At 42.9% G+C, this 238,591-nt stretch overlaps 4 protein-coding genes, 2 long non-coding RNA genes and 1 pseudogene across 13 annotated transcripts; 4 read left to right on the top strand and 3 right to left on the bottom strand.

Moving 5' to 3' along the window:
- Positions 1-5,089: 5,089 nt before the first annotated feature.
- Positions 5,090-13,771, top strand: LOC139045930 (uncharacterized). Of its 2 annotated transcripts, XR_011505384.1 has the most exons (4): positions 5,090-9,805; positions 10,703-10,884; positions 11,243-11,345; positions 12,265-13,771. It is a non-coding gene; the product is annotated as an uncharacterized lncRNA (long non-coding RNA). The 2 variants fall into 2 exon arrangements; XR_011505383.1 differs by having other exon boundaries at positions 11,243-13,771.
- A 16,898-nt stretch (positions 13,772-30,669) lies between these two features.
- Positions 30,670-151,867, top strand: SPPL3 (signal peptide peptidase like 3). 4 transcript variants are annotated; one of them, XM_044775751.2, is made up of 11 exons: positions 30,670-31,215; positions 109,318-109,395; positions 129,490-129,578; positions 135,569-135,688; positions 136,612-136,690; positions 137,576-137,688; positions 146,918-147,024; positions 147,470-147,633; positions 148,376-148,575; positions 149,669-149,778; positions 150,733-151,867. In XM_044775751.2, the coding sequence occupies exons 1-11, from the start codon at positions 31,193-31,195 to the stop codon at positions 150,802-150,804; spliced, it is 1,155 nt and encodes a 384-aa protein (XP_044631686.1). In that variant the 5' UTR covers positions 30,670-31,192; the 3' UTR covers positions 150,805-151,867. The 4 variants fall into 4 exon arrangements, with proteins under 4 accessions (XP_044631686.1, XP_014717956.1, XP_044631687.1 ...); XM_014862470.3 differs by lacking the exon at positions 30,670-31,215 and adding an exon at positions 31,296-31,459; XM_070516193.1 differs by lacking the exon at positions 30,670-31,215 and adding an exon at positions 31,701-31,741.
- Positions 103,235-103,346, top strand: LOC123288474 (U2 spliceosomal RNA; annotated as a pseudogene).
- A 454-nt stretch (positions 151,868-152,321) lies between the features above and the next one.
- Positions 152,322-159,113, top strand: LOC139045929 (uncharacterized). Its single transcript, XR_011505382.1, has 3 exons — positions 152,322-152,446; positions 153,842-154,185; positions 155,623-159,113. It is a non-coding gene; the product is annotated as an uncharacterized lncRNA (long non-coding RNA).
- An 18,293-nt stretch (positions 159,114-177,406) lies between these two features.
- On the bottom strand, positions 177,407-199,760 carry ACADS (acyl-CoA dehydrogenase short chain). 2 transcript variants are annotated; one of them, XM_070516192.1, is made up of 10 exons: positions 199,585-199,743; positions 197,826-197,989; positions 190,295-190,444; positions 189,930-190,041; positions 189,269-189,420; positions 188,795-188,965; positions 188,587-188,724; positions 188,335-188,430; positions 188,114-188,170; positions 177,407-178,474 (listed from the first exon to the last, which is right to left on the bottom strand). In XM_070516192.1, the coding sequence occupies exons 1-10, from the start codon at positions 199,628-199,630 to the stop codon at positions 178,409-178,411; spliced, it is 1,152 nt and encodes a 383-aa protein (XP_070372293.1). In that variant the 5' UTR covers positions 199,631-199,743; the 3' UTR covers positions 177,407-178,408. The 2 variants fall into 2 exon arrangements, with proteins under 2 accessions (XP_070372293.1, XP_014717955.1); XM_014862469.3 differs by lacking the exon at positions 177,407-178,474 and adding an exon at positions 187,104-187,958 and having other exon boundaries at positions 199,585-199,760.
- Positions 199,761-201,408: 1,648 nt separating this feature from the next.
- UNC119B (unc-119 lipid binding chaperone B) lies at positions 201,409-214,942 on the bottom strand. Of its 2 annotated transcripts, XR_006531523.2 has the most exons (6): positions 214,648-214,932; positions 210,631-210,744; positions 207,711-207,822; positions 207,411-207,583; positions 204,968-205,230; positions 201,409-204,468 (listed from the first exon to the last, which is right to left on the bottom strand). XR_006531523.2 is itself a non-coding variant. In XM_014862468.3 (5 exons), exons 1-5 carry the CDS (start codon positions 214,886-214,888, stop codon positions 205,118-205,120), a joined length of 753 nt encoding a protein of 250 aa, XP_014717954.1. In that variant the 5' UTR covers positions 214,889-214,942; the 3' UTR covers positions 201,409-205,117. The 2 variants fall into 2 exon arrangements, 1 of the variants encoding a protein (XP_014717954.1); XM_014862468.3 differs by having other exon boundaries at positions 201,409-205,230; positions 214,648-214,942.
- A 6,199-nt stretch (positions 214,943-221,141) lies between these two features.
- On the bottom strand, positions 221,142-236,034 carry MLEC (malectin). Of its 2 annotated transcripts, XM_014862466.3 has the most exons (5): positions 235,414-236,034; positions 228,821-228,999; positions 228,061-228,237; positions 227,899-227,956; positions 221,142-226,725 (listed from the first exon to the last, which is right to left on the bottom strand). In XM_014862466.3, exons 1-5 carry the CDS (start codon positions 235,637-235,639, stop codon positions 226,496-226,498), a joined length of 870 nt encoding a protein of 289 aa, XP_014717952.1. In that variant the 5' UTR covers positions 235,640-236,034; the 3' UTR covers positions 221,142-226,495. The 2 variants fall into 2 exon arrangements, with proteins under 2 accessions (XP_014717952.1, XP_070372298.1); XM_070516197.1 differs by lacking the exons at positions 227,899-227,956; positions 228,061-228,237 and having other exon boundaries at positions 221,457-226,725; positions 235,414-235,784.
- Positions 236,035-238,591: the final 2,557 nt, after the last annotated feature.

The raw sequence follows: 238,591 nt of genomic DNA, 5'->3' as shown, positions 1-238,591 counted from the left end.
ACCTTTGGCAGGGAGGTATGCACAAACAGAAACAAAAACAATAGCTGGGGAGGGGGAAAAAGTAAAGAAGCCTCAAAAAAAAAGAAGAAAAATTGTAACTTTGGGGGGTGATGGATGTTAACTAAACTTATTGTGGTAATCATTTCACAATATATACATACATTAAATCATTAGATTGTATGCCGTAAACGAATATAATGTTATATGTCACTTATATCTCAATAAAACTGGAAAAAAATTAAATTGTGATGATTGCACAACCCTGATAATATACTAAAACCGTTGAACTGACACTTTAAATGGGTGAGTTATATGGTATATGAATTATATCTCAATAAAGCTCTTAATATAAAAAGCAAGAAAAGAAGCCTCAAGAAAACATTGCTTGTATAATGAAGTGATTCTGTGTGCGTCCGTGTGTCGGTATAAACCACAGTGAGCCACAAAGAAAGGTGTCTCCTACTACGTGCCGGAATTTCAGGGGATTTTTACTTTCTGGCTTATTCTTTTCTGTATTATTTGAATAGTTTAACATGAATATTTATTTTCATAAATATGAAACAAACAAAAAAGTTATTTTTATTTGAGTGGCACCTCCTTTCAGCCCCCTAGAATGAGTCAGGATCTCCAGGCAACGGTGGCGCCCACGGTTCTGTTCCCCACCTCAGGTGTTGTCCCTGGATCCCCACCTGGCTATGGGCCACAGACGGCGAGAACCACGCTCTGTCTCTCCCGGGGCGCCCAGGGATCAGTAAGGGCGGACACCTGCGCTCCTGGAGCTCCGTACACTGCGCATGCCCAGGAAATACCTGCGAGGGGGGAGCCCAAGCCGCTCATTTGAACGCGTTTCTCATGATATCCTGAAGGTACCTTGTTAATCCAATTAGAGTGTAAACTCTGGGACAGCCCAGCTCTGATCTGGGCACATCGTAGCCCTCAAGACAAGAGCAAAAACTGGAGGCAGGAAAACACCTCTAAGAGGAAGGCGCCCGCGCCCGGGGCGCCTGCGTCTGTTTTATTGTCACCCTCCTCGTCGACGGCAGAGGGCGCCCTAAGTCCACGCAGCCAAAGTTCCCAAACCCGCCTCTTCCTAAGAATTCCCAGCCGCCGAGGAGCAGGAAAAAAATCCGATTCCGAGGCCCCGCCCCCATTGCTCCTGAATCACTTTCTGGCAGAAATGCCACAGAATCTCTTCTTTAAACAAACACCTCAGGCAGTTTTCTCAGGATCCAGCAAGTTGCAGAAATTCTGTCTCAGCCCCTTGGGTTTCTCAGACGTGGCTTCCCCGCTCAGGGTGTTTACAAGACAAGTAACCTGGTTCCAACCAGGAAAAGGCCGGAGGGACGTCCTGTAACACAAGCATGTGAATCAAAGTGAGCCACAGATACGTTAGTGGGGACTTCAGACCCTGGGGCGAGTTGAGGGCGCTGCCCAAGGAGCAGACTGTTACAAACTGCCGTGTCCCTGCTGTGTGACTCTGAACAAGTCCCACAACCACTCTGAAGCTGTTTCCTCATCTGTAAAGTAGGCACAATGTGGGCCTAATAGGGTTGTTGTGAGAATTCAATGAGATAAACCACAGTTGTATCTGTACAGCAAGCAGGCATTTGATTAAATGTTAGTTTTCATCCTAATAAAAACAGTTACTGGGGTACTGGCCCCATTGCCTAGTGGTTAAGTTCAGCACACTCTACTTTGGCAGCCAAGGTTCGGTTCCCCGGCACAGACCTACACCACTGGTTGGGGGCCATGCTATGACAGCTACCCACACACAAAATAGAGGAAGATTGGTGCAGATGTTAGCTCAGGGGGAATCTTCCTCAGCAAAAAAACAACAAAAAAAGCTAATGTTTTTGAGACTTAATATGTGCCAAACCCCGTGCTCAGAGCTTTACATTTATTTGCTCCTTTAACCTTCACAACACTATGAGGTAGGTTCTACTACTCTCCCCATTTCACAGATGAGGAAACTGATGCACAGAGAGGTTAAGCAACTTGCCCAAGGTCTCCCAGCTAGGAGATGGCAGAATTGGGATTTGAACCCAGGGAGTCTGGCTCCAAGCCCCAGGATGAAGTAGCCCCAGGGGAACAAAATTACAGCATCTTTTAGGAATCATGAACATTGCTCCTCGGCTTCTTTAGGGAAAAGTAGACCCCACCCACCCCAAGCTGAGCGAGTCCACAAAGTAGCCAAGGGGCCAGATGTAGGCACAGGCCGCCAGCGGGGCTCCCAGCCCTGCGGGTTTTCCCGGGTCGGCTTATACACCTGAATTCGTGGGACCAGGAAGTGCCGATGCGTTGGTCTGGCAGAAGGCGGTTATCAGTTCAGACGTCCCTCTGGTGGACAGGTGTCAGTGAGTCACAGCCTCAACATAAAACATCAGCAATTCCAGAAAGCCCCGGTTTCTGGACTCTGCCCGCTGGAAACAAGGCCTTTGTGAGGATACAAAGGGGCAAGAGGGAGCTCAAGATGAACTGAGCCTCCTCGAGTCCTGGCGTTCAGGTCATGTCCATTCTCATGCCTGACTCGGAGCCTCTCGACTCCCAAGTTATTTTATTTATTTATTTTTTTTTTTTTGAGGAAGATTGGCCCTGAGTTAACATCTGCTGCTGATCCTCATCTTTTTGCTGAGGAAGACTGGCCCTGAGCTAACATCCGTGCCCATCTTCCTCTACTTTCTCTGTGGGATGCCTACCACAGCATGGCATGCCATGCAGTGCCATGTCTGCACCCTGGATCCCAACCCACGAACCTTGGGCCGCCAAAGTGAACGTGTGATCCTAACTGCTATGCCGCCAGGCCGGCCCCTGGAATTCCAAGTTATTGCCAACCCAAAACAAACAAACAAAAACCTTGCTATCGTGTTTCTGGATGGACTGATACAAAGGATCCTGGGCACACTGGTCGTTTCTGGGGACGGGAACCGGGAGACTGGAGGACAGGGTGGGACGGCAGCTTCCCTCCTGTGAGACTTCGTTTTTCACACCCTGAGCGGCTTGGTCAGGGTCCTGGCAGGGTCCAGCCGGCACTCTCAAATCAGATGATGCACAAGGCTTTCATAAAGGGGCTCTTTCCCAAAGTGAGGGCAGATGGAGGGAGACACGAGGGATGGAGTCCCCGGCGAGTGGGGGGCTGGGGCTGGTAACGGCGGGGAGCTGTTGGCAGGCCTGGGCCTGGATGGACCGGAGGTGGGAGTGGCCACCAGTGCCTTGGAAGGGGCTGTCCTGAGAGGACGGAGCCAGATGACTCAAACCCAGGAGGGGGGACAGTAAATCCCCTGCCTCCCCCTGCTGCTGGCCTGCCCCACTCCCCACACCCCCCACACCCCCCACACCCCACCCTCCCACCCCCGGCCTCCCGTCTCCTGCTGGCCCCTCCACTTGACAAATCCAGCCTCAGGGCAGAGACAGGAAGACCCCGGATCACAGAGCAGGGTGGAGACAGGCAGGCCGCAGTGCCTCCGCAGGGCAGACCAGCCCACCACACAGTCGACAGGCTGAGTGATGTGGCGATCAGAGAGATATTTGGTCTTTCCCAGTTCCGGGCACAGGGCTCCTAAACCGCTGTAAAGTTGGATGTTAGGGGTGATAGGAGCCGCTTTTGTTAGACTATTTGCTCTGGGTCCCCAGTTCCTGACAGGAAGAGCTTCTGAGACCTTTGGAATCTCCAGCGTGATAAGCGTGTCTTTTTGTATATTAAGGAGATGACTGATGGCTGGGAGCTCTGGGGGCTCCTCACCAGGATGTCGAAGGTGTGATCACTGTACAGAGTTAGAAATTTCAGTCGCACCCACCCCTCCACACCCCTGACTCCTGGGGAGGGGAGAGGGGCTGGAGATTGAGTTCATCCCCAGTGGCCAATGATTTAATCAATCGTGCCTACATCATGAAACCTCCATAAAAACCCGAAATGAAAGGGTTCAGAGAGCTTGTGGTCTGGGGAACACATCCATGGGCCAGGAGGGTGGTGCACCCCAACTCCACAGGGACAAAAGCTCGTGCACTCAGGGACCCTTCTGGATCTCGCCCTATCTATCTCTTCCTCTGGCTGGTCATTTGTATCCTCTGTCACATCCTTTATAATAAACCAGTGATGGTAAGTGACATGTCTCTCTGAGTTCTGTGAGCTGTTATAGTAGATTATTGATTCTGAGGAGGGGGTTGTGGGAGCCCCTGATTTGCAGTCAAGTCAGACAGAAGTGTGGGGACCCTGGGAACCCAATACCTGTGACTGGCATCTGAGGTGGGGGCAGTCTTGTGGGACTAAGCCCTTAACCTATGCGGTCTGCGCTAATCCTGGGTCGCTGGTGTCAGAAGAGAATTGAATTGAAGGCTGAGACTCCTGGAAGTCTCCTAGAATCCTACCTACAATTCACCGAATAAAGTGCAGTCACATGGCCACAGCAAGGGGCAAGACAGGCTGGGGAAGGTCTTTATTCTAGGCAAGAAGATCGGGATTCTGTTAGGAAGGAAAAAATGGGAGGGATGTATGTTAGGTATGGAACCAGCTACAACTAATGACGATAACATCTCCATTTATTGAGCACCTACTATGGGCCAGACACAGTGCCAAGCACTTAGTGTGGCCTGGTCAGACAAGGCTGCTCTGCCCCTTCTGTAGCCAGGGAAACACAGGCCTGCAGGCGTGCGCGCGCACACACACACACACACACACACGCACGCACAAAGACAGTGGGGCCTTTGGGGCCTGGCCTCTTCCCTGTGAGCCGCAGATGTGTGAAGTCTTTGTAATGTGACCCCCAGCAGGGAGGGGTAGTTTCCCTCAGCATAATAAGGTCAGGATTCCTGGTTCTCATGAAATTAAATCGAAATGCTCTAACTAGGAGGAATATGAATTTCCCATGCAGAAGATAGCAGGGAACGTTTTCAGAAGGAAATGAATCTTTGTGGTTTGAGACCTGTTTGATTTTAAATACATTGAGAGAAAAACAGCCACTACCTGGCATGGAAACCCCCACTGCTCCAGCCAACCCTCTCCTCCCCCTTCCTGACCCAGAGGAGTCAACAAATGATGAGACCAAAGTCCCTCTGTTCCCCTCTGCGAGTCAGCAGAAACTCGGAGAAGAAAGACTTTTGACGGTCAGCAGACTCCGGGAACTGTGTACTTTGCTATTTACGAAAAGGGGCTTCGGCGGGAACTTTGGCATTTTTACGGAGATGAGTGATGCTGCACACGAGGGCTGGGAGGCGGCAGGAAGAGAGGACCCGAGCTGTGAAAAGGCAAGAGAGAAGTAGGCGGTTCAGAGAGGAAGGGAGAATCCCAGGGCTGCCGTTTTGCACAACTCCAGGGTCACGTCCACCCACAGAGAGGCCAGCCCTGTTCCATAGACCCATTGGAAGGAGATCCTGCCGGAGGGGGAGCGGGGAGCTCGGAGGGGTGGAGGCTGAAGCAGGGCTCCTCCTCTGAGAAGTGGGAGATGCCCCAAGACTGGAGACCCGGTTTGGGGCTCCTGAGGATCGGAGGCCCAGGTACAACCTGGGAGACTGGCTCCTGGGTCTGGAGTAGCCAGTCTGAACAGAGACCCCTGCACGGAAATAGTGGTCTTGCCAACCTCAGGGGTTCTGCGGGCTTGAACAGATGGCATATCGGGGCAACCAGAGTAGATCAAAAGCCAGACGGCCCCCCTCAAACATATTTGCCTATAGAGGAATCCCACAACCTTCGTCCAAGACCAGAACTAGGAAGCCCTGAGTTATGGCCGAGTTTGCATTCCAACTACCTGAACAGGTCGGGGTCTTGGGTCAGGAATAATTGGATTTCAGAAAAAATTAAGTGATGTCCCTGGCTCCTGCGGTGGAAATTCATACCTGTCCCAAATTGCAAGGAAATGGATGTTATGTAAGAGGCAGGTGACCAGAGCCTTCTGCAAAGAGCCTGCCAAACCCAAGGTGAAGGGCATGGTCTTCCACAAGGCTGCCTGTCACTTCAGACTCCAGCTGCAAGTTTGGAAGTCCCCAGGCCCCCCTCGCTTTTGCCCTTTTATAGTATAGAAACAAGTGGGAAATGGAAAAATGAAAAGGCTGACTGTCATCAAAAGTGGTAGCTCTTGAAACAACTGGAACAGTTAAATTTGCAAAGAAGGGGAGATTTTAAGCCTTGATCAGAATTCTCCATCTTCGACCCCCCACAGCCTTCCCCAGGGCAGCTGAGGACAACTCCATCCTCCAAGTTGATTGGGCCAAACACTTTGGCCTTATTCTTGACTACTCGCTTTCTCTCATATACCATAGTCAAGTGGTCTGGAAATCAAAATTAAAATTTCTCCCAAATCCAAAAAAAATCCCAAAGTTGAGTGGGCTTGATGATATCATTAGGATCCCAGGTTCTCTTCCTCTTCCCTCTCGGCAGTCCACAGCATCAGCTTCACTGAAGACCGATTCCCCTCATGGTTCCAAAGTGGCTGCCACCACTCGCTGAGGCATCTCTGCCTTCTCATGGAAGAAGGAGAGGGAGGAGCTTCTCACACCCATCAGCCCAGAGCAAGCCCCTTCTTGCATCTCCTTGGTTCACTGGCTCAGTCTCAACTCTGAATCAATCACTGGCAAAGGGGGATGGAGTTGCCATAATTGATGTCGGCCAGAGCTTCTCAAGGTGTGGTCCCAGGACCAGCAGCATCAGCCTCACCTTGGAACTTGTTAGAAATGCGCATCCTCGAGCGTCGTCTCATATCTGCCGAATCATACACTCTGAGGGCGGGGGGCCTGGTGGGCTGGAGTTTCACAAGCCCTGCAGGGGATGCTGGCGCACGCTTAAATTGGAGGACCACTGCCTGATGGAAAGACCTTCTTAAACCACCATCAAGGCCCAGGGTGAGGATGACTTTGGAGGAAGGTAGGTGAGGCAACGTGTGGGCGGGGAGGGGGCCCTGCAGCTCACACTGTGGACAATGAGATGACAGGGACGATGTGTATCCAGGCGTCCCCATCTGCAGTAAGGAGACAATAAGATTGGAGTTTCCACCCCTAAAGGACCCCCAGAGGAAAGGGATAAAAGGACAGAAAGAGAAAGCGCCTCCCCAGACACTGTGCCATCTGATCTCACAGCGGTCCTTTAGAATAGATGTTAATAAATTCCCAGGTTAGCGACGAAGAAACTGGGGTTCAGAGAAGTCGCTGCTACCCAGCTATACACAGCCACCTGTCTGGGTCCCGCACTCACTGCCATGTGAGCTGTCCAATCTCTCGTCCACGTGACCAGAGAGGTACCGATGGCGGGGCAGTGGGAGCAGAGCAGTCAGCAGCAAGGGGGAATGTTTTGAGTAGAGAACTTTAAAACAATAATCAAACAGGCTAACAGTCAGTCATTATCAAAGTACAACAGCGATTTTTATTATCAAAATACAATAGCAATTCTAAACAATGTCTGTGACAAAATATTCTCCCCGGAGTTGGTTTAGGTTCTGAACAATTGCTACAGTTCCTGTTGAGTTTCAATAAATATAAATGGTTATATAATATTATAAATATATAATATGAATTCAAATAGAACCCAAAGCATAAATTTAAAACTAGCACTTTTTAATAACTCACCTTTTTTTTTTTAAAGATTTTATTTTTTTCCTTTTTCTCCCCAAAGCCCCCCAGTGCATAGTTGTATTATATTCTTTGTTGTGGGTCCTTCTAGTTGTGGCATGTGGGACGCTGCCTCAGCATGATTTGATGAGCAGTGCCATGTCCGCGCCCAGGATTCGAACCAATGAAACACTGAGCCACCTGCAGCGGAGCGCGCGGACTTAACCACTCGGCCACGGGGCCAGCCCCTAATAACTCACCTTTTAATAAACACTGCGGTCTGCCTGTAGGATGTTGATTCAGAGAATTCCAGTTGCTCAGCTGGTCCCTGACACGGCTGGTCTCAGCTATCTTGGTTTCAATGTAAGTTTATAAAGATATGAAATCATTGGGCACAGTTTATGACTCCAGAGTCTACGGTGTAACAGATTCGTCATTTAAACAGTAGATTAAAAAGAAAATAGTACAGTGATTGTAAAGATCAAGAAACAGAACTTAACCTACTTCGATTGTGTCACTCTATGTGGCCACTTGGAGTTTTTGTGTTTAAAATTTAAAACAGGGCAACAGTGTGTGAGCAACAAGGTGTAATACTTCTGTGTGCTCAGGGCTAATTTTAGTTCATGCATGAACTATTTTACTGAATTTCAACAATATATGTAAAATTGAAATGTGTTCCTACTTCCTAATTGTTAATTGTTTTAAAATGGAACAATCAATCAAGACAATGATGATCCTTATTGATCATTACGTGATTAATACTGAAAATGTTTTTATCATCTAGAGGGAGCGTTAAAGAATGATATGTTCTGGGTCAGACACGGGCCTTCAAGTGTCTGAAGACCATTTTCACACCACAGCTGTGAGCTCTCTCTTCTGGCTAGATGGCCCTAATTCCTTCGTCCGCTCCTCAGCTGACACATTTCAGACAGTCCACTTGCCACTTCTGTTACCTCTGGAGCCTGATGGAGACCTTCTAAGGTTGTGGCACCCAGAACGATGGATTCTGTACGAGAGAAGAGCAAGCACAAGTTTTAGAACCAAGTGGATCTGGATTCAAATCCTGGAGCTGACTGTGTGACCTTGGACAAGTAATTTTCTCTCTAAGCCTCTTTCCTCATGTCTACAATTTGGTTAAGAATCTTTGTAATCTCCTGGGGTTAATATGAGGATGAGATGAGCTAATTTATAATTATTTAGGTGTGATTAGTCACACTCTTTCCCTCTCCACCTTCCAAGGGAAGAGGATTCTCGCTGACTCAGCTCATACTGCTTGATTACGCAGGGTCCCAGCGGTGGGTTACATCTTGGGAGAAAAGTGGTCAGAGAGTTCGAGACCCGAGCATACTTCTAAGGAACTGCTTCCTGTAAGGAGACCTCTGTGATGGAAGAGGGAATGTTTTAAAGAAGTCTTACGCTACAATGGACATGTATTTACTCCAAAACCACACTTATTAGAATGGCTAAAATTAAAAAGACTGACCTTAGCAAGTGCTGGCAGGGATATGGAGCAACTGGAACTCTCGTCCACTGCTGTTAGAAAGGAAAGGAAAAGTGGCACAGCTACTTTGGAAAATAGTTTGCCGTGTCTTAAAAAGTTAAATATATAATAATCATATGATCTGGCTGTTCCACTTGTAGGTATTTACCTATGAGAAATGAAAACATATGTCTCCAAGTAGACTTGGACCGCAAACGTTCGTAGCAGCTTTATTTGTAATAACCAAAAGTTGGAAGCAAACCAAATGACTATCAGCCAGTGAATGGATAAACAAAATGTGGTCTATCCATACAATTGAATACTAGCCAGCCGAAAAAAAAGGGATGAATTATTCATGCACACAACAACATGCGTGAATCTCAAAATAATTATGCTGAGTGAAAGAAGCCAGACAAAAAGGAAAACATACTGTATGATTTCACTTATATAAAATTCTAGAAAATGCAAACAAATCTGCAGTGAGAGAAAACAAACGAGTGGTTATTTGGGAATGGGGGGAGGGCAGGGTAGGTGGGAGGATAGGATTGCAAAGTACAGGAGTAAACTTTTAGGAGTTACAGGTATCTTCTTTTATTTTTGGTGAGGAAGATTGGCCCTGAGATAACATCTGTGCCAGTCTTCCTCTATTTTGTATGTGGGACGCCTCTGCAGCATGGCTTGATGAGCAGTGCAGAGGTCCACGCCCGGCTGGGATCTGAACCGTGAACCCCAGATCACTGAAGTGGAGCAAGCGAACTTACCCATTACACCACCAGGCTAGCCTCGTTACAGGTATATTCTTTAGCCTGAGCATCGTGTTGCTATTACAGGTGTATGCTTATGTCAAAACTTATCAAATTACGCTTTAAATATGTGTAGTTGATTATATGTCAATTATACTTCAACAAAGCTCTTTTTAAAAATGTACTCACTCCTTTGCATTTTTTGAGAGATTGGGAAGAGATTTTAATTACTTCCAATTACATTTTTCCACCAGATAAGTCACTGCACGGAGACTAGGCAACCAGAAGTGCTGGTTATATTTGGCTTGCATACATTAGGCATACAGTTCATGCCTGGCTTCATAAATAGCACTGATTGGGATTATTAATGCAGCATCCCAGATCTCATCTGACTGGCACAGAACTCTCTATTTAGACCAGAAGTTGCAAACTTTAGGGGCCAGGCAGGTGAAATAAAGCGAGCAAAGAGAGACGAGCATATAGAATAGGTAATGGCAGAGACTATGGCAAAAATAATTGATGTCCACTCTAAATGCATGCAAATTCTGGGTGCTGAACAACAGACGTTGGTGGGCTGAATCCGGTAAGTCTGGGGGTGGGGAGTCGCTGCCTAGCCTCATGGTTGGATCCTGCGTGTAAAGTAGGTCCATGCAACTCGGTCATTGGATGACAACAGCTAACGTTTTACAAAATACTTTTATTCAGTCCTCCCAACAACTCTCTATGCTTGACAGGATTATCTCCATTTTCTAGATGAGGAAACCGAGGTTCGGAGATGTCACCAAGACCCCAGTCCAGGGTCAGTGAAGTTAAGATTCCAACTTGCTGCTTCTCACTCTGGCCTGAGTTTTTTCCCCACCCAGCTATGCCCATGATTGTATTGCCTTTGTTTACTTCCATGGAATAAACCACGTTTTTCCATGCAATTTTCTCTTCCTTCCCGCAGCAGTCACTTCCAGGGGACAGGGATGTTTTGGAAGAAAGCGCTCAAGGAGCCCTCTGGTGGACATTCTAGGAAAAAAAGAGTTGGAGACACGAACTGGCTGTTGCAACTCCCTATTTTTATTTTTATAAATTCCCTTTTTAAGGAGTTCATCCGTGTCTGAATATCCTGGGATAGTAAAGCGGGTAAGTTCACTTTAAGCAAACCATTATGTAAGAACTTAAACTTGCAAAATGGACTTGTTTATTCATTCCACAAATGCTTACATCTGGTGTGTGACAATCTTAACAGTTAACAGGGCTAACTCCACGCCAGGCCCACTTTTCAGTGCTTTACAGATATTAACAGTTAGTCCTGAAAAAACAATTATTGAGGTGGGTTCTGTTACATTTTAGTCCGTTCCAGCTGCCATAACAAAATACCAAAGGCTGAGTGGCTTAAACCACAGAAATTTTATTTCTCATGGTCCTGGAGGCTAGAAGTCCAGGATCAAGGTGCCAGCAAGGTCGATTTCATTCTCAGACCTCTTTTCTCACCTTTTAGGTGACCACCTTCTCGCTGTGTGCTCACATGACCTCTCTGTGCTCTGGAAGAGAGAGAGCAAGCTCTCTGGGATCTCTTCTCATAAGGACGCTAATGCTATCGGGTCAGATTCTCACCTTTACAGCCTCATTTAACCTTAATTACTTCTGTAAAGGCCCTATCTCCAAATACCATACAATGGGGGTTAGAGCTTCACCTATGGATTGGGGGTGGAGGGGGGGACCACAAACGTTCAGTCCATCGCAGTTATCGTCTCCGTCTTACAGACGAGGAAAATAGAGCCCTGGACACACACATTGGCAAACAAAATAGAAGCCACCTCCACCCTTCTGAGCTTACAGTCTGGCAGGAGAGACTGATATTAAATTACAAAATTTGATCATCACCGTGGAGAAAAAGCAGAGAGAGTTCAGCAAGGGTAGAGCAGTGGAATCCAGTCTAGATTAAGGAGTCAGAGAGAGGGACTTTCCTCAGGAAGCGCGGGGCGAGCAGAGAGGGGTGTAGAGTGGAAAACCCGGAGGCAGACAGAAGCAAGGTACATTCTAGAAACTGAAGAAGTGTGGATATCATGCAGCAAGCCACAAGGGGATGGTGACAGAGGGGGCTGGGGAGACGAGCTGGAGTCAGACCCCACAGGAGTGAGAGGTTCGACTTGGTCCCTAAGGCAATGGGGAGCCACTGAAGGCTTTAAGGGGAGGATACCATGGTCAGACTTACACCTCTTTGGAGGGGAATCTGGGTGAGATGAGGGCGGAGTGGTGGGAGGGAAGATCTCTTCTCCAGGGCTCCTTTCAGTGGGCACCCTGCCCTCCAGTCTGCCCTACCCTCTGCCCCCACGACGCATAAACATCTTGGCTCAATTCACACAAAACTTTTCAGGAGGACATCAATTTTCGAAGAGTTAGGGCAGTCGCCTCTAGAGGCAATCATAGACAGAAGGGAAGGAGGAAAAGGCAGCAGGGACATCTGAGTACCTACCATGTGCTACTTCATTTATTCCATTCATTCATTCATTCATTCAGGGGAGCCCCATGAGGTGTGTGTCAGAGACAAAGCCGGGGGCTCACGGAACCCATTTCCTCTTCCTGAGTGCTGGCACTACATTTCCCAGACCCCTTGCAGCTAGGACGTGAGCAATAGGCCATGAGCAGAAGTGACGCACCCCCTCTACCAGGCCTGGCCATAAAGCATCCTGTCCAATCTATTATGCTCTCTCTCCTGTCCTCGTGGAAGGGAGCAAAGAAGTTTAAGAGGATGGAGGCTTGTGATGAAAAGGGACCCAATCCTCGAGTCCATCAGTTGGAAGACACCTGCCCAGGAACATCTGCATCAGACATGGCATGAGAGAGAAATACACCTTTGTTGCATTAAGCCAGTGAGATTTTGTGGTTATTTGTCACAGCAGTAAGCCATCCTGATTAACACAACATATTTGATAGTATACCCATTTTTTTTTAAGATTTTATTTTTCCTTTTTCTCCCCAAAGTCCCCTGGTACATAGTTGTGTATTTTTAGTTGTGAGTCCTTCTAGTTGTGGATGTGGGGTGCCGCCTCAGCATGGCCTGATGAGCCGTGCCATGTCTGCGCCCAGGATCCAAACCCACGAAACACCAGCCCGCCGAAGCGGAGCACGCAAACTTAACCACTCAGCCATGAGGCCGGCCCCTATAGTATGACCATTTTACAGACCAGGAAACAAGTGGCCCAGAGAAGTTAATTAAGTAGATGATGGTCACACCGCTCATAAGGAGTACAGCAAGAATTTGAACCAAGCTCCACCTGACACTAGACATCCCTTTCGTTTGCTCTTCTCTTTCTTTCTTCAAATAACTTTTTTAAAACTGCATGAGGAATGCATACAGTGTTTTGTGTGAATGCAGCCTAATTCATTTAGTCAGTCCATTTCTGAGGGCTGTTTCCATTTTTTTCCCCTACTGTCATAAGTCCTTGACGTCATAATCCTTCAGTGAATATCCTTATAGCTAAACCTTTATGCATAATCCTTGATGGTTCCTTTAGGGTAAATTCTTAGCGATGGAATTTCTAGGTCAAAGTGTTTGCAAGTTTTATTAGGCTTCGGAAATACAGATAGCCAAACAAATCTCACACTCTTCCTTCTGCCCCGTGCTGGCTCCCAGGTGGTTGGCTGAGGATGGGGCGGTGCCTCCAGGTTTCTCTGACTTCTCTGGCTTCAGTGTAAGGCGTCGGGAACGCAGGGCCCAGCGCTGCTGGCTCCATACGAATCTAGGGCATCAGGCAAGGAAGAAGCCCGCTGGGTAAGGGGGCCCAGCCTACCAGTGGTCCCCATACACGTGCCATGAATAGGGCTTATTTTTCAAGCCCCAAAATTTATTAAATTTTATGTATTTCTTGAATAGATAAGGTGTGAACATGGCACAAAATTTGAAAGACAAAGGGTATAGAGCAGAAAGTTTCCTTCCCACCCCATCTTATATGCATCCAGGTCCCCCCTGTTCTGTGGATAAGCAAGCCAAAAGGTACGTATACATTACTTGATTGGATGTGGGAATTGTGAATTTTAGCTTGTTGGGTGCTGATATTTTTGTATTCTTATCAGTATTTTGTATTCTTATCAGTATTCGTGAGCTTCGTTCTTTGAAAGTACATACATTTTTTAACAGAAAAAAACAGCATACTATATACATAGTTTGGCACATGGATTTTTTTTTCTCTTAACTATACACTTAGGATTGTTCTATATCAGTCCACATAATTCTACGTGGTTCTTATTAAATGGATCTATAGTATTCCATTGTAGAGACATTTCATTATTTTTTTATGATTTCCCGTTCTTGGACATTTAGGTTGTTTCCAGTCTTTTGGTGTTGTAAATACAGTAGCAAGGAACATCCTTCACCGAATATTTATTAGACTCCCTTCTCCAACAGAAAGTGATTCCCCCAAGACCTGGGTGGATAACGAAGATAAGCTAGCAGAGACAGATGTGGTCCATGACCTTAGAGAACTTAAGATCAAGTGGGAAATAGACAGTCAACAAACAGGTGAAGTATGCGGAGCCACAAAGGGCATTGTGCCTTGGGGGCACTAACGGGGTGCCCAGACACATGCGCAGTGCCAAAGGGGACTTGGGGGAGTGCCTAGCCTTCCTCCCCATCATTTCCATCAGCAGAAGTCGAGAGAGGACAAATTAGATATTGACGTGGATGATATTTCAATCTCATGTAAAATATTATCTTAGGCTGAGTCTGACACAGGTGCCGAGATTCACTGAAGGAGCGAGGGAAGCAGGACAGGGCAGGGGAGGCTAGATAAAGTCCAGTCTGACCCGATCTACCATGGCAGGGGCAGAGGGCGAGGAGCTCTGGAGTCTAAATTGCACCATAGATGCGTCCCACCTTGAGGCAAGAGGGCCAGCCTTTTGTGTCCCTATGCCAGTCATGGACTGAAGCTGCTGGGCAGGGGAGATAGAAGCTGGTGTCATAACCTCCTAGGTGAGGCAGGGCCCCTTGGGGGAGGGCAATTTTCTGCTGAAGGGAGCAGCTGACACTCCTAGCGGATAGACAATGGATGTCCCTGCTGGAAAAAGGGATCTGAGCGGGGCACCTAGCATCTTCCACAGCTTCCCTACTGGGAAGGTTAAAGAAGGCTTCCCTTCTCCAACAGAAAGTGATTCCCCCAAGACCTGGGGGGATGAAGACGAGCTAGCACACAAAATGGAGGAAGGAGTGGGGAGAGCCTTCCAAGCAAAGGGCCAGCACTTGCAAAGGCATGGGGGTAGGGAGGAGCGTAGCTCGTTTGAGGAACTGAGAGACAGCCAGTGAGGCGGAAGTGCAGATAACTGTGGGCAACCGCAGGGCTGGAGGCCGGGTGGAGATTGTGCTGGCTCTTTAACTTCATCCTCAGGGTAAAGGGGAGCCACTGGAGGTTTAGAACAGCCGCATGACGTGAGCTGACTTCCATTTTCAAAGGACCCCTCTGGCTGCCGTGAGAAGAACGGACGCCTGGGGGCCAAGGGCAAAAGCTTGGACTCCAGTGAGGGGCTTAGTGGTCTGGTCCAGGCAGGAAATAATGGTATTTACACAAAAACCATATGAATATTCACAGCAGCATTGCTCATAATGGCCTAAAACTGGAAACAACCCAAATGTCCATCCACTGAAGAGTGGATAAACAAAATGTGGTCTAACCATACAATGGAATATTATTCAGCCATAAAAAACAATGAAGTAATGATATACGCTACAACGTGGATGAACCTTGAAAACATTATGCTCAGTGAAAGAAGCCAGACACAGAAAGACCATATAGGGGCCGGCCCGGTGGCGCAGCGGTTACATGCGCACGTTCCACTTCAGCGGCCTGGGGTTCACTGGTTTGGATCCCACGTGCAGACATAGCACGGCTTGGCAAGCCATGCTGTGGAAGGCATCCCACATAGAAAGTAGAGGAAAATGGGCACGGATGTTAGCTCAGGGCCAGTCTTCCTCAGCAAAAAGAGGAGGATTGGCAGCAGATGTTAGCTCAGGGCTAATCTTCCTCAAAAAAAAAAAAAAAAAATTGACTGGGCTACGGGATGTCCAGATAGCTGGTAAAACATTGCTTCTGGGTGTGTCTGTGAAGGCGTTTCCAGAAGAGGTTAGCATTTGAATCAGTAGACTGAGTGAGGCAGATGGCCCTCCCCAATGTGGGTGGGCCTCATCCAATTCCTTGAGGTCCAAAAGGAGCAGAAAGGCAGAGAAAGGGCATGTTTTCTGTCTCTGCTTGAGCTGGGACAGCAATCTTCTGCCCTCGGACGTCGGCGCTCCTGGTTCTTGGACTTTTGCGCTCACATCGGCGTTTACACCATCAGCACCCTTGATCAGGTCTTCAGAGTCAGACTGAAGCACACCCTAGGCTTTCCTGGGCCTCCAGCTTGCAGACGGCAGATTGTGGGGCTTCTCGGCCTCTGTAAACACGAGAGTCAGTTACTACACTGTCTCCTCTTATCTATATATCTGTATCCTGCAGGTTCTGTTTCTCTGAGGACCTTGATTAACATGTATATGAATTAGATCTCAGTCAACAGAAGGAGGGTGGGGGGAGGAGAAGGGTGACGCACCCAATGGAGGGAAATGGCTGACTTTGGGAGGTATTTTTGAAGGTGGGTGACTTAGAGGGAGAGAGAGGGGCAGGGAATGGCCCAGTAGGAGTCTCTCCTTCCCTCAGACATTTTACTGGGAGAAAAGCAGAAGCAGCAGCAGCTGTGGAGCCCCTATCAGAGAGTTGCCAGCTCCCCAGTCTGAGGTGCTCAGAGAATGGAGAGAACACGCAGCACTAGGCTTCAAAAAGGCTCAGATTTTGAGACCTCCATTCAGCGGCTTGCTGGCTGTTGTCCTTCTGCAAGTAGCTTGCCCTCTCTGGGCCTCTGGATGGAGGTGAGTCTGTGAGGCGCTGAGCTGCCTTCTCAGCACATTGTTGTAATCTGAGCACATCAGGACAAGCCCCAGGCTGCTGCCTTCTCCGTGTGGCTTCAGAGTCCCCAGGTAAAAACCCGACCTGCCTGGCCAGCCCCAGCTCTTAAACAACACGGCCCTGCCTCGGGAGAGCGTTTTCCCCTCCAGGACCTCAGTTCCACTGCTTCTGGAGCCCAGCATTGTCCCCGGTCCATCTTCAGGATAACCCCAGTCTCTTGTCTTTGCTAACTTCAAATCGTGCTTCTGCTGTGCCCTACCTATGACCTTGGGCAAGTGATGTGCTCTCCTAACCTCAGTTTTGTCATCTGCATGTTGAGGATCTGTAAGGATTTAATGAGATCTTATGGCACATAAAGTGTTCAACCCAGGACTTGGCACATAGCAGCTCCCAATAATTGTTGGGTATGGTTTTTTAACTTTAAAAGCCATTTTATTATGTAATATTTAATATGTACCATATAACACATTCATTCCAAAAGCATTTATTGAAGACCTACTGGGTACCAGGCCCTGTTGTAGATGCTGGGGATAGCGCAAGGACTAAACCAGAACTAATTGCTGCTTTTGTAGAGCTCACCTTATAGGGAGAGAGAGATAGACAATATACAAATAAAAACTGACAGTTTTTCATCTCTCAGATGGTAACAAGCATTCCAGAAAAATATAAAGCAGGAAAGGAGGACAGAGCGGGTGATGGGGGTATAATTTTAAATAATGGGACCATAAAAAGCTTCATTGAGGAGCTGACTTTTGCTCAAAACCCTGAAATAGGTTATAAAGCTTAATCACAAAATAAACATCATCCATGAACCCAGCACCTAATTTATGAGCTAGAACATTATCCCTCCTAAAGCCATGATTTTTGAAAAAAGGTTTTGCACTGCTTTCTCCCCACTGAATAGAGTGTTGCTTCTCAAACTCCTCAAACTGTGCACTGGCGTCATCTGGGGATCTGGTTAAAATGCAGACCAGGCCTGAGGTTCCGCATTTCCGACAACAAAGCTATGGCTTTCATACGATGGTTTTCATGTCTCTCTCATGGCCCACCCCAGCTGTAGCCATCTTAAGATATTCCTCCTTCTTCTCTCCACCTCTGTCAAGATGCCTTCTTGCCTGCCAGCCTCACATTTCCCTCCTTTCTCGTGAGTTCTGAAGCACTTTGTAGCTCAGTTAGGAAACCTGAGTCAGGAGGTCTGCGTTCGACGTCTAGCTTGACCGCAAGCTCTCTCTGCAGCCTTCAGCAAGTCATTGGCCTGCTCTGTGCCTCAGTTTCTCCATTCTGAAAATGAAAGACAAGAGGTTCTTCAGACCCTTCCAGCTTAGACTATGAATTGGACTGTGTGTGCGTGTTGAGCGTGTGTTTCTCTTCTCAGCATCTAAACCCCATTCCTGTGTTGGGAGGATCTACCTTGCGGATCAAATACCAGATTTTGTGGGGAACAAAAATATCAAATACTTGTGCTCACCACGCTGTCTCATTTGGATGGAACCTCTTGATGGGTAGGCTGAGGGCTACCTAGGGGGAAAAATGGTCCAGGCTTCCTGTGGCTTCCAGTGTCCAGTGGTGGCAGCAGGCTGTTTGTGGCAAAATCCTTAGCTGTGGTTCCAGCCATCCAGTTCCCCTGGTCTTCTGCCAATTTTCTGATCCTATTTCTCTTGCCAATTCTCTAAGCTTCTAGAACTCCTTTGCACAAATTCCTTTCTGCGTAAGTTACCTAGAATTAGATTCTGTTGTTGGCAACTGACGGGCTCGGACCTTCAAGTGGCCCTGTGATATAACCATGTGGCTTTTCCTTTGCTTTTGGACGTGTATGTCCTGTGTCTCCTCACCCCCAAACTCCCCTTCCCAGATAGGGGCCTATCCTGAGGGCCTAAACAGAGTGCAAAACTCAAAAACAGCTGGTTCCCAGATGTGGAGTCCTTCCAAAGATCCTGGAGCATCTTCTGGTTCAGGGGGCCCAATTGTCAGCCTGATATAATCTGCATGTGGATGTGCTCTATTTGTAAACTTCACATAAAAGTCTCAGATTTCCAGCTTTTCCTGAAAAATTGGAAGATCTGGTCACACTGACCCAGAGTTCCACTTGGCAACATTTGGTTAGAGCTGAGTAGCACCTACCCGCTTTAGATGGGATGTGACTTCTCCAATTATCCACACTCTCCACTCATCCCTACTGTTTTACACCTGGACTGGTTCACTCATTTAAATGATCTATTTGTGTCCAGGAGGCACTTGAGTTTGCACCCCTTGTTTAGGTGAGTAGAGTCTTGTAGTTCATGCCTTGTTTTCCTTGAACGCGTCTTATAAGGCCACAACTGGGGATAGGATGTGGCAGAGTGACTTTGGAGTTATTTACTAGCCGTATAACCCTGGGAAAGTCCCTTAACCTCTCTGACCCTCAGTCTCCTCGACTCTGAAATGGAAATAACAGTTCACAAGAATATTGTAAAAAAGATAAGGTTGATAAAGCGAAAGACAGAGTAGGTGTTCGCTAAAAGTTTACTAAAGAGTTAGGGGCTCCTGAGGTCTTCAATTTGGAAGTGCCCAGCAGGATGCTCGGCTCATAGTGGGTACTTAGAAAATGTGTTCTCTCTTCCCCCAGCTTCTTGACTGCTGGGCCAAACTCCTGGGCAAGGATGTTGTGGCTGAACCGGGCTGAGCAATCAGGCCACGTTGTCCTCCAGAGCAGGCTAGAAATACACTGGTCCCCGAATAGCTATGGAGCATTAGGTATGAGAGGGTGGGCATGACACCTCATGGAACGAGGCCAGCCACACCCCTTGATTTGCAGGGGACTCATGGGCCTCTCGGAAAAGAACTGACACACTGTCCAGGCGTCTGATCCTGGGATTCCAACAGGTTCAAACCAGCCCAACAGGCTTAGTGGGGGCAGACAGAAGCTGGGTGAAGGGAGGAAAGGCGCCTGAGAGAAAATCGCAGGAGGAAGACACCAGGCAGAGAGGGCCTGACAGCGGGCTGGGCCTTTGGATTGGAGAGAAAAAGGGCTTGAGGAACAGTCTGAGGCTGTGTGGGCCCTTCTTCATCCCCACATAGTCCTCCTTTGCTCTGGGATGGAGAAGGCTGGGGTGGGAAGGCAAGAAGGGGCTCATGTGGGGCTCAAACAGCTCTGCCAAGGGACCCCCCTCTCTGAAGGAGCTCAACAGGAAACACTGCAGGGGGCTGGCCAGAGAGAGGGGGCAAGAAAAAGCCTCCCAGGTAGGCAGGCCCCGGAGGGAGGCCGGCAGTGGGGCAGTGCCCGAGACCCACAGACAGTGGCGGAGGCCTCCAGCCTGCAAGTAGCAGCACCAGCCACATCTGAGGCACCTCCTCCCGCCCCGAACTTCAGAGAAAATCACAGCCCCCTTCAGAACCCAGAGTAGCACTGAAATACTTGGTGAAGGGGACCCAGGTACAAGATAGGACTTCCTGCTGGCCCCGTTGGTGGGGGCTTGAGGGGTGGGTTTGGAGCTCGAAGACTGCAGGCGTGGCTCATTCGCACCTATCCAACGCCTGTTCTGTGACCAGCTCTGTTCTGGGCGTAAGTGAGAAGCAACAACCAAGAGCTTCCAGGCAACAGGGGAGATAACGACAAGCAAGTGATCAGATGACTCAAAGTGAATTCAATAGTGACATGTATCGTGAAGAAAACAGGTGATGTCAGGGAGCAGGGCTGACCTGATCATTTGAGTCACCATGGGATGAGTGAGGCAGAGGGGTCACGAAGGTTTCCTTTTCTTGCACACCGCCCCCAGGCCTTGCCTCACTGGGGCCCCTGTCCCATCTGAGAAATCAGGTCCACCGAATGGCTTGCCCAGGAGGGCAGATCAGCTCTGTAGCCCTGTCAGCAAGCCAACCCCAGCGGCCTTGCCCTAGGAAGAAGGCCAAGCATGTGGGTGTCCTCTGAACCACTGGCGGGGATTGCAATGTGCTCCTATCTGCCCAGGTAGGCCCAGGCTCCTGGGTGGGGGTGTCACCTGTGACTCATTGCTGGGGAGCCACCTGCCATCCCCAACCTGTCTCAGCTGTAGGCCTCCCAGAGAGGATGTGACCAGAGACACTCATGGAAACAGGAGCTTATAGTCACTGGCGCAAGCTGCCATCCCCTCCTCCCTGCATACCCCACAGTGGCCCTGGTGAAATTTAAGGTTCATTTTGCTTCTTCCTGTGGGCAGTGGGTGTGGTCCTTGAGGACATGATGTCAGCCTTTCTTAGGGGAGTGGCCTGGGGCTGTCTTGCAGCATCTGAAACGCTTGCTCTAAGAGCCGGCCAGCCAGCAGCGGCCAGCACCAAACCGTCACTAGCCTTTGTTCCTTCTCCCTCAGAAATGCCTCCTTCAAAGTCCACTCTGTTCCTCCCTTTGAACCCCCATCGCATTCACTCAAACCCAGACCTTCCCTTCCACTTCCTGGGGCCCCGTATTTCCTTGGATTCAAAGCCTGGCCCTGCTGTTTATTTAGTACCTGTCTGCCCTTCGACCCCTTCCTTCCCTTCTGTGCTTTTCAGTTTCCTCTTATGTAAAACAGAAATAAAGAGGCTAGCCTCATAGGGTTGTCATCAAATTTTTCATCCAGCAAATATTGCATGAGTTAAGAGATATAAAGCACTTTGAACAGTGCCTGGCACGTAATAAGCGCTCAATAAATGGTAGCTATTTTACTATTATCATGATTAAATATTTACCAAGAGTCTATTCTGCCAGGCACTGGGGATTCGGTGGTGAGGAAAACAGACACATTACAGTGGATGAGGTAAGATAAAGGATGTGCACCTGGCACAGAGAGGGTCCCCAACACATGGAGCATGTCCCAGCTCTGAGAACTCCTCTGGTCCTCAGTTTTCATGGAGACCTACAGACCTGACACAGGATGGAGGCTGAGTGAATCCTCTGGCTTGGAGAAGAGCCCAGGAGTGTGCCAGCACTAGTCACCTTGGGGTGTGCTATGGGCCACCTAGGAAAGGCTTCCTGGGGAAGAGTCCTGAAGAGTAGTCTGCCACACAGGGGACAAGCTTCCAGGGTGGCTTCTCTCATCTCCCCCAGGCTGCCCAGCTGGCCTCTAGAAATGAGCTTGCCTTTCCTGGGTCCTCTTGGTCAGGCCCGGGTTCCCCTAAGGACACTGTGACTCACGCCTAACTCTCAGGAACAAAGGTGATTAGTTTCAACGATTTAAGTCTGGTTTTGCAATTTTCACACCCCATTCTGGTATTCAAAGTTGCCACTCAAGGCTTTACTGAAAGTGTGGCCTAAAAGGTCCAACTCAGGCATGAAGGGGCACAACCTGATGCTGAGGGCTTCTTAGTCACTTCTAGGAAGTTCTTCCAGGCTTTGGGCTCAACTTAAAATGCTTCCTGCACTAGGACAGAGGGACTCAGGTGGGGCTGGATCAGTCGCAAAGATCGAGGTTGTGTTAACTTTTGGGAGAAGGGGGTGTTGAAACACCTGAGAAGACATAGGTATAGTTTAACTCTAGAAGCTGGATTTAGATAAGAGATATAACAAAGTTTATGAAAGCAGAAAAGCTGATGGAGGATGTGTTCATAATAATAGCTACTATCTATTGAGGGCTTACCAGGTGTTAGGCACTGTGTTAAAGATGTCACATGCACTATCTCATAAAATTCTTCCGACAGCCCGGTGAGGTTGGTGCGATTAGATTATTATCTCCATTTAAGAAAGGAGAAAACAGGAGGCTCAGAGAGGTGGGGCAACCTGCCCAAGGTCACACAGCTAACAAATGACACAGCCAGCATGTGAATCTATGTGGAGTGACTCCAGAGCCCACAGCCTTAACCTCAGCGCCAGTGTCACTAACCAGGTGAAGCATGATAGAAAAGTGAGAATGCTGAGCTATAACAGACAGAGGAATACCGGTGGGAGGTACTTTGCCTTCATCAGAGGGGTTTTTAACCCTGACTGGGCATTAGAATCATGAAGAAACAGTATAAAATGTAGACTCCTCGTCCCTATCGCTAGGATACTAATTTGGTAGACCTGGTACATCTATTTTTCATAGTTTCTCAAATGATTTCTGATGATGTGGGTTGAAAACTACTGCCCTACTCTGAATAGGGGTTTTGAGGGATCTCACCCCTTTCCATCCTCGAATATTTACCAGTGGGCTCTAGGCTGGAATCCAAACCACCTTGAAGATGTTTGGGTATGGTTATGAAGTAGAGCAAGGATAGAGTTACGTCATCAAGCCGGTTTCAAATCTTGGCTTAGCCATGAACTAGCTGTGTGACCTTGGGTTAATGGCTTTACTTTTCAAAGCCTCTGTTTCCTCAGCTTAAAAATGGGGGCTAATTATACTGACCTTAAGGAGGTGCTCTGAGAAATAAAAGGATTAAGGAATATAAGGGGTGTAATAGCAGACTAGTTTGGTCAGAATAACTTTCTCTCAGATAATGATTATAAAATCTGAACAAAATATATACCTAAAAACACCCAATTATTTGGAGGCACTGGAAAGCATCTAACAGCAGGCAGAAATGTGAGCGAAGTCAACATTCGAAAGACAGAAGCTGGGGGCCGGCCCAGTGGCATAGCGTTAAGTTTATGCGCTCTGCTTTGGCAGCCTGAGGTTTGTAGGCTGCGGATCCCAGGTGCAGACCTACCCACCACTATTCAAGCCATGCTGTGGCGTATACAAAACAGAAGAAGATAAGCACAGATGTTAGCTCAGGGCCAATCTTCCTCAGCAAAAAGAGGAAGATTGGCAACAGATTTTAGCTCAGGGCTAATCTTCACCAAAAGAAAAAAAGAAAGAAAGGAAGGAAGGAAGGAAGGAAGAAAGGAGCTGCACTGTATGAGATTTGCATTTTTGTGACCTTTGGTCTGAGGCATTACCTAATCTGTGTGGGAGTGGAGATGTGTAGAAAGCTGTGATCTTACTGGTTTGAGGTATCAAGAGTGTGGAACTCTATGCAAATTGCTAGAAAATCAAGGGGAGAAATCCCAGGAAAAAATGAGCTGTAAAGAAAATGAGTCCTAAAATCTATGTATAAACTCTGTCCAAATCCTTGGCTGTCCACTGAACTATGCACATGCAGAGGAGGCCCCAGGGGTCCTGCTGAAGTCATCAGCTGGAAGCTGAAAGAACTGAGTGGAAATTTCAGGTGCTGCCCTCTACGAGTCAGACAGTTTGGAGTTTGAGTCCAGCCAAGTTAATTGCCAGCTAGAACAAAATTAACACTCTTGTGAGGAACATAATGGAATCCAGGGTCTCTACAATGTATCACTGACAAAGTCCAGCACATAAAAACCAAGTGCTAGACATATGAAGACACAGAAAACTGACTCACACTCCAAACTCATTCTTAAAGAGAAAAAGTGATGACCCAGATATTGGAATTAGCCTCAAGGGTTTGAAAGCAACTCTTATAAATATTCTCAAGGCCTTAAAGGAAAATATAGGCATAATGAAATAATAGATGGGGAACCTAGCAGAGAAATTGAAAGTATAAAAAAGAACCAAATGAAAATTCAAGAATTAAAAACTATAATAACTGAAATGAAAAATTAGCTTGATAGGTTTAATAGCAGAATGAAGATGACCAAGGAGTCAGTCAATTTGAAGACAGATCAATAGAAATTACCCATTCTGAAGACCAGAGAGGAAAAAAATAACCCCCCAAATTAGGGGCTGGCCCCATGGCCAAGTGGTTAAGTTCGCACGCTCCGCTGCAGCGGCCTAGGGTTTTGCCAGTTCGGATCCTGGGTGCGTACATGGCACCGCTCATCAGGCCAAATTGAGGCAGCATCCCACATAGCATGACTAGAAGGACTTGCAACTAAGATATACAACCATGTGCCAGGGGGATTTGGGGAGATAAAGCAGGAAAAAAAAAGTTAAAGAGTTTTTAATGTGGGACAACATTAAAAGATTTATATGACGCACGTAATTCAAATTTTAGCAAAAGAGAAGAAGAAGAATGGGGCATAAAAATATTTGAAGCAATATTTGCTGATGACTTCTCAAATTTAATCAAAGATAAATTTACAGGTTCAAATAGCTCAGTGAAGCCCAAGCAAGATACATACAAATAAAACTATGCCTGGCACAGCCTAGTCAAACTGCTGAAATTCAAAGATAAAGAGAAAAATCTTGAAAACAGCCAGAGAAAAATGACACATTATAAACAGGAGAACCATGATACAAATGGCAGCCGACTTCTCATTGCAAAAAATGGAGGCTAGAACCAAATAGATCACTATCTTTAAAGTGCTGAAAGTCAGAAAAACCTCTCAAACAAGATTTCTACATCCAATGAAGACATGCTTCAAAGGTGAAGGCAAAATAGACACATTTTCGGATAAACAAAAACTGAATTTGTCACCAACAAACCTGTATTCTAAGAAATGCCAAAGGAAGTTCATCTGGCTGAAGGGAAATTACACCAGATCTCAGATCTAGAGGAAGGAATGAAAAGCACTTGAAATGGTAAACATGTGAGTAAATATAAAAACTTCCTATTTTTTCTTTTCTTCTCTTGATTTCTTTAAGAGACATATGACTGTTTAAAAGCTAAAATTATGAATTTTTGTGGAATTTATAACAGATGTAATTTATATAATAACAATAGCACATGGTGAGAGTAGAGATAAGTGAAGGTGTATTTCTGTGAAATTCCTATATTTTACGTAAAGTAGTAAAATATTTAAGTAGATTGTGATAAGTTAAAGTTTTGTGTTGTAATCACTAAAGCAACTACCACAAATACAACTCAAAGCGGTATAGCTAAAAAAGACAATACAGGAATTAAAATGCAATACAAAAAATTATTCAATTAACCCAAAAGAAGGCAGGAAAGGAGAAACAGAGGAACAGCAACAAAAAGATGGAAAAAGTAGAAACAAATAGCAAAATGGTAGAACTAATCCTAAATACGCCAATAATTATATCAAATGTAAATGGACTAAACACTCTAATTAAAACAGAAATTGTCAGACAGGGTAGAGAAACAAGATCTACATGCATGCTCTCTACAAGACACATACCTTAGATGCAATGCCACATATAGGTTGAAAGAAAAAGCATGGAAAAAGATATAAAACAAGAACAGAAATCATAAGAAAGCTGGAGTGACTATATTAATAGCAGATAAAGTAGACTTCAAAACAAAGACCCTAACAGAGATATTTCACAATGATAGAAGGGGCAATTCATCGTGAAGATATAACAATTTTAAGTCTGTGTTAACCTAATCACAGAGCTTCAAATACGTGAAGCAAAAACGGATAGCATTAAAGGGAGAAGTAGACAAACCCACAATCATAACCAGAGATTTTAACACCTCTCTCAATAGTTAACACAAAAAATCAACTACTAGACAAAAAAATCAGTAAGGACATAGAATATTTGAACAACATTATCAACCACCTTGACTAAAGTGACATTTACAGAAAATGATACTCCAAAGTAATAGAATGCAAATTCTTTTCAAATGCACATAGCGTATTCACCAAAATAAGCCATATGCTGTGCCATAAGCAGGCTTTAAAAATTTTCAGAAGATTGAACTCTTACAGAATATATTCTCCAACCACAGCAGAATTAAATTAGAAATCAAAAACAGTAAGACATCTTGGAAAGCCCCAAATGCTTGGAAATTAAATAACACACTTCTAAAAAAAACATAGTAGACGTAAATAAGTTGAAAACTTATGTCCACACAAAAACCTGCAAACGAATGTTAATAGTTGCTTTATTCATGCTTGCCAAAGCCTGGAAGCATCCAAGACATCCTTCAATAGGTGAATGGACAAACAAACTCTAGTACATTCATACAATGGAATATTATTCAGTGATACAAAGAAATGAGCTATCAAGCTACGAAAAGACATGGAGAAATCTTACAAGCACATTGTGAAGTGAAAAAGGCCAATCTGAAAAGGCTACATACTGTATGATTCCAACTATATGATATTCTGGAAAAGGCAAACCTATGGAGACAGCAAAAGGATCAGTGGTTGCCAGGGGTTTTCAGGGAAGGAGGGATGAGTAGGTGCGAGCACTGGGGATTTTTAGAGCAGAGAAACTATTCTGTATGACACTGTAATGGTGCGTACATAGCATACACTTGTCAAAACCCATAGAACTGTAAAACACAAAGAGTGAAACCTAACATAAACTATGGACTTCAGTTAATAAAGGTACCATTGGCTCACCAATTGTAAAAAATGTACCACACTCATGCGAAATGTGAATAACAAGGGAAACTGTCTGGGGGAGAGGAAGTATATGGGACCTCTCCTCTGTACTTTCCCATCAATTTTTCTGTAAACCTAAAACTGCTCTAAAAAAAAAGATATGTTTTTAAAAATCCATGATCAAACACTGTAAGTGACCTGATGCCTAACAAGCTCAGCATATACCTTACTTCTGACCTCTGTCTTCCCTTAATGTCTCTAACAGAGATTTCTCTGCCCTTAATGATTCTCTTTCTTGGTGGGGGAGAGGGTTGTGGGGGATGGAGGGGATGCTGAATATGATCATAGAAAGGATCATGGGAATAGCAGGCGAAACCAGTTGTTCTGAAACCTGTTTCGCCTTCTCACTCACTCAACCATTCATTCCACAACCTTTGAGCTTCTACTCTGAGCTAAGGGCTGCACTGGGCGCTGAAGAGGTAACTGGCAACAAGCCACAGTCCCTTCCCACAAGGCGTTCACCGTGCAGAATGACAAGAGTACAGGCAGTGACAGTTCACTGTGCTAAGCATTAAAGACACGGGTAAATTCAAGGGTCTGTGGGAGTATGGGGGAGGAGTATTTAACCCAGCCTAGGTTTGGTGCAGACTTCCTGGAAGAGGTGACATAGAAGCCAAGTCTCAAAATTAAGAACCAGCAGTTAAGAAGCAATGGGAATGCCTCCTGGGCTAGGTCAGAGATCTGGAAGCAAAAGAGAACATAGCCCATTAGGAAGCTGCAAGTAGTTCACTGTGGAATGTAAATAAAATGCGTGTGTGTGTGTGTGTGTGTGTGTGTGTGTGTGTGTGTATTGGGGGAGTGGAGGATAGAGGTGAGAAATGGGCTGGAGAGGCAGGCGAGGACTGGTCAGACCTGAGCCTTTGACCCTCTCAGCAGCAGTGCCTACGCAACCCAGCCAGACCTGGCAATGCTTGCTCTCCGGAGTCTGTGCCTAAGGCAGATGACGCGTCCTGGGGAGACTCACCAAGTCCCCTTTGAACACACTTGGTAGAAGGAGTGATCCTATAATTACCATGGTGATAATTAGAGGAACTTCCATTGCCTCTTTCAACAAACATTGCACAAGCTGCGGCCGTCTCACCTGTGGGGGTGGAGGGGAGCCAGGCACCGCTCCTGGGGGGAGCCAATGCCTGCATCTCCTGCCAAGCACACCTGACTCCCTGGCTGAGGCCCAGAGGTGCCATAGATACACCTGGGACTGCTCCAGCTTGGAGCTGAGTACTGCTGGCAGAGGGACTGAAAGTCACTCCCTGAGTGACCCAGGCTGGGCAGCCTCCAGCCAACTCACAGGCTTCAGATTTATTTCAGTCCAGCCTTCTCAGGGGACCTCAAGCCTGCAGAACTCCTGACCAGGACCTGGAGGTGCCTTCTACTTTTGGGCAATCTTAACCTGAGATGCTCAAGCCACCAGTCCCTGGGTCACGCTTCATCTTCCTGGGACCACGTACACAGGGTTTCCCTGGCCTGCACACCCTCCCAGCCCTGTCAGAGGCTCTTTGGCTTCTTCCATAGTCTGCATTCACATGTTTTCTCAAGAGACACTTTGAGGGCCTCCGGTTTAGATGGAGAAAAGAAAACCTGTCTTCTCATTTCTGACCCCATACTTTCAACCAGACCCCTTCTCTCTCCTTTTGTCCGCCAGATTTTTCTTGGTGCAAAGAATGGTCCTCTTCCTTCTGGGAAGGCCTTGGCCTGTTTCATCCACCCAACACCACTTTTCACGTGGCTTTGCCTTCTATGATTCACTGGGAACTAAAGCCCGAGTGACTTGCCCAGGGGCTCAGTGTGTCTTTTTGTTTCACTAGCGACATGTCTGGTCTGTTTTGTTCTTAGCTCTCCAGAGAGGGAGCTTCTGCATTTCCCAAAGCCACTTGTTGCCAATGGCTTCTGGCCTTTCCCATGGGGCCTGAAACCTCACTCATGCCCTTTCGAGACTCAGAATGACTTTGTGTCATGTTCAAGGGCACTGTTGGTATTCTGTAAAAGCACCTGGCAAAGTTGTAAGAGATGGATGTTAAGGCTCTTTGCCTTCCCATCTCCCCATGATATCCCCACATCCAGTGCAATTTATGACTGGGCAGATATTCGCAGGCTGGTATCTCTCTCTGAATGGTCAGATGAGGGTCCCCAGTGCTTTGGTAATTTATTTCTAGGGGCCCTGCCTCAAATCCTCTCTTGGACCTTGATCTTATCACCTGGCCCTTTCCCAGGGCTCTCTGGTGAAGCTTCAGGAAATACGTTGAACCTGACTGGTCCTGGCACCTGGCAGTGAGGGAAGGAGGAAGAAGGCGAGCTTGCTTCTGACGGAAAAATGTACTTGGCTTTCTCATTAAAGGGTTCCCCTTGGGGAACAGGCAAGTGGCAGATGTATGGGCAATGGCCAACTGATGCATTTGGAGATAGATTCAGGGTGTGGTGTTTCCGGTAAGCCTGGGCAGGCCCTGGGAAACTGGAGCAGAGCTAGATCCCGGCCTGAAATTGGGCAACCTGCAGAAGAGCTTGAGTATGCTGGTTTCAGGTGTGTGAGCTCTGCTCCCTGAGGAGTTTGGGGATCCAAGGGGTAGTATGTCAGCTGCCCAGGCATGTTTCTAAAACTTGGAACTGCACTGATCACTTTCATTCATAAACATAGTACCAGGCAAGGAGGTTTAGCTAGGCCCTTGGAAGTCTGGCCTCAGTGCACCTTTTCCGTCTCTTCTTTCAACATTCAGCACAAACCATCCATCCCACCCCTGGATCCAAGCTCACTCCGAACCGTCACCTCTTTGGGCCTCACTCCCTGTCATTCTCTCTTGCTAGAACACCTTTTGTCCTGGTAAGCCCCTCACTGTTTCAGACCACATCATCCACTCGTGGAGAAGCATTCCCCAAAGCCCTGGGGTTCAATTCATCTCCCCCTCTTCTCTCCCCTAAGCTCCAGATTCACTCTGTTGGCCTCTGGTCTAATTCTATCATCGTTACTTTGGCGCCTCCAGTATTCCAGATGAGCTGTTCCCTGAGCCTTCTGCTCTTGCATTGCCAGCTCTTCCTCATCCTCCTCAGCGCGACCTTCCTTGACCACCCTATCTAAAGTAGCCCACACTCCTACACACCCTCTGTCCCATTTACCTTGTGTTATCATCTTCCTAAAACTTAGCAGCATCTGAAATTATCTTATTTGTCGGTTTGGACCATGTCTCTTCCACTGGAATGTAAGCTCTCGGAGGGCAGAGATGCAGCTGATGAGTTGATACATAGTTGGCACCCCATAGATATCTGTTGATTGACCAAAGGCAGGCAAGTATGGGATGTTTGACTTTGCACCCCTGGACTTGGCAGCGAGCCTGGGCGCAATAAATGTTAGTTGCGTGGACTACGTGCTAAATGAATGAATGAATGAACCAAGGAACGTACGAATGCAGGGATGCAGCGCTCTGCCTACGGACCCACAGGATGACTGACAGTTGGGGACCCGTGGCCACACGCTGTTGATTGACGGTTGACAGGTGAGTGGCAGCCAACAGACGCTCATCGGGGTTCCCGATTGGCTGGCTGCAGCAGCCCTTGCAAAAGAGGTAGGGGAGGGAACCCGAGGCGACCTCTCCGCGTGGGAAGGGGGCGGCCCCAGGCGGCGGGAGGCGGCCCAACCGCCAGAAGCCCAGCGAGCAACAGCCGCCTCGAACCGACGAACCCACAGCTCCGCGCATGTGCCCGGCGCGAGGGGCGGGGCGCGCGCGTCACGTGAGCGTGTTTTGTGCACGTGACCCGCACCGGGCCAAGGCTCGCCCCCGCCCCCTCCTGCCTCCCCTCGGCGGGTGTGAGCCGAGCGGCCTCACCTCACCGCCTAGCGCCCCCCTCAGCTGCCGCCGCTGCCGCCGCCGCCTCCACCCGCCAGCCATGTCCCCCGGCCGCCGCCGCCGCCGCCCGAGCGCCGCGCTCCCGCGGCCCAGCGCGCAGTGAGCGCGGGGCCCTCTCGCCGTTCGCCCGCCCCGGGGCCCCCTTGTTCTCCGCGCCGCCGCCGCCGCCGCCATGTTGGGTTTAGAGCCGCAGCGGAGCCGCCGCCGCCGCCGCCGGTGAGGGAGGCCGAGAGCGGAGCCCGCCCCGCCCCGGGGCCCAGGGAGCGGGGCCGCCTCGGAGCCCGGCCTCTCCCCGCCAGCCGCCTCCCCGGACGCCCGCCCGCCGTGCGTGCGAGCGAGCGAGCCAGCGAGCGAGCGCCGGGCCCCGGCCGCGCCTTCCGCTCCCGGCCCGAGCGAGCCCGCCGCCCGTGCGTTCCCCGCCGCCGCCGGGCCCGGCCGGAGCCTGCAGCGGAGCCCGCGGAGCCAGCGCCATGGCGGAGCAGACCTACTCGTGGTGAGTGCGGGGCTCCGGAGGCCGGGGCGCGGCGAGGGTGGGGGCCGGGGGAGCAGAGGAGGAGGAGGAACAGGTGCGCGGCGGGGGGGCGGCGGGTTGGGGGTGCACGCCCCCCTGGTCCCCGCCAGAGGGGGCGGCTGGCGCTCGGGGAAGGCGGTGGACGGCGGGGACCCGGCGTCCGAGAAGGGGGCTGGCGGAGGCGGCGGCGGCCGCGGCGGATGTCATCTGGTCTTGGGCGGAGCAGGTGATGGAGAAGGGGAGCATGACCCCGGCGGTGGGAAGCCCGCCGATGGGAAGTTGAATCCCACGGGCACCCCGGAACTGACTTGAGAGGGTGGCTCCTGGGCAGGAGGAATTGAAAGGGTGGAGAGAGGCGGGCCGGGGCAAAGGTGGGCCACTGGGCCGAGAGGAAGGTGGTGAGAACAGGTGATAAGAGGCTGAACTTGCAAGTTGTTTGAGAGGAGGAGCCGTCTCCACTGGGGCTGCTGCTTAGCACTGGCATGGGGAGTGAGGGAGAGTTGTTAAGGTGAGCAGAGGCCCAGCTGGGAGGGGAGGAGAACCGCGGAAGGAGAGGGTCTGGGGAACCACGGCGGGGAGTCCCTGGTGAAGAGGTTGGAGGGGGAGCCTGTTTGGAGAACCAAATTCCGGAAAGGAAGTCGTTGGTGACAGTGGGCATGGGCAGAATCTTTGTAAGGGGTGATGCTCTGTTCTTCAGAATTTTAAGTGGCGTGGTGCCTTAGGGCAAATATGGAGATGTGGGATCTGCAAGTTAGATCCACTTTTATAGGACTTTTAAAGTTATTAAATAGCTTGTTAAGGACTGAAAAGCGTACTGTGTAGTTTATGGAGTGAGAGCATAGCTATCCTGAGAAGGAGGGCCAAGGTTTGGGGAAAGGGGGATGAGAGGCCTCCCTTTAGCGTGCATGCATAGGTGGAGTATTTGCAGGAGGAGTTGAAAGCGTGATGATAATATCCGCGAAGAGTGGAAATGGGATTGTGGGGAGGAAGTAAGAGCTGGAGGGTGAGGAAGCAAGAAATGGATTGTAGGTGTGGGCATGGGAAGTCTGGTTGCAATCTAGACAATTGTTCGAAGATGGTTTACTCGTTGAAGCAGATGTGGTTTGGGACAGAACTGTAGGCTTTCTCTAAGAAAAGAGCGTAATGGAGTGGGAAAACCATGGCATTTGGAGTTGGAGGACTTAGTTCGGAGGTCTGGTTCACCACTAACTTGCTTTATAACTAGACAAGATAGTAAGTTCTCCATTCTTTTTTCCTTACCTAGGAAATAGGGGAATTAACCTTTTTCATAGGCTATAATGATTAAATGAATAACTTCACAAAGCATGTGGCAAACACTAAAGAGCTGTATTTTGTTATATTATAATTATCTTAGGGACCCAGCAAAGCAGTGGGTAATATCTGAAAATGAATAATTTTATTTATTTATTTTTTGAGGAAGATTAGTCCTGAGCTAACATCTGCTGCCAATCCTTCTCTTTTTGCTGAGGAAGACTGGCCCTGAGCTAACATCCATGCCCATCTTCCTCTACTTTCTGTGCGGGACACCTACCACAGCATGGCTTGTCAAGCGATGCCATGTCCGCACCTGGGATCCGGCTGGTGAACCCCAGGCCACCGAAGCAGAATGTGCGAACTTAACCGATGCGCCACCGGGCCGGCCCCTGAAAATGAATGATTTTAAGTAGAAAGCTTTCACTGAGTGGATGATTGGTGGTGGTTGGGGTTATGATAAGTCAGGAATTCACTGTGTCTTCTCATAGGGATAGAGGATTGGCGATTGAAGATGATAATTCAGAAGGGAGCTTCAGTGATGTATATACAATCTCAAAAAGAAAAGCGAGAGATTAAAGGAAAGTAATGCTAAAGGAAGAATTAAAATCTTGGTGAACAGTTGTGACTGCATGTGTTCTTTTTTTTTTTTTTAAAGATTTTATTTTTCCTTTTTCTCCCCAAAGCCGCCCGGTACATAGTTGTGGGTCCTTCTAGTTGTGGCATGTGGGATGCCGCCTCAGTGTGGCCTGATGAGCAGTGCTGTGTCTGCACCCAGGATCCGAACCGGCAAAACCCTGGGCCGCCTGAGCGGAGCACGTGACCTTAACCACTTGGCCGTGGGGCTGGCCCATATATGTGTATTTTTAAAAAGGTTAAAACTCGTTTGATAGTTCTGAGCAACAGTGAACTGCCTCTTACTGGCAGGTGATATGGAACAAAGCTGACAGAGGTTTCTCATGGACAGAGTAAGAAGTGAAGGTAGAGGCGCTGTTGTCCTACCTTGTGCTAACTCATCTTAACGCTGGCCCAGCTGAGAGGCCTGATAGCTGCTCTGCTGTTTTTACTGTCCTGTATAGAGGCCATGGATGATTGAAAGAGTAAACACAGTGGCCAAGAAATGGGGTAAATGAGAGTGTTTTACCAGGTAGGTTGGCCACACAGGTGTGTGATACTGGATGGCTCTACTAGTTAAGGGGGGATCATTTTGTCAAGTTCCAACAGTTTACAAGATTTACTCTACTAAAATACCTCCTTCGGTCTCAGCTCCATTTTCAGGCTGCCCTCTGTATCCGCAGGTTCTGCATCCATGGATTCACCCATGGATTGAAAGGCCTACGGTGGTTGCATCTATACTGAACATGTACCGACTTTTTTGGGTCATTATTCCCTGAACAATACAGTAAACAACTACTTATGTAGCGTTTACATCGTATCAGGTATTATAAGTAATCTAGAGGTGATTTAAAGTCTATGGGAAGACATGCCCAGGTTATGTGCAAGTACTACACCAGTATATGTAAGGGATTTGAGCGTCCGTGAATTTTGGTATGAATTTTGGAGGGGAGGGCGGGAACCAGTCCCCCACAGATAATGAGGGACGACTGTATTTGCTTTACAGGCAAAGAAGCTTCTTGAAGTCGACTGCTTAGCCCCTCAGTTTAGCATGTTTTGAGATAGAGAAAGCTTTTACATCATCTTGAGAGAGTGACATATGAGGGGAGAGGATTGAGAAACCAGGCAGCTTTCTAGTTCTTCCTGAGTCAACCGGATAATAACATAAAGAACTATCCGTGTGGCATATCATATACGCTCATTTAATCCTCACAAGTGTCTGAGGTAGGTTATCTTCCCCTGTTTTATGGAGGAGGAAACTGGCTCAGGCGGCCAAGTGATTTGTCCAAGATACTTCATCTGTGGTGATGCTTTATTTTGTTTGACCTGAATTCTCCCATCATTTTATTCACTCTCATTGAAGTATAAATATGGAAGAGGTGTTCCAAAAGTACATGTCAACTGAGTTTTGGGTTATCTATCATTTTGCAGTGTCTTTGTCACCGTTCCCTTGGTTTGTGCAAACAATCAAGATTTGATTTGTTTTTTTTTAAATAGACTTGCGCTTTATTTGTATGTGGCCTTTAGGAACATCAACGTTGTAGAGACTACTGTGGCAGTATAGATTTGTCTGAGGATGGAGTCAGTGAAGAATGTAGAAGCATATGAAAATAGGTCCCTTTAGGATTTTCATAGAATATGTGTAAATTATAAAACAAGATTGGCTATGAGTTGATAATTATGGAAGCTCTGATGAGTACATGGAGGTTTATTATTTTATTCTGTATACTTTTATCTTTTCGAACTTTTTTTTTTTTTTGAGGAAGATTAGCCCTGAGCTAACATCTTCCGCCAATCCTCCTCTCTTTTCTGAGGAAGACTGGCCCTGAGCTAACGTCTGTGCCCATCTTCCTCTTCTTTATACGTGGGACGCCTGCCACAGCACGGCTTGCCAAGTGGTGCCATGTCTGCACCTGGGATCTGAACTGGTGAACCCCGGGCCGCCAAAGCGGAACATGTGAACCCAACTGCTGCGCCACCAGGCTGGCCCCTCTGTATACTTCTACATCTTTAATTTTTTCCTAATAAAAAACCCTTATACGTAAGTTCATGCTCTTCTCTGGTTTCTTGTGCTTGCTTTCTTCCTAGCAAAGTATGTCAAAATCCTGTTACCCAACGGTCCAGCTCACATTCCACCTAGCTGTGAAGCGTTTTCTGACCACCCCAGTTGAAAGTGATGTCTTTATTTCTGATACTTGTAGTTCTGTTTGCGTCCCTCTCCTTCACTTTTCATGTGTGAATACCTCATCTCACTAGATTATTGTAAGCTCCTTGAGGTTAAGGATGCTATTACACTGCCCTGTGTCCTCTCATAGTGCCTAGCTCGTTGTCTTGCCCATAGCTCCTGCTTAGTAAATACTGAGTGATTGAATATGACACATTTGCAGGGTGGTTCATCCTTTGTTGAAAGAACATTAAATGTAAGGGGAAACTACAGATAGATGAGTGTTTGTAATCCATATACTTATAAAAGAGATCTTTGGGTAACTTAGTTTTCTGGTGTCTCAGTGCCTGGAAGAATGAGGAATGCTATCCCTTAATAAAGTTTTAAATAAAAGCTCTTGACAGAAGAAATTAAAATAATTGGTAGTAACACCATAAACTTTATCACAATTTAACCACAAGTTTCTGCTTGTATCCTTTTTATTCATAAACACTGAGGAGGTAAAAGAACGCATGTGACAACACAAATTGAAGGTGCTAGACTTTTATTTATTTGAGAAAAACACCCGTTCACTGTATATTTATGAGCAGATTTAGTGTAAGTTCTTTGAGCAACAGGAACTTGTCTTTTAATGGAGTCAGTGAGTAATTGTATATAACTGAACTTGAATCTTGGTAAAAATTACCTGTGTGTTAGGGTTGATGTTGGTGTAGAGGGAAAAGAAAGTCAGTCTGTGTGAACCTCATTCAGATGAATTTTGTTACCAAAGTAGTATCATCATAATTTATTGTGTGTTTTCTGTGTGCTAGGGCTTTATAAGCACTGCTGAGTAAGGAAACTGAAGCTCGAAAAGTTTAAGTAACTTGCCCAAAGATATAAGTGGTAAAGGGTTCAAAATCAAGACTGTTGGACACCAAGATTCTGATGTTGAATCTGTCTATTTCCATTTTCACAGTCACTACTACAAGCCAACCCTGTTTTGCATGAGTTCCCTATTAGCCTCCTCAGTGGGTTCCCTCCATTCTCCACAGAATGGCTATTCTTCTGAGTGACCTTTTTTTTTTTGAAAGATTGGAACCTGAGCTAACATTGCTTGCCAGTCATCATCATCTCTTTTTCTTCTTCTCCCCAAAGCCCCCCAGTACATAGCTGTGTATTCTAGTTGTAGGTCCTTATAGTTTTGCTATGTGGGACGCTGCCTTAGCATGGCTTAGTGAGTGGTGCTAGGTCTGGGCTCAGGATCTGAACCGGTGAAACCCTGGGCCGCTGAAGCCAAGCACCCGAACTTAACCATTCGGCCACAGGGCTGGTCCCCTGAGTGACCTTCTAACAATCTTAACTCAGATCATGTCAGTCCTCTGCTTTGAACTCTTCAGTGGCTTTTGGCCACACTTAGAATAAAATCCAAATTCTTTAGTATGGCTCTTCGTGGTCTCATTGTGTTTCTTAGGGATAACATACAATAAACAAACTAAAAATTACACAGGGGTAAGAGTCTTTATATTTTGGTACTGTGTCCACTGCCTGGCGTATAATAAGTTGTTGGTAAATACTTACTGAACAAATGGATGAGAATGCTTCCTCCTGGGCTACCTATCTTAAGATGTAATGTAAGGCCTGCATTATACTGAGGTGATACATTGTTGTGATAATGGACATTATCCTGTCAGGTATTTGTAAATAGTACTAAACCTGAGAATGAAAATGCAGATCTCTGGAACTAAAGGAAGGCACTTCTACTTTTGGATTACTGTTGTCTATCCTTGTATCTGTTGTGATCATATCTGGTTGTATTTTGTAATCATTGCATCTGCTAAAAGTTTTTCAGAGAAACTGTTTAGTTGAAAATCTGCGTCTAGCGTTATAGACTTTAGATTTGCTCATTTTTGAAATAGGTTTTGCCTGTAAAGTGCTATAATAATGTTTTGGTGATATGTGATTCAAACCAAATTAACCAAAGCTAAGATCGTTTTTCTCAATGTTTCTTATAAAGCCTTTGAGGGTAAAAAAAAAAAAAGCTGGGGAGTTTATAACCTTATCAGCTTGTAATTCATCAAGTAGTACTATGAATTAAAATGCCTAATATTCATGCATTTCTCAAAATAGATTTCTGTGTGATCATTTATTTTAGGGATGACAAATGCCGTTGAATTGAGGTGTTATATAGTTCTATAAAATTGTATTTTATTTCAACATTAATAATTTATTTAGTTTTCATCATTCTTACTGTTTCATCAAACCAGCTCATGAAAAATCAAGGGGCGTCCTGAGAAGAGAGAATCTAACCAAGGGCTGTTTTAGTTCACTATATTTGACATTGGAAGCTTTATGTGATTGCTGTCCCTGGCAGTAGATCCATAAGTATAATTGGATTTTTAAAATTCTATAATTTCTGGGTTTAATGGTTCCTTCTTAGGAGTTAAAGGAAAATATTGGTTTTAGTTGTGTGTATAAGTCAAGAAACATTTGCAACTTTGAGTTTCTATTGCGTATTTTCTAATCATCGCTAAGAGTTAGAGGGTGTCTAGAGGGGCTCCAGGTGATCAAATTCAATTTTTCAGGGAAAAATCTACAGTTAATCTCCATGGTCCTCACAGTGAATCGTTAGCTTTCACATTTTGCTGATGGATGTCACAAGAGCCACAGCTTAAAATAAAACAGACCCACTCATTTACTGTGATAAGACCAGATTGAGCCCCTAAGAAAAAGTTAGATTTGAAAATATTTTTAAGATATTAGACCAATGTATATGCCTAAACCTAATAGAGACCTAATAGGCAATCCTATTTCTTGGTTTATAGGGTTCACCCTAACCCGGTAGGTAAACTTGATAACTTGATCTCTACTTTGGAGTTCCAGTATTGATAATGAAGAACCACACTAAAGAATTTTTAAAAAGTGCATGAAAGTAGAGGTATGCCCTGGTTTGGTTTTTTTTTTTTGAGGAAGATTAGCCCTGAGCTAACATCCACCACCAATGCTCCTCTTTTTGCTGAGCAAGATTGTTCCTGAGCTAACATCTTTGCCAGTCTTCCTCTATTCTGTGTGGGATGCCAGGCATAGCATGGCTTGATAACTGGTGTGTAGATCCGTAACCAGGATCTGAACCAGCGAACTCTAGGCTGCTAAACCAGAGTGCGTGAACTTAACCGCTATGCCACTGGACCGGCCCCCTAGTTGTTTTTTTTTTTTTTTAAGATTTTATTTTTTTCCTTTTTCTCCCCAAAACCCCCCGGTACATAGTTGTATATTCTTCGTTGTGGGTCCATCTAGTTGTGGCATGTGGGACGCTGCCTCAGCGTGGTCTGATGAGCAGTGCCATGTCTGCGCCCAGGATTCGAACCAACGAAACACTGGGCCGCCTGCAGCGGAGTGCGCGAACTTAACCACTCGGCCACGGGGCCACCCCCCCCCAGTTGTTTTTTTTACCTGTTTGTGAATTATATTGAGTATAAATGGTCACTCAAAAAATATTCAATTCTGTCATTGCCACTCATTAAATTTTCATTTGAAATCCTAAGATGAGGATTTAATTCTGTTCTGGTTTCTTTGAATCAGGAGATCTTTAGTTTGAGGGTGATTTTCATCTCTGATTAGCTGTGACCTAGTCTTGTCTTAGACCCAGTGTTGTATTTTGTATAATGGTTATGCTTATCCTACTCCACAGGCTTGTTGTGAGGATTCAGTGAGATAATGTATGTGAAAATGCTTTGTAGATTGTTCAGTGCAATATAAAAGCAAGTTATTTGTTTTCTGCATTGTTAGACCCAGATAGGTTCCAGATAGAGTTCCTTACTACAGAAATGACTTTTCTCGTTTCACAATTTAACTGTCATTTAAACTTTAAGATGTCCATTCTAGTGAGAATTCTCTTGAGATGTCCAAATAGTACCATATAAAAAGAAATAGAAATAATAGTTTGCAAAATGTCATTGGTTTATATTGTTGCCTTTGAAGTGTGTTATAAGGTCACCTCCTTAGTCACAAGTCTCATAGTCCATTGCTACATTACACAAAACAAGGAAGAAAAATCATGAATTGAATAAAGGCTAAGTTTTTTTCGTAAGGTGGTTTTATTTTGGTCTTTTGAAGGCAGTTTCCCTCACAGTCTGCTCAAAGGAGGGAAGAGCCGTGGTGTGGATAATCCTAGTCTTTCTCTGGTTTTCTTTGGAACGCACAGGAAACTTTTCTACTCTAAAACGCCTGAGGAGGGGCTGTTAGCAGTTTCTTATCTACTTCCTTACTCCACACCAAATCAGCCAGGCACGCCCATTTCCCTTCATCTGAAGGCCTCAGATGGGCTTCACTCTTGACCTAAATAGGACATGTGTAGCAAAGTTTTGTCAGTTGTTTCTTCTACCTGGTTATACAGACGTTTTGACCTAAGTACCTTGCTTGACTTTGTTTTCTTGTTTCTTGGTCTTATATCTTAATTTTTGCCCCGAGTCTTGCTTGACCTTGCAAACTGGACTAAATCTTCAGGCCTTGCCTGACAAGGTTTAACTTTAAAACCTTTGACTGTATGCTCTGACTCAGTAACCGCTCAGAAATTTACATTCGTTTCTCAAAAATGCTTGCAGACATACTGCTGTTAGAAGTAAAAGTTAGTTTTAGAGGATGAATTCTCTTACTTATGCCATTGATTAGTGTAAGCACTAATACCTTAAAGATATTAAGGTCTACTACCTTAAAAATGTCTTCAAACATAGCGTTCATAGGGGCCCAGTCTAGTCTTATTATGGAAATGCCTCCTGGGACCACAGCTGGGCTAGCTAGATTTACTTAAAGATTGGAGATAAGGTCAGTTAAGCAAGAGGGAGAGTGTAGAGAGAACAGAATGGAAGACCAGAAGCTGAGGCTTGGGAAACTCAGAATTGAGAAGTGAGAGGAAGAGGAGTCAAAAGAAGCTTTATCAAAGGTCGGATAATTAGGAAAGTGCAATGGGGATGAAAGAGAGGGCCCAGAGGATGTTTAGGGGCAGGAGTGTAAAAATCTACAGGCTTCAAAGAGAATGAAGAAGAAAACAGGCCATTGAATTTGCAAAAGGAAGTCATTACTGAAAGTGCACTAATAAATAAAGATCAGAGTAGTGAGGGTGAAAGCCAACTTGGCGATGGGCAGTGAAGAAATACAGGCATCCTTTGGGGGCTAGCCGTTTGTTGAGAGATAAGATGTAAAAGACCTAAGGAAGGATGGCTGATACAGACGGCAGGGTCATAGAGGTCTTTTGTTTTTGTTTTATTTTTTAAATAAGGGAGAGAATTGTGGATTTGAAGCCAGGGAGAAGGAGAAATTGATCTTGGAAAGAGATGGTTTTTTACTGTAGTTTAAGTTTAGAGCTTTCTACTTTTTTTTTTTTTTTTAATCTTGGAGTTCAGTTAGAAGTTGCACAGAGAACGTAATGGGGAATGAATGCTTGGTGTGCACATTTAGTCTGTTTCTTTTGTCTTTACACTGTCTGTAGTTCACATTGTATTGCATTGGATGTCCTAGGGTTTGTTTTTTTTTAATTGGCTACAGTGTAAAATCCAACCTCTTCAGTCTGACTTTCAAAACAGTCTGGCTTTGTAACCCTACTTGCCTATATTTTCTCTAAAATACTTGTTATTTCAGCCAAACTGGATTACTCACTGTTTCCCCTTTTATTTAAATTGACTCGAATACCTGGTTATACCTGGTTACCCTTTCTCCCAAGTCTCTAAATGTATAATTCCTACCCATCTTTCAGCCAGCCCTGGTGGTCTATTGATTAAGCTTCGGTACTCTCACCACCACAGCTGGGTTTATTTCCCAGTCAGGGAACCATGTCACTCGTCTGTTGGTTGTCATACTGTGATGGCTATGTGTTGCTGTGGTGCTGAAAACTATACCAGTGGTATTTCAGATACCAGCAGGGTATTTATCATTTATCCCCAGTCGTCGTCTTCAACTTGACCACAGACTGACTGCTACCAATTAATTTATACTTTTATCTCCCAAGCAGACACTTGTTAAATACGTGACATATATTATTTTTTTAAAGTGGAGAAGCTTTGCTTTGTTTTTTGTTTTTGTTTTGCAAATAGCAACAGTTTAGGGGAAAAAAATCAGTAACATGCTCAGATTAAAATACTTTGCAGGAAACGTCCCTTGAGGTATGAGGAGCTATAGGCTATATGGAAGCTAGTTTCTGAGCAGTTTAATGTTTTCTCTCTCTGTTGTTATTATATCAGAAATTCATATTTTTTGTATTTAAGCTTTTGTTTAAAAAGCTGAAAATGTTTTTTAAAATAGTAACTTAAGCTTGCCTTCATCTTTTCTGTTTCTAAAAGACTGTTTTCTCTTTTAACTCACTTCTTGTCTCTTGTTTAATAATTATTAATCAGAAAGGGCTATTTTAAAAAATCTCTTGGCCTGGCGTGTGCATATTTTAAATTTTGTAGATACAGCAGTGCCTCGGTCTAAGGTCAGAATTAAATAACCTAGTCATCTGAAATAGGCATTAACCAGAAGTTTGGGGGCTTAGGAGTTTATTTTTGTTTTTGAACCTTTGCATGCTGTGCATGGAGAAAATAACCTAAATCTAAGGATGATGTAGTAGGCTGGTATTCATGGATAGCAAAGGTTCTAAAAGCCGAGACTAAAGGTTATCAACCAACTTAGAAAAAAGGGACTTAGTAGAAGTAGGAGAGAACAGTGTAACAGCAGATGTGAAGCAAAGGCGACGGTTAGAGACTCAGACATCAGGAAGCTTCAGGGAGTGAGACCAATAACAACTTTTTAAAAGATTTGCCGCCTCTTCATTCCCGTCTTTGTTCCTGGATGACCTTCTTGGTGTGCACTTAGTACACTGCACTTGCTTCTTTCAGTTGTTGATTTCCTTTTTCATCTGCTTGTCAAGTTTTTTGTTTTGTTTTGTTTTTAAGATTGGCACCTGAGCTAACAACTGTTGCCAATCTTTTTTTGTTTTTCTGCTGCTTCTCCCCAAATCCCCTCAGTTCATAGTTGTATATTTTAGTTGTGAGTCCTTGTAGTTGTGGCATATGGGATGCCGCCTCACCCTGGCCTGACAAGTGGTGCCATGTCCGTGCCCAGGACCCGAACCAGTGAAACCCTGGGCCACCGAAGCGGAGCACAGGAACTTAACCACTCGGCCACGGGGCTGGCCCCTGCTTGTAAAGTTTTGAGGACATGAATTATATTTTGTTCATGTCTTTATTGTCAGTTTTTTGGCACATAGTTTATTTAAATGTCTTATTCTGTATTGGATTAAAAATAATAATAACCCTAAAAACGTAATATTAGGAAGCTAGAAGAGTATGTGATGTCTTAAATTGCTCTGAACCCTCACTTAAAGAGCTTGAAGGGACATGCGTCAAATATGGTGTGAGGTATGTAGATGACTCCCTTATGCTGAGTAAATGAAACTATATTATTCAAGGTGTTAGGCTGGACCTACCTTGATAATCACTGTTTAATCTATGAAACCTCTTCAAAATGCAGTGGGAGAATTGGTTACTGTATTGGTTAGCTATTGCCATGATAATACTACATAACAAGTTACCCCAAAACTCAGTGGCTTAAAATAGCAATCAGTCTCCAGATTGGCTAGAGGCAGCTTTGCTTCTTGCCTCGTATCTGTGAGTCATCTAGTGGCTCTGCTTCATTTATGTTCGTTTTGGGGCCCAGACTGAATGGGCAGCAGCTACCCAGGGAAGTTCTCATGACAGTGGGAGAAGCACAAGAGGGCAAGTGGAAACCTGCAAGACACCTTGAGGCTCAGGCTCAGAACTGGCACACTACCATCTCTGCTTCATTCTTTTGGCCGAAGCAAGTCATATGGTGGAAACCAAAGACAAGGAGCCACAAAACTGTATCTCGCCCCTTTTGTGAGAGCTGCTGCAAAATCACATGGCTAAGTAGTAGATTCAGGGAGGGGTGAAGAATCAGGGCCCGTAATGTCGTCAGCCACAGTTGAGGTTCCCTCTCCCCTTTCGTATGGCTAGTTATCACTTTTTCATTCTATTCTAAAATGAAGCATTTTATATCATCAGAGTTCATATAGGTCTCTTTCTATAGCACTGTGGTTTTCATTCTAATGTTGTAAATTTTTTAAAGAGCTTTTGTGAGATAGAATTCACGTACCATACAATTCACTCATTTAAAGTATACAATCCGGGGGCTGGCCCCGTGGCCGAGTGGTTAAGTTCGCGCGCTCCGCTGCAAGCGGCCCAGTGTTTCGTTGGTTTGAATCCTGGGCGCGGACATGGCACTGCTCGTCAGACCACGCTGAGGCAACGTCCCACATGCCACAACTAGAAGGACCCACAACGAAGAATATACAACTATGTACTGGGGGGCTTTGGGGAGAAAAAGGAAAAAATAAAATCTTTAAAAAAAAAAATAAATAAAGTATACAATCCAGTGGTTGTTGGTACGTTCACAGAGTTGTGCAGCTATCACCACAATCAATTTTAGAACATGTTTTTTAATCTCAAAAGAAACTGTGTACTCATTAGCAATTACTCTCTTCCTGTCCCAGCCCCTGGCAGCCACTAATGTCCTTTTGGTTTCTGTGGATTTGCCTATTTCATGTAAGTGGAATAATACAATACAGTGTCTTTTGAATTCTTTCATTTAGCATAATGTCTTCAAGGTTCATCCTTGTAGCATGTATTAGTGTTTCGTTCCTTTTTATTGCTGAATAATATTCTACTGTATGTATGTACCACATTCTACTTATCCATTCATCATTTGATGGTTGTTTGGGTTGCTTTCAACTTTTTGTCTATTATGAATAATGCTGCTATGAACATTCTTGTAGAAGGTCTTGTGCAGATGAATGTTTACATTTTTCTTGGGTAAATACCTAAGAGTGGAATTGCTGGCTCATAGGATTTCTCTATGTTTAACATTTTAAGGAACTGCCAAACTGTTTTCCAAAACGGCTGCACCATTTTTCCTTCGCACCAGCAGTGTGTCAGGGTTCTGATTGCTCTACATCCTCAGCAGCATTTGTCCTTGTTCATCTTTTTTATTATAGCCATCCTAGTGGGTGTGAAGTGTTTTTTATTTGTGTAATGTCTATACTTAAGGGTTTATAGAGGGAAAAACCAGTGGTTTAAAATGTTAGATCTGTTTGTTCTTAACAGTGTAGAACCAAAGTTGAACCTCAGTTTTAGTCACTTAAAAATCTAGCATTGAGAAAAAAAATAGAATCTTTTGGCTCACAGATTTTTCTTCAGGTTACTCCTTATTTCTTTTACATGCTAGAATCATTTAGGAAGAAATTAGTGTCAGATGATTGTTAAACTAGTTTCTTCCCTTTGGGTAAGTGAATGACCAAATTACTCTGGCAACCTGCTGCAGCATCCGAGTCCTGGTTTCATGACTGAAGGGTTGTTTTTTGGGGGGCAGCACGGGGGCGGGAGGAGGGAAGTTCTCCTTATCTCTTCTTTGTCGGGAAGGTAATCACCAGAGGAATTAGTTGTAAAATAGGACATTTTCTGGGGAAGTACTGTTCAATAAAATATGTGAGGCACATCTGTAATTTAAAGTTTTCTAGTAGCCACATTAAAAAGTAAAAAGGAACAAGTGAAATTAATTTTAATAATGTAGTTTAACCCAGTATGTTAAAAATATTTATCCTATCATTGTATGTAATCATTACAAAAATTAACAAGATATTTTACATTTCTTTTGGTACAAAGTCTTCTCAATTCAGACTAGCCACATTTCAAGAGCTCAGTGGCTACATGTGGCTAGCAGCTATTGTATCGAACAACACAATCCTGGAGGTCTAAGAGCTTATGATCTAGATTTCTGGTTGCATATACGATGATCTGTGTATCTTTAGGAAAACCAAATGAGGACTTGATCGGCCCATATTTCTGGTTCTTTGATTTTATGTTGTTACTGCATGGAAGAGGGTCTTTAGAGGGATGTAGAGAGGTAACCTCCTTACAAGTCCATTTTTGGTTGTGAGTAGAGATTAGTTAGCAGGAGGAAGGAAAAAATTGGTTTCTCTTATCATTAAGGATGGTACTAGGTTCTATAGTTCTTAACAAATGAAAGAAATCTGTTGTAACTGCTACCGTTTGGTCATTATTCTAATTGTTCTCTGTGTTCAGGGTCTGCTTTGGCCTGTTTTTTTTTTTTAAAGATTTAATTTTTTGCTTTTTCTCCCCAAAGCCCCCCTGTACATAGTTGTATATTCTTTGTTGTGGGTCCTTCTAGTTGTGGCATGTGGGATGCTGCCTCAGCGTGGTTTGATGAGCAGTGCCATGTCCGTGCCCAGGATTCAAACCAACGAAACACGGGGCTGCCTGTAGCGGAGCACGCGAACTTAACCACTTGGCCACGGGGCCAGCCCCTGGCCTGTTCTTTATCAGTTATATACTGCTTGTACTGTTTGACCACATAGCTCACTTGGTTAGACAGACTAAGGTTGTAGATTTTATCTCTGTAATTAATGAATGACTTTGTGCCTGCTGGGGCTCCACTACGGTGACTAAAGCAGAACAAACATGCTCCTCTCTCTTCCCTGAGTTTACACTTGTGTTAGAGACTGCTGGTATTTGCTGGGTCAAATGCCGGCAAATGTAATTAAGACATCTTGGAGAGAAATTTCAGAGTAGGCCATAGTAAAGACTGTGTGTCCCAATTAATCGTTTGATTACTAGAGGGACTGAATTTGGTCAAAAGTGTCTTAATATTTGAGTGTCTTTACTCATAGCTTTTTTGCATCCATTGAGATGATCATATGGTTTTTTATCTTGATATGGTAAATTACACTGATTGATTTTTGAATGTTAAACCAATCCAGCATTCCTGGGAGCATGATGTAATATGCTCTTTCTGTGTGGCAAGATGTGCTTTGCTCAAGTTTTGTTCCAGATTTTTGCATCTATTTTCACGAGGTATATTGACCTGTGATTCTCTTGTAATGTCCTTGGCTTTGATATCAGGGTAATGCTGGTCTCGTTAAATGAGTTGGGAAGTGTTTCCTCCTCTTCTAGAAGAGTTTGTGTAGAATTGGTAATATTTCTTCCTTTAAATGGTTGATAGATCACCAGTGAAGGATCTGGGCCTGGAATTTTCTTTATAGAAAGATTGTTAGCTATTAATTAAATTTTGTTACCAGATACTGAGGTTTATTAATTTTATCTGTTTTCAAAGAATCACTTTTGGTTTTTATTGCTTTTTCTCTTGTGTTTTTCTTTCTGTCGTATTGATGTCTGCTCTTACATTATTTCCTTCCTTCTTGCATTTTATTTGCTTTTCTTTTTTCAGTTTCTCAAGGTGGAAGCTTAGATCATTGATTTGAAACCTTTCTTCTTTTTCCAAGATAAGCAGTTAAAGCTATAAATTTACTCCTAAGCACTTTTTATAGCTGAATTTATTCATCCCATAAATTTTGATCTTTTTAATTTTCATTCAAGTCAAAATATTTTAAAATTTCTCTTATAGTCTCCTTTGATTCATGGCTTATATATTTAGAAGTGTATCTTTCTATTAACTAGTTTAACTCTCTTATAGTTACAGAACATGCTTTGTATTATTTCAGTCCTTTTAAATTTGAAGGAGTTTTTGTTTGATTGGTTTTGGTGGTTTTTTTTTCAGTGATCCAGAGTATGGTCCATGTTGGTGAATGTTTTAGGTACACTTGAAAATAACGTGTATTTTGCTGTTGTTGAGTGAAATACTATATAATATCTGTTAGGTCAAGTTGCTTAGTAATGTTCAAATCCTTGCTGGGTGTGTGTTGTTTTCTTTTTTTGAAAGGTTGGCACCTGAGCTAACATCTGTTGCCAATCTTCTTCTTTTTTTTTTTTTTCCTCCTCCTTCTCCCCAAAGCCCCTCAGTACATAGTTGTATACTCTAGTTGTAGGTCCTTCCAGTTCTGCTGTGTGGAACGCCACCTCAGCATGGCTTGATGAGTAGCACTAGGTCTGCGCCCAGGATCTGAAGCGGCAAACTCTGGGCTGCCGAAGCAGAGCAAACGAACTTAACCACTTGGCCACGGGGCCAGCCCTGCTGGTTATGTTTTTATTCTGTCAGTTACTGAGAAAGGTGTGTTGAAGTTTCCAACTTTAATTACTTTTTCTATTTCTCCCTTCAGTTCTGTGAGTATTGAAGCTCTATTATTAATTGTGTACATATTTAGGACTGTTACATCCTTTTGATGAATCAACTCCTCTATCACTGTGTAATATCCCTACTAATATTCCATATTCCAAAGTCTACTCTCCTGGTATTTATACCATTCCAACTTATTGTCTGCATGGTATATGTATATTTTTCCATCCTTTTACTGTTGATCTATTTGTGTCTTTATATTTAAACTGTGTTTCTTGTTGATAGCCTGTGGTTAGGGCTTACTTTTTTATCCAATTTGGCAACCTTTGCCTTTTAATTGAAGTAGTTAGGCCATTTACATTTACTATAATTATTGATATGCTGGTATTAAATGTATTTTCTTTCTTGCTATTCGTGCCGTTGTTTCTTCCCCCTTTCCCATTTTTCTTATCTTTTTTTTTTTTACATTTGGTGAGTGTTTTTATGATTCCATTTTATCTTCTTTTTTGGTTTACTAGCTTTATGTTGTTTTATATTTTTTGTGGTTGATATAGGGTTTACTGTATATATCTTTAATTTATCACCATCTGTGTTGAAAGTGTTATACTACTTCACCTATAACTTAAGGAATTTATAATGGTGTACTCTAATTTTTCCCACTCCAGTTACTTTCATGGCATAAGAAGCCACTAGTAACTTAGTGCCTTAAAACTATTCATTTTGCTAACCTATTCTGTGGGTCAGGCGTTTGAATGGGGCACAGTAGGGACAGTTTGCCTCTGTTCCCTGTGTCTGTGGCCTCTGCTGAGGCAGCACAAAGCTGCAGACTGGGATTATCTGAAGCTTTGCTCACTCACATGTCAAGCAGTTGATGCTGGCTGATTCCTTAGCTTAGCCTATTGGCCAGAACTCATACACATGACCTCTTTATATGGCCTAAGTTTTCTTACAGTCTGGTAGCTGGGTTCCAAAGGCAAGTATCCTAACAGAAAAGAGCCAAGTAGAAATATTTTGCATTTTATGATTTAGCCGTGATCTTGAGTTATGCACTGTTACTTCTGCTATATCCTCTAGGTGGATACAGTTACAAGGGTCTGCCCAGATTCAAGGAGAGGGACAGTGGGACCCCCACTCCCCCACCCACACATCTTGGTGGAGGAATATCAGTGGTACATTGAAAGTGTAGCATGTGGGTTGAGTTGGGAGGCAGCCTTTGGAAAATATAGTCTACCATGCTTTTGCATGTCTGTGTTATGTTTATAAGATGTTTTAATTCTTTGTATGTTGTAAACATGACAGTATATTATTTTGTTTTAAGCATATGTCTTATAGTTACCATTTTTTCCACACTCTGTTTCTTTTTGTAGATCCACATTTCCATCTGGTATTATTTTTCTTTTGTGTGAAGAACTTCCATTAACATTTCTTGTAGTAGGAGTCTGCTCATGGTGAATTCTCTCAGCTTTTATTTGTCCAAAAAAGTCTTTGTCTTCATATTTGAAAATGATTTCACTGCATATCGTTAAAAAACAAAATTGATTTTAGTAAATTTGAAGATCTAGTTGGCTTTACTCAACAATTCATGAATCAGGCAGCATCTTATCCAGCAAATAGAATCTCTAAGGAGCTGTACAAAATGAAAGGCTTTTATAAGCAGAAGAAAGGAGAGCAAGGAAGTTATTCTAGCAAAGAGTGGATTGTTTCCGGCAAGGCCACCTTCCTTTGGGGGAAGGCAGGGGTCTGTCAGCCGGATTACCTCACTAGTGCTGACCGGATAATTCCAGATTGACTGGTTAAAGTTTGCATCCCTGAGAGCGGCTGAAACTGCAGTTTTAGTTTAGGTATTAAGTCTTGGTTTGCTGACGTGAGGCTTAGCACAAGTGACTCCATTTTGGGCCTGTTGTCTCTTTTTTAATAGTATAGATTTTATGTTGATTTTTTTTTCTTCAGGATTTTAGGATCCTCCATTTTTTCTTCCCTGCACAATTTCTAATGAGAAGTCTGCTTTCATTTTTATCTTTGTTCCCTTTTGAGTAGTGTGGCCTTTTCCCACTGGATGCTTCAAGTTTCTGTTTTTACCACTGGTTTTTAGCAATTTGATTATGATGTGCTTTGGTGTTTTCTCCTTTAAGTTTCTTTGTGTGGGGCTTGTTGAGTTTCTTGGATCTTGGGTTTATAGTTTTCATCAAGTATGTCAAATTTTCAGCCATTATTTCTTCAAATATTTTTTCCTGCTCTTCTTTCACCCTTTCTGGACTCTAGTTCACCCGTGTTAGATCACTGGATAGTGTCCCCCAGGTTACTGAGGCTCTGTTCTTGTTTTTTTTGTTTTCTTTCAGTCTTTCTCTGTGTGGATAGTTTCTATTCCTGTATCCTCAAGTTCACTGATATTTTCTTCTATGATGTCTTATCTATTATTCCCATTCAGTATATTTCTCATTTCAGGTAGTATAGTTTTTAATCTCTGTAAGTTCCATTGGTCTTTTAAAAAAAGTGTATTTCTCTTCTTTCCGCATCGTGTTCCTATGAACCGTATTTATAATGTCTGTTGCAGCATCTTTGTCTTCTAATTCCATTATGTGTATTTTTTATGGTTCTGTTTTGATGAATTAACTTTTCTTCTGGATATGGGTCATCTTTTCCTGCTTCTTTGTATGACTGGACATTGCGAATTTTACATTTTATGTTTTTGGACACTGAAGTTTGCTATATTCCTTTACACATTGTCATACAGCTAAGTAACTTTTGGATAGGTTTGATCCTTGTGAAGCTTGCTTTTAAGGTTTTTATGGCTGTTCTTGGCTGTGTGTGAGCTCTGGGAATTGTTGGGCTGTGACTTTTTGGTAGTTTGTTCCCTGCCCTTGGGGAGAAGGTTTCACTTGCAAATTTGAGATTCTAGGGAACCACCTTGCAGATCTCCAGAGCTCTCTGTGCTTGCAGCTCCTTGCAGGACTTTGTCCTGCAAATTCTAGCTGCATCACCTTCCCCCAACCCTGTAGTCTCCTCAGTGCAGTCAGACCCCTGCCTTCTGATTCACTGGTCTGTCCCTGCAGTGAGGCCTGGACGTTGCCTCCAGGCAGTAAATTTCATAGAATTTACCCTCTGTTTCCTTTCTCTCTCTCTCTCTCTCTCTCTCTCTCTCTCTCTCGCTCTCTCGCTCTCTCGCTCTCTCGCTCTCTCGCTCTCTCGCTCTCTCGCTCTCTCGCTCTCTCTCATCTCAATGTCTAAAAACTATTTTATGTATTTTGTTTGGTTTCCTAGTTTACAATAGGAGGGCAATTCCTGTAGAAATTACAACTTCATGTTCAGAATTGGAAGTTTTCCTGTTTACATTCTATTAATACTTTCAATGATTTATCAATTTTGTTTGCCATCAGTTCTGTCAATTTTACTTTCTAATTTTCCAGCTTTATTTTTTCCCATATCTAATCTTCTTTTAAAATTGTGGAGATTTACCATTTTAGCCATTTGTAAGTGTACAGTTCTGTGGCATTAAGTACATTCACATTGTTGTGCAACCATCACCACCATCCCTCTCCTGAACTTTTCATCTTCTCAAACAGGAACTACATACCCATTAAACACCTAACTCATGTTCCATCCACCCTCTCCTTAGGCCTTGAAAACCACCATTCTACTTTCTGTCTCTATGAATTTAACTACTCTAAGTACCTCATATAAATGAAATCATACAATATTTGTCCTTTTGTGACTGGCTTATTTCGTTTAGTATAGTGTTTTCAAGATTCGTCCATGTTGTAGCATGCGTCAGAATTCCCTTTCTTTCTTTCTTTCTTTCTTTCTTTTTTTTGGGTGAGGAAATTGGCCCTGAGCTAACATCTCTTGCCTATCTTCCTCTTTTTGCTTGAGGTAGATGGTCCCTGAGCTAACATCCATGCCAGTCTTCCTCTACTTTGTATATGGGATGCTGCCACAGCTTGGCTTGATGAGCAGTATGTAGCTCCACGCCCAGGGTCTGAACCTGTGAACCCTGGGCTGCCAAAGCAGAGCATGCAAACTTAACCACTACACCACTGGGTTGGCCCCTCCCTTTCTTTTTAAGGCTGAATAATATTCCATTGTATGGATGTACCACGTTTTGTTTATTCATTTGTCCGTTAATGGACATGGGTTTCCCCATTTTGGCTATTGCAAATATGGCTGTGAACATGGCTGTACAAATATCTGCTTGAGTTTCTGTTTTTGATTTTTCCCAGCCTTATTTTTGTTTGTTTTTGCTTCTGTTTTTCTTTATATTGTTATTTTGCTTTTATTTTGAATCTGCAGATATATTCTTTCCTTCTTCTTTGCCAATATAATAAAACGAAACATTTCTTTTACAATGTATGTCCTAAAAGTTGAGAGGTATAGTTCTTTTAAAGTTGTAAAACATTTTCATTTATTGCCTACTTTTTAGAGTTTTTAAAGATTTTCAGAGTAAACCAGCTAAACATTTTTGGTTACATTTGTTTGAAAACAGTATGAAACCTTCAATGGCTTTATCTGACTATTTGACAAATTTTCACTTTGGACAATGTGCTCGTAGTGAGTAGTTTGCTGCTCCAATAAAATCCAATTTTCAGATAATTCTGTTTTTGGATTCTGAGCTGTATATCTGAAATCACATTCAAAATTCTTTTGTTCCAGAACATATATACCCATTCTGGTTTGTACGCAAACCACATTTAATTATATATATTTGTGATATGCTTAGATGTAGTATTTGTTTCTATTTTTATAACTACTTTTAAGTTGATCCGTTATAGTGAATTGTAGCTACAAAAAAATACTGTGTAGTAGCAAAAATGCTAATTTAAGAAGTAAATAGTAACATGCAAATAATTTTTAAATATCCTAGCCTGGTTCCTTAGCTCAGCAGTTCTCAGCTAGGATAGTGCTATCTTCTCTGGGGTGGGGGTAGGGGGGCATTTTTGATTGTCACCATACTGGAGCTTATTGCAGGCATTTTGTGGGCAGGGGCTAGGTTTGCTAGATGTCTTACGTTATGCAGGACCATGCTGTAAAATGAATAACTGTTCTGTCTTGTATGATATTTGAAGCTCCTGTAATTACCTAAGTCTAAAATATTTTAATATAAACACAAAGCATTTTTACGTGATGTTAATATACATTTCATTCTATGAATGCAGCTGCCCTGTATGTCAAGGGGTGAGTAATGTCCTTTCATTTAGAGCTTTACCAAGAGTTGTTTACCATTTTTGAAAAATGCATCACAGCTCTACCCCTCATAGCATTTTAGTCACCATTTCACATACCTGATTTGGTCTGTCACGTTCAGGGTGATTCTGTATATTGGTGCAGGCATCTTACTGTATCATGATATCTTCTAGTGTATTCATGCTCAAGTGTTACGTATTGAATAGTGTTTTATTATGAATTAATTTCCTTTTCTTTCTCCTTCATATTATAGTTAGGGCGTTAACATTATGTGGATAGGTAAGTTGTCAATTAATATAATTTCAAGGTAATAAAAGGGACTGTTAAAAGAGTTTATTATAATCAGGAGGTTTTGAGTCTGATAAGCTTGGAGCCACTGAGTTGGTTGAATTACAGCAGAGGGAACTGAGCTGCACAGTCCCTGTGGCACACACGCAGCCTTAAATATCGCTTCAGTATTCATATAATATTACCTTTCAGATATGTGTGAAAATATTATTTTATAAATTTTGCTTGAAAATTAACCACACCATCTGTCTCTTGGCCACTTGATGAATGATTGGGCAATCCTAATGGTCCATGGACTACACTTTGAGAAACAATGCTATATTTCTTATTTTGCTTTTATATATTGACCTTATTACTGTTTTTGCTCTGTCCTCTGCTTTGTCAGATATAATTTTCACTCCCAAGACTGTTTTTTGTTTTAAAATTAAAAAAAAATTTATTAAGGGATATAATTGACATACAACATTGTGTTAGTTTCAGGTGTACTCCGAGACACTCTATTTTAGTTCACTGCTAAAGTCTGCCCTCACCTTTAGTTTACCTTTTGCAAACAGTGTGTTGTTAAATTTAGATTTTAATTCGTTCTGAAATGACTTTTTATAAGGATATCTGATCATTTGCATGTATTACTATAATTTTTTACATGTGAATTATCTAATATCATAATTTCTCAACTGTAGGATGAACTTTTTTCAGTACTTTTAAACATTTTTGATGTGCCTTTGCAGTCCTTAATGGCAAAAGAAATTCGCCACGTACTGGAGGATTACTTTGTACTGCAGATGTCATTGCCTGCGTAGCTATACATTTAGCCATGTGTAGAGGCGTCTTTTCACCCATTTGTCACCTCTATAAATTTATTCGCACTGACAACATTACATGTGGCTGACTTTTTTTTTTTTAAAGATTTAATTTTTTTCCTTTTTCTCCCCAAAGCCCCCCGGTACATAGCTGTACATTCTCAGCTGTGGGTCCTTCCAGCTGTGGCACGTGGGACGCTGCCTCAGTGTGGCTCGATGAGCTGTGCCAGGTCCGTGCCCAGGACTCGAACTGACAAAACAGTGGGCCCCCTGCAGTGGAGCGCACGAACTTAACCACTCGGCCACGGGGCCAGCCCTCTACGTGTGGCTGAATTTTAAGTTAAATGTAGATATATAATTTGTGTTATACTTCTTCAGAAGGAATATGATACAAGGATTATTTTATGTGTAGGAAATAGCCTGTACTAAGACGGGTAATATAATTAAAAGCAATAGAAATAGCTAAATCCTTGGAACACATCGTAGTGTTTGAGAGAGAAGGGAGTTGAGTGTAACTGATTCGTGACTTGTGATGGATTATCACTCAATTGGTAACACCTTAAAAAAAATTCTTCGTGGGGACCGGCCCCGTGGCCGAGTGGTTGAGTTCTCCTGCTCTGCTTCGGCGGCCCAGAGTTTCGCCGGTTCGGATCCTGGGCATGGACATGGCACCACTCATCAGGCCATGCTGAGGCGGCGTCCCACATAGCACAACCAGAGGCAGTCACAACTAGAATCTACAGCTGTGTACTCGGGGACTTTGGGGAGAAGAACTTAAAAAAAAAATTCTTTCTGATTTTTAAAAGAAATTGCTTAACTTTTGGTACTATCTAGTTAAGAAAAAATGAAACGAGTAAAACCATACAAAATTCAGAGGATTCCCAGGTATGCCTCTGTTTGCCTCAGAATTATGCTGTTCAGTTCTAAAGAGAACAAAATTTATGGTTTTTGAAAAGTGACATGTTACCCTGATATGCACAACTGCTGACTGCCACAAGTTCAGGAAAATTGTTAAACTCTGAATTTGAAGAAAGTTTCAATTCAAACTTTGATCAGATTTTGAAGAGGAAAATAGTATGTAATTGTTTTGAGAAGTGTATACTATACCATCATTTTACAATGGATGGCATCTTAAAATGGAAGAAATGAGTTATTTCTGCCTTTTAAATTCTTTCTTCTTTTCAAATATGCCTTTTTCAGGTAGATTATGCCTTACCATTTTGGTTTATTCAGAAAATGACTTTACGTATCAACCTTTTAATAGTTATGTTTGTAATGAGCTTCATATTATTCACAGAATAAAATAAAATGTATAGATTTCGTGGTGATAGACGTGATCTGAGTTTCTCAGTTACACTGTTCCCCCTAGAGGTATGTTTCCCACCCATGGGAATAATAGGAATTCCCTCATGTGTTGTTACACAGGGTTCCTAGGCTCCTTCCCGGGAGTTTCTGATCTACTAAGTCTAGAGCGGAGCCCAGGAATCTAGATTTGTAGGCACCTAGTGATTCTTCCAGGCTAGCTTGGGAAATACTGCTGTAGAGCGGGGCCTGTTCCTGGGGTGCTGCCTAATTTTGACAACTACACAATTTCTTTGCTACAATTTAGGATACATCTACTGTCCTACTTACAGTACTATTTAGAATATTGCTAACATCTTGTAAGTACTTCCTGTGTACAAGATAGAAGGACAGGACAGCAGTTTGGCCTGTAGTCCCCATGCCAAACATTAAATGAGTTGAATTCTCACAACTCTTGGAGGTGTGGGTACTATTATCCTCATTTGGTAAATGAGGATAAATAATTTGTGTAAGGTCTTGAAGCTAGGAAGTGGTGGACCCAGGATTGGAACCCAGGCATCACACTTAACTCGCTGTCGCAGGTCAAAGGCTGAGCTGAGCTGGTTGTGCAGTACGTTGTAGAGCCATGTACGGTTCACTGTGTGTGTGAAGTAAGAAACATGGTAAAACATGAAATAGGCACAGTAAAAGGTTGAATACCTAACAGAATATTGCCTCCTAAGTACGAGGGAGAGTTAGAGTCAGAGCAGAAAACAGCTCTTTTCCAACAGTAACCAATCCTGAAGGGCCACAAAGTGATCACTTAGATAACTATTGATGCTTCTCTAGATTAGCAGTTCTCTAATCTCTAATGAGCCAGTCCCTATACTTTACTGGGAACCCTGAAACCCTTTTATGGGGTCATCAAGCTCAAGCTATTTTTATAACATTACTGAGAAGTTGTACCTTCTGTATGTGAACATTCGTACTGCAGGTACAACTGTGGGTAAAGTACTGGTGCCTAAGCATGAAACAAGGCGGTGGCACCAAAGATAGCCATTGTGTTCTTCACTGCCGCACACACCACAGTTAAAAAACAAAAAAAGGCAGTTTTACTTAAGAATGCCCTTGTTGAAATAATAAAAAGTTTTCCTTTTATTAAATCTTGATACTCAAGCACACATCTTTTTAAAATAGTCCCTGTGATGTAATGGGAAGTACGTATAAGGCACGTCTGCATACTGAAGTACCGTGGTCGTTTCAAGGAGAAGCACTTGGAGGATTGTTTTGAGTTGCATGCTGTCCTGGCAGCCTTTCTCCTGGGACACCATTTTTACTCGAAAGAATAATTGACAGAAAAACTATGGTTTTTCTGATTTGGGTTTGGCAGACATTTTCTCAAAAATGAAAGAGCTGATAGTATTTGTTGCCAGTGATAAAATTTAAGCTTTGCACCTTCCCACTATTTAAAGACCTCTCTGATAAGATCAGTGGTAATGTTAACAAATATGAATTTTTGATATTGAATAATGAAATGTATCAGCATTTTGAAGAGCTGCATAACTCAGTGAACTAATGTTTGCTGAGTAAAAAATCTATTCAAAGTTTAAGATAGACCAATAGATTTTAATGTAACAGAGTATAAAAAGCTCATGGATATGGTTTCAGATCCCATATTGCATGTAACCTTTAAGAAGCTACCACGTGTTGAGTTTTGTTGCAGTGCTGAAGAAGAATATCCACAATTATCTGAAAGGCTATATAACTCCCTTTTTAAACTACAGATTTGTGTGAGGCTGGATTTTCTTTGTATACGTCAACCAGAACAAATTATCATATTAGATGTGAGAATGCAGCTGACTTCTGTTAAACCAGATATTAAAGATATTTGCAAAAGTGTTAAAATGGTGCCGCTCTTCTCACTGTTTTTTTTTGTTTGTTTTGAGAAGGTTATGTTTCATTAAAACATGATGTATGTATGAACTTATTATTTTAAAATAAATATTTTAATGTTCTCAGTTTTAATTCTAATATGATAAATATCAGTAGATAGAATGTACATAAACAAAAGCTTTTTGGGGTTCTAAATAGGAGTCCTGAAACCAAAAAGTTTGAGAACAGCTTCTATAAACACTATGTACATTATTTTACAGTAGTACTGGTTGCATTGTAATTATTCTTGACTTATTTACTGTTTTGAGTCCTTATCCCTTCAGGTCTCTTGCCCAAAATTCTAGAATTGAAACCATTTGGAAAACATGAAAATGTTGGGAACCACCACCCAAAGCCGTGTTCCCAGTCCTTGGAGTTCCCTCTTACCCGTAACTGTTGTACAGCCCTTCTGTTCTTCTTTTTTGTAGCTCAGAACTCTCAGGTATTAGGGATCCAGAGCATATTTTGGAGGGTGCTTTCTGCTCTTCCCTCTTCTCTACCATGTCTGTTATCCTTGCTGCTCCTGTAGTGTAGTTATTGGCCCTCAGTTTAAAATTGAGAGATTGTTCTTCACAGATGTTTTAGGTATCTTTTAAGTTTCATAGTTTATTTCAGATGGTTGGAAGTCTGACTGCTGGTGAGATTTTATTCATTATTTATATCGAGGCAATCCATGGTCTGGTGGGAAAGCCTGAATATTAGGGATAAGGAACTCTGGATTGTAGTCTTGAATCTACTTTTAACCGGCTGTGACGTTTTTTGTTCCCTTGGTTTCCTCACCTTTGAAAGGCAGGTAATAATTACCCACCCCTACTCACACCTTACTCATTCAGCAAATAGTTAATTTTTTTTTTTCATGTGCTTGGTAGAGGACATGCAAAGAGGAGTCGGGCGTGATTCCTGCTCTCAAATAACTTAGGGTCTAGTAGGAGAAGTAGTGTCATTTTTGTCTTGTGTTTTGGTTATTTATGGATATATCTTATTTTAATCATTAGAATTTAACTTTAAGGCAAAATGTTATTTTTATACGCTTAATAATGCATACTATCGGCAGAGCTTTGCATCTGTTAGGCAGAGGAACTATTTCTTAACAGATAATGAGGGACAGGACTAACTTGTTAGGAGATTGGATGATTTTTTATGTTATGATTTCAATGATGTGCTTTTTTTTTTAATCTACCAGAGATTTGATTATGTATTAAGTGTAATATTAGTGTCTTCCTCTGCTGGATAAACCAGGAATCAGTTCTTTGCTATGATGCATATAAATGAAGACATCTTACCTGTGTAGTATCACCATAGGGCACTGTAGTTTACTATAAGAAGGCAAGGATCCACCACAGCCTGGTTAATATGACCAGAAATGTGGCTGCTGACACAGCTAAATGAAATCTAGCCTACATAGGTAACAGTCTCTTCAGGATTGGACTCCAAAAATATTACTCTTTTCTCCTTCCTTTTATTGCCAAAACCCTTCCCAAAGTTCTCCCTTTTGAAAAATTTTGTGCTTTGTCTCCTTCCTTTTTCTTGAATGTTATTGTACAGGAATCAGCAAACTATGGCCTGCAGGCGAAATCCTGCAGATTTGTTTCTGTAAATATAGTTTTATTGTAACATATTTACACAGCCATGCCCATTTGTTTACATGTCATCTATCGTTGCTTTCATGCTATAATGGCAGAGTTGAGTAGTTGCGACAGAGACCATATGGCTTGCAAAGCCTAAAATATTTGCTGTCTGGCCCTTTACAAAAGTTTACTGGCTTCTGCTCCTCAAACTATTTGTGGTAAAGTACCAGTTCCTCCTTCCTTCCTCCCCTCAGTTTGTCCTGAACAGATTTTTTGGTAAAATGTACTAAAAATAAATTACAAGGAAAAAAAATGAAATAAAAACGTACAAAACGCATGCCCCAAATTTTCATGGTTAGAGTCAGCAGACACAAAATTACCAAATTGCTGTAAAGGTTTTGAAACATTTATTCTGTTTTTACTTACCCTGAAGTGGATCAGTTACCGATAGTTTGTGAAACAGCGTCAGTGCTGAACCATATTTGAAATAGCCCTGTTCTAGTAGTCTGTCTGTGACTAGAAAATGCATTTATACAATTTATTGATCCCTTTCCTCGAGTATTTTTGTAGCCCAAATATACTATATATTTGTATATATCTTGTTGAGTATGCCAGAATATTCTGAAGAGATATCCTGAAAGTGATGTGTATCTTCCACTGGTGAGCCGCGTCCGTCATGGATAGTTTGATGTGTTCTTTATCACCTTAAAGACCCTGCTCAATGACTGAGCAGACTTTTTGACTCTGTTTTCCATTGTGTTTAGACTTAACTTAGCTTCCTTATTAATTGGGACAATATGGCTGTGGATATGTGTTCAGAAAGAATTCGTTTAAATCAGTGGTTCCTATAGGATTTCTGTTTCGGGTACTGTTGGGGTTTTTTTGTTTTTTTCTTTTGGTCAAAATACACTATAGACACACACTACTCTCTCTCTCTGTGTATATATAGTATATATCATAATTTTAGTCTCAGTTATTGCTTGAAAAAAGCATTTAGATTCCGTAATCTTTATCTTATTTAGGAAGATATGTTAGCACTTATTTTCATATTTTTGCTTATAGCACACTGTCAGTTTTAAAGGAAACACTAATAGATTATAAAAAGAAACTCGTTCTTAAAAAGTTAAATTTACTATATGATCCTTCAGTTTCACTCCTTCTTGTTTGGCTGCCTGTAAATTCTTGGCTCACATTTGGTTTCCTCTATTGTCTTCTGCTGTGTAGCGTTGCTGTCAATGTCTGATGATATTCTGATAGTCTTTCCATTACAAGTGATGTGATCTTTTTGCCTGGATGCCAGGACTTTTGCTTTTTTAAAAATCCAGTAATTTTGCTAGGATGTGTTGGTCAGAGTTGGTCCGTAGGGGTTGATTGATTCAATATAGAGGTTTTTTTAAAAAAATTTTTATTGAGTTAATGATAGGTTACAATCTTGTGAAATTTCAGTTGTACATTACTGTCTGTCAGTTGTGTTGTAGGTGCACTCCTTCACCCTTTGTGCCCACCCCCCACCCCACCTTTCCCCTGGTAGCCACTAATCTGTTCTCTTTGTCCACATGTTTAAATTCCTCATATGAGTGGAGTCATATAGAGATTGTCCTTCTCTGTCTGGCTTATTTCACTTAACATAATTAAAATTCCCTCAAGGTCCATCCATGTTGTTGCAAATGGGACGATTCTGTTCTGTTGTACGGCTGAGTAGTATTCCATTGTATATGTATACCACATCTTCTTTATCCAATCATCTATTGATGGGCACTTAGGTTGCTTCCACATCTTGGCTATTGTAAATAATGCTGCAGTAAACATTGGGGTGCACAGGACTTTTGGAATTGCTGACTTCAAGCTCTTTGGATAGATACCCAGTAGTGGGATAGCTGGGTCGTATGGTAGTTCTATTTTTAATTTTTTGAAGAATCTCCATACTGTTTTCCATGGTGGCTGCACCAGTTTGCATTCCCACCAGCAGTGTATGAGGGTTCCTTTTTCTCCACAACCTCTCCAACATTTGTTACTATTAGTTTTAGATATTTTTATCATTCTAATGGGTGTAAGGTGATGTCTTAGTGTAGTTTTGATTTGCATTTCCCTGGTGATCAGCGATGATGAACATCTTTTCATGTGCCTATTGGCCATCCGTATATCTTCTGTGGAGAAATGTCTGTTCATGTGTCCTGCCCATTTTTTGATCAGGTTGTTTGATTTTTTGTTGTTGAGTTGTGTGAATTCTTTATATATTATGGATATTAAGCCTTTGTCAGATGTATGACTTGCAAATATTTTTTCCCAGTTAGTGGGTTGTTTTTTTGTTTCAATCCTGTTTTCATTTGCCTTGAAGAAGCTCTTTAGTCTGATGAAGTCCCATTTGTTTATTCTTTCTATTGTTTCCCTTCTCTGAGAAGACAAGGTCTGAAAAGATCTTTTCAATACTGATGTCAAAGAGTGTACTGCCTACATTTTCTTCTAGAAGCCTTATGGTTTCAGGTCTCACCTTTAGGTCTTTGATCCATTTTGAGTTTAGTTTGGTGAATGGTGAGAAAGAATGGTCAATTTTCATTCTTTTACAGTGGCTTTCCAGTTTTCCCAGCACCATTTGTTGAAAAGACTTTCTTTTCTCCATTGTATGCCCGCAGCTCCTTTGTCAAAGATTAGCTGTCCATAGATGTGTGGTTTTATTTCTGGGCTTTCAGTTCCATTCCATTGATCTGTGCACCTGTTTTTGTACCAGTACCATGCTGTTTTTGATTACTGTCGCTTTGTAGTATGTTTTGAAGTCAGGGATTGTGATGCCTCCCGTTTTGTTCTTTTTTCTCAGGATTGCTTTAGCAATTCGGGATCTTTTGTTGCCCCATATGAATTTTAGGATTCTTTGTTCTAATTCTGTAAAGAATGTCATTGGGATTCTGATTGGGATGGCGTTGAATCTGTAGATTGCTTTAGGTAGAATGGACATTTTAACTATGTTTATTCTTCCAATCCATGTACATGGAATGTCTTTCCATCTTTTTATGTCATCATCCATTTCTTTCAGAAAGGCCTTGTGATTTTCATTATATAGGTCTTTCACTTCCTTAGTTAAAGTCACCCCGAGGTATTTTACTCTTTTTGTAGCAATTGTGAATGGTATTGTGTTCTTGAGTTCTTTTTCTGTTAGTTCGTTATTAGAGTATAGACATGCTACTGATTTATGTAAATTGATTTTATACCCTGGAACTTTGCTGTAGTTGTTGATTACTTCTAAAAGTTTTCCAATGGATTCTTTGGGGGTTTCTATATATAAGATCATGTCGTCTGCAAACAACGGGAGTTTCACTTCTTCCTTCCCTTTGGATTCCTTTTATTCCTTTTTCTTGCCTGATTGCTCTGGCCAGGACCTCTAGTACTATGTTAAATAAGAGTGGTGGTAGAGGCCATCCTTGTCTCGTTCCTGTTCTCAGGGGGATGGTGCTCAGTTTTTGCCCATTGAGTATGATGTTGCCTGTGGATTTGTCATATATGGCCTTTATTATGTTGAGGTAGTTCCCTTCTATGCCCATTTTGTTCAGAGTTTTTATCATAAATGGCTGTTGGATCTTGTCAAATGCCTTCTCTGCATCTATTGAGATGATCGTGTGGTTTTTATTCCTCAGTTTATTGATGTGGTGTATCACGTTGATTGATTTGCAGATGTTGAACCATCCCTGTGTCCCTGGTATGAATCCCACCTGATCATGATGTATGTATGATCCTTTTGATGAATTGCTGAATTCTGGTTGCCAAAATTTTGTTTAGAATTTTTGCATCTATGTTCATCAGTGATATTGGCCTGTAGTTCTCTTTTTTCTTGCTGTCCTCGTCAGGCTTTGGTATCAGCATGATGTTGGCCTCGCAGAATGTGTTAGGAAGTGTTCCATCTTCCCTAATTTTTTGGAATAGCTTGAAAAGGATAGGTATTAAATCCTCTCTGAAAGTTTGGTAGAATTCCCCAGGAAAGCCATCTGGTCCTGGGGTTTTATTCTTTGGGATGTTTTTAATTGCTGTTTCAATCTCTTTCCTTGTGATTGGTCTGTTTAAATTGTCTGCTTCTTCTTGAGTGAGCTTTGGGAGATTGTAGGAGTCCAAGAATTTATCCATTTCCTCTAGGTTATCCATTTTGCTGGCATATGGTTTTTCATAGTATTCTCTTATAATCCGTTGTACTTCTGCAGAGTCTGTTATTTCTCCTCTTTCATTTCTGATTTTGTTTATTTGAGCTTTCTCCCTTTTTTTCTTTGTAAGTCTGGCTAGTGGTTTGTCAATTTTATTTATCTTCTCAAAGAACCAGCTCTTTGTTTCATTGATCCTTTCTACTGCCTTTTTCATTTCAATAGCATCTATTTCTGCTCTGATTTTTATTCTCTCCTTCTGCTGACTTTGGGCTTTGTTTGTTCTTCTTTCTCTAATTCAGTTAGGTGTAGTTTAAGATTGCTTGTTTGGGATTTTTCTTGTTTGTTAAGATGTGTCTGTATTGCAATGAATTTTCCTCTTAATACAGCTTTTGCTGTATACTATATGAGTTGGTAGGGCATGTTATCATTTTCATTTGTCTCCAGGTATTTTTTTATTTCTTCTTTAATTTCTTCAATGATCCATTGCTTGTTCAATAGCGTATTTAGTATCCACATCCTTGTGCCTTTCTCAGCTTTTTTCTTGTAATTAATTTCTAGCTTTATAGCATCATGATCAGAGAAGATGCGTGTTATTATTTCAATTCTTTTAAATTTGTAGAGGCTTGTCTTGTTTCCCAGCATATGGTCTATCCTTGAGAATGTTCCATGCGCACTTGAGAAGAATGTATATTCTGCTGTTTTTGGATGAAGTGTTCTGTATGTGTCTGTTAAGTCCAATTGTTTTAGCTTTTCATTTAGCTCCTCTATTTCCTTGTTGATTTTCTATCTGGATGATCTGTCCATTGATGTGAGTGGGGTGTTGAGGTCCCTTACTATTATTGTATTATTTTTAACATCTTCCTTTAGGTCTGTTAATAGTTGCTTTATGAACTTTGGTGCTCCTGTGTTGGGTGCATAGATATTTATAAGCGTTATTTCTCCTTGATGAAGTGTCCCTTTGATCATTATATATTGGCCCTCTATGTCTCTCTTTACCTGCCTTATCTTGAAATCCGTTTTGTCTGATATAAGTATTGTGACACCTGCTTTCTTTTGCTTGCTATTAGCTTGATCTATTGTCTTCTACCCCTTCACTCTGAGCCTGTGTTTGTCCTTGGGGCTGAGGTGTGTTTCCTGGAGGCAACAGATTGTTGGATCTTGTTCTCTAATCCATCTTGCCACTCTGTGTCTTTTTATTGGAGAGTTCAATCCGTTTACATTGAAGGTGATTATTGATGCATGAGGGCTTAATGCTGTCATTCTGTCGCTCGTTATCCGATTTTCCTGTGTTACCTTTGTTTCTCGTCCTGTGTGTTTTAGCCTACCCATTGACTTCTGCTGAATTTCTTATGCTGGGTTTCTTAGATTTTTCCTTATTTATGTTTTGTGTCTCTGTTCTGTTTTTTAGTTTAGTGCCTACACTGAAGTTTGTATTTAGAATCTCGTGTATAATATAGTCCATTTTCTGGTGGTCTCTTACTTACTTGGCCTAAACTGATTTAGTCCCTTTCCTCTTCCCCTCCTAAATTATTATTTTCATCTCTTATTCCAACTCGTGTTATGAGTTTGTGGTTAGAGTGATATGATCGTCTTTGCTTCCCTTTATCCTAATGCTATAGTTGAGTATTTGCTATCCTATTCTGATTCTCCCTGTTTGTCTCCCTACTCTGTGGTTTGTGACCCCTTTCTCCCTTTGAGCCTTCTTGAGGATTTCTTGTAGTGGAGGTCTTTTGGTTACAAATTCCCTTAACTTTTGTTTTTCTGGAAAAGATTTAAGTTCTTCCTCATATGTGAAGGATATTTTTGCTGGATAGAGTATTCTTGGCTGAAGATTTTTATCTCTTAAAGTTTTGAATATGTCATTTCATTCTCTCCTAGCTTGTAAGGTTTCATTAGATAAATCCACTGAAAGTCTGATAGGAGTTCCTTTGTAGGTTATTTTCTTCTCTCTTGCTGCCCTGAGTATTCTTTCTTTGTCATTCATTTTTGCCATTTTTACTACTATATGCCTTGCAGTAGGTCTTTTTACATTGACAGATCTAGGAGATCCAAAAACTTCCTCCACACACATTTCTCCCTCAATCCCTAGATTTGGGAAGTTCTCTTCTATAATTTCATTAAGCACACTTTCTGCTCCATGTTCCTTTTTCATGCCCTCAGGGATTCTGATAATTCTTAAATTGGATTTCCTCATTGAATCCGCTATTTGTCTGAGATATTCTTCATTCTTTTAAATTCTTAGTTCTCTTTCTTCCTTTGTGTGGAGCCATTCAACCTGTCTATCTTCGATTATGCCAATTTGCTCCTCTGTGGTGTCTATACATGCATTCAGGGAATCCGTATTCTGTTTTATCTGATCCATTGTATTTTTCATCTCTAGTATTTCTGATTGATTCTTCTTTATACTTTCAATCTCTTGTGAAGTAACTCCAGAACTCGTTGACTTGTTTCTCTATATTTCTCTTTACCTCATTGAGTTTTTTGATGATATCTACTCTGAACTCATTTTCACTTAGTTTACCTATTTCCAAGTCCTCAGGACTTAATTCTGTGTTTTTATTGTTTTCCTTCTGGTCTGGAGCTTTTATAAATTGCTGAATGATAGAGGAGCGGTTTTTGCACATGATGGTATTATTTGGTTGCAATTACAGCCTGTTGCCACTACATGGGGGTCGAGAGCCATGCATTCTGAGCCCTCCACCTTCAGCCACAATGGCACCGCACAGCGTGGGTTGGGAGAGGAGGGGCACTTTCTCTCCTGTGCCAAACTGGATTCCAATCAGCTCTCACTCTCTGGTTTCCCCGGGGCCCTGGCTTGATGGGGTCCCTGCATACAAAAGCTTTCCTCTGTTAGCAGATTTCCACTGCACGGGTGGTGGGAGTCCTGGATGATCCCACAGACACACAGCCCCTCCTTCGTTCCTTCCCCCACCTGCGGCAGCGATCCGAGTCTCTAGGGGAGGGAGCAAAGTTCTCTCTTACCCCGTTCCAGCTCCTCCCAGGGGGGCTCCAGCCTCCGCCCTCCATCGTCATTTGGCTGCTGTGGGTCTCTGACAATCTCTGTATTAGTTGAAATTCAGTTGTTCCGTTTTGGTTGTAGTTTGGAGGGGAGAGAGTCCCGGGTGAGCTCACCCTGCCATGTCACTGATGTCACTTCCTAGAGTTTCAGTTTTTTAAAAATTTCATCAGAGTTTTCATAAATTATGGTTTTTCTTATGTATTCCATTGCTTTGATTTTCTTCTTTGTGGTATTATGTCATTTTCTTAAAAATTTTAAGCTGATTTTGAAATGTAGTTTTCATCTGTTTTAGAGGCACGTTTTTCTGGTAGGCTTTAGCTGTCTTTAGAGACGCTATCTGCCTTCTCCCCCTTTTTCTTATAATGACTTTGAGATGTTACCAGAATGCTTTTCCTTGCTTATTTTTAAGTGAAATTAATTTTCCTGAACTGTTAGAAAAAAAGGGTGAGTCATAAAAGCTCTTCTTGCTTCATGGTTCTAGAGCTCCCTCTTCTGAATTTTCTGGTCAGAAGGAGCAGAGAGAAGCCTTGTACTTTGACACATCTGGCCCTTACTCCTCCCAGTTCTGTATCTGGGCCGCCTTCTTCCTTTACCTCTCTTGTCTCTGTTCTGCTTAATTTGGATTCTGTTCCCAGTATTTTCTCCTCAGTACAAGGCTTTGTCCTGGAAGGGAGCTTCAGATGGTTAGCTTCGAGTTCGTAGGGCCCAGAGTACTCTCCTGCCAATGGCTAAAGTCCCCTTGCACTCATCCACAAGTTGGAATGTGCAGAACGCCTTGTAGTTTCAACAGGTGTTCTCAGTTTGGCCTACTGCACTTTCCAGTGAGTACCTGTTGTCTCTTTTGGGGTTTTCCTAGTTTCAGATTTGTTAAATACCCTGTTGCTTCCCTCTGCTTCTTCTCACACAAATAGTAATTCCACCTGAGTCTTTAGCAGTCACTACTTTGTCCCCACTTGCCTGTATTTGAATTTCTTGGGGATACTTTATCAGTTAGTTTTGTTGCAGGTGCAGATTTTTGGTTTTGCTATGCAGATTGCTCAATCTGTTTTTGTGGGAGAATTCAAAACCAACTGTGCCTTGACTGTTGCCATCATTCTAGAGTTCTGTCCCATAATTATTTTCTTAAATATTTATTTTTGAGGAGCAAAGTGGCAAAAATTGAGAATGATAATGTTTTTGTTTTTTAATTTCAAATGCGCATGTAGTCTAACACAATATAGTGGAAAAGCTCTGCTGTGATATACTGTCTTGATCCATTAGAAGTACCAAACAGTCATTATTTCACTTTGAAAACATGTTTAGTCTGTGTTTATATGATCAGCAAACTTCATAATATGCTCCTGGACTATTCTAATTTGAGAACAATTAGATAATTTAAATATGTATTTTGTAATTATTTATAACGGTAGAAAGGGAGGTAAATGGAAGAGAAATTAAGTTAGAAAAATTTTCTCTTTGTAGCTACACCTTAATAATGATAACTTCAAATGAGTCCTTGGATGGTAGAATACAAGTGATTAGTTTACTATTAACCATATTTATTTATGTTTCTTAGTAGTCTGGTCTTAATACATCCTAACAAAATGATTTTTAGCAAAGTACTTTTGATCCATTATTTAGGATACATTTGTTCTAGAAGGACTTCCTTTGGAATTGACGTCAATATCTGATCTTTAAATACCTAGGTTTATCTCAGTACTGTTCCAAGGAAAACAGTTTACTTCATCCACTTTTACTTAATTAGTATATCTTCAGCTACAGTTAACAAAAAAAAAATCCTGAATTGACTGGATTAATTCATAAGGACAGGGATTTTTTTTTTGAGTAAGATTAGCCCTGAGCTAACTACTGCCAGTCCTCCTCTTTTTGCTGAGGAAGCCTGGCCCTGAGCTAACATCGTGCCCATCTTCCTCTACTTTATATGTGGGACGCCTACCACAGCATGGCGTGCCAGGTGGTGCCATGGCCGCACCTGGGATCCGAACCGGTGAACCCCAGGCTGCCGAGAAGCGGAACATGCAAACTTAACTGCTGCGCCACCTGCCGGCCCCAGGACAGGGGTTTTTATCTGTTGTGTTCATTGCTGTATCTCTAGTCCATACTTAGGAAACATTTGAATAAATGAAAATATCTGAAATATTTCAGTAAGTAAATAGATGAAAAGGTTATCTCCGCAGCAGTGATTGGGCAGCTCAGTGATAGGATCAAGGGCCCATGTTCCTTCCATTCTGCTCTACTCTCTTCAGCATATCTGACTCATCTGTAGGCTTGCTGCTCTATTCTTTGCAAGATGGCTGCAACATTTTCTAGACATCACATCCTCGAGACCACATCCAGAGACAGAAAAAAGAACCTTCTCTTCCTATATATGTCTTTTTCTTTTTTTTTTTTTTTTTAAGATCAAGGGAAACTTTTTCCTCCCGTCTCATTGCCCAGAATTGCATCATAAACCTAAGCCAGATCGCTACCAAGGGGACTGGAATCTCCAGGATTTGCTTAGATATGTGCTGTCCAGTTGGATAGTCACTAACCCCATGTGGCTGTTTAAATTTAAATTCATTAAAATTAAATAAAATTACAGATTCAGTTCCTCAGTCGCACAGCATTTCAAGTGCTACCTTATTGGCCAGTGCAGATACAGAATGTTTTCATCATCACAGAAAGTTCTGTTGGATAGCGTTGGCGTACATTGATCATGATTCACCCTCTGGGCCTTTCAGAATTACACTCAGTATTAAGCCTGGACTTCTCTTGGCTGCCTTCCAGCTCTCCCAGGACATCTACGTGGTGAATAGGCACAATCTCTGAAGTGGCTCCACTCTGGTGTGGGTCTTGGGCTTCAGGCACACCTACACTCCTTGGCATGAGTGACATATTTCCTTCATGTATGAAAAAGAGTAAGGTTGTTTTGCTGCTTGAAAGAGGACTGAACACGTTTCTGGAGCAAATACTGTTTTACTTGAGACCGATAATTTTATTTGAAGATTAAGCTTAAAATTAAGAAATGGCAGAAGCCTTTGACTTACCTAACAAAAATTGGTTTATATACATTTGTCACTTTCTAATTGGGTAGTTGAAAAATGCCAGTAAACCACGTTATTTCTGTTAATTTATGTGCTATCCAGGAGCTCTTATAATGGAGATCTACTTCATAAGTTATTAGAGCTGTGAATGTGGATGTGGGTTGAGGTGTTTTGGTGCTTTCCATCACATAAATATCATTTTTTACTCTGCTGTTGCTCATCATGGTGGCAGAAAGGATATAATCATTGATGGTCTCCTTTACTTTCCTAGTTGCTCTTGCACTTTCTGGGGTCTTGTGATCATTTTACACAAAGAGGAGGAACAGTGGCTGGAAGGATACTGATTCCCTCTCCTCTTTCCTACATGCTAGAGGTAGGGTCAGGGAAGCCCTGCATGCTTCTCTCTCCCTTTCTCTCCCCTTGTGGAGGGTCATCACCAAACAGTTAACATGCATGTATACTGATAATCCTGACTTGACATTTCATCCAAATAAGCAGCTTGAATATCATAAGTGTGACAGTGTTCTTATTATCGCTCTGTTTCTCTCAGTTGAGCAGGTTTTGCTTATACTGAAAACAAAATGCCATATTTTGGAAACAGTTTGACAATCGCTATTATTTAAAAGGAATAGGAATAACAGAAAGTTTAGCTTTTCATTGTCAGTAACCTTTGCAGAGTTCTATAGTTTAATGATGCTTAGACTTTGGGGCATTCAGGCTGACTGAATTTTAGATTGACTTAATTAACAGCCATTTTTGTTTGAGTCTTTTAGAAAATCGTTTTAGTATTAGTAGGGTACTTTCTTGCCTTGATAAAACATACTGAATGCAATTTAACATTTATTTGACTGTTAAGGCTTTGGTAGCACCTCTGACTCTTGCCCATCAGTTACTGTTTTACTGATTGACAGGTGTAGAGGCTGTAAGAGAGGTGACCACACAGCACACCACCCCTGGTTAAAAAAAAAATCTGTGCTGTCTGCTTGCATACTTCTCCAGTTTATGTTAGCAGGACTAGATTTACTTAAATCTGACTATTGGAGTGTAATTTTACAAGCACCACCAAAACTTACTAGTTTCTTCAGCATTCTAAAGCAGTTTAGGGGTGGATGGACCATGTTTACAAAATTAATACCCTCCCACTGAATGCTGAGAATTATTCTGGCGCTAGATGGTGAAACATTGGCTTTATCTGAGCTTTGGTTTCCTCTGCTCCCCTCACAGGAGGCTCTTACACGTATTATCACCTTTAATCCTCACAGAGCTGTCAATGAAGGGTAAATTGGTAGCTTGCACAAACCATGAGGAGCTCATTTGGGTAGCTCAGTTTTCATCTGTTTGAGGAAAACTGTCATTGTGTTTTATTTTTTTCTGGGTGTTTTTTGTTGGCGGTGGTGGCGGGGTTTTTTGTTGTTGTTATTGTTCTGTTCTTTCAGATACAAATTCATCTCCTCACCAGCTTTCATAATGCCTTCAGTAGTTTTTCTGAAAAGCCGTGTAAATGTGATTTTCATCTAAAACAGTGGTTTTTGAAGTGTAGTCCCTGTACTATCAGCATCTACATTGCTTGGGAACTTTTTAGAAATGTAGACTCTTGGCTGTGCCCCAGATCTACTCAACCAGAAACTCTGGGGTGAAGCCCAGCAGTCTGTGTTTTAACAAATCCTCCAGGTGATTGGGATGCACCCTCAACTTTGACGGATCTGGAAGATCCGTGAATTTCATCACTTAGGACAAACTCTGAAACTTTCTTTCCATGTGCTTTGATTTGCATCTTCTTTCCTACATTAGTCTTAAAATGATATCAAAAGCATCAGGAAATATGACAATTTGTATTACAGTTTTTTACTTTGCTACTATTGTGTACATTTTTAAAGTTAAAATATTTTTTAATGTTTGGTGTCAGGTATTTGTTCTTATGATTTCTTTGTTTCTTTTTTGCTGAGGAAGATTTGCCCTGAGCTAACATCTGTGCCAGTCTTCCTCTATTTTGTATGTGAGTCACTACCACAGCATGACCTAGGAACCAAACCTAGGCTGCTGAAGTGGAGCACACTGAACTTAACCACTAGGCCATGGGGCAAGAACCTGTTCCTGTGATATTTTAATGAGTAAATGCAATTCCTTTGGGCAGATAAAAATGTCATTGTAGGGGCCAGCCCGGTGGCATAGTGGTTAAGTTCGCACATTCTGCTTTGGTGGCCTGGGGTTCGCTGCTTCAGATCCCGGGTGTGGACCTTCACACTGCTTGTCAAGCCATGCTGTGGCAGGCGTCCCACATAGAAAGTAGAGGAAGATGGGCACGAATGTTAGCTCAGGGCCAGGCTTCCTCAGCAAAAAGAGGAGGATTGGCGGCAGATGTTAGCTCAGGGCTAATCTTCCTCAAAAAAAAAAAAGAATTTTATTTCCGACACAGGAGTTCTCTGCCTTTAGATGTGATATACTCCTGGAGACTTATGAATAAAAAATCCTTACTATATACAGACACTTTCCTTCATCTCCTCATTCTCTCTCAGGAGAACACTGGATGAGCAAATCTGGTAGTGATAAAGAATATGTCTTTAATAGAAAATGTCAAATTGGCATGCAAATATTTGTGATAAACTGGGAGTTCCCTGTGTTGTTTGTCTTAGCTCTTTATCCAGAAATACAGCTATGCACTTTGCATGCCAGAGTGCATAGGACCACAGGTCCAAACAGTTTGCCCAGGCACTGTGGGGTACCCCAACAAACTCACATGGACATCACAGGATTTTTTTTTTTTTGAGGAAGATCAGCCCTGAGCTAACATCCATGCCCATCCTCCTCTACTTTATATGTGGGACGCCTACCACAGCCTGGCTTGCCAAAGCGGTACCATGTCTGCACCCGGGATCCGAACCGGTGAACCCTGGGGCCCCGAAGTGGAATGTGTGAACTTAACCGCTGCGCCACTGGGCCAGCCCCACACAGGATATTTTTAATTTTCCAGGGAAATATAGTGACATCTGTCAGACTTCACGCACACTGTTAGCTCAAGGTAGTTCACAAGTCAGCATTAAATCACTACATTCCTTTTGATATGATGTCATATTTTTGTAAAGCTAGAATTTTGGCCATTGTCATGAATAAAGCAAGCACTGTATGAAAATCAATGTGAAACAGAAATTAAGGGTGGCAGTATCCAATTTGATTCTAAGAATCAGAAGTTGAGAAGTTGTAGAGTACCCAAAGGGTGCTCAGTTAAGTTGTTAAGACATAAATACTGAGTTTGGATCTAACAGAACTGTCAGGCATTTCTTTTGGCCTAGCGCATACCGTGAAAAAATGACCGAGGTTATAAGGGAGTCATGACCTGAGAAAGTTAGGAACCTCTGGGGTAGGCTAAATTTTTTTGGTAACTTGCAGTTTGGACTTTAGGAATGGTAAAAAGTTGTACCAGAAATGGAAAGGAAAAAGGCCAGGGAATTATAAACATCACAGTGGAGGAGAAGGCAGTGTGTGGTTATGGTATAAAGTCTCTAGGGCCATAGGCTTTGGTTTCGAGTCCTAGTTCTTTGGCTAACTATGATTGTGGCCAGGAAATTAACTTTTCTAGACCTACTTTATCATTCATAAAATAGGAATGATAAGACCTCATAAGGATTAAATGAGATATTATAGGTAAATGTGCTTTATAGAATTTAAAATTCTGTCTAGGTGTGGTTGGGCTGAATAGTGGCTCCTCAAATATGTTCATATCCTACTTCCTGTTACCATGAATATGGTAGAAGAGACTTTGCAGGTTTGATTAAAGAACTTGAGATGGGGAAATTACCCTGAATTATTTATCCATCTGGACCTAATATAATCACAAAGGTCCTTAGAAGAGGGAGGCAAGAGATCAGAATGAATAATAGTAGGAGATTTCATGATGGAAGCAAGAGGTTGGAGTGACGTGATGAAGGGAACATGAGCCAAAGAGTACAGGCAGGCCTCTAGAAGCCAAAAAAGGCAAGAAAACTAATTTTCCCCTCAGAGCCTCCGGAAGGAACCAGCCCTGCCAACACCTTGATTTTTAGCCCCGTGAGACTGTAGATTTATGACCTCCAGACTGACAAGAGAGTAAATGTGTCTTGTTTTAAATCACTAAGTTAGTGGTAATTTGTTACAGTAGCAATAGAAAACTAATATAGTGTGTTAGCTCAAGTTGAAAAGGGGGACGTTTCTTTAAGAAACCATTAATCCTTTGTGAAAAGACTCGAAGTTCTTTTTCATAATGTGAAGTCTGGAATAGTAGGAGTTGGCTTTTTAGACTTCCCTGCACTGTGGCATACACTTTCATGTGTGGATGTGTTGAGATTTCCTTTGGCCTTACCACTCAGGTGGCTCTAGAGACTGAGTAAGTAATTAGATTTGAAAGGGTCAGTGGGGAGGACTCATAAACCTCTGAAACCTATAAGATAAGAGTGTCTCCAGAGGGCTTAATTTAATGGAAAGGGTTCCAGGAACTGAGTTCCCTTGGCAGCTCCTGGAGTTGTCCTTTACCAATCATCCATCATATTTCTGAAGCTAACTTAGTCCAGCAAGTTACTTTAGAACAGTTTCTCCAAGCCTAATATATTTTAAATTTGCACGCCAAAGGGTAGTATTTCAGAAGCACTCTGAACTGCAATCTTCGAGTTTTCTGTGGCCAGGTGATCCAGCTGAGGGAAGCATCTGACCAGTGTCTACCTGTATGTATCTGTTATACTGTTAGGAATGCTGTTTTTATTGAGACCTTATCAACATCCTTTCAGTCCTAGATTTTCAAATAAAAATATTTCACATTAGAAGTATGGATTGATAAAGCAGCAGCTGTCACAAAGAAGTGGTAAGGCTTGAGGACATGAAAACTTTAGGAGGAGAGTATGTGTGAGTTTTAGAGCCTGTAACCCAGAATTGTTTTGAGGAGTCTCACCTAAATAGGATTTTCCTAGTCCCAAAAGATATAGACCACATGTATTATTCACTAGTTAAACCAGTTCACAGCTAACTAGAGTGTATAAGCCAGACATTTTTTTGGCCATATTCTCACATGCCACATGCAAAAATCATATGGCATATGTTGGTCTCTGTCTTTTAGAGCAATTTGGATTTGCTAAGTCAAATTCATCATTTTACCTGTGTTTGCTATAAATTGGTAACCTAACTGCCCCAGATCTTTTCAGCAGTTACTCGGGTAAGCGATCACCCATTTCAGCTGCCTCTCTGGTGGCTCGTTAATCCATTAGTAGCTACTTAAACAGTAGCTGAGGAAACTCTCCTGCCAGTTGGCTACAACATTGTAGAAGTTGGTACAAATTACATGAAATCATTTTTTGCCTTTAGAAGACTGATTTAGATGGTTTGATGAACAATCCAGCTTTTTAGAGTTGATGATCCCATCTCTGCTAACATTGTTAGAGGGAAGAGGAGAGGATCAGGAGTATATTGTAAGTTTAGCTTTAGTTTTACTTTTACTAATGTAAGGACATTTACGTAGTAATCAAGTTTGTATTGCATCCTGGGCCCTGAAAGATGGTTAAAAAAAGAGAGAGAAAAATTGAGTGTTATATAAATCGTCCCTAGCTTGCTCGTTTTTTTGGACATCAGTATTATTACACATAGAAGTGATACAGAGTAGTTTGTGCACAATTTTTTAAAGATTTTTTTCTTACTATTAGCTTACTTTCTTTACTATTTCCTTTTATACTTCAGATATAATGAGATGCACTAAAAGAGCAGTAATTTAAAGCACTTGTGAGAAACTTAGCGCCTTTCTTTTGGTAACCTTCTGGGTTTAATTGTGACCCTTGAAAATGAGACAATCAAAAATTAGTTATGAAAATTATAAATTTGGCTTCCTTTAATCAGATATATAGACTAATTCCACAAGTCTGTGTAAAATATGTAGATGATTAAAGTAGTATAGCAATTCTAAAATAATACTTGTTTATAAGCTACCTCACTTTGGTAGGGGGCAAGTAAATTATTTAAAATAAACTCTTGCCATTCTCTTAATGGTACCACTATTCTCAGTCATTCAGACTGTACAAAAAATAGTGTTCATGTCCCACTCCACCTCTCTGATCCCACTCTCCCGTGTTGAAAGACTTTAATATGAGGCCTTAGTTCTGTGAGTATGAGAATAGTTGTGGATTCATGCCTCCCTGTAGTCCTCAGCCCACTCCAGGGCTTTAGGGTCCAGTGGCTGTGATTTGGCCTGTTTTCTCTGACTCTCTCCTTGAGATTTATATATCCAGATCCTGGTGTATTTGAAAGTGGCCACTGGAGAAAATGAGGTTAGACACTGCAAGTAGAACATTGCTTACAGTGCCAACTGGAGCAGCCTTGAGATTCTCTGTCAAGGCAGTGCTAGTAATGTTCTTTCCCTTTAATAGATTCTGGCTGCACTGTTCATCAGGAGATGCTCAGTAAGCTATGTCAGAATCTACTCTTGTACACATGCACCACCTAATGCCATTCCAGTGTTGATGAACAGGAACAAGACTGGTTTGGTTTGGGTTGAGTTGGTATGGTTTGCATAATGCCTTTCTTCTCCTTTGCTGTCACCAGACATTCAAATGCTTATAAAAATCGCTCTCTATGGGGCCAGCCCCGTGGCCTAGTAGTTAAATTCAGTGCACTCCACTTCTGCTGCCTGGATTTGGTTCCCTGGTACGGACCTACACCACTCAGCAGCAGCCATGCTGGGACAGTGATCCACATACCAAATAGAGGAAGTTTGGCACAGATGTTAGCTATGGGCCAAATCTTCCTCAGGCAAAAAGAAGAAGATTGGCAACAGATTTAGCTCAGGGCGCATCTTCCTCAGCAAAAACAAAAGAAACAAACAAAAAACTCACTCTCTACCCAAACCAGAGATTATCCCCTTTATCTCGGCAGTTAAGATGAACACAGTTCATATTCATTGTGGCATTTTAAAAGTAAGGGTACACACTCAAGGTGATTATCATATGTAAGTACAGGAGAACAGGAAGACCAGTGCTCTGCTGTGCAACATTAATTATGAATATTGGCACTATTTTTTTTATTAGATTAAAAGCCAGTCCAAATGGCTAAATACCTTAAAAATAAACCTAATCCGTATTTCCAGCCTCCCGAGAGGGACTAACAAAATTGGTTTTTTTCTTTCTCTCTAGTTAATGTTGAAATCAAGGCTATATCTTCTTTTCTTTAGGTTAATTTTGTTTGCTTGAATCTCCTTTTCTCCATTTTCCTTTCGTTGGTTCTGTGCGTAGTGAAGCTTGAGGCTATTGGTGCAGGTATTCAGTTACATAAAACTTCATTTATTTGTGTTTATAAGTCAGAATCCTATTTCACTTCTTCCTGAGCCTGAAGGGAAATCATAGAAAGTCTATTGAGATTTAGATTGTAAACACACTACTTAATTACTGCACAAGCTTAACCACAGAGTTTGCTGTCACAATATAAATACTCAGATGAGGGCCTGAAAGAAACCTCCGCACTTAACACTCACATGAACTAACTCTCTTGGGTTTTCTATTCCTGCCCTTCATCTGGCAAACAAAAATACGGAATCTGTTCCAAGAGCCTCTGTGGAACTGGTTTAGAAACTTTATAAATGCTTCAACTAAGTGCTCAAAACTCTTCTACTTCCATTCTGTTTTGCCAGCTTTCTCCAAGCCATTTTTTTAGAAACAAAAATTAGTTCTTTTTAATAACTGTTATTATATTCTTAACACATTTTACCTAATTTGTTGCAAGTTTTAAAAACTCCAATTTTAAGACTTGTTTCTCTTTCTATTCTTAAGTAATATACACTAAATAAACAAAACATCCCTGGCTCAGTATTTTATTCTGCAAAGCCTTTAGAGGATAAAACATGTTCAGGCTTTAGAATTCCAAGACAACTATTTTAAATGGAAATAGCAGCTGTGTAAGTAAACCAGAGACTGTAGGTTATTTCATCAATTTAAAACAGTAAAATTCCATTGCTTTTAATAGAATTAAAAATCTATATGAAGAGCTCAGTGTATATCTTTGACAAAATTGACACACTAAACAATTGTGCCATCCTGTGCATGCATTTGAAATGAATTTATGAAATTAGAAAATTATTTTATCAATCCCCTTAGAGTGTCCCTACTTTTCAGTTATTCAGTCATTCAAAATATTTACTGAGCTCTGGTTAGGTGCCAGGCGCTGTTCTAGGTGCTGGGGATACAGCAGTGAACAAGTTGTCAAGGCCCCTGTTCTCATGGAGCTTACCTTCTCATGAGGAGCAATAAATAAATAAAGGAAAATACCAGTAATGAATTCTAAGCCAGAAATTAATATAGATTGATACAGTAATTGGGATGACTCTGAAATTGGCTAGGCAGGAAATTCCTGTCTGAGAAGGTAGCATTTTAAGCTAGTGTCTGAATAACAAAATCCAGCCATGCAAAGATTGAAGGAAGCATATTCTAAGCAGAGGGAATAGTTCTAAAGTGGGAATGAGTTGGGTTTTCAGAAACAGAAAGGTAGCCAGTGAGGCTGAATCATAGAGTTTGTGTTGGTGTGGCATGGGGTGGGAGGTGCTGAGGAGGGGGTGAGTCAGGGAATAAGGGTAAGATTGAGGTCAGAGCTTGGATTTTATCAGTATAGTTGGATGTCATCGGAGGATTTTAAAGATTTTATTTTTTTCCTTTTTCTCCCCAAAGCCCCCCTGTACATAGTTGTATATTTTTAGTTGTGGATCCTTCTAGTTGTGGCATGTGGGACGCCGCCTCAGCATGGCCTGATGAGCGGTGCCATGTCCGCCCGAGGATCCGAACCAGCGAAACCCTGGGCTGCTGAAGCGGAGCGCGCAAATTTAACCACTTGGCCACGGGGTCAGCCCCAGGGACATTTTTTATAGGAACATTTTATAAGCTATGTGTAAGGTGTCCGTCCTTCTCACCCCCTGTAGCTTCTTGGTATGGAGTATAATGTTCTGCTACTGTCTTAGGTTGAGGAACAAGAGTTTCTGGTATTTGTTTGCAGATGTCTTTAACTTTATGGAACCTGTTGGCATTATTACTTTTATCAATCAAGTAGACCATCAGGGAACTTTCATGACTATTTTTTCTCTTCTTACTCTGTCTAAAACATATCAACTTCCTGTGTGTGCTTCTGACCCATCATTTCAAAAATTAAGCCTTTCTTTTCTTTTTGCCATCACTGTTTGTAGCTGTACTTTATTTTCTGTCAGTACTGATAGTCCAGCAGAAGAGATGCACACAGTCTTTGTGGGTGATCAGAATTAATTCAACCTGCAGATCCTTGAATTTACTATTCCAGATAGTAAGATAGTACTGGGGCATGATAAAAGCTTATAATAGTTATTGTCATATTTTGCCTTAAATGCCTAATAGCACTGGTGTGTGTTTAAATGTGCAAGTCAATAGTTCTGTGATCCAGTAGTGAAAGCAAAAATGTGTATTATGTTGATGGTTATTTTGCTGTGAAGAAAGGAGTTATATTGCTAGGTAGCCAGATACTGAGACTCTGACCAAAGGAAAATTGAGTTATCATTCTGTGACTGACCTTTCACTTTCCAGACTCAGAAACTGAATAGCTTTGGATAACAAGGGATGCTTGTTTTTGTAACATTGGGCTAATTGTATAAAGCACAGACTGGACTTGCCCAATTAACACATTTTGTTGCATATTCCAGAACTTTTGACTTAAACAGTCAAGTAATTTAACCTAATTATACAGTCAAGTAATTTAAGAATGAACATACTGAGGCAATTTCTCTTTTTATTCTTTTAAGGACGATATGTAACTTGGCCCTTTATTTCTTATCCTCTTAACAACATGAAGGTTTCAGGAATCTATATGAAAAACTGAGTTGAGGGGAGGAGACAACCCAAATGTTTTGCATATAAGTAATCTATTCTTTTCACTTAAAAGTGCATAGCAGAAAAAACCAGTGAATAATAAACATTTGAGCAATTCAGTGCTTTTATATTTTTAAATAACAGCTTTATTGAGATATAATTTACATACCATAAAATTCATCCTTTCATAGTATACAGTTCCATGGGTTTTAGTTGTGCAACCAGCATCAGTGTCTTTCATTCCCCTCAAAAGAAACCTGGATGTACTAGCAGTCACTCTCCATTCCCTGTCCGTCACTCCGTACCCAGCCCTAAGCAACCGCTCATCTACTTTGTTTCTATTGATTTGCCTCTTCTGATATGTCATATAAATTGAATCATACAATATGTGGCCTTATGTGTCTGATTTCTTTCGTTTAGCCTGATGTTTTCAGGGTTCTTCCATGTTGTAGCATACATAGTACTTCATTCCTTTCTATGGCCCAAAATAATCCGTTACACGGATATACCACAATTGGTGTATCCATTCCTGTGGTGGGCATTGGATTGTTTCACTTTTGGGTTATTATGGATAATCCTGCTATAAACATCTATGTATATGTCTTTTGTGTGTGTAAACATGTGTTTTCAATTCTCTTGAGTATATATGTAGGAATAGAATTGCTCCATTTTACAGTCTGTCATATTGTTTCTTAAATAATATAGTTGTTGACTATTCCAGTGAATGGAATGTGTCAGATGTATCTACCTACTGAAAAAATAATTTAGCCACAGAGCTAGGGATATTATTATGCTGTTTTCCACCTTTGGTTATTTAAAGAGAAAGACTCTTGGATTTAAGATGAATTGAGGAAGGCTCATCAGATTTTTTGAGTCTGCCCACTTTCATGGAATCATGGCTGTGTACGTTGGTAATACCTCTGATTCTAATTTCACATTTGCTCCTTGATTACTCTAAAAATTGTATCTGTTGAATGTTTGGATGCAAATAATAGAACTGAAAAGCCCAATGGCTTAAGCAATAAATGAGGCTTTTCTAGTACAGTAACTGAGAAGTCCAGGTAGCACTGACTTCAGGCAAGACTTGTTCCTCTGTTCTAAGAAGGAGTTTCCTGATGGCTTAAACAGAAGTCCCAATCGAATCTTATTGGCCCTGATTGATCTGCCTTGTGTTATGTGCTTATCTTTGGTCAGGATAAGCTAGAGCTGGGAATAGGTACAATCCAAATCAGCTTCTGTTAGGAGAGGAAGGCAGAATGTATGCTGGAGAGAGATCCAACAAGGGTCTACTATAGAGTAACACCTTTCTGTAGAGCTGATAAGGAAAAAATAAATGCGTATTCACAGCACTTGAGTCTGCGCCTGATAACCTGATAAATTCACAAAGTCCATCTTTCCTCAAGAGACCAACCCTTTTCTTTTTCCAGCCTTTCATGCATATCCTCTATAAATCTGTGCCTTTTATTCTTAAGTATTTGTTTTGGTAGAGTATTTTATAGCTTTGTTAAACAAAAATGATTCCTTTGTTTTAAGTGGTAAGTGTGAGCTATATTCATAATCACTGTGTCTAAGTTTTAATGCTAAAGAGACACCTGTCACAGTGAAGAATATTTTGTTTTTGCTCGGTAGTAGTCTTGCTTGATACAAGGGTTGGATTTCTAGTGACCAGTACAATTTGAGTTTTTTGGCTGAAGCAGCATCTCTATATCATTCTTGCAGCTAATTCTAATAAGTAACAAGGCAAAGGAGTAAATAGGATAGCCTAAACATCCTCCTCTGGGCATCAAAGAGAAGAATGCAGATAAGCATTAAGTGAGTTTCTACCTATCATATGAATTTTATCCAGTTTAGTAGCTTTCCTTGTATAGCTATTGTTAGTTGTTTTGTTTTGTTTTGGTTTTTTTTTTGCTGCTGCTGCTGCATAACAACTTCAAAACCTCAGTGAATTACAACCAACAACATTTACTTTTGTTCTTATGTGTGTTCAGGTTGGTGCAGGTCCGCTGATCTAAGCTTTGCTCATCATCTAGGCCAGGCTGGGCTTTAAACTTCTGGCCAGGTTCAGGTCTATTTCATACATTTTTATTCTCATGCCTAGGCTGAGAAGCACTGGCCACCTGGGCATGTGGCTCCATGTTCTTCTCATATAGGATCACAGAAGTATGAGAAGGGTGAGTAGTAACATGCAGTGTCTCTTAAGGCTTCATCTGGGAACTGGCACACTGATTCTTCCTACCAGTTAGGTAAATTATATGGCCAAGCACAGTATCAGTGGTGCTGGGGAATACACAGCTCCCACAGTGGGAGGCATTGCAAAGTCATACAGCAGTGAACACGAGTATATAATTCTTCCCTCCTCCCTCCCTTCCTGTGGGGTGTATAATTCCAATAAAGGATGGAGTGAAGAACTGGGAATGATAACCTACTTAGCCATAGGTGTTACCCCAGGAATAAAGGTGCATAAAACTGTGTGTTGACAAAGGCAGATTTCTCCTTAGAGTGAGTAAATTAGGATTACATAAGAGTATAATCAGGTACATTTTAATAATCTGATTAAAACCACTAATAATGTTCAAGTTAAATTAATAAATGGTATTTTATTTACTACTACTGCTGAGAAAACAGCCATGGTGGTGCTATGTTCAACTCCTCATCTCAGTGTCTGAAGACATTTGCTAAATTGCTTAGTGATTTTTAACACTTGCCTCTTGTGTAAATTGTAAAAAGGGCTGAAAACCTTGCGTGTGGTCAGTCTTAAATTATTAACCAACTCTTCTTGTTCTAAAATTTAGCGAACTACTAATTAGTCAACTTAGCTGTTAAAAGAATTTCATAACAGCTAGAATATAGAATTAGCAAAAACATAGGGCATTTAAAATTACATTTAAAAACTTCTAGGTCATCTGAGGAACATTTCAGAAATAATGTATGCAGTTCCATAGAAAGAATTGTAAGTTTGTTTTGTCTTTTTGAGTTTCCAATGCTGGTAGAGAAGTGATTTTGTAGACTTTGAGGAATCTAGGTTTTAATGGATAGGACAGTATTTTCCCTACTAATTTAACTATGGAACTCTTTTCCACAAGAAAAGAATATTTTGAAAAACTAAGATTCCATGGGGTACATTTTGGATAACATTGTTGTAGGCCATATTTATTAGTTAAGATTAGGTTTAACTATATGTAATAAGAAAAATGCGAGATAATAGTGGCTTATACAGGAAAGAACTATAGAAAACAAAAACCTCTTGTGTTTTGAAATGCACCTAAATACATATTTGGAATTAAAAAGAGCTCAGATTTTAATATATTTCAGCAAATCTAAGACTATTGATTTAAAATGGACCATTATTTTTGTGCCACTAAGAAAGAAAGAAATTGCTGCCAATTGTAAAATACTCTCCAATTTCAAAGATGTTAAAATATGGGAAAAGCGTGTTTGACAGTGTTAACCTTTTTCATGTCTAGCTTTTGTCTCCTCCCATTTCTATCTAGCCAGTTGAAGGGATAATTATTGCGTGTAATTGAGAACTGTTTGGTGAAATGCAAATAAACTAGGCAAAAATAATGCACCATACTATTAACAGTAGCACTTGTTAACATCCATTATATACCCAGTTAATATTTTGTTATAAAGCTGAGCTAGCAAGTTTTAAAATATTACTACTCTGTATCAGTTATTTTTTGCCGTATAACAGCCTGCTTCAAAACCTAGTAGCTTAAAGTAGGCATTTTTGATTGATGTTGTAGAGTCACATTCAGTTGTAAAAAAAAATACAGAGAGATCCCATGTACCCTTTGCCCAGTTTCTCCCAATGGTAAGTTTTGCAAATCTGTAGTGTCATATCACAGCCAGGATATTGGCGTTGATACCAGTTTTAACTTGTACTCGTGTGTGTGTGTTAAGGTCTATACGGTTTTATCACTTGTGTCTGTCTGTATATCCACCACCATAGACAAGGTAGCAAACAGGACTAACAACAAAAGTACCCTCATATTGCCCTTTCATAAGGATACTACATGCCCACCTCCCTCTTGGTGCTGCCCTGCCATCCTCACTCCATTCCCTAACCTCTGGCAACTACTGTTTGCTATTTCCAAATTTTATCCTTTCAAAAATACTATATTTGCTCACGATTTGTGTGCATCTGCAGTTGAGGCGGGGCTCAGCTGGGATGGTTTGTCTTTGCTCCACTTGTTAGCTGCTGGACTCTGTTTAGACTGGAAATTCCAAGATGATCTGTTACATGTTTGGAGCCTTGATGCTGGCTTTTGATTAGGATGTCTGAGTGCTTGTTTTCCGTGGCCTCTCTCATGTGGTCTCTTCTACAGGGTCTGTCTCTCCACGTGGCTTCTAGTTTCCAGCAGTGGAGCCTGGACTTGCTTACATGCCAGCTCAGGGCTCCAAGAACGCAAAAATGGAAAGTGCTAGGTCTCTTGAGACCTAGGCCCAAAACCGGCACAGCCTGACTTCTGTAGCAGTCTGTTGGCTGGAGCAATCCCAAGGTAGCCCAGATTCAAGGGGAGGGGAAATAGACTCTGCCTCTTGTTGGGAGGAGCAGCAGGTGCGTGCAGAGATAGGAGGCATTGTTGGTGGCCAGCTTTGTGGACAGTGTGCATGCTCCAGATTAAATAGTTGGGATATAGGAATGATGGCTCATGTGTGTGCTTGGATCTAGTGTGTGTTGTAAGTATTACCATACTTCATTTTGAAATGTGAATTAGTTTGAATTCCATAAAAACTACAAAGAATATGATAAGATTATATAGTTTTCTCCTATTAATGCCTCTTTCAGGTAGAACAGTTCCTTTGCAAGGCAAGTTGCCAGAGTTGAAGTTATCGACCAGAACTGAGGATTCCCAAGGGGTCTGTGGTATTTGCAGAACAAGTGGTTGCTTGAAGTGGCTGTTAAAAGATGTTGGGAATGGTTCACCTCTCTTTTAGCTTCCCAGGCCAGCTGTTTTCTTGTGATCTTAAAACAGCAGGGGCTTGTATACGTAGTTCCAGATTTCTATAATGCTAACTTTGAGAGACTGTACAGATTTTCCTCTTTTCATTAAGCCTTTTAGGTAGGATATTGTTTTTCAAGATATTTTTAACTTCATAAAAAAGCTCTTTTAAGAGGAAATAAGGTTGTAGAAGGAAAGAGACTCGTTTCAGCCAAGAATTTGAAACCAAAAGAGCCTTTTCTCTTAAGATTTATTATTTATTTATTTATTTTTGAGGGATGAACCAATTCCCATCTTTTAATTTTGTAATATAATGGTATTTTTATTTATTTTTTAAAAACTGAGGTTATGATAGTTTACGACATTGTGAAATTTCAGTTGTATGTTATTATTTGTCAGTTACCATATAGGTGCGCCCATTCACCCTTTGTGCCCACCCCTCACCCCTTTCCCCCTGGTAACCACTAAACAATTCTCTCAAGATTTTTTTTTGACTATGATATGTTACATTTCCTTCATTTTGTTGTGAGAGTGGTAGTAGGGTGGGTCAAAGGTTAGTTCTTGGACTTGGTTGGAAGAATTCTTTTTTTTTTTTTTTTTGAGGAAGATTAGCCCTGAGCTAACTACTGCCAATCCTCCTCTTTTTGCCAACGAAGACTGGCTCTGAGCTAACATCCATGCCCATCTTCCTCTACTTTATATGTGGGACACCTACCACAGCATGGCTTTTGCCAAGCGGTGCCATGTCCACACCCGGGATCCAAACCGGCGAACCCCGCGCCGCCAAGAAGCAGAACGTGCGAACTTAACTGCTACGCCACCCGGCCGGCCCCTGGTTGGAAGAATTCTTGATCATCTGTTACACTGTAAGGAATAAGCTTTCTTAGAATTTTTGGAATGAGAGAGAGCTAAAGAGCTATTGCTACTGAGGGCTGTGTGCTTAAAGAGCCTTTAGTAAATCATGAGGATGATTAAGTATAGTTGTGGTTTCTAATATAGAAATGAATTTTTTCACTGTTTTAGAACAATATGTTATTTGGCTGAGAGTTTCCTTCCTTTCTGAGTGATAACCGATTTCAGACTTTTACTGTTCACTCTGTGTGACACAATTTGTTAGACATCATTAAAAGAAAGAATAGGGTCCCTGTTTTCCAGGAGATTGTGATCTAACGGGGCAAATAAGATGTACACAGATAGCTGATATATAATACCAAGGTGATAACCTCGAAGTTCAAAACAAGGAGAGAACATTACAGACAACAAGCTAAGCTACCTGAACCTCATTTCCCCCCCTGTAAAATGTGGACTGTTTCTCTTCCATCTCTAAAATACTGTAATTCCGAAATGTATGTTTCACTTATTAGTTAGAGGCTTATACTTACTTTATAAGATGTATCGTATTCCATATGAAGATCGGAAAGATTTATTACTGTGTATTTTTAACACGTTTTACCCACTGCGTGTACACAGTTGTGGACACTTGTTTTATTATTCATTAATGAAACAGAATTACAGAAAGGGAAACACAAGCAGTTTTTGTCTTTGGTTAAACCAAAGTAGTTCAAGACCTTCATTTAGTGCTTTTCCTATTAATACTAAGAATAATACAGCTGGTCCCTGTTCACTGATAGAAAAGGAGAATGAATTTAAAATTACAGAAAGAAGTTGCCACCTAGACAGTGGGGAAGAAATATCTCCCTTTGTTTTAGTAGACATTTCTAACTTCTTTGGCAGCGTCCATGCTCCTCTTTACTTCCCACCTCTTGAATGTTAGGTGTTCATGTGGAAGCTGTTTGTGGCCCATCTGTCATCTTGGCAGTCTCTCAAAGAGTACTTCACAGGGCAAAATCCCCTCCGACCACCCCCACTCACAGCCCCCCTCAACCCCTGTTGGAGACAACGGAGCTGACTTCATAGACCATTCAGCCCCTCTCACCACTCCACTGCCCTCTTGTTAACCGCAGCACAGTTGGCTTGAAACTGGTTGGCACACATAATTGTGCTGAAGAGATCAGGGAGCTACGAGGAGTAAAAATGAACTGAAAGATTCTCATATTAATTAGCTCGGCTGCCTGTTATGAACCCAAGACTTTTAAAACTCCATCTTTGGTGAGATCTCCTTTGTTTCTGCATTCCAGATTGTGGTTAACGTAAAACTGGTTCTAACTGAACTCATTAGCTAAGAAGAATTTATAGGCCAAATACTATAATTTCAGGAAGTGGTGATAAGTAATCTTGTGAGATAAATACTGTTTATCTCATTGGGATTAAAGGAGAATGTATATGCAAGTTTCTAATCCTTGACACATGTTTATTGAATCTTCACAGATCAGTGCTATGCAGATTTACTGTCATTTTCCATATGTATGTGTTAAGATGAACTCTCAGTCCTGAGCTCTGGCCCCACATTTGCAGCCCAGTTTAGTTACATAAAAAAGTGAATCTCACTTAAATAGTCCTCTGTCACTTGAAACTCAACATTGAAAAAAACCCCTCCTTTCCCTGTCCCTACTCTCATGCGTCTATCTGTTTCTCCTCCTCTGCTCCATATTTTTGTTCTGTAATACCATCCTCTCATTTACCCAGCTTCATTCCTGTTTCTCTCTTGCTCCCCTATACCAGGTCGGCTGCCAAATGCTCTTGTTCTCCCTCTTAAAATGTTTCTGGTATCAGTCTTGATTCAGGTATTCTTCCTAGAGTATTACAGTAGCTTTCCATCTAGGCTTTCTCCTGGTCTCTCTCCCTTTTTTAAGGCCTGCCTGTCACTGCCCAGCCATCTGGCCAACTTTGTTTTCCTCTATTTTCTTTCTGGTCCCATGCTCCAAGTAAGCTCCAAGTACTTAACACACCCCACACTTCCCTGTCATTATTGCCATCATTCTTATTCTACCCTTTGTTTCTGAAAGGTTGTCTTCTTACTGGATTCCACGTATTCAGATCCTGCTTATCCTTCGAGAATAATTCAAATATCACCTCCTCAGAAGAGGCCATTTTGACCTGTGTGATTGGAAGTAGTCTCTTCCTCCTCTCCTGTAGCTGTCTGTTCCTTTTTTTTGAAATTTAGATCTCTCTGGTTCATTAAAAGTTATTTATGTGCATTTTGTCTCCTCGCTTAGATTATAATCTTGAGGTTAGGAGCCGTGAGTTATCACCCTATCCCCATAGTGCTGATGTAGTATCTAAAGTAGGCTCTCATGCTTTGGAAGGGCTCAGTAAAACATCTCTCTAATACACCGTTTTTAAAGAGGCTTCCTGTGAAGTTCAGATCTCTGATATGAAACCACAGTGTGGAAACAAGCTCCCTGTATTATAAGTGAACTCTGAACTATTGTGAGGGTAAGCTTGAGTTCTCTCCTTGATTGTGAGGATTTCCAAGTAAAATAATTTTCATTTTTATTTACGTAAATGTGACTTTTTCAAATAACCTGTTTTCTTCAAGAGGGGACACACACCTGTATTTTTTTTTTTTAATGTTAGAGCCAGAAAATAATAGTATAAGGCAAAAACCAATCTTTCATAATCCTCTGGGGATTAATTGTCATATTCCTTAGTATACTGCCTAAATTTTGGTCATTCAAACCAAATTTTAGGTACTTGGTGTTTGACATATCTTCTGTTTTTAGAAATGTTAAATGCTAACTTTACGTGTATAAAATAGAAATAATGATGGTAACTTTGTCACAGGGTTATTTTGAGTATTAAATAGGCTAATTCATTCAAAGCATTTAGCACAGCACCCCATGCATATTAAATGGTCAGTAAAACTAAGTAGCTGTACTTATTATTAGGAATTACAGTTTGAGATTTCAGATTCTTGGTGGTATAAAGGCAAATACTGCTGCTGGTTTTTCTGTTTTGAACTGTGCCAAGTAGTTTCCTAGGAATTAGATTAGCCCTGAAATGTTATGTCAGCTGAGAATTTTGGTTTCTAGGTGACAGTGCTGCAGTAGGAAACAGGACTGGCTCTCCCTTCAGAGAAAAAGCTTTCAGTGGGAATCCATAGTAGCTTTTTTGTTTTGTTATCAGATTCCTTCTTCCGAACTCTCAGATTAAAATGATAGCCAATGTGAAGGAGAGAATAGAGAGCCTCTGCACAAAGGATCAGGAGCTGCAGAACGTTAGAGGAACTGACTGCGTGAGGAGATGGGAGGAATGAAAAGCAGTTTTTGTTTTGTTTTTGTGTATTAAGTACATGCTTATTAGTGAAAGTGATACACTTCTTAATAGGAAAGGAAAGCTATATCAGAGATACAGGTGGCTGAGACATGAATTCCCAAAGTATCTAACCTCTCCCTCACATAAAGAATGTGGTAAACAGTGGACATAATGAGTGAAATATAGAAATAGTATCATGGAGGAATTTCTTCTAGAGGGGTGTAAGTGGGACCTGATTAAAGGAGCCATAGACAGTGGCCACATTATTCCCTTTTGTAAAAGAGGAGCATGCTTACCTTGGGGGTGAGAGCCAGTAGAGAAAAGAGGAGAAAAATCTTTATGAAAATGGGTTAAGATACAAAACACAAATCGTAAAAGAAAAATTGGTAAATCAAACTTCATCAAAATAAAAACCTCCAGGGGGCTGGCCCTGTGGCCGAGCGGTTAAGTTCGCGTGCTCCGCTGCAGGCGGCCCATTGTTTCGTTGGTTCGAATCCTGGGCGCGGACATGGCACTGCTCATCAAACCACGCTGAGGCAGCGTCCCACATGCCACAACTAGAAGGACCCACAACGAAGAATATACAACTATGTACCAGGGGGCTTTGGGGAGAAAAAGGAAAAAATAAAATCTTAAAAAATAATAATTAAAAAAATAAAAACCTCTGCTCTTTAAAAGACATTGTCAAGAAAATGAAAAGACAAGCCATGGACTAGGAGAAAATTCTGCAAAATATGTATCATATAAAGGACTGCTAACCAGAATATATAAATGACTCTCCCAACTCAGTAAGAAAACAGACAACCCAATATAAAAAATTGCAAAATATGTGAACAGACACTTCACCAAAGAAGAGATACAGATGGCAAATAAATACACAAAGAGATGCTCAACCATCATTAGTCATTAAGGAAAAGAAAACTGAAACTTACATTGAGATACAACTACATACCTATTATAATGGTTCAAATTTTTTTTAAAAATGACTGTAACAAGTGCTGATAAAGAAGTTGAGCTGCTGGAAATTTCAAACAGTGCCAGTGGGAATGCAAAATGGTACGGTCACTTTAGCCACAGTTTGGCAGTTTCATATAACCCATTTTCATAAAGTTTTTTCTCCTCTTTTCTCTTCCAGAAGCTTTATGGACTTCAGTTTTCCATTTAAGTCTATGGTCTATTTTGAGTTATTTTGTATATGGTGTGAAGTTTTTCTTTGTTATGCATATGGATGTCCAGTTGTTCAAACACTATTAATTAAAAAGAGTGTTCCTTTCCACTTGGCATCGGCCAAAAATCAATTGATCACGAACTCGTGGATTTCTGGAATCTTTGTTCTGTTCCATAGAATAGTATGTATATTCTTCACCAGTACCACACTGTGAATACTGTACTTTTATAGTAAATAGTGATATCTATTCATAAAATTCTCCAACTTTTTTCCCAGAATTGTTTTGGCCATTCTAGTTCCTTTGCTCCCATAAAAATTTTAGGATTAGGGGCTGGCCCCGTGGCCGAGTGGTTAAGTTCACGCGCTCCGCTGCAGGCGGCCCAGTGTTTTGTTGGTTCGAGTCCTGGGCGTGGACATGACACTGCTCATCAGGCCACGCTGGGGCAGCGTCCCACATGCCACAGCTAGAAGGACCCACAATGAAGAATATACAGCAATGTACCGGGGGTCTTTGGGGAGAAAACAAGAAAAAAATAAAGTCTTTAAAAAAAAAAATTTAGGATTAGCTTGTTGATTTCTACAGAAAGAAATTTTGTAGTTTTCAGTTTTATTGATTTCTGTTCTATATTATTTCCTTCTACCTGCTTTGAGTTTAATTTCCCTTCTTTTTCTAGTTTCTTAAGGTGGAAGCTTATATCATTGATTTAAATTTTTTTCTTTTCCCATTAATAATTTAATGCTGTAGATTCCCTTCCAAATGCTGTTTTAGCTGAATTTCACATATTCTAATATGTTATGTTTTCATCTTCATTCAGTTCATGATATTTTTTAATATCCCATGTGATCTCTTATTTTGATCCATGGATTATTTAAAAGTATGTTAAGTTCCAAATATTTGGGGATTTCACAGATTTCTTTCTGTAGGTGATTTCTAATTGAATTCCATTGTAGTTCGAGAACATATTTTGTATGATTTCAGTCCTTTTAAGTTGTTTTTATGGTCTAGGATATGGCCTATCCTAGAAAATGATCCATGTGTACTTCGTTTACTCTTAGCTCTTAGAAGGCACATTTTGATCCGTGATGCAACTTAATGATCTGGTCTGAGGTTGGGGGAACAAGCAAAGTTGAGGAGGAGTACAGTGGAATGGTTTAGAGTATGACTTCTGGATCTGGAGCCAGACTGCCTGGATTGGCATGCTAGCTCTGCTTCTTCCTTGGGCAAATTAGTTCATCTCTCTGAGCTTCCGTATCTTCATCTCTAGAGCTGATAATAATAGTGCCTTCCTCATAGGGGTGTTGTGAAAGTGAAATGAGTTAGATGTAAACAGCTAGAACAGTGTCTAACCATAGTAAGAGCCCCAAAAGTATTAGCTATTGTTATTGTTATTATAACAGCAGCTTTATTTCTTGGTCTCGCAGGCCTTTCGGATAGGGTTTTGTTTAGATACTTTTTAAAGAATTACCCCCCTTTTATAGGTTTTTGTCATGTTTATTATTTATGGGCAGCCAGGTAACATTTGTTTGAGTGTTTGTGGCACCCGTGTGTAGAGGAAAACTGAAAGTTTGGAAAAAGCTGCGTAACTCAAGCTTTTAAAACACTGTAATGTAAACTCTAAACAAGAATTTGACTCTTACTAAACCAAGTTTCCTTTGAAAATATTCTCACAAGTGGCAGAAGTCTCCAACTATAGAATAGAGTCCAGCACCCTTTATAGCTACCAACTAAAAATAGTCTTTTCTTAGTGTGACTTTCAAATTTTGACATTCATCTTATGAATGTCTTACTTTTTGTCAATATTAAAAAATTCATTAGAAAATTCATAAGTAAAATCAACCAAGGCTTCTCATTCTTGTTTCAGTTTCTAATAGTATCTTTTATATTGGGGTTTTTTTCCCCACTCCTGGAGTCCTGGGCAGTAGTTGTTTGATCTGAGTCTTTTTTAGAGGAGTGAAAGTAGATTAATTCCAGCTGAAGACCTCAGTCATTGATTCTTTGTGTACATCTCTGAGAAAACAAGATATTAAATATTCTTGTTATTGCTAAGGATGGCAGAGTCCTCTCCAGACAGCCGAGTGTCTTTTTGGAGATATTTAGCACAGAGTACTTTAGAGCTCTGAGCTCATGCTGTCTGGATTTGAATCCAGACTCTGTCACCTACTAGCTTTATAACATTGAACAAATTATTGAACACCTGTCTGCTTATCAGTTTCATCATTTTAAATTAGGGATAATAAAAGTTACCTATCTCAGAGTGGTAATGAGAATTAAATAATGAAATCAAAGTATCATATAATGATACTTAGCACATAATAAATGCTTAACAAATGTTATTTGCTGTTATTATCGTAGTTATTATTTGTGTTTAGTTTCTGAATCAAGAGTTAGTGACCAGGTTTTTACCTGGCTTTGTGTTGGAAAAAAGATTCCTTCTTTTAGAGCAGAGCTTCCCAAAGAGCGTGCTATGGAACATAAAACCCGTTGGGTGCTTTAAGGAAAAAAGGAGCAGAGGATAAGTTTTGTGTTATGAGCTTTAGGAAGTTCTTAAAACAAAAACAAAAACAAAAAAAACCCAGTAGTCAAAACCTTCTTGTCCATCACTGCTTTTAGTCATTCAGATCAATTAAATTACGTAGGAAACTTTTGTCGTATAGAATCTGATTTGGAAAACACTATTTAAAAGGGGTTTTTTTGGAAAGATATTGAAGTTTGCCAAATATTTTCCTGTTATTACCCTGATTTTTGTCTTCAGACATTAGCCCAGCTGTGACTGATTTTATTAAAGTTCTGTCTTACCATTTCTGTTCCCTGTGAGTCACTAAATCCTCAGTGTAATCAAGGCAGTTGTGAAGTAGACACTGCATTTTTCTCTACAAGGGGTTGTGCTATGCGAGCTCAGGAGTAGAAGTTGGGCTGCTTTCCAGATGAGGGTGGGAAGGGGTTAGGAAAGTCCAAGTCAAATATCACCTTAGAGTAAACATGTGTTTATAATATCAGGAGAACAGCAACAAAGCTTTTTATGGGAGTTGGGGGACTTGACTTTTATCGAGTGAATGCTACACCATAAATTGCCTTTTACAATGAGTTGATAAATGTTGGCCATTTTTAACATGCTGTTACTAGAACCTTACTCAAATTCTGAAGTCAGTCTCAGCACCCCTAGTCTTAGATTCACTATAAAAATAGATTGGAAATAGAATAAAAGGTAATGTCAAAACTTTCAGAACGCTATAAGCTTTTGCTTTTGAATATATTATTTGGAAACCTTGCACTTTACTAATAATTTGGAGGCAAATTAATGAATTAACTCCAATTTAGTTTTAAGACAAACTGTCTGTGTTTTTCCATTGTGGACTTACACTAAGTGTAGGTATGCCTTTTCCTCATTCTCTGTAGTAATGTCGAATTCAGATAAAATCCAGTTAAATAAATTGGGGTAATCAAATTGAAACAAAAACGTTAGCACTTGAAAGTGTAGTCGTACAGGTAGAAGTGAAGGAGGATGAGGGACTGAGTAGGCAAATGGGAGCACATATCCCAGTGGGAGATAAGAAGAGTTCAACCTCAATGGGAGTTCACATTTCTTCCCCACCTCTCTAATGTCAGCATCCCTAAGTCACTACAGTGACTCTGCATAGCTTGGGGTCTCTGGGGAAAGAACAGGGCCCTGGGGCTGACCTTGATTTGTCTGCTAGAAGATGACAAATAATTGTATCTGCAGTCAGTCCTTGATTATTTGCACTAATAGAGGGAAGCCTTTATTTGGGAAATCCAAAGTGACAGGTATTCAGAATAAACAGAGTACTTTAGAGCTTCTGGACTCAAACTGTCTGGATTTGAATCCAACTCTATCACTTACTGACTTTGTAACCTTGAGCAAGATATTTCACTTCTCTATTCCTTAGTTTACTCATAGGTAAATTAGAGATAATAAAAGTTAACTGTTTCTTAGGGTGGTAAAGAGGGTTAGAGAACAAAGTTATTCAGAATAAGCTAGACCTTTAGGAAATGTTAGCTCTTACCTCCTGTAGAATTAGTAAAATAATTTTCCTGACTCTTCTCGTTTCATCATCCCTTAGCTGAAGAATTTGTAGTGATTCTCCTGAGCAGTAACTTATGTTAACACTCCATCTACCAGATAACTTCATTGGGCGCTTAACTCTGTGAGATGAATGATAATATCATCACCCTCATTTTCCAAATGACAACATTGAAGACTGGGAAGGTTAACTAACTTGCCCAAGGTCACACAGTTGGTGAAGGACAGAGTCGAGACTTGAACCCCGGATGTCTGACTGCAGAGCCTGTCCTCTTAAATGCTCTGTACCACCTCACAAGGCACTTGTCTCTCCACTCCACGTTTTCATTAACCCAGTTCCCATTATTTTATTAGGTCTTTATCCTCCTCAAGTCCAGCTAATTTGGTGCATTGCCATCTTCTTACCCTTATATATGCCATCTCTTCTGCTTAAAATACCTCCCTTTTTTCAACCAGGCTTCTGGGAAACCTTCCACAGTTCACCTCACTCAACTCTTGATGTCTTTCTTTGGCATCTTTACCTTGCTGACTTCCACAGTACTTAGATATTCATTATTCTTTGAAGAGAATTCAAGTGTCCCTTTTTGTATATTCACTTAACATAAAGAATTTCTAACATGAGTTTTATAAAAGTAGGTGATTAATTTATCTTACAAAACCAAGCTTTGAATTTAAGGAACTTTCAGCTTGAGATACTTCCAAACCCGCTCTTGTCTTTGAACCCATCATACCTTCTTCACTTCATACTGAATAACTAAGCCTACATCCTATCATATGGAGAAGACTGAGACCTTCTGGTGTAAGTGCTTTGACAAAACCTCATCTCTATTTCAGCCCATTATTGTTTCTCTGACCTTTCTGGTCTCAGTAGAGAAGGTGTTGTTTCTCCTCCCTAAAGCTACCCCTTCTTTCATGTCTTCTCTAGAATCTTGACCACATAATCATTTCCCTCCTCTGATTATCCTTAATCTTACCTTCTCTTATGAACTTCTATTTTTCCTGTATTCTGAGTGGCATAGACCTCCCCTATCTTAAAAAAAAGAATAAACCAAGTCCCCCTGTTTATCTTCCACATTACTATTCAGTTTCATTTCTGTCTTCTACTGCTAGATTTCCTCAGGCAATGAGGGGGACCCACTTCTTCTGTTGTCTCTCTGCCCGCCATTCTATTGAAACTGCTCTATCTCTTAATCAAACCAAATGGCTAATCTCAACCTTCATGCTCTTCTGCATATATTGAGAGGTAATATGGTGTGATGGTTAGAATTGTGGACCTTTGGAGCCATACTGACCATGTTAGCATTCTGTTTCTATCTGTATAACTTCGGGCAAATTTCTTAGCATCTTACTGCCCCAGTTTGCTCAGCACGTGTACTCAGCATTTAACTCTTCTTTGTTACGTCGCAAAATGATCATTTTTCTCAGCTCTAAGCTCTCCCTGTAGTAACTCCTAATTTCCATTTTGCTAGCTATTTAGGACAAATGAAACCAAAGATTAAATGCTGAGTGGAGTGGTCTTACTGTCAAAGAGTGAACCCAGTCCAGCATGGAGTCTAGGCTCTGAGAGATGAGGTTGAAGGAGGGGAAATGGGATGGGGCTTTTAAAGTCAAAAGACAGCAGAGCATCTCAACTCCTTATTAGGAAGGTCAAGTGTGTGGGTATTCTGATGGCTGGTGCTGGTGCTGTTGGGGCTTGTTGATTAGGTAAGCATTGGGCCAGGTGGAGATGGTCTGTGTCCAGAGGGTTCTACCTTGGGTTGTGACTTGGCAACCGCCTCTGCTACATATAAGAGGTGCCCGACAGGATTTTGGTGCCCAGTCAGGTGTCCACCACTGTCAGCAGGCTAGGTACTCAGGTCAGTGTTTGTCGTACTTAGAGAAATTTTGACTCTTGTCCTTCTTTCATTCCCTTTGCCTGGTGTGTCACCAGATCTCATTGGTTCTTCGTTCAAAATATAGTTTGTAACTGTATTCGTCCTCTTTTTCCACTTCTTACTAATCTAGGCTTTATCACCTCATGCCTAGATTATTGTTAGAGTCCTACTTGATCTCCTTGATTGCAGTCTCTTCTGTACCTCCATCTACATTGAAGATTTCTACTTGATTGATTTTCCAAAAATATTACTGTATCATTTTTATGATTTTAGTCCACTTAGGGGACCAGCCCAGTGGTGCAGCAGTTAAGTGTGCATGTTCTGCTTCCGCAGCCCAGGGTTCGCTGGTTCAGATCCCGGGTGTGGACATGGCACCACTTGGCAAGCCATGCTGTGGTAGGCGTCCCACATATAAAAAAATAGAGGAAGATAGGCACAGATGTTAGCTCAGGGCCAGTCTTGCTCAGCAGAAAAGAGGATTGGCAGCAGATGTTAGCTCAGGGCTAATCTTCCTCAAAAGAAAAAAAAAAAAAAACTCCAGCAGATGAAATCCTACTGACAGGGGCTGGCCGGTGGTACAGCGGTTAAGTTGGCACATTCTGTTTCAGTGGCCCAGAGCTTGCTGGTTCTGATCCCGGGTGTGGACCTACGCATCACTTGTCAAGCCATGCTGTGGCTGGTGGCCTGCATTTAAAGGAGAGGAAGATAGGCACAGATGTTAGCTCAGGGCCAGTCTTCCTCGGCAAAAAAAGGAGGATTGGCGGCAGATGTTAGCTCAGGGCTAATCTTCCTCAAAAAAAAAAAATCCTACTGACAAACTTAGAATCCTAGTACACCATATTTTAGCCTATTCACTAAACAGAGCTCATCTTTCACTTAGTCTCTCTGGAATTTCACTCTCCTGTGAGACCAGAGAAACTTGCTCTTATTGATATTATTCTCCCTATATACCCTCTTCCCAGAGGATTATAGTGACTTTTACTCCTTTTCGATTTCTCTCTCCTCCTCTATTCTCTTTTCCCTCTCCCAAACCAAATTCTTTAAGGTGCTCAATAAATAGATGCTATTTAATATTTTATAACCCACAGAAAATATTACTCCTGAATATTTCATCTGCAAATTCAGTTCGCTGAATTGGGGACTGCTTTTGTTACAACTTTTTTTTCAGTGTATTACAATTGTTTTTTTCAACCTAAATAATTAACTGGCTTGATATATAACTTTTCACTTGTTACTTTAATAAAACTTGATTATTTTGGATTGAATAAACTAAACTTTCTAAAAATGCATTACAGTAGCCGCTTAAGTTTTTTTAAGTTGTCTTTTCAAATGAGTTAAGGTGTGGAAGTTTGCTCCTGTTTCCTATGTGAAAAGCAGTGTCAGTAACGAGATAACTAACATTTACTTGCAAGTAGCATTTAGTGCTGAATCAAGATCTCAATTGACCTGATTATGTGACTAAATAAATCTTGAAATATATGTGTAATTGTAATGTTGGTGCTTTTAAAAGTTTAAGAAAATCTTTAAATTTGGCTCTTTGAAAATAAATTCTACTAGATGGGATGTTACATTTAACTGTAGAACATAAGCTTGTAGCATTTAGTTAAAAATAAATGAAAAACATAGCCAAATGAGAAATCACAAACAATTCTTTATCTTTTTCTTAACATGTCCATGATGATCCTAAACACAATTTAAAAAATTTTTTATGTTATTTGAAAATGCAAATAATGCAGAAATGTGAAATAGTGAGTCCCATTTTTAATAGAAGTGGGATTACATATATATTGGTCTTCAGCCTGCTGCTTCTTATAACAGTTTTCCATGCTATTCTTTTAAATTTCCTCATGGTAGAGTGAATTATACCAAACACAATGACTGTAGTAAAAAGAAAAAGGTTGATTCACCTCACTGTGTTTCAGTAACTTCATCTGTAAAAGAGGGATAATAAAGTAAAGCATTTAAAACAGCACTTACCACACTACTCAATAAAAGATTGTTATTACTTGAGGAGGGAATCATCAGCCTATCTGGATGGTAACTGAAGACTTGACAGTGGACGGTATCACCTAGAGAAAATGTGTGGAGTAAAAAGTGAGGAGAACTGGTGACACAGCCCTGATGGGCAGAGGAAAAGGAGACTAAGAAAGTTTGGAGCCAGAGGGATAGGAAGAAATCCAGGAGAATATCTTGGAAGTTGGGATAAAATTGTTTCAAGAAAATTTAAGTGGTCACTGTTGTCAGATCCTGCAAAGGGTCAGAGGGGGTGTGTCAAGTAAAATATTGACTGAAGTGTTGATTAGATGAAGGACCAAGATTGTTGCTGATCTTGGGGAGAGCACATTCCATAGAGTATTGCGGGCAGAAGCCAGATTGTGTCACGAGGACACCAGAGGAGACGGCAAATACAGCCTGAGTGCCTGGAAGTTTGGACAGCCTTTTAGGAACTGGCCTTATTAACCTTTCTGGCCTTTCTTCTTTTCACTACCCCTCATCCCCCAACACACACCTAGATGCTTTTGTGGGAATATATTCTAGCTCTTGCTCTCTTGTATCTAGCCCAAGTGAACTACTTGACTATGTGTAATCTCTCAGTAGGCCCTACTTTTACATAGGCCTCCAAGCTGAACACCTACACCTGCGCTACACCTTCTCCAATCATGGCGTGTGATAGCCTGTTTACTTCTCTGTCTCCCTGTTAGACAATTCTTGGTGGGTGGTAGGGGTAGGTCTTTATCTTGGAGTGCCAGGACCTAGCAGAGTGCTAATTTAAATAGAGTCATTGCAAGATGATGGGGAGATCTGTTTGGTTTTAGATGTGTTGAGTTTGAGGTGACCGTAGTATATGCCGGTAGAAGTACCCCACAGGCATTGGAGATTTGTTACTGAAATTCGGTCAGTCTTAGAAACTCCCCTTGTTCTGGAACATCCCTTTTGAACTTCTCTGGTTTATCTTGATAAAAGTAATGGAAGCACTGTGACTTAAATTGTTAGGTTCCTTTTTGCTTGTCCACAAAAATAGATGTGTCACTGGGAGAGGTCAGCTACTAGGAAATAACTAAATGTCAGCCCGTCGCTTCCATTTTTATAAGTCATTGGAAATTTTCTTCTTAAAGTTCAGATTCGGGAGTCTTATGGATGCTTTCAAGACTTTGTTTCTAGAATTATTTCTAAAGCTATTATCAGCACTAAATGGCAGAGAATAATCTTTTAATGAGACTGATATGGTGAAAATCAGTTTGCTATAACAATCAGGTTTTGAAGAGCAATGTTAAAAAAATCCCCTTTTTTTAAAAAAAAAATTTATTGTGGTAAAATAAACATAGCATAAAATATACCAGTTTAACCATTTGTAAGTATACAATTTGGTGCCATAAAGCACATCCACTTATGTTGTTAGGCAACCATACCATCACTACTATCCATTTCCAGACCTTTTTCATCATCCCAAACAGAAACTCTGTACCCATTAAATAATAATTCTCCATTCCACCCCCTCCCAGCCCCTGGCAGCCTCTATTCTACTTTCTGTCTCTATGAGTTGTCCTATTCCAAGTCACTCATATATAAGTGGATTCATTCACTATTTGTTCTTTTGTGTGTAGCTTATTTCACTTAGCAGTGATGTTTTCAGAGTTCGTCCATGTGGTAGCATATATTACCATTTCCTTCCTTTTTAAGGCTGCATAATATTTCCTTGTATATGTACCACTTTTTGTTTATCCCATCATCCATTGATGGACACTTTGGTTGCTTCCATCTTTAGGCTGTTGTGAATAATGCTGCTATGAACATGAGTATACAAGTGTCTGTTCCAGTTAACTGCTTTCTCTTGTTTTGAGTGTATACCTAGGCCTCACTAAGTTTTCTGGCCACATATCCTGAGAGAGTATTTAGTATTCAGGAACAGTTCCTTTATGAAATATTAATCCTGACCAGCATGTTAACATAAATTTTTGCACATTTTTAAGGAAATTTATTTAGTTTAAGTTCTAAAACAGTCTTGGATAGTGATACAAAAATGTCTTCAAAAACTTCATTATAATTTTCTTTTCTGAAAATGAGTCCCTCGGTCAAATGAAAATGCATAAAACACTTTATTCCAGCTGTACCTTTGTACTTTGAGGAAACTAATTGCCTAGTTTTTCCCTTGCCTTATAAATATGTCTGTTACAGCCAATCTAGAGCTATTTTTGGCTGCTGGTGTTTTAACTCAGGAATCGCAATTATGTTGCTGGATGTATGCTCACGTCACAAAAAAAAAAAATGCACATGTTTTGAAATTGTAGTATGAGGACCTAAGAGAGTAACTCAAGAGAGAATTGAAGCGTATTGCCATGGAAGTCTTCAATGTGGAGTCTTCTTTCTGTTTGACTGAAATCCCTGCAAATCCTTTCTTATCCTCCAGGAAATAAAATGTGTCTGAAAACACAAAATGACTCCAGATCATCTTCACTGCCTTTCTTTCATAGGAATTTGCTCAGTCATGAGATTTTGTATTTCTGATGGAAGTAATTACTTTTTCACTGTACTAGCTTGGTAAAATGTAAAATATTAATAGTACTTCTCATATATGTTCTTTCCGTAAACTGTTTGGTGCTAATGAAGGGATATGAAGAATGAAGATTCTTTGTTTCTAATTCAAAGATATTTTAATAATGGAAATCCACCCTATCTTCATGGTGTGACTCGGAGATATTCATGATTATTGCTAGCCTGTACACACACACACGCTCCCTTTTGTGCAAGATAGAAAATAGTGTCTCCCTAGCCAGATAGGCTCGGGCTCATAAATATCACATTTGTGAAAGGAAAAGATGCCCCTCCCATCAGATGGCTGCATCAACCCACTAGGACTCAAGGTTCTGCTTACCAACCTGTTGCCCACAGTGTGGAGATGCATCCCCCAGGAGGAAAGGCTGGACTGTGTTTTAACACTCGATGACCCTCTGGGCCAGGTGCCCTTGTGCAGTTACAACAGTATACAGCAAAGGTCAGCCAGCTTTTTCTGTAGAGGGCCAGATAGTAAATAGTTTGGGCTTTGTGAACCATACGGTCTCTGTCACAACTACTCAGCTCTGCCAGTGAACTGCTAGAACAGACATAAGCAATACCTGAATGAATGAGTTCGGCTGCGTTTATTGCAATAGCAGTAGGCCATAGGTTGCCTACTCCTGGTGTGTGGCAACCCATAGCACTTCCCAAAGCACTTTCTCTATTAAAATATTATGTTCTGCCTCCTTGCATGGTAGATTGTAACCTTCTTAAGTCACTGACTTAATTCACTTTTTGTATCTTGCATATAAAGATTAAGTTTAAAGTACCATTGGTTTTCTTGAGAAAAACACTTGTGCAGTCATTTGAGATGCTAGTTGAACTAGCTAGTTTTTTCTTGAAACATCAGCTTTGCTTGAAGAATGACTAGTGGACAAACTAGAGTTATTCGCATTTGGGTATTTGGCAGACAGATAGATTCTCAAAAATGAATAAAGTGAGCCTGTCACTTGAAGGGAAAAAAAGAGTTTTTGCCAGTGATAAAATTTAACCCTTTAAGTGAAAATTAGAATTTTGGAAAATTTGTATCCATTATCATTAGCCTCAGAACTGATATTAACAAATGTTTTCAGAAATTATATAATTAAATGTGCCAACTTCTAGAAGAGCTGAATAACTCAGTGAACCAATACCTTCCACATGACCAAAGCATGATGTTACAGAATCTTTCACGGGTAAAAAAATCCCTTCAAAGTACAACATAGTCCATTGGATTTTAATGTAAATAATTTTTAAAAAGATTATTGATATGCTTTCAGATTCCACCCTGCAACTAACCTTTAAGAAATTACCACTTGTTGAATTTTAGGGTAGTATCAAAGAAGAATATCTTCAAAAATCTGAAAAGATTATTAAAATATCTCACCCTTTTCCAACTACGTATCTGTGTAAGGCCAGATTTTTTTCCCCATAGAGTTCAAGCAGAGCAATGTATGGCAACAGATTGAGTGCAGAAGCAGATAGGAGAATTTTTTTATTTAAGCCAGATGTTAAAGAGTTTTGCAAAAATGTAAAAGAATGGTAACTTTTCTCAGTTTTAATTTCTAATGTGGTAAGGATCAATAGCTATAACCCACAGGAACAAAAGCTCTTAGGGGGTCCTCAATTTTAAGAGTATAAATGATCTCAAGACCAAAAAGTTTGCGAAGTGCTGGTATAGAGCGATTTCTGTGCAGGGTTGGAATAGTAGTTGCTTGGTTTGTTGGGTGGACAAGAATGCTTTCATTGTATAGCTGGAAGGCTGACACATAGAACACGTTATAGAACAGTACTCTCTGTGTCTCTGTTTGGCATGATTTTTAGCAGGATATGTGTTATAAGCACTTGCTGGTAAAGCAGCTAGAAATAGATGTTTGACTATAGAGCAGTTACTAAAATCCTGCATGATTCTAAAAATCTTAGGGGATAGATATAGTCTTATATATGAGAGAACTTTCTGGTAGCTCTCTGTCTTCATCTGTTAAGGCTTGAGGGAGTGTAGTTAAAGAATCAGTGGTTTTCGTAATGACCATATAAAATATTTCAACTCAACAGCTGATCTATACTAATGTATCACTTGGCAAAGTCTTCAAGTTTTCTGTACATTTGACTAACGTGATTTTGGCATGTCTCAAATGCATGTATTTAGTTTCTTTTTGCATTTCAGTAAGAATTCCTTTATTTCAGAGTGTAGAGTAGTTCTTGTCTTTCGTGTGCGTCCAGAGTCTCTGGAAACAGACACTTCAGTAGGAGAGTCTGAGGGCCGACACATTTCTATTGATTTTTTGGGAGAGTCTGAAATAAGATCTCTGGGCTTTGATTTCATAGACGTGGCCAGACTACCCACCCTTTTCCTTGGAACACCTTTCCCTCCTTGCCTCCCCGATCCTAGTCTTACCCCAGAGCCCCAATCCCAATCTCAATTCCTGTAGTAAAATCTTAGGATCTCTGTGTACTTCTGAAATGCTGATGAATCTTATTCCAGTTCTTGTTGTGGGCAAAGAGGATAGAGAGAGCTGTGGGCAAGGCCTTCTTCCTGCCCAGCGTTATCAGCAGTGGAAACCTTCAGACATTTTTGAAACAGCTGTATGCTTATTTTTATTAGCTTGTAGAGTCGGTAAAAAGTGAGCCTACTTCAGGAGACCAAGGGCATGTTACAAACGTTGGACAAAGCAATCTATTTGGCAAAGAAAAAAAAAGAGCCTGTGAGTTAGATCCTAGAGCTGGCTAAACATTTTAAAAAGTGACCCAAGAGAAGAGTTTCCACTGGGTTGATTAAACCAGCCAGAGATTCTATCCTCATAATGGCTTACCTTCATCTGTCTCTACTGGTATAATGTAGGACTTAACATAAACCCCTTTTAAATCTATAAATGTTGGATGATAAGGAAGAAAATATTTCCAGTTTATAGCAGCCTGGAAACAGTGTTGTCTTTGTGCCAGTTTACCTATAATATGTCAGTGACCAGCCAAATGAAAGACAGTTGTCTATGAGAAGATATTTCTGGTAATATGTCTGTATCTTTGAGGAAAAACAATGTGAAACGTAGAATCTTGAAAATAAAAATTAGTTGGGCCTTCAAGTTCGTGTGGGCCAACAGAGGATTTTATAGAGACCAGAAAGAGGTAAAGGCTTGCCCAGGGAAGATCAAATGGCTAGTTATGGTATAATTAAAGATAGCAACTGGAACCTCCTGACTCCAAAGTTGTCATCAATTTGGGGTAGATGATGAAGTCAATTTGGGAGACTGGAGTTAAGCTGTTAGGCTGTTTATGTTCAGAACGGCACCTGACTCTTCATCTGAAAAATGGTGATAATCACACAGGTCTACAATTCCCCAAACCCCAAACTCGGAAAACCCAGGGTTTTTCTGCAATTCATCTGGAAGAAGAACTTGATCTAAACTGATGTGAGGCTATTTGCAATCTTTATTTATCCTGCTTAAGTAGTGTGACTATTCATATGTTTTGCTACAGAAATAGTAATATTTGATTATAGAGTATTGCTTCAGATTCCAGTGAGGGTGTTTTCTTTGTAAACTCCAAAAAATTCTGAATTCTGAAACAGATCTCTTCTTAAGGTACTTTTTTCGATAAAGGGTTGTGAACATGTAGGACTTACCTCATGGAATGGTTGTGAGAATTAAATGCTCAGCAAAATGTTGGTGTTGTTGCTCTTAGCACCAGTAAAACCGGAGAACCCCAGTTTCGAAATATAACATGGGTATCTTTCTATACAGGCATATGTCAGTGCGGTCACGAAAACTTCCTGCAGTGATGGAAATAGTCTTTATCTGGCCATCCAATACAGTAGCCACCAGCTATTGAACACTTGAAATTCAACAAGTGCAACCGAGGAACTGAATTTTCGATTTAATTAAAGTGGCCAGATGTGGCTAGTGGCTGGACAGCACAGCTCTGTATAATTCATTTGAATTCATGTTCCATTCAAGCTTTACTTTTCCCTTTTTTGTAATTATGTCTTTGTATTGATTAAGATACAGCATGCCCCAGCAAATTGTGTATTGGCTGAGACAGCTAGTGTGAGAGGGAGAACTTGTGTTTCAAAGTACATCCTAGGCTTATCATCAGCTAGTAGTTCCTTCTGTCTCCAGGGTTTTTAAAGACTTAATAATCGCTTCTGGGCCTTTTGACTAAGATCAAGTATAGTATCTGTTTTTATCAGTTTAAAGACTTAATAGTAACATGTACATATTTCTGCTTGAACTTGACACAGGCAATCGTTAATGAAATCAGCTTAAGTGATTCATAAAATATAATGCATCTATGCCAAGGAGTCCCTAAACTTAGAGAATTTAAGTGGCAAAAAGTTCCCTGGTAAATTTTCTGAAAGAAAAACTTCATGGTAAAGTTGTTTTAGGAGAGCAAAATGTTCTAACATGCTCAATGTTAGTAATAAAATGTGCTAATATGTTCACATTTGTTAAGCAGATGTTATTTTCCAAAAATGATTTCTATACACATTTTAAATGTAATATAATGTGTGATACCAATGTGTTTATAATTCCTGTAGGCTGTATAGGAGGTGTTAAAGTACAACTGCCAAAGTACAAGACACAGTTCTTCTTCTTAATGCTGTTTTCACGCGAGATTTGAGTGTGCAGTACCATGATGTGGGATTCCATGGTAAAGGGGCAATTGAAATGTGTCTGTCTTCACTAAATCTTAAATTGACTAAAAAGACAGGCACAGGCAGAGGCATCCATTTGTTTCTGTTGTTCGTTTGTTTTTCTTTCAACAGTCTACCCTCCTAATTCAGAAAGTTAAGTAAGATGAAAAAGTTGAAACATTGGGAGATACTCTTGTTGTTAATATCTCAGACGTGAGAATTTCTAGACAGTGTTCATGTGATTACAAGTTGAGTTCATTGAACCTAGAAGATTTCTCCTCATAAAAAAGAAAAAGAAGAGCGCTTTCTATATTGTCAAGTTTTCCAGGTCTTAATTTTATAGCAAAAGGCCAGTAAGGCAAGGCAATAGAAAGAATAGCTCCCGATACATAGTTGAGTTTTAAAAAAGAGGAAGTAACAGAAGAACATATGTGTTTCCCTATTTATGGTGTGCATACATTCTGTACACACAGTTTATGTGGAAGAATACATACACTAAATTGTAAATGGTGTGTACTCCTAGGGAATGGAGAGTGAGCAGGAGGGAGGAGGCACTTGTACTTTTTGCTTTATATACTTAGCTATTACTTGAATTTTTACAGTGAACATGAATTATTTTTGTAATTATTAAAAAAGAAAATTCAGGGGCTGGCCCCATGGCCGAGTGGTTAAATTCGTGCGCTCCGCTGCAGGCGGCCCAGTGTTTCATTGGTTCAAATCCTGGGCGCAGACATGGCACTGCTCATCAAACCAACTATGTACTGGGGGGCTTTGGGGAGAAAAAAGGAAAAAAATAAAATAAAATCTTAAAAAAAAAAAAAGAAAATTCATAGTGTTTCAAAAATGCAAGTTGGCTAAAATTAATTTTAATCCATGTTCTGTATTTTATAATGAATTATTTTTGTTAAAAGACTTTTTGTAAAACCTTCATAATGATAGTTTGAATTGAAAATATATGAAATTTCAAATAACACCATGAAATAACTTATAACTTCTAATTAGGTGATATTTGTTACAGTTTGCAATGTTATAACTTCTATTAAAAGTTTTATTATAAATTATAAAATACCATGAACTATATTAGGAGTCAGCTTTAAGCAGATTTTATTATATAGACTTATTTGAAGAATAAAACTGTTCAGTCTAGAAGAAACCATTAAACATCGGAACATTTTTTCTGAAACCATACATTTAGTTCTGCAGTGGTTAACGTGCTTATTGCCAGGATGTGGAGATGAGAACTGGTAGCCCTAATCATCCTCTTCATAAGATATTTTACACATGGTCAGGCCCTCACTTGAAAAAGACTATGAAGAAAGTCAGTGACTTACAGGATGGTTGACCACGCAGACTAGAGCACAGCACAGAGGATCTGTGGAGGAGGAGGAACGGGTTTAAGGACAATTCAACCTAGACTTCTAGAAGTCTTAAGTGATGAGTCTCTGGAGTCTCCACTGATTTGAGAGATGCAGCAAAAAGAATAAACAATAGTATCAGACCTTAAGACACGGAGTTGGGAAGTTTAGGCATTTAATCTACCTTTTAGGTAGTGACAGTATGCTTCAGAATATAAAGGGTACAGAAAGGCCAAGTCATCCAAGTAAACACTGTCAAAAAGAAAAATTCCTCAAAAAAAAGCTGCCTTTGTTTTTTATAGCTCTGGAGTCTGGAAAAAATTTAAATTGTTTTTTAAAATGCCTGCTAGCCCTTAATCATATGAAAAACTGCACAACCTCACTTTTTATTAATTTTAAGTTTTTAATTATATCAGAAAACTAATTAGTGCAAGTGAAAACCACATTGAGATACCAATTTTCATCTGTCGGTTTGGTAAAAATTAGACAAAACTCACTGTTGACAAGGCTTTGGAAAACAGGTGCCGTAATCCATTACTGGTGAGAGTGCAAAATGACATAACCTCTCTGGAGGGCAGCTTGGCAGCAGCTATCAAATTGCAAGTGCATTTCCTCTTCAATCCAGTAATCTCACTTTTAAGAACTTTGTTCTACACAGATATGTCATTTCATGTGTGTGCAATGCAGTTATAATTTACAAGGCTCTTTATTACAGAAGTGTTTGCAACAGAATTTTTAGGAACAACCACAGTATTCGTCTAAAAAGGATTTGTTTTTTAAAAACAAAAACCGTGGTGTATCCACACAAATGAAATACTATGCAGCTGTTTAAAGAAAATAAAGAGAAAGATCTTCACGTACTCATATAAGAAGATCTCTAGGCTATATTGTAAAAAGCGGGGTGAGGGTAGAGGAGTACAGAGCAATGTATTTAATAATCTACCTTTTATATAAGAAATGATGACAAATAATATATGTTTATATAATATATTTGTTCCTAATAAAAATGGTTATCTAAAGAGGACCCAGGGGGGATCTAGATGGGAGTGCGACTTCTCAGTGTGTACTTTTTTATATATACATAATTTTGATTTTTTACCATGTGAATATGTGACCTATTCCAAAAAGTAATTTTTTTTTTTTAATTTTAAGAAAATGTTCCTTCAGGGGGCCGTCCCTGTGGATGAGTGGTTAAAATTCCACACACTCCACTTCAGCACTTCAGCAGGCTGGGTTCAGATCCAAGGCATGGACCTACTCCACTCATCAACCATGCTGTGGAGGCATCCCACATACAAAATGGAGGAAGATTAGCACAGATGTTAGCTCAGGGAGAATCTTCCTCAGCAAATAAATGAATGAATGAATGAAGGGTGAGGCGGGGGAATAAAATGTTCGTTCTAAACAGAGGTCATTTGTTTTCAGAATTTTGAAAGATACGTGCAAAGATTATGTCAGAGCAAGAAACATAATTTTAGAATAAAGAGAAATGATTGAGTCAGTGTTCCTAATATATGAGATGTACTGTCTCAGGCATCTCTGGTGGGTAAGCCCTGTCTACATCATCTGCTTGTCTGAAAGAGGCACACTGGCCAGCCACAGCTGCATTACTGGACAGAGGCTAGCAGAGAAGCTAGAGAGACCATCCCATCTCCTGCATTCCCATTCCCTTTGCTGACTAAAATTTTAGGAAAAGGTGGCTGCCCACCCTGGGGTGCTGTGGAACAGAACTCATGACCCACAACATACATTCTTGTATTTATCTGCCTCTCATGCTTTTAATTCTCTCACCATCTCAGAGACTTTGGTGTGCAAAAAGGTTTTGTGTGGGTTTTTTTTTAGTTTTTATTGTGGAAGTTTTCAGAATATACAAAAGCAAAGAGAAGAGTGTAATGAATTCCCATGAACCTATCATTCCAGCTTCAATAATTAAAACAATTTTGCCTTTTTAAAAAAGTCTATCCCCCTTTTTTTCCTGAAATATTTTAAAGCAAACCTTAAATCTTATCATTTCACCCATAAATACTTCAGTATGTATCTCTAATAACTGAAGGTCAAAAAACTGACATTACAGACTACAACTTCTTATCCTGAAATTTCATTATGTATCCTGTTTTTTAGAAAGATTAAAGGAAACTTCTCCTCCTCTGTATTCATCAGTCTTTCCGTCTTCACTGGGGTAGTTTCCAGTCAGCATACAAAAAAAGGCTATCTCCTGTCTTAAAAAAAAAAAAATTAAGGCCTCCCTTACCTTTCATTCCCCTCCAATTGCTATTCTCTTTCCTGTGCTTTTCAAAAATCTCTCTTCATTTGCTTAAGTTTAACTTCTCATCAAGTCCACTCTGACTCCCATCCCCACCATTCCACTAACACTGTTCTTGTTGATGTCACCAGTGACTTAGACGTTGAATAAATCCAGTGGACACTTAGTTTTCATCTTGCTAGACCTCTCAGCCCCTAATGCTAACAATGAATGTTAATTGAGTACTCACTGTCCTCAGCTCTTTACATGAGTTATTTAATTCTTTAGCAGTTCTTTGAGGTAGGTGTTGTCTTTATCTCCATTTTATAGATGAAGAAGCTAAAGCTTAGGTTAAGTAACTAGTCCAACCGCTAGTAAGGGGTAGAGCAAGGGTTTAAATTCAGGCACCATCTGATCCTGCTGCCTTTGAAACACTCTCATCGCTTACCCTGCTATCCTGGGTTTTCTTCCTCTTTCTCTGTTCCATTTAGGTTTTCTTTGCAGCTTCTCCTTCTTCCTGATCTTTACATTTTGGAAGTCTCTCAGGCTTTCATCCTGGGTCCTCTTCTCACTGCCGCTAGGCAGTCTCACCCACACCTATGGCTTCAATTACCATGTGGAAGGTGATGAGCTCCCAGTATATATCTTTAGCTTAGAGCAGCTTCTGAGCTGTAGACCCAGATATCCCACTGTCTCCTCGTACATCCAAAACCTAGCTTTGAGTCTGCACCTTCTGTGTTGCCTTTTTTGCTAAATTGGTACAGCCATCCACCAGCTGCTCAGCAAAAACCTGGGAATCTTCTCTTAGCTCCTATAAATAATCACCAAGTCCTATTTATTGTCTCTTGTTATCTCGCTCATTCATCTATCTCCCTAAGGAAAGCACCCCATTCTTAGACAGGATCCACCTATTATAAATTCCGAGTACCCTGTACTTGTCTTCCTCCCCTTTATAACATTTTTTGTAATAATATTCACTTGCTTATGTTACCTTTTTGTTTTCATTCCTTTAGGATGAAATTTAACTTTTTATTCCTTTAGAAAAGACATTCAAGGAGGGACCAGGACAGTCTTGTTTGTTATTACATCCCAGCGGCTAGCAGAGTGCCTGGCGCAGAGGTGTCACTAAATATTTGCTGAATGAAAAAATGAAATTTGTTTTAGGAAAATCTCTAACAAGAATAAGTAGCGTGAAGGGTGAACTCCTGGAGACAGAGTTGCAGTCAAGATTTCTGATAGTCAAGCCATAGAAAGGAGCTGAGGAATTGGCACACGAGTGGGAGAAGTAGGGTGGTTGAGGATGTGGAAGTTGCAGGACTCAACTGACTCTGACTATACGTGGGAAGTGAGAGAAGGGGGTGTCAGGTCTGCAGCGGGTTTCTAGCTTGGACCACTGAGAGACTCATGCTACCACTCCCTGAAAGTATCAGGGATGAAAGGAAGAATAATGACTTTAGTTTTGGACCTGTTGACTTTGAAGAACCTCCTGTAGGACACCCAGAGAGAGAGAACCAATAGGCAGTTATAAAAACGGAAATGGGATTCAGGAGAGAGATACAGGCTTTACCTCATCGCTGAGTAGAGCCAGTACAGTACCCATTGATAATTCAAGTGTGAACTGAGAACGGTTTAATCACTGAGACTTTTTATCATTGGTACAGAGTTGGTAGATATTTTGGTACTTTTTAAATTGGGGATGGATGTTATAAACATATATTGTGTATTATAAAGAAATGGGATTTTTACATTATCATTTGACATCCTATGAATGTTAACTAATAATAGCTGTGAACCTAAGCATTTATTCTTTATGTTAAATGAGCAGATCTTGTTTTAATTATGTTATTTTGTTAATGCTAATTTACATCTTTTTTTTTGTCTTAAAGACAAAAATAAAACTTAGTGGGGTTTGTGGAATTGCATTAGATTGTGAACTCCGTGAGGACTTGCTGCCATGTGACTTAAATTTATTTTCCTCTTATTTCTCTAGGGCCTATTCCTTGGTGGATTCCAGTCAAGTGTCTACATTTCTGATTTCCATTCTACTTATAGTCTACGGTAGTTTCAGGTAAGATGCTCTCAAAATGGGATTGATTTCAATTGGAAGTGGAAGAAGCATTTCTCTGAAAGTGTTGGCACCAAAACTTACTGCTCTGTGAGGAGAAACATGACTTTAACAGGAATTAAGTTAGAAAGGGATAATTCTAATATTGATTCTTGGTTGGCGGCTGTTAAAATACTTCCTGGTTTTGCTTATGACTTTGGCATTTTAATGCAAACATGCAAAAACTAATTGCTCAAACATAGGTTGAGCCTTATGAGGTTGCCAATAGTCAACTTTTTTTGACCTACAGAAATGATTTCATATGGTTCAATCTACTGTTATTAGGATTGTGCACAGTAGCATTTACCAAGTATTCTCTCTGCTGGCCTTGGGAATGCTGTGCCTGGATCCCCTTGAAATACCTGTCCTGGCAGGCAGCCATAGGAATACAAAGGAAAATCAGGAAGATAGACGCTCCCATCTTCTTTCTACTATCTTTACTTAAGAGGAATTCTAGTGGTTATGTAACTCAAATAACTGTGTGGCTGATACACTTACAAATGAAGGCTGCCCGAGAGATTTTAAATTGCGAACTTGAAAGGAAGTGATGGTGATAAACGTAATAATCAGGCATAGGAATTTTGAACTAGCCAATATTATATTTGGGTTTTAATGAGTACTTGGTAAAATCATAGACTTCCAGGCTTTACCTCAACACTGAACACAAGAAGTAAAATACTGTTGATAATTCCAATATCAGCTGATAAAAGTTTTAATCATTGAGACTTCTCCTGGTTCTCCCTAGATTCATAACCATTCTTAGGGGGCGTTAATCAAGCCAGAGCAGCTTAGAACCTTATCAGCATAATCTTGATAATTTTTGTCTCTATCTTTTGGACAAGTTTCTTATTTTTTCTCTTTGAGTATTATAATGTATCAATATTTCAAAAGACTTTGTAATTAAAAAAAACAATCTCTAGACCAGCAGCCTTAGTCATAAGTATATGCCAAACAAAAGGTCAATTGTACTAAACTATTGTGTATGTTTTCATAGTTTACGTCATTTATCTTCTGATTATTTTTACCTAACAAAAATATTTTCCACAATCATCTTCATACTCATTTTTAGTAATTTGATATTTGCTTGTGTTACTGTCTTATTCCACTCTTGTTGGACAGGTGGATTGTTAAGGTGACCATCTTTTTATGTGTTCGTTTGCTTTGGTTGAATTGTATTCTTAAAATGCATGTCCAAAAGTTGAAGTACTCCACCAGAGAGTGTGAACCAGCTCTTACTACATATTGCTGTATTGTTTTCCAGGAGAGTTATACCAATTTAGGATTAGGCATGTTTTAAACAAAATCTTATGTAATAAATGTACCATAGGATTAGATCATATAGAGGGGAGGGTTTCTCTGGTGAACCTTCTTATTTTACATATGAGGAAACCGAAGCCCAGCAGGATGAGGTAACTTGATAAAGATACACAGCTAGCTGGTAGCAAAGTCTGGAATGTAACCCAGTTCTCAAGACTTCTGGGCCAATTCTTTATGTCTTTTATACTTTCATAATGCATTTTCTACAAAAAGTAAATCATGATGGCCTTTAATTATACATTTAAATTGACCTCATTGAATACGTTTGGAAGTTTTTCCTCTTCTTCTATTTTCAGGAAAAGATTATGTAAAATTATATTATTTCTTCTTTAAATATTTGATAGAACTCACCAGTGAAGCCATCTCAAGTTGGGCTTTTCTTTGTGGGAAGATGGTATTGTTTTCGTTTTTTTCCTGCTTTGTTCACTTCCTTTTTTTTTTTTAAGCATTGGTGAGGGCTTTTTAAAAATAATTTTTTAAATTGTGGTAAAATACACATACAATTCACCATTTTAACCATTTTTAAGTATACAGTTCAGTAGCAAGTAAGGGCTTTTTTAAGCACACGTTGTTATTGTCTGTCTTTTTATTATAGCCATTCTAGTACAAGAATGTGAAATGATATCTCATTGTGGCTTTGGTCACAGTTCCCTAATAACTGAGATTAGGATGTTGACAGGATATTGAGCATCTTTTCATGTGCTTATTGCCCATTTGTATTTCTTTTTTGGTGAAACGTCTATTAAAATCTTTGCCCATTTTTAAATTGGGTTGTTTGTCTTATACTGAGTTGTAACAGTTGTTTTAATATTCTAGATACAAGTTCTGTCTCAGTCGTATGATTTGCACATATTTTCTCACAGTCTCTGGCTTGCCTTTTCATTTTCTTAGTAGGGTCTTTCGAAGTATAAACACCTTTAATTTTGATAAAGTCCAACTTACCAATTTTTTGTTTCGTGGATCATGCTTTTGGTGTTGTCCCAAAGAACTCTTTGCCTAATCTATGGGCACAGAGATTTTCTCCCTGTTTTCTTTAAGAAGTTTTACAGTTTAACTTCTTAGATTTAAGTCTGTAATTCATTTTGAGTTATTTTTTGTGTATGGTATGAAGTACAAATCTTAAACTCATCTTTATGAACGTAGCTATCCAATTGTCCCAACACCATTTGTTGAAAAGATTATCCTTCAGCCCATTGAATTGCGTTGACACTGTTGTCAAAAATCAGTTGACCATAAATATAAGGATTTGTCATTGGACTCCCATTTCGGTTCTGTTGGTCCATATGTCTCTTCTTATGCCAGTACCACTGTGTCTTGATTGCTGTAGCTTTTATAGTAAGTGTTGAAATCCAGTAGTGAAAGTACTACAACTTTGTTCTTTTTCAAAATTATCTGACTACTTTGGATCCTTTGCATTTCCACAAATTTAGGTTCAGCTGGTCAGTTTCTACCAAAAAAAATTCTGCTGGAATTTTGATAGGTATTGTGCATCTATATTGCGGATCTATCTTTAAATATTTGTTAGAATTCACCAGTGGGACTGCCTAAGCCAGGCTTTTCTTTGTGGGATGATTTTTTGGGTTTTGCCTTTTCCTGCTTGGTTCACCATTTTATTCCTTTCCTTTTTTTTAAAATAGCTTTATTGAGATATAATGTACATACCATAAAATTCTCCAATGTGAAGTGTATAATTCAGTGGCTTTAGTATATTCACAAAGTTGTGCAACCATCACCATAATCCAATTTTATAGCAGTTTCATCATCCTGAAAGAAATCTTATACCCCTTAGCTGTCATTCCCCTCCTTCTCTCCCCTGTCCTGGGCAACCGCTAATCGACTTTCTGTTTCTGTAGATTGACCTGTTCTGGACATCTCATATGGTGTAATCATACAACATGTGGCCTTTTGTGACTGGCTTCTTTCACTGAGCATACTATTTTTAAAATTCATCTATGTTGTAGCATGGATCAGTATTTTGTTCCTTTTTATAATAATACTCCAAATATTACTCCTTTTTGTTTATCCATGAATCACTTGGTAGACATTTAAGTTGTTTCCACATTTTGGCTGCTGTTAACATTAATGTACAAGTTTTTGTGTGGAGGTATATTTTCGTTTCTCTTGGGTAGATACCTAGGATGATGGAATTGCTGGATAATATGGTAACTCTATGTTTAACATTTTGAAGAACTGCCAGTGTTTTCAGAACAGTTGCATTGTTTTACATTCCTACCAGCAGTGTATGAGGGCTCCTATTTCTCTCATTATCTGTCTTTTTGATTATAGATGTTCTGTTCTGGTGGATATGAAGTGGTATCTCATTGTGGTTTTGGTTTGCATTTCCTTAATGACTAATAATGTTGAACATCTTTTTGTGTGTTTATTTACCATCTGTGTGTCTTCTTTCGTAAAGTGTCTGTTCAGATCTTTTGCTCATTTTAAAATTAGGTTGTCTTCTTATTGTTGAGTTTTGAGGATTCTTTATATATTGTGGATACAAGTCCTTTACCAGATAAATGCTTGCAAAGCGTTTCTCCTCACCTGTTGGTTTGTCTTTTCAGTTTATGTGTGTTTATAACTGTTAGGTTTTCCAGATGCACTGACTGAGATAAAGCGTCCCTCTTTATCTTTAGTAACAACTTTTGTCTTAAAAGTCTTATTTTGTCTGATGATAGTATAGCTATTCCAGCTCTCTTATGGTTGCGTGTGGGAAGATTTTTAGTTACTAATTCTCTTTCTTTACTTCTTGTAAGTCTACTTGGATTTTCTCTTTCTTCGTCAGTCACTTTTGGTAATTTATGTTTTTCTAAGATTTGTCCCTTTCCTTTACATTGCCTCATTTCATGGCATCAGTTTGTTCATACTGTTCCTTTCTAACCTCTTTAATTTCTGTTGGTCAGTAGTGTTCTCTCTCTAAGTTTTTAGTCATTTGTCTCTTCTTTCTTTTTTTTCTGGTTGGTCTAGCTAAAAGTTTATCAATTTTGTTGATCTTTCCAAAGAAACAACTTTTTTTTTTTTGAGGAAGATTAGCACTGAGCTAACATCCACCACCAGTCCTCCTCCTCCTCTTTTTAGCTGAGGAAGATTGGCCCTGAGCTAACATCTGTGCCCATCTTCCTCTATTTTATATGTGGGATGCCTTCCACAGCATGGCTTGATACACAGTGCATAGGTCCACACCTGGGATCTTAACCAGCAACCCTGGGCCACCGAAGCAGAATGTGCAAACTTAACCACTGTGCCACCACGCTGGCCCCAATTTTTTTTAATTTTTGATTTCTGTTTTCATTGATTTCCACTCTAATTTTTTTTAAAAAAGATTAGCCCTGAGCTAACTACTGCCAGTCCTCCTCTTTTTGCTGAGGAAGCCTGGCCCTGAGCTAACATCTGTGCCCATCTTCCTCTACTTTATATGTGGGACGCCTACCACAGCATGGCTTACCAAGCGGTGCCATGTCCGCACCCGGGATCTGAACCGGCGAACCCCGGGCCACCGAGAAGTGGAACTTGCAAACTTAACTGCTGCGCCACTGGGCTGGCCCCTCCTCTCTAATATTTATTATTTCCTTCCTTCTGCTTGCTTCAGGTTTAGTTTGTGCCTCTTTTTCTAATTTCTTAAGGTGGAAGCTCAAATTATTGACTTGAAACCTTTCTTCCTTTTTAACACAGGCATTTAAAGCTGCAGATTTCCCTCTGAGCACTGCTTTAACTGCATCCCATAAATTTTGTTATGTTTTCATTTTCATCTCACTCAATTCAAGATATTTCCTACCTTCCCTGGTGATGTTTTTCTTTGACCCATGGGTTCTTTTAAGGTGTTGCTTACTTTCCTAATACTCGGAGATATTTCAGAATTCTCTGTTGTTGAAAGGAATTTCAGCAGCATAATTAAATTCCATTATGCGCAGAGACATACTTTTTTATGATTTCAGTCCTTTTAAATATATTGAGACTTGTTTTATGGCCTAACAAAAATGATCTATAGTGGAGAATGTTCCATGTGCAGTTGGAGAAATCAACCTTTAACAGAGGGTTGAGAGCAGAGAGTCACATAATCTGGTTTGTGTTTCAGACGGGTTGTTCTGGGTTCTGTATAGGAAATAGATTGTTGGGTAAGAGGGCAAAATGGAGTAAGGGAAACCTGGGAGACCTAGTACAGGCAGGAAATGATGATGGCTTTAACTAGGCTAATATTGGGCGTGAGGGTACCAGCGGATTTAGGACAAGATTACTGATGGAGTGAATATAGTGTGTGTGAGAGAGAGGAGTCAAGGTTTATGGTCTGAACGACGGGATCCAATGGTGGTGCCGTTTTTGAAATGGGAAGCTCTGTAAGAGAAGTAGATTTTTCATGGGTACAAAGCAGATACAGCTTGTCGGGAGACACATAGTGGTTCTGATCTGGCTCTTCCCACTGTTAAATTTTGGGCAAGTAGCAACCTCTGTAGACCCTTATCTTGAAAGTTGTTTCATTAATTACAAATATCACTATAATTTATAACAATAGTGGTATAGTATTAATTATATTCTGACTTGTAATGTTATCTCTCTTTAAGCTTTCCAGAGTGAGTTGTAAATGTATTGTTTTAATGGCGCTAATCAAACATATTTTTACAACAAATTTTCACTTCACTTTCTAGGTATTTAATAAACAAACCATACCGAAATTACTGCTTTAGTAGGTCACAACTTGTCAAATATTGGCAGTTTCACGTAGTTCAACCTGACAGATTCTTTTTACTCATTGACCTAGGGCCATGAGGGATTTTATGTATGCCTCTTCTCAAAAATACCTCTTTGCCGTAGCAGAAACGAAAATTGCAATAGTCAGTGAGATAAAACTAGTAGCAAAGTAATTTCCTTGATTCTTGCTTTGACATAAACAGCAGATAGCTGGATGAAGAACCGACCTGTGACTTACAGGGAATTCTTCGTTAAAGCACAGCCAGGTGGGTGCCCTGCAAGTGCTGAATGATGCTTCCCAGCCTGACTTCTACCATTTGGGCTTTCTACGGTTTAGAGGCTTCTTAAATGTTGTAAGTGACTTCGGTTGCCTGCTGTGAGGGGGTTGATGGAGATGTATGATTTTTGTTAGCTATTATAAATTTTTTTTACTTAGACATTAACTGTATTAAAGAAACCAAGATGATGATGATGATGATGATAATGAAAATAGCTAATATTTTACTGAGCATTTATGTGCTAGGTACAGTGCTAAGTGCCTTACATAAGGTCTCATTTAATCCTCACATCAATTATACAAGATAGATATTGTTATTCCCATTTTACAAATGAGGAAACTGGGGCCCAGATATGTCTTAAGTAGCTTATCCAAGTGACAGAGCTGGGATTCAAACTCCAGTAGAACTTTACTGCTGCTGGCTATCGAGAACAATAATAAACTTTTAAATCTGAAGAAACTAAATTGACCTGGCAGTAAAGTCGGAAGGATTGAGGAGCTTTCTTAAAAATGTCTTTTTGGGGAATCTTATTTTCTTCAGGAGTGGTTCTCAGACCTTACTGTGTGTAAAAATCATCTGGGGAAGATTGACTCAGTAAGCTCGGGATGGGCGCCCAGCACCCCTAGCCTCATTCAAGTGACCTACACACCCACTTCGATAACTCTTTTCTTGACTTTCTGAGTTGTTCATTCTTAATTTCTGGTAGCATTCTAAGGACATTTACTAATATGTTAGTTACCCTTCACAGTTCTGTTGACTCTCCTCTGATACTCCCAGAGTTTTCCCTTGTGCTGACTCAAACAAAGTTCCCCTCAGTCTTCATCCTTGATCTGTCTTTGATGGGTCACTGCCACTTACCATTGAAATTTTCTCTTCTGCCTTCCCTGATTGACTGTCATGCTTCTTTCCATGAAGGACATGCACAAAAAATGTTTCTTGAATTTGAATAGCATTATCCTTATTGCTCCCGCCCCCCAGCTCCCCAACCAAGTATGTTCTTATCTCCTCTGATTTGGGACCATAAAAATATATTATTTACTCATTTAAATTATCACATTTTATTTATTTACAGCTGCAAAGACATGAGAAGGATTATAAAATATAGGATAAAAGATTTGTGGATTGTACTGGTTATTTCCCACCAGGCTTTCACATTTCTAAGTACAGAGGGAAAAACTATACCAAATAAAACTAGATTCTGAAGGCCAAAACAAATCTTCAGTTAAGGAACTCTTGTGTTTGCCATCCCTTGGCTGAGCCTTGCTAGATTTCCTATATTACTTAAAGCTAACACCTGTCTCTCCTTAATCTTTCCAGCTGCTCAGAAAAAAAGAACATAGTTACTCATCTAATCAGTATGTCCCCAAAGAGTTTGACAGACCTAGAGGAGAGCATTTAACAGAGAGAATGAGAGAGAGAGAGAGAAACAAAAAACTAACTGGAGGGAAAAATGAAAGCAATAGAAAGGAACTATTCTGATGAACAGATAGACCCAGGAATTACAACGTGAAGTTGACTTAACATTTCTTAGGCATCTTATTATAGTCATGTGCTGTATAACGACATTTTGGTCAACAACAGACTGCACGTATGGCGGTGGTCCCATAAGGTTAGTACCGTATAGCCTAGGTCTGTAGTGGGCTAAACCACCTAGGTTTGTGTAAGTACACTCTGTGATGTTCGCACAACAGCAAAATCGCCTAACAATGCCTTTCTCAAAACTTCCCCCCGTCGTTAAGCAACTCATGCCTGTACTGACATGACACTTGATTTCTGTCCCATAAGGAGTCATAGTCAGAAAATAACTGGTTTGACATAGATCTGAAAGGAAACCAAAAGGAAGCTACACTTTATTTTCTCTCTCTCTACATTATATTTATATAATACTATAAATGTAAAACTGCTGTATAAAGGAATAATGGAACTTTCGTAACTGTAGAGTAACTACTACCTTTTTTAAGGCAAAGCAAGCACCTGCCTGTGCTTTCTTCAATGGTGAGGGCAATTTGTTTGCTTATACCCAAACCTACTCCAGGAAGACAATGGGTTAATAAGACTGCAGAGATAATAACAAGTGCACTTATATGACTGTGTTCCTCTTCATACTAAATGCATGTAATTGTAAAGTTAGACCAGTCTTACAGATGTTATGATGTTCCAACGGCATATGAGGTGTTTATCTTTTGAGCTGCTCTTTTGCTGTCTCATAATCTGTCTTACTTTGAGAAAACATCATATACAGAAATCTGAACTTACTAGATAACATAGGGAATGGTTATGTACATTGTAATGTGTATAGACAAGTTCCTTGATATATTTAACGGTTTCAACAGTTCATTTTTAAATGTTCCATTTTTTAAAATCACTGTAAGTTTCCTAGGAACACATGTTTAGCTTAAAGCCAAGTTCAACTATATAGCGTTTCCTTGACCAAGTGAATTCTCCTTCATTGTGCCTGCTTCCAATATTAGGATGATCAAAAAACATGATACTTAAAATATTTAGATAAAAAATCCCAATTTGCTTTTCTCCGCCAATATTCACAGTGTAGTCTATCAGAATTTAAATGGATGAATAACTTTCAGTAAACATGTTCTCAGCTCCATTTTGCTTCCTGCAGTTGTTTACTTTTGCTCTGCCCTGTTCAAAAGGATTTCAGGCCATTCACTAAGTTTTGCAAGTTGTGATGAGATAAGGTAAATTAAAATGGGGCCAAAGAAAAGAAAAAGTATGGGTGGAGAGAAAATAAAGCCAAAAATAAGTCTAAAAGTGCATACCGTAATGGCCAACCCCCTCACTGCTGGTGGTCCACAAACACGAGAGTAAGCTTTCTAGCAGCCAACTTTAAAAAGAAAGAAAGAAATTAAAAACTTTACAGTGCCTTTGGATAAAAAGAACCCAGTTGTTCAGGTGACTTGCCCACTGTTCTTGGTCTTAACAGCAGACAGACATTTATCCCAAAAACCCTCGTAAAGAGGATACAACATTGAGTTTCATAGCATTTAATTACGGGCATTCAAATGTTTGTTGAATGAATTAATACTCTTCAATATAAGCTGGTGGCATTTCATGAAAATACATTACAGCAAAAGCAATTTTGCCAAAATTGGGAGTGCACAAGTCAGCAGCAGAAAGTTGTGGTTCAGATTACTAGCCTACTGTGGTCTAAAGGTTATATGTTAGAATACCTGGAGAAATGAATGGGTTGTTAGTTCTGCAACTGATTATTCCTGAATATTGATCTCTTGATAAATGTTGGCAGCCAGACATGTACTCTTTTGCCACCTGAATACAGACCTCTTTGTCTTAACAGTACTCACAGCACATTTGTATTTTTATCAGAACCAAGGAATCTAAAAAGGCCTGACTGTAAGCCCACATTTCCCCTTGTCCTGGGCAAGCAGTGGAAGTTCTCCCAGGCCTGGGGCTTTCCTCAGAGAATCGTTTATAATGCAGTCTAGTGTATAAAGACGTGAGTAGTTGATTTCCCAAAGTTCTGTTCCTTACAGCTGAATTAGTTTTATCCTGAAAAAATTCAGAGCGAATACGACCAGATCTCCACCTCAGCCAAAATGAAATCTTATTAAAGAGCTGAAAGAATGTTAAACTACTTCCTGATGGAGTGTCTGTGATAAACTGCTTGTGAAGTGTACATCAAAGTCACCAAAAAAGGCACACGGGATTTATACCTATATACCAATTTGAGTTTGAAGAATGTCAATCAGTTGTCATTCTTTCTGACAGTAATTAGCTAGCAAGCTTAGTTGTCACTTGGACCCCACCCAATTCAAGATAAAACTATATCATCTGCTTGTAAAAGGTTGCTTGTCTTAATATTTCTCTGTAATGAGGCAGGATATATGCAACTCATTCACAAATGTTATCAGATCAAGTTAACTCAAGGAGAAATACTGTGCAGCTTTTTTTTTTTTATGAGAAAAAGCAGTATGTACTGATGTGGGAAGATGTCCTTGGCAAACTGTCGAATAAAAAATTAATTTGTGAAGTGATGTGTATTAATCCTCATTTAAAAAAAGGCAAATATAGGGACTAGCCTGGTGGCATAGTGGTTGAGTTCACGTGCTCCATTTCAGTGGCCTGGGGTTCGCAGGTTCGGATCCTGGGCACGGACCTACACACTGCTCATCAAGCCATGCTGTGGTGGCATCCCACATACAAGAAATGGAGGAAGATTTGCACACATGTTAGCTTAGTGACAATCTTCCTCTAGCAAAAAGAGGAAGATTGGTAACAGATATTAGATTGGGGCCAATCTTCCTCACCAAAAACAAAGAAAGAAAGGCAAATATATACCAAATGTATATATCTTTGGAGAGGAAGACTATGGGAGTCTGTTGTTTTTGTACCATTCTCTATTATTTGAGTTTTTTAATAATCACATATATTACTCTTTGCAGAAAAAAAATAGAAGTTTGTTCGTTTTGGAAGGGGAGATAATAGAACCAAGGCAGGGTAGTATAATAGGAACTTTGATTTCCTTGCCATATATGGATAATGATAGAGCATCTGTATTAGTTTGCTGGGGCGGCCATAACAAAGTACCACAGACTGAGTGACTTAAACAACAGAAATTTATTTCCTCACAGCTCTGGAAACTAGAAGTCCAAGATCAAGATCTTGGCAGAGTTGGTTTCATTCTGAAGTGGCTTATAGATGGCCATCTTCACGTGTGGATAGTGCCCTTCACGTGGTCTGCTCTCTGTGTGCGCATGTGTGTGGTGTGTGTGTCTGTCTGTCTCTTTCTCTCTGTCCTAATCTCTTATAAAAAACACGCATCATCCTAATGACCTCATTTTGGTTTATTTACCTCTCTAAAGGCTCTGTCTCCACATACACATTCTCAGGTACTGGTGGGATTAGGACTTCAACATAAGAATTTGGGAGAGTATAATTCAGTCCATAAAAAAATTTCTAAAAGGGGGCCCGCCCAGTGGCCCAGCAGTCAAGTTTGCGCACCCTGCTTTGGCAGCCCCTGGTTTGCCAGTTTGGATCCCAGGTGCGGACCTGTGCACTGCTTATCAAGCCATGCTGTTGCAGGTGTCCCAGGTATAAAATAGAGGAAGATGGGCACAGATGTTAGCTGAGGGCCACTCTTCCTCAGCAAAAAGAGGAGGATTGGAGGCGAATGTTAGCTCAGGGCTAATCTTCCTCAAGAGAAAAAAAAAATCTCCAGAAGGTAGGGTGATCATATAACTTAATGTCCAAACCAAGACAGTGTTGAGTTTGATTTGTGGTCACCCTACTCATGAAGTTATTCTGTGAATCAAAAGAAATCTTGGCTGCAAAGCACCCAGCCTAGTGCCTGACAGTATGAGCTTAATAAGGGTTAGCTGTTATCATTATTTTACCCCTCAGGACGTTTTCAGCTGCTTAGTCAGAAGACCGCCTCTCCTGCCTGGGTTCTTAGTAGTAGGTTCTTGATGTAGGTTCTGTGTGAGCATCAATAATTGGAATTTTGTCTCCCCTCTACAACTTGACCCATAACTACTTCCTATTCAGTTATAGTTGATGAAAATACAAAAATAGCAAATAATATGCTATAATTTAGATGGATTTTTCTGCAATGGTAAATCATTGTCTATGATGAAACAACTGTAGCTCAAGTCTTTCTGATAGTATTTAAACACTGATTTCAAGTTTAAACCCAAACTTGGTGTTTATTAAGCAAATAGCCAGGGTAGAATTTGGATGGAATGTCTAGTAGCAACATTATGATGTATTAATATCATATTGTATGTTATTGTATAGTAGTAAGATTGTGATGGCAGGGGGGAGTAGAGAGGAGTAAAGGGTAGTTTTCTGTGGTGATGGAACAAACTATTCGAGGTCCAGCCAAGCAATTTCATGTCTATAGAGTTAATAAACATTGCCATGTAAGTCAGGACAAAAGCCCCGTAATTCAGAGTGGCCCCTGGATAGCTGAGGAAACAGAGTCTTCTGCAAAGACTTTATTTAAATAACTTAAGTTTGCTGCAGCTGTGCAGTGTGGAAACTGTTACAGGACCCCAGTCACAATGGCCTGGGGTTTGCTAAACCTAGGTCCATTCGTTTCATTTTGTAAAGCTGGAATATATGAATCTTCTCTGTTTGAGCAAATATGTGGGGCCCCACAACCTCATTTAACCAGATTTCTATTTTATGCACTAGTGACCCATGGTCAGCTTCTAATGATCAGGCTTGATTTTAGCTAGGCTTATTTGAGGCAATGAGAAATTCAAAGCAAGCTTTAAGTTATATACAGTGCTTGCTTGTTCTCCCCGCCCCCCATAGTACGTCATTAGCCTCCTGAAGCTTTCACGTCCCTGCAGCACTTCTTACCAGACTAGGTTCAAAGAAGAAGGAACAGCTAAACTGGTTTAAGTTAACCACAACCTACTGGTATTTGAAAACAGGGAGAATTCTTGCCTTGAAACAGCCAGGATAGAGTTTTAAATAGTCCTCAGCTAACAACAAATTGAAATGGAGTTCGATAACCCTTAAGCCTACCCTATTCTACTCTCAGCACCCAGTCTCGTGTACCCAATCTGAGGAGAGATGCTCGATAACACCTGTGCCTAGGAAGTGACTGGCAACTTTCCAGCCCAGGTTGTCAGTATAATGCCAACAGAAAGCATAAGAGAAGCTAACCATCTGTAATAGCCAGCCCCCAGGGTAGAGATGTAGCTAACAGTTCCTGTAAAGTCTGCTGTCTCCAGACTCTGAGAAGAAGAGTAGGCATAACAAGTGGCGTTATTATTATTATTATAGTCCGTTCATAAGTGACTTTGAAAAATTCAAATGAGTACATGTCTTTTCCAAAGCATGCCCACAGGGAAGAAGCAGTCATGTTCCGGTGACTCCAGACAGGTTCCTGTGAATTACATCACAGTTGTGGAGTTTAGCTCTCCACAAATGATAAGCTCTTCCATGAGAAACATGAATTAAAGTTTAAAAGACCATAAAAGTGAAACAATGTACTGAAAACTAGGACAGGTGTCTTGGGAAGGGAAATATATGCAAAACATTGTATCCACTTGGTTGTGGAACTAATCAAAATTGACGGAAAAGTTTATCTTGGGAGCCAGACTTCCTAACAGTTTCTCTAGTGTTGACTTGAGGTAGGAGCAGCTAGTGTACTTTTTAATCTCTGTTTAAGTGTCTTCCTCTAATGGCTGGAAAATTTAAGGCCCCAAATATTAGATATGAGAAGATGCGTATTCTAAAATCCAGGATATTTTAAATTAAAAACTCCCAGGAAAGCCAACACATCAGAATCCTAACCATATTCAGAAGAGGAGTCTTAACCGTGTTTTGGGAACTCTGCCACATGTAAAAATATCCATCCCTTTGGTCTTATTGGGGAATTTGTCATGTATTAGGGCTGCCCTTCTAATGGAGCAGTTTGCTAAAGAACTACTTAGCCAAATTTAAAGGGGACCCCAGGGTGAAGTGTACCTAACCAGTGTTTACTCCACAGGCTTTCCTAGTCAGGTCACCCATTCTAACTGAAGACATAACCAATTGAAGCATCTCCAGCACCAGTAACAGATAAGGGAGTTTCAGACAGTAACTGAAAGCGCATGAAACTAAATGGCAGATGGAGTCAAGCTATTATAGTAGAGGGGCAAGTTTCTTGAATCTGGCAAGAGATTTTGAGTCATATGGATAGGAAACCATGAAGTGAAGAAAAGCATTATCAGTAGGACCTGAGCATAGTAGTTTGGTTAAGAGTCTCTTCCAGGAAGAATTCTGACCTCTCCAGGATAGCATCCTCTACTCTCCTAAAGAGAGGAATAAAACTCAATAATGTTCTAGTACCCCTAGGTACTTAATAACATGAACAAGACATGAAAAGAGGCCTCTCCTTCACTTCAAAATCTGCTCACTTCGGGACCTGAATATTTAAAAGAACTACCTGGAGCAACTTCTACTTCCAAGATAGAGTAACAGGAACTGGATTTACCATCCCACCTGAAACAGTGACTTTCAGGACACTGTTTATCAGACAACAAAGGACAGTGATTCTGAGAGATGATCATTTTTCCAGCTGTCTTAATATAGCACCGTTCCCCTGACCACCACCCAAAAAAGCCAAATTCCCACTAACAGACAGTAGAATGGTAGTTACAGAAGCTGGTGGGTGGGGGAAAAGGAGAGCTATAGATCAAAGGGTACAAATTTTCAGTTACAAGATGAATAAGTTCTGGAGACCTAATGTACATCATGGTGACTATAATTAATAATAATTTATTGTATGCTTGAAATTTGCTAAGACAGTAGATCTCAGGTGTTCTGACCATACACAAAAAAAGGTAACTATGGGAGGTGGTGGATATGTTAATTAGTTTGATAGTGGCAGTCATTTCACAAGGTATATATATATATCAAAACATCTTGTAGTATACCTCAAATATATACAATTTTTATTTGTCAAAAACAAATAAAAAAACCATTGAAAACAATTTGCAGGTGGTGGTACAGGAAGAAAGATTCTATAAGTCAAAGAGACAGAGCTGTGTGTCCAGAGACACTGAGGCAGCTAGAATTAACAGGACAGAGTACAAAAGAGAAGAGAGCTACAGAGAGAAAACCCCAGAGATGCGCAGATGGACCCTTTGAGCATTCATCAGAAGATTGGTCAGTGCATGCATATGAGGAAATTACACAAGGCTGAAGAAAGAATAATGTAGAAGGATTAGAGGGCAGAGTACCTGTTCCCACCAGCCATATTGGAAAAATTTATGATTCCTGTGGCATTGAGTAGAGTACTTAGAAAGGCCTTACATCAGTAGTAAAGAATAATTACTCTAGACTGAGCACTTCTTTGGACCTGCCTAATAAATCGTAAAAGCAAGACCTGAACAAATTAAACTGTTTCCAAGTAACTAACAGCATCCCAGAACAAAGTTCAAGAAGATGTAGAGGAATATAAAAATATCAAGCAGCTGATAGGAATATAAAAATATTGAGACAAGGTAAAATTCACAACGTCTGGGATACAAGCAGAGGTTACCGGGTAGCAAAGAGGCAGGAAAACAGGAGCAGTGATGACAATAATCATCAAAACCAACCCAGAACTGACACAGATGTTAGAATTAGCAGAGAAGTACATCAAAACAGATATAATTATAACTGTATTTTATATGTACAAAAAGTTAGGTAGATACATGGAAGATATTTTAAAGTACCCAAATCAAACTTCTAGAGATGAGAACAATGTCTGAAACCAAAAACACACTGGATAGGATTGATAGCAATTAGACATTGCAAAAGAAAAGATTAGTGAACTTGAAGGCAAGCAATGGAAACTATGCAAAATGAAGGAGAGAAAAGAAAAAAAAGAATTTTTGATGAAAAGAGTATCGTTGAGCTATCATTGGGTATCAAAGAGCAACCTCCAACGGCCTAAGACTTGAGTAATTGGAGTCTCTGAAAGAGAGAAGAAAGGGAGGCACAGAAAAACCCTTGAAGAAATAATGGCCAAAATTTTTCCAAACTTGAAGAAAACTATAACCCACAGATCCAAGAAGCTCAATATACCCCAATCACAAGAAACATGAAGAAAACTACACCAAGACACATCATAATCAAATTGCTCAAAGCCATTGATAAAGGAAAAAATCCAAAAAGCCACCGGTCAGGGCAGAAATGTTACATACAGAGGAACAAAGGTAAGGATGGACATCTGATTTCTCATTGAAAACAGTACAAGTGAGAAGACAGTGGAACAACAGCTTTAAAATATGGAAGGAAAAAACTGTCAACATAAGAACTCTATAGCAAAAATATCTTTCAAAAATGAAGATGGGGCTGGCCTGGTGGCATATTGGTTAAGTTCACTCCACTTTGGCGGCCGAGGTTTTGCTGGTTCAGATCCTGGGCATGGACCTACACACCACTCATCAAGCCATGCTGTGGTGGCATCCCACATAGAAGAACTAGGACTTATAACTATGATATACAACTATATACTGGGGCTTTGGGGAGGGGGGAAAAAAAGAGGAAGATTGGCAACAGATGTTAGCTCAGGGCCAGTCTTCCTCACCAAAAAAAAAGGAAGAAGAAGGAGGCAGCAAAACAAAGACGTTTTCAGACCCCGAAAACCTGGAAGAATTCATTACCAACCAACTTGCAGTACAAAAAATGTTAAAGGAAATACTTCAAGCAGATTAAAAATGGTACAGTCTGGATCTACACAAAGGAATGAATATCACCAGAAATGGTAACAACGTAAATATAAAAAGGTTTTTTTCTTACTATTTAAAACTGTTTAAAAGATAATTGACTGTACAAACAAAAATAGTAACAGTATATTGTGGAGTTTATAGCATAACATGTAAAAGTAAAATGCATGGCAATAATAGTACAGAGATTGAGGGTGGAAAAAGTAAATGTAATCTGGTGTAAGGTTTTTATACTATACAGGAGGAAGTATAATATAACTTGAAGGTAGATTATATTGGTTAAAAATATATAAACTTTACAGCAACCACTAAAATAAAAGAACAAAGAGTTACAGCTAATAAGAAAACAAAGATAAAACAGACCATAAAAAATACTGTATTATCCAAAAGAAGGAAAGTAAAGGGGCACCAAAAAAAAAGATAGGACAAATAGAAAACAAGTAGCAACATGATAGTCTCAAATATAATCACAGCAATAATCACATTAAATAAAATTGGGCTAAATGCCCCAATTAAAAGGTAGCATTTGTTGGATTGAATTAAAAAGCACGATCCAGTTACATGCTGCTGACAAAGAAGCACACTATAGATATAAAGCCAGAAAAAAGATTTAAAATAAAAGGGAAAAGATACACCTTGCTTACACTCATCAAAAGAGAGCTGGAGTGGCTAAATTAATATCAGACGGAGCAGCTTTCAGAGCAAGGAATATTACCACAAAGAAGACAAACATTGCATAATGATAAAGGTGTCAGTTAAGCAACAAGATACAGTACAGTCATGCGCTGCATAATGACATTTCGATCAACAACAGACCACATATACGATGGTGGTCCCATAAGATTAGTAGTATATAGCCTAGGTCTCTAGTAGGCTATACCATCTAGGTTTGTGTAAGTACATTCTATCATGTTCACACAATGACGAAATCACCCAACAACACGTTTCTCAGAACGTGTCCCCATCGTTAAGCAATGCATGACTGTAGTCCTAAAGGTTTATGCATCTAATAAAAGATCTTCAAAATACATGAAGCAAAAACGGATAGAGAACTTCAAAGAGAAATAAAATAAATCCACAAGCATAGCTGAAGATTTCAGTACCCCTCTCTCAGTAATTGATAGAACAAGTAGTTAGAAAATCAAGGATATAGTGGCTTGAACGGTATTCTCAACCACCTGACCAACATTTATAGAATACTCTATCCAACAACAGAAAACTCATTCATCTCATGTGAACATGCAACGTTTACCAAGATAGAACATGTTTTGGGACATAAAACAAGTCTCGATAAAAGAATTCAAGGCATACAAAGTATGATCTCTAATCTTTATTAGTTAGCTTGAAATGCCATAACAAAATACCACAAACTGAATGGCTTAAATGCAGAAATTTATTTTCTCACAGTTCTGGGGGCTAGAATTCCAAAGTCAGGGTGCCAGCATGGTTGGGTTCTGGTAAGGACTCTTCCTGGCTCTTAGATAGCTGATTTTTTGTGTCTTTACGTGCTCTTTCCTCAGTACATACACATGGAGAGAAAAAGCAAACTCTCCGATGCCTCTTCTTAGACAGGTACTAATCCCACCATGAGGATCCTACCCTCATGACCTCCTAACTCTAATTACCTCCCAAGGGTCGCATCACCAAATACCATCACATTGGGGAGTTAGTGCTTCAACAGATGAACTTTCTAAGGGATACATACCTTCAGTCCATAAACAGATCACAATTGAATCAAATAAAAAATCAACAGCAGAAAGATCTCTGGAAAATCCCCAGATATTTGAAACAAAACTAACACACTTCCATGGGTCAAAAAAGAAATCAAGAAGAAAATTGGAAAATATTTGGAATTAAAAGAAAATGAAAAAACAACACCCCAAATTTATAGGATGCTGCAAATGTAGTACTTAGGAGTGAAATTACAGTTCTAAATACCTATATTAAAATAGAATTAAAAGGTGTCAGTGATCTATCTAAGCTGCTACCTTAAACTAGAAAAAAGAGCAAATTAAACCCAAAGTAAGCAGACAAAAGGTAAGCATAAAAGTCAGAGCCAAAATAAATGAAATAGATTTTCTCTGTTGTTAGAGAAAAATCTGTGAAACCAAAAGCTGATTTTTTAAGATCAATAAAATTGGTAAACCTCTAGCCAGACTAATCAGCAAAAAAAGACAAAATTAGTATCTGGAATAAGAGAGGTGATTTTACTACAGGGATAATAAGGGGCTACTATGAACAACTTTATGCCAATAAATTTGATGACTAGGATGAAATGGACAAATTCTTTGAAAAACACAATCTGCCAGAGCTCACTCAAGAAGAAGTAGATAACCTGAATAGCCCTGTATTTATTAAAGAAATTGAAAATTGCCAGACTGATCAGATGCTTTGCCCATTTTTTAATTGGGTTGTCTTTTTATTATTGAATTGTAAGATTCCTTTATATATTCTAAATACAAGGCCCTTCAGATGTATGATTAGCACTTATTTTCTCCATGAGTCCACCAACAAATCCAAGGTCACGAAGATTTACCCCTGTGTTTTCGTCTAAGAGTTTTAAAGTTTAAGCTCTCAAATTATTTAAATGTAAATTAATTAAAATACCGAATTCACTTCCTCAGTCACACTTGCACACTTCAAGCATTCGTGTAGCTAATGTCTACCATGTTGTTCGGTACAGATACAGAACATTTCCTTCATCGCAGGAAGTTCTTTTGGACACATAAACCCCTTCTTTAAAAGAACACAGTAGTAGAAAATGAGTTAAGGACTTGAACAGGTAGTTCACAAAGAAAGAAAGAAATGGGCAAGGTCACATGCACAAAGTTGTTTAATAGTTAAAGAATTCTAAATTAGGACAGAGAGAACGTTTTGGTCCCCCAGATTGACAATGACCACACCCTTCAGATCTTGACTGGGAAGTCATGCCCGGGGGGCCTGCTTAAAATTTCAGACCTAACCTCTTCGTTTCCTACTTTTTCTCCTTAACTCTGACCATTAGTATGCTATATATTTAACTTATTTTTATTGTTTATTTTCGGCCTCCCCCCTCTTTGACTGTAAAACCCACGAGAGCCTGTTTTACTCACTGTTTATTGTCCGTCCGGTACCTAGAACAGTTGCAAATTAGCAGAAACTCAGGTATTTGTCATTGCTGAATGGAGGCTGACGAGATGTGGAGAAACAGGTGCTCTCATAAACTGCTATTGGAGGGTAAATTTTTTGCCCTTTTTGGAAGCGGTTGTGTGGTATGTGAAAGTCTCAAGATTGTGCTTGCCCTCTGACCCAGCATTTGTCCTTGTAGGTATTTGTCATAAGGAAGGGAGTAAGGACGTGCACAGGGATACTGCTGGAAGAGTCAGTCACAATGGAATGCTTTTACCTGCAGTCAGGAAAACTCTTTAACTGACATGTTGGAAGGAATGTAAATTGTTTTTTAGAATGTGTCAAAGAGAACTCTTTTGCAAAATTATTTAAAAGAGATCTTCCTTTCTTTCCTAATGCCTAGCATTTTAAAATCTCGTGTCGTTACTTTTCTGACCTACTTCTTTCTTAAGTGAAACTAAAACTTACCTGTACAATTTTTTCCACAGGTCCCTTAATATGGACTTTGAAAATCAAGATAAGGAGAAAGACAATAACAGTTCTTCTGGGCCTTTCAATGGCAACAGCACCAATAATAGTAAGGCTTTTTATGTCAGTTAACATTCATACATGTCGTTTTCTTAATTTGAGTCTTTCTGTAACACCAGTTAATAATTTACTGGGTTTAAGGATTTGTGTTTGATATAATAATAAAATTTAATTTGTATGATATAATTTGTTAAATTCTTATGTTCTGAAACTGAGCTACTGATTTCTTGTATACTGCTTTTAACTCATGCCTGGAAGCTTGCTGCTGAGACTCTCTATTTTCTTAAAGATAAGCAGGATAGATAAGTATCTGCCTGCTTGTAACTTCATGTAAATCCCTTGGTGAGGTTGATAAATTTTGTAGGTGTTGATCATAAATTCATTCAGTGACTCTTAAAGATAACTACTTGAAGTACTTGTAAAACTGAATATTGTGAGTATCTCCTCTGATATTTAAGATTTTATAAAAATATTTGCTTTAAAAAAAATAGAAGTGTGCTGCATGGCCAGTGTTCAGCAGCATTATTGATAATAGCTAAAAAGTAGAAACAACTCAAAGATACATAAACTGCTAGTTAATGGCTAAACAAAATATGGTATATCCATACAATGGGATACTATTCAGCATTATAAAGAATAAAGTACTGGGGCCAGCCCCCTGGTGTAGTGGTTTTTCGGCATGCTCCACTTTGGCAGCCCGGGTTCATGGGTTCAGATCCCAGGCGTGGACCTATACCACTCGTCAGCCATGCTGTAGTGGCAGTCCACATATAAAGTGGAGGAACATTGGCAACAGGTGTTAGCTCAGGGCTAATCTTCCTCAGCAAAAAAATAAAATACTGATACATGCTACAATGTGGATGAACCTCAAAACATTATGTTAAATAAAAGAAGCCAGACAGGGAAGACTCCATGTTGTATGAGTCCATTTATATGAAATTTTCAAAAAGGCAAATATATAGAGACAGAAAGCAGATGAGTGGTTGCCTGGGGCAAGGGATGGGAAGGAGAAATTAACTGTAAACCGCCACAAGGGATCTCCTTGAGGTGTTGAAGATGTTCTAAAACTAGAGTATGATGATGGTTTCACACTGGGTAAATTTATGACCCCCCAAAAAAGTTACTGAATTATACCCTTAAGACGAGTGAACTTTATGGTATGCAAATTGTATCTCAGTAGAGTTAGAAAATTGGTAATGCTTAGTGTAAAAAGAGGATTGAATAGAATAAAGGAGACTTAATTTGATAATATTAAGAGATTGATGTTGGGTATCTTCCATGCATTCCACATTCTATTAGGTATTTTGAAAGATGCAAAGGTACGAGAGCTGGTACTGAAGCTGTCATGTAGGCAGTGTGGCCAAAATACTTTCCAAGGTGTTAATAAAGTGCTGAGACAGAGACAGCAAATACCACTTCCCATCCTAAACCTAGAGCAGGTAGCTTTTCTCACAGACCCTTACCACAGCCTCAGAGTCCTGAACAAGCATCTGCTATCAGTAGATACAGTAAGCACTAGAGATGAAATCATTTTGACATGTGTACCAAGAGAGTGAAGAGAAAGGCAAGTTGGGGTGAGCAACAGTGAGTCAAGTTAGTAGGAGACTCTTTGCTAGAGAAGGAGAGTTTGACTTGAAGCTTGAAACAGTGAACTTGGATTGGTGGAGAAGTCATTCCAGGTGGGAGGAGCATGTAAGAGCAGGCACAGAGGAGAGAATGAGCACGACTTATAGGACAGGTTAACGTCACCACCTAATAGGGAGGAAGTGCTGGGAGTCTAATACAGAGTTAGAGAGAATACTGATGGAGGGAGGGTCTGAGAAGTTAAATTAAAAAGAGATCACTTAGTATCTATTTCAGTTTCTCTAGTTATTATAATCCCCCTTCAACTAAATTATGCTTGCCCAGTTTTCGCCCAGTTTATTGTGTTTTATTGTCCCCAGCAGAGTAACGTGGGTATAGTAAATACAGTAGGTAGAATCGTTTAAGTATAATGAGTCTTTTCTTAAACTTATGTCACAGATCCTTGTATGAGGTAAAATACCATACCAGTAACTTACCAGGAACTAGGTAAAACCTAGTGTCAATATCCGATTTTCAAGTTAAATTATTACATAGCAGCTTACCTTCTGTCAGCGTTTTCGTCCAAATCATTTTATACTCTTGAAACTCTTTAGAAGTCCTGTGTTATACAGCATATATATGAATGATGTACTTAAACCAGATTACAAATCTGATATACATTGCACATCACAGAAAACTAAGAGAAATTGATACTTTGTGTCTAAGTACCATTTTATCCTCAAATAAGTAAATGGTTAGGTCAGTCCATACAGTGGAAGGAAGTTACCTGGTAACATCAGTTTTTTGCTTCTCATTTCTAACTAGCATCTAAAGAGTGATAGATGGTTGTTTAAATGATCATTTTCTTAAATCCACCTCCTGTGTTGTGCTAAATTAACCTCAGCAAATATATTTCGCGGTGCCTCATCTGGACCATGGATACCAAAAGGGATAGCACAGATTGGATAGAATGCAGCCCACGTCCACATAATTTGGAACAACATAATGAAAGAAATAGTCGTTGCAGAGAAGGCCAGTAGCTGATTATGGAGTATGACACCATTCCAGAGAAAAGGGATGGCATGGAAAATGGGATACGTTTATCAAAAATCAAAGAAATAGTAATAGCCAGAAAGGTGAACAGAGAAACACAAGAGATTGTGTAGGTGCTGAAGAGATTGAAGTCCTGAACTATCAACAGTGTAGAATAATTAGGGGGAAAGTTCTAAGAAAAGGAAGGTGTGAATTTAGTGTTAAGGTTTTGACAAGAGTGTTCTAAACTGATTGAAGGAGAAAGCGAGTAGAGAGAGGATTTTTAAAGGATGCAGTTGCCTACTCCCAAAATAAATAACAATCAAGGGACTTGTGAAAAAGATTGAAGAATGAGTGAAGTACAGCTACATTAACAGCACGGATGTTTCTCACAGTGTTGAGCAAAAGAAGCCAGACACAAAGAAATACATACTATATAATTCAGTGTATATAAGTTCAAAAACCAGGAAAAATAAATATTAGTATTTTGGGATGCATGCTTGGGTAGAAAAATAGAAAGTAAAACAAAGATGAAAGTATCGCAAAAGCCAGCATAGTAGTTCCCTTTGGGGGAGAGAGAAAGAGTGATTGGGAGGAGCACGAGAAGACTTCCAGGCTGGGCACGATTCTGTTTCTTGACCTGGATGGTATTAGCCACATGATGATTCATTGAACTTGACATTTTTGTTTCATATACTTTTCTGTATGTGTGTTATGTTTTTCAATAAAAAGAGTCAGAAAGAAAGTGGATGGGAGGGAGTTCCCTCCAAGTCCTCTCAGTTTTCTCTAACCTTGTTCTAGCTCCTGTCTTACCCCTACGTCTGCCCCAAGAAACCTACATAGGGGTATTTTTCCCCCTAGCACATCAGTCCTTCTTTTAATTAGTATTAAGTGGGTTTTGAAAAAAAAAAGCCACCCCACTCCCAGTATCTGACATCTTCAAGTCCTTTACTAGCCTGCCCATGTAATTTATTTGAACTCTGAAGATTACTGGAGGTGTACTGTTGGAATTCTCTTCATTAAAAGAGATAGACATCTTAATCTCCCCACCTAGACTGTAAACTCCACAAATCTGGAAATGACTTTTTTGTAAGCCCTCCAGGTTAACTAGTGTGTGTATAACAGGTGTTCGGTAATAGTCAGTCAAAAGCATGCTTCTCTCAAGGAGGTGCAAAATCAGTAACTTTCTTAACAGTTACCAGTAATACAATGGTGTATTGCTCAATGTCTCTTTCATGGCCAGACATATTTTTAGCCTGCAGCTTTGTTCACTGAATGCTAAAAATATCATCTCTGTACATAATTTTTAATTCCATCACCATGCCTATTTCTTATGTTGATTTTGGCTTTAAAGATAATGCAACTGCACTTAAGTCCCCCCAATTTTGGCTGCTCTGTTTTGTTTTGTTTTTAAGTCACTGGAGTCTGGCTAAAATTTCTAATTAGTTGGCTCCTTCCCCTTTGGGACCATTATCTCCAGACCTTTAGGAAGTGCAGTATTGAAGGCGTGCGTGTTATTTTAGGAAGCATAGTGTCATCAGCTAAAGGAGCTTCACTTGCCCTGTGCCACTGCTGTTGGGTGAGCTCTCTGGGGCCTCCTGTAGAACTGATGGGAGCATACCTTCTGGTTTAAAACCTGTGCTTTCAAAAACCGAAAATCCAGACATTCTATCTAATATTCTAGAAAGATTCTTTGTATTCAGTTTTGCATTTTAATTGCAGGCTCTCCTTCTAAAATTTAGATTTATTATAAATACTTCTCATATACCCAACTTGCTATAAACAGTTGTCATTCTAGCCAGCTATTAAATTTTTCTGTCCATTTTTTAAACCGGTATAATTAATCTGTAGACTATATGATACTTTGTTTTACAGAGGGGGAGTGTGGGTGTGTGTTTTAAGATTTATAGACTTTTTTAAAGATTTGTTTCTTACCGTATAACAATCATTTATTTGAGAAACCATCATTTTCTGTTGTGAAAAACACCTGAAGTGAAGCTTCCTCTATTTGAACTATTGTAGAGCACACAGATTATTTAGGTGAAATAAAAGATTCCATAGAGTTTTGTCTTAAAAATGTTCATAAGACGCTTTAACATTTACCTCCCCCTAAAATGGTCCATGGGCCAGGCTGATGGGTCTGACTGTAGTTCAGACCGAGCTCTTCACCAGATCATTTCTGTTTATCTTGACAAATAGATCACTCTTCCTAAACTGAATTACCCTATTCCTAAGTGAATTATTTGACTCATCTGCCCAGCCAATAAGAAGCAAATTGTTTTGTAGAAATGTTTAATAGTTTATTTCACCAAAATCCCTAAGTAATTCTCTTGGGGAGAGAATTTCAATACCGAGCAGCAATTTTACATGTTGGTTGATGATTGCAACCCTTTGTGTCTAGTTATGTTCGTCTTGGTCACGGTCATGAATATATTTTATTCATAGCCTTAATTTAATGAAGAGAGACTTACTTCTAATATTTCTTTATGATAGGTTGTATGAAAATTTCTTCTTTGGTTCCTCTCACACACCTTATGATATCTCAGCAGGGTTAATTTGAAAGTAGGTAGCACACAAGATAAAATTAGTAATTTTTTCCTTTCATTCAGTGGTTATCAGATTTTGACATGTTTTCCTTCTCTACTAAATAATCTATTAATGTTTCCCAACCCTGGATGCAAAATAAAATTTTGTGGGGAGTTTTTAGCTGAGCCTGCTGTAACCCCCAGAGGTTTCAGTTTAATTGATCTGGAGTTGGGCTTAGGCATTGCAATTTTTTTAAGTTCTCCAGGTGATTCTACTGAGTAGCCAAGAATTGAGAACCACTGTGCTAAAACCTGTTCTATTCCAAGAGAGTGTTTTCCTCCATATATTTCCTATTTGTGCCTTAAAAGTGTTCCCATAAAATAATTTTTCTGATTTACTGTTTTCAGATATGTCTTGTTTTCTCCCCTGCCCGCCCAGTCTCTCCTCAGCTGTTAGCAACAATGGGGAAGAGTGAACTGAGTACATTAAATCCACAGATGATGAGAAATTATTTTAGTCAGTGAGTTTATACCACCTTTTACCAAACCTATACATAACACTACAAATGTATTCAAATTGACTGATCTGAATTTGTACTACCTTTTAATGTTCTTGATTTTTTTTAGTAGGTGGTGGTTGGGGGTGGTGGGGCACACCCTGTCATCCAGATGGTTAGCACCAGGAGGTAGTAGAGGTCAAATCAACAAATATTTCTTGAGCAACTACTATAGTGAAGGCACTGTGAAGAGAGCAAGGAGCTCATAATCTCATTGGGAAGGAATCAGAGGGCCTGCATAATCTGTATCTTACATGCTAATTCCTGGAACTGTCTGCATTTAATGAGTTAATATATCTAAAGCACATGGGCACAGTGCCTGTTACATAAATTGTTAATCTGTCCCATTGTCTCTCTTTCAGGTATCCAAACCATTGACTCTACCCAGGCCCTGTTCCTCCCAATTGGAGCATCTGTCTCTCTCCTAGTAATGTTCTTCTTCTTTGACTCAGTTCAAGTAGTTTTTACAATATGTACAGCAGGTAAATGAGTTTCTCTGTCTATACTTAACAGTAACCTAAAAGGAAGTTTCTTCACCTTTTTTTTAATCATTATTCAAAATTTGAGTCTGGCTTTTTCTCCCCCCTACTCCTCTTTGAACTGCTTGATAACATATATCATCAGTTCAGACCTGCCAACACATTCTGAACGAAGAGCCAGGGGTTTGAAAACTCCTGAGCTTTATGACACTAAAGCAAGATCTCTTTGGCTGTGACTCCTTGTCTGGTAGGTTACCAGAAGGTCCAGTTTGCCAGAGTGGTCAATGGCACCCCTACCAATGTTTCTGTAGATAGAAACATTGATAGCTGATCAAAGTAATTTAACGGTCAGCTCTCTGATCAGTTTTCAAGCTAAATGATGATGGAAGTGTATAAAATATCAGCGAAATGCTAGACTTGTTAGGACATCATGCCCTGGTCCACTGTTTATCTTTTCTTGTTGAGACAGAAGAGAATGAGAAAACCTACCTATGTTTCCTCCTATTTCAAATCAGGTCCCTTTCTTTCTTTCTTTTTTTTTTTTCTGCTTTATCTCCCCAAATCCCCCCTGGTACATAGTTGTATATCTTAGTTGCAGGTCCTTCTAGTTGTGGCATATGGGACACCGCCTCAACGTGGCCTGACGAGCAGTGCCATGTCCATGCCCAGGATCCAAACCCTGGGCCACTGCAGCGGAGCGCACGAACTTAACCACTTGGCCACGGGGCCGGCCCCAGGTCCCTTTTTTTAAAGAGGTTATCTGTACAATGCTAAAGGGAGATACTTTCTTCCCTAGTTAAATTAATTGTACTCACTTTGTCTAGAAAAGCATTCTAGGCAATGATTGTTTCCGTAAGTCATGCCATTTTTCTTATAACTGGTGAAAAATAAACAACAAAATTTAACCATACGTTTTCTTTCTCTAGTTCTTGCAACGATAGCTTTTGCTTTTCTTCTTCTCCCGATGTGCCAGTATTTAACAAGACCCTGTTCACCTCAGAACAAGTAAGGACTGAGGATTTTCCTCTAAATCATAAACTTGTGTATGTTTTTCTTATACTTAATAGTATTATTAGGAGTCTGAATTTCTGATATTGACTGGAGCACACAAATGCCAGAAGACTGGCAAGTGAGATGTTTGATCTTTAATACTGGGAGGTAGTACTTCCTTTTCTATCTTTTCATAGCAGAGGAGATATAAACAAATCTTAGGCAGTCAGAGTCATTGACTGCTTAGGTTATTAAAAGATGACCAGTTTTATTTTGAAGCATCGTTTTCATTTCTTTACAATAATGGTTGACTCAAACATTCTTTGCCTTTCATCTTTGGTGACCTAGAATATGTATTAGCCACTTAGATTTAATCCCACTGTTCACACCGTAACCCCCCAAGCCATTGCTCCATAGAAACAAAATGCTTTGTTAGTGGAGATGCTGTGTGCACTTAGGAAGCCGGTCACTTGGGGCAGCTGATTTTCCCAGGAACTAGTGATAAACCAAATAGATTTACCATTGTACAAATATTTACTCATCTTTGCTAAATGAATTGAATTGTTGACTTTCTTCATTTTGTTTTCCTCATAAGAATAAAATTTCCCCTATACTTAGATTCTCCGAAGATTGATATTGTCACTTTAAACTTAGAAACACCCATGTTGATAATTTGGGATAAAAAGTACATTATCAAATGGATGCAGAAGTATACTTCCTCTGAGCTTTCTACAGCTTACTCCAAAGAGGTTTGGATATTTTGGAATTCTAGGTATCTGAGTGTTGCCTACTATTCTCAGCTAGCCACCATGAGCTCTGATCATGAAGAACCAAAGGCAAGTTTGGTTATTGAATATAATTGACTGCCCATTAGTCCAATGAATGTTGTGTGTTTTCTAGGATTTCCTTTGGTTGCTGTGGGCGCTTCACTGCTGCTGAGTTACTATCGTTCTCTCTGTCTGTCATGCTCGTCCTCATCTGGGTTCTCACTGGCCATTGGCTTCTCATGGATGGTGAGTAACTAATATGTGGCAAGTTGAAATTTTAATATAGTTTATAGTTAAATTTGTCTTCCTTTCCTCTGCTTCTCTGTTTTAGTAATATGACTTCTGATTACCATGAATATTAGGTATCCAAAGATGGTGTTATGTATCACTGAGTTTTTTATTATTTTTATCCACATTCTCAAGATTTTTTTATTTTATTTATTTATTTATTTATTTTTCTCCTTTTTCTCCCCAAAGCCCCCCACTACATAGTTGTCTATTCTTCGTTGTGGGTCCTTCTAGTTGTGGCATGTGGGACGCTGCCTCAGCGTGGTCTGATGAGCAGTGCCATGTCCGCACTCAGGATTCGAACCAACGAAACACTGGGCCACCTGCAGCGGAGCGCGCAAACTTAACCACTCGGCCACGGGGCCAGCCCCTCAAGATTTTTCAATAAAAGCTTTTTTGAGATATAATTCACATACCATGTGATTTACCTATTTAAGTTTACAATTCAGTGGTTTTTAGTATAGTCACAGAGCTGTGCAACCATCGTTACAATCAATTTTAGAGTATTTTCATTAGCCCCCCTCCAAAACCTACACCCATTAGCAGTCGCTTCCCCATTCCCCCCAACCCCAGCCTCAGACATCCACTAATTTACTTTCTGTTTCTATGGATTTTCCTCTTCTGGACATTTCACATAAATAAAACTATATATGACCTTTTGGGTCTGCATTCTTTCACTTAGTGTAATGTTTTCAAGGTTCATCCGTGTTGTAACCTGTATCAGTACTTCGTTTCTTTTTATGGCCAAATCCTGTTCACTTGTATAGGTATATCAACTTTATCCATTCATCATTTTCCACTTTTTTTGCTATTATGAATAATGCTGCCATGAACATTTGTGTGCAAGTTCTTATGTAGACTGTACTTTCTTACATAAATTGGATAATACTGTAATACAATACATGTTATATATAAATATATGTGGAATATATTATAATATGTCATGTATAATATGTGTTATATGATATGCAACAGACTCCTTTTATGTAATGATATAAATACATGTGTATATCATTACATAAAAGTGTATCATAGCCTTTTTTAATAGTTCCAGAGTATTCCATTATGTGTATGTTATTTAACTGCTGCTGGATCCTTAGATTGTTTTTAATCTTTTTCTATTATAAGTAACCCTGAGGTAAACATTCTTGTTCCATCTCTTGGACTGCTCGGCCATACTACCTCACCTCTTGTTTCATTTCTTGGTATGCATGTCAGATTATTTACTAAGAGTATTTCTAAGATGAATTCCTACATATGAAATTCCTGGAACAAAGAGTTTTGTATTTAAAAAATTTTATATCTATTACTGTACTGCCTTTCAGAGAGGTTATAGCAGTTTATGCTCCTACCTACACCATATGAGAACTTCCCTTCATTGATGATGATAATGATGAAATAATAACAATAATAGCTAACATTTATTGGGTGCTTTTTATGCATTGGGTACTGTGCTGGGTGTTTTACATAGATTATCTCATTTAATCCTGAAAACAACTCTTTGAAGTAGGTACTATTATTGTTCCCATTTTACAGAAGAGGAAACAGGTTCAGAGAAGTAACTGACTCAAAGTCAGAACTCCTGTATATTTCATACTGATTATCAGAACACCTTAGAGGGACATTTCCAAAAGTCCCCCATTATTCTTCTGTTCTCTCCCTTAAGACATTTTTTTTAACTTTTCTTTATTTAAGACCCATAACCATCTCTACTTCCTTTTTCATTCAGTCCTTACTCTCATTTTCGTAGTTTACTTCATCTAACTGCTCTGCCCCAGAAAGTCTATTCAGCTTTTCCTTTCTTTTGGTGTTTCAGAAGGGAGGGAAGTTAAAATACAAAAGTCAATTTTTAGAAGCAACTGCCAGGTCTCCACTCCATTCTGCCAGGCACTGCGTCCCTGCAGGTCAGAGGCTGGCTCGGCTACGGTGGAGCTGTCATTCAGTGTTGTCTAAGCACAGAGCCACCCAGAGGGATGCTTATGTCCATGCCTCAAGGAGTAGCTGACTTATTCACGCAATTTTTAAGTAGCATGGCAGTAGGGTATATATGCTTTCTAAGACTCATGTTAAGGTTGCTCAGTAGTATTTGGTACACAGTTTGGAGTTTTTTTAGTGGTATTTTTATGTTTACAATTTTTCTAAAACATTTGCATCAAAAATGTGAACTACCTCAAAACAAAGGATGTTCTGCTCATGGTCAAATAGGATAGAATTTGACAAAAAGGATTTTAAACTGTATTGTCTTCTGTGATCCAGAATTAGTGATATAATCTTAATAGGAAATTTTTTAAACCTTAAGGAAAACTTATCCTTCTGTTTCTGGGATTTTTTTTTCCCTCATAAGTTACTTTGACCAGTACAAGGATTTAAAATTTGTGCCGAGTTAATTAGCGAAAAACTCTGAGAAACTGAATGTTATGAGGGAACAAACTATGGAGTGGATTGCAAGCTCTGTGAAATTATGTATAAATGACATGTTATTTTAATCAAAGGTGATAACTACAGAAAAAGCACTTTTAACTTGTGAAACATACAATATACTTATTTTAAAAGTATATTTTTTGCTTAAGACAACATTACAGGATGGATCAGTGGTGTTGCCGGCGGTTATGTGGGATGGAGGCGTGACCGCAAAGGAGCAGCACAGGGGCTTTATTGGGGCATCACAGCTGCTCTCTACCCCGAGTGGGGTGGTGGCGGCTCTCCAGATCTATGCGTGTGTTAAAAGTCATAAAACTACCTCTAAAGAAAAACTCAATTTTACTGTTTGATAATCTTAAAAATATTAAACATATATATTCATAACTTTGTGAATATAATTTATCACAGTTGTTGTTCAGTGCCTTTTTTGAGTGCCTGCAATATACCAGGCATTGAAACTCAAAAGCACTTCCTTGAGGCTGGAGGTCAAGTTGCCCTTTAGACTTTCATACAGACTCAGAGTGGGAAGCCAGGGGTCAAAATCACTAGTGCCTGGTCTGTGCGATAATTCCCCTTTGCTGATTTCTGACAGATTTGGCATCTTGTTTTAGCACCATACATTACCTCATAGGAGACATTTACTGTGATGATCTGCTTCAGTACTCGAGTGTCCACTGTGCATATAAACGTTCTGAAGTGCAATGTTTAGAATTTTCAAGTGTTTATCAGAACTGCTAAATTCCCCAAATCGATATCAGTACTTTCAGTGTTCTTATGGATTCGTGCTTGGTACCTCACTACTTCTGGAGGTTGATAAAGAATAAGTGGAGGAAAAGAAATTACATCCAAAGTCACACGAGTTTCTTGACTTGCGTAGAGTAGAAGGGTAAATGCGTATTTTATATATACTAGGTATGAAGAGTGATGAAGTGCAGGTATGTGGATTTGACCTTTCCTGGGATTAACTCTTGGTGTCTGCAGAAGAATCGTTTGTTACCTGCTAAAAGTACTGTATAAATTGAGCATGTAGGTAACTTTGAAAGACTTTAATAGAGCCTAATCGTTTTTAAAAATATGTATTACAGAAAAGTTAAGGAGTCTTGATAATAATGACTGGAGCAGAGAGAGTAAATATTAGTCCACATCGTTCCCGTAGCTGCTTTTATGAGTACGTCCATCCCATCTCGTCTAGTCCGGAGCTTTCTGATGAGGAAGCAAGCAGCACAGACATTTCTCCTCCGCTTCTTCTGAACAGAAACTCTTTAGAAATGCTGGTTAGTTGGTTAATATCTAAGGCAGATTGTTTCAGTCCCTATGCATTGACTGTGTGGACGAATGTCAGCTATGTAGTCTTAAGAGAAACTCTGATCATGATGTCCTTAAATGACAGGCCACTCCCGTAAATGAAACGTGTAACTCCACCTGTGGTATGTGTTACGCGAAAGGAGACAATGAAACCTCCAGGTGCTGCTGTTTGAACTAGAGTAGTATAAAGCAATAAGCACCTAACCAGGACCGATTAGTCTCGGCACTAGCAGACTCAAAGTCCATGTGATGACAAATAGTATTGAAGCTGCCTTGAAGTCTCTCAGCCCGCTGGGTGGTCTGAGGTTCTCTGTAATCCCACTGCTAACTTTGGTGGCTCTCCTTTCATGGAACTCTTTATTCATGTGTCCAGACACACATGACACTATTTACAGGTTTTGCTAAAGTTTTTAAGCTTACAAGCTGCTGACCCAAAAAAGATTAGATGTCTCTCAAAACAGCAAGCAATGTGTTCTTTATACTCTCATCTCTACCCTACCCGAGCACTGCATAGAACAGAAAAATACCTATTTACCAGTAGTACGTCACTAAAAAAGCAAAAATTGGCATGATGGAAGGTGACATTCTTTTCGAGATAAACTGATTTGCACAGCCCTGTGAAACACATGTTTTAGAGCAAGTCAGCTGAATGTTCTTCGTTGTACTTCTGCAGCAGGGGCAGCGACAGGCTTACTAGACTCCCTGAAGCCAGAAGAATGAGGTAAGCAGCTCTTCTGTTTACCTCAGAATTATTTCTAGACTATAGAGTCAGGAGAACATTGGCCATAAAGGACAAACTTTATTTTCCCAGAGACCACAATTCACAAATACATTTCTGGGAGCCAGCCCCTTGACCCAGTGGTGAAGTTCACGTGCTCTGCTTTGGTGGCCCAGGTTTTGCCAGGTCACATCCTGGGTGTGGACCTACGCACTGCTCATCAAGCCATGCTGAGGCAGCGTCCCACATAGAGGAACTGGAATGACATACAACTAGGATATACAACTATGTACTGGGGCTTTGGGGAGAAACAAAAGGAGAGGTAGATTGGCAACAGATGTTAGCTCTGGGCCAATCTTCCTCACCAAAAAGTATACAAAAAAAAGAATGAAAGAAATACATTTTTGTTGTGAAATTCACCTAATAGTTGATATTTTTTTCTGAGTGTTCAGTGAGACACCCCTAAACCATAACTGGCCCTAACTAGTAGACTTTTACACCATTTTCTCATTATTGCTATTTCTCAATATCTACTTGCCCAAGAATCTCTTCTTCCTACCAGTTTGTGCTGGTTGAACTGCCCTTGTGACCAAGTATAGAGTTTTTCTTTAAAAAAAAAAAAAGGAGAACTTTTGAGCTTTTTAGTTGGTTTTTCAGATTAGTGTTTGATGTGTGTTTAATTTGTTTTCTGTTATTAGAGAAAATGTCGCTTTCTAGCCATGGTTCTGAAATATGTTCTTCTCTGGCATGGAAATTGTCTTTCCACACTTCTCTGCAGAATCAGAAATCATCTTGTCGGCAGTGATAATTTGGTAGTAGAGTTTTTAAGTGAGTGTTTCTTAATTAAAGCCTGTTCTTTGAAGTTAATTTAGAGTGAAACAGATGATAAATGTGGTTGTTTTAGGGCAAGTCATGGAATATATTTTCAGGGTTATGCTAAGAAGCATTAATATTAAGAGGAGACTTCAGAGTTTTCTTAAATCTAGAGATCTTTTATCTACTCTGTTTGATCTGGCAAATTAAGCTTTTAAATTTGGGAAGGCTTGAAAGAATGTGGGCCATGAGTGGTGTGGCGATGTTGGCTAAGAGCTGGTGAGTCCTGTGCGTACCCCGCGTTCCAGGCTTGTTGAGTCAGGCTCACAGTCTGGGTCCCCGCTCAGCTCCAGCCCCTCATCTTACAGCACTTGCTACTACCAGTGATGAGAAAATGTTCAGTGCCAGAAATCCAGCGATGGATTTTTTTTCTTGTTTTAAAGTGCTAGACTCTGGTGCTTAGTCCACATAGGGCTTAGGTATCTAGAGATCCTTTTATCTTAGACATGAGCCTGCTTAAGACCTTACAGGTTACAGAATCTTTTTCAGGAAGATTTTAGCTCAGTGTGGTGTCATGGCTTTATCCCTGGCTCTGCTGGTTGTGGAAGACGAGGTGATACAGAGATTCTATCAATAATAGATTGAAGGAGATTATAGCTGAATGGCTAAGGTTTATAATTTACTTCCCTAACACTTTTGGTTAGTTTACATTTAACCCAAAGTTAAGTGTATTGGTAAAGCTATTAGGGGAGGCCTGGGAGTTTCTCAGGCAGCTTGCAGCGAGGGAAGGTTTCACCTCTCTGCATTTTCACTTGGAAACGCCCTAAGGAGGAGGTAAGATATTTAAGGGTTACTTGAATGAAAGAATGAAGAAAAAGAGACAAACTAGATGAACAGTTGAGAATGTGTTTCAGGGATATGAATAGCTTATGGCAGTACTCATTTGGGGGTGGGAGTGATACTCATTCAACAAACATTATTAAGAACCTCTCGGAAATAGTTGAAAGGGATGCATTCTGCCTCTTCAAACATGGAACTTAGAGTACAGTGGGGAGACTTGCTCAGCTTAGATGGAAAGAAGGAGTAGGTTGAGGATTAGGAACAAAGGAAGACAGAGTCTAAGGCCGAGCCCATGTGGCACAGGGCCATTGTGTGTGAGTTGTGCCCCAGGCTGTGCGACTTTATAATTGGACTGGATCCATCAGAGTAGGGAACCTAGCAACCTTAAGGCAGAAAATGATTGAACTGATTTTTTGACAATGGCAGTGAAGAGTAAGTGGAAAGAGACAGAGAGAGAGAAAGTGGGAAAGGACACACATCAAATTAGGAAGTGTGGGGAAGCATGACACAGGTATGCATTAACAGTAACAAGTAACACTAATGGCTGCAGATTGAGTGTACAGGATGAAAGACTGATAAATTGAAAATGAACCCCGAGTTTCTTGTTTGGAAGATTAGGGATAGAATGACATTGTCTAGAGTCATGGAAAATTCTGAAACGGAGCAATTCTGTCTTGTCCATATTTGGTTTCCACCCCGGTTGGGTAGGATTAGGATAAGATGAGTGACAAAGCAACAAGTGGATGCTTAGACCAGATGACCTGTAAAGGCTCCTGCCAATTTAGGATTAAGTGATTGTATGGTCAATCGAATAGAAAAGTTCTAGAACAGACCAGTCACCTGCGTGCGTTACAGAGGCGTATGCATTTAACCTCGGGAGCCGGCCCTCCTGCTTGTCTGTCCAGTTGGTTTCTGTCCCCATCTTTGGGTTATCATCAGTCAGTCCTCTGACCATCGCTGCCCACACGATCCTGTCTCTTGTCTGTCCTTCATAGGCCTTCTTTTCTTCCTTTGCTCCCTTGATGCTTTACACTGCACATATTCACTTGTAAGCTCCTGAACAGACCACCTCTTGTTACCCTACCACCATCACCCCCACCAGCATTTCGTCCCAAATGTGTGTGATCTGTTCTCTGGTCATCACTTCTCCGCCTCTACCCCAGGGGCTTCCCACCCACCGCTGACCACTGCTGTTCCTCCAGCCCGCTGAGCGTCTCTCTTTCAGTGTCCTGTCTGTTGCCTGTTTATTGATTCACAGCACAGCAAAACATTTGTTTTCTGAGATAATTATAATGGGAAATCTTGTTATTGAACAATGGGCGTGGGTTGATGACATCACAGGCCTTAGGGACATCTCTGAATGCTTTAACCTGGTACCTCAGTTGTCCCTTTGCACCTTTGAATGCTTCAGCCCTTTCCAAAGCCTGATTGACCCTAACTATGTTCATTATGTTTATTTCAAATGACACGAATTTGCATACATTTTACTAATTTGATTCTGTTTTTAGACATTTATAAAAAATTAAAGGAGACCATAGTAAAATGAGCATCCTAGATTGTTATAAAGTCAGGAATTATGTCTTGACCACACCTCCAAAATGCACACTGCAGCACACAGTGTGGAGCTCAGTGAGTGCCCGATGGCAGTAATGATGGGGGATAGAGGTAGTTTGTTGTTCTTCTCATTTTACTACTGTCTTTCCTACCCTTCTCTGTTGTAGGGAATGGCATGATTTTTCCCCACCTTTATTTATGCAACACCATACCCACAGTAGGAACTCATTAAATATTGGTTGTCTTGATGTGTCCAGGGTCTGCCAAACTGCTGTATTTGCCCACTTTGTTACATATATTGACAATTTACCACAAATTCTATTAAAATGATACACATCTGTAATAGGATTTTACTTTTCTTACTTTCCTTAGATTAATTTGAAATTTAAAGTTGATAGAACATAACTTTTAATTCATTCAGCAAATGTTTATTGAATGTCTACTCTGTCAAGTGCTGCGTATCACAGAAAGAATAAGCTGTGTTTCTGTCTGCCCAGAGGGAATAAAGTCACTTCTATATAAATAATGACACTATTATAGAATAGATGCATTAGTTGAGAGAGATTCAAAGTTCTGTAGCATCACAAAGAAAAAACAACTTTATCTGGTCAGGTCAGGAAGGCCTCCCTAAGGAAGGGCCTTCTGCCGTGGCTCTTGGAGAATGAGGATGAATTTCCCAGGTAAGGAAGCCCAGGACAGGGCCTTCTGTGTAAAGCATGAAAGAACATAGTATGTGTTAAGACCTGTGATCGTATTTGAGTGGCTAGAGAAGAGAGCAGCAGCAAGTGCCTGCTGAGGGTGAGGGGCTGCACCGTGGAGAGTACCCTCCTGTGCATCCCACTAGGACAAGAACCCACGGAAAGTTCGTAAGGAGCTGTGTGGCCTAATCAGACCTGTGTTTTCAGAAGAACGGAGGGCTGAAGACAGGGAGAGACCATTGATCTGCTAAGCCTTCTCTAGACTCCAGGGATGTGGCAGGGCACCACGCCCTCAAGGACCTTACGTTTTAGTTGAGAGGAGAGAGAATTTAAGAAAAGGATGTATGGTATGTCAGATTTTGAGAGGTGCAGAGGGGAAAAGGCAAGGATAAGGAGGGAGGAAATACAAGGATAGAGAAGAATGGATGCTGGAACAGTGTCCTTGAGTAAATGAAAGGGCTGTAGTCTAGGATGTGAGTTGACTTCAAAGCAAGGAGCAAGGATGATGTCCTTGCAGTAATGTGGGGAGGCAGGAAACAAGAACAGGTCCCGCACTGAGCCTGCCTTAGAGTTTTGTCATTCAAAATAGAGAATCTCCTGGGTTTTACACAGTTGAGCACTATCTAGCTTGAGAAAAGGGATTTCCCCAAATACTGGCAGGTCAAAAAAAGGGCTAATTGTGGGCATTTTGCACGTGGGGTGTAAATGTCTCAGACTGGAGCTTAGGGCAGCCTGATTTTTTTTAGTGACTTAACAAACTCTGTTAAGTTTATAAGCTGAATAGCTTGTGGAAAGAGGATGAGTCTTTACCCTGCACTGACTGCTGTCTCCTCCCCAGCCCTGGCCATGGGTCTCTGTGTTGCCATGATCGCCTTCGTCCGCCTGCCCAGCCTCAAGGTCTCCTGCCTGCTTCTCTCAGGGCTTCTAATCTACGACGTCTTTTGGGTAAGTGTCTCTTTCCCCAAAGCCACTGCTCTCCTTTGTGTTTAATTGGAGCGTTCACTCCTGAAAATTGTTAACTGTAAGTATCTAAAGTCTGGCTGGCCTGAGGACCTCCTGTCCTCGGCCACTGTCTGGGCCTCTGTCTGTTGAGATGTGTTCCAGTAGGTAGCACGCAGGTGCCTCTTAGAGTGGAAGAGGGAGCAGGCAGGCAAGGCTCTCTGCCCTGGGAGCACTGCCAGCCACACTGTGAGGGATTAATCTCTGGGTGTGGAGAGAAGAAATCTGCAAGTACACACCAAGAGCAAAGGTTTTCTTTATCCTCAAAGCATGCAGTCAGAAAAGCTCGATATTGCAGTATTCTGAGACTGCTCTTAGGAGCAAAGAGGACTGATGCTAAGATCGGGTTGCTTCCAGCTCCTTCTGTTAAATGTGACTCTCCACTCGGCAGGTGTTTTTCTCCGCCTACATCTTCAACAGCAACGTCATGGTGAAGGTGGCCACGCAGCCGGCTGACAATCCCCTTGATGTTCTGTCCCGGAAGCTCCACCTGGGGCCCAGTGTCGGGCGTGATGTTCCTCGCCTGTCTCTACCTGGAAAACTCGTCTTCCCCAGGTAGGACTGGCGTGTTGGGCCTCATCCTGTGACAGCGAACAGACTGCCTTCCTGTGCCTCTCTGTTCCTTGATTAGTCTGTCTTGGTCATCAGCATCTAATCCTAGACTGGAAAAGAGTTGGAGTCTTCATCTCCATCTTACAAATGAGGAAGGGAATATTGACTTGTGAAGATTTATCACTAAGTGATACAGGTGCTGCTTTTTATTGTTGATTAATGTTATCAAGCAACCATATGTTACTACTGTTACCATATTTTAAAGTTGGCCGGAGAGAATTAACTGGAGAATCTGGATCTTTTTTTACTTCTAAGACATTTGCAAAAAAATATGTCCTAATGCTTAAAATTATACAGTTCCTAGTAATATAATTTTGGAAAAATTAATATGCTGCTTTAATCTCCCTGTGTCTGGTAATAGTCAGGTGCTTCTTTGCAGTCTCAGCAGTGAATGTGTGACAAATAGTGACATTTCTAGGGGAGGCAGTGCTTAAGCAGATCTCCTCAGCAGTTGCTCACGAGGTGCTCTCCTGAAGCGCTGAGGGGCCTGGTTGAAGACCCCTGTTGCCACTACTCTTGCGGCTCTGTACACTCTTAAAAAACTAGCATCATTCGGCCAGTAGAGATTTCCATCTACCATTCAGATGAGTTCTTTAACTTCTTAAAAAGCTGACAGACTTTGCCAGGAGGAGGAGAAATGGGACTGCAGAGTGTGGCTTCCCTGACCTGGGACACTCCCTTGCAGCTCCACCGGCAGTCACTTCTCTATGTTGGGTATTGGAGACATTGTGATGCCTGGGCTCCTGTTGTGCTTTGTCCTTCGTTATGACAACTACAAAAAACAAGCCAGCGGTGACTCCTGCAGTGCCTCTGGACCCGCCAACATCTCTGGACGCATGCAGAAGGTCTCCTACTTTCACTGCACCCTCATTGGATACTTTGTAGGTAAGAGAGAACCAGAGAGGCTGTGTGTGATCCCCTCTCTGGCTGTCCCCCAACCCATGCAATTAAATCAGGTCTTCCAGCTGCAGATGCTGGATGGAAGGAGAGCAGGAGCTCTGGTTGCTGTTACAGACAACCACAACGGAGGAAAGCCCACTGGCCTGTGAGATGACAGATGCTCTCCATCCATCTAGATAGATACTAGCCAGTCCAGTTCCCAGTCCAAGAGTATGTCTGAAGAACATTGTAGGAGAGTATGGTCACCTCAAAGTCAAGCACACCTACCACACAATGATCATGAATCAGTGTGTGTGCTTAATTAAATCTGCAGCTTGACTTTAATGAATGTCATGTTTATTTTCTACTTTATTAAACCGATATTTCCCTTCCTTTGTTCTGACATTTCCATCCCCTCTGCCCTCGGACTCCCTGGGCTGTTTTTTTTCTAGCCGGCCCCCTGGCAGGCAGACAGGGAAAGACCGCTATGGCTGGGCTAGGAACAGTGGTAACCCGTCTGCTCCTGTGACGCTGCTGCACAGGGAGTGGAAGGAGCACCTCTCATGGCCGCGCCACCTGCTGAACCTCAGCACCTGATTCCATAGCTCTCTCATGGACCCAGTTCATTTCAGTCCAGAAACTCTGAGACGGGCAGGGCAATTGGCCTTATTCCCATTAGACAGAAGAGGAGGCCAAGGCTCAGGGAGGTGAAATGCCTGAACCAAGGTTAGGCAGCTCTTGTAAGTAGCAGAGTTGGAACGTGGACCCAAGGTCTTTGCCTCCAAGTCTAATATCGCATACCACAGGAGACAGACACCAGGCATGCTCCAGGCTGGAGTGTGGGCTTGAACCAGAAACCTGAGCACGCAGTGGCACGTGGGCCAGTCATGCGTCCTTGGAATGCTAGGTTTTTTAAAGCTGTGCTGTTTCACGTTTCTTTAACTGCTCAAGCTGGGCATTTCACACCCTAACCACTGGATGGTCTAGATCACATTAGATCTAGACCATCTCAGCACTCTGCCAAGCAGCAGCAGGTAACAGAGGTCTTCCTCTCTTGGAGCTGGCCCTCGGTTATTCACGAATGTCCCTCTCCTCATAGGTCTGCTCACTGCTACTGTGGCATCTCGCATTCACCGAGCAGCCCAGCCCGCCCTTCTCTATTTGGTGCCATTTACCTTATTGCCACTCCTCACGATGGCCTATTTAAAGGTGAGAGAAGCAGTTATAAAGCTGTGAAAGCAATAACTTGGCATTGACCCTGGACTTGGGTATGTATTCTCCTTGCTGGAGGTGGTTCTGCTTAAGCACTGGAGCTCCTCGTCTTGACAGTGGGGTTTTTTTGTTGGTTTTTGTTTTTGCTAACCTGATACTAGCAACGTCTTCCAGATTCTTGCAGCCACTGGCAGAAAATTTTTGCTCATGCAGTAGACTACTACACCGCCTGGTCGTGGGTAATTGAAATCCCTAGAGCCCAGCTGCAGAGACTTCTGTTTCTCTTAAAAGCAGCACTCTGTTGCCACCTAACAGCTCCTTTAATACTTTGCATTAAAGTTTGTAAATAATTGAGAAATGATAGAGGGGCTGGCCCCGTGGCCGAGTGGTTAAGTTCGCGCGCTCCGCTGCAGGCGGCCCAGTGTTTCGTTGGTTTGAATCCTGGGCACAGACATGGCACTGCTCGTCAGACCACGCTGAGGCAGCGTCCCACATGCCACAACTAGAAGGACCCACAACGAAGAATACACAACTATGTACCGGGGGGCTTTGGGGAGAAAAAGGAAAAAATAAAATCTTTAAAAAAAAAAATCTATGATAGAAACTAGACTTAGAGCATTATCTTCCTTACAAGACTTATATTATCATCCCCATTTTATGGATGAGGAAAGCACAGAGAGGTTATTTCACTTGCCTAGATCATCTGACTCCTAAGTGATAGAATTTACACCAGGATAGAGGTGGTAAAAGTCCTTTGCTGCTCAAGGAGCCTAAGAGTTCTTCTAGTGAGTTCCGTGAAGAATGATGGGTTACTTTTCAGTGAGTAAAATTTTAATGTTCTTTGATTCTCCACAGAAGCAATCTGATCTGAGATCAAGAATCAAAGAGGATTTATAGACCCGTGTGCCTCTTGTTTAAGTCTGTAACTGAGTATAGTTCCCTCTTTCCCAGGGTGACCTACGGCGGATGTGGTCTGAGCCATTCCACTCCAAGTCCAGCAGCTCCCGATTCCTGGAAGTATGATGGATCACAGAGAGTGACCAGAATGGCCATCTTAGTCCTTTTCTGTCAACGCGTGGTTTTGTTTCCTCTTAGAGCTGGCCTGGTACTCGGAGACGTACCTGTTTAAGGAACTGACGTGTGACTGGATTTTACATTTGCGGCAAGTGTGTTTGCAGGAGCGAGGTGCTGGAGCCTGCTTGGTTCCGTCTCTTCCTGCCGTTGTAGAGGTGGAGCCCTCCCGAAGCGACAGGCCCTCCCCAGCACTCCTTCCTCCCGTTGTATGGATCTGCACAGACTGGGGGATGGAGATGTGACTGTCTAAAACTGACAACGGCAAGGAGTTGTTCTATACCTTTTGAACACTAAAAGGATAAAAAACATTAGCAAACCGAAGTTTCTTCAACGAACCCTCAAGAACTTTGGGACCAGTTTCCTTTGGGGGACTCAGTTTCAGAGAACTGAGACAGAAGCTCTTCTGTCGTTATATTCTTCTTTCCTTTTTTTGGATTTATTAAATATTTTCTGTGGTGTGAAGTGACTTATTAAATCCACAGACATTGAGTGACTTCTTACAACATACACATCAGAATTTGTTGTAATGAGTTCATGTCCACCCAGATGTTGTGTTGGCAGTGAACGAGGGCACGGTTTTTATACATACACACACGCGCACACACGCACATAGATATATAAGAATAAACAAAAATTAAAACCTGCTAAGGTCCTGCTGTGTAGCAGACAGGGGCTTGCTGTAATTTAGCATGTAGAGCAGTCTACTCTGGCTTCTTGTATGTGGATAAGCTGCTGTCTTTCCCCCACAACTGAACGTGCAGTTAAAAACCAGTATAGTATTTGTACTGATATACTCATGGACTTTAGGGGACTCTCGTTTGGTTTTGATCCGTGTAGCAAATTAGGGATGAAAAGTTAACACTTTTGCCCCTTTTTTGTTCTCACAGGCTTCTCCCTTGCAGGACTTTTAGTAGTTTCTTCTTGAACCAATGCATGTATTATAGCAGCAGGTGTCTTTGTGCTTTCTGATCATAGTAATGTACTACTTGTAAATACATTTTTCTATTTTCTATTTTTTTGTATTTTTTTTTTTTTGGCATTTTGTTTCATTGGTGTGCTGTATTTTCCATGCCCTCACTCCTTTAAGAAAAAAAAAAGGAAAAAAGCAACACAATCCTGTCCTTGCTGTTGTGATTATAGTCTTGGTTTACCTGTGGTGATAACTGGGTATTGGGGACAAATGTCAAATGTCCCTCTGAGGCGGGCCCTACATTCCAGGAATTGCAGATGGAACAGGCTGCTCCATCCCCTTAGGATCTGACTGCGTGCTGTAGGCTCTGCTGGAGAGCCAGCATCTGGTGGTAACTAGTGTGAGTAATGTCCGCTTGCCTTTGTCTAAGCAGCCCCAGCCTGATAAGAAGTTGCCCATTGTTCAGAGGCCGACAAGAGCCTGGAAGTGGCCTGCGTGCCTGACACCAGAGGGTGGAGACGGGCCCACGCGTCTGGTTTCTCCCTGAAGCAGGTGACCTGCCTCTGTCCTGACCTGTGTAACAAACTGGTGTGCTGTGGTCCCGCTGCTTGGAGCCACGGCGGATAAAGCTCACAGGCGGTGTGCAGCGCGTTGTCCAGGGAGCGTGAAGCGATCAGGGTGGTACGTTCCTCTGTTGTGTCTTCAAATCTTGCTGAGGGCTGTTTTGTTTCTTGTTGTTTTGTTGGGTTTTTTTAAATAAATGACTCCTTTCTAGCCCTTGTTACCTCATCTTCACTTTTGGTTGTTGGTACCAAACAGAGCTCCTGTCACCTCGCTCCTGCTCTGCCTGTCCAGAGGATGGTGGGAAGACCGTCTGTCTGCAGCCAGGGCAGCGGCAGCTCTGGTTCCGTCCTGTGGACATCAGGGACCTGAAGCTTCTGTTGTCCACAGAACTCCAGACAGCCTCTGCATTGGGCACAAACCAAAAGCACACTCATGTACCCACTGCTCATCAGCTGTCCAGCTTTCTTAGCCCTCGAGGATGCTGATGGCTAATTAGGGGATGGGGCGGGGGGTTGGAATCTTCCAAAATGACTCCAGTTAAGGGCAAGTGCCAGTAATGGTTAGAAATGTTATCCTGGCAGTTGGTCAGTTTAATTTTCCTAGCTTTCTTTTCATAAAAAATCTAAATTCCAGACAGATGGAATGTAATTTTTTGTCATCCTCACTTCTGTGTAAGGTTAAGGGGGAAAAATACCCACACGAGACTCCTGAATGTAATTTCAATTCCAGTTGCGAGTCTTCAAAGCCCTTAAAACTTTGGCAAAGGAACTGCAAATACCCCTTTTGGTTTAAATTAACCACAGCAGGCACACTGGAATTTCCCAGGCTCCAGGAGTGTGGTGCCCTCTTGATGGTGGAGGAGAGAGGATTGCAGCCAAGGCACAGTGCTTTCAATTTCTCCTTACAGTCTCCCCACCTCTCCCTGCTGCTCATGTACTGATGTCCTCATCTTGTTTTTTCTGGTTTCTCAGATACTCCGAGTTTTGGGTTTTTCTAAGAAGGCTTTTGCATTAGGCAAGGCATGTTTACAAATTTCCAGCACAATCCGCTTCCTTCCTCGCTGGTCTGAGGTTCTTCCTCCCGAGAGACTGCATGTTGGAACTGTCACTTATTCATAGTAACTTTCTTCTAAGTGAGCAAATGAAGATATGAACAAAGTTTATCCAAAGCCTAGCATGTTCCATTACTGTTATAGCTTATGCCTTTTCTGAATAAGACACAGCTCCCTATGTAGGAACAGTTCAAACAGGAACTGGAGAGACTTTGCGGGGGGGCCAGGGTACCTGGTGTCTGAGTTACCTTTGTAGCATGCCAGCACAGGCCTTGTTTAACAGGTAAGTTATGTCACCCACAAGAAAAACGAAAGGACTAGTTCTCTGTAAGGGTGGAGGGAAGGGAGTTCTGTTTTGCCAATAAAGTGTTAAAAATAGACTCTGCCACGTGTGCATAGCAGCTCTCACATTACTGCTAACCAGATCCAGTGTTGTACATAAACGTTTGTGTTTTGTACAGCCAAACATTTACATCAGAGCCTCGGAATGTGGCAGTTTTGTATATACATGAAGTGCGCTCATCGAGAATGTCAGCTGTGCAGCTCTCCATAGAAGCCGGCCAGACAGGACAGGCTCGGGAGGGAACCAGCCCGTTCTACATCTGGTCTTCCAGTGCATACTGGCCTGACAGAACCTCTGCCCTTCATGAAGTCACATTTCTTCGGCATTTTCTAACAGTGAAATCACTTCAAGAACAATGGCTCCTAACACAGGTATCAGCCTTGTTACAGGAGTTTGTACTGAAGTGCTGCAAATCTAGTAATAAACTTGGGCCTCTTCCCTCTTCTGGGAGGGATAAGCCAGGTAAGAATTTTTTTAATCCATAAATTATTTCTATTCTTAGGCAGTTTATAGGCTGCTTTCTATTTGCAAGACTCTCAACTCTTGTTCAGGTTCAGATTCCAACTTCGCGTGTGTGTGGAGCCTCTCCCAGAACAATACTTTCCCCACTCCTCCTCTTGACTGTCAGCTAATTTGTTTCCTCCTCACCCTTTCCCTTGGAACTCAAAGCCCACTGCCATCCACTTGATCCACCTCCGTCACCTGTCACCTTAGGCTGCGTCAGGCCCTGGGTGCTGCAGTGAACAAACCAGGCACCCTGCTCCCTCCCGTCGTGTGCTAATGCAGAGGCTGCTTTAGCACGTTGACGTGTCGGGAAAGTGGGCTGGCAGTCATCCCCACACGAGGTGACTCCACCATGCAGCATTGAGCTCGAGAGCGCAGTCCAGAGCTTTCTGTCTGTGACTCGGCCGCGCTGTAAAGCACAGGCGTAGCTGGGAACACTGCCCGCAGGACTGGATCCACCTGACAAGGGAACGGTGAAAGCAGGGTTAGCAATGCTCCTTTGTCCTGTGCCTTTGGTGCAGGACACACCGGTGCTCCTGATGGAGCCAGGCCAGCATCTGACCACATGTACAAGTGACAGTGAGAACAGCACCAAGCGCACTGGTCTCTACACAGCACAGTTTGGAAGTCTTAGTACTTCGAGCCAGCAGTTAGCAGGCTCTTTCTCTCAGCGTCCTGCAGGTTGGCTGTGGAAATGCTAACTTCGTGCAGTACTTTTTAGCAATGTGCACTTCAGTGTGCTATAGAGCTCTTAGATATTTGAGTTATCAAAAATTTGTGTGGCCAATTCAGGCTTGGTTTATGGTTCCTTTAATTTGAATTCTGCCTGGTCAATTACTTAAGTTCCAAGAAGTCTGTCCGCTGTTGAGTAGAACATGTAAAACTTGCCACTGGTTCACAGGGGAGCAGAGGCCCTGAGGGTCCCAAAATAGAGGAGTTTGTAGGCTTGCTCCAGCCCCCTGAGTCTTGAGTTCTCACTAGCTCCCAAGAAGACAGAGCAATAGGAACCAGTTAGGGAGAGGAAACAAGACTTGAGGCTGAGAATTGGGACGTCGGCCAAGCAGTGGGCCATCGACTTTTGCCTTGTGAGGAATGAAAGACAGGAAGTGGGTGGCCAGAGGACAAAGATGTAGAGAGGACAGCAAGGTCGCCACTTGCCAGCATTCTGGCCTCTGCATTCTGAGTGCCAGTTGCTCAGCCTTGCCGACAGACGTGTTCCAGGCAGGCCGCCCATCAGCCTTGTAACGAGAGAGTTCCCTCCGCCTGCCTCTGGGGTGCAGCGAGCTCATGCGTCTAACTTCCAGCCTTTGTAGTTGAACCTTTCCCGTTGGAGACAGTGGAGTTCCTCCCTTCCAGTTGGTGGTGTGGCTTGATTGATTGGGGTTGTTTCCCCAGGTATATAGTGGCACATCCTGTGGCAGCTGTGCCCAACTGTGCGGGCTTCCTGGAGAGGACAGAAACCTGTTTCAAAAGGAGGTGAGGACTTGCTGGTACAGGAAGGAGCCACCCTGGCCTCTAAGATAATGAAGCATTCTACAGATGAGTCACAGTCTTGCCAGCTTGATGGTGTGGAAGTAGTACTGCGCTCCCCCAGGCTGTCAGCAGGTCGGGCCAGAGCTGACGGGGCCACTCCATGTGGCCAGGAGCCCTGGCCCCACGCAGAAGCTCTGCGAATAGAGAAACACCCTCACCCCACCTTCCACTGCCTTGGCCCTTTCAGCTGCCCCGGTGCAGTCAGGGCCTGCGCCATTGGACACTACCTAGTGGTCTCCCTGCTGCCATCCAACTGTCACCATGGTCTTCTCTGAGTTGTTTAGCCAAGAGACCCTCCGTTGCTAATGGGGGCCTGGTGAGTGACGCCCTGGGCTAGGGGGATGGGAAGAACTGACAGAACCTGCTGCCACATTGGATGCAGAGGGTGGGGACTCAAAGATGAGGCCATGGCTTTTGACCTGAACAATAATTGGCAAAACTGAGATAAAAAATTGAGGAGGAGGAGAGTTCTATTTTAGCCAGTAGAGCAGCTAAAGCTCAAAAATTTGTTATGTCTGAAGCATAGAAATGGTGTTTAAAGCCTTGGGGAATATACAGGATGATCTCAACAGTGAGAGGGAGGAGAATTGCTCCCCCGATGCTCTGTGTGTTGAGGCAGCTGTCAGCATTTATCCCCCATACAGCCACGTCTGACCTTGGGTTAGTGACAGCCCCTCTGAGCATTAGTTGCTTAATCTGGAATGGGGGTAAAGGTGCCTTTTTAAAGTATTAAGTGAGTATTAGGCACTATTCAGGCTCACTGAGTTTTCATGTACTCCCTGCACAATTTACCAGTCTTCGTGCAGTTAGAATACAATTAAAATCAGCCTTAAACAGATACATACAGCTTCATTATTCAAATGAGCACGCTTCTGTAATATTTCCAGCGCATCACTGAAGAAACTAGTTATCTTTCCACTGCTGAGGGCTGAAGGGAGGGCTGCCACTTGAATCCTAGTCCAGGCTTCCAAAGTGAGCAGATTCTGCTCCTGTGGATAATGGGAACTTTACCATAAGCCTAGGCCAGTCCAGGGTCTTGACATTTTCCTCTACACGCTGAAGGACTTGGCACAATGCGGGGATGATGGGTGAGCCCTTGTACAGGTTTCCCATGTCTGAGTGTCCTGGGATGTCAGGGCAGCCCCTCCACTGCCACAGCTCCTCTGGAGAATGACCCAGCCGGTGTGCCTCGCCCTGGAACCCTTCCTTGGGCCATTCCTTAAGAGGTCAGCTTAGGCTTAACTGTTGCAGCCCAATCTGAGCAAATGCTCACAGCAGAAGCATGAGGTGTCCCCAGTACAGAAGGGAGAGGGGCCTGCAAGAGGCCCTGAACTTGCTCTTGCCCTAACTCGATTTTCATAGGTTCTGCCTAACGGATCCTTAACATTTTGGCTGCTCAAGGCCAAGAGTATCAACCTCTAACCAGATTCTGCAAACAAACCAATGTGGACATTCTAATTTTCCCGTACTTCTTTCTTTTCTGTTATAATGCTCCCTGTGCCCTCTGACGTTCATGTACTCAGAGCCCTGCTGCTTGTTTGGAGGGAAGAGGCACTAACTGCTGGCCCGTCTGTCTCAGGAGGACCTGTGTTAGTGCTCGAAGACTCAGTGGGGCAAGCCCTCAGCCTAGTTTATAATAAACAGCAGTGTCATTCTAAGCCACATGGCTCAAGTCAGTCCACAAGACAGGAAAGGGACAGTAGCCACACTAGGTAGAGGATAAGAGTAGACTCAACAAGGCGTTTGGAAGAGTCCTATCCTCTGGGACCAAGTGGGGAGATCAGCGCTGAGGTATCATTGACAAAGTGGATAAATAACTGGTTGAACAACCCTATCCCAAATGAGCAGAGAAATGGCCTAATGTAACAGAGAGGGATGGCCCTGGCCTTTGTCCTCAGCCCTGCCCTGTTCAACTTTTCTCTTGATAATTTGAGGACATAACTGCCAGGCTTAGCAAATCTGAGAAGGATATGACAAGGAGAAAAGAACATAACCATCCCCCACCTGTGGCAGATAAAGATTGTTACAACAGCCTCTGCCCTGGTCCTCCCAAATCCAGTGTATAGTCCACATTGTGGGCCAAAATGGTGGTCAGTCATCTCAGATTTTTAATAAACCTCATGATAGGATATAGGCAGGGCAGATTTTATTATGTATTTTATAGACCAGAAAATAGGAGTTTCAAGCTCAGTTAATTTGCCCCAGGTCGTCTTCCCGCTCCAGAGCCTCACTGCTCAGGTTATCAGAAGGTAACCACACCCAGGTTTTGTAAACATCGTTTCTTTGCTTAAACAAAAGCCAGGGAGTGTCTTTAAACACAGGAGGACTATGCAAACAGCATCCTGTTGGAGGTGAGGAACCAACAGCCCTATTAGAAGGCAGGGAGGAGCTGGAGTTTTGGCTGCCTGGGCCCTGTGCTGACTCAGCTGCTGCCCAGGGGGCCATGCGGAGACCCTCCTCCCAGTAATGCTGTAGCAATGTGGACTGCTACTGACTAGAGAGTACTGCCTCACACAAATCAGGAGTCCCTAGGAAGGAGAGGTCAGGACACATGCCTCCTAGCAAGCCAGGAGCAAGCAAACGATCTTTCTGAGGCATTTGAAGCAACCAGATTTCAATGTGAAAATTATGAATCCCCCATCGCTGGCATTAAAACAATGAACCATGAAAACAGTTGTCAACTGCTGTTCTGGTCTTCAGTAACGGTGAGCTGTAATTCAAACCAATCCTCCTGCTAAACATAACTTTTAAAATATAGATGAAACATAGAAAATATCTTTTGAAAAGCAGTAGAGAAGGTTCTACTTCTGCTAATGGTGGAGGAATTCCTATTCACTACTACACATAGGGAAAAGCAAGAAAATGTGATCCATGCTCAAGAGAAAAGGCAATTAATGGAAACTGATTTTGAGATGACCCAGATGTTAGAATTAACACTCAAGATTTTTAAAGCAACTTATAATCATGCCCAAGAATGTAAAGGAAAATATGCTTATAATGAATGCACAAATAGGAATTGTCAGTAAAGAAACAGTAACAAAAAGAACCAACTAAAAATTCTAGAACTGAAAAATATGATACCTGAAGTAAACTCAATAGATGGGATTAATAGCATATTGAAGATGACAGATTAAAGAATGATTAAGCTTGGAGAGGATTAGGGAACCTTTTCTGTAAAGTAATCAGAAAGTAAATACTTTTGGCTTTGTGAGTCAAAGGTCTCCATTACAACTCCTGTCTCTGCCGTTGTAGTGTGAAAGCAGCTATAGTAAATGAATGGGGATAAACAGACTCGGCCTGGGGCACTCTATAGTTTCTCAAGCCCTGAAAGAGAGCAATAAACATCCAATCTGAAGAATAAAGAGGAAAAAATGATTGAAAAAACTATCCGAGTCTCATTGATTTGTGGAGAACATCAAACAGTCTAACATATACGTGATCATAGTACCAGAATGAGGGGAGAGAAAGAATTAGGCAGAAAAAAATTTTTTGAAAATAATAACCAAATTTTTCCAAATTTGGGAAAAGTTCAAGAATCATAGCAAAGCCCAAGCAGAATAAATACAAAGAAAACCACACCCAGGGACTCCATAGTCAAACTGCTGGAGACTAAAAAGAGAAAATCTTGCGAGCAGTAAGATAAAAATGACACATTACATAGGAGAACAACAATACAATTATATGAAACACTGTGAACTTCTCATCAGAAATTATAGAGACTAGAAGACAACAGAATGACATCTTTAAAGGTATGAGTAACATATATCAACCTAGAATTCTTTAGTGAAAATAGTCTTCAAATTTTGACATTTTGATATTTCCAGATAAACTATAATTAAAAGAATGTATCACCAGCAGATCTGCATGACAAGAATTACTAAAAGAAGTTCTTCAGGCTCAAGGGAAATGACACCAGATGGGAATTCAGGTATACAAGAAGTAATAACAGTAGTTTCAAAATGGCCCTCAGTGATCCTTTCCTCTTGGTATTTATGTTCTATATATGGTCCCCTCCCCCAATGTATCAGAACTGTCTGTGTGACCACCAGAATATAAAGTGATAGTGTGTGATTTCCAATGCTAGGTCATAAAAGACATTGTCATAGGTGTAAATCTTCATAAGTTTGAATTAGGCAAACGTTTCTTAGATATCATACCTAAAGCACAAGCAACCAAAGAAAAAAATAATTAGACTTTATCACAATTGAAAACATTTGTGCTTTAAAGGACACAATCAAGAAAGTAAAAAGAGAGCCCAAAGAATGGGAGAAATTATTTGTAAATCATATACCTGATAAGGACTTCGTATCTAGAATATATAAAGAACTCTTACAACTCAACAATAATCCAATTCTTTAAATAGGGGAAAGATTTGAATAGACATTTCTCCAAAGAAGATATATAAATGGCCAGTAAGCACATGAAAAGATGTTCAACACCATTAGTTATCAGTGAAACGCAAAACAAAACCACAATGAGATACCACTTCACACCACTAGGATGGCTAATTTTAAAAAAACCAAAAAACAGACAGTAAGAGGAGCTAGTGAGAATGTGGAGAAATTGGAACACATACATTTCTAGTGGAATTATAAAATGGTGCAGCTGCTTTGGAAAACAGTTTGGCAGTCCACAAAAAGTAAAGCAGAGTGGTCCAACAATTCCCCTCATAGTTATATACACGAGAGAATTGAAAATATATGTCCACAAAAAACTTGTACACAAATGTTCATAGTAGCATTATCCATAATAGCCCCAAAGTGGAAACGACCCAGATGTCCATCAGCTAACAAATGGATAAACAAAGTGAGTGTCCATTAATGGAATATTATTCAGCCATAAAAAGGAATGCAGTACTGACACATGCTACAACATGGATGAACCTTGAAAATATGCTAAGTAAGAGAAGCCAGACATGAAGGGTCACATAAAATACAAGTTCATTTATATGAAAGGTCAACGATAGGCAAATCCATAGAGACACAAAGGAGATGAGTGGTTGCCAGGGACAATGAGAAGGGTGCAATGGGAGGGACAACTAAAATACACGGTTTCTTTTGGGGATGATGAAAGTATTCTGGTATTAGATCACAGTGATGATTCCACAACTTCGTGAATATTCTTACAAACCACTAAACTATATACTTTAAAAGGGTGAATTTTATGATATGTGAATTATACCTCAATTTACAAAAAAAAAAATGCCACTTCCATCTCATTTTTTTGGATCACACACACTGGGGGAAGTCAGATGCCACGTCATGAAGACAGTCAAGCTGCTTATGGAGGGGTCCACATGGTAAGAGACGGAGGTGTCTCGTCAACAGCCAGTATCAATGTGCTGCAACGTGAGTGAGATCTTGGAAGCAACCCCCCCAGCCCGAGTCAAGCCTTCAGATGACTGTAGTCCTGGACAATGTGTTGACTGTAATCTCATAAGAAACCACAGCCCAGGATCACCCAGCTCAGCCAATTCTGATTCCTGACTCACAGAAACGATGGAAGATAATAAATGTTTATTGTTTTAAGTCACAAAGTTATGGGGTAATTCATTACACAGCAATAGATAACACAACTAGCAATGGTAAATATGTGGATTAAAATATAAAAGACAATTTCTTTAATATGCGTATAACTGAGCAAAAAGTTTAACATTGTATAGTGGCATTTGTAATGCAGGAAGATGTAATACCTATAAAAACCAGTGCATAAGATATGGGGGTGGGTGGTAAATGGACCTATGCGGTTGCAATGTTTTTATATTTTTGTGAAGTGGTAAAACATTAACTCTAGGTAGGTTGTGAAAAGTTAAGGATTTATATTGTAATTCCTAAATACTTTAAAAATAATAAAATGTAAAAAGTCTAGCTAAAAAAGCCAATAGAGGGATTAAAAGAGAATACTAAAAACATATTTGATTAACTAAAAGAAGGCAGGAAAAGAGAAACAGAGAAACAAAACACAGATGGACAAATAGGAGACAACTGGCAAAATCCTAAATCTAACCACATAAATGATTACATTAAATATTAATGGATTGATAGCCTATTTATGACCAAAATGGAGTAAAAGGGATCTGATTTACCCTCCCATGTTAAACAATTAAATACATGAAACAACAGGTTTCAGCAATAATTTCATAATATTCAGCAGATAATTTCATAATATTCAGCACAGGACAGCGATCTTTAAGAGAAGGGACAGTAATGAAGTGAGCCATACAGTTGCCCCAACTTACTAAGGGTAGAGAGTCTCCAGATCATGGAGCAGAGAGGACAAACTAAAACACAACCCAGAAGTTTCCCTGGATTGAGGAGAGAAGACAGTTCAGTGAGGCCAAGATGCCTATAACTGTGGGACAGAGTAAAAGAAGAAAATTTCAGAGAGTGAAGGTGATCACTGGAGATCTGCAAAGGTTCATCTGCACTTTGGCAGTGGTATATGAGAAACTACCACAGCCAAGGAAAGAACCAGCAGAAAGGAGCAGGCAGAACAGTCCACAGAGCTCACCCATGGTCAGGAATATTCCATACTCCCAACACCAGAATGAAAACACCTCCTAACACATGAGGCATCAAGTTCTCAAAAAGGTATTGCTTCACTAGTGGTTGCAAATTAGCCATAGATGAAAGGATGTTCTGGATCCGTCCAATAAAGCTTAAAGGCAATCCCTGGAAAGATCCAACTATTTCCAAGTAACTGTCACAGAACAAAGTACAAAAACATTTAAAGGAATGCAAAACATCCAACAATGTAAAATTCACAATGTCTGGCATCCAATAAAAACTTAACAGGCATATAAAGAAGCCAGGGGGCTGGCCCCGTGGCCGAGTGGTTAAGTTTGCGTGCTCTGCTGCAGGCAGCCCAGTGTTTCGTTGGTTCGAATCCTGGGTGCGGACATGGCACTGCGCATCAGACCACGCTGAGGCAGCGTCCCACATGCCACAACTAGAAGGACCCACAACGAAGAATATACAACTATGTACCGGGGGCTTTGGGGAGAAAAAGGAAAAAAATAAAATCTTTAAAAAAAAATAAATAGAAAGAAGCCAGAAAATATGACCCATAAAGGAGAGAAAAATCCATCAATAGGAACAGACCCAAAGACGATTTAGATGATAGAACTAGTAGACAAGGATGTTCAAAGAGTGATTATAAATATATCCCAGATATTCAAAAAAGTAAAGGAAACCATGTGCATGTTGAAGAGAGAAAAAAAAATGGAAGCAAAAAGGAGACCTAAGTCAAAATTATAGGTATGAAAAATACTGTATCTGAGGTGAAAAATACACTGGGTGGGATGAAGAGCACATTGGACACTGCAGAAGAAAAGATTAGTAAACCTGAAGATACAGAATAGAAACTATCCAAAATGAAACACAGAGAAAAGAAGACTAGGGAAAAAATAGAGCATCAGTGAGATATCAGACAACATTAAGTAGCTTAACGTATGTGTAATTAGAGCGTCAGAAGGAGAAGGAAGGAGAAAATAGAAAGTATTTAAAGAAATAATGCCTAAATTTTTGTCTAAATTTTTTTTCAATTTTGGAGAAAACTATAAACCCCAAAATCCAAGAAGTTCAATTAACTCCAAGTGGAATAAACATGAGGAAAACCACACCAAGGTACATCATAATCAAATTCCTGATAAATGATAAAAAATTACAAGTAGCCAGGCAGGGGTAGGAGGGTGGGGGGAAATACAGAACGATGATGAGAATGACAGCAAACTGCTCATCAGAAACAATGCAAGCCAGGAGATGGGGGAGCAAGATCTTCAGAGTATTGAGAGAAACAAAGAAAAGTCCTGGACCAGAATTCCAAGGAATTCTAAATTTTCTAAGACTTCTAAGAGAATATATTTCAAAAAGGAAGATGAAATACACATACACAAAGCTTATGGGAAGCAACAAAAGCAGTACTCGGGAAATTTATCATTGTAAATGCTTACATTAAAAAAGAAGACAGATCTCAAATCAATAACAAAACTTTATGCCTTAAGAAACTAGAAAAAGAAGAGCAAGATAAACCCAAAGCTAGCATAAGGAAGGAAATAATAAAGATTAGAGAAGAGAGAAACAAAATAGGAAATCAAAAAACAGAAAATCAATGGAACCAAAAGTTGGTTCTTCAGAAAGGTCGGCAAAATTGACAAACCTTTAGCTAGACTGACAAAGAAAAAAAGAAGACACAAATAATTAAAATTGAAAATGAAAGTAGGGACATTACTAATGACCGTAAAGAAATAAAAAGGATTACAAGAGAATACCATGAAGAACTATATGCCAACAAATTAAATAACCTAGAAGAAAAGGTCACATTCCTTAAAACACACAAATTACCTAAACTGACTCAAGAAGAAACAGAAAAGTTCAACATGATGTAATCTACACAGAAATCAAAATATGGTGATGTACACCTGAAAAAAAAAAAGAAAGAAAATCTCAACAGACCTATAATAAGTAAAGAGATTGAATCAGTAATCCAAAAAACTCCCAACAAAGAAAAGTCCTGGATCAGATGGCTTTACTAGTGAATTCTACCAAACGATTAAAGAATTAACACCAATCCTTCTCAAACTCTTCCAAGAACTGAAGAGGAGGGAACACTTCCTAGCTCCTTCTTTGAGGCCAACATTACTCTGATACCAAAGCCAGATAAAGACATCACAAGAAAAGAAAATTACAGACCAATATCCCTTATGAATATAGATGCAAACATTCTCAACAAAATATTAACACATCAAGCCCAGTGGCATATTAAAAGAATTATTCACATGACCAAATGGGACTCAGCCAAGGAATGCACGAGTGGTTCGATACAAGAAAATCAGCATAATGTATCACATTAACAGAACCAAAGAAAAAATCCACATGATCATCTCCCTTGATCCAGAAAAGGCATCTGACAGACTTCAATACTTTTTCATGATAAAAACTCTCAGAAAACTAGGAATAGGGAGGAAATTTCTAAACATGATAAATGGTATTTATGAAAAACCCACAGCTACCCTCATATTCAATAATTAACACCTGAAAGCTTTATGATCAGGAATGAGATGAGGATGTCCACTTTCACTGCTGCTATTCAGCATTGTACTGGAAGTTCTTGTCAAAGCTATGAGACAAGAAAAAGAAATAAAAAAGCATCCATATTGGAAAGGAACAGGTAAAACTCTCTCTACCCATGGATGACATGATCCTATATAGACAATGCCCAAGAATCCACAAGAAATCCACTACAGCTAATAAACAAATTCAGCAAAGTTGCAGGGTATAAGAGCAACACATAAAAATCCATTGTATTTCTATACACCAGCAATGAACAATCTGAAAAGGAAATTAGAAAATCAATTCCATTTACAATAGCATTAAAAAGAATAAAATACTTAGGAATTCATTTAACCAAGGGGATGAAAGACTTTACACTGAAAACTATGAAACATTGCTGAGAGAAATTAAAACCATAAATAAATGGAAAGACATCTTAAGTTCATGGATAAGAACACTCAATATTGTTAAACGTCAGTATTACCCAAAGCAATCTACAGATTCAATGCAATCCCTGTCAAGATTCCAGTAGTCTTTTTTGCAGAAATGGAAAAGCCAATCCTCAAATTCCTATGGAATTTCAAGGGGGACCCAAATAGCCAACACAATCTGGAAAAGGAAGAATAAAGTTGGAGGACTCACACTTCCCAACTTCGAAATTTACTATAAAGCTACAGTAATTAAAACAGTATGATACTGGCATCAGGACAAACATATAGACCAATGGAATGGCATAGAGAATCCAGAAATAAACCCTCATATATATGGTCAATTGATTTTCAACAAGGGTGCCAAGGCCAGTCAATGAGGAAAGGACAGTCTTTTCAACAAATCATGCCAGGAAAACTAAATATTCACATGCAAAAGAATGAAATTGGGCCCTTACCCTACAGCATTTACAGAAATTAACTGAAAGTGGATCAAAGTCCTAAACCTAAAAACCAAAACTATAAAACTTTTAGAAGAAAACCCTGGAGAACATCTTCATGACACTGGATTTGGGAACGACTTCATGGATATGACACCAAAATCTCAGGCAACAATAGAAAAAAATAGATAAATTGGGCTTCATCAAAGTTAACAACTTTTGTGTATCAAAGGATACTGTCAAAAAAGCAAAAAGAAAACCTACTGAATGAGAGAAAATATTTTGAAATCATGTATCTGATAAGGGATTAATATTCAGAATATATAAGGCACTCCTACAACTCAACAACAAACAACTCAATTTTAAAAATTGGTAAAGGATTTGAACAGACGTTTCTCACAAAAAGATGTACAAGTGGCCAATAAGCACTTGAAATGATGCCCAACATCACTCGTCATTAGAGAAACATAAATCAATACTACAATGAGATATCACTTCACGTACACACACCCTCATTAGCACAGCTATTATCTTAAGACACACAAACACACACAGAAAATAACAAGCGTTGGTGAGGTTGTGGAGAGCTGGAATCCTTGTGCACTGCAGATAGGAAGGTAAAATGGGAAAGCCACTGTGGAAAACAGTTTGGAAGTTTCTCAGAAGGTTAAACATAGAACTGCCATATGATCCAGCAATCCACTCCTGGGTATGTATCCAAAAGAAATGAAGGCCTGGACTCAAACAGATATTTGTACACCCACGCTCACAGCAGCATTATTCACAACAGCCAAAAGGTGGAAGCAACCCAGGTGTCTATCAACAGAGGAATGGATAAACAAATGAGGTATATACATCAATGGAATATTATTCAGCCCAAAAAGGGACAAAATTCTGACACATGCTACAACGTGGATAGACCTTGAAAACATGCTAAGTGAAATAAGCCGGGCACAAATGACAAATAGCGTATGATTCCTCTTATACAAGGTACCTAGAACAGGCAGATCCCTAAAGACAGAAAGTGGAATAGACATTACCAGAGGCTGGAGGAAGGGCAGGGGCGGAGTTATTGTTTAATGAGCACAAAGTTTTTGTTGGGAAAATTTGGGGACATAGCTAGTGGCGATGGCTACACAACATTGTGAACGCATTTAATACCATTGGATTGTACACTTAAAAATAATTAAGATGATAAATCTTATGCTATGTACATTTTACCACAATGAAAATAAATTTTTAAAAAAACAAAATATTGGAGGTCAAGTACTTTTTCAGACATGCAAAAACAAAGGAAAGTCATCATTATTAAACCAATACTACAAAAATGTTAAAGGAATTTCTTCAGGCAGAAGGACGGTGATACCAGATGGAAACTGTATCTACACCAAGGAATGAGGAGCACTGGAAATAGTAAACATGTGGACAAATATAAAAGATTTTTGTATTTTTGGGGGCTGGCCCAGTGGCATAGTGGTTAAGTTTGTGTGCTCTGCTTTGGTGGCCTGGGGTTCGCCAGTTCAGATCCTGGGCGCAGACCTACACACTTCTCATCAAGCCATGCTGTGGCGGCACCCCACATAGAAGAACTAGAAGGGCTTAGAACTAGGATGTACAACTACCTACCGGGGCTTTGGGGAGGAAAGAAAAAGGGGAAGATTGGCAACAGATATTAGCTCAGGGCCAGTCTCACACACACGCACAACAAAAGCATATCTTTTAAAAAAAAAAAAACAAAAGAAAAGATTTCTCTATTTTAAATCTTTAAAAAAATAATTGACTATTTCAAGCAAAGGTAATAAGATATGTTGTGAGGTTCATAATATATAAGTAAAATGTATGACAGCAATCACACAAAGGTTGAAAGATGGGAAATGGAAATATACTGTTTTAACCTTCTTATATGTGAAGTGGTATAATATTATTTGAAGGTAAACTGTGATAAGTTAAAGAAGTATACTATAAATCCTAGAATAACCACTAAATTAAGAAAATGAGCCAACAAAGGAGATAAAATGGAGTCATAAAAATAATCCAAAAGAAGGAGGGAAAGGAGAAAAGGAAACAGAAGAGATGAAGCAAATAGAAAACAAACTACAAGATGCTAGATTTGAAACCAAACATGTCAATAAGCACATTAAATGTAAATGATTTAAACACCTCAATTATGAAGCAGAAATTCTCAGATGGGATTTTAAAAGCAAGGCCCAATTATATGAACCTATCAGAAACCAAGTTTAACTATAAAGACATATAGACTAAAAGTAAGATGGAAAAATATATATCATACTAACACCAATCATAAGAAAGCTGGAGTGGCTATATTAATATCAAAATAGATTTCAGAACAAAGAATATTACAAAGAATAAAACAAGTCATTCCATAATAATAAAGTAGTTAATTTACCAAAAGTATATAACAATCCTAAATGGGTTTTTTTCTGCTGAGGAAGATGGGCCTTGAGCTAACATCTGTGCCAATCTTCCTCTATTTTGTATGTGGATCACTGCCACAGCGTGGCCACCAACGAGTGGTGTAGGTCTGCTCCTGGGGACCAAACCCAGGCCACCAAAGTGGAGCGCACTGAAGTTAACCACTAGGCCACCTGGCCAGCCCGAATCCTAAATGTTTATTGCAGCTAATAATAGAACTTCAAAATACATGAAGCAAAAACTGATAGAAATAAGAGGAGAAATAGTCAAATCCACAACTATAGTTGGAGATTTCAATATCCCTCTCACTAATTCATAGATCAAGTAGATGGAAAATGACTAAGAGTGTGGAAGACGTAAAGAACACAATGAACCACCCTGACCTAGTTAACACTTATAGGACACCTCACCACCAGAACACAGAGTGCTTTCAAACACACAAGTAACATTTACTGAGACAGACCATATTCTGAGCCATAAAATAAGTCAATAAATGAAAAAGGACTGAAATAATACAAAGTATGTCTTCTACCACAACAAAATTAATTACAAATCAATAACAAAGATCCAGAAAATCATCAAATATTTGGAAACTAAATAACCGACTTCTAAATGATCCATAGATCAAAGGGAGGAAAAATTATAGGAAAAACTAGAAAAAACATTTTGAACCGAAAGAAATGAGAACATGTGTGCCAGCCTTGTGGGGTACTGCCACAGCAGTGCTTAGAGGGGGCTTATAGCATTAATTGCTCATATTTGAAATGAAGAAAAGTCTCAAATAAATTACCTACACTCCCACCTTAATAAACTAGAATAGGAAGACCAAATTAAACCTAGAATAAGCACAAGAGATAAAAGCAGAAATATCAAGGAAATCAAATACAGAAAAATAATAGCGAAAAATCAATTAAACCAAAGCTGATTCTTTGAGATCAATAAAACTCATAAACATTTTACCAAACTGATTTGGGGTGGGGGATACAAATGACCAATATCAGGAAGGAGAACAGCCTCCAGAGTCTATAGATATTGAAAGGATATTAGTAGAATATTACTAACAACTTTATGCCAATCAATTTGGCATAGCAACCTGAATAGCCCTCCACCTATTAAATTGAATTTAAGACCTTCCCACTAAGAAAGCCCCAGGTCCAGATGTCTCCAGTGGTGAATTCTACCAAATATTTAAGAAAGAAATATTACTAATTCTACACCAATTCTTCCAGAAAATTTAAGAGAAGGAAATACTTCTCTACAGGGGCAGCAATAGCCTGATAGCAAAACCAGAAAGACATTACAAGATAAGAAAACTGCAGACCCATAGGCCCTGTGAACCCAACAACAAAAGTCCTTACCAGGGGCCGGCCCCGGGGCCGAGTGGTTAAGTCTGCGCACTCTGCTTTGGAGGCCCAGGGTTTTGCCGGTTCGAATCCTCGGTGTGGACACAGCACTGCTCATCTAGCCATGCTGAGGCGGCATCCCACATGCCACAACTGGAAGGACCCACAACTAAAAATACACAACTATGTACTGGGGGGCTTTGGGGAGAAAAAGGAAAAATAAAATCTTAAAAAAAAAAAGCTTCTTACCAAAATTTCAGCAAACTGAATCCAACAACAAATAAAAAGGATAACATGTCATGACCAAGGGGGGTTTATACCATGAATGCAAATTTAGCTTAACATTCAAAGATCAATCAATGTAATTCATATAAACAGACTGAAAAAGAAACAAACCGATGCAGAAAAAGCATTTAACAAAGTTTCATTCATCACAAAACTTCCAGCAAACTAGCAATAGAAAAGAACTTCCTCAATTGGGTAAAGAGCACCTACGAAAAATGAAACAAACATCATAGTTAATATTGAAAGAAATCAGCAGAAAATAGGAGTCTGAGAAGAAAGGTTATTCAGAAATCCATGTTTTGGGGTGTGCAGCGACAAATTTTGCTAAAATTCCCCAAAGCATTGCTTTAATCAATTGTATAACAGATACTGTTGGAAGTTTTACCTAATGACAAGCTTGTGCTTGTAATAATCCTTAAAATCCTTCAGATATGAAAATAAACTTACAAATTCTAAAACAACAACAAAAGAAGAAGTTAATCGATGGGCTGAGTAAATGGAGACTGAATTACAAAACCTGAAGACAGCTGAGGAAATTAGCCAGAATGTAACAGAGAGACAGAGACGGAAATATGAAAAAGAGGTTAAGAAATATAGAAGACAGAGTGAGAAGGTCTGAATGGCATCGACTGGGAATTCCAGATGGAAATAACAGTGTCTGCCACCAAGGTTTGTTCTGAGAATTAGAAGAGAAAGATGATGATAAACGCTAATGCATCTAATGTTTACTACGTGACAAGGACGTGATCACTGTAATAAAGAACTGACCAAAATGTGCTCGAATCAGTAGACGGAAATCAGGGCACATCCATAAAAGCGAATACCATGCAGCTATGGAAAAGCACTAGGCAGATCTACAAGTACCAACATCAGGGGGTCATCAAGGGACGTCGTCAACCGGAAAAAGCACGGTGCAGAGCAGCACGTCGTGTGCACCTGTTCATAAGAAAGCAATACGGACAGATAGCATCGTCCACGCCAAACGGCCCTAGGAAATTACCAGGATGGGGTAACAGTCACTGCTCTGCAGGGCAGCGGGATAGGAAGGAGACTGACTGCACCCTAGACACTTTTGTACTGTTTGAGTTTTTAAATGTGTGCCTGTATTAACTAAGAAAAAAAAAACTTCAAAAAAAGAAGTTTTTGCCAGGCAGCGGGAACAGCCGTGCAAGACCTGGAGGTAGGAAAGAGCCATCGGGTCACCAAGTATACACCAGGTGGGGTCCGTCTCCCCAAGAGAACCCGGCCGTTGACCACAGACTCCAGGCACAGGCCAGGCTCTTGTCCTGTGCTTCCCGGGGGCTGGACCAGGCTGCCCACGCCATCCCTGTCCCAGACACCTTCCTCCGGGGCGAAGGTGCCTCAGGCCAGTCCCACTCCCAGTGCAGAGGAGCAAGATACATCCACCTCCTCCTCTTTCCCACAGAAGGAATTAAGGTCATCAAAAGATGTCACTTGTCGTTCCTGAAGCAGATGATACATGACACAGTAATAATCAACCAAAACACAGAGCTGCACCAACAAAAGTGTGAGGGGAAAGGCAGAGAAGCAACCAGAAATGCATGGTTATTTGTTCTTCTGGGAGAAGTCAATATCCTGTTCCATTTCCAAAGATGAGAATCTAGAAATACAGACATAAGTATATTATTTTTAAAGTTAAAGATAGCCATCAGAAGAACTAAAAATGTCTTAATTTTCCTAATTACCCAGGGGAAGATGTTACAGCAAAAGATGAAGAGCAAAGAAAACAAAAAGGAAGTGAAAAAAAAGGGGTAATATAAAACAGGTGAAAGTTGAGATCAAGAATCTGGTACTAAGTGGGATAAAGTCACTTATTAGAAGAAACAATTCAAATTTGGTCAAAAGGATGAATCCAACCACTGATAAATGACTTGGAAAGTTCTAAAGTAAAAGTTCAAGCCAAGATGTAGCAAGCAAACACGTATGAAAAGAAAGCAAGGATATGATTGATACTCACATCCAGCGAGGAGGACTTTTGGTAAAAAACACTAAGCACAAGAAAAGTTTCATGAAGAGGAGGACCATAATCACACTGAATATTTCATTATTCAACCCAAGCTGTGAAGCCGGGTTACTTTTGGAGAGGGGAATGTGATTGGGGGTCATAAGTAGGGACTGTCCATGACTTTGAATGCTAAATGACAATGTTTTCAGTTATTGCTTCAATAATTAAAAATAATTTAAAAATCTGACTTTGTTATGAACTTTCACTGCCAAACACATCAAACTACATAAGCAAAAATGCAACATAAGAAATTGATAGAAATAAAAATACAGTTGGAGAATTACACAATCTCTTTCTGTCTTTGAGAATACAAGAAAACAAAAAAGAATGTGTATAGAAGGAGGAGGCTCATGATGCCTAAGACAGATCCCGTGCTCTCCCGACACCACCTCTAACAATAGGGTCCCTCTTCTGTGTGAAGGAACCACCATCCGTCCAGCTGGACAAGTCCCTCTACTGCCACGACCAGTCGATCCCTCACTGATTCCTGTACATTTAACCTCCTAAATACCCCTGGGATCCATGCATTTCTCTCCATCTCCCCTGTCCCCACCCTGATCCAGGATACCACCATCTCGCCCCTCAATTCTTACAGGAGCCCCTAACTCACTCTAACCCGCCGTGCCTTCCAGCTCTCATTGCCTGCTTCGCACACCACAGCCAGATCTTTTCAGAATGGAAATACTCTCATACCACCCCTCTGAGTCAAGTGGGCCAAGGGCTTTCTGTTGGTCTCAAGAAAAGGCAGAAATCCATAATGTGACCCACAGGGCCATGCCCGCATGGTCCTCCCTGCCTCTCCAGCTCCCCTCCCGCCATGCTCCCTCGCTCTGTCCTCTAGACGTCCTTCCAGTCCTCAAAGCCCATGCTCCTCTCCACCACAGGGCATCTGCACGAGCCATTTCCTAGACCTGGATGTTCACCTCCAGGCTCCGGGTCTCAGTAATGCCAACTCATCCTCAGATCTCAGCTCAACTGGCACCTTGTCAGGGAAGCCTTCTGTGACCCGCCATTCTAGCTCAGACTCCTCTATTCTATGCTCTCAGAGAATTCTATTCTTTTCCTGCATATACTTATCCCATTTAGGGTATTATTTGATTAATATCTGTCCCCCCCCCCAACACTAGCCTATAAGGATGGTGCGAAAAGAATTGTTTTTTCTCACCCACTATTTCCCTCAACAGTGTACACAGTATCTCAAATGTAGTTGATGCTGTAATAAACACCAGTAATATGAATGACTCTGAGTCAAGTTATCAGTAGTCATCAGATCAATCTTATTAATCTCCATGTACCGTTACAGCAAAATATAACCTTTTTATTTCTCATGGAATAGTGATGCCGATTGTGATCCTCACAAAACCTCACATTCTGAAAAGCAGAAACAACTGACCACCTTCTCTGCCTACTGTACAATGTGATGAGAAATAAATGTGAAAACTAGAAACCACAACTAGCAAGGAATTTTCCTTGCTCACTGCTGTATCTCCAGCACCCAGAACAGGTGCTCAATACGCATTTGTCAAATAGACAAATGAGAACAGAAAGGTGAAAGTGACGACTCCCCGAAAGTAGGACAGAGAGACGAAGCAGGAAAAGAGGAGAGAAGAGAATTAGAGGTTCAGTCAAGAAGCTCCAACATCAGACTCATGGAAATTTTAGAAAGAAAACAAAAGAATAAAATGATGAAAGAAATAATGTAATATTTCCAGAAAGTGAAGAAGATGAATCTCCAGATTATAAGAGAGTACCAAATGCCCAGCTAAACGGGTGAAAAATGACCCACACCAGGCATATGGCCTCGAAATCTCAGAGCAGTAGAGAACAGGAGAGGATGCTATCAGCTTTCAGAGAGAAAATATGGATCACCTACAGAATTCAAGAATCCGATTGGCTCTGGACTTCTGCATGGTGACACTGGAAGCTAAAGGACAATCAGTGCCTTCAAGATTCTGAAGAAATATAATTCCAAACTAGAATTCTACACACTGCCATCTTTTCTAAGGAAGCTACTGGAGGAAAAACTCTACTAAAACTGGGTAATAAAACAAAAGAGAGGGCCAGCCCAGCGGCGCAACGGTTAAGTTCACACGTTCCGCTTCAACGGCCCGGGGTTCACCTGTTCTGATCCCGGGTGCAGACATGGCACCACTTGGCACGCCATGCTGTGGTAGGCGTCCCACATATAAAGTAGAGGAAGATGGGCATGATGTCAGCTCAGGGCCAGTCTTCCTCAGCAAAAAGAGGAGGATTGGCAGTAGTTAGCTCAGGGCTAATCTTCCTCAAAAAAATAAAGAAAGAGACCCAGGATCCAAGAAACAAGAAATCTAACACAGGAAAGATATAAAGGAAAGTTCCAGAATGACACTGTGGGTAATGGGTCCAGACTGACATGAAGACAGAGATGTGGAGCCATGAAAATGCACCTCTCAGACTTCCAAGTACAGGAAACACAAGTGACCAAGGGCCTCAGCTGCTCTCCTTTAAAATCCATGGTGGAGTTTGCACCAAGGCCACATCTCCCACAAGTTACTCCCATCAATGACCGAGTGCAACAGGGACACTAAGGCCGGCCCATTCCTGGGAGGCAGGGGACTCCTCTGATGGCCAAGTTTGGCTGGAAGACTCCCTGAGGCTTTGCTGAACCTTCCTTAGACTGCACAGAAGTCTAGGATGCTTCCATTCCAACTTCGCTCCTTCACTTGGGGTCCCATGGCTCGCCCAGCCTTCTGCAGCTCGCTCCCTATTTTCCATCACCCGGGCGTTTCTCTTAATACAATCTCCCATGTTTAACCCCATCTTGGCTTCTCAGAGGACCTGGGGGCACACAAACGGACCAGGAATGGCCTAAGAAAACAAGGTGGTGAGATGAGGATTTGGAACCGTCTCACCCACCGGCAGCCGCGGAAGAAGAGCCATCCTGTCTGGCAGGTGGCACGGATAGATCCTAGCACAAGTGGTGGGTCACCTGCTAAAGATCTCCCCAGTGGTGACCTGGGGAAGGCTGCGAGGGAGGGGAATGCTGTGGTGGGCATGATGAGACAGGCATTTGAAGATACAGGAGGGGAAGTGTGGGGGACAGTGTCTACAAAACAGCAGAGTTGGCCATTAATAATATTATTAATTGTATAATTACACTGACGCCCTGCAGAAAGATAGTGAGAAACTGAGCACTGTTAACGAGCAGGTAATGGCTAAGTATGAGCACCAGGGGGCCCTGGTACAGACTGGTGTAGAAAGAGGCTCTTTTTTTTTAACTGAGATATAACTGGCATATAACATTGGGTTAGTTTAAGGTGTACACTGTGTTGTTTGATCCATTTATACATTGCAATATGATTACCACCCGTCAGCTAACACCTCTATCTCATTTCATAATCATCATTTCTAAAGAGGCTCTTATCACCTGCACACAGTTGAATGACAAGCTAAAACAAGCTAAAGACGTAACTGAGGGAGCCAGAGCTCCAGAGACCAAATGCTCAGCCAAGGCAGGTCTGTCACGCAAAGGTGAAGGAAAGGTGAGGAAACCCAGGGCAGGACGGATGCCTCAAGGATGTGGGTTCCACAGCCTCCACCCCCAGACTCCCTGGCACAGCGGCGGCTTGCCCTCCACAGGAGAGCGGGCTCTGCTGCTGTGTTGGAACACACTACAGGAGCCTTTCCCCAACCAGGCAACAGGCGCCCCTCAGGAGCTGCCCTCGCCTCCCCTTCCGGCTGCCAGGCCACTAACTACAGTTAAATCCCAGCATAACCCAACTGGGGTCAGGCTGGACCGGCTGGAAGGAGAAAGACTATACACTTGTAGTAGTTTTCTATTGCTGTGTAACAAATTCCCACAGACTTAGCGGCTTTAAAAAGTCCCCATTTATTATCTCAGTTTCCATGGTCAGGAGTCTTAACTGGCTCCTCTGCTCAGGGCCTCATAAAGCTGCAGTCAAGATATAGGCCAGGGCTGCAGTCTCATCTGAGACTCAGGGTTCTCTTCCAAGATCACGTGGTTGTTGGCAGAATTCAGTTCCTTGCGGTTATCCAACTGAGGTCCCTCCTGGCTGACAGCTGGGGCCCCTCTTTTCCTGGATGTTTTGCCCTTTCACAGGCCCTCCTCTCACACATGGCTGCTCACTTCTTCAAAGCCAGCAAGAAAGCATCTGTAAACTTGAGCTTCTTTTAAAGGGCTCGCCTGATTAGGTAAGGTCCACCTAGGATAAACTCCCTTTTAACGCAAAATAAATTGATTTGGGACCATAATTGCATCTGCAGAATCCTTTCACCTTTGACATGTAATATAATCTAACTGTGGAGGGCTATCCTATCGTATTCACATGTCCCGCCCGACCTCAGGGCTATATAGAGTATGTACATTGGGGGCAGAAATCTTGGGGACCATTTTAGAATTATGCCTACAGCAACAAGTAAAGAATCAGCTGGCATGTACGAGAAGAAGCCAGAGGAGTGGTCCTGGGGTGGACTTTGCTGGTGCTTGATCAAGGAGACTGGAATATAAGGTTGGATATGCAATAATTCATTGTCTTGGGGACACTTTCTTGGGACATGGGATTTAACGTGTAAGAAGGACCCAGGAGACGGGGCAAACTTACTGCTTGGGTAGTTCTTAGAATCCTGGAAAAACTAGAAATGACTGAGTAGAAGAGTAAGAGGCTAAGTGAAGTGGGCATGCTGGAATGGATATTTTACATGGGGCCAGAAGACCCCCAGAGGATTATGTTCTTTGGGGGGACCCAGAGGACACCCCATGCTCCAAGGCCATCAGGAACCTACTGGAGGGAGGGACGAGTGTTGCTAAGTTGTTCAGTGGTGGCTCTCCTCTGCAGGCCAGGGCTGACAGTAGGAGCGGGGGTTACAGAGCTGGACTTGTCATGTGTCACGTAGTCCAGCGGAGGCACCTAATTACAAGAAGCCAGGAGAGCAGCATTCCTGTAAGCGCAGCCAGTGGGAGAGGCGGTCCCAAGAGCTTGGAGTTGTGAGGTAGTTAAGAGAACAGGATGCCTCTATCATTTTTCTGTTTCTGCTGCAACAAATTACCACAAACTTAGTGGCTTAAGACAATACAAAATGTATTATCTTACAGTTCTGCTTCAGAAGTGCAACACTAGTCTCACTGGGCTAAGATCATGGTGTCAGTAGGGCTGTGTTCCTTTCTGGAAGCTCCAGGGGAGAAGGATAGACACTCAAAAGAGAAGAAAGTGGAAGGAAAAAGGAGTCAGGGTCCCAAGCAACTCTGCAATCCATTTGGACGAACCCCGTCAGGTTTCGAGGCCTGGGACTAACCCCCTGTGGCCCGAAGTGCCACCCTCTGTGCCAACGGCTCTGCTCTCTGGGCCATCCTTCCTTGTTCACGAGATGTCACACGTTTGCAGCCGAGGGGTTTTATCGGTCTGTTTCGTGCCTGTAGAATTTTGAAAGGGGTCGGACAGGCTTCTCTCATTTTGTACTCTCTTTGTCCTTTTCAGTCCAAACTGGCAGTGGTAGAAAATTCTCAAGAACTTTGTGGGTCGCCCATGTATGTCACAAGGATTCACGCCAGCAGAGAAGAGGCTCAGCCACAGATCTTCCCTAGATAACACATCTCTATTTTTGGTGATTCACTAGAAAGACTCAGTCAATCTGACAGCAAGTTACATCACAGCTAAGGTTTATTAAGCAGAGAATACAACACGGGACCAGCAGGAAGACGAGAAGCATAGGCAAAGGCCAGAGAGGTCAAGAGCAGACCCTCAGCAAGGGTTGCACGGATTTTTCTTTTAGATGAAGTGTTTTTTATTTTTAGACCAGCCAAACACATTGAATATAAAAACCCTTTAATATACAAACTATAATCACAACAGCATCCACGTAGCAGCAAGGGGATGGGGCACAGTGGGGAGCGTGGTGGGGGAGGGAAGGTTCTAGGGGTCCCTACTGCTTCCCTTGTCCGCAGGCGCTCTGTGGGCTCCGAGGGCATGAGGTCTCCGCAGAGAGCAGATCCAAACAGCCAGAGCAGAGGGCAGCTGATGCCGACACTGAGACCAAGCACAGCAGGCCCCTCCGACACGCCAGCTCCCTACGAGGCCGCCTCGAGGGAAAGCTGGATCCAATTAGGCGGAGGGAACAGGAAGATGGCTGTGACTGAGAGGAGAGTCATCCACACTGCTCACCACAGCTTGGAGAACGGAGTTTTCCAAGGGCCTTCTAACCACAGAGATGTGAGATGTCTCTGCCCAGGAAAAGCCACTCAGGTCTTGGGACCCAGAGCTCTTATGAGATTAACGGTCACATAGGCACATTCCTGCTGTGTGACCAGCCATGGTAACTAAAACAGGACTCCAAAACAAAAAGCAGACGCACGTCATAAATCCTAACGTTCACGTTAAACATTCTGACATCTGCTCATCTGCTACATCATTCCCAGTGCCCCAGGCCTACAGAGTAACACCATTAGTCAATAACTACGAGAACATTCCTAGAGTCAAGTTCTCAGAGCTTGTCCAAGCGTCAGCACCACGGGCCCAGGTCCTACTACGGGTCAGCAGAGACTGAGGACACCAGGCCTGCTGCACGAACTCTTTGCTCGCAGCAGAACCACGGAGCGGGGTAACCTTGGGCTTTGCTCTTCTCTCTCCGCCACACTGCTCCAGCCTCTTCACCACTGAAGGGCAGAGCAACGGCAGGGGCAGCCCGGCACCGAGCCAGCACAGCTGAGGCACATCTGTGTGATGAGTAGACAAGAACAGGTGTAGAACGAGGTGCCAAGGCCATGCAAGGGGGGAAAAGACAGACTTTTCAACAATGGTGCTGGGAAAACTAAATATCCACACGCAAACGAATGAAGCTGGACCCTTGCCTTGCACTAGATACAAAAATAAACTCAAAATGGACTCAAGTCCTCAGCTTAAGAGTCAAAACTATAAAACTCTTAGAAGAAAATGGGGGAAAGCTTCAAGACATTGGATTTAGCACCAACTTCATGGATATGACACCAAAACCACAGACAACAAAAGAAAAATGTAAATGAATTGGACTCCATCAAAATCAAAAACTTTTGTACACCAAAGGACACTATTAACAGAGTAAAAATGGAACCCACAGAAAGGGAGTGAATATTTGCAAATCACATATTCCGTAAGAAATTAATATCCAGAATATATAAAGAACTCCTTCAACTTAAGAATAAAAAACTAAACAACCCAACTGGGAAAAAAAGTAAAGGACCTTTCTCCAAAGGAGACATACGAATGACCAATAAGTACATGAGAAGATGATCAACATCCTTAGCCATTAAGGAAGTGCAAATCAAAACCACAATGAGACACCACTTCACGCCCATTAGGACGGCTCTCATAAAACAAAACAACAACAACAGAAAATAACAAGCGTTGGCAAGGATGTAGAGAAATTGGAACCCTTATGCATTGTTGGTAGGAATGTAAAATGGTGCAGTTACCATGGAAAACAGTATGGTGATTCCTCAAAAAATTAAAAATAGAACTACCATACGATCCAGCAATGCCACTTCTGCGTGTACACCCAAAGAACTGAAAGCAGGGGTCAAACAGATATATTTGCACACCCACGTTCATGGCAGCATTATTCCCAACAGCCAAAAGGTAGAGACAATCCAAAAATCCACTGATGGATGAATGAATAAACAAAATGTGGTCTATCTTGGGGCCGGCCCAGTGGCGCAGCAGTTAAGTTTACACGTTCTGCTTCTCGGTGGCCCAGGGTTCGCCAGTTCAGATCCTGGGTGCGGACATGGCACTGCTTGTCAAGCCATGCTGTGGTAGGCGTCCCACGTATAAAGCAGAGGAAGATGGGCATGGATGTTAGCTCAGGGCCAGTCTTCCTCAGCAAAAAGAGGAGGACTGGCAGTAGTTAGCTCAAAAAAAAAAAAAAATGTGGTCTATCCATACAATGGAATATTATTCAGCCCTAAAAAGGATAGCAATTCTGAAACCTGCTACAACATGAATGAACCATGAGGACATTATTGCTAAGTGAAATAAGCCAGTCACAAAAGGACAAATAGTGTTGAATCCATTTATATGAGGTTCCCAGAGTAGTCAAATTCAGAGACAGAAAGTAGAATGGTGTTGCCAGGGGCTGGGGAGAGCAAGGAATGGGGAGCCAGTGTTTAATAGGGACAGAGTTTCAGTTTGGGAAGAAGAGAAAGTTCTTGCACATGTACCTATTGCCACTGAACTGTACACTTAAAAATGGTTAAAAGGGTAGATTTTATGTTCTGCATATTTTACCACAATTGTGTAGACAGGGTCCCAGGCAATCTCTCCTTTGTCTGGTGCTGGGCAACTCTTGGGGATGTGTGTGCAGTGGGAACCTTTCTGCTAAACAGAAGCACACAGAGGGTCCCCGGGTGAGAAGGCAGAAACCGAGGTCGTGCTCTGAGGCCAGCCTCCTACTGTGGCTGAGGCTCCTCAAGTCTGGTTATGTCACCTCCAAGCTTGTTTCTCCCCCTTGAGGCAAACCTCTCTCCCTCTTTAAAGCCAGCAGGAGCAATACACTGTGTCTGTCACAATCGCTGATGCCCCCTGGGAAAGATGGCGTCACAGGCAAAAATCACCAGACGTGTGAGCGTGACCACAAACAGAAAGACAACAAGCTGAATGACCTACACAAGATGACCCAGAATTAACGAGACAAATCAAGATCTCAAAATACGCATCATAAATGTCCACAAAGAGCTAAGAAAGGATAGCGGCCACGTGAAGCTGGGACAGGCAGAGTGAAGAACTCAGTGAAAATACCTAATTTAGAAAAATACAATAGCTGAAATAAAGAACACAATAGGTGGAATAGATAGTACAATAGGACAACTGAAGGAAAAAGTAGTAAAACAGAAGATTCAGACTGAGAAAGTCTCCCAGAAGGCACTGGGAAACAAAGAGACAGGAAATATAGAAGAAAAAAGTAAGACACATGGAAGGAGGAAGTTGAATGCCAACATGCATACAATAGTGTCCAGAAGGAAAAAATACACAAACGAAAAGGAGAAAAAAATTTCAAGAAATAACATCCAAGAGCACTGCAAAATTAAAGAAAGATAAAGACAAAGGCCCACTGGGAGCTAAACAGGCTAAATGATGAAAATCCCACCTCTGGCACATTATGGAAAAATTCAAAAATGTCAAAGATAGAGAGAAAAACAATCTGAAGCTTTCTAGAGATGAAGGGGAGATCATCTACGATGGAAAAGAAAACAGCAGGATCAACACAGGACTTCTGGACAGTGACACGAGAAGCAAGAAGACAAAGATATTCCGAGCTCTCAGAACATTTACCATACGAAGGACCTCAATGAAGCAAGCTTGGATAAAGCACGTCAGTAAGAATATAAATAAACCAGGAGCTACATGGGAAATAAGAATGAGAAGATACCTTGGTACTTGGCTGTGACTGAGAGAGACGAAGTGAAGACGGGAGGGGGAGGACACATCCATAACCCTGAACCAAACTCTGGATATGAACATGGCTGGAGACGGGGAGATGGAGAGTAGGAGGGGAGGAGAGACCAGAAAAAGAGGAGAGAATGCTAAGGTTCTTTTCCCATCTTGGGAAAAGATGTGGACATAAGTTAAATAAATTGATACGAAAAATCAAACACAAGTACTGGTCTAAGTTAGAGATAACCACCGGAAGAATAAAATTAGAATGCATGAATTCAAAAAAACAAGAAAAGAAAATTCACTGTACGCAATCAAAGGCAGAAAGGGAAAAAAAGAAGAGCAAAATAAAATGGACAGTGGAAAATATAAAACAAGATGGCAGAAATAAGTCCAAATAGAAAATAATTACAGGGGTCGGCCCCATGGCCTAGTAGTTAAGTTTGTGCGCTCTGCTGCAGCAGCCCAGGGTTTCGCTGGTTCGGATCCTGGGTGCGGACATGGCACTGCTCGTCAGGCCACGTTGGGGCGGCGTCCCACATGCCACAACTAGAAGGACCTGCAACTAAGATATGCAACTATGTACGGGCAGGATTTGGGGAGATAAAGCAGAAAGAAAAAAGAAGATTGGCAACAGTTAGCTCAGGTGCCAATCTTTAAAAAAACATCACAAGAAAAAGAAAAGAATTACAATAGATATAAATGGGGGGTGGGGGGCGTTGAACACTCCAATCAAAGCTGAGACTTCGATTTGGGGAAGAGGAGATCCAACCCACGTTTTCCCGAAGAGACACACTTATCACAAAAAGATAAAGACTAAAACAAAAGAATGAGATGTTACATATCAGAAAAATATGAACCAGAAAAAGCAAGGGTTCCTAAAAAAAGATAAATATAGAGTCACCATATGAGCCAATAGTCCTAGGCATGTAGAAGTGAAGAAGTCAGCCCACCCGAAAACTTACACACGAATGTTCACAGCAGCGTCATTCATAAGAGCCAAGAAAGAAAAAACCACCCAGAATGGACAAATGAGAGAGCACCGTGCATCACAAAAGGAATGAGGTAGTGATACAGGATACAATGTGCATGAGCCTCCAAAACATTACGCTAAGTGCAAGAAACCACACGAAAGGTCACATACGTGATCCCATTTGTATGAAATATCCAGAATACACAAATCCAGAGGTGGGCGGTTGCCAGGAGTTGGGGGGAGGAAGGAATGGGGAGAAAGTGCTCCGTGTGTGAGGGGTTACCCTGGAGTGAAATTAACAGAGATCACAGACCAGAAGAGGCCTGCAATGTCTAAAGCAACAGCGATTATCACTATCTAAACCGTAAGGATCTTCTGCTAACAAGAGAAAGACAAGACACTTAGGAGAAACAAAACGGATCAAGGATATGAAAAAGAAATTCATAGACGACAGGAAAAGGACCAGTAAACATTTAAAAATATGCTCAAACTCCCTTGAGAAGTACAAGATCAAGTCATATTTTTTACCTGTCAGATTGGCAAAAATTAAATGTCTAACAACATCTAGTGTCAGAGAAGATGTGGGGAAACAGGTGTCTCCGTGTGCTGGCGGGAGGGGACATTGGAGAGCAATCTGGCAGGACTGGAGCTATAACCATACAACTCAATGTTCAACATCGGCTACAAAGAATGAGTTGTTCGAATGTACTATCTGGGAAAATGTAAAGTGGAAAAAGGAAGCCAAATAATACAGAGAGGATTCATCCCATTTGTAGGGGGAAAAACACATAAAGAAGATGCTCATAGATGCAGAGGAAAAGGTATGGAAGGATACACCTGAACCCCGCTCCCCCCAAGAAGGGGACTTTACTTTTTACCATGAAACATATATTTAAAACATTTGCAGAATACAGATAAAACTTCTGAAAGCGTTTTGTTTTTATTTTTAAATTTAATTTTTAATTTTCTTTTTTAGAAAGATTATCCCTGAGCTAACATCTGCTGCCAATCCTCCTCTTTTTGCTGAGGAAGACTGGCCCTGAGCTAACATCCGTGCCCATCTTCCTCTACTTTATATGTGGGACGCCTGCCACAGGATGGCTTGATGAGCGGTGCGTTAATTCCACACCGAGGATCCGAACCGGTGAACCCGGGCCGCCAAAGCAGAACATGTGAACTTCGCTGTGCCACCAGGCTGGCCCCCTGAAACCATTTTTTTCAGAGTGAACATTAAAATGTAAAACCATTTTAAAAAGTAAAACCATTTTTGCAATTAGCTGACAAATGATGAGCATCCAAAATATCCACATGGGACAATTACAAACCAGTAAGGGAAAGATAAACAACCACGGAAGAAACAGACAAAGGGTATGAATGGCCATTCACAGCAGAAGCCAGAATGGCCAACAAACATGAGACAAGATGTGCAGCTCCTCTGTAACCAGGGAAACGCAAGTTAGAGTCACAATCAGGCTGAAGGAAAGCTGTGACGTTGATGGCGCCAAGGGATGGACACTCTCCTACCCCGTGAGAGGGCTGGGGACGGATCCAACTGCTGTCGGGGGGCACTCTGGCAATATCTGGTAACGCTGAAGAATCAAAGAGCCGAAGGCCCAGCAGGTCCCCTTCTACTTAATTGCTCAGAAGTTCTCACACGTGAGCAAGGAGACACATTCCAGAATGTTCACTGTGCCATGGTTTATAATAGTGAAAAACTGGAAACTACCTAAATAGAGTATATTAATACGATGGGACACCACACAGCAATCAAAATAAAGGAACTAGAGTTATGTGTATCAATGTGGCAAAAAGAATCTCTAAAACAATGCTTGGTTTTCACAAAAAGTGATTTGGGGACATGAAGAAAATCTCAACAAATTTCAAAGAATTTAAATAATGCAGAAAATGTTCTGGGACCACAATGCAATTACGGTAAAAATTGATACTAATGGATATGGAGTTTCCTTTTGGAATGACGAAGACATTCTGGAACTGGACAGAGGCGATGGGTGCACAACACTGTTCATGTACTAAAAGTCTCCATTGTACTTTTTCTTAGAAAAATGGTTAAAATGATAAATTTTATGTTATGTGTATTTTCCACAACTTTTTAAAAATCAACAACAAAAAGTACTGAGGAAACGCCATGTTAATAAAATAATACTCTTCTAAATAACTGATAGGTCAAAGGAGAAAGCACAATGGAGCTCAGAAAACTGAGTGATAAACGAAAATCCAATACATCGAAATTTAGGAAATGAAGCTAAAGCCATGCTTAGAGAGACATGTATGACTTTAAATTCATTTATTAGAAAAAAGACTGAAAAATCAATGAACATTCATCCCAGCAAGCTGGAAAAAGAACAGCAAATTAAATCCAAAAAAAGTGGTAGGAAACAATAAAACTATCAAATACAATTAATTTTAAAAACACAATGCTGAATGTCAATAAAGCCAAAAATTGGTTCTTTAGAAAGACTAAAATAATTGATAAACTTCAGATTAACTAAGAAAAACATAAAATACTAATAATCAAAATTAGCAATAAAATGGGGATTTCACTACACCATTACTGCCAAAAATACATACTGTGAATGTAATCATGCAGAAACTACCAGACTCATCTAGACTGAGGGACAGTGCACAAAATAACCAGCCTGGACACTTCAAAAATGCCAGTCATGAAAAACACATTTAGGCTGAGAAACTGTCCTAGAGTGAAGGGGACAGGAGATCTCTCAACTAAATGCAATGCGTGGTCCTGGACCTTGAAAAAAACCGCTATGAAAGCTGTTGAGACAGCCGGCAAATTGTGAATGAGGCCTGCAGACCCCAGCTCCCCACCATGAGGCTTCCCAACTCCCGGGATTGTCCCCTTGCGTGTAAGTGAATGTCCTCGTTCTTAGGAAATACACACCAAGGGACATGATGTTGCAACCTACTCTCCTGCAGTTCAGGTTCAAACGGACCCAGGCGTAGCCTTCAGCCTTTAGTTCCAAGCTGGGAGGAGCTTCAACTAACAGGCCTGTGCCCTGTCAAAGCCAGGGGTCTGTGAGTTGACTCTGCCCCAGGGAAGCCGGGCAGACCTCCGACCCCGAGAGCTCCTGAAGCATTAGGGAGCACAGAGGGGACCTTGGCTCAGAGCCTCTGGCCCTTCATCTATGAAACGGAGGGCAATCTGGCTCTGTGGCTGTGAGGTTCTTCCCGGCCAGCTGTCTGAGAGGCCCAGACAGATCCGAGGAGCAGAAACCCAGTGGGACTGCCACTGGAAAACAGGCCTGTTTTCGGCCTGGCTGCCTCTGCTGGCCCAGCTCGTTGCCCGAGGAGGAGAAGTGTGGCTCTAGCCAGCTGCCCATAAGCCCTTCAAGGCCCACATGCTTTTCAGCAGGTAAGGAAGGCGGGCCTGAACACCAAGCCAGGAGGGGCCAGGCCCTGAGCGAGGTGAGCTGCGTTCCCACCGAGGACTAAGGAAGGCTCAGTCTGGGCTCCCTCTGTTCCCCCCTGAGCCTCAAAGCCCCCTCCCCCTCCACACTACTTACAGGAAAGGCCCAAAGACAACTTCTACCACATGCCTGTTCCCTCACCCCCCTATCTGGGCCAGGAGCCAGTGCTACCTCTCTGAAGGGGTCACGGAGCCATCAGAACCCCCCCTGGCTGCTGTTCGTGGGGTCAGTGACTCAGGGAGTGACAGACCTTCATGTGTCTCCCAGGCGGGGTGGGTCAAACCTGGCTGCTCCTGAGGAGAAGCCCTGAATCCCGCCCTGCTCCTCACACCCTCCGCTTGCCCGGGCCCACGGTGGGGACAGAGGCAGACCCAGCAGCCCCACAGAAAGTGTGAGCTGGGAGCAAGGCCCTCCAGGTGCTTACCTGGAGCAGGAGGAGGCACAGATCACCCAAACTTCGGCCTGCTGCCCTGGCCACTGCCTGACCTCAAGTGCAAGGAAGGAAGCCGTTTCTGGCTGCTGGTGTGTCTTGGTAGCAGGAAGACCTCACCTGTTTGCCCTGCCCTGTCCGTGGACGCCCACTCCTCCTAAGGCCCTGGATCCTCCATGTCCACTCCCCCACCAAGCCCAGGTGCCCCTCCTTGAGCCCCGCCCCAATAGCAGCCCTCAGTGGGTGGTGTCCCGTATGGGAGCCTTTTTAGTGGGCACCCCAGTGAGAATAGTCTACGGCTCAAGGCTGCTTCCTTCGGGGGTGCAGCACGGTGGAACACAAAACTCCACACAGCCGGTGTTGTTTGGAGGCCTACTGGTGGCTCCAGGGTCATTGCTCCATGCCCCCTCCCCTCCAGAGACCTCACAGCAATGACAGGTCAGCTTCCCTGCCCTTGTGGCTCTGCAGAGAGCTGTCCCCACCCCCTCTCCTCTCCTGAAATCTGCCTTTGCTCTTTTTTTCCACCCTCTTTTTTGTTTTCTTTTCCAGCTGCTTCCCTCACTACACTAGGCCCCAGTGGCACTGGGAACTTCTCACTAGCAGGCTCAGTGCTGGCCCACTGTGAGCATCCAAATAATAAGCAAAAAAGGATGCTTTTACAGTCTCCATTTCCTCCCCAGGCCTTCCACAGCTCTCCCCCCCCCCCTCCCCCTCCCCAGCCCATCTGACATTCTCCTTGCTCCTGCTTAGAGGCTGGGCCCACCAAGCACACACCTGCTGTGACCATGCCCCCTGGCCCAGCGGCCCTGATGGCCTGCCCTCCTGCTCAGCGGTCACTCACCTGGACACTCGCCCAGGCCCACTGGACCCAGCTCCTTATTTTCCTGAACTGTGGTACTGGCCAACTCTGCCTCCTGCTGGAGCTCCCCCAGGACAGAGACGGACCCTCCCACCGCAGTCGGCCTTACTCTCACACACTCACACATGCGCGCACGCACACACACACTCACACTCACACAAGGCGGGGATGTCAGGGAGCAGACTAAAGGACCATCTTCCCTCCCAGGAGTACCCAGGCGAGGACACGACCGTCTGGGGACAGGTATGCTTTATTACTTACAGCCAATTCCCAGATCTGATTATCCCAAAGCACGAATCAGATCACCACCCCCCACTCACTTACACTTTAAGAGAAGAATGGGTTATGGGGCTCTGGGCGGCTTCCATCATCACCCCGGCCCACAGCCTTCCCGAGACCACCCTGGGGCCTGAGAACGCAACTCTGCTACTTAGAGGCCTGGTCATTCTGGCCCCCACCCAACTCCACTCCTGACCCCAGGCCTCAGGGAGAGAGCAGACACTGCCAAGAGCCTGTTCCACCTGGGTCTCCTGCTGAGCACCAGGGCCCATGGGAACAGAGCTGATGGCTCCCAGGTCCACTGAGATGAAGAAAATAAGGCACGTGAAGGGGGAGCAAAGCCGAGAAACTGAGCAGAAGGCAGGTGTCTTCAGAAGTGGGTCACAGCCTCCTCGCCTTTCCTTTCTCCCTGAGACTTTCCCCCAGGCAGTTTGGTCTGGGGTGGGTAGAGGTGACAGCAGCAAGACAGGCCACACCCGAAGGGCTGGCGTGGGGTGGTTCTGGCAAGAGGAGGCAGGGCCCCCGCCCGCCCCAAACTCTCTAACTGGGAGTTGAGGTTAAAGCCACGTGGCTCCCGCCCCCTTTCCCTCGGTCCTCAGGCCAGCCTGGCTCCCGGGGGTGTGTGGGGGGCCACTGGTCACCCCTATGGAGGGGCTCAGCTCCGGTAGCTCTTGAGCAGCTGCCCAGCGATCACTAGCCTCTGGATCTCGCTGGTGCCTTCGTAAATCTCGGTGATGCGGGCATCACGGTAGTGCCGCTCGGCCGGCATCTCTGTCACGTAGCCCATGCCACCTAGGATCTGGATGGCCTACAGTGGGAAGCAGGGGCTCAGAAGGGAGAAGACTCCCACTTCTGGGGACAGACAGGGGCAGGACCAGCCACACAAAAGGACTGGTGGGGGGAGGGGCAGCTGGCACTCAACCCTTGGGGCCTGGCCCAGGCACCAGCACCACGGACACTCACCTGGTGGCTGATGGCAGTTGCAGCTTCTGATGCAGCCAGCTTGGCCATTGCTGCCTCCTAACCACAGGGGATAAAGAGGTCAGAAACTGTACTTTGGGGGGAGCCGCCTCTCAGAGCAATAAACCCACAGGCCCAAGGAACCCCCCACCCCCCCGACTTCTCCCTCAGTCCCTTGGTCCATCAGAGCTCTGGGCCTGAGGAGACCCCTTCCCCAAAGGCACCTTGGTGAAAGGCTTCTTATTATCCTTCAACATGGCAGCACGCCACGTCAGCAGCCGGGCACTCTCCAGGGCCAGGGCCATGTCCGCCAGCTTGAACTGCAACAAACAGCCCCACCCCGCCGCCTCCGGTCAGTCAGCTGCCCCTCCCTCCCTCCAAGGACAGGAGGGAAGCGGGAGGAGGATACAGGAAGAGGTGAAAGGGTCCCACCCTCTAGTGTCGAGGCAAGGCTCCTGAAGTCTCCACCTCCTCACCTGGATGCCCTGAAGCTTGGTGAGGGGCGCCCCAAACGCCCTGCGGTTCTCAGCGTAGTTCACAGCACAATCGAGGGCGGCCTGTGCAATGCCCAGAGCCTGGGCGGCGATGCCGATGCGGCCCATGTCCAGAGTTTGCTGTGGGGACCACCTGGTTAGTGGCTGGCCAGGGCCTCATCCTGGGGCCCCACCCCCACTGCCAGCTCACCATGGCTATCTTGAAGCCCATCCCCGGCTCCCCCAGCAGGTTGTCCTTGGGGATGCGACAGTCCTCAAAGATGAGGTTGGCCGTGGATGAGGCCCGGATGCCCAGCTTGTCTTCCTTCTTCCCCAACGTGAGCCCAGGTGTTGGCATGGGAACCAGGAAGGCACTGATGCCCTGACAGGGCAGACAAACCCTGTCACCTTCTGAGGCTACCCTAGGCCACCGCCCTTAGGCAAACCACACCAAACTCCGGTCCCTTCCACCTCCCCAGAACTTCGGGCTGTGACGCTGTCTGCTGGCACCTCTGCGGAAGGTGCAGGCTACAGCCCCAAGCCAACAACAGGGAGGGAGGGACAGGGACAGCCCCAGGTGCCCCAGAGCAGAAACAGCTCCATAGAGCCAAGGAGCCTGGGATCTGGAAACTATGAAATGACTGTAACCCAGAGGTCTCTCTGACCCTCTCTCTGGGGTCCCCACCTTGTTTTGCAAGGATCTGTCTGTGCTGGCAAAGACCACGGTGGCTGAGGCCTCCCAGGAATTGGTGATCCAGGCTTTGGTGCCATTCAGGACCCAGGAGTCACCCTCTGCCCGGGCAGTGGTGGAGGCTGCTCCCGCGTCGCTGCCATTCCCTGCCCCACACACAGGCTCAAAATCCAGCGGCACCTCCACCCCCCACAGGTGCTGCCACCAGCTCAGCAGGGAGCCCAGCCTCACGCCCCAGATGGCAAGCACGAAGAGCCAGCACCCCGGCCTCCAAAGAATCAGGCTCCTGAGAGAAAGCTCTAGGGTCGCACCAGCTCCCCACGCTCCTAGAGACTAATCCAAGTGGGCAATGGAGGCGTGTAGCAGCTGGCCATCTTCAGGCCGAAGGGACCCCAGAGCCAAACGTCCCTGCCGGCCCAGCTCAGGTGAGGTGACCATACGCTCCTTGGCAGATCCCAGGCAGCCAGAGCTCAAGCCCCAGCTGCTCACATTGAAAGCCTGTCCTCCGGCCTCAGGAAGCAACGAGCAGCTGACCCAAGTCAGCACAGGCCCGAGCTCCTGCCTCTGTCCCGGGGGCCACCCTGCTCTAGTCCCAGTCTGTCACCCTGATTCTGAGGTGAAGGGACTGGGGCAGACCACTGTCCCACCACAGTACCTGGTTCACTGAGCGCAAAGCAGCCGACTTTGTCACCACTGGTGAAAGGAGTGATCCACTGCTGCTTCTGCTCCTTGGAGCCGAACTTCAGGATAGGCCCCAAGTACAGCGACTGGTGGGGACAGAGGTGGGTGGTCAGAGGCCTGCGAGCCCAGGCACAACTGCAGGCTCGCGGACCCCACCCCAAGGCCTGCTCTCTCCAGAGGCCCACCTGAAAGGATGGAGTCCAGAGGAGGTCGGGGGCTGGGAACCAAGGCCTAGCTCTTGGGGCCTGGGATGTTGGGACACATGGCCAGAGTGCCTGCCTGCCCACAGGAGCCTCCCCTCCACCTGTGTGTCCCAGGGGCCCAGGAGGGGGCACTCACGTTGTTGACACTCATGATGACTCCGGTGGAGGCACAGCCCCGGCTGATCTCCTCCATGGCGATGGCATAGGCCAGGTAATCAAGGCCGGCACCGCTTAAGTCCTCAGGCACATCCATGGCCAGAAGCCCAAGCTCGCCCATCTTCTTCACCTGGGCCAGGGAAGGATGTCATGGCAAGGGCAGCTGCTGGGGGCCAAGGCCCACCCTCCCCAACACCAACCCCTCCTGCCCCTGAGCCAGTGCCTGCGGAAACTCAGGCCCCATCCACCCACCCCATGATCCCCGAGGCTGAAGACCTAGCTTCAGCTGAGGTCTGCAGGACAGCACCATTCATTCAAGCCATCCTGCCCCAACACTTTGCACTGGCTCACCTCTGTGTCCACAGCCACAACCAGTGAGCAAGTGGAAAGCACAGGAAGGCTTCAGGGGCCTCTGAGGTAAGGAACATGAGAGCATAGCACCATATTGACCTTCTCTCAGTCCCTTAAGTGTACCACACACATCCCCCTCCTCACCACAGGGTCTTTGCACATGCTGTTTCCAGTCAGTAATGCCCTTTATCAAGTTATTATCTTTTTTTTTTTGAGGAAGATTAGCCCTGAGCTAACATCTGCTGCCAATCCTCCTCTTTTTGCTGAGGAAGACTGGCCCTGAGCTAACATCCATGCCCACCTTCCTCTACTTTATATGTAGGATGCCTACCACAGCAGGCTTGCCAAGCAGTGCCATGTCCGCACTCGGGATCCAAACCGGCAAACCCCGGGCCGCCAAAGCGGAATGTGCGCACTTAACAGCTGCGCCACCACGCCAGCCCCCTCAGGTTACTATCTTCTCTTTTCCTTTAGATCTCAGCTCCAGCATCACTTCTTCAGGCCTCACTAAGTCTAGTTCTTTAATCACACACTCTTGTAGCACCTGTGCCTCTCCCGTACAGTACTCAGGAAGCTGGAATCTCACACCTATTGCTGTGCTCGTTTTGATTAAGGTCTCTCTTCCTGACCTCGAGGGCAGAGACTGTGTTTTTGTTCACTGTGATACTCCCAGTGCCAGCGAAAGAATGAATAAATGGTAAGAGCTTGGGGTTTTTGATTTGGAGTAACAATAATAGTAATGATTAATTATCAAGCACCTACGGATTGCCAAACACCACATAAGTACTTTACGGATACTCTTTCATCTGAGCCTCTCCAAAGCTTGATGAGAACGATGGTGTGAGTCCACCTCGCGTCACAGGACGGGAACCTGGAGCTCAAAGAAGTGATGCAGCTGCTCGGGGCTGCAGCTGGGACTGGAACCCGGGCAATGACTCCAGGATCTTAACCAGCTCAGCACCCTGCCCAGCTCTGCCCCTTCTGACCTAAGACACAGCTATTAGCCTCTGGAAGCCTGCTTTGAAACACAGCTTCCAGAAGAAACAGCTAAAACCAACTGCCTCTGGGGAGCGGGAGGGACGTGGGGCAGAAGAGGGACCATTGCTTTTCATCAGCCCCTTTGTGTCATTTGATTCCTGTAACCACATTCTTAGACTATTTTGACTTAAAAGAAGCAAACAGAAGAATGTTTGCAATATTTTCTCATTTTTCTATAATTAATATTACTTCTGTGATTATAAAAGTGTTACACCCCCTCCCCAAAGACTACCTATCTCATCGAATTTTTTAAGGACTAACTGAGACAATACACACGGAATGTGAGCCCAGTGCCTGGCACAAGGTGAGTGATCAGTGAACAGCACTTACTGTCAGGAAGTGGCTGACAAGATCTCATCTCGACGACAATGTACAGGAGAAGGGGACATCTATGAATCCGCTGCATTTCCATAATAATTTGTGTGTCCCTCTATGAGATCACTTATTTGATTTTGCCTTGAATTGCTCCCGTGGGAAACTCTCTCATAGACTCTAAGCTTGGGGTGGGCCTTAGTCCCCTCAGGGTCTCCCATGCATGACACCAGTGGGGGCAGAAACCTGGTTGCTGAGTGGCACTGAGCTACTGACCCCGCAAGTGCTGATCAGGGTCTGCAGCCCCCCAAGCAGACACTGGGCTGCAGTGACAGGGGAGGAGACATGGGGAAGGATGGCCAGTGTGTGGGAGGCAGAATGACAGCCCCTCAAAGATGGCCACGTCCTAATCCCTGGGACCTATGACTACGCCACCTTCCATGGCAAAAGGGACTCTGGAGATGTAATTAAGTTAAGGACTTTGAGATGTGGGGATTATGCCAGACTACTGGGGGGCCCAATGTCATCACAAGGTCCTCACAAGGGAAAGAGGGATACAGGGGGGTCAGAGAAGGAGATGTGACCATGGAAGCAGAGGTCGGGGTGACGTGAATGCTGGCTGGAAGGAGCTCATGAGCCAAGGAATGCAGGCGGCCTCTAGAAGCTGGAAAAGGCAAGAAAGTGGGGTCTTCCCTAGAGCCTCCAGGGGAACCAGCCCCACCGACACCTTGATTTTAGCTCAGCGAGACCCTCTTTGGATTTTGGACCTCCAGGAACCGTCAGATAATAAATTTGTACTGTGTTAAGCCACTGAGTCTGTGGTAATTGGTTACAATGGTAATAGGAAACTAGTACACAGTGATCAATGGGACTCAGAGCTACCAGGGATGTGTCATTTTGAGAGTCGCTAAAAAGACAAACATTTGTGGTCACCACACCCCTGGGGGAGGAGGGGGCGCTCCTGCTCAGAAACCGCTGCATCATTTCAGCAGGCGGGAGTCAACCAGGGGGTGGGGGAGTTGAAAGTAGAGAGTGCTTTAAGCAACAGTGTACTCAGAACAGGACCTGGGGACTCTCGAAGCCCTGTGCCGGCACAAGCGTGGCCTCAGAACAGAGCCCTTTCGACCCCACACTTAAGGCATCCAACAAACCTATTCTAGGGTGAAAACAGTGTTTTATTAGGGAATGCGGTGCTGGATTAGGAACCTGGGCCATATCCCACCAGGCACTAGAAAGACACAGGTCTCCAAGATTCACGCTCAGGCCCAAACAGGAACCTTGCTGGAGGCTTTCTCTGGCCTCCCAGCAAAACAGACTGAGCTGCAAAAGCTCCATTTGTCTCACGCCATCCAACCTCCCTGGACACTAAGACACAGCCTTCCTCTTCATCCCACAGCTCTTCAGTACAATCTTGGAATAACGGACAGCTTAACCACTCGCCCCACGACACCATTTCATCCCAAGAAACAAAAAGGGAACCAAAACTGCCAGGCAGAGCGTAGGCAGAACAAGGATCCTCCACCTTCCCTTTACCCATGGGGGAACTCACATGGAGAGGTGACACTTCCAGGACACATGGCGTCAGGCCACCAGGAAGCCAGAAGTCTTGGCACTCTCCTCTCTATGTAACACCCCTTCCCTCTGGCTGTCTTGATAGTTCTCACTGTGCCGGGAGTTGTAGGAGTTCACAGTTACTGCCCCCAAATGACTACCCTAGAAGGCGTCATCTCCCCCAGTTTTGACCCATGTCCCTCTCCTCCCTCTTTTTCTCGCCATCAGTGTCATCTTTTAAAACATCTGCCTCCGTCATGCTTCACAGTATGAACTCCTCCACCCCATCCCCAATGCCTGTAGACATCAAGCTCGCCCCATTTTATCAGTGATGACTTGAGCTGTTTTTTCCCAACCTTTCTCACTCTGAAACATATCTCTAGAGGGCCAGCAGGAGGGACATTCTAGCAAAAAATTGGAGACAGAAGCAATAATGGTGGCAATGTACAGTGACTCAAGTGTATCCTGAAAAAGTGACCAGCAGCAAGGGAAAGAAAAAGGGGGGGCAGTGGAGAGAAGAGACAAGATAATCAAAAAGAACAAGAAACCAAAAGAAATGAAAAGCAGCAAAACTGCCCAAAAGAGTATGTGTCCAGCTGTATAAATCACTTTTTTTTTTTAACGACTGGCACCTGAGCTAACACCTGTGCCAATCTTCTTTCTTTTTTCCTTCTTCTCCCCAAAGCGCCTCAGTACATAGTTGCATATTCTAGTTGTAGGTCCTTCTGGTTGTGCTATGTGGGACACCGCCTTAGCACGGCTTGATGAGCGGTGCTAGGTCCACGCCCAGGATCTGAACTGGTGAAACTCTGGGCTGCCGAAGCAGAGCCCGCGAACTTAACCACTAGGCCACGGGGCCAGCCCCTATACATCACTTCTGAGGTAAGTTATGTTGACAGTAACTGGCGAACAGCAACAAGGCCTCCTAATATTTTTGCAAACTGACCTTCAGAGCCATCTCAAGGGGGACTTCTTAGAGCTCAGACCCACAGTGGTGACTCTCGGTCCCTTGTGTATGTGAACCAGGAAGCTGGACCGGCATCCTGAGAAGAGGCAGCACCACCAACTAGGCCAAGCCTCGCGGTCTCCAAACTCCCAAGAGAAAATGTGAAAAAGAGCAAGCCCCTTTCCTAGCTGCTGCGACAAAAGAGCAAATCTTCAGTTCCTGCTGCTGTCACATCTGGGAAATGTTTAAAGGGTTCCTCACATAAAAACAATGCTTTAAGGGGCCGGCCCTGTGGCGTAGTGGTTAAGTTCAGCGTGTTCCACTTGGGTGGCATGGGTTTGTGGGTTCGGATCCCAGGCACAGACATACATCACTCATCAAGTCACGCTGTGGTGGCGACCCACACACAAGAAACAGAGGAAGATGGGCACAGATGTTAGCTCAGGTATACTGGTATACTGGTATACTGAAGTCACTCAATAAATATTCACTGAGTGAAGGAGCAGAAACTGAGTTAAGTTTTAGACATATGATTATACACAGGTATGCTTCTAGCCTGAGGAGGCCAAAATTGGTTGGAAACATCATTCTATTTCCTGCTGCCTTTTATAACAAAATAGCACAGTAAAGTCATGTGTCCCTTTGTTTTTTTTGGTTTGGATCCAGAAAGACTAAAGTCCAACCGAGGTTACAAAATCAGCCAAATAAACAGAAACTGGCGCCAGCCTTCCACCTGATTCTTGGCCCACCCTCCTCTCAATTCTTCTCTCCTTGTCCCCTCCCTCAAAAACCCATTTTTTGGTGGGGCAAATTCTTCAGGAAAAAATAACAGAAATCACTAACAAGCACCTACCACAGGCCAGAGGGTGGCTTAGGAGTCTGTATCTGGCTGTGTGACTGCTGAGCAAGAAACTTAACCTCTGGCTTCAGTTTCCTCACCTGGACACTGGAGATAATTTAAGTTACTACCTCAGAGTGTTGTGTTGAAGATTTAATGTAGAAGTACCTGGAATACAGTAACCCCCAGATGTCAGCTATCCCTGTTATTATTACTATTATTTTAAAACACTATATGGTGTTATTTTGAATTCTGCAACCCGCCATACTATCCAGCGTCCAGTTCTTTGATCCTTCTGCCTGCTAAGCCCTCGATCCCTTCCGGAGCTCAGAGCTTAGCACCATCCACAGTGAGAGAGAGAATGATAAACGTAAAAAGCCAGCAGGCCTCAATCTTTAGTGAAGGGAAACGAACTTTGAGCAATGACCTCTGTAGGCCACCAGTCACCAAAACGAGAGTCCAGTTCATGTGTGACGGTGGCGAGATGAGAAGACTTAGCGCTATTTCTCCCCAGCTTGACAACCTCAGGCAATTCATAGAACTGCTCCTGTTTCACCTATAAGAGGGGACGGTAATAGCGGGACACGTGAGAATCTAATGACATGACAGAGGTGAAAAACACCTTGTCCGAGATAAAACCAACTACAGATGCTATCACCGCTCTGAGCTGCCGTCGTGCATCCAGCAAATCCTGACTGAGCGGCCCCACGTGCCAGAAGGGAAGGAGGCTGATGCCATGACTTCCTCCTCCAGCAGCCACTTCTGCCACCATTTAGGAGGATTCCCTTGCAAATTCCCTAGCCCCCGAGAGCAAGTAGATTATAAAGCCAGAGGACTTTAAGAGTAGGTTGGTGAAAAGCCTGCTTCTACTACCAGCTTTCTTGCGCAGAGCAAAGCTACGTCTGTAATATTAGTAATAACTTGAGGGAATACAGGAATAATATAGGAAAAATAAATCAAGCCGTCTGTCGTTTGGCAGGAAAAGTCCCAACACACAGCCATGTCTCGGACAAGTGCTCTGGGGGCAGCGCCTGTAAACTGTTCCTGCTTTTCACTGGCCTGTCTGCTCATTCCCGTTCTCTACTCACAAAGAGCCTGAGTCCTTTCATGTCTCCACTAATGGTGCTGAGAGACGATGTGGCAGGGGAGGTTACCGAGAGCAGTGTGTGTGGCTACCGAGGGGAGAGGGGTAGTTTAGGCCCTTGAATAATAATATTCCCAACTAGAATAGGGATTCCGTGCCTGCTAGCTGGGCGGCTAGGACAACCAAGGGGATAGTGGATAGAGGCGGGTTTTGGAGCCAGCCAGCCTTGGAGTGTGAATTCTAGCTCCAGAGACCAGTAAACCTTGGAAAATCAGGCATCTCTCTGTGCCTCAATTTTCTCAACTTTAATGAAAATGACAAAAACAGTATTAATAGCTGTCATTTTTCCAGTACTAGGCACCATGAATTTGACATACATTATCTCACTTAATCCTTGCAAGCATTCTAGGAAGCAAAATGGAGGTTAAATTTGTAGGTGGGGATGTCCTCAGGACTAAAGGAGATGACACATGTTGAATGCTTAATGCCTAAAAGCTGCCCAACTAATCTGGGTGCCCAGAATGCCACTCGCCTTCTCCGCTTCGAGCTCCCTGGATACTCCCACAGTCCATTCACAGTGCCCAACACACTGTGACACACAACAATTACTAAGTTGGAAATGCGGCCTTGGGACCTAGAAGACATGCATATGGTGACTACAAAGACGACACATAAATAGTGACTACTACACGTGAATTCCACCCTAAAAAACAGGCAAAGAGGCCAGAAAGTTTTACTCTTTCCCAAGTTATTTACTCAACAAAAATCTACTGAGTATTTATACCGGGTGCCAGATATCTTGCCAGGCCAGGGGGTGCAGCAGGAACACATATTACAGATGGGCTAAGGCAAATGCAAGAGCACAGGGCCACAGCAGGGAGCACGCTGACTGGGACCTCAAGGTCTGGATGAAGACTGACTTGGCGTCAAGCCCTTAGCCCCGCAGTTCATCAGCTCCACGACCTTGTGCGTATTATTTAACCCTCTCACCAATCTGAGGTTCATCAACTGTAAGTAGGGTATACAATAATTATACCTTCACCTCATCAGACTGTGGTGAGAAACAGACGAGATAACACGTCTCAAGGACTCAGAACTGTGCCTAGCACATGGTAAGCATTCTATAAGTGTCGACTATTATTAACAGCACAAGGCCTGGCACACAGTAAGCATACTGACCACCCACCATTTTTACTGTTACTCCAGAAGTTAAATCCTGGTTATAGGCCTCATGCTGGATAAGGGAAACCTCCACAGAATTTCTGGGTCCCAGGACCCGCCTTAGGGTTCCTTGAGTGGAGTCTCAGCGTCTCGGGCTGTCACTGTCACCACTCACTCTCAGGAGCCAAGGGCAGACCACCATCACCGGCTGCTGAGGTTGAGACTCTCACCTGAGCTGCCGGAAAGAGATGTTCCCTGTCCACCTGGGCCGCGATGGGAACCAGCTCCTTCTCGGCAAAGTCCCGGCACGTCTGACGCAGCATCTGGTGTGTCTCGGGCAGGTCTACAGACTGGTAAATAGTATGGAACCGACGCCAGTCCTGAGGACGGAGAGCTGCCGACAAGAACAGCAGTCAATGGAAGCAGAACGCAAGCGGCCTTGCGTAATAATGAGAACGATGAAGATAATAACACTAATAGTGATCCACTAACTCAGTGGTTTACCCCCCAAGAGATATCTCGCAATGTCTGGAGACATTTCTGGTTGTCACAACTGAAGGGTATGTGAAAATGAATAAAAGAAACCTCAACTGACATCGGAGTCGGGAAGGCCTGCAGAGGGAGCTCTCAGGCCCTAGCACTCTTGGTCAATCACCCCAAACAGGAGGAGACCTAATTGCATCTCCAGTGGGGAGTTGGCTACTACTTTACCACCGCAGCAGGAGGAAAAACTTCTTCTTTGGGCAACAAACCCACCCAACGGCCAACGGCAAAGGCCTCAGGTCAGCCAGTGAGGCGCTGTCCCCACCCTGAACTCTCACTCCAATGAACTTTCGTCTAGAACAGCTCCTCCCTACTCCTCCTTTTTCTCTGAATTGGCCTATGGTAGTCATAGCATGCATTTCCCAAATGGCAACTTTTCTGATTATTCTGGAACCAACTCATTGTACCAGTAAGGTAACTGCCTATATTCTTTTTAAGTTGACAGGTGGAATGCTATGGTTACAGAATGGATAGAGGCCAGGGATCTTGCCAAACATCCTACAATGTACAGGACAGACCGTACAACAAAGAATTATCGGCCCAGAATGTCAACAGTGTCACTGTTGAGAAACCCACACTAACTCAACCCTTACTATGCTCGCTCAACACTTTGCATACAACCATGCCACTCAGTCATCAATATAACTTATATAATATTGATATTACATCAATAATAATAAGAGCACAGCTCTGTGACCTTAGGCAGTGATCTCAACTTGACTGAGCTTCCGTTTCTATAAAATGTGGAAGACAAGGGCATTCAGCTCCTGGGGCTGGGAGAATTAAAGAGATCCTAACTGTCGCACTTAGCACAGGGGATAGCAGAGACAGCTCTCAGTGAGGGTCCCCTTTACTGGTATGATTCAGAGTGAGTGGGTCCTGACCAGGCTAAGGAAGCCCTGGGCACAGGTGTCACTGCTGCTGCAGCTGGAGAGAAATAAGATGGGAAAGGTTCTGTATGAAATAATCAACAAGAGCTAACGTTTACTGGGCACTCGTAACGTGCCAAGCACTGCACTGTTTTACATACCCTGTGATTTAATCCTTACAACAACTCGATGAGAACAGTAACATTACTGTGGCCATCTTACACATGGGCCAACTGAGGCTGACAGGAGCTGAGCGTCTGGCCCAAGGCCACAGATGCAGAGTCTGGGTTCAATCCCAGGCCTGGCTCCGGAGGAAGGGAGCACCCTGAATCTCCGCGGGCGTGAAATGAGGGCAGCGGGTGTGGATGCAGCCGTGAGAACCGGGCCGGCAGTGGGGGTCAGGGCACGGCCAGGCCGGGGTCAGGGCGGGAGCCGGGGCCGCGCAGGCGCGCGGAGCGGCCGAAACTTGTTAAAGGCCGCCGGCGCCGCCAGAGGGGACGCCCCTCACGCCCGCCCGCCGCAGGGGAGTTCCTGCCGCCGCGACTTACTCCGCAGGGCGGGGCCGCAGCGCACTCACCTCCGCGGATGGGGCCGCAGGCCCGGGCGAGCATCGCGGCGGCCATGGAGGGCAGAGACGACGCTGCGCTTCAACCGGGGTGTCGGAGCACGAACGCCCGGGCTCCGGACTGCGGGGGCGGGACCGACATGCGCTCGCGCGCGGGGGCAGGGCCTGCCGCGGCTCCCCCGAGCCCCGCCTCCCCCAGGAGAGAAGCCGGCCTCTCGCGAGGTTTCCGAGGTCGGGCCTCCCCCGAGCCTAAGACCCTTCGACGGTGGGTCTATCTTTCAAATCCAGTTCCGTGGCCTCAACGCTCTACGTGGCCCTCCCCGCCTACCTCTCCGGCCTCACGCCCACCACCCCCTTGCTGTCTTTACTCCAGCCGCACAAGGCCGCTTTCTCTACTACCCCTGGCTTGTTCCCGCTTCTGGGCCTTTCAATCACTGTTCCCTCGGCCCGAATGCTCCTTCCCTTCACTCGGGTCTCACGAGGCCTGCCCTGACCGCGGGAGGCCGGTGTTTCTCCCGACACACTCTACATCCCATTGTTTTATTTATTCGTGGCACTTAATGAGGCTACACTAGTCTGCGAGCTCCAGGAGGAGCAAAGGGTTTTGTCTGGCTCTAGTGCTCAGTATTTAGGCGCAGGGAACTGGGCTGCCTGGGAAGATTTCCTTCCCCCGAGGTTGTGAAGGCGAGGTGGCGCTGCTACTTCCCTGTTGCACTGTAGTCCCGTGTGTGTCACTCCCAATAGTGGGGCAGAGCTTCCTTGGGAGCAGGGAGGCATTTGGTCATCAGTGTCCTCGTCAGGGCACTTACACCCTGCCCAGGCAGCTATGGCGATTTCATCCACCTGACAAGGGGCGTCCCTTAGCACAAGTGTGAGCCAGCCTTCCACAGGCTCCTGGGCACCAGCCACACCCTCCCAGGCCCCCACACATCCCTCCAGCTGCCTTTCTCCCCCCATAACTCAGCCAGGCATCTGTCCCCAGCACTGACTCACATGCCAAAAATTCTGCTTCCTCCAAGACTTTGCTCTGCCTCCCGGACATCAATCAAAAGATGCAGCAAAGTCCTTAATATGTTACCTTCCATTTAGAAAGAAATACATTTAAAAGAAAGCCTCTAAATCCACAGTACTTTAAAGCCAAAGGAATGACTGTTGTTGGCAAATGCTCTGAGGTCTTCCTCACCTTTCCACCACCTCACCTGGGCACCAGCCCTGGGTGGAAGGAAAAAGGAAAAAGCAGGAGAGAGGGGGAAATAAGTGAGTGGTGTTTGTGGGCAGAGGCCACTCATTGCTTCAGGTGCCACAGAACATCTAAACCAGACATTTTAAAACTGTACTGTTTGTCACCTTAAACATGGATGTACGTTTTATATTAAAGGTATGTAAGTTCTCTAGTAGAGACAAATCAGACAATGGTTGAAAGGGGCGGGGGGAGGGCGGGAACTGGCCGTAAACACCAAGACCTTGAGGGAGCTTTTTGAGGTGATGTGAACACCCTGTACCAGGACTGTGATGGGGTTATAAGACTGTATACATTTGTCAAAACTCATCAAGCTGTACTCTTAAAGAAGGTGAATCTTACTGTAAAGTACCCCTCAATAAACCTAATGTTAAAATATGTGTATAAATGTTTAGTTCTGAAAGCCCTCCAGCAACATAAAGCAAAAATATTAAACCTAAAGCCCAATACTGGTCCCCACTCACCCCATAAACCAGCTGTACTCATTAACCACTTACAGAAAGGCCACACAAAGAAACTCGGTGCCCACCCCCACCCCACACCTGTTCCCCCCACCAATGCAAAGGGCCCAGTCAGGAGACAAGAGAGGGTACACGTACTGCGAAAATCTTTCTTTTATTACTGTCTCTTGTGGCAAAATAACATTTTATACAAATAAGTCACCTAGTTTACTTTGGACACAAAGACAATACAAACTGGAATGGATCTTAGGTGAAGGGGAAAGAAGTGGAAGGAAAGATCAGGTCATTGATATTTCTTATACTCTGTGAAAAATAGATTTACAGGAAAAAATAGACTTTCACAACTTCAATGATTTTACACGATCCTTTGTAAAACGAGGGGTAAATCCACCTCCACCAGAGCCTTCTTGTGGCTGCGACGTTCTGTAACTTGGAATATGAGTAACATGACCAACAACGGCCTCCTACCCCGGGGACAGCAGCACCCTCTGCATCAGGAAGCCTCGTGCGCTGGCTAGAAGCCTGTGCTGTGATTTTTAGAACGACTGTCCCCATTCTCCAATCCTCACTGATGTCATGGTGACAACGGCCACCAGAAGAAAGTGACTTTACAGAGAAAAAAAGAGTACCCGGGGAGCCGACCAGGGCTGGCAGTACACACTAAGCCAAGACTCACCCAATTTGTACATTAGACACAGCCTCTTAAATCCCTTCCAGAAATGAGTTCCACTTCAACTGAAAAAATAAGTTGAAGATTCCCCAGTCACTGCCATCTCAAGACTCTCCAGTCTATGGTTAGCCCCAACATCCCCAATCACTGCCCCATTTGAGAATCAGATGGCCCAAAGACTGTAGGTGTCTTCAGGAAGTCCTACAGGCCCTTGAAAACTGCTTTCTCTGCAGATAGCTCTGAGCTAACACATAACGAGTAGACAGCCCACTTAGCCAAGAACTACTTTTAGTTTTATTTCCTCTGTTTACTCTTCAGAACACAGAATGAAATAAACCAGGATCTTATTTGGAGAAGGTGGAAGGGCATCTTAGCCCAAAGGCTTCACAGGAAAAGAGAGGCTCTCTCCCAAGAGATTCCAAGGCAGAGGGAAAGGAACAAAAGAGGAAAGGTAGGGGTGCAGGCAGCAGGCCCCAGGGCACCAGATGGGCCTGCCAGTCTGCTGGAATGTGTTTCCTCCAGGAGCTACCTCTCAGATGCCAGCTCTGAACGAGGCATGGTCTCCCCATGCAGGTAGTTTCGTTCCTCCCACTATATCACTCACAAGATAAGAGCTCCCAACAGTCCAGACACCTTAATAACATGGCCTCCTGATTCAACTTCTGAGTGGTTCAGCTACTTTCAGAGAAAGTATGACTGCCAATTCTCTCAAGTCAGGTACAAAAGTCTGAATTTCAAACTCACCCTGGTTAACACCCCAGAGTCATAAATGCTTCTCAAGATTTCCTGAGTAGCTAGACACAAGAATCCAGAGTCCCAGATACAGAACACCAGACCTTCAGAAGATGGTAAATCCCTGTCCTGCTGGGCACAGATTGTGCACTTGGCCTCAAAATGGTCTCCGGTGAGACTAAGGCAAGCTAATGGGGAACAGAATACAGCACTATTCAAGCCAGAGTGCCTACCCCCTCTGGCCTCCTGGTCCTCCTAGCAAAAGCTACCACTGCAGATGAGAGCCCACTGGTCCTCAAGAGGCGGTCTGCCCCAGGGCACATTTCTAAGACACACTCTATTAAGCAGAGCTCTGGGCTCCAGAAACCACATCCTAGATAATAATTCAATATCAAATAATATAAACTCTCCTGACTGGGCTTCTGTCACAGAGAAGGGGTTACTCTGAAGCTTGACAGGAACACACAAACATGTTAGAGGAGCTGCAATGAGAAACAGAGGGTAAGGAGGCAGTGCTGATGTCTGTCCACAGATGAGGAGGGAATGAGGGCAATGCAGCTTTCCCCAGCAGCATATGGGACAGAGCCACACTTAAGGCACCTGGATTTGTAGTCAACTCCAGTTCTGAGATTCAGCCTGTCTGGTGATGTGTAACCCATTGTGCAAGGTGCACGGTCTCTTCCCTCCCTCAGTGGTTGGATCCAGCACCAGCAGACAGGGATAACCTAGGGCTTTCTCAGTGAGAAAGCTGCCAGCATCTGACACAATCCAGACCCTGGCCTGGCACAAAGCACTAAGCCAAGGTTCAAGGCCACTCACGCTCTAGAATCCAGCAGGGAGCAACACTGGTCAGTGCATGCACAGGGACTTCTGCAGCAAAGTGCTGGCCCTTCTTTCCCTGGCCCCACGTGGCCTTTCTCCCAAGCACCTTGGGAGACAGCTCTCCTGTCACAGTTACTGTGATGCCTCACTGTGACTATTACCACATAGCTAGGCTCCTCCTATAGCCTCCTTCCTATCAGTGCTAAATCCTGGCCGCAGCAACCATCTTAGAGAGGTTAGGCTGAGCATCTAGAGCCACCCACACAGTCAGACAACCACAGGGAGCTGAGGCAGCAAGAGTCCATCCAGTAAGGGCCCCAGGACAAAAGTAGCCCACAGGATGTGCGAAGACGCTCTTTTAAGAACACATCTCTCCAACAGGCCATCGCAGCCTATCTCAGCCTTTCCAAACAGCCGGCACCATTCCAACTAGCAGTTTGAAGGATGAGTTATGTGTTACTTAGGTCTGACCTGCCAGGATGGTTCCAGATACTACTGAAAATCCTCCTAAATAAGAAATCTACAAAGAGTTTCAGAGGCAAATCCCCATCAAAAGCCAATCCTCCAGGCTCTGCTGTGTAGAGAAAACCAAATCCCTCCTTTAAATGAGCTGCTGGTGTGTAACTATACTCTGCTCCAACACGAGCCAGATTAGCCCCGGGAGCCTGATTAACACTATCAGAAGTCTAACTGCACGTCACATACACTGGGAGCACCACTGACATTTTATGAAGCCTCCCAGAAAGAAGCCTAGAAATAAAAAACAAAACACAGTAAGGCCTGCTCTGGCCTCGAGATATATTACTGTTCCAAGAGCAAAACAGACACATTCTGTTTCAGGAGATACTCAAAAGTCAGGAGCCAGGAGAAGCAGAGCAAGCTCATCTTCGTTCCAAAATGAGAACAGGAAGGCACTCCCAGGCTGAAACCTTGCTGTATCCCCAGGCTGAAACCCTTGCTGGCTGAGGATCCTGCAAGTCAGACAGATAAGCAGGCCTCCTCATAAAATGAATCTTTCCGTTTGGCAGCCTTACCCACCCCTAGTGCCTCAACTCTTGGCACCACCTCTTCCTTCCCCCTGCTTTCAAGTTTCTTTCCAGTTGGTTCAGGACTATGCACAGGCTGAGGTCAGACTGTGCTGACACCACCCCAGAAGTGAGAGGAGATGCCTGGAAGAGGCCTACGTTTCAGCTTCCCACAGCACCCAGGAACCTACAGAAGAGCTGCTAACCTGCAGGGAGGCCCACCAGAGCCTCCTCACATGGGCACAGAAGTGCCTGGAGAGACCCAGACTTGTCAGGACAACTAGTAGGGAGCTATGACTACATGAAAATAAACTTTCTCTTATATCTTGATTCCAGGAGCCTTATCTTAATCTTTGACTTTACTGTAGTACCTCTGTGACATAAAGGGCAGGGAAAAAAAGAGAAGAAAAAATACTAGGGAAGAAAACACAGTACTGCTTGGCACCTCTCTTGGAGCACAGGAAACTGCCACCCCAGCCTTGGCTTCCTGGGGCCAGGTTCCAGATGCGTGTTGACAAACTGCAGCTTCAACCATCTCCGTGTGCCAGGACCCTGGGCCGCAGCAAAGCACCTCCCTTGTCCACTCCTGCAGCAGTTACTGGCCTCCATTATAGGCATAATCAGCCTTGTTGTGCATTATCAGCTTGTTGTCAACAAAGTAGAAGCTGTCAGAACGGGTCTCATAGGGATTTTCAATCATCAAACGAACTGCAAGTCAGGGGACAGAAAAAAGCAAAGATTTATGTGTGAGCCTGCCACATGGGCTAGGTGGGAACAAACTTAGTACCCCCTCTAAAATTCATAAGCCAGCTCTGCCAGAGAACATGAGTACACTATCCCAGAATAATGAGGTCAGAACAGAGAGAGCCAGCCCTTGAGAGCTGGGGAGAACTGGAGACCACAGAGGCCCCCTAACTGAACATGATATCCACTTCAACGTAAGGATGCAATCGACTCTCTTGACATGGTCCTCCTCGGTCATCTCCAGCCTGGATTCTTAGTCAGTACCCAGGGAAATGTGTTTACTTACCTTTTGCCAACATGGACCTCAACGGCTTATTTACTCTGTGCTTCTGGTCTGCTCCCCACCTCTAGACATTCTGGTCCAAATTCAGAAAGCTGTGCCTCACTCTGCCACTTCCCATGGGCACGCATGACAACCAAAGGAATCCTAGGTGTGCAGGAGTGCAGGGGGACAAATGGCAAGAAGACTTCTCTAGAGATGGCTCAGGTTATTAACTTGTAAATGATCCAGCAGAAGGTCTCCCTATCTTGGGATCCAGATTTAAACCTTCTGTTTGTTCAGGGAACTGCCCAGACTGCTTTACCCATACTCGAGTCAAGATAATGAAGTCCTGCAGGCCAGTCCTCCATGGGTGGCCAAGTGGTTAAGTTCGCACGCTCCGCTTTGGCGGCCCAGGGTTATGCTGGTTCAGATCCTGGGCGTGGACATGGCACCACTCATCAGGCCACGCTGAGACGGTGTCCCACATGCCACAACTAGAAGGACCCACAACTAAAATATACAACTATGTACTGGGGGGATTTGGGGAGAAAAAGCAGAAAGAAAAAAAAAAAGAAGATTGGCAACAGTTGTTAGCTCGGGTGCCAATCTTTAAAAAAAAAGGATAATGAAGTCACTACCTCTGATCCGTTCTGAGTGAGTGATCACATGCTATTTTGAGTTCTCAGGAGGAAATGCTATTGTTCACCACAGTTCTCACAAGGTGAAATTGTTTACAGTTGTTTGAACCCACCAAGGCCAAAGTTATTTGGTTTATAGCCAGAATACCGACCTCCATGCTCTTTTTGCTTATTTGGTTCCATGAATAAAAGTTATATTGCCTTGGGTAAAAACTTGAAATGCTATACATAATCTTTACGTATTCCAGCCCAGCTTGTGGAGCGGGGTTCAAACCAGGATCAGATGCTGTCATAAACATCCTGCCCCACATCTCAGCAATCCTCATTTTACCCAGGAGCAGCACTGCCACACAAGTAAAGAATATCTGGTCTTCAGAACATGACAACTTTAAGAAACTGGGATTCCAAGAAAACTAGTCAGTGTTCCCCACCACCCAACTAAACTCCATCGCTAGTCACATAATCCCACTCACATCCTCATTGTTCTTGAGCAATTTTCCCTAATTACCAACAGAGGATGCTAACCTGGGATAGCTAGACCAAAGTCATAGAAACTGATCAAGCCCGTTCTTTCTAATTAAGTCCATCTTTTCCCTTGCCTAGCCTTCTCCCTCTGATGCCTTCCCCAGTTCTTCCTCCATACAACTACAGGATTACTCTTCCCAAAACACTGCATCCATCATGTCACTCCTTCTGCTCCAAAACCTGTGACAGCTCCTAATATTTCCTGCTGGATCTATCCTAATGGTTTACCTAATCAACATTCTGCTTGCAGAGAATGACAAAGAGGAGGTCCTCAGACCTATGATTCTATTTAGCCCAAAACTGCACACCTAGCTTTGATTAGGGAAAAGTGAAGGGCTAACAAAGAGTGCCAATGACTAGAACACAGTGGAAAACCATGACTGACAGTGGATAAGCGAGGTGCTTTATGGAACTGGAAACCCAGGGATTGTCATGGGCCTCCTCTCCTCTCCCTCGGTCACTCCCTTTCCCACCGCAGCCATCTAAAAAGGATGGCTTGTATTATTAAAACCTTTGATGCTCCCAGACAGGCAGAGTCAGAGTTTGAAACTTTAGACAGGAACAATAGGAAATGAGAAGCCTGGGGTCAAATGACTAGATATGTGCCACGTCACTATTTCCCTCCTCTGCAAAACAAGGGCATTGGACCAGATGGATTTCAAGGTTTGTTCCTTCTAGCCCTGAGAATCTAGAATGCTGTAAAGTCAAGGGATACATACTGACATCCTCAGAAAGCTGGGGAAACTCATAGATATGTTCACAAGTGTTCCTACTGCTGGGGATGCAGAAGCCGAAATCAAAGTCAAAGTTTTTCAGCAAGCGTTCCCGGAAATAGTGCCGTTCGATCATCCGGAAGTTTGACACAGGTTTGTCTCCCACTGTGAATTCCACTCTGCAAAATAAATCTCTGTGAGCCTGACTTTGCCTCCTCCCTCCTCTAAAGCCAACCCAAAACCCAACCGAGAACATTCTCTGTGAACAAGCAGAATGTTCTCCCCTCAGGAAATACTGGTACTCACGTAGCCCCAACTGTCCGGAGGCGGAGAAATGCTGGTGTGAACTGATAACGGACGAAACGTCCTGCACTGATATCCACATCTCCACCTTCCTCCTCCTCCTCCTCCTCTTGGTCTGAAAGAGCACATAGAATCCTGGTGCCCCATCTTTGCACCACCAGTCCAAACAGCACAATCAATTAACAGTACCAACACCAACAGGAGGATGGCCAATATTGACTGTGCACTTGCTCTATGCCAGGCCCTGTGCTAAACACTGCATATAGTCCTTACAACAACCCTGTGAGGCATTCTAATTGTCTCCATTTTACAGCTCAGGAAGCTCAAGTTCAGAGAGGTTTAATAACATGTCCAAAGTCCCCCAAATAGTAAACAGAGGGAGCAGGGATCTGAATCCAGGTCCATCTGACTTGAAGCCTGTTCTTAAACACTATTTGCATTTTATATAATTTGGGTGCTTGGGGGCTGTATCCTAAGGGTGAAGCCTGAAACATAAGCTGGGTACCAGGCCCCTGACATGGTCTATATTATACAGACTAGCTCTTCTGTTGACTAAGTTGACATACTAGCCACTAACCAAAAGAATGAGATTACAAAACTTGAAACTAGTCAAAAGGCACCTTCGAAGAATGCAAAAGTTTCTGACAGGCAGCAAATACAAACCCCTAGAAATAATTTTGTTATTTAAATGGAAGTCACTGACCTACAGCTTTGGGGTACTAAACTGCTTTGGACTAATACCTATTCCAGGCAATATCAGGCCCAACACTCTGAGCACCTGGGAAAAGGTGAAGCAGATGTGCAATGAAACAATGTGTGGGACCTGAACGAGCATCTATAAGGTTAATGAGGGTCTCTGGTCTAGTCCATTCCTGATCCCAGGAGACGAAAGATTTGTAAAATGAATCAGAGAACCATTCTAATGTGAACAAGAAGTTAGTTCCCTCTAGTAGCTATCCAGTGTTCAACAGGAATATTTTTTCTAGGTCTAGGCTGAATGTGGATGCAACATAAGCCCTTGTCAGCATCAAACATCTCTGCCTGTGACAAGCCCAAGAACACTGGGCAACCACATTGAGTTGGAGCTCAGAGCCAGAGGCTCTAAAGCACCGGCTCCAACAATGGATTCAGAGAGACTGAGCAAATCTTCTCACAGATTTGAACTCATCAAAATGCTACAGGAGGGGACCGATTCAGTGCGAGCACATTCTAAGTGAAACAAGATCCTTAAAGGTAAAGACTGGAGAAGTTGAAAATCAAGGTATTTTTACAGGATCTGCAGCTGACCTTCTTGAGACAGTTCAGGTTTGTACTGAAAAGACAACTCTGGGCCCAGTCTAATCCAAATCCACACACCTGAAGTAGCCCTGGGGTCCTCGAAACATCCTAAGTATTGGGACATGTACTTAGGGATGAGAACACCACAGACCCAGGAAGCTAGCTGACCCTGACCCTCCCAATACAAGCTAAGTACCCACAAGCTTGAGCCTTTAGACACCTTGCTCAATACCAGGTTATTGTAGCATAAAGAATACCAGGTGGGGGAGCCAGCCCGGTGGCGCAGCGGTTAAGCGTGCACATTCCACTTTGGCAGCCTGGGGTTTGCCAGTTCAGATCCCAGGTGCAGATACAGCACCACTTGGCAACCATGCTGTGGTAGGCGTCCCACATATAAAGTAGAGGAAGATGGGCACGGATGTTAGCGCAGGGCTAATCTTCCTCAAAAAAACCCAAAACAAAACAAAAACAAAAGAATACCGGGTGGGGGTCCACCCCGGTGGTGTAGTGGTTACATTTGTGCGCTCTACTTTGGTGGCCCAGGGTTCTCAGGTCCAGATCCTGGGCACGGGCTTACACACTGCTCATCAAGCCAAGCTGTGGCAGTGCCCCACATACAAAAATACAGAGGAAGACTGGCACAGATGTTAGCTCAGGGACAATCTTCCTCACCAAAACAAAGAATACTGGGTGGGGTGAGGAGACCAGGGCTCTAGCTTTGGCTGGGCAATTAACCTGAGCTAAGACTTTCTCAGGAAAGTCTTTCAACTTACTTGGGATACTAATACCTGCCTTATCAAATTTACATACTCTTTCTAAGTAGCAAATCAGACAAGAAAACTTTGCCAAAAGTGTTATTAATACAGACCTCGGCTGACACTCCGAGGGTTATCTGTGCTGGTGTTCCAATAACTAACTCCAGGGGGTGCTAAATCTCCATGATGTGCTCCAAAGACTTATGTGTGGTCCCCTAGCCAGAAATGAATCACCCTCGAACTGCATCACAAGCACAGGAAATGTCTATTCAAGGCTAATTTAAGGAATCCCAAGGAGATGAGTTCAGAGGTCTGCACTTTCTGTTCATCCAGAAAATGGTGCAGATTAAAATCCAAACTAGGACTTACTGGGAAATATGGGACACTGTTTAAAGGAGAGTGAGACGACAGGTGAAAGTGCCTCATAGTCTGGACTGGAATCCTCAGTATCATCCTCCCAGAGAGTTCCCAGGACTCAAGGCTCAGGTGAGCTTTCTTCAGTAGAGTTCAGTTTCAAGGATTCCTTTCCTAACTGGAGGCAATATGGTAAGACGAAAGAGCACAGGACCTTAGGAAAGTTACTTGGAAATTCTGGGCCTCAGTTTCCTTCTCTGTAAAATGGGGATGACTCCTCACAGAGGTGTGAGGATTACATGAGCCTATGTAAATAGAAAGATGTAGAACACAGTGACCAGCACAGAGGAGACACTCAACAAACGTCAGCCTTGCAACACAGCCTCAAATCAGGCTGCAGGCCAGGCTCCGGGAGGAGGTCATGAAAGCAGGACATGCTGGAGTCCATGACACAGGATGCAACAGCACACAACAATTCAAGTGTCAAAGACTTTTTGTTCCAACTGTCAAGTGACCACTACAATATTAAGGCCTACCTGAAACACAAGGTTTGGCAATCTCAAAAAGCACTGTCCCTGTCTCCAAATCTCGAATTTTGAAGCGGGTGAAATCAATACTGTAGACGTTGTCTTCAGGTTTACATAAATAATCTGAAAATGAGAGAGAGACCAATGCCATTAAATAACCCTCCAAGGGCCCAGGCCAACAGACAGAAAGAAACTCAGGCTTTCAGACCAAGCTGAATCCTGAAAGCAGTAAGTGAACTTAGGAGCAAACCCTCCCCCGCAACCCCCGTTGCGACTAGTTGAGGCCACAGTCCCAGGCTGTGACATACCATGAAGCAGAGGCACCTAGGTGAGCCATACTCAATTGCTGGTTCACACAAATTGGGAGATACTAAGTATCTATAATTTTAAAATGCAAAGCTTTTGAGGAACGTAGTCAAAGAGGAAAAGTTAACAGACACAGCCTACCAGGCCGCGGGACCTGGCCCTAGCATCCACCTCCGTCTCCTGTTCTCCCTTCCCAGGCTCCCTCCAGGCACACTGGCCACCTGTTTGACCTCCTCTGGCTAAACTCACTTCTGCCTGCGAGACTCTGCAGCAGTGGGGACCTCTCCCTGACACATCGCTCCCAGACTTGTCCACGGCTGGCTCCCTCTTGTCATGCTGGTTCCAGCAAATGTCACCCAAGTGAGGCCTCTCAGACCTTTCTACCCAGTGACCCCCCCAACTCTCCCTCACAACCCCCTGCTGTGATTCACTCCAGCACTTGCTCTTTCATTTCTTGGGTCTTTGCTGTCATGCTTTTATCCATCTCCCCTCCACACTGTGAGCTCTTGGCAGGCAGGGACCACGAAGTGGTTTTCAGCCCTGCACTTAGGCCCACCAGGGCACCTGGCCCAGGGTGAGGTCTCAGTGCACAACTGCTGAATGAATAAATGGGAAGATCTTGTACCCTTCCTTCTGTTTTTGACCAACTCAGATTGTGGCGATAAATGCTAGTAATAGGAGGTGCAAGTTGTTTGAAGCAGAGGGACAGCCAGAAAGGTCTCTACATGAGTCTTTGCTGCTCCTCTAGCTCAAGTGAAGCTCAGCAAGCACTGTGTAATTTTAAGCTGTACGGTACAATAATTTGATATATATATATATTGCATAAGGATTGCCGTAATAAGTTAACACTCATTACCAAAAAATAAATTTTTTTTCTTGGTATGAGAAGTTTCAGGATTTACTCTCTTAGCAGCTTTCAAATATGCCACACTGAATATTAACTTATACAGTGCTGTATGCCAATTATATCTCAATAAAACTGAACCAAAAAAATAGCAATCCTCCAAAACTACCATTTCTTTATTTCTCAAGTTTTGAAGTGAACTCAGGTTTTTTTCCTTACACAATCCACTTAAAATACATCCAAAAACTTCCTCTTATTTTATAAGCAAAAGTTGTATGGAGAGAGTTAGGGGATCCAAGAAAGAAAAAAACAGTATGGACTTAGTTTGGACAAAAGATCATCATAACACTTTTAGAAACAGAGATAGTAAAAGGTGATTTCTTTGGAAACACTTAAAAAATGGCCTATAAACCTTTCATGATCTATCAACTTGAATATCACAACAGGACAGAACTTTCTTAAAAATCCATTTTAAAACATTTATCCTGGAGGCCGGCCTGGTGGTATAATGGTTAAGTTTGTGCGCTCTGCTTCAGCGGCCCAGGGTTCACGGGTTCGGATCTGGGAACAGACCTACACACTGCTCACCAAGCCATGCTGTGGCAGCATCCCACATAGAAAATAAAGATTGGCACAGATGTTAGCTCAGGGCCAATCTTCCTCACCAAAGAAAATAAATAAATAAATAACATAAAAAATAAAACATTCATCCTGATCTAATGGCTAATACAGTGCTTGCTTGTTTCGTCATATCACAAAGCAGAGATCTGCAAACTTTTTCTGTAAAGGGCCAGATCATATTTAGGCTTTGTGGTCACACAGTCTCTGTCACAACTACTCCACTCTGTCACAGCAAAAGCAGCCACAGACAACATACAAATGAATGAGTGTGGTTGTATTCCAATAAAACTATTGGACATTGAAATATGAGTTGTATATAACCTTGTGTGACAAGATCTTTTTCCCAACCATTTAAAAATGTAAAAACCATTCTTAGCTCATGGCCTGTACAAAATCAGGACATACCTACACAGGCAGTAGGACAGATTTGCTGGTGAGGGCATTACGCCAAAGTGAAGTATAACCTACAACAATCTGAACAGCTAATCAAAAGAGTACTGATCACAGAAAATTTCACTGACTTCTTCTACCCTGACTCCTGAAAGAATCTCTGCTACAACTCATTTTGGCACTTTATCTTATCTTGCCTGCTTGTGTCAGCTGTTTCATATTTTACAAGCTGTCTCTCCAGTAAGATGGCAAACTTGAGAGCTACTAATTATTCTGCAACTCCCCAAAAGGCTGAGATGGGTTCTGCATCTTTAGAGGGTACTCAATTAATAACTTGCTGAATGGGACAGACTCTAGGAAGAGTAATCCAGAGGTCACCAGGCTCTGACCTGTGACTTTCTCCAATAAGCTGCTGAGATGGGTCTGAGCAATAGCACCAATCCCAAGCTCCTACACAGGACCCGAGTGCCCACCGAGGATGCTGCTTAGGCTCAGGTGTTAGAACGGCCTGATTCCCCTCTGATATCAGGAGAAAGCATGAGGTTAGAAAGGTCAGGTGATGAGCATTTCTGTACCTTCAGAGGCCCCAAATGAAAAGTGGGTCAGAACAGAAGGAGCTTTTTCACAATGTTTCAATGAAACTGAATAGCAAGACCCTCTAAATCTGTACTCAGGCATGCAAAGGACAGTCCCAACCCAAACAGCGGTGGAAAATGGAGACATCAAAATATATAGAATCAAAGAAGAACTATTTTAGGAGATGGGAAATTCCTTCCGTACAGGCTGGACCAAGGCCCACCCCCCAAACTCCCATCCCCAAATCACTGCAGCTGCCACCAGCCCCGAGGTACACCTGAGCAGCCCCGGGCTGCCTACTAAATGGTTTCAGCAGATAAGACTGAGGTAGCCTGAGATCCATCAAGCCAGCGCTGGTGCTGCAGGGTTACAAGCCTGGAGGACAGGGCAAGCAGGGTCTGACCAGGTGACTGTAAACGCTGGAGGGGAAACAGCAAGACAAAGTGCATCAGGTCAGGGCTTGGCTTGGAAGAGAACAGAAGAAGCGAGGAGAACCAGGACAGGGAGTGGGCAATATATTTCTTCCCACCCTTCCTTCTGTCAATGAAAAGGTGCAGGATGGTTGCATTTTATGCAAGAAACGCATTTCGGAAACCCTGACACAATTCTTAATTTACTAGAACAAGTGTCAAAAGCAGGATTCACATTTTGGATTTTGCACATAAACTGAAACTTTATTAACGTACTTTATTTTATGTGGCACAGTTTTAAATTTGCATGAAATGCCACGGCAATGTGTTGGAGGAAGGAAGAGGCCCCTGTACACAAAAGGGGGACCCTTGAAACCAAAAGGGGTAGAGGGCCAAGGCAGGCTGGACAGAGCCCGGAGGAGGGGAGGGGCACGCGGAGAAAACAGGTAGGGTGGGCTGGCAGAGGCCGCAGAAGCTGGAAGCAGACAGGTTGAGGGGGCCTGGCCGAGCAGGAACTTGACTGAGAGCTGGGGGCTTCCAGGCTTAGGGATCGGCGGCCGGGCCGGCTCAGGAGGATCGGGTTACGCTGCAGGGGGCCCCGACCTAAGCAGGTCCAGCTGAGGAGGGGAGCGGCCGGGCCCGAGGCCCAGCTGGCGAGGCGGGACGCGGGGAACGCAGTCAAGCTCAGGGGACCCCTTCCCAGGCAGGTCTAGGCGAGGGGGCGCGCAGACCAGATCCTGCGGGGCAGTGGGCAGCGCGGCCTGGCCGGCAGGGGAGCCCAGGTGGACCCCCGGGCCGGTCGAGCGCCAGGCTCCGGCGAAGGCTACCAGGGGCCCGCGGCCCGGCGCGAGGGGAGGGCGCGGCCGGCCCGGCACTCACTCTCGGTGACCCGGCTGAGGCGCAGGACGTGCTCGGGCCGGATGGCGTCCAGAGCCAGCAGCTCCTGCTCCGTGACCGCCGCCCCGAGGCCGGCGTCGGCGTGGTGAGGCGCCTGCCGCCGCGCCTTGAGCCGGTTCAGGACGCCGCCGCCCGCCTTCTTCTTCTCCTCCTTGCCAGCCACCAGCGCCCCGGACCCCGCCACCGAGCCCGCGGCCGCAGCCTTCGAGTTCGACCCGCTCATCGCGCCGCCGCCAAGATGGCCGCCGCCTCCGCAGCGCCGTAACTATGGAGAGCGGGGGCGGGGCCGGGCTGCACCTGGGGGCGGGGCCTGCGGCGGCCGCCGCGCCGTGACCCGCCAGGTGGTGAGCCCCGGACTCGCCGTCAGGCCCGGAGATCGCCCCAAATGTTTTAAAAATATTTCCTATGGTCAAATGACTTCCTGTCATATAAACTGTCGAGGGGGCATCTTGAGAAAATGTTTTTTAATCTGTAGCATAGAAGATGGAGTAAAACAGTGCTTGCTATGCAAAGGCAGCTTTCCACTTAGATTCCCATTTCTAAACCCTGCTGTGCCAGGCTTTGGGCTAGACACCGGGCTAGGCTACAGGGGACGTAAGAATATGAATGAGGGCAGGGATTGGGTCTGCCTCACGCATCACAGTATTCGGGCGGTCCAGCTAATGTCTGACACAGAGTAAGCGCTCAATAATGATTGAATGAATGAGTGAAGGAAAGTCCCACTATCGAGGAGCTCCCCCTTTGTTGGGGAAGACTGTGAAGTACATAATTCACTATGTGCCCCTTCCTCTTGACCAGCTCAGTGTGAATGAACTAGAAGACAAACCAGATTGCTGACTGCTCTACCACGTACAGCAAAAGTACTACCGGAGTACACAAGAGTGGTCTGTGGGATCAGGCAGAGGCTTCACAGGGGTGACATCTGCACGGAGCCTTGGAAGTTAACCATGATTTCACCAATTGGAGTGGGGAGGCCGGGAGATCAGGCTGCCCTCTTACACCCCAAGTGGCTCCGTCTCTAGGGATTCTGAGCCACACTCTTCTGCGCTGGAGGCCTGAGCCTGACTGATGGAAAGTGTGTCTGTTAGGTCTGATGTCACCCCTCAGCAAGGCTTGGACTAGAATGAAACTCCACCCACCTCCCCACCGTCAGCCTCAAGACTTGATTTATGACAAGCCTTGGTGAGTCCCTCTCACCAGATGTGAGGGGCTGATAGGCCTAGCCTGGTTCCTGGACAAAATCCAAACCCGACTCCACCCCAGCTGCCTAGCCTGGTGGGACAGTATGTGACCAAGTTTTATCTAAATGCTGTCCTGTCTTTGAGAGATTGCCACCGGGTGGCACTTACCAAACTGTTCAGGGAAATTTTAATAGATGTGTACAAAGAATTGAAGTCTTTCCCATTGCAAACAACTCTTTTTAAACCACTCAGCAGCGAGTAGTTACTGAAGAATTTCCAGAACATTTTTTTTAAAGACTGGCACCTGAGCTAACATCTGTTGCAAATCTTTTTCTTCTTCTTCTCCCCAAAGCCCCCCAGTATATAGTTGTATATTCTAGTTGCAGGTCCTTCTGGCTCTGCAATGTGGGATGCTGCTTCATCATGGCTTAATGAGTGGGGCTAGGTCCGGGCCCAGGAGCCGAACCAGTGAAACCCTGGGCAGCCGAAGCCAAGTACGCAAAATGAACCACTCGGCCGTGGGGATGCCCCCTCCAGAACTTTTAATGTGCTACTTGATTGTGAATTACCAAGAGGAGGGCTTAGCATGCAACCACTTCCCACGCTCATTTGCCCTTTGAACGTTTATTCTCAGAGCACCAGGACTAGAGTTACCTGGATGCCGGCTTTTGTCTCTCTAGGGATGATAACAAATGTATTAACTCTTTCACCTGCAATTCCACATCCAGGAATTTAGCCTACATTAACGCACAAAGATGTTTACCAGAGGACCATTTGTTTAACATTGAAAACTTACAGTAAATTTTCCACTCATGTTATGCAGCTGTTAAAAAGAATGAGATCCATCTATGCATAATGTTATGGGGTGATCTCAAAGATATATTAAGTGAGGGGAAAAAACAAGGCACAGAATCCCATTTCTTTAAAATAAAAAGTATATGACTATATAGATGGGTACTTGTAACTGCAAAGGAAGAGGTCTAGATATACACTAAATTGTTAACCTTGGTTCCCTCTGGGGAGGAGGGTATTGGAAGGGACTAAAGGGGGATATATTCACTTTTGACCCCATTTAGAGCTACTTCTGTACTATTTTATCACAAGCATATGACCATGGGCTGTTTGTATACAAAAAGAAAATATCTCAGTGTCTGTGTCTGGAAGGCAGACTCTAAGCCAAAATGGCCTTATGTCCTCTTAAAATTTAAAAGCAACCTCAAACCTGATCACTATTTTCAGTTCAAAAGAAATAAATAGGGCTGGCCCGGTGGTGCAGCGGTTAAGTGCGCACATTCCACTTTGGCGGCCCAGGGTTCAGCAATTAGGATCCCAGGTGCGGACATGGCACTGTTTGGCACACCATGCTGTGGTAGGCGTCCCACATATAAAGTAGAGGAAGATGGGCACGGACGTTAGCTCAGGGCCAGGCTTCCTCAGCAAAAAGAGGAGGATTGGCAGCAGTTAGCTCAGGGCTAATCTTCCTCCAAAGAAATTTTTTAAATAAATAAATAAATAGTGTCATATAAGGGAATTGGGGCCTATACTCTCTCTAGTCACTACCTATTGAATTGTGGTTAAAAGGAAAAACTGTATCTTTAGGAGAATAGAAAACACACAAGAAGAAGATATATAGATAGATAGATAGATATTCCTTTTTTAAAAGGAGTAGGAAAAATTAGGGCTGTAACCTCTAATCGGCCTCTGCCTCTCCTCACCAAATCTTCCCAAGGTATATCAAAAGGGTCTTTTAAAAATATTTTTTGAAAGTACATATACTAACACACTGTTTGAATGAAAAAGGCAAACAGATTTACTGCATTAAACAGTAACCCCAAGGTTTCCCTGGGCTAGCCACGGGAAGACTAGAGTAGAAAGGCTGGCCTCCCTTTCACCCCAGCTTGGTGGTCTGCGAGTCTCTCTCCTTCAGCTGGTTGTTTTCCTTCCTGTAAGAAGTGTGACAGTGGCCGTTTTCCAGGGCAGTCCCAGAGTAGTCAGGCAGTCTGCCTCAAATCAGGCCAGGCAGGTGGGGCCTGGAGCTGGTGCAGCCAAGGTAAGCAAGACATCAGAGGGCTTTTTTTCTGCAGAGACTGGGAAGTTCAGTCTGCCTTCCTGCTGTCTGCCTAAAGATGGCATGCATCAAATCAGCCAGTCGGGGCTGGGACTGTAGGCACGCCTTGTAGCCCGGGACTGAGAGCTAGTAATTTCCCTAGTACACAAGTCACTGCTCTTCCCGGCTGAGGGCTGTTTTTAAAAAGAATTAATTCATTATTTATATCCCACCTGTTCCCAATAAAGATTTCTGGCATATTCCAAATTCATGTAGCACAAGACTGGAGAGTGAAAATTTATGTAGCCTTGTTGAAGGCAGTACTTTCAAATTTTTAAACACATATACTGTTTGATCCATAATGGAATTCTAAAGAAAAACTTGCACACGTGCACAATATATGTAAATATGAGTATGTGTACATATACAAAAATACATATAAGACAAAAACACCAAACTGTCACCTGTAGTCCTCTAGGGATTAGGGGGTGGGAATAAGAATGATGAGTTTTCACATTTTGCACCTCCTATAATTTTTAAAAAAAATATTTCTGGGGACCGGCCCCGTGGCTGAGTGGTTAAGTTCTCGCGCTCCGCTACGGCGGCCCAGGGTTTCACTGGTTCGGATCCTGGGCGCGGACATGGCACCACTCATCAGGCCACATTGAGGCGGCGTCCCACGTGCCACAATTAGAAGGACCCACAACTAAAACATATACAACTATGTACTGGGGGGATTTGGGGAGAAACAGCAGAAAGAAAAAAAAAAAAACAAAGATTGGCAACAGTTGTTAGCTCAGGTGCCAATCTTAAAAAAAAAATTTCTGCATTTCTTATATCACTGTCTTAAAACGTTACTTTCTTTTTTCAGAGAAAGAATAATGTAATAAACCTCCATGTAACCATCACCTAGCTTCATCAGTTACTTACATTCAAAAGGTTGCTGTTATTTTTTGAGGAAGATTAGCCCTGAGCTGACATCTGCTGCCAATCCTCCTCTTTTTGCTGAGGAAGACTGGCCCTGAGCTAACATCCGTGCCCATCTTCCTCTACTTTATATGTGGGACGCCTGCCACAGCATGGCTTGCCCAGCGGTGCCATGTCTGCACCCGGGATCCGAACCGGCGAACCCCAGGCCGCCGGAGCAGAACGTGTGAACTTAACCACTGCGCACCAGGCCAGTCCCCAAAGGTTGCTTTTTAAAAATAGCGTATCATAGCATTAAGAGCACAGGCTTTGAGGTGAGACAGGGCCAAGTGCCAGCCCTCTCTCTGCCACTTGCTAGCTACGTGACTTTGGGCAGACTGCGCATCCCCTCTAGGCCTTTGTTTCCTCATTCCTAAGTCAGGTGAATTACACGTCTTTCCTAGGGTTGTTGTGAAGAGATAAAAACCAGAGAAAAATAGCACTATACTAGTGTCAGGGAGTGTCTCATGAACGGTCACTACAGTGACATATTGAAGTGGCCTCTTTCTTCAGGAGGGCAGGCACACTGGATGAGGAGAAGCCAGGGAGCTAGATGGGAGTGTACAGTGATTGAAAAGAACACTCAAGTCAGAGCTGAGAGGAAACGAGCTGGGGACCAGGCCTGGAGGAAGCAACAGATGGATTCAAGTGGAGGCAGTGAGGAAACCCCGGAGAGCAAGGCTCAGTATAAGGCCTAAGCCAAAAAGCAGGCGGGGTTATTTTTTTACTAATATAAGTAGTTGGCAACAAACAAAACTAAGACCCTTGGGCCAGAGTACCGCAGTGAGGTGCCTAGCATCTCAGGTGGCCAGCAAGCAGAGGCAAGCCACTCCTGGCTCCACCCCTTTCTGCCTTGAACCCTCACCACTGCTACAGCAACAAGCTTTCCAGTAAATGTTGGAAAAACTCATCTCTCTTCCTCTATGGAGGATGGAGGCGGGTAGGGTACTAAAAATGGAGCCAGGTCCGACATACCGGCTCCAGCCAACCGGGAGCCTGATTTCCTTAGCGAGATTAGGATCTGGACCCAAGGAGTGCTTTAACCCACCCCCCAGCACTTGGCCCCAGATCTTCTGTCAGACAATTTCCCTGCCTGCAACTCCCTAGAGCAGGGCTTCTTCAGGTCTCTTCCCCATTTGGCAGTGCATGTAAAGCCACTTGAAATAGTAACAGCTAAGTTTAAATTAGTAAAGAACTCCAGTTACGGGTGGGCTCAAGCTAAGAAAGAGGCCATGTGGGCCTCCTGGCTTATTTGGGCCCTGAGAACAGACTCCATCAACACTGACCTCATTTTTGGAGCTGAGCACTGAATTCTGCCCTTCAAGCGATAAGTGAGTGAGGGAGGCCGAACTCTTCCCTCCCTCTCCCAAAACCAGAAGCCTCCATTCCTGCTTGGAGAAATACAGCAGGTAGATTCTGACGCCACGTCACACAGCATCATGGGGAAAGGGAAGGCAATAGAGCAATGATGAAGAGCAAGAATCCTGGTGTAAAATCCCAGCTCTGCCTTGTGCTAGCTGTGTGGCCTTGGACAAGTCATTTCACCGCTTAAAAGCTAATACCAACTGGTTTGTTGAAGACTAAACAGAGATAACATCAGTAAAAGTGCTTGGCATTGTGCCTAGCCCAATTCAAGGGCTCAATAAATGGTGGCTATAATTATTTTTCTTACAATCTTCAAAAGAACGTGGGCTTTGCAGGCAGATAGACTGGGTTTGAATCCTGGCTTGACCATTTACTGACTAGGTTTGAGTAAATTACTGAAGTTTTTCGAGTTTCATGTTCCTCAGCTGTAAGATGTGGCAGATAAATTAAATCCTTTCTGCTCTTTCTGCTCCTTCCCAATGCATACTCCACACTGACAACACAGCAGAAAAGGAGAGTGCAGAGAAAACAGTCCCGTGGCTTACTCTGTCCAGAGGCTATCGTGGAGGCTGAGGGAAGGCTGAGAGGAGAGGCGGCCACAAGCTCAGTGTGCCTTGGGAGTGAGAGTCATGGCCTGGCGTTCCAGTGAAAGTGGAAACAAAACAAAGTAACTGTTTATTTTTCCTTGAATGCGCTGCTGGTGGAAATGGCCAGGCAGGGTTTTATAGAACTTCATTCCCTTAACCAAACATCCCGGCGAAAAGAGAAGCAAGAGACAAACAGCTAAATGGACAAGAGCTCCTTGCCTCGTCACAGGAGAATCTTTTGCAGCCAAGTGAACCCCTGGGTCCCCCTCTTCCAACCCCATCACTTCACGTCTTTGCAGTTAAGTTCAAACTCAATCACAACACACAGTGTCACTGCAAATTGTTTATTAAAACACAAAGCAATGGACAGTGAAAAACATCCTGATTTTTAAACTTTTTGGTGGGAGTAGGGTGGGGCATGGAAGGGGTAGGGACAGATGGAGATAGCCCAGAAGGAAAGACAGCTCTATCTACCCCTACTGCTTTCCCCGGGCCAGCCAGGTTCAAAGCCCCTCAACCACATCTCACTGTGCCACTGTAAATGCACATTGTGGCTACAGACAGAGTTGGTTTGGCCTCGGCAGGGAGAGGATGAGAATCTAGAGTGGGAGCTACAAGGGCTACTAAGAACTTGACACTATCCTCCAGTACTTGGTACAGAAAAGAGCAACCGGGCCCAATCTGGAGGGGCGAGGTTGATTTCCTGACAAGCCAGGTTAGGCCAACAGTGGTTGAAGAGACTGCCCAGAGCTCAGAATGGCCAGCTGCTCCTAGCGTGGGAGAACTTGGTGGATGGAAAATCCAAGGAGGGAACTAATCCAGGGTCAAATTTCTTTTCATTCCCTGGATCATGACATACCAGGGAAGAGAGGAGTCAAGAATGTCTCATTCTTGGTTTTGCTGTAACATCTCTCCCTGCCAATTCTCCCCTCCCACCTGGCAACTCAGCTCTCCTTTCCCGACAGTTATCCTTTGAAAGGACGGAAAGCGCACTTCAGTTTGTTGTTGTTTTTCCTCATACTGAAATAAAGCACTGAAGCTCAAAATAGAGGTGAGAATGGAGTTCTGCTTTTCCTGGTGCTACGTGCCCCCATCTCACAAGACTGCCTGGATATGAGAGATGCCAAGGCCCTCTCTGCCAATTCCAACAGGCATTACTGTTTCCCTGGCTGCCAGCACAACCCTGGCTCCTTGTTCTTATACTCCTGGAGGGGGGAACCCGTCCCAAGAGATCCATCCTGCTCTTTTCCTGCCAACCCAGCCAGTCTCCAAATCATCTGCTCTTATCAAAGTGATTTGGCAACCTAAAGCTGGCTAGCCAAAAGGCAGCTGGGGGAGGACAAACTAGATCAGCAGCAGGCCACCCATGTACAAAGAAGAAATCTGTCCTCGCTGGGCAGCTGAGCCATTGGTGCCAATCTAGTCTTGTAACAAAATGAGGAAATCTAGCCCCCCTGCCCCAGGAGAAGTCTAAATACAGAAAGAGTCCTAGCTAGGACTGAAAGGGAAAAATTACTCTGATCTCTCTGAAGCTTTAACATTAAGGCTTCTTTGCAATTTTCTTAGAGCTCTTTGATCCCTAATTATATCTTTCCATAGATGAGAAGCAGATTTCTTCTAAGACTTTTGAACAGATCCTGGATGTTTCTGGTTCTGTTTCTGCACTACCACTTAGCCTTACCCCAGGCTCCTTCCCGGGGGCCAGAGTAGAAGGAGGCCCAAAGCATATCCCCTCACCCCTTTGTCTTTAAACAGGAGTATCTATTAGTCTGTCACTTTGGAAAGCTCACCTGCTCTCCTAGGCTTTTTTGGAGAGGCATGGAGGACAATATTACATGTTGCCACTTGATGCCATTAAGGCTCCTCGAGGCAAGAAGACACTTGAATTAGGAAAGAGCCATTTAGCAAAGGGAAGGGTGAGGAAGAGATGGGGAAGCAGCCCTATGGCAGGGACTGTAAGACTCCTGCCCAGACCTGAATCTAGAGAGAATGCCCACCCTGGCTCAGAGCAGGAGAGGAAAAGGCACTGTGCTGACCAGGGTGGGTCCTTCCCCAATCCCCAGGGAGGGCAGAGAACCTGCTGATTCTTTCCCTGGATTTCCCAAGGTGAGCTGATTTCTAGGGAAAGGAAAATTAAGTGCTAGGAAAGGGAAAATACTCCTGCTGTTTTCTAAAATTCAACTGAGATTCTAGAAGCCATGGCCAGGCCTTCCTAGGAGAGGGTAGAGGCAGGATAAGAAAGAAGAGAAATTCCTTAAAACAGAAGCTTCTCCACAAAGATAAAGAAGTCAAATCACAAATCTAAACCTGGATTAAACAGTTCCCAGGCACAGAAAGGGGGAGGTAAACTTAACTCGAACTTCACCCACCTCTTTAAAGTCTAAGTGACCTCTGATGTGATCCCCCCAATTTCAGGCCAGTATCTCTCAGGCAAACAGTGGGAACAAGAAAACAAGATCACACTCTCCAACTAACAGGGGACTCTGCAGGCCCTGTGGTCCTCCTGGGAGTCTAACACCAACTGGTTAGACCGAGTTTAACTACCACTTGAAGATAACCACCTTTCAAGTCACCAGAACTCAGGGTCTCAACTGAGCAGCTTCTCCTCAATAGTGGAGATTTTTCAGAAAAATGGATTTGGTTTAGGGGACATGGGTCCCACAGATAATTTCCTGGCACGATGTTATAGTCAGCATGAGTGGAGACAAAAAAAGTCCAATTAGAGGCTGGCTGGCCCCTGACCCAAACAGGAGCTAGACTGTAGACTCTCTGCCTGCCTCCAGCAGACGTCTGCATGGTCTCCCCAGAAACAGAACTGAGCCCACACTGCTGGCAAAAGGAGTTTCACCTTGGCCATCCGCTCCTGGCTTTGGTCAGCTGGGCTCAGGGGGATCTAAAAACTAGGACACAGCTCAGGCCTTCCCTTTCCCACCCCTAAATGGTATCACTCATTACACCCCAACGCCAGTCAGACTCCCTACAGCGCAGCCTCTCAGTCCTGGCACTAGCTCAAAATACAGACATGGGAACAACAGTGCAAAAAGCAAAAGATGAACAGAGTACTTCTTAACACACACAATACAAAAATAAAAATAAAGAGTGCCCCAAACCACCCCTTTAACCTAAACTTCACGTACCTACATCGTCCTAGAGGAACCAAAAAAAAAAAAAAGCTTTCAAGTTCAGCATCATTAGCCAGCTGTGACCAGCCCTGGGCAGCTCTGTTAGCTGGGTAGGCTTGGTTCCAGGGCACACGATCCTAGCCCCCACCACACTACTTCTTGTTTCCTCATTTCCTCTTTAGTTTTTGTGAGCTATAGGAAGATGTTCCTTCCTTTCAGACACAACCAAAGAGGAAGGTGCCCATCCCTATCCCCGAGCTCAGGGGAAAGGAGTGGGCTTGGAAACAGAGGCAGAAGCAAAGATGCTTGGCTTACAGTACCGTTAGGAAATGGCCCCAGGAGCCAGGGTTTCCTTCTGAGACTCTGAGTCACTGAAAGGATGGGTTGAGGTGAGGAGGCGGGGACCCCTCCTTCCTCAGAGACCCAGGCAAACCAACAAACAAGGCAAAATAGAGGCAGCAAGTCCTCCTTCCTCATCTTGTTTACTCCCTGGCACTGGCCTATGGCATTGGGGAGTTGTGACAGAATGGCAACCAAAGCCACTATCAAAAGCCCAATTAATAGTCAGGATGTCCACTGCCCCAGGCTGGTGGTCCCTAGGACCAAGGCTACAAGACATCCTCCTTTAAAGCCCGGAGCTTTGTGAAGCACTCTAGTACGTGCTCCTCTGATTGCAGCCTCAGGCTGCCACCATCCAGCTACCCGATTCAATACCCTAATACCAAGGCCTCAGTCACAGCTAAAATAAAGGGCTACAACTCTCAAAGAACTAAACGCTGACCTGGAGTAACTCATTAAGAGCCAAAACCCAAGACACGAGCCCAAGGGCTATTTACTTTGTCACGTAATGAACACTTCAAATATATGGAGCTCTTTAAAAACAGATCCAAAGAGACCACCTCAAAATTAAACACATCCTAAAAAGATGGGCCTGGTCTGAGGTTCTGTGCTGCTCCAGCCCAAGGAGAAGCTAATCCTGCTGCCTTCCATCCATAACATTCCTTGTAGCTTGCCTGGGTCCTCCCTCACTGCTGCCCTAACTGGGAAAAAGATGACAGGGACCGGAAAGGACGGGAACAGGGAAGCTTCAATTCCTGCAAAAATTTTTCCAGGGAATTCAAGACAGACACTTAGATGTTTCCGTTGGCGTCAGAGCTGCCAGGACTATGGCCGACTGGCAATCTTTCAGCCTTGTTACACCAAGAACCTGACTGCTACTTGGATGGGGAAATGAAAGGACAGAGGGACATACTATTAAGATCACTGAGGAGTGTCACTGGGCCAGTTATGGACAATCAGTCTAGTTCCTTGGGGCAATTCTAGGCATAAACCAAAACTGGTTGAACTGTGACATAGAAGGTCATGGGAATAAATGAACACCAGATACCAGACACTCTAAACAGTGGTCACTTAGTAGGGCTCAAGTCTCTGAGGTTGCTCTTAAGTTATGCTAACACAAGCCTTTTCTAATCCAAAGACCAGAAGAGACTTTTAAGGTCAAGTGTTCCGTTGCTGCAGGCTGGAAAGCATCCCTGTTCCCTGGCAGCAAGACCCTACAAAGGGGCCAGTATAAGAACTGCTGGGTCAGGCCCTCCTTGCTGCTGGCTCAGAGATCCAGGGAGGGAGGTACCAACAAGGTGAGGTGGTGGAGGATAAGACACTCAAGCAGAGGGAACCCCAAATCCCCATGTCTCCTTCCCTTCTTGGCAATAACTTAGTGGGATGGTTGAAAGAGAGAGAAGAGATTTCAAATGAGCCAGATTAAGGGGGGAAAAAAAAAAAAGAGAGAGAGAGGAAATCAAGTCCCCAACAGGCACTGAAATCAAAATGATTTGTTGTGGTAACAAGTCAGAGGCAACTTGAGGACCTGACATAAACTAAGCGTCTTGGATACCAGACAGTCCTCTAACTGGCCCATGTCAGGAAGACAAGCAACAACAAAGCTCAAACACTTAAGGTGGAACCATCATTGGGCTTAAACCAGAAAGGCTTCCAAGCAAGGAAGTATCTACTTTTCTTTCTTTTTTTAATCCCCCTTCCATTTTCATCTTTATCATACAAATTATACACCTTCACACACACACACCACACACACTTTCAATCCCAGGACATCTGAAAACTTATCTGAACACAACTTCAGAACATACCCAACTCCCAGGGCTGATCTTCTCAAGTAATAAGATGACATTTCCCTGCTGTTAATTTCTAAACTCAAAAATAGAACCATGTCTGCTGAGTTCAGAGTCCTCTCCACTAGGTATACAGATGAGGATCCTTGAACAGGTAGGACCCAGCTTACCCTAAGTACCCTAGAGAGGAAAGAGAGGGCTGGGGGCCAGCCACAAAGAGAGGACTAGGACTGAAGCAGGTCTGGGACCAGGTGGTGGTTGAAGGCAGCTCTCTATTCAGTCTGCCTCTTTTCACCTCCTTTAATTTGTGTGTGTGTGTGTGTGTGTTTGTGTGTGTGTGTCTGTTAATCACTGTGAAAAATACAGAAACCAAAACCAACAAATTTGGTTTCTTTCCCACAACCCTCCACCCTGTTCAGGATGGTATGTGTTCTCACAACCGGCAGAGGCAGAAGAGGGTTGGAATGAAGACTCCAAAGGCCACCAGGATGGGAAACATGAGGCTGCTGTTGTCCGAGGCATAGGGGTTGGGCGTGCGGGGGCCCGACTGCACCCGGTTCTTATTCGTCTGTCTTTTGAGATTAGATCCTTCATCGTATTCTTCTTCTTCTTCTTCCTCTTCTTTCTTCTCCAATCCTGGATGAGGCTGCAGCTTTGGTACATCTGACACAAGAAAGAGAACACCTTTTAAGTAAGACCCACAAAATTTAAGTGAGACCTTCAAGAGCAGTAAATGAACCACAATAAAGAGACCCTATGACCTAACCACAGGAAGGAGCAAAAGTAACAGAAATAGCCTCCAGCCTAGAGAATAGTAGATTGCTGCAAACACTACTCTTCTCTAGATTTAACTAAAAAGCAGTACAAGCCCTGCACAGAGGGACACTATCTCCCCTGCCTCCTGCCCTACTTCTTCAGAGCCCCGAGAGGACCAGATTGGACAGGGACAATGACCCAACACACAAAACTTAACCTTTTCAAATCCCTCCTCCTCCCTCCCACAATCCAACATTCCCTTTTGATGCACACAACAACTGAAGAAAAGCTGATCCACAGAGTTCTGAGTTCTCAGCACACACTACCCCTCTGCTCTGTCTCCTCCTTAGGGATTCGAGCTACAAATCTGTTTGGTGGCAAGACATCCTCCTGGATGTCCTAATATCAACATTTGGGAGGACATCAAGAGAACAGGATGAGATACTTGGTGCATTCAGGATGAGCTGGGAAAAGGCACAGAAGTGGGATAGGGGAGTAGTCATTAAGACACAAGCTTTCTCTGCAAAAATCAGCCTGGGAAGCTGACAGCCAGGATAATCTCAACCCTGAGAAAGAGATATACCCCGAGGCTAGATCTCAAGGAGAAGGAGACATTAATAAGTGAACTTTTGTTCAGTGCAGTCCAGCAATGCTGGAATCTCTCAGAGCATACCCAAACACTAAAGGACTCCTCCCTTTGCCTTTTTCCCTTTTTGCCCCCAGGAAATAGATGTCAAAGAAACAAAGGAAGGACAAATTTAGGCAATTTCAAATGACTACAAGGGTCAGGGCAAACCAACAGGTACTACTGTCCATCCCAATTTACAGTGAAGTTAAAGGAATTTGTCCAAAACCAAACAGCAGCAACCAAATGGCAGCAGCCAGACTTGAACACAGATCTTACTCAAAACCTTAGGGCTAGCACCATGCTATACTTCATCCTAGCCATCTGACTCTGGATTCCCCACAATTTGGCTTTAAGTGTTTTCAAAATAGTGATCAGCTAAATTAGCCCCCAAGGGTTTCCTTAACCATATCCTTCAGCCCAAGTCAAAAAAACAGACCAAAAACACAACTTACCATCCACTGTCCCAGCCATGATGTAGAGAGCACAGACTTTGGGATTGTCATAGTACCCCTAGGAAACGGGAAACAGTGGTCAACCTACCAAAAGCAAACATTCCCCTTGCACCCCTTCTTTTGAGCTCCTCCTCAGCTGTGAGGGCAGAGCAGGAGCAGTACCTTGACAAATTCGATGTAGAGTTTCCCTGTGAAGGTGGACACCTCCCCCTGGACACTCAGCTTCCCCTTTCTGATGCTCATAGGGATGATTTCATCATGAGCTGTGCTGTGCCCAACACGATCAAAAATATCCAAGTCCTTTACCACGACATGGCCATTCAATCGCACATCAAATACCTTCCAGGGTGAAAAAAGGAGACAATGTCAAAACCATCAGCTTCATACCCCTTCAGCAGTTGGAGATCATGTACCTGCCTGCGCTTCGAGTTCAAAAATAATTTAAGAAATGACAGGGTTGGATATACTCCAGGGTGGCTAGAGTCCTTTGCCTGAGCCAAATCAAAGCCTTGTTCCTTCACTGTCAAGGAGGTCTCATACTGGCCTTAGGGAACAAAGAATACAAACAGAAAGCTCAACTTGGAAAGACAGAAATTCACAGGAAGGGATAGGTAAAGAAGGTGGCTAACAACGAGGTGTTGACAACCAAGGAGGGAGAGATAACCAGGAGGGCCTGAACAGGATCGGTTAGTTGCCAAGAACTAGGATTCTGGCATTGCCTTCTGTCACCAACTCCCAAGGTAAGTACAGCCTTGTGAGCAATGGGACAGAGCTTTTCTGGAGGCAGAAGGAATCCAGCCTTTCCTCAAAGCTCTTCTCTTCCTCCCTTTTGGGAAGCTCTTACATTCTGTGGCCCATAGTAAAGGAATATCCAAGAGTAGCAATGTCCCACTGGTCCAGCAGACGCCTGACCAGTCCTCACCTTCTGTTGGGACTGTGCAAAATAGACCTCGGCAAATTTTAACACCAGCACATAGTCCCCCTCCTCTTTGATGGGCACTTCGTAGCCAAAGGTCTCCTCATTGTACCGCTCCGTTTGATACAGGATCTGATCCTCAGGGTTGGAACGCAGGATTGGCAGTTTCATGCCATAATCAGAGGCTGGTGACAAAAGACAAAAAGAAACTACATCAGAGGCAAAACACAAAAGAAGAGCAGAAACACCAGAACCACTAGAGGCATTTCCAGGGCAATGCTAACAACCCTCCCAGTGGAAGGGGCCACCCCTCTACACCTGGCTCCAAACAGACCAGACACAAAGGCAAGGATCAGGGAGCCATTCCAAAGAAGCGTAAAACGACAGAAACCAAACACTAATCACCCCAACAGCTCCCATAACCCTCAGAGTGAAACTCTTTGAAAGCACATTAAAATGACTACTCCCTGACAGTATTGAGAGTGATAGGCAGAGAACAAATCTAACTCATTATTCGAACAAAGCACTAGGCTACAGCTGCCTGGTTCCCTGCGAGGGAGAGCTTCAGAGAAACCTCATAAAACAAGGGGGATGGTCAGGAACTCTACAAGACGATTAAGTTCAAAGAATGTTTTTTTCTCATTCAGAAAAGCTCAGAGCCTAAACAAACAGGATATCTGTTAGGAAAGTCATTCTTCATTGTCTTTACCACAAATAAGATACCAGCTTTAGTTGCTTTTTATAATTGTCATTCAAAAAGTTCTAAAGCTGGTAACGAGAAACATGCTCGTAAAAAGAAGGATGTGATACTTCTCCCAGACTCACGAAACTCAACCTCACCTATCCTCTTGAACATGCCCTCAAGTCAAACCAAAAGAAAAAAGGTCCTATTGTATCTCCAGCACCTAACACAGGTCCTGGCACGTAAGTCAGCACTCAATGTGATTTGCAGACCGAACAAATGGCAACAAGGGAGGTCCCTGCAAAGCAGTTTAGCCATGCTGCTCTCTCCACGAGGCTAGAGCCATCCTAGCGGAGAAAGAAAATCTACCAAGGCCCTATTGGCACCTCTGGCTTAAGACGCCCAAGTGCTGGGGGAGCCACCTTTCCCATTTTACAGACTGGCAAGGAATAAGGCAAGGTGAAAGTAAAAAGTTACTTACCTTCGGTCAGAATCAGAAGAGCTGAAAACTACTGCTGCCAACCCACCCCCCCCCCCAAATTTGGTGGGAGATGAGACTGTATGTTTTTCTTTCTCCTACATAACAAACTAATCAGTTTTCCTCAAATATTGGATACCACACTCCAGCCCCAGAATGAATAATTACGTTTCCTCCTTAGGAGAGTAGCTTCTCTGACTCTTTTACCCTGTAAACACAATGAGGCATCCCAGTGCTCCATACATCTCCTTTCCAAACTACAAACTTAGCAGTGATTTTCATACACAGGCCTAGTTTCTCCTCCAGCCTGGAATTAAGATTTAAAGACCACCTTCCAATCTCACACAGGGACTCTGAAGACATTTGGCACCTAGATCCTTTGGGAGATGTCCAAGAGCAGTCATCCCTGGAGCTTTATCTTCTGAATCACCAAAACTCCAAAGGAGAGGATCTTTTATCTCCAAGGGAGGTAAAAGAATAACTAAGACACCAGTGGCTAAGGTCAAGCCCTCAAAAAAATAAACATAACTGTTAACAATTCCGGTAAATGAACAGGAGCCACGAGATCAGAGGGACTGAGGAGACAATGCAACAGGAAACCCAGCGCACTTTTGTCTTCTGACTCTACTGCTTCCTATTTCTCTTCAAGAAATCAAAGAAGGGTAGCTGAGTAGCACTACAAAGGGTGCACTCCCAACACATCCCAGCTCTTTCCCAGGCTCAAACCATTACGCTGGGGCTCAAACCTATAAAGATTAAACAACTGCTATTTCTCTTCCAACTCAGTTCCAAGAATTTCCTTCTTCCATGAGGACCGTGATCCTTACAAATCTGGAACATTAACTAGATTTGCTTTTTAGATACACAGGAAATTTTGTGCATGTGTGGGGAATCTTTTTTTCCTTCCTAAGTGGAAAAAGTGAGAAACTGACAGTAACATCATCTGTGGCAGTCTCAGTCCCACAACTAAAACAACTCAGCCATGTGAACAAAAACTACTTAACAACCTTGCAATTACCTTTAAATAATTTCCCTTTAAAGCCCAAGTAGCTTTCCTAAGAGATTTGCCACATTCAAAGTTGAATTTGCCCACATCCTAAGAGACGTAGCAGCAAAAGGATTTTTTTTCTTCCCCCCTTAGCCTTTACGAACTCACAGCTAAACAAATTTCTCTAAAAAACAGTGAAGTGTACACAGTCAGCACACTGTTGAAGCCGGCACAATACAGCTCAGACACTTAACCAAAACGGAAGGGAGCCAAAGGGCCTCCATTATGTCTGCTGCTTCTTAGTTTTACACAATGGAATAACCAGTCTACTTGAAAAATTCAGCCCAGGTTTTAGAGTAAGACAGGCCTGGATTTGAATCCTGGCTCTGCCACCTACTATGTGACACGGGACACACTGTTTTCTCACCTCTAAAATGGGGATATCACCTAGCGCACAGGGTTGTGCATGGAGAGGACTGAAACTTAAAACAGTACCTCACAGAGACACACAAGTATGCTAGCCAGCCAAGCAGATGCACACAATAAGCACTCAATAAACGCCTCCATTCCAGGGAGTTCAGGGAAGGGACCAAGCGGAAATGGAAGTAATAAAACTAATTGGGGGCTGGCCCCGTGGCCGAGTGGTTAAGTTCGCGCGTTCCGCTGCAGGCGGCCCAGTGTTTCGTTGGTTCGAATCCTGGGCGCGGACATGGCACTGCTCATCAAACCACGCTGAGGCAGCGTCCCACATGCCACAACTAGAAGGACCCACAACGAAGAATATACAACTATGTACCGGGGGGCTTTGGGGAGAAAAAGGAAAAAAATAAAATCTTTAAAAAAAAAAAAACTAATTGGAAAGCTGGGAACCACAGGCGTGGGAAAGCTGGAATAAGCAGGAACCTGTTCTACATGAGACCACCACTGTAAAGCTCCCTGCAGCACTCCAACATCACTAGCCCAGCGTTAGGCCTCCTGTCCACTAGATACTCTTCTGAATCCCTTCTTTCTCAGGTGAGGCCAGTTTGTAAAGAATTATTCTGAATGGACTGAGGTAGGGAACCCGGGGATTCAGGTAACCAAAAAGGAAGGGGGCCAAAGGACCTACATGATGTCTGTTGCTTCTTGGTTCTAGACAATGGAGTAGCCAGGCTACTTGAAAAATTCAGCTCAGGTTTTAGTGTAAGGCAGGTCTGGCTTTGAATCCTGGCTCTGCCACCTACTATGTGATGCAGAAGAAGTTATTTTCTCTGGGTGTTTTCTCACCTGTAAAATGATGTAAAAAACATCACCTACCTAAATTCTCTACCTGTGAACTTCTGCTACCTGGAGGGCCTGCAAATGAAGTCTGCCTCCTAGGTCACAGTACAGGCAGAGAATTCTAAACAAATCCCACGGACTTAAGCAAATCAGAGGCAGCAGTGACTCTCTTATCCTACCTTTCAGTCTTGTATCTCCCCAAGGCCAAATCCTTTCCCACCCGAAAGGAAAGCTGCCCAGGAAAGGGTCTTCCTTAAGCCTGCAGAATTAGTAATCTGATAGGCTCAGGCCTCTAGCCAGCTTTTTCCCCTCTGGAGCCATGTTCTGCCCTGCTTTTAATTCCATGTAAAAGGTCATTGAGCAAAGAAAAAAAACAGAGACATTTTAACCTTCTCTGGACAGGAGAGTTTTCAGACTCATGTCACTGATTTCTAAAATATGACAAGTTTTCTTAGGAAGGAAAACAGGGCTCAGAGAGGTAAAGCGAGTTCTTCAAGGTCATACTAATGATTAGCAGGTATCTTTCCATGAAGAGGAAATGGCCTCTTCAGGCCAAACAACCAGGTCTTTTCCTCCTCAGAGTCAAGAGGAACTCAGAATGTTCAAGTTAAAAAGGACACGGGATGTGCGGCAGGCCGAACTCCCAAGTGGAGCGCTTCTGAAGCACTTTCTGTAGTGGTACTTCCCTCCGTTGAAGCACATTGGTTGAAAACACCTTTCCCAGGTTGTCAATATCTCCTATGAGCACCAGCTACCCTCGAGGCACAAACGAAATTCAATAAACATCATGAAGTGCCTTTGACAGCAAAAGCCACTAGGTGCCCTGGGCCACTCAGAGTTACAAGAATGCTGAACTACAAAGACACTATAAAGAAACAGCAAGTTCAAAAGCAGGCCAAACCCTTATCTCAATTAACTTGGCAACAAATACTCGAATTCATTCAACAGCAAATGAACTTTCCTCAGCCTGCTGGAAACAATATCACAGGCATGTGGGAAAAGAAATATGACATGCAGCTCCTACTGCAAAGAGGGTAAACAGCTGCCTGAGATAAGGGTCTCCAAACACCTGGCACACCCTTATCCAAACAGTGCCAGAGAAGGGAACGCAGAGGGAAGAGCTGCACTTTCCTTGGTGGTGCCCACTCCTGAGCACAGAATGCAACTAGAAAGCTGCCTCCTGAGAGGGGAAGATTAATCACATCTCAGCCCCAGACCTAATGCCAGCAAAATGGTACTCTGAGGAACTCGGCTAAGTGCAGTGTTGCAACAGGCTGCTGCAAGCTGAAGCTGACAACTGCCCTGCACTCTCCATCCACACCTTAATACTGCCACAATTCCCACCCCAGCTGACAGAGTGCAGCAGGGAACCTCCGTTTATAGAGTGCCCCAAAGGCCAGGTCTGAGACAGGACTCCAGTACACACGGGCTTTGGTGTTCTCATGTAATTTTACCTGTTACGATAAACTCCTCCAAACAGACTACAACCATGAGCCCGTAACCCAAGGACACAGCCTGGCTGACTGCTGACCAGGCGAGAGGAAAAAAACAAAACACCACCTACCAGCAAACTAAAACCAGGATTTCTGAATAAGGGGAGTAGCTGGGGATTAAACCTGTGTGGTCTTAGTCAGCTTCCTCCTCTGCACAATGGACCTAACAGAATAATGTAACCTATATAAAGCCTAGTATCTAAGTGAAAGGAACCATCTGCACAGTCCTCACCACAGCTATCTCAAGAGGCAGAGTCCACAAACCGTCTCTAGCTTCCTCAAGGGCTCCTTCCTCCCTGCCCACATCCATGAAGAAAGAGGAAGGGTCCAGGATGGAGACAGCAACGACCTCCTGCTACTAAGCCTGGCTTTGGCTGCTGTTCCAGCTGCTAAAGACCAGGGCCCTGACTCAGCTGAACCCAGGCTACTAAGACCTACATGCCAGGGCTAAATAAACTCCAAGACAAACACAGAACTTCAGAAAACAGTCTTATGTCCCAACACCCTCACGTGTATGGAAGTAATACACTCTCTAACATTACAAACTCCAAGACATTGCAATTAACTTAGAAGACCTAAGTTAAACCCTTTGGTAAAGGAAAGAGCCAAATCTGGGCATCGTGGAAAACGAGTGAGAGAAGGTCTGTCTCCTACTTTTCTGGAGATGGCATATTGCCAATTTGGCAGCCTCTGAACCCAGCATCCAGTGTAAGTCTCCTTCCAACATATGAAGCAAGCAACTTCCTTCCCAAACCCGTTCGCCAACTCTACTTATAGAAGAAACAGAGCCTAGAGCATATTTCCCCAGAGTGGTCTTGGGATGACCCACGTCAGTAGCCCCGGTGCAGAAACCTGGGTTTACTCTCCTAGGTCTGGAATTGGCATTTTTAATCAACTCCCCAGGCCATTCTTACACTAACTTTGAGAACCGTGCAGCTCTGTAAAAACTGTTGCTCACTCAAAATAATTTCTCCCATAAGCTGGAATCACCCCTCTCAGAACCACTTATGGTATTCTAAGCACTCAGAATATTCAGATCTGACTCGGGCTGACCCAGTTGACACACCAGCAGCCTCACGTGCAAGATGGCTTCAATATCAACCACCCTCGCAGGGGCGGCCTGCAGCTTCTACTTTGAAGCTCACATATTCCTCGCTCCAAAGGGAAAGGGGGCGGGAGAGGAGGCTACCATCAAACTTTCCTGGCCCATCCTCTTCGAAGATTCTTTTCTCTTCTGGCTAACAATCAAGCCCCGCTCCTGCAGAAAGGATAGGGAACTCGGCCGATTTCTAGGTCAGCAGGAATCTACCAGGAGCTGTCTGCATAGGAAAGCAGAACCACCCGGGCCAGGGACACCGATAACCTAACAGCCCTCACCTAACCACCCTAACCTAACCGAACCACCGTGAGGCCTCGAGGTGGCAATAGGGCGCCTCGTTTTTACTTTGCCAGCTCGGGTGGAGGTGAGGGGTTAAGAAAATGCAGGGAGCGAGGTCCAACTCTTCTCGCCAACTCTCTGCCTCGATGGCTCTTGGTAGCTTCGAGCCAACGCCAGGGTCTGAGCTCTGACCAGGTCCCAGAGGAGACTGCAGAGAAAAACTTCGCTCCAGAGACGTGGCCCCGGGGCCCACAGCCCTCGGCCGGCTGCGCCCAGCAGGGCAGGCCCGGGAGCCCGCGGCGCGGCTGAGGGGCTCTCACCTCGGCCCACCCGGCCTTCCAAAGGGTCCTTGCGGAAGTGGATCCCGTGCACGTCCACATGCGCCTCGCCGCCCGCGTTGACGGCCCAAATGACGCTCTCGGGCAGCCCAGCCCCTGCCAAGCCGACCACGCCGAGCCCCGGCCCCCGGAGCGCCGGCAGCAGCAGCAGCAGTAACAGTCGCAGGAGCGCCACAGCCGCTCCCTCAACCGCCCGGGCCCCCAGCATGGCGGCCACCACAGCGGGGGCAGCCTCCGCCGACCCTCGTCCTCAGCCGGCCGCCAGGCCGCCCCGGACTCAGAAAAACAGCGCCACGGGCCGCTGTGCCTCAGCCGCCGGGGACATGTCGCTCACAGGCCTCCTTCTCAGCCACGGGTGCCGCCTCCCACCTCAGGAACAACCTAGCCCGCCGCCCAGCCCCCGGCCACGACTCTACAGCCAATCAGCGCCCGGCCCTCATTAATTACCCACCACCCCGCCAGGATACGCCGGCCCATTGGCTACCAGGCGCGGGAAAGGGCGTGGCTACCCCCCGGCGCTGGCCCAACCATCAAGCACGAGAGGGAGCGCGCGCAGAGGTTGGGAGTTCGGTTGAAGCGGCGGTTCGATACGGAAGTGGCGGGGTGCAGCGCCCAGGCGGCCCCGGGATCCCGCAGCTGAATAGGAAAGGTGGCATAGGGGGAAGGTTTAGGATAGGACGCACTGACACGTCGCCAGCACTTCCGGTGCTCCAGATCTTGGGACCAAATAGGCTCTAGAGGGGGCGTTGCCGACTTTCCCGCCCCCTCTTCATTTTTCAGGGAGAGGCATGAATATAAGCTCTAGTAGAAGAAGCAGTGAACGCTCTTCCGACCTGAGATTATTTTTCCCCGCGTGAGGCAGAAAACCCATCCTCCCCCAGAAAGGCCACGTGCACACATCTTCCCTGCCAGAGTCCCACGAGGACAAGACCCCGCCCCCACCCCTTAGCAGGCTCTGGGCTGGTGGTAGCGTCCAGACGGCCGCCCAATCAGAAGGCTCCAACGCAGCGGAAACGCGTGGCCTGGTAGGGGAGGGGCTCCAGGCTACTCGCGTCTCCATGGCGACCGCCGCCGGCCGGCCCAGACTTCCCCGGCTCTGGTGGGAGGAGTAGCGGGAGGTGCCCAGTCTGGAGGCAGTCGGGCACAGGCGAGATCAGAGCTCTTTCTGTCCTCTTTGGCAGTTTACCCAGCGCCCTCCTACACTGGCGATCCCTACGCTGTGGTCGCTGCCCGAACTCCCGCCTTTTAGATGGAGAAACTGAGGCCCACATAGGGGCGGAATGTTGCCCAAAAGTTCACACCGGAAGTTTAGGACAGAGCCAAGGCAAAAACCCATGTATCTATTTGTTCCACAAGTATTTATCGAGATCCTAGGTGGGCAGCGATAACAAAAAAGGAATAACATACGTCGGGGCTAAAATGGAGCTAGGAGGCCATTAAGGAAGTGGGGCTTATGCACGTACACCATGTCGACCCAGATGGAATGTAACTTTTTAACTGCCTCACCGTTATCTTGACTTTCCTTTAAGAAAAATGCATGCTCCTATAGATAAGAACTTTTTGCCTTAGAGATTGCCTTAGCAACCAATCACATGTAGCCAAGGAGTAACAATTGTTGCTAGCACCAATCAGGAGTCTTGGAAAACAACCTGTGCGATTTATTTATTTATTTATTTATTTTGTCTTTATAAATCCTTGCCTTCTTTGGAGCACGTTTTGGGTTTTTGCCCGGATCTGTGTCTCCCGAATTTCATTTCTAATTGCCTAATAAAAATCTGCTGTTTAAATTGCTGTGATTTTTCCTCAGTTGACATTTCTTGGAGGAGTTGGCGGAATCCAGAGCGACTGACCTCGGACCCGCAGCGCCGCCGCAGACACGTGGGAGGTACCTCGAAGAGACCCTTGCTCTCGAGCGTTTCCACTGGCGAGCCTCGGAGTTCGGGGGTAAGTTATCCTGGATCCGAACCTCCTATTGTTTTGTAGTTGAGGTTCAGACCAGACTTTATTTGGGCGGACTGGCCGGTTCTGTCCTCACTGCTTTGGGAAGCTGTCTTTACAAGCGCACATACCCGACCCAGATCATCTCCTCCTGCCTTGGCCATCCAAGAACAGCCGTCTCTCAATTACGGGCAACACTTATTCCAGAACAATCACAAATGATGAACCTCCTTCAGGAACCCAAGCTGGATTTATATTTAAAGAATATGGTCCCTCTTGTTGTAAATTTTTCTCTCGATGTAAAAAATATTACTCAAGACAATTTACAATTTTATTGACCAAGATGGGGAACCTTTGATATTCCAAAATTAGTTTGTTTACACATGCAATTAGAAAAAATGTACAAAACTAGGCAAAATGAACGGGAAGCCTGTTTTAATTGGTACCTAGAGACCAGTAAGAGAAACGCTGATAAAGTTGCTTCCCTTCAGGCAGTTACCTCCAAACTTTCAGAAGCTATTTCAGATTACTCTGAAAAACTTTCAGAGCTGGAAAAATTGGTCAGAGCTTTGCAAACTCGTCCTCCTCAGACTCCTTGCTCTCCTGTTCCTTTAGACCCTTCTGTGACTGACCTCCATTTTTCCCTCAGAGACCCTGAACCTCCCTCAGACCCCACAGGACCCAAAGCCCCTCTTGACCTTCCTGTTCTATTTAAAATTAAACCTGAAGACACAGGAGTTAACCTCTTTTACCTCCTGGTCAAACGCAGAATTACGGGCCATAGTTAGGGAATTCCCCAAGGCTAGTGAATACCCCACAAGTTTGCTAAAGAATTTAACATTACCAAATGGGATAACCCCCTAGAAGATTTTCACAAGCAAAGTGCCACTGATAGAACAGATGCACTGAAATTAGGGATAAGACTCTATGAGACTATTCCTAAAACTTTCCCGAAATCTGTAGCTTGGAGAAAAGTTGTACAGTGTGTCCAAAAATCTGATGAACCTGTTCTCGACGACTATAACAGATTAGAGACTGTTTTTACTGAAAATTCTGGCCTTCCTGCCATCGATTCAGCCACTTACCCCTTAATTAACTCCATCTTTGTCAATGGCTTAAATGAAGAACTGGCACTCTTAGTGAAAAAAAAACATCTATATTGGCAGACTATGGAAACTCCTGACCTAGTTAATCTGGCCAATCTGCTAGCCCAAACTATGCA

The sequence above is a fragment of the Equus asinus genome, chromosome 8 (assembly GCF_041296235.1).
Source record: "Equus asinus isolate D_3611 breed Donkey chromosome 8, EquAss-T2T_v2, whole genome shotgun sequence".
NCBI lineage: Eukaryota > Metazoa > Chordata > Mammalia > Perissodactyla > Equidae > Equus > Equus asinus.
This window is presented reverse-complemented; position numbering and strand designations above follow the sequence as displayed.

What these genes read in the sequence shown, in the direction of transcription:
- SPPL3 (XM_014862470.3), top strand. Translation starts at nt 31,434, where the DNA reads ATGTCATCTGGTCTTGGGCGGAGCAG. An exon ending in TAATCTACGACGTCTTTTGG is followed by an intron (nt 147,025 to 147,469) that starts GTAAGTGTCTCT and finishes TCCACTCGGCAG; the next exon opens with GTGTTTTTCTCCGCCTACAT. An exon ending in GGAAAACTCGTCTTCCCCAG is followed by an intron (nt 147,634 to 148,375) that starts GTAGGACTGGCG and finishes ACTCCCTTGCAG; the next exon opens with CTCCACCGGCAGTCACTTCT.
- ACADS (XM_014862469.3), bottom strand. Translation starts at nt 199,630, where the DNA reads ATGGCCGCCGCGATGCTCGCCCGGGCCTGCGGCCCCATCCGCGGAG. An exon ending in ACAGATCCTTGCAAAACAAG is followed by an intron (nt 188,966 to 189,268) that starts GTGGGGACCCCA and finishes CTGCCCTGTCAG; the next exon opens with GGCATCAGTGCCTTCCTGGT. An exon ending in TGGGCTTCAAGATAGCCATG is followed by an intron (nt 188,725 to 188,794) that starts GTGAGCTGGCAG and finishes TGGTCCCCACAG; the next exon opens with CAAACTCTGGACATGGGCCG.
- MLEC (XM_014862466.3), bottom strand. Translation starts at nt 235,639, where the DNA reads ATGCTGGGGGCCCGGGCGGTTGAGGGAGCGGCTGTGGCGCTCCTGCGA. An exon ending in GGAAGGCCGGGTGGGCCGAG is followed by an intron (nt 229,000 to 235,413) that starts GTGAGAGCCCCT and finishes TTTTGTCACCAG; the next exon opens with CCTCTGATTATGGCATGAAA. An exon ending in TCTACATCGAATTTGTCAAG is followed by an intron (nt 227,957 to 228,060) that starts GTACTGCTCCTG and finishes CCCGTTTCCTAG; the next exon opens with GGGTACTATGACAATCCCAA.
- UNC119B (XM_014862468.3), bottom strand. Translation starts at nt 214,888, where the DNA reads ATGAGCGGGTCGAACTCGAAGGCTGCGGCCGCGGGCTCGGTGGCGGGG. An exon ending in CCTCAGCCGGGTCACCGAGA is followed by an intron (nt 210,745 to 214,647) that starts GTGAGTGCCGGG and finishes TCTCATTTTCAG; the next exon opens with ATTATTTATGTAAACCTGAA. An exon ending in CTCCGGACAGTTGGGGCTAC is followed by an intron (nt 207,584 to 207,710) that starts GTGAGTACCAGT and finishes TTTATTTTGCAG; the next exon opens with AGTGGAATTCACAGTGGGAG.